Genomic DNA, 288,358 nt, shown 5'->3' with positions numbered 1-288,358 from the left:
TGGTAGATGGCAAGGTTTTCTTCTTTTAAAGAGTAAAACAGGGGCGCCTGGGTGGCTCAGCCAGTTGAGTGTCCAACCCTTGATTTCAGTTCAGGTCATGATCCCGGGATCGTGGGATCCAGCTCCAAAGGGCACCTACTTAGGATTCTCTCTCCCTCTGCCCATCTCCCTGCTCATGCACTTTCTCTCTAAAATAAAAATAAATAAATAAAGAGCAAAACAAAACCCCCAAAATAACCTTTTACGGTCATTCCTTTTATTCGTTAATTTTTTTATACTTAAAAAATTTTGTTTCAGTTTGTTTTTTGAGACAGAGAGAGAGCAAGCAGGGGAGGGGCAGAGAGAGGACAGAGACAGAGAATCCCAAGCAGGCTCCATGCTGTCAGCACAGAACCCTACTCGGGACTTGATCTCACAAACCATGAGATCATGACCTGAGCCAAAACTCAAGAGTCAGACGCTTAACCGATTGAGCCGCCCAGGCGCCCCACCAATTGTTAATTTAATTGGTGGCCTATGAAATTCAAACTAAGAATATTGTGGCATCCTTTGGGGAATCTTCACTTTGCAGACACATCAGCTCTCTGTCATTGCCCTGTTTTCTAGAACCACAAGAACTGAACCTTAACTTGGCTAAAATGCATGCTCATAATTTGATGTGAGCAAAACAGAAGAAAAAAGATATTTTTAAAGCAATTAGGGAAGTGAATTATGGACTGACTCAGATGACACCAAGGAATTATCGTTCCTTTATGAGGTATTGTAACAGCACTGTCATTTTTCTTTACTCCGTATTTTTTTAAAGACAGACACGCAGGGATAAAACGACACATCTGGGGGTAGCTTCAAAATACTTCAGCAAATTGAGGAAGTAAAAGAAAAAAGGAAAAGATGAAGCAAATGTGTCAGTCTTGATCATTTTTTAATCTGGGTGATGATGAGATCGGTACTGCCTTGTAATTATTTGAAAATTTTCACCAAATAAATTATTTAAACATTTTACAATAAAAAAATGTTTACAATAAACATATATGTAATATTCACATCCTGTCATCAAGTGCTAATGATTTTTTTCCCATTATTAACTCTGTAGACTTGGGCAGTTTCCTCTTCTATAAAAATGAGGTGAGAATACCTAATTTGCCGGTGGGTTAGGGGAATAAATGAGATGCCTGGCCCCAAAGGGATGTTCAAATAATGTTGGTGCTTTTCCCTCCAATTATTGCCCCCCGCCTCCTCACTATGTACAAATTCAGAATCCTAAAATAATATCTAGATACTAGCCATTCACATTTTACCAAATGAGATGCTATCGGGCCTTAAAAACAACACACTTCGGGGCCCCTGGCTGGCTCAGTCAGAAGAGCATGTGACTCTTGATCTTGGAGTCACGAGTTGGAGCCCCACTTTGGGTGTAGACAGTACTTAATAATAAAAAATAAATAAATAAACCTTAAAAATAAATAAATACCAGGGCACCTGGGTGGCTCGGTCGGTTGAGCGTCCGACTTCGGCTCAGGTCATGATCTCATGGTTCCTGAGCTCGAGCCCCGCGTCAGGCTCTGTGCTGACAACTCAGAGCCTGGAGCCTGTTTCACATTCTGTGTCTCCCTCTCTCGTTGCCCCCACCCCATTCATTCTCTTTCTCTCTCTCTCTCTCTCTCTCTCTCAAAAATAAATAAACATTAAAAAAAAATTAGAAACTAACAGTTTCTTGAAAAGCAATAATTAAATAAATAAATAAATAAATAGGGGGGCCTGGGTGGCTCAGTTCGTTAGGCGTCTGACTTTGGCTTTGTGGGTTCAAGGCCCAAGTCAGGCTTTGTGCTGACAGCTCGGAGCCTGGAGCCTGCTTCCAATTCTGTATCTCCCCCTTTCTCTGTCCCTCCCCTGCTCACGCTCTGTCTGTCTGTCTCTCTCTCTCTCTCTCTCTCGAAAATAAATAAACATTAAAAAAAATAAATTTAAAATAAATAAATAATAGGGGCTCCTGGGTGGCTCAGTCGATTAAGTGTCCAACTCTTGATCTCGGCTCAGGGCATGATCTCACAGTGGTGGGATCGAGCCCTGCATTGGGCTCTCTGCTGACAGTGCAGTCTGCTTAGGATTCTCTCTCTCCTTCTCTCTCTCTCTCTGCTCCTCCCCCACTCACTCGTGCGCTCTCTCAAAATAAATAAACTTAAGAATAAACAAATAGGGGCTCCTGGGTGGCTCAGTCGGTTAAGCGTCCGACTTCGGCTCAGGTCATGATCTCACGGTCCGTGAGTTCGAGCCCCGCCTTGGGCTCTGTGCCGACAGCTCAGAGCCTGGAGCCTGCTTCAGATTCTGTTTCTCCCTCTCTCTGACCCTCCCCCGTTCATGCTCTGTCTCTCTCTGTCTCAAAAATAATAAATGTTAAAAAAAAAAAAAAGAAAAAAAAAGAATAAACAAATAAATAAACAAATAGATAAAAACACATGTCTCTAGAGCATCTGTATGATTCAATTTACAATAATAAAATTATGTTTTCAAAAACATCATTTGTGTGAAGTAAGATATAGTTGAAACAGGAAATCATGGTCATTTGACGTAAGGATTACACAAATGTTGCTCAGAAATGAATTTTTTTCAGAAATTCAGAATGCTTTCAAAGTTCTGTTTTATTAAATTTTATAAGAAGAGTATTGCGTTATTCAATGTTTATGTAACTGAACTACAGCTTATTATGTCACACTGGCAAAATCCCTCAGCCTGTATCACCATTAACTTGTTTAAATTTCTTCTTTGTTATTTATTTGTTTTTTTAACAATTTAAAAAATATTTTCAACGTTCATTCATTTTTGAGAGACAGAGTGTGAGCGGGGGAGGGACAGAGAGAGAAGGAGACGCAGAATCTGAAACAGGCTCCAGGCTCTGAGCTGTCAGCACAGAGCCCGACCTGGGGCTCGAACCCACAAACTGTGAGATCAAACTGTGAGCTGAAGTCAGACGCTTAACCGACTGAGCCACCCAGGCACCCCGAATTTCTTCTTAATTGAATACAATTTTTTTTGGAATTCTTTTGAAATTATATATGATGCTGAAAATTCAGCAACTTTTCTGTAGCAAAAAAAAAGAAAAATTAGGTCTCTATTACTGTAAGTAATTATTATTATTTTCATAGGTATGTTCACTTTTTTATTGGTCTGTTAAGGTTCGTAATGAAATAATAAAAAAAAATTTGTCTAAATTAGAGAAAAAAAATCTTTGAAGTGTTTGATGAATCAAAACTGCAGGGGACGCTTTGAGGAGAACACTGATCCCGAAGACATATTCTTCCCTGGCTTATTTCTTGAATCATCCTATTGATTATTGAGTGCAAATGTGGCCTATGGAAGGTACTCATTTTTGAAACTTTTCCCAAAGAGCAAATGTGTTTACTACGCTTTGCCGCGTGGATGTTTTTAAATTTTCAATTAAGGACTAACATTCATCATTTTCACTAGCACACCTTTTAAGGGGCATTGGAGCAATTTCATAAGTTAAACCCTGTCCAAAATAACCCATCAGGCAGATGACAAAAGGAACCCTTGCTTTGAAGCTTGGGGGGAGCGGGTGATTGGGGGAAATTGCCTTTCAGATGTGAAAAATCATCTATCTTTAGGGTTTGTTTCATGTTTCTTCAAACGTTTCATGTCAACCTTTCCCCGGAGCAAAATTTGAGATGAAGTTGTGTAATTTATTGTCATGCTTTAGCCATATTATATTTATTCTTCCCTTTGATACCTTTTTTTTCTCTGAGGTCCTTGGAGACGTTGAGATGACAATGAGTTGACTCTTCCTGCGGATATTGGGAAGGAGCAGGAGTAGCAGAAAGGGAGGAGGCGACAGGAATGCAAGGGAGGACATCAGAAATGGAGAGAGGACGGAAAAGTGTTCCTAGTTTGACAGCTGTAGTCTAAAGAATTTGCCTCTGGCCTGAAAACAGAAGGTCCACCCACAGGTAAATATCAGCAGGGGTAAGGTCCTTGCATGTAGCGTAACTTCACAAAATCACAGCACGTCCAACAGTCTGGTTCGTGCCAGAGAAGGAAGAAAACATGTTTATTCAGTGTCTCTTAGGCGTCATGAACTACGGTGGGTAGGTTCTTTACAGGTGTGTGCTATGCCATACTCATGACAACCCCGTGAAATAGATACTTTTCCCCCAATATACAGGTCAGAGACAGAGACTCAAAGAAACTATAAAATCGATCTTGAGTGACCTTTGTGGCACAGCTGAACTCCAGTCTGCTAATCCTAAAGCTCGTGATTCTCCCATGACAGAAATCATCTTGCTATTACATCAAAGTCCTGTTCTATGGCTTACCTTTCACTCAAATCAAGTCAATCAACAGCACATAAAGGAAACTGATGTAAGAAAAATCCTATGACTTGGGGCGCCAGGATGGCTCAGTCAGTTGAGTGTCCAACTTTGGCTCAGGTCATGATCTCTTAGTCTGTGAGTTTGAGCCCGACTTCGGGCTCTGGGGGTGTCAGGGCAGAGCCTGGAGCCTGCTTCGGATTCTGTGTCTCCCTCTCGCTCTGTCCCTCTCCCACTCGCACTCTATCTCTCTCTCTCTCAAAAATAAACATTAAGAAAATCCGGTGACTTGAAGCCTTTTAAGCCACAAATGAAAGAAAGTCAATGAAGAAATGCATCCAAATGGGAGAGACAAAAATCAGTAACATTGGTGAGATGATTTAAATGACCCATTTATCATCTGAATTCATGGTTCTTTAACTTTGTATTCTGGGACCCTTTGAGATTCTGATAATAGCTATGAAACTGTGTATGCACACAACCTTTCGGAGGGCTTGAATTTATTTGGCTTAATAAACCCTACTCTGTATTTTGCAGAGCGTAAAATGTATTTAAAGGGCCGCCTGGCTGGCTCAGTCAGTTGGGCGTCCGACTTCAGCTCAGGTCATGATCTCACAGCTTGTGAGTTCGAGCCCCGCAGGGGGCTCTGGGCTGACATCCCAGAGCCTGGAGCCTGCTTCAGATTCTGTGTCTCCCTCTCTCCCTCTGCCCTTCTCCTGTTCACTGTTTCTCTTTCTCTCACAAATAAATAAAAACATTAAAAACTTTTTTTGATGTATTTAAATATGAAAATGTTTATGTATACAAACGGAAGACTTTTCACATGCCTTTATATACCCTGCAACATCAACTGCCTGAAGCTTGACCTTTGTTGATTGTATAACTTTTGACCCATCAGTGTCAAGGGCTACTTGGGGTCTCGGACCATACATCCATCCATTTGAAGAAAACCACATTAGAAGAAGGGGCCATAGAAGAAGACGGCGGCTGGTGGGTATAAACGGTAACAGTGTCACACGCCTCAAAGTTCTGGGGGAATCACCGCCTAGAGCGAATGCAAATGCAGTTGTTAATTTCATTTCCCCCTGTTAGATGAAATGACTCCCTGATCAGTTCGTGTAAATTGGTGCGTGACAGGGCAGGCCTGGCCCAGGGGTCCAGAGCATTGAATGCACTAGTTGGTCTCCCTCTAAAGGAGGAGGAAATTGTAAGGACAACAGGAGCTTCACCGCCCACAACCACCTGGCTTCCCTGAAAAGTAAGAAGTAGGAAAAGAACCACGGGAGAAAAGTGGGGCAGCAGACTGAGGCAGTGAGACAGCCCCCACAAGAGTTAAGAAAAAGGGGGGGGGGCGGTGAATAAGGCGGGACCCCTCAACCAGCTCAATAGGCGGCCGCATACACATTTTTCAGTTAGCAAAACGTTGCACCGTTGGTTCAAAAACACAGCGCTTCCGGAGTGTGAAACTGACGAGTCGCATTAGTTTACTTTCGCCCGTTGTTGTTACTTAGCTTTCCGTATTTTTATACGAGACCTTTGCTATTTAACATTACCACCAGCGAGGTGGTTTCTACTCCCTGCTCTGCCACCGATTTGCTCTGACAAACTCAAGCCCTTCTCTCTGGGACACGGCTTCACAAAAAGGGACCGAACAGGGCTCTCCCAGTCTTTCTAAGAGTCTGTAATGCACTGCAGATACATACGGCAAATTTTCCAGTGGTACAACAAAAACAGGAAATAGGAAACTTCTGCACCAATTAAGACGGGGATTATTCTCCGCCCCTCCCTGCCTGAAGTCGGGTGGGGGGGGGGTGGTAACTAAAGGTTTGTCTGCTGAGGGGAGAAGGACTGGATGCTTGAATGTTTGAATGGATAAGGTTTTCCCTTCGACACTAAAAATGAAAGCCTTGACTCATGGCCAGATATAGACAAATTCTGAAAAGAGGCAGTTTATTCCTGGCACCGGTCCCTCTTTCCGCCTTTCTGTCCTAACTTCGGAGTGTCGCAGCTGCACCCCTTTTCCAATCCTCCCCACCTCCCACGAAAGCTTAAGGATGACTGCAGGTTCGGTGTCTGCATCCTCTGAGTTTTGCCAGAAGCCCGGCAAACTTGGCATCCCTTATTTCTTTTAGGGGATTTAAAAAAAGCAACCTTTTTGAGCCAATTTACACTAAGGTACGAATGACTAAGATGCCTTTGACATCCCAGATGCGTTGCATTTTTTAACAACATCCTGCAGGAAGAGAGGGAGGGGGGGAGCGAGGTTTTTAACTGGTAGGATGTTGGAGAAAGTCAAATGAGATTTAAAACAGAAAAAACAACAACAACAAAAGGCTTTAGTGTGAGAGGGAGAACCCAGGGACATACCAGGTCTGCTGAAGTCTGATTCCCATACCTGGTTTCAGTATGGGTGTTTTTTTTTGGCATCTGAAGTTCTCACTGTTCTGTCTTGACCCCTCACTGCCAGCGTGACAGTTTTTATGAGACTAGTTTGAGGCTCCAACAGTGTGGAGATAAGGGATAAACATTTGTAACTGTCTGTTATTTATAAGCCAGGAAATGTTTATATTTGTACGAGTTCTAAAATTCCACTTCTAAAATTGTGACTACTCACTCCTTTCTCAAATATCAACTTAAAGCTTTAAAAGCAAATCAAGAAATGAAAAGCATCCCTCTTGGAACTAGTTTGCTTTTCCACTGTCTCTGCTCTTCTGAAAAAGCCAAAAGTGGATGGGAAGGAAACACAAAACTTTAAAGCCGTTCCTAACACCTGATTCGTTAAGAATTGGCAAGCACATGTTTTGGCAAATCACCTTTGCTTCGATGTTTCTATGTCCCTTTGTGCTTTTTATTTTTATTTTTTTCAAGATTTCGTTTTTAAGCCATCGCCACACCCAACGCGGGGATCGAACTCACAACCCCGAGATCAAGAGGAGCGTGCTCCACCAACTGAGCCAACCGGGCGCCCCCAGAATACTAGTTTTTATACCACCGGTCACAGGAGATCAAAAACAGCGAAATTGTTAACAGTACTGAAACGGAAAGGTACAGCTATCCTCCACAACTCTTTGACCCCAAAACTTTTGAACCACTGTGCAAATAACTGTCAACAGAAACAACACAGGCAATTGCTGCTTCTTGTGACCAGGTCTGAGATCTGATTGAAATCCGTGGTCGAACAAAGGTTTATTTGTATTATAGGCCATAGGAGCAATGACCGGAATGCCAAACACATATATCGTGTGTCCAGATATTGGGAGTGGTCCTAATCTGAACTAGTAAAGGGTTCTCTACCGGATCAGCAAAGGTCAAGTTGTTAGACAGGAAACTGTTTAGGTGGCAGACCTCACCAAAAACTTGAGGGAGAAAAAAAAAAACACAAAAAAAACTTGAGAGAAGACGATATAGCTTTTTCCTGATTGTCTTTTTTTTTTTTTTTTTTTTTCTGGAGGGACCTCTACCTTAGTGATGGATGCTACATTAAGGAGATTTAGGAAATTATTAATAGTAAGGCAAACGTGTACAAAAGGGGCGAGGAAAATAAGAAAGGTCTCCCCTTGGTCTATGAAACGCGGGTTTTCTCCAGTGCTGTAACCTTCCTCTTGGCATTGGGTTGCATCACCATTTAGTGAATATAACGGTTTTCTGCCCGAAAGAACCACATAATCTGAAACGCACACTGTCAGTACCAGGGAGACACATATTTTCTCTGCACGATCCAAACACAGATTGAGTCAAGGAAGGCAGAGTGGGGTTGCAGAAAGAGTCTGGAGTCGGATATAGTTGCACTCCAATCCCGCCTGCGCCATTCATTAGTTACGCGACCAAAGGCACTTTTCGGAGCCTCGATTTGCTCATGTGTAGAACGAGGATAATAGAGGCTGCCTCATAGGTTGTTGGTGTTGTGTGGCGTTTATGTGATGCACCTGGCATACACAGCAATAATGGGCTGTGGGTCTTCTAAAAATGGCCATGATAGGATGACACAAGAGCCCTAATCTACCCTAGTCTCGTCTTTTTTTTTTTTTTTAATACATTTTATTGTCAACTGGGCTTCCATACAATACCCAGTGCTCATGCCAACAGGTGCCCTCCTCAGTCCCCGTCACCCGCTTTCCCCTCTCCCCCACCCCCCGTCCACCCTCAGTTTGTTCTCTGTATTTAAGAGTCTCTTATGGTTTGCCTCCCTCCCTCTCTGTAGTCCTCGTAATCTGTGGGGATTTCATGGCTTTTGTGCATAGGACCGTTCTGGGTGAAGTGTCATAGGATAGAGTAACCGAGGCTCCCTTTAGAGGCTTTTCAGACAACTAGCGTTCTACATAGGAATGGGACAATGTCATATTAGATTTAAACTTTTACCTAGTAAGGTAACACGTTTAAATCTTAGGAAAACGGTGTGAGGAAAAGAGGGTGGAATATGTTCCCTCTTGAGTGTCCCTCCTCACAAGACCTGGGTTTGAGTCCAGTTCCGCCAGCTATGTGTTGGGTGACCCTGAACTAGTTCCTTTACACTGGGAAATTTCCATTGGCTCATATGTAAAAACATGTCGCTCATATTTCAGGGCTGTTATGAGCATCCAAGAAAGGTAGTGTATATGAAAGAGCTGGGAGGGGCGCCTGGGTGGCTCAGTCGGTTAAGGGTCCAGCTCTTGATTTTGGCTCAGGTCATGGTCTCCCAGTTTGTGAGATCGAGCCCCGGATCGGGCTCGAGACTCTCTCTTTCTTTCCCTCTCCCCTTCTCCCACTCACGGTCCCTCTCTCTCCCTCTCTCAAAATAAATAAATAAGCTTCAGAAAAAAGAAAGAAAGAACTGTAAACTGTACAGCTCTAAATAAGATGAATCGTGTTTGTTTCAAAAATTAGTCATTCAGCAATGATATTCAAACCTTGCTATAAAACTACTACCTAATCACGGAATTTAACATAAGCCAGAACTTCCTCAGAGCTCATCAAAGATAATTTATGTAAAAAAAACTCACTGACCTCATTTTGAGACGATGCGGAATATGGATGAGGACTATCGTAGAGGAAGGCTCCCCGCTTTTGTACCTACCGTGCCGTGTAACAGAGGTCTTTTTTAGGTTGTACTTTAAAAATGATTAATACAAACCAAATAATAAATTCACTGGATCTGACTACTAAGATGATTGCTTTTTGAAAACACTTTTTTCCTAATTCACTGAACGTGTTTGTATGCATGAATATACACATACATATGAATATTTAGCAGCATATATGTGTGTGTGTATACATGTTTATGGGAGAAACTTCAGCAAATACAAATATGTATATAATGTATGTAATGTGTATAAATGTATGTAATCTATATAATGTATATATAATGCATGTAATGTAGATAAACATATACGAGTAAAGATAAAAATGCTGTGTTGATATCAGATATAGAGAGAAATATGGATACATATATATATATACACACATATATACACATACGTATTATATGTGTGTGTATATATACATATATTGAAGAAACTTTAGAAAATATAAATAAGCAAAATTGAAATAAAAATCACCTGTAATCTCACTACTCAGAGGTCACTATTATTATTTAAGACACCATTTCCACAGCTTTTTAATATACTGTATATAAATATACAGAGAAAAGGGTAGAAATACAGATATCAGCTATAGAGTCTATATAAAAATGTTATCTCAACCATGATTCATAATATGACTTTTTTGTTCAATAATACATCTCAAATGTTTTCATGCCCTTGCAGTAACACGTAAATGGTTTTGTAATATTCCTTTGAGGACACTTCCCACATTTTCAACTAGCCTTTACTGTGCGATATTTCTTTGGTCTCCTTTTTTGTTTTGAACAGCAATGTCATGAACTTTCTTGCAGCTACATTTTCTTTATAGATTCCCAACTGTTTCTTTAGAATAAATTGCGAGAAGGGCGCCTGAGTGGCTCAGTCAGCCGAGCGGCCAACTTCAGCTCAGGTTGTGATCTGGCGGTTCGTGAGTTCAAACCCCATGTCAGGCTCTGTGCTGACAGCTCAGAGCCTGGAGCCTACTTTGGATTCTGTGTCTCCCTCTCTCTTTGCCCCTCCCCTGCTCGTGCTCTGTCTCTGTCTCTCTCAAAAATAAAAAATAAGCATTAAAAAAATTTTTTTTAAAGAATAAATTGCTAGGAAGAAAATTATTTATTCAAAGGGTATATGGGAGCCTGTAGGTGGCTCGGTCAGTTAAGCCTCTGACTCTTGATTTTGCCTCAGGCCATGTTCTCATGGTCCTGAGTTTAAGCCCCACGTAGGGCTCCATGCCATTAGGGCTCGGAGCCTGCTTGGGATTCTCTCACTCCTCTCTCTTTATCCCTCCCCTGCTCACTTGCTCTCTCTAAAAATAAATAAACATTAAAAAAAAGGGGGGGATATGAAGTAATATCGTTTCTGATAAGTATTGCTATGTCCTCCTTCACAAGTGATATGCCAGGCTGATGCTTACATTAGTATTTTTAGTGTTTTATGAGACTGTCTAGCTCCTCTTATTATCCTTTTTCTTAAAAAGTGAGCTCTGTGCCCAACATGGGGCTTGAACTCACAACCCCAAGATCAAGAGTCACATGCCCTACTGACTGAGCCAGCCAAGCGCCCTTCCTATTATCCTTTTATTTTACTATTATCATTTTTTTCTTATATTCATTGACAAGTGTTTAGAAAATGTAAGCAAACAGAAAAGAATTAAAATTCCCATAATCTCATTATATGATTAACCATTATCAATACTTCCTTTCAGTCTTTATAAATATTTAGATTTACATCTATATTTAATATATATAGTATGCTCTTTGGTGTATTTTTTTTGGTATATTTATTTTCTTGTTAATTTCTAAGAGCCCTTTTAAGAAATACGCATTGCAAAGTGTTTCCTATTGTTTGTATCCTTTAAAGTTTGTTCGTGGTGTATTTTGATGCACATTAAATTTTCATGTTCATTCCTTATTTATCCTTTTACACTTTCACCTTTTGTGTCATGCGTGAAAAGTTCTTCCACATATAAAATTTTCTTTTTGCTATTTTCTTTTTATAGTTAGTTCTTTAATCCACCTGGAATCAATTAGGAATCCAGTGTCAGGCTAAGAATCCTTTTTTTTCTCGGAGGGGAGGGAAGATGGCGGCGTAGGAGGACGCTGGGCTCACCGCGCGTCCTGCGGGTCACTTAGATTCCACCTACACCTGCCTAAAGAACCCAGAAAACCGCCAGAGGATTAGCAGAACGGAGTCTCCGGAGCCAAGCGCAGACGAGAGGCCCACGGAAGAGGGGAGGAAGGGCGGCGAGGCGGTGCGCGCTCCACGGACTGGCGGGAGGGAGCCCGGGCGGAGGGGCGGCTCGCCGGCCAAGCAGAGCCCCCGAGTCTGGCTGGCAAAAGCGGAGGGGCCGGACAGACTGTGTTCCCACAGCAAGCGCGACTTAGCATCTGGGAGGTCATAAGTGAACAGCTCTGCTTGGAAAGCGGGAAGGCTGGAGGACAAAGGGAGGGAGAGTTGCTGAGCCCCCAGACGGCAGAGCTCAGCTTGGCGGGGAACAAAGGCTCTCGCCAGCGCCATTTCCCCGCCCATCCCCCCCGCCCATCCCCCAGCCAAAATCCCAAAGGGAACCAGTTCCTGCCAGGGAACTTGCTGGCTCCGGCGCAAACACCCAACGCTGTGCTTCTGCAGATCCCTCCCTCCGGCGGGTCTGACTCCCACCCGGTGCCGCAGGGCCCCTCCCGAAGCGGATCACCGAAGGAGAAGCGAGCTGAGCCTGCCCCTCCCGCCCCTGTGCACCCTGCCGATCCACCCCAGCTAATATGCCAGATCCCCAGCACCACAAGTCTGGCAGTGTGCAAGTAGCCCAGACCGGCCACGCCACCCCACAGTGAATCCTGCCCCTAGGAGAGGGGAAGAGAAGGCACACACCAGTCTGACTGTGGCCCCAGCGGTGGGCTGGGGACAGACATCGGGTCGGACTGTGGCCCCGCCCACCAACTCCAGTTATACACCACAGCACAGGGGAAGTGCCCTGCAGGTCCTCACCACTCCAGGGACTATCCAAAATGACCAAACGGAAGAATTCCCCTCAGAAGAATCTCCAGGAAATAACAACAGCTAATGAACTGACCACAAAGGATTTAAATAATATAACAGGAAGTGAATTTAGAATAATAGTCATAAAATTAATCGCTGGGCTTGAAAACAGTAGAGAGGACAGCAGAGAATCTCTTGCTACAGAGATCAAGGGACTAAGGAAGAGTCAGGAGGAGCTGAAAAACGCTTTAAATGAAATGCAAAATAAAATGGAAACGACGACGGCTCGGATTGAAGAGGCAGAGGAGAGAATAGGTGAACTAGAAGATAAAGTTATGGAAAAAGAGGAAGCTGAGAGAAAGAGAGTTAAAAAAAATCCAGGAGTATGAGGGGAAAATTAGAGAACTAAGTGATACACTAAAAAGAAATAATATACGCATAATTGGTATCCCAGAGGAGGAAGAGAGAGAGAAAGGTGCTGAAGGTGTACTTGAAGAAATAATAGCTGAGAACTTCCCTAAACTGGGGAAGGAAAAAGGCATTGAAATCCAAGAGGCACAGAGAACTCCCTTCAGACGTAACTTGAATCGATCTTCTGCACGACATATCATAGTGAAACTGGCAAAATACAAGGATAAAGAGAAAATTCTGAAAGCAGCAAGGGATAAACGTGCCCTCACATATAAAGGGAGACCTATAAGACTCGTGACTGATCTCTCCTTTGAAACTTGGCAGGCCAGAAAGGATTGGCACGATATCTACAGTGTGCTAAACAGAAAAAATATGCAGCCGAGAATCCTTTATCCAGCAAGTCTGTCATTTAGAAGAGAAGGAGAGATAAAGGTCTTCCCAAACAAACAAAAACTGAACGAATTTGTCACCACTAAACCAGCCCTACAAGAGATCCTAAGGGGGATCCTGTGAGACAAAGTACCAGAGACATCGCTACAAGCATAAAACATACAGACATCACAATGACTCTAAACCCGTATCTTTCTATAATAACACTGAATGTAAATGGATTAAATGCGCCAACCAAAAGACATAGGGTATCAGAATAGATAAAAAAACAAGACCCATCTATTTGCTGTCTACAAGAGACTCATTTTAGATCTGAGGACACCTTTAGATTGAGAGTGAGGGGATGGAGAACTATTTATCATGCTACTGGAAGCCAAAAGAAAGCTGGAGTAGCCATACTTATATCAGACAAACTAGACTTTAAATTAAAGCCTGTAACAAGAGATGAACAAGGGCATTATATAATAATTACAGGGTCTATCCATCAGGAAGAGCTAACAATTATAAATGTCTATGCGCCGAATACCGGCGCCCCCAAATATATAAAACAATTACTCATAAGTAACCTTATTGATAAGAATGTGGTAATTGCAGGGGACTTTAACACTCCACTTACAGAAATGGATAGATCATCTAGACACATGGTCAATAAAGAAACAAGGGCCCTGAATGATACATTGGATCAGATGGACTTGACAGATATATTTAGAACTCTACATCCCAAAGCAACAGAATATACTTTCTTCTCGAGTGCACATGGAACATTCTCCAAGATAGATCATATACTGGGTCACAAAACAGCCCTTCATAAGTATACAAGAATTGAAATTATACCATGCATACTTTCAGACCACAATGCTATGAAGCTTGAAATCAACCACAGGAAAAAGTCTGGAAAACCTCCAAAAGCATGGAGGTTAAAGAACACCCTACTAAAGAATGAGTGGGTCAACCAGGCAATTAGAGAAGAAATTAAAAAATATATGGAAACAAACGAAAATGAAAATACAACAATCCAAACGCTTTGGGACGCAGCAAAGGCAGTCCTGAGAGGAAAATACATTGCAATCCAGGCCTATCTCAAGAAACAAGAAAAATCCCAAATACAAAATCTAACAGCACACCTAAAGGAAATAGAAGCAGAACAGCAAAGGCAGCCTAAACCCAGCAGAAGAAGAGAAATAATAAAGATCAGAGCAGAAATAAACAATATAGAATCTAAAAAAACTATAGAGCAGATCAACGAAACCAAGAGTTGGTTTTTTGAAAAAATAAACAAAATTGACAAACCTCTAGCCAGGCTTCTCAAAAAGAAAAGGGAGATGACCCAAATAGATAAAATCATGAATGAAAATGGAATTATTACAACCAATCCCTCAGAGATACAAACAATTATCAGGGAATACTATGAAAAATTATTTGCCAACAAACTGGACAACTTGGAAGAAATGGACAAATTCCTAAACACCCACATGCTTCCAAAACTCAATCAGGAGGAAATAGAAAGCTTGAACAGACCCATAACCAGCGAAGAAATTGAATCGGTTATCAAAAATCTCCCAAGAAATAAGAGTCCAGGACCAGATGGCTTCCCAGGGGAGTTCTACCAGACGTTTAAAGCAGAGATAATACCTATGCTTCTCAAGCTATTCCAAGAAATAGAAAGGGAAGGAAAACTCCCAGACTCATTCTATGAAGCCAGTATTACTTTGATTCCTAAACCAGACAGAGACCAAGTGAAAAAAGAGAACTCCAGGCCAATATCCCTGATGAATATGGATGCAAAAATTCTCAATAAGATACTAGCAAATCGAATTCAACAGCATATAAAAAGAATTATTCACCATGATCAAGTGGGATTCATTCCTGGGATGCAGGGCTGGTTCAACATTCACAAATCAATCAATGTGATGCATCACATTAATAAAAGAAAAGATAAGAACCATATGATCCTGTCAGTCGATGCAGAAAAGACCCTTGACAAAATCCAGCACCCTTTCTTAATAAAAACCCTTGAGAAAGTCGGGATAGAAGGAACATACTTAAACATCATAAAAGCCATTTATGAAAAGCCCACAGCTAACATCATCCTCAATGGGGAAAAACTGAGAGCTTTTTCCCTGAGATCAGGAACACGACAGGGATGCCCACTCTCACCGCTGTTGTTTAACATAGTGCTGGAAGTTCTAGCATCAGCAATCAGACAACAAAAGGAAATCAAAGGCACCAAAATTGGCAAAGATGAAGTCAAGCTTTCGCTTTTTGCAGATGACATGATACTATACATGAAAAATCCGATAGACTCCACCAAAAGTCTGCTAGAACTGATACATGAATTCAGCAAAGTTGCAGGATACAAAATCAATGTACAGAAATCAGTTGCATTCTTATACACTAACAATGAAGCAACAGAAAGACAAATAAAGAAACTGATCCCATTCACAATTGCACCAAGAAGCATAAAATACCTAGGAATAAATCTAACCAAAGATGTAAAAGATCTGTATGCTGAAAACTATAGAAAGCTTATGAAGGTAATTGAAGAAGATATAAAGAAATGGAAAGACATTCCGTGCTCATGGATTGGAAGAATAAATACTGTCAAAATGTCAATACTACCCAAAGCTATCTACACATTCAATGCAATCCCAATCAAAATTTCACCAGCATTCTTCTTGAAACTAGAACAAGCAATTCTAAAATTCATATGGAACCGAAAAAGGCCCTGAATAGCCAACGTAATTTTGAAGAAGAACACCAAAGCAGGAGGCATCACAATCCCAGACTTTAGCCTCTACTACAAAGCTGTAATCATCAAGACAGCATGGTATTGGCACAAAAACAGACACATAGACCAATGGAATAGAATAGAAACCCCAGAACTAGACCCACAAACGTATGGCCAACTAATCTTTGACAAAGCAGGAAAGAACATCCAATGGAAAAAAGACAGTCTCTTTAACAAATGGTGCTGGGAGAACTGGACAGCAACATGCAAAAAGCTTCTGCACAGCAAAGGAAACAACCAACAAAACTAAAAGGCAACCAACGGAATGGGAAAAGATATTTGCAAATGACATATCAGACAAAGGGCTAGTATCCAAAATCTATAAAGAGCTCACCAAACTCCACACCCGAAAAACAAATAACCCAGTGAAGAAATGGGCAGAAAACATGAATAGACACTTCTCTAAAGAAGACATCCGGATGGCCAACAGGCACATGAAAAGATGCTCAGTGTCGCTCCTCATCAGGGAAATACAAATCAAAACCACACTCAGATATCACCTCACGCCAGAGTGGCCAAAATGAAGAAATCAGGAGACTACAGATGCTGGAGAGGATGTGGAGAAACGGGAACCCTCTTGCACTGTTGGTAGGAATGCAAATTGGTGCAGCCACTCTGCAAAACAGTGTGGAGGTTCCTCAGAAAATTAAAAATAGACCTACCCTATGACCCAGCAATAGCACTGCTAGGAATTTACCCAAGGAATACAGGAGTACTGATGTGTAGGGGCACTTGTACCCCAATGTTTATAGCAGCACTCTCAACAATAGCCAGATTGTGGAAAGAGCCTAAATGTCCATCAACTGATGAATGGATAAAGAAATTGTGGTTTATATACACAATGGAGTACTACATGGCAATGAGAAAGAACGAAATAGGGCCCTTTGTAGCAACGTGGATGGAACTGGAGAGTGTGATGCTAAGTGAAATAAGCCATAGAGAGAAAGACAGATACCATATGTTTTCACTCTTATGTGGATCCTGAGAAACTTAACAGGAACCCATGGGGGAGGGGAAGGAAAAAAAAAAAAAGAGGTTAGAGTGGGAGAGAGCCAAAGCATAAGAGACTCTTAAAAACTGAGAACAAACTGAGGGTTGATGGGGGGTGGGAGGGAGGGGAGGGTGGGTGATGGGTATTGAGGAGGGCATCTTTTGGGATGAGCACTGGGTGTTGTATGGAAACCAATTTGACAATAAATTTCATATATTGAAAAAAAATTAAAAAAAAATCCTTTTTTCTCAAATAGCTAGCCAATTGTGGGGCACCTGGATGGCTCAGTTGGTTAAGTGTCCAACTTCAACTCAGGCCATGATCTCATGGTTCTTGAGCTCAAACCCCACATCAGTCTCTGTGCTGACAGCTCAGAGCCTGGAGCCTGCTTTGGATTCTGTGTCTCCTTCTCTCTCTGCCCCTCTCCTACTTAGTCTCTCTCTCTCTCTCAAAAATAAACAAACATTTAAAAAATAGCTAGCCAACTGCTATAACCCATTGATTTTGTTTTTTAGGTTGTTGTTTTTTTTTTTTTTTAAAGATTTTAAGTAATCTCTACATCCAACATGAGGCTCGAACTCACAACCTTGAGATCAAGAGTTGCATGCTCTACTGATTGAGTCAACCAGGTGCCCCTAACCCGTAAATGTTAAAAAAAATTATTCTTTCATGATCAGTGGGGAGGTATTCATTTTCCTTGGACTTTTATGTAACCTTATTCTGTTTAATTTAGCTTTCTGGCTAATATTGTACCAGTACCACACCAGCTAAATTATTTTAGCTTCATCATAAAATTGCATATAGGAACACAGCAAATGTTGCCTTTTTATTCCTCCTTGGGAATTTGTCTTGGCTTTGCTAGAATGCTTATATTACCAAAATAATGGTTGCCTTTAAAAATATTTTGACAGCATATGTAGATCCTTATTATGTCACGCTGAAAGAGAAGATCTTTCTTCTAATTAGAAATAGGTATTGTTTAAAAAAAAAAAAGGCCCAAAATGGCGTCACTTAGGTTAAGGCCTCAAGTCAATAAACCAAGACTTAATAACTAAGCTAACTGCTGTTTCAACCCCCCAGGAATGTATTCCTAACCAGTCTAGTCAGGAATATTCTGGTCATCACCAATAAGGTAATCTGTCACAGGGGCCCTTTCCATCTCCCAAAGGAAGATGAGGTAATCCACCTACTAAGGCCTTTTTGTCCCCACATGAAGGTGACCTCACCTGAAATAATCCTGTTTTCTGTTTATGACTTCCTGGTCCAGCCTTTAAAACCTTTTCCCTTTCTGTAGTCCTTTGGAGCTTTTCTCTACTTGCTAAATGGGATGCTGCCTGGTTCATGGATCGATTAATAAAGCCAATTAGATCTTTAACATTTACTCGGTTGAATCTCTGCTATTTAACGGTATGCAATTACTGTCTCCTCTGTCCTCTCACTGTATGCTGGTCACCAAGGTCTTTGTTTCACAGCAATATTTTGATGCCCATGTCTCTACGAGTATTATCCTCTTGGGGGAAGAGATTTTGTTTTCTTTCTTCTCATGATTTCCCCACCATCTGGCATGTTTCCCATAGTAGGCAATCAAAACATTGTTTAAAGTTTATTGAATAAATTAATACCGAATTATGATACATCACTTTAAATATTCAATTACTCTCGAACACTTTGGGGGGAACTCTGCTTCTATTTCCTTCCTTTCAAAGGACAGATGTAAACACACACACAAACACGCAGGCTCTGCGGGATTACACGCAAATGGAACTGTGGCTTCAGTGAGTGGAGCATGAGTCACTCCAACTTCCCAAATGGAAAAAGAAAGTGGCAGACAGAAACAGAAAAAGGGAGGACTTTCAAAAGTGTATGGAAAGTCAGTTATTCATGAAAAACAAGGCAAGCGTGTATACTTTCTGTGATAATTTACATCTCTCATTTTCGTCACGGTAGAACACAAAGCAAGGAAAAACCCCGATCCCTTTGGGGGAGCTCAACTGCTGATGACATTTCCATTGCACGGGCTCTGTCTTGCCCAACAGGTGTTCTTTGAACCCAGAGACACTTGATTCCTGTGGGCACATGCCGAGCTGGCACTAACACACTCACACATTTCTTACTCTTCTTCTGTTGTGCTTATGGTTTCTCTATTGGTAACTCTGATTTTTAAATCATTTAAATGACTTTAAATTTTTTTTAAGTGTATTTATTTCTGAAAGAGATTTCGATCTCGTGACTCACGAATTCATGCCCCGCGGCAGGCTTTGTGCTGACAGCTCCGGAGCCCGGACCCTGCTTCCTATTCTGGGTCTCCCTCTCTCTGCCCCTCCCCTGCTCATGCTCTGTCTCCTGTCTCTCAAAACTAAATACACTTAAAAAGAATTTTTTGTAAAACAAAGCATTCTACCCACTTTCCACAAAAAGATTCTAAACATGCTTTCTCTAACCCACCCCACTGTCCATCAAGTGGAATTCCAAATGGTAGTAGTATAGAATAATCTAGCAGTTCATTTTCTTCAGTAACTAATCATCATATATCTACTATCAATACCTATGAGAGAGGGAACCCGGCTGGCTCAATCGGTAGAGCATGTGACTCTTGACCTCAAGGTTGTAAGTTCTAGCCCCACACTGGGGATAGAGCTTACTTAAAAAAAAAAAAAAAAAAAAAAAAAAAAAAAAAAAAAAAAAGTTTTCAAAAGCTAGATCTAGACTTTTATGTTTGAAATACAACACTATAAATAAAACCAGCTATATATAGTATTGTCCAAGTGCCAGGAACTGTTCTAAGTGCTTTTCTGATTTTATCCTCAAGATGAATGCTAAGAATGAATCCTAACATGCGTGTATGATTATTATCTCCCGCTGACAGTTGAGGAAAATGAGGCACAGAGAGGTTAAATGACCCGCCCAATGGCAGACAGCCATTGAGCATAAAGCTAGGTTCCAATCTGGGCAGCCTGAGTAGAGCATCCATGCACTTAACCGTTACACTTTTTACCAATTCTGGCTTTAAAACACAGAAATATTCAGACCATGACAGTAGTGAATTTCACTTGAAATTACTGTAATGCTGGCCTCAAGATGATGATGAAACATGCCTGACAAATTTAGAAAGCAGAGTACCTGAAACTCAGAGCTGAAATTTCATATATATATTTATATATAAGTATATATATGCATATATACTTATTGCTTTGATTTGGCTGATCACTAAAGCAAGTAGTGATCGTTTACATCAGTACTTGTTTTTGTTTTCTTCCGAAAAACCTACGTACATATACAGTAAAGCCTTGGTTTGCGAGCATAATTTGTTCCAGAAACATGCTTATAATCCAAGGCACTTGTCTATCAAAGCAAATCTCAAGAACCGTTGGCTCAGTTGTGATCATGTGATGTTTGGCATCATGCACTACTCGCATTGCAAGACATTGTTCATTTATCAAGTTAAGATTTATTAGAAATGTTTGTTCATCTTGCAGAACACTCGCAGAACAAGTTACTTGCAAAATATATATATATATATATATATATATATATATATATATATATATATATAATTTATTTATTTTAAGTAATCTCTATGCCCAATGTGGGGCTGGAACTCACAACCCCAAGATCAAGAGTCATAAGCTACACCAACTGAGCCAACTAGGAGCCCTGAAATTTTTTATATTTTAAAACAGTGCTGGGGCACCTGGGTGGCTCCGTCAGTTAAGCAACTAACTCGATTTCAGCACAGGTCATGACCCCAGGGTTATGGGATCAAGCCCCACATCAGGCTCTGCACTGAGCATGGAGCTTGCTTGGGATTGTCTCTCTCCCACTCTCCCTCCTCTGCTTGCACATGTACACACTCTCTCTCTCTCTCTCTCTCAAATAAATAAATAAATAAATAAACATTTCTAAAAAATAAAAGTGTTTTACTGTGAATAAAAATACTAGATTATAGGGGCACCTGGGTGGCTCAGTGGGTTAAGCGTCCAACTTCGGCTCAGGTCATGATCTCGAGGTCCGTGAGTTCGAGCCCCGCGTCGGGCTCTGTGCTGACAGGTCGGAGCCTGGAACCTGCTTCGGATTCTGTGTCTCCCTCTCTCTCTGACCCTCCCCCATTCATGCTCTCTCTCTGTTTCAAAAATAAATAAACGTTAAAAAAAATTTAAAAAAAATACTAGATTATAGATTTGAAAATAAACAAGAAAGTTAAATATGTGTATAAATACATACGTAGAGAGAAATGAAATGAAATATTTGGAATGACAAAGACAGAAATGTTCAGGGCATTGTCAATGCACTCGATGTTCTTGAGCTTAGTCAAAGAAATGTGATGCGACAACGCGTGGCAGAATGTTAGAGCAGCTGCCCGTGTGTGCAATACACACACAGGAAATGGCCCGGGCCACACTCAGTAAAGCCCAGCCCTCCCAGGTGTATCACAATATGGCTGCCTTACAGGGCTCTAACTCATCTAGGGCAAACCAGACCTGACGTGAATTATAGCAGATGGCCCGCCTAATGAAGGCAATGCCAACAGGAAGGAACATTTTAAGAATTAAGTGTAAGGCAGAAGAGCCAAGAATTTTGAACGAACATTGTCAAGCACATACTTGGGATCCAATGGTGACAAGGATCAGGGAGACTATTTTAAAACTTAAAATACTTTCAATATTACTAATTCTATTTGCAACCCTATTCGTCCATCTGCAAAGACGTTGTCAAGTTTTTAAGATAATTACATGAGAAATATGGATAGAAAATACCATATACTTTAGTAAAAACAGATTGGACACCACACCATTATGTTTTATTGGCTGTGATCGAGAAGTTTCTGGAGATTACTAAAGCAGAGGGAATTGTGTCATACGGTTCTTCACACAGGTGTGCAGTGAATCCAGTGATTTGCTGAAAATTGCTTTCCAGATTTGGATTTATCCTTTGTTCCCAAATTTTTATTATGTGCTAACATTACAGAAATTCTTTCTGAAGAACGTTCAAATGAAACCAAAGACGTTTTTCTTTCTCTTCTAAACCCTGAGCGGTATTTCATTGTTTACCATCTGGGAGAAATGATGAATATTTTTAAACCATTTGGAATGGAAGAGATGAATAATGCCAGAATACTCTCGAAAAGTTGCAAAGTAAAAAAAAAAAAAAAAAAAAAATCCTTCCTTTCAAAGGAAAAGAAAAAGTCCAAGAAAAATAGATAAGGTCTATCTGTATAAAATATTTTCTCTACTTCATGAGAAGGAAGGAATAAAATTAATAGTCATAACTAAGAAGTGAGTACTATAGTATGGAATTTAAATACTTTGAGATGGCAATTGTAACCACGTGAAATAAATTCTAGGTTCATTATTTAAAAGGAATGAACCATCAAATACAGCAATAACCAAATATGTACAACGATTTTATAAGTATGAGGCAAATGTGATCCTAGAACCTCAACTTGAACACAGCCCGCAAAAGCTCAATTTGGGCTACCATTATATCAACCTAAGTGACCTATTTATTTAATATGACCTTTCTAATAGTGCTTTTCTCCTGCTTAGAACTATCACTTATTGCCTTGATTTGGCTGATCACTAAAGCAAGTACTGATTGCTTACATGCTTTTCTTCCTAAAAATCCATTTTATTTTATTTTTATTTTATTTTATTTTATTTTATTTTATTTTATTTTATTTTATTTTAAAGTTTACTTATTTATTTTTGAGAGAGAGAGCACAAGCAGGGAAGGAATAGAGAGAAGGAGAGAGAGAGAGAATCCCAAGCAGGCTCCACACTGTTAGCACAGAGTCCTACACGGGGCTCGAAATCACGAACCGCAAGATCACGACCTGGGCAGAAATCAGGAGTTGGACACTTAACTGACTGAGCCACCTATGTGTCCCCTAAAAACCTATTTTAAAGCATCCCAGTACAGTCAGTGAAAGGAAAGCAGTTCTACACGGCTCAAAGTAGATTGGGCAAGGAGGTCGGTAGCGAGACAGAAGGTTGGAAAAGTACGGTGGGTGTCGTAGGCCAGAAAGTTCTCGAAAGCTGTCCCCAGGAGTTTGCTCCATTCCTGAGAGTGCTTTAGGATAGTTATATAGTCGGGTTGGCATTTTAGAAAAAGCACTCTGATAGCTGTATGGGGGGAAACAAAACGTACTGGGGGAAAATTAGAGGCAAAGAGGCAAATGAGGACACAAGAAATAGACCAACAAGCATATGATGAGGGAACAAGATCTATTCAAGAGACGTGCAATTGTTAGAGTCTGTTATGCACTGCATTGGAGATATAAGCCGAAGAAGAAATAATCTTGAGTTTGTAAAGGGGGGAGAAAGCACAAAAGCGATAGTTTTGGTGAACCTCAGACTTCCATTTAGACAAATGGCATTCAGTCCAGTGGTTTCAAAACACAGCACCTGGGCACCTGGGTAGTTCAGTCGGTTGAGTGTCTGACTCTTGATTTTGGCTCAAGTTCTGATCCCCGGCTTGTGGGACTGAGCCCTTCATCAGGCTCTGCGCTGCGTGTGGAGACTGCTTACGATTCTCCCCACCCCACCCCCCGCCTCTCTCTCCCTCTCCCCTGCTCTCGTGCATTCGCGCTCTCTCTCAAAATTAAAAAAGAAAAGAAAGAAAGTTGTTTAAAAAAAACAAAACCCATTTTAATTGTTTCTTTGGGATTAAATAATATGTAAAGGAGAATAGTAACCCCATTGGTCAGAAAGAAGAGATGATGCATGAGCATCACATTCGGAAATAATTTCTGGAAACTGAAGTCCCAAGATCTCAGGGACCATTTCTGAAAGCATTAGGAATTTTGAACAAGTAACCTAAAACCTGGTGAGATCATCTCTTGAAGATATGTCTTTCCAGCCTCTGGATACCATATACACAAATGACTCAAAAATATGTTTCCAAACTGACCTTTTACTTGAGCTCCAGCCCCATGTACCCATCTGCCTACTTGGATGTCTTCTCAGGAATGTCACAGGCATTTCAAGTCAACATGTCTAAATCCAAACTGATGACCATTCTCTCCAAATGTGATCTCCTTTCATTGTTCTCTAGCTCAATGATTGGTATCACCCACCAAGAAAAGAACCTAGCAGTCACCCTTGATATGGCCCTAGAAACTTCCGTTTGCTATAGCCTATCAACCACTGACACCTGTCGTCTTCCAAACTCTCTTGAGTCCATCCAATGATCTCCACTCCCATGTTTCAAGGGATGCGCTGCCCAAATCCAGGGATAAATCATTCTTGTATACCACAGAGTAAACAGAGGAGCCTCCCGGAGCCGGGCAAGGTGGTGGCCCTGTCACCGTCACCACTCTACTGTGCACTGTTGTAGTCTCTTATGTGACTACTGCAACGCTCTCCTGTTTCTACTCTGGCCCCCCTGAAACCGTTCTTCAAACTTCAGACAGATTTCAAAACCCAACTCTGGTTGCGCATCCTTCCTGCTTAAAACCTCTGTGTGGAATGCCGTTGCTCTTAGAATCAAGACTCAACTCTTTACCATGGTCGACCAGACTCTACAGAGCCTTGCCGCTCCTCATGCAGACCCAGTTCACATCGTGCCCCCCACACTCATTGGGATCCATCCACATGGGTCTTCCTGCGGTCTTGGGAAGCTGCCATGCTCCTTCCTCACACAGGGTTTGTACATGCTGTGTCCTCTATAAAGTCCTTTGCCTAGTTAATCCCTGCTCGTCTGTATCAGTCAGCTGCGGCAGCTAATAAATATGTCAAAATCCCGTCTCTTAAAACAACAAACACCGATTATCGCTCGGAGATCTGAGTCAGCTGGACAGTTCAGCTGCTCTGGGCCAGGCTTGGCTGATCTCAGCTGGCTTGTTCATGGCTCTGTGCTTGCTTAACAGGTCAGCTGGGGCCTGGCTGGTCTTGGATGGCCTCACTCACATGTCTGGCAGTTAGCTGGTTGGTGGTTACGGGGTCAGGGGCGACTGGGCCCCACGTGTCTCTCATCATCCAACAGTTTAGCCCAGCTTATTCATACAGCCCTGTCAGGGTCCTCAGAAGGTGAACGGTCATGCACGACACCTCTTCAGGCCTAAGTTCAGAACTGGCCCCACATTATTTCTTCCACATTCTATTGGCTAAGGTAAATCACAAAGTCGGCCCCGATGAAAAGAGTCATGAACAGATCCTCCTGAGGGGAGGAGTTGCAAAGTCAAATTAAAGGCATAGAAATAATGAGGACAATTTTACAGTCTACCCCATTATCTTTTAGATATTGGCTCCAGATAAGTTTCCTCGGGGGGGGGGGGGGCTGGGGGCGGAGCCTATCACAGGCCCATCTGCCTAGATTAAATCACACTATTATCAACTTGCTTTAGGAACCACTTTTTCACTGTACTTGTCACAGTTGGAATTTCACATGTATTTGCATGATTGTTTGCTTATGCTCTACCCTAACTCCCCCCCCAAACACACCCTTATTCCCAGGCTTAGAGGTCAATATAAAGCCAACGTCCATCTGTGCACACCATGGTATTCCCAGCACCTGGCACAGAGTAGGTCCTCACTAAGTATTTGTTTAATGAATTGTTTTACTTCCCACTGTGTTATTTTTAGAATATTCTCCGTCTCCTAACAAAATGCTTTTTTAAAAAAAATATATTTATTTATTTAACTGAGCACTACACCCAATGCAGGGCTTGAACTCACGAGCCCGAGATCAAGAGTCACACGCTCTTCCAAATGAGCCAGCCAAGCCCACCCCTAAAATGCTTTTAACAAGTGACCTTTTGCTTCTTTGGGGGAGGCAGCCAGACGATGTTGAGTCCTGTCCACCTCACAACACCCAAGTGATAAAAGTATTATCACGTGGGACAAAGAAAGAAAGAACTGCAGAGGGAGCCCCTGGGGGCCGGAAAGTAGCTTTACACTTGACATATAAAGACTCACAATGGGGGCTGTCTGGCTGGTTCAGGCAGCAGAGCACCCGACTCTTAATCTCAGGGCCATGAGTTTAAGCCCTACGTTGGGTATAGAGATTACTAAAAAAATTAAAAATAAACTTAAAAAAAAAGAGACTCCTACGGGGTCTTCTCGTTCACTGAGCAACACACACACACACACACACACACACACACACGAAAAACAGAAGGTTATTGGGAAAAAGTAATGGGTTCTATGGTAGACTTGTTGAGTTGAAGGCCCAAAGAACTCTCTGGGACAGAGCTGAAGATTGGAGAAGGAAATTTGGGAGCTAACCATGGAAGCATGGTAGTAACTTCCGCCATAGAAGTTACTGAGAGTGGGCCAGGAAGGGAGAGAAGGCTGGTGCTGAGCGGTACTCAGAAAAATGAAAGCAGAAGGAAGAAACAGCCGGTCTCTGAAGTTAAAGGGGGAAAGAGCTTTAAGAAGGAAGATGTGGCCAAATGAATGACACCAAACCCAGCCAAGAGGTCGAGAAGTTAAGGCACAAGAGAAACTCATCTCAAAATGACATATGCAGTTAATGTCACAAATTCTTTTTCCTCAAAAGATTATTTCCACCAATGTATATATTCTAGAAGTCTTAAATTTATATTTGTATCACTTGCAAGTTGCTTGTAACTTACAAGCACTTCAATCCACATATTGTCCGTTCTGTGAAGGAAGTTCTCCTTTGAACGATTAGATAAACCCTGGTCAAATTCCTGTCCCCTTCCCCTGTGCTATTTGGCCTGTCACTAATATGCATGTGTGAAGTTAGTTATTTTGATCATTTTCATTGCCACTCATATCAGTAAAAAATAAGTTTAGCTTAAGTATAATAAATATTATACAATTGTACAATAGTACAATTGTACAATACTTATTGTACAATAAGTATTATACAATTATATAAGTATAATAAGTTATAGCTTAAGTATAATTTATTCCCATATTCCACTTAACTTCAATGAAATATCATTGGGTCTAAATACCTGTAAGAAGATTTTTTTTTTTAATTAAAAAAAGCAAGACTATCTAATAAAAGCAAATAGGGCACATTAGATCTCTATCTCCAAGTGAAAAGACTCCGTCCAAACCTGGTACAGATCCATTCAGTTGTTAAATAAACGTTGACTACTGGGCTATCCACCGAAAATTGCATAGAATTTTCTCTGGGTTCTGTCTTTTCAGAGAATTATAGTACAAGCACATTCTAAAAACAATGAAAGCAGAGGAAATACTAAACAAGAAATATTAAATGAACGAGGTGTTACTGATGCTCACGTCTCCCTCCAGAGTTTTCCAATGTTGAGCTAATCATAAGGGTAATTACTCAGCAATTTTTAAAGGCTTTCTAAAACTTGTTTTATTAAAAGGCTTTTGGGCTCATTATTTCTTGTTGTTTTTTTTTTTTTTAAGTTTCCTTATTTATTTTGAGAAAGAGAGAGTGTATGAGCAGAGGAGGGGCAGAGAGAGAGGGAGAGAGAGAGAATCCCAAGCAGGGGCCATGATGTCAGCACAGAGCCGGATGTGGGGCTTGATCCCATGAACCTTGAGATCACAACCTGAGTCGAAGCCAAGCGTCGGGTGCTTAACTGACTGAGCCACCCAGGCTCATTTCATTTTTTCATTTTCCTATGTTTTTAATATAGAATCGAAACATAACACTATAGGATATGGGGTATCCTATGGATGGGGGCCTGACTCCCACCTATAACCAGACAACTACATAGGTAATTTTTTCAAAAAGTTCCAATGATTGAGACTCTAGCTTAAGACTGATATTTCTATTCTTGTGTATACTTGGGTTTGGTTTTTGGCTTTGCCATAGATGTGTTCCTCAAGAGAAAATCCATAATTTTACTGCTGAAATGAAGCAGAGATTTTGTTCTCCAGGCCACCTATTACGTAAACGAAGAAAGTGAGTCTTCAAGAGATTAAGTGATTTGCCTAAAATTGCGAGGGATTAGAGGCAAAATTGAGACGAGACACCAAGTCTTCTACCTCCTGCTTTTCCCATCACACCACAAAAATATTTACAGTAATATACAAATCAATTAATAAACTGAATGTTGTTTTAACCTAATAGGATAATACTATCTAAGAAGAATAAATTTTTTTTTTTAAGCTTAGGCATTTATTTCGAGAGAGAGAGAGGGAGTGGGGGAGGGTCAGAGAGAGAGGGAGAGAGAGAATCCCAAGCAGGCTCAGCACTCAGTGCAGAGCCTGAGGTGGGGCTCCGACCCGCAAATTGAACTGTGAGTTCACGACCTGAGCTGAAATCAAGAGTCTGATGCTTAATCAACTGAGCCATCCAGGCGCCCCAAGAATAACTTTTTAAATAAAGAAACCTTTTTAAATGTTGCTGTTTGCATGCCATTTTGAGGTTGTATTGTTTAGTTGTTTTAACGAGGCACATCAGTAAAAGATGATGTTGTATTTCAAAGGAGTTCATCAGAAAACATTTCAATATATACACTCAACCAGAGAGTCTGGTAACATAATTTAATTTAACAGTGAAAATGTTAATGAGAACTTGGTGTTACCTTATGGCGAACAAGCACTCCATGTCAATGCCATGTTAGTCTGTTAGGAAATGGATAGATTGTGAAAATAGCCACAAATTCTTTCCCTCCCTGCATCCACATTCTTGTGAAGTGTCTTCGCAGTTTCTCTCATCGGGAGACTTGAGTCTGGGCTCGTCCACGTGACTTGTTTTGGACAATGTAACGTTAGCAAAGCTGACAGAAGGAGACACTTGAAAAACACTTGTACAGGGGCGCCTAGGTGGCTCAGTCAGTGAAATGTCCGACTTTGGCTCAGGTCATGATCTCACGGTTCGTGAGTTCCACCCCCATGTTGGGCCCTGTGCTGACGCTCAGAGCCTGGAGCCTGCTTCAGATTCCGTGTCTCCCTCTCTCTCTGCCCCTCCCCCATTCACACTCCCCTCTCTCTCTGTCTCCCAAAAAACAAACATTAAAAAACATAATAAAAGAAAAGCACTTTTTACTTTAGGACCTGCTCTCTCGCAGCTCCTGAGGACTCTTCTACCAGCATGTGGAAAGGCCTGGGATATTCTACCAGATAATACAAGACCAAGTTATGTGGTCTCAGCTAGGCCATGAGCCATCGAGGCTGAGCCTCCAAGAATGATTAGCTCCCAGTGCTACCTAGAAGCTGATCCGTGAATGAGCCCAGTCAAGACCAGCAAAACTGCCTGAGCCGAGCTCAATCCGAATCGCTTATCCATAGACTTCTGAGCTAAAGAAATTTTTGCTTTTTTGAAGCCACTATGTTGTGGGGTGGTTTGTTACACAGCAAAGGGTAACTGATACAAGGAGAGAGAACAAAAAAATCAGATATATTAACGGTTGCTAAACAAGACTAAATGAAAAAGAAAAGAATGTTATTTTTCTTATCTGAGATAAGAAACTGAAGCACAACGAAGTCTCACAATTTTCTCAAAGGTCACATTTTTAATATAAATAAAGATTTTGAACAACGAAAAAAATCTAGATAGCTTACGTACCAACCGTGTTCTAATTACTACTCCAGACCTGTTCCAGATCACCCAGAATACTATAGTTCTATCATATTACTAAAAGTTGATTTGGATTTTGGTATGCTAATTGCTATCATAACTAAAAATTCTAGATCATTTAGGCTATAACCAGTTGGGCTGTGAATTAGTTGAAGGGGAGGTTTCCTTAGGTGTGGGAGGATATGTTACTACATGGGATGTAACTAAACTTTACTTTTCATTGTTTTAAAATTGTGATGGGAACATGGAGTTTTTCCTTACTGTTGGGTTTTCTAAACTCTATATATTTTCCATTTATCTTTTTATGGGACTTTGTTCAGGCAAAACCCAGTCTTCCTCCTGTGGTTCTTCACTCTCACATATTCCTATTGGGAATTTTTCCTACCTCAAGCAATTCTATGACACCACCTGGTTGTCCTACAATTTAACTCAATTCTGACACTATCTACATGGAGATGACATCAAATCCCACAGATTTAGGGCTCAGTCCCATGAGACTGGCTCCATTTTATTTGCCATTCACAAGTGGTAGGTCTCCAGGTTATCGACAACTCCTGTCCAATTTGACTACAGATTGGAGGCTCCCATGGCCTTCTCCCCATTGGATTTGATTATTTGCTATAACAGCTCACAGAACTCAAGGAAATGCCCTCCAACATTTGCCAGTTTAGTGAAGGATATGATAAAGGATACAGATGAACGGCCAGATAAAGAGCAAGTCTGGGAGGGTCCCGAGCATAAGAGCGTCTGTCCCCATGGAGTTGGGGTGCATCACCCTCCTGGCACGGGGATGTGTTCACCAACCTGGATGCTCTCTGAGGCCCCTACTATTGGAGTTTATAGAAGGCTTCATCATGTAGATATGATCAATTATTAACTCCATTTCCAGCCCTTCTTCCCTCTCTAGAGAATGGGGGGGGTGGGGATGGGGCTGAAAATTCTAAGCTTGTGACCATGATTTGGTCTTTCTGGTGACCAGACCCCATCCAGGAGCCTCATTAGAGTCTCATAAAGACTCATAAAGAGTCACCTCATTAGAACAAAAGATATTGCTGTCACCCGGGAAATTCCAAGGGATTTGGGAATGCTGTGTCAGGAACCAGGGTCAAAGACCAAATATTAGAACAAAAGGTATTCCTAGCACTCTTAACACTTAGGAAATTACAAGAATTTTAGGTCCTCTGTGCCAGGAACTGGGGTCAAAGACTGAGTATTGAAACAAAAGATTCTCCTAACACTGCTTTTATCAGGGTCTCAGGAGGCCCATGTTAGTAACTGAGGGCAGAGACATATATATATGTGTGTGTGTGTGTGTGTGTGTGTGTATACATTTCTTATTATTTCACAGGCTTACTTTTGAGGAAACCATGAAAATCTTAACATCCCTGATTTTCAGTTCTTTTATTAAACAGAACAAACAATATCGAGATAATGAAAAACACGAATTAGCCAGAATTTAATTATAAGATATCTATCTGTACCAATCACACCTTCTCTTTGGAATGATTTTGCCTATTGAACTCTCCTCCTGTATTTTCCACTGTGGACCCTACCTCTATTAAGTCACAAAAGCAACAATGCAAATTCCTGGCTATCTGTGCAATTTAGTTGAACAATTGTCTAATTATTTTTTTAAGTTTATTTTATTTTTTTTAGTAATCTCTACACCAAACATGGGGCTAGAACTCACACCCTCGAGATCAAGAGTCCCATGCTCCACCAACTTAGCCAGCCAGGTGCCCTAGCAATTGTCTAACTCTTATTCAGAAACATCATTCAACTGGACAAGCAGTTTTTCATGGTATTGCATCCTCTGCGTTAAGAAAAATAGCCACATTTGTGGTAAAATGCTTAAGGTGTGGTGCTCTTGTAGTTTCCTAAAATAGTCAATATAGCAGCAAAATTTATGGAGACAGACAAACAGCACTGGGTAAATCTAAACTTTGAGACTGGATTAATTTTTTTTTTTCAAAGTATCCTAAATGGAGAAGCAACATGTACCGTAGTGATCCCTGGATGAGAAGGCAGACCTTTCAAGGTTAGAAGGCGTGATGTCATGCATGGGAGTGTTCCAGTGAGGCATCAAGTTCAGAGACAATGAACACAAAGACCGAATGGATGGTGTCCTAAGTTGACCGTGAGGGTGATCAATTCAGGAATGGCATTAGGAACGGTCCTTACCCCTTGTCCTTCTCTTGTTTTGCTTAGTGATGGGCGACATTGCCTTAAACTCAGATTAGAGTGGAGACTGTGGGTGGTGGACCTGAGAGAAAAGTAGCACCCCAAGATAAATGGTAACACAAGCAACGGGGAAACCCCAACACCTACACGGCAAGCTGCTGGTGCACTTCACACAGCAGCATGTTGTCTCTTCCCACAATCGCCAGAGATAAGCTCCCACAAGCAGAGCGAATGATCACTTACAAAGGGAGGGAGCTGGAGAACCAATACTCCATCCTTGCTGTCTTCCTTTCCTCTGATCCTCCCCACTGGCCAAACTTGATCGTAAGTCAGAGGGCAAGGAAGCCCACTCACGAGGTCCATACCGATCAGCCTCACAGGGAAGAGCACAATGGACAAGGACAAGAGAGGACGTAGACAAGGGCACTTGATTGGCTCAGTTGGTAGAGCATGTGACTCTTGATCTTGGGTTTGTGAGTTCAAGCCCCATGTTGGATGTAAAGCTTACTTTAAAAAAAAAAGCAAATAAATTTTAAATTTTTAGATAGAATAAGTGGATCAAACGTCTAGGTTACAATTTTGGTTTTTATTTGTTTATTTTTAGAACTTTTTTTAAATGTTTATTCATTGTTGAGAGACCGCACGAGCGGGGAGGGGTGGAGAGAGAGGGAGACACAGAATCAGAAGCAAGCTCCAGGCTCCGAGCTGTCAGCACAGAGCCTGATGTGTGGCTCGAACCCACGGACCAAGAGATCGTGACCTGAGCCAGAGTCGGACGTGTAACCAACTGAGCCACCCAGGTGCCCCTAGGTTACAATTTTAATTACAACATTTCAAGAGTACAAATACTTCCCAAACCACTAGAACCCAAAAGTAAAACAAAGCACATACTTGATCCATCCCACCTTACGGTAGATTGCCGGCAGCGAGGCGGAAATAGTCCCTCACACTCTGTACACCCGACCGGTTACAATGATACTTTGCCATTACCCCAACTGATGGAGTTTCCTTCTCTACCCTCCAAATCCAGGCTGACCTTGTGACTTGCTTTGACCAGCACAAGTGATATTATAGGTCTTCCGAGCCCAGGACTCATGATGCTTTGCAGCTTCCGCTATCACCCTCTTGGAAAAGAGCCGTAGCTGAAGAGACCCCTTCTTGGGGATGGGAGACCACGTGCAGGGAGAGGTCTCGCTGAGAGTCGGCACCGACCGCCAGACGTGTGGCTGAGGTCTTGGTTGAGCCACGAAATAATTGCACTTGCATGAGGGGTCCCAGGCAGGGCCAGCAGAAGAAGAGAAGAACCCTCCAGCTGACCCAGCCCGAAGGACCGACCCACTGAAACATAAAACAAATAACCAGGTAGTTGTTTTGAGTTTGAGAATGGTTCCTTATGCAGCAGTATCTAACTAACAAATAAAATGAAAGGGCATTTGAATGGCAAGCAGAGAACAAATCGAGCACTGCTGTTTGCGAGAGTTACAACACCCAAAATCCCAAAATAAAGGGATATTGACTTGATTCAAAAAAATAGAAAAGACAAGAAAGGAAACCAAAAGCCAGTGTGCTAAGCCAAAAGTAATTAAAATCAGAAAAAAAATTAAAAAGGAGAAATCACTTAGAAAATAAAGGATATTTCGTACTGATAAATGTCATTTTACCAGAAAGATGCAAAAGTCATGAACTTTTATACATCGATGTTGTAGCTTCAAAACGTGTAAGAACAGCTTTAATATAAAAGAAAATTTGACACAACGCAAATAGATTAAAAATAAAGACGTGGAAGATTAAACTTACATAATCAATAAACTTAATTGAAGAGACGCATTTTAAGAAAATCTGTACCGGGGCAACCGGCTGGCTCAGCTGGTGGAGCACACAACTCTTTCAGGTTGTGAGTTCAAGCCCCACACTGGGTGTGGAGATTACTAAAAAAATACAAATAAGGAAAAAAAGGAAGAAAGAAAAAGAAAATCTGTACCAAACATGGAAAAATGCATTAAGTAGTCTTATTGGTCCCCATGTGTATGTATTATTCCCAACAGAAAAAATACAGATCAACAGCATGTACCTACCAATGAGATTATTTAAAGGCTAATTGTTTTCATGTTTATTTAGAGCTTTTCATTTTTGACAAATAAAATACTACAGGTACAGCAATCCCTTCTTATCCCCCTTGCCTCTGTCCCTCCCTGAAGGTAACAACTATCCTTACTAAAAGGGTGAATTTCTCACTGCTTTTATGATTTTTTTACAGATATATGTCTCCAGAAATAACATATGGGGTTGTTTTATGTATTTTTAATATATACCTTGTAAAGGACAAAAAAGCTTTTCCTTTCTCCCCCTAGCTTCTCTGTCTGGGGCCCTGAACATTAAACTAACAACAGACAGATTAACAAGAGTTTATTCATGCGCCTGGTAGAAACTCAAGGATGTGTAATTCAAATTGGGTTAGAACTTGTAGCTTATACAGCATCTTAACAAAGAACAAAACATTTGTAGAGACGTGATGAGACCAAGGAATAGGGATTTGGGCTCTTAGGGGTGGCAGACCCTGGGAAGGTAAATATACGTGAAAAGGACTGGAACGTAAAGGCGGTTGAGTGAGATTGTTCATGCAGAATCCTCTCTCGGCAACTATGTGACGTGTTAATTAATTAAATAGCGTGGTAATCATTTGCTATCTATCCATCTATCTATCTCAAATCATTACGTTGAACACCTTAAATTAACACAATGTTATATGTCAATTATATCCAAATAAAACTGAAAAAAAAATTTTAATTAAGTAAACCACCACCACCAGCAACAATAGCAAGTTTCTTTTTCTGATACTGGAGAGAGAGGCACCTTTACAAATGGAAACGTTTGTCATGATTTTAGCCAGATTGGGGCAGAGAGCTTTTTCTGTGTCTGCTGTTCTGAATTTACATAAATGTGTATCTTCCTGTGATACTTTATTTAAACGCTTATTCATTTATTTATTTATTTATTTTGAGAGAGAGTACATGGGTGTGCCCACGTGTGCGCACATGGGGGAGGGACAGAACGAGGGCGAGGGAGAATCCCAAGCAGGCTCCACACTCAGGGCAGAGCCTGATGTGGGGCTCGATCCCACGGCCTTGAGATCATGACCTGAGCTGAAATCAAGAGTCAGCCGCTAAACTGACTGAGCCACCCAGGCGCCCCTTACTGTGATATTTTTTTAATTCGAAATAAAGTAGCCAAGCCATATCCCTTTATTTTTTCCAGCTTTACTGAGATCTATTCGACATATAATGTATCCATTTAAATACATAACGCCAGGTTGATTCATTTTAGCTGCTATGAAGTCTTCAATTCAGTTACCCATTCTCCTACTGATGAATATTCAGGTTGCTTCTAATTTTTGGGCCCATTGCAATCATTCCATGGTGTGCACCTTTGTACACGCTTTTGTAGATATATGTAGAAGCATTTCCCGGAGAAGTAGGGTTGCTGAGTCATAGAGAATATCCATTTTCAGGTTCGTTAGTTATTGCCAAATTGTGCCAAGTTGCACCAATCTACCTGCCACCAGCAGTGGCTGAGGTTTGATGCCCTTACATCTCAACCAAAACTTTGTATACTTAGGTTTTTAAAAATCTGTGTCAATCTGATGGAAGAGGTGTGGTATAGTTTAGTTGAGCATGGAGTCCTAGATTGACAGTTACTTTCCCTCCATAATCCATTGTCATTCGGTACCTACTGTTGCAAATGAGAGACATGGTATCAGTTTAACTGTCATTCTTTTTTATTTATTTATTTTTTTAAATTTTAGACAGAGAGAGCGAGCAGGCACGAGCAGAAGGAAAGAGAGAGAGAACCTCAAGCACGTTCAATGCTCAGCACAGAGCCCAATATGGAGCTCAGCCCCACGACCCTGAAATCATGACCTGAGCCAAAATCCAGAGTTGGATGCTCAACCGACTAAGCCACCCAGGTGCCCTTACCTGTCGTTCTTTTTGGTGACTTATTTATCTATCTTTAATATTTTTCCTTGTCTTTGACATTATACAGTTTACAAGAACATGATTAGCTGTTGATATTTTAATTAATTCTGCTCCAGACCCGGTATCCTCTTAGAGTCTTCATAAGCTTCTGAAAAATTCTCAATTATTGTCCTTTAAACCATTGTCTCCTGACTTCTGTTTCCAACCGTTTGGCAAACTGGTACAGAATCATTTTTAAATGAGAGGTAAAAGTAGGAAAAAATATATTTCAAAAGGACATTTCTCTGTTGTCGAGAAAGTAAGGAAAAACAATGAGAGTCCACAAAATGCTAGAGAGCACGATTTCACACTCAAACCAGCATTGAACCCGAGAGTATCTGCAGATCCCAAATGGCCCAGGATCTGAAGGGCACACAGAATAAAGGGTCAAACTAGGGGATGCCCACAAAAGCCAGGACCTTTCCCTAAAGAAGACATCATAAGTGGGGGAATTAGAAAAGATATACTTGTGTGTTTAGGCTTTGGCTCTGGGTAGAGTAACAGGAGATCAGCGTGTTGTACACCTGAAACTAAGGTAGTATTGTGTGCCAATGGTAGTTCAATAAAATCAAATGAATAGATAGATATTTTTTAAATGTTTTTATTGGGGCACCCGGGTTAAGCGTCCGACTTCAGCCTAGGTCACGATCTCGCCGTTCCCAAGTTTGAGCCCCGCGTTGGGCTCTCTGCTGACAGCTCAGCCTGGAGCCTGTTTCAGATTCTGTGTCTCCCTGTCTCTCTAAATAATGTTTATTTATTTTTGAGAGAGAGAGAAAGAGAGAGAGAGAGAACATGAGCAGGGAGGGACGGGGGGGGGCGGGAACAGAGTATCTAAAACGGGCTCTGTGTGGACAGCAGGGAGCCCGATGTGGGACTCAACCCCACGAACCGTGAGATCATGACCTGAGCCAAAGTCAGACTGTTAACCGACTGAGCTATCCAGGCACCCCTAAATAAATATTTTTAAAAGGGGGTGGAAAAGTCTCCTGAGCATTTGGAGCCATAGTGTGCACTCACCCAACGCGGGGAGCCAGATTCAAACTATTTCTATAGCAAAAAAGGCCAAGCTGGAACCCTCTCTAGAAGAACACCTTATAAGCACAGGCCTCATAGAATGTCAAAATGCAAAGTTCCAATCCCACAACTGTGTTAACACCTTGAGTTTAGCCCGGTGAAATCCATTCCAGACTTTTGACCTCCAGAACTGTAAGATCATAAATTCCGTTGTTTTAAGCCAGTAATTTGTTGCACTCCCCACATTCCCGTGCCGGGTTCTCTTGGAGGGACCTCTCACGTGATCCAACATGAGAGAGAATCAGGCCCTTGGTATGCCACAGCATTCTGTCAAGTTTACTGTAGTTTGTTACAGCACGATAGGAAACCGAGTCTGGCAAAAATGCTTACATTTTCCCATGGACTTGGCCGATTCGCAGGAAGTAGACCGCCCCATCCCTTACCTACATGAATGGCAAGCTTTTTATGTTTATTTCTTTATTTTGAGGGGGGATGGGCAGAGAGAGTTGAGGGAGAGAATCCCAAGCAGGCTCTGCTCTGTCAGCACATTGCCCAATTCCAGGCTTGATCCCAAGAACCGTGAGATCACGACCTGAGCCAAAATCAAGAGTCAGATGCTTAACCAACCGAGTCACCCAGGGGCCCCTCTTTCTCTTATCGTTTTCATGGGCGGGGCAGACTTTTGAGGTCAAGCTTTACCCACATAGCTCCGTTCCAGCTCTCAAACCAAGGTCATGATGCCTAGGCTTTAAAGACCTTAGCAGACTGCCTCTCGGGCCTTTTTCCCATCAGCTGTGGGAAACATGGCAAACGTAACCTCATTCTCACTTAAATCATTTCATTCTTTATTTCTGGCCTCTGGAGAGTTCTTTTTCATTTCAGCTGAGCTATTTACTAAAAATATTTTTTGTTATATTTCATCCTTCATTTCCAAGTAACTGCTAGGTTCAAAATGGACATTCAAAATAAAATGACAAACTACTTAGAAAAGAGCAAACATGAGAAAACGTTAAAACTATGAGATACCGGCAGACTGATAACCGGAGAAAAATGTATACACTTAGCAAAAGGCACATATCAGAAAAAAAGTAAGGTTAAAAAGATAGAAAACATCTACCCATTCAATGCAAGAATGCAGGAAAAAAATAAAATAGTCCACAGAAAGGAATTAAGAAATTTAAAGGCTAGAATTGTACCAACAACAAATGAAACAGAGGAAGTCGTATAATCAATAAAACCGGTAAAACTTTTTTGAAAGGAAGAATAAAAAGCTAGAATTTTGTCAGATGGAATCAAGAAAAAAAACAAAACAAAACAAAGAAAATACATCTTGAAATTGCCTGTAACTACAGGCATAAAAGTTATTAATGTCAACAGAACACTAGGTAGAAACCTATACTAATAAACTATGAAACCTAGGTGGTTACTTTTCTAAAGATATGAATTAATTTTCCAAAGATATGCATATTATCAGAATCTAGTCAGGAAGATAGAAAACTGAACAGATAAATGACTACCCCCCATAATACCCTGAAATAGGTGCCAGAAGAGTTTTATGACTGGTTTCTGTTATACCTTTAACAAACAAGTGAATCGCATGTAAACTTAAGGAAAAAAAAAGAAAAAAATCCCGATGTAACTGTTATCAAAACCATGTAACATTTATTAATAAGAATTGTCATCTTAGGGGCACCTGGCTGGTTCAGTCTGTACAGGGTGCAACTCTGGATCTCTGGATGGTGGGTCCGAGCCCCACGTGGGATTCAGAGATTGCTAAAATAAAGAAAACTTAAATAGAAAGAATTGCTATTGTAGACTAAGTACAGTGAGCACTGCTGCTTTTAAATTTAAAGTTTACTTATTTATTTTGAGGGAGAGGGCGAGCACAAGCTGGGGACGGGGAGGGGCGGAGAGAGAGAATCCCAAGCAGGTTCCACACTATCAGCCCAGAGCCCCGCGTGCAGGGCTTGATGCGGGGCTTGATGCGGGGCTCGATCTCATGAACCAAGAGATCAGGACCTGAGCTGAGATCAAGATGGTTCCAATATCAGAAGCCCCTACAGCCACTTAAATGACGAGTAGATGGGCTAAAGTCTGTCTGAGACCTCTTTGCTTCTAGTTCAACTTTACCTCTGGGTAGAGTCATCTCGTGTGCCTAGTAGAAGATAAGAGGATCTACCAGGGTGACTATTGTTGTGAGCCTGATACTCTAAACTGTGGCCTCTCACCATGAAAGGATGAAAAGAATGCCTCCATCTTTCAGTCACCTGCTTGGGAATTTGCAAGAGCCCCGAGGAGAAAAGCTCCCCATTTCCATGCATTTCCGTCTTGTCCTCGATCTTAAAGTAGAATTCTTTCATAACTTTGAGCTCTCTGATGCCCTCAGACAAATGCTTGTTCTAGAACTCCTACCACCCCCACCACTCTTCCTGGTTCTAGTTTCCTCCACAAGAAGGAAACTAGACAGATGCACCTAATACGTCACTTTGAGAAGGGGAAGTCTTCTCACGGGGCATTTTAAGGACATATATTTTTGTAGTTCAAAGCAGCAGAAAACGCAACTAAGCGTAATCAAGGGTTTATAAACAACACACAGTACACAAGAATTGGACTAACGGAATATAAAAAGCAAACATGTTGCCCCAAAAAACACTAATTTTTTTTTAAGGTGACTTGGCAGGCTTCCAGGGACTTATGATTTGCACCTAGTCTGTGAGGAACGAACATAAACACCATTTCTTCCTGCCAGAGTCATATGCTCTGGTCAGAAATGCAAACACCTTACTTACACCGTGAAGCTCCCAAGAGACCCACACAATTTTCATCCATTGATCCATTCATTCGTTGCTCTTAAATATGACTTGCTCCCTGAGCTCATGAACAACACAAGGTCGACTTTCACAGAAAAGTGGAATCTGGTTGATGACAGTTGCTTATGGTTGTGGATAAATACCGCTTTTAAGAACACAAACGTTATTGCCTTTGATTAAACCAGATGGTCCTTTGATCCTTTGATTAAACCAGATGCGAAAAGAATTATCATCATAAGCCAATCTCGCTTACGAACATAAATACAATAAAATGGTAGTAACCCAACAAGCAGATTGTTACATGTGTAATATCATTGGAAGAAAATAAATTCCACTGACAAAAGGGAGGAAAAAAAATATTTAGAAGTAAACCTAACTGGGGCACCTGGGTGACTGAGTTGCTTAAGTGTCCACCTCTTGATTTAGGCTCAGGTCATGATCTCGTGGTTCGTGGGTTCGAGCCCCACGTCGGGCTCTGTGCTGACAGCTTGGAGCCTGGAGCCTGCTTCGGATTCTGTGTCTCCCTCTCTCTTTGCTCCTCCCCTGCCCGCACTGTCTCTTTCTCTCTCTCAAAATAAATAAGTAAACATAAAAAATATTAAAAAGAAAGAAAGAAAGAAAAGAAGTAAACCTAACAAGAAATGTACAAGGCCTATGTGAAGGAAATTATACATCTTTACAAAGGCAATAAAAGAAAACTTAGATAGATATATATGTTCTTAGATATATATGTTCTTAGATATACAGACATATATGTTCTTAGATGAGAAGTTGCTATGTTGTAAAGTTGTAACATTTCAACTTAGTCTGTAGATTTAGTGCAATCAATAAGACAAGTTCATAAGAAAGAGAAAATGTTTGGGGCACCCGGTTGGCTCAGTCCATAGAGCGTGCAACTCTTGATCTCAGGGTTGTGAGTTTAAGCCTCACATCGGGCGTGGAGTCTACTTTAAAAAAATGCTTAGGTATGGCACAAAAGTTTTGAAAAAAATCCATCTTATTGGAAGACTTGACCAACCACCTACCGAAATACAAAAATACAGTGATTTAAACATAAAATATCAAGAGAAAAATAGATCACAGACGACTGGAATTGCTGAGTCAAGGCATATTCCCATCTGAGTGCAAATTTAAATTCTAGCGTGTATGTCCTTTGGTTACGTAAACTGGTCTCTGTCACCCGGCAGAAGAACCAAGCTGCACTCAGAGATCTTGGAAGGAAGGAGGTTTATTTTACACCAGTGGGCCCAGAGATCATTCTCCAGAGATCTGAGCCCAGAGCATCAACAGAGGGGACAATTTATAGCCCGTTACTTCCGCATTCCCCTTTAGTAGTAATTTGGCGCCTGAGACAAGCAGGGTGCGAACCAGAACCCGGAAGGGACGTCTTCCTCTTCCGGCAGGGACTGAAATTCCCTTATCAGTCCTGTTGGCCCTCATGTAACAGATTTTTCCCTAACACTTTTACATCAGTTGGTAGAGAATAGTCTGTTAAATACATAGTGCTGGGACATTACCTCTTACCATTGACCAAAAAATAAACTTCGGAGGAATTAAGGAGCTATAGACATTTTTTAAAAAGCATAGATGTATTCTCAATATATATAAAATCGTTTTATAATGTTGGAGAAGGGAAGTGGACAAATTTGAGTATTAAACAATGAAAAAGATCATTAAAATAAATGACCCTTTAACCACTGAGATATTTGCAACATGTATAATATATGAAGGATTAAGACCCAGAATAAAGCACTGCTACGGATCAGTAAAGAAACAGGAAGAGTATGAACAGGCGATGCACAAATTAATAAGTGTATTTAACGTAATGCATATTGCTCTGTGCTCCAGTCCTGAAGGATTTATTCCCCCAGCTGCTGAGGGGAATGGGGGGTGGGATTGCTGGCTGACTGCCCTCAGCTGTCTGCCCTCTCTGGAAAAATGCTTCTTGGTGGAAAAGAGCCGCCTCACCTAAGGGTTTTGTACCTTCCCAGGACAGCCTTCATCGAACGACTGGGGGAGCAGGGATTATCAGGTCTTGGGCACCATGCTGTAACTCAGAACAACTCCCAAGGGCCATCATAGCTTCAGAGATCACCAAGACGTCAGCTCAGGCCTGAGCTGAACAGCCCAACTTTCCCTCTGCCTAATCCTGCTTCCTCCCCTCCCCCCATGGGTGTTAGTCAAAACAGCACTCCCTAATAAATGCAGGCGCCCACATCTCTATCTCAGCATCTGCTTCCCAGGACTTGACCTACAGCAGTCCGTAAACATGAAAAGATGACTTGGCCCAATTCTAATTAGGAAATGCAACTTAAAAAAAAAAAAAAAAATCAAAGGTCCTATTTCGCTTACTAGATCGGCAACATTTTCAAGGACAAATAGCATCCAGGGCTGGGGATGGTGTGGGGAAAAGAGCATTTCATAAACTGTCAGGGGGGCACCTGGGTGGTCCAGTCGTTTGAGCCTCCAACTTCAGCTCAGGTCATGATCTCACAGTTCCTGAGTTCAGCCCCATGTCGGGCTCTGGGCTGACAGCTCAGAGCCTGGAGCCTGCTTCAGATTCCGTGTCTCCCTCTCTCTCTGCCCCTCCCCTGCTCGTGCTCTGTCTCTCTCTGCCTCTCAAAAATAAATAAAACTAATAAAAAAATTATAAACTGTCAGGAGGTGAACTGGTATATCATCTTGGCAAAGCAATTTGCCATAATCTGTCAATTCCACCTCTAAGTACCTATCTTAGAGAAATGCTAGTACATAGGTACAAATGGGCATATAAAAGCACTTCACTGAAACATTTTTCATAGCGAAAAACTGCAAACAGCAATATACGTGCTGTTCTGTAATCTGCTCAGCAATCCTTCCTTTGGGAAACCACCTCTTTGCATCTACTTAGTACAGGGGGTACTGTTAACCACAAGAGCTCTGTGATGGTTAATTTTATGTGTAAACTGGCCTGGGTTAAGGGATGCCCGGATAGATGGTAAAACATTTCTGAGTGACTATGAGGGTGTTTCTGGAAGAGATTAGCATTTGAATCAGTAGACTGAGTAGAGAACCCCCTCCCCCAAAGCTGCTGGGTATCATCCAATCCTTTGAGGTCCTCAATCGAACAAAAAGGCAGAGGAAGAGTGAATTTGCTCTCTGCTTGAGCTGGGACAATCCTCTTCTCCTGCCCTTGGATGGCAGTGTTCCTGGTTCTCAAGTCTTTGGACTCGTACTGGGACTTAACACCATTGGCTCCCTGGTTCTCAAACCTTCGGCTTTAGACTAGAACACCACCACCAGCTTTCCTCATGATGATGGAGCATAAGACAAGCCGACTACCCCCCAAACCCCTTCTTCCACCAAAGTGGGATATTTGTAACATTCCTACAAATGTTGGCACCCCTGGCTGCCCAAGAACAAACGAAAGGGAAAAAGAGATGGTTAACTAATAGAGATCACAGTCATGTAGGACGTGAGTCTCTATCAGTTTTTTGTTTTTTTTTTTTAATTTTTTTTTTAACGTTTATTTATTTTTTGAGACAGAGAGAGACAGAGCATGAACGGGGGAGGGTCAGAGAGAGGGAGACACAGAATCCGAAACAGGCTCCAGGCTCTGAGCTGTCAGCACAGAGCCCGACGCGGGGCTTGAACTCACGGACCGTGAGATCATGACCTGAACCGAAGTCGGCCGCTTAACCGAATGAGCCACCCAGGCGCCCCTCTATCAGTTTTTAATGTCTTAGTAAATTACAAGAAAAAGGCAATCTTATCAATAGCCTAATCCCCAGAAACTTACAGATTCAGTTTCCGGGAGCCCCAACGTCACTCTCCCCTCCAGAGTGATGTGGGGAACAAAGACAAGGAGGAAATGGGAGGTAAAATTAAATTTCCTTATAACCTATACAGCCCAGGTCCTTGAGACAGGCAGAGTGACATTCTAGGAGCTCAGCCGCCTTGAAGATAACACTTTGGACAAAGGACAAAAGGCAACCTTAGCTTAACATTTTCCCAACCTCCAGGATCCTGTAAGCCTATTTTAACATATAAAAATTCCTTTGGAAACTTCCTTTATCTCTACCTCCCCAGATATACGATGGCAATCATCCTCCAAGCATACGGCCCACTGATAGACATCTGAAGGGTCTCATGACTGAGGTTTTACTAGACAGGAATAAATGACTTTTTCCTAACACTAGCTAGCCCCCTCAAGGTCGTAGAAACCTGGCTTCCAAAATTCCTTAGAAACTTAGGCTATCCCCAACTCCCTCCTAACCTAAAGGCACGTAATCAGTCGCTCATCGCAACCCCAGTGCAGCATTTTCTGCCCACAGGTCCTGTCCTTTAATAAAATCATCTTTTTGCACCAAAGACATCTCAAGAATTCTTTCTTGGCTGTCAGCTCCAGACCCTCACCACCACTCTGGAACCACATCAACGAGGCTCCCCAGCCTCCATAATCTTGTGAGCCAGTCCTTCATAATCAGCTTCTTTCTCTGTATTTTGTCTATATCTATATATCTATCTCCTCTGGGTTCTGTTTCTTTGGAGAACGCAATTCCTACAAACCTCTTCCTCTAGTGGGGCACAACGGTCCTGAATTGATCTCAGGGTCCTGAATTCAAGCCTCATGTTTGGTATAGAGCTTAATTAAAGAAAACACAGGGACGCGTGGGTGGCTCAGTTGGTTAAGCGTCCGACTTCGGTTCAGGTCATGATCTCACGGTTTGTGAGTTCCAGCCCCGCGTCGGGCTCTGTGCTGCCAGCTCGGAGCCTGAAGCCTGCTTCAGAGTCTGTGTCTCCCTCTCTCTCTCTGACCCTCCCCTGCTTGCACTCTGTCTCTCCCCCTCTCTCTCAAATAAATAAATAAACATTAAAAAAAGCGTCAAAATAAATAGTTCATTAAAACCCACAGTGAAGGTAATAGGGTCGAAAGCCAAGGCATTTGCCTGCGAGAGCTAAACTTTTCAAAATAAAAAAAAAAATATGTAAGAAGGTTTTTGTGCAGCTCAAAGCCAAGTGTCCCAAGGATTTGAGTATAAAGTTTATCCTTAAATAACAGTTTGGGGTGAACACATACCTTTTAGAAGGAGATAGGAAAAAAATACTCTTAGTGGGGCTGGGAGATTTTCTCAGAGTAAGAGAGCAGCAGAACGGGCCTCCAGTGTGGGTCGGGAGGCGTGCTGGATCAGAAAGACCGAGGCCTGGACTGTCCAGTGTGTCCCACGAGGCTGAAAGCTGCCTCTGGAAGAACAGGGCAGGACCGGGACACCAAGTAGTGTGGATGGACTCAGGTTCCAGGCGGAAGGGTCAGGGCAGTCCAAAGCCCGGGGGATCCTCGTGGGAGGTGGAGGTGATGGATGGGGAAGGGCAGACCAGAAAGGAACTGGAATCTGGCTGAGAAGTTTCCAGAGCACGAGGCCTGAGTACAAGAGACTGCGGGTCCATGGAGGTCTCCTGGGCCGTCATCCCAGGAGTTGAGGATGCCTGCGATCTTCAAGGGTCTCCGCCCCCAAGCGGTAACATAGAAGCCACCAGCCCTCTCCTAGGGAGAGGGAGGTGGACCTTCACTGAGTATTTACCTAATAGAGGAACTGAGCTAAGAGCTAAATGAAGTGCAGGCCGGAATAAGAAAAGGACAGCTTTTTTTTATGCATGAGATTTGTGATAATGAGACCAGTCCTTGTTGCTACAGTATGGAAAGATCTCTAGGGCACAGCGTTAAGTGGAAAGGAAGCAAGTCGCAAAGCAACATGTAAAAGCACATTCCCATTTATGCAAATGGCAGTAGAGAGGAAGTAGAAGGGGGAACTTTCCCTTTTTAGTCCCTGCCTTTCTCAAGGTTTGAGCTTTTTGTATGTAGCTACTTGTACAGACACAACAATGAAATTTAAAAATGCTGTGATTATGCTGCATAAACACTTTTTGGTTTTGTTTTTGTTTTTTTAACTCAAGCACCACCGTTTCTGGACTGCCTTTGGTTCTTCCCTTCCTCCCCCCACTGAGTCTGACGGAGTGGTTTTCCAGGCACACCTACAGCCTTGCCGTAGCACGCAGGCCATACGGTATTGAAAATTATTGGCTCATGGGTTTCTCTTCGCCACCAAACTCTGAGCTCCTCAAGGGCAAGGCATGTGTCTTATTCATCTTTGTGCCCAGAATCTTTTTTTTTTTTTAATGTTTATTTATTTCTGAAGGAGAAAGAGACAGAGCGTGCGTGGGGGAGGGGCAGAAAAAGAGAGGGAGCCACAGAATCCAAAGCGGGCTCCAGGCTCTGAGCCGTCAGCACGGCCCCGACGCGGAGCTCGAACTCGCGGACTGTGAGATCATGACCTGAGCCGGACACTTAAACGACTGAGCCACCCAGGCGCCTCTGTGGCCAGAATCTTATAGGACTTCGCCATAGACGTGATGAATGAATGAAGAAAAAAGGATAACAAACCTATTTCTGACTTCAGATTAGTCCTTGAGTCCTATTTTATCAAGTATTAAAATATCACTTTTATGACCTACATAAAATTTCAGTATGGAAGCTGAAACAGAAAAAGCCCAAATTAATAAAAGAAAAGCAGAGTTCCTTATTGAAATTTAGTTTTCCGACAACTCTCTAAAGAACCGTGTCGTATTTAAGAAGAAAGCACAAAGGGCATGAGTATTATGAATGATCAACAGTCTCCTATCTTTCAAATTCAGGCCTAGAATTTTATGTAACCATGCTTTCATCTATAGCTTCCTTTTAGCGTAACATTTGGATGTTAGCAGGCACTAAAAATACCTAAGGGAATTCAAAGGAGCTCTTCTGAGTCTAAGCAACCGATGAAGCCCAACTCTCCTCCTTTCAAGACTTTAAGAGACTGGGAGGCCTGGGTGGCTCAGTCGGTTGGGCGTCCGACTTCGGCTCAGGTCATGATCTCACGATCTGTGGGTTCGAGCCCCGCGTCGGGCTCTGTGCTGACCGCTGGGAGCCTGGAGCCTGCTTCAGATTCTGTGTCTCCCTCTCTCTCTGCCCCTCCCCCGCTCAAGCTCTGTCTGTCTCTCTCAAAAATAAATAAACATTAAAGAAAAAAAAAAAAAAGACTTTAAGAGACTTGGGAAAGTGACTGAGACAGGTCTAGATGAGGTGACAAATAGCAAATTGTTATGCCTGAAAGCAACCAGAACTTTGGCAACCAAATTCAAAATTGAAAACACTCAGGCGTGGAATTCTGAGGTCTTTGCACAGGTAACCGAGAAAACGCGCTGGATTGGCACACTTCTGGACAACCCTCTAGGGTAAAACTGGGGTGTTAAAACGGGGCTCCCCAGGCTCGGGAGAAGGGGTGTGAGGAACACAGATCTGTCTGAGAGGTGCCGTTGCAGGGCTCCTCCTGGCCCATTGCTCCTGGGCTGCTTCCGCTTGGGGGGGTGGGGAGGCCAAAACAGCTAATTTTAGGAACCGAGAGCGTGGAGGCGGAAGTAGAAACAGCCTGGGCAGGAATGGGAATCTCACCGGCACCCCTTGTTCTGCTTTCCCACTTCAGTTCTTCCCCCTGGGTTGATGGACTGGCCCTGCACGGCGTTGACCAACTCAGACAAGAGGTACTACAGCAGAGGGGGGCGGTTGTTTTCTATCTTCCATTTGGTTTTCAAGGGCAGCAAAGACCATGGGAAGCATCCCCTCTCTGACTATTGGAAGCAGCAGTGGGGAGAGCGCCCTGGTCTTTAGGCTGAGCTCAGGCTCTATTCGTTGGATGCATGTCAAATATACACATCAATTAGTTCTCTGGGTTTTCCTTGGTGTGGCATCAATATAGAACACACTGTATTTTAGAATTAAAAATACCACCATTAAAGCAGACGTTGGGTGGGATTTCTCTTTAAGTGCCTTCTCGTTAAGAGCAACAGGCAGTTAAGCCACAGCGCCCCTTGACTGCGGGCACGTTAAAAGCACCAAAGCAGGAGCAGCTGAGATCTCCTGTTAGGCATTCCTTTTCAAAGTGAGGCCAAGTTTGCGCTCTCTCCACTCCCATCCACCGTGAGATGCTACGGGCCCTTAGAGATGAATTTGTCCCCTTAAAAAAAAAAATCTTTATTGTTAAGGCTTTAGTCCAAGCTGTTAGAAATAAGCCCATCGGTCCAGTCAAAGGAGGGATGCAGAGTCTCACAGCCCAGTGAAGCAAGGCTTTAATCATCAACGTTCTTGCAAGAGCAGGTGTCTGGGGGACAGGCACACTGGGGGCAGTTACAGCAGACGATTTATCCCCTAGCGTGCAAGTCCCTCCCCTGGTTCCTCATTGGCTGAGCACTACAGAGGTTACAGGCTTATCCAGACGCTCCTAGGCCCATGTAAGGCGAAAGGTAGTCTGACTGGGGGGCGCCTGGGTGGCTCAGTCGGTTAAGCGTCCGACTTTGGCTCAGGTCATGATCTCACGGTCTGGCTCCGTGCTGACAGCTCAGAGCCTGGAGCCTGCTTCAGATTCCATGTCTCCCTCTCTCTCTCTCTGACCCTCCCCCACTCGCACTCTCTCTCTCTCAAAAATAATAAACATTAAAAAAAAGTAAATTTAGGGCCACCTGGGTGGCTCAGTCGGTTGGGCGTCCGACTTTGGCTCAGGTCGTGATCTCTGGGTGCTTGAGTTTGAACCCTGCATCAGGCTCTCTGCTGACAGCTGGGAGCCTGGAGCCTGCTTCTGATTCTGTGTCTTCCCCTCTCTCTGCCCCTCCCCCACTCCCACTCCGTCTCTGAAAAATGAATAAACCTCAAAAAAATTTTTTAAAAGAGAAATTTTTAATCAGTACTGTGATTGGAATAAATGTACCTTCCTTGAGCTGCCGCAGAAACTCTCCGTCCCTCCTTTGTTCCTTGGCGCATGCTCATGGCAAAGCCTGAGAAAATAAGCCTGAGAAGCGGAGAGGGGAAGAAGAACCAGGAAGTGAAGTATCTAAGGGTTTGGGACTCCATTATGAGGGAGGGGGGCCCGTCCTTTTTTCCAGGGGTTGTAAACCTGTTAACTGGGCATCACAGCTTTTATTTGGTGTTTCTGAAAGTGAATCATCTCTTGTACTTTTCACACAAGCCACAGTCACTTGGTGTGATGGTTTCCTTATGTGTCTCCCTCATTTGTCTCCTGTGTGGTTTCCTTACTTGTCTCCCTACTTTGATATTCATGTTCCCTCAGTTTCTTCTAGGAGCCACTGAGGTCTTTCTATAAATAATTAGCTCCTGTTGCTCTTAAAATTCAAATTCTTGCCAGGGTCTCAGTGACCTGACCCCTGCCTTCCTTGCCGGCGCAGGCTTCTTCTGGGTTCTAGAACAAAAGTCGTCACACAGCAGGGCCCCTCTGTCCACGCCACTTTTCACCTCATTCTTCAGACGGCTGACTGTTTCTCATATTTCAGGCTTACATATCTTTTTCTCAGACAGGCTTTCTCTGACATTCTGCCTGTTTTCTACTCCTGCATCAGGTTTATTGCCTTCAAAACCTTCATCACAATCTGCAGTTATAGGATTATCCGTTTACTTGCTTCTGCTCTGTATCCTCTCAGACGGTAAACTCTATGAGGGAAGAAATTACGTGCAGCACCCAGCATGTTATCTAGCACTCAAGAGGCACCATCAATAAATATTAGCTGCAAAAATGCGTTTTTCTGAAGTGTTAATGGGAAAATAAGTAACTGAGGAAAATCCCAGCCACCTTCACGCGAGTCAACTTAACTCATGCCACAGCCATATGGGGACGGGGGCAAATTCACAGACACCTTGCAGGACTTTCTCTCCCCCCATTATAGGGTCCTTTCCCCCCCCATTATAGGGTCCACACAGCTGGGGTCACCTAGCTTCCTACTTCTGAACATTGTGGACTTTCTTCTTAACCAGGAAAAAAGGCGCAGGCTAAAATCTGATACCTTCAATCTTTTCAGTTAGCCTTGGCTTCCGAAGGTCACATAGATTTGTATGGACATCGTTGACCAAAAAGAATAGACCCTCCCTCTTCCTAGAGTATTTGAAAGGCTCCCTTAAATGCTGGGCATTCTTATTTTTAGAAGCTTCACCCTTCATTGTATCAAACATATTAAAAGGAATTCATAACCCACAGTTAATACAATACTCTGGCTGTAAAATATTTGGGGCGAGATTTTTATAATTTTTCTCTTGGAATTTTCGGCTATGACTACCTTTTAATTGGTGGCTATTATCTTTTTTAATCAATCATTATATATACTTACAAAATAAATGCTAAGTGACAAATTGCTTGTAAATGCAGTGACATTTTTTACTAAATTGAATAAAATTGACTGTACTGTGTAATGTTTTGTCGACAGTTAACAAAATGCTTACTATTAATGTTGATTTTACAGTTTTCTTTTGAACTCAGTTTTTTTTTTAAGATTTTATTTTTAAGTAATTCTGCACCCAATATGGGGTTCGAACTCACAACCCCAAGATCAAGTGTTGCATATTCTACCAACTGAGCCAGCCGGGTGCCCCTGGATTCATTTTTTTTTTTTTTTTTTAATCTGAACTCAAACTTTTTCTAAAAAAAGAAAAAAAAGAAAGAAAGAAAAAGTCATAGGCCCTAGGCATTGGGGATATGATGTCTAATTGGTAAGATAATCCTACCTCTGTTTTCCTCATATTTGTAGCCTTTCTTTTTCTTAGGGACTCAGTGAACTTCCCCTCCTCCTACATATTGGAAAACAGACTGTTCCAGTACAGATTTAGTTCAACATTCCCAAAATTATACTATCACTATAATAAATAGCAAGGAATAACTTAAAAGGCTGTTCTCTTATAGGAATGAGCTAGCATGTTAAATGCTATTGCTGTGTTATTTATTTAACCAGGAAGGCGGTTGCATTAAAAAACACATTATAAACATAACACAAACGAGTTTTAGAATGTTTAGAAAATCCAGAAATATATTTTTTAACATCATCCATCATCCAAACTGCACTCCTGATATATCACCCTTCACAGTATTGATGTATTTTCTTGTGGTCTTTTCCATGTATACGCACACATAGACACATTTTATAATATTAAAACCATACTTACATACAATTGTGTATCCCATTTTTTTGCACTTAATTTAACCTCTGATTATTTTATGTCATTACATTCTCTGAAAGTACTACTTTTATTGGTCGCATTAGAGCCTGCTATTTAGATCTTTGTAATTCAATTAATTGCTCTCCCAATGGAGGAAATTTCTGTTTCTATTCTAAAGGTTTGCATAACAAAGATATGCCATCAGAGGTTGCCTCCTGTCCTCCACAGAGTTTCCAAGGGGGGGGGGGGGCGGCTGAAGTTCTCACCCTCTGGCTGGGGGACTGGAAGAGAAAGTGAAGCAGGCTGGGACACGTTACCCTCTATGCTGGCTCCTTTATACCCAGTCTTCTCCCAATCCAATCTCCCTAGGTCAGGCCAACAGAAAATCTGCCAACTTAGTGGTGGATTCCTGGAATTACTGCCACTGTCCTGGAAGTCCCAGCCAGCTGCAGAAGCCAGAAAAATCACTATCAATATTTCGCTTGGGTGGACAACCCTACCAGCTGGTGCCGAACCACAGCCAGCCCAGGAGGGGTTTGGACAACCCAGCTAGACCCTCAGAACTCCCAGACGGCAAGCTGGGCTGCCTCATGTCAACCCCGCCACCCCCCCAACACCAAAGGAAGAGTAGTAATTCATACGTCACAATTGAATTCTTGGATCCCATTCATTATGTTTTGTTTGCGTTCAACTGTATGCATTTTAATAATGGTCTTCCAAAGTAATACCATTTTGAATGGCAAGGCTCTGGATGACACTACGTTAGACAGAATGGAATTGTCCCACATCTTGCTCTAATTTCCTTCTAGAGCAATGAAAGGCATAAAAGTTTCCAAACAGCATTACAGAATTCCTCTTCTCAATGAAAAATTCTAATTGGAACTATTCAATTGAGGAAGTATTTTTTTAATTCTTTTATGGAAGGGGGCAATAAAATATAAAAGCATGCACTTATTTCCACCTTCATTTTTGGTGTTGTATACCTTAGTCAACATTACCCTTTCCCCATGCTTTTCTAGCATAGTAAATAGAATTGGTTATGGTAAGAAGACTTGGTTACGGTAAAAGAAAGTAACAGAAATGCCACAGCAACAGGAAGCAGAAACGAGTATCTGCCTTTCAGTCTTCCCGATATTTCCTTCCTTCTTCGTAATGAACTTGGCTGCTGGAGCATTTCTTGCAGCTGTGATGGCCTTGGCATCTGGATGAACAGCCCAAGAGGCCAAATGCAAACCAAGGGGAGAGGCAATCCCCTTTGACCAACATAACCACATGTGTCCTCAGATTGAATTTCCTTGCTCTTCTTTTTCTGGCCATGGCTCTGGTCAAGACCATTGCTAAATGCAAGTGGTTTGGGTGCTTCAACTCTGCCTGACCAGACATAAGCTGCCTGAATTAGGTGCTGAACCAAAGTCATGTGCGTTGATTCCTTATTGCACAAACTCCAAGGAAAATAGTGATCAAATTGCTAAGTTGCTAAATCCACATAGCATCTAACCCTCAGTTTTAAATATTACGCCTAACCTAACCTAATCTCCCAATAAAGTGTTCTAAAGGAACCTGGCACAAACATTTCCTGGGTGTGGAATCTTTATGTGTAAGTTTGTTGTGAGAGACAATTCACTTTTCATTTATCCACCAAAACTTTGCTGTAGGTGTTACCAGAAAGGGAGTCGGTTAGGTTCAAGAATAACAGAATGAGTACCACATGGGTCCTGCCTTCAAGATTGTTTATTGTTTGCCCACAAATCAGGAAATCTCTTAAATCTAGATCTCAGTTGACTGATGTGTATAATTTGAGAACCGGATTCGGTGTTTTCTGTAGTCATTTCTGTGACTCCAGAATTCCCACATCACACACACCCTCTGCAGAATACAAAGTTCATGCAAAAGGGCATTGGCAAACTCATTTAATGACCTATTCGTGAATGGCATTATATTCAATGCCACTCAAAGCAAGTTAAATCACCCAAAATCTTATCCCTTAACAATACTGTATCAGATATTTGAAAGTTACCGAGAGGGTAGATCTGAAATGCTCTCATCACACAGGTGAGCACACACACACACACACACAGCAATTATGTGTGATGGAGATGTTAACTACCCTTATTGTAGTAATCATTGCACCGTATATACACATCAAATCATCAGCTTGTACACCTTAAACTTACCCAATATTCTGTGTCAATTATGACTTAATAAAGCTGGGAAAAAAATTCTTTTAAGGGACACCACCCTCCTCGTTACTATCTAAAAACACACGGATTTTCATCTCTATGCCTATGCTCCCGTCTGCCCCCAACAGGGATGACACCTTGTGCGTGCATCCATAGCTTGCTGCCCTCCCACATGAAACCTCAGATCTGACAGCGCCCTCAGGTAAGGCACTGTCTCACCTTCCTGTCGATTCATTCAAAACTTAGTCATCACTCAAGTCAGTTTTTAGCATTCACAGCCAGCTCATTGGTCTTGCATTAATATACAATTAAGTAGTTGAAATCGCTAGGGAACAGTTTAGGAAGTGCTAAGGTGAACAGATTGATTTCAACCAGGAGGACCATGAAAGAACCGGAAAAGAGATAATATTAGAGCACAAGTGTTTTCAAGGCCAGGACCTGGTAAAGGGGTTTATGTGGACTAATGATGAGAGGCAGTAATCGATGATGATTCTAAGCTTCCAAGCCTGGGTCAATGAACATTTGTTAAACAAATGAACTTCTAGCTGGAGTAACTGATACGCACACCATTTCCAACAGAATAGAAAAATGAAACAACACGTGGGTTGGGGGAAGATGTTGAACTTGGTTTTAGGTACTTCTTTCTTAAAGACGCATTTAAGCTGTAGACTCTTATTTTATTTTATTTTTTTAAGTTTACTTATATATTTTGAGAGGGAGAGAGCAGGAACACACACGGGGGGGAAGGGCAGAGAGAGAGGGGGAGAGAGGATCCCGAGCAGGTTCCGCAGTCAGCACAGAGCCCAGTGCAGGGTTTGAACTCACTAACCAGGAGATGGTGACCTGAGCCGAAATCAAGAGTCGGAGGCTTCACCAACTGAGCCACCCAGGCTCACCTTTTTAAAGGTGCCTGTGGATAACTGATATAGAGATATTCACCCAGGCATTTACTTTTTTGAGGTCAGTGGAGAATATATGGATTACCTACAAGTACTCTACGTTTTATCTAGTATGTATATACATAATGCTGAATAGTTTACAAAGGGCTTTTCACAGCCATTGCCTACTGTTGATTTTGATTCCGATAAACATCCTTTAAAGTACGTAGGGCAGGGGCGCCTGGGTGGCGCAGTCGGTTAAGCGTCCGACTTCAGCCAGGTCACGATCTCGCGGTCTGTGAGTTCGAGCCCCGCTTCAGGCTCTGGGCTGATGGCTCGGAGCCTGGAGCCTGTTTCCGATTCTGTGTCTCCCTCTCTCTCTGCCCCTCCCCCGTTCATGCTCTGTCTCTGTCTCTCTCTCCCAAAAATAAATTAAAAACGTTGAAAAAAAATTAAAAAAAAAAAATAAAGTACATAGGGCAGAACCATAATTACCAGGCCCAGAGTAGTCTCTAAAGTGACATTTGTGTCTGATTATCCCTTTTGTGAACACAAAGAACCTGAAGCTCAGGGAGGTTAACGGATTTGCTCAAACAAGTGGAGGAAATGTGCAACCCTATGTTTCTCACTACACATTTGGGTTGTTTCTTTTAACCACTAAGGGCGATGACAGTTGACGTTGGGAGAGCCGACACCATTTTGGACAAGGGTACGACACAAGAGGGAAAGAACAAAAGGACTCGGGGTAACCTCTATGTTTAAAGGGCAGAGGAAACAAAGAGGAGCAAATGAACGGTGACCCACATAACCTGTCACATGACACGTACTTAAGCTCTTTATAAGGCATAAGGGGCTATCATCCCCGTCTCCTTGACGGAGCGGAACAGATCACCAAGCCCACAGTGGGTAGTCACTGTGGAGTGGAGGAAAAATGACAATCGATAACGGGCTTGCCCAGTGGGCTGAGTCAGGTAAGGATCCACAGAAGAGGAGGATTCGTGGGGAAGGTACGGGGACAGCACTGTTTTTAGCCACACTCGTAATGGCAGCTTTTCCCGAGGTGAGTCAGTCATTCCCAGCGTTCAGGTGTACATGGATAGAGACAACGAACAGGTCTCCGGGAAAGGTGAGTGTCACGGATAAAAGGAAGAATTGTAAAGAACGTCGCGGAGGATTTGAATTGGAAGAAGGTGCAGTTTGGGGCACGATTCTCCAGGCGAAACCAAGTGCTGAGCATGAGGAATCCAGGGCCCTGCCCTGTGTTGGGGGCAGTGGCGGCAGGAAAGGCAGCCAGGGAGGTAGGTGGGGGTCTCCCTCCTGCATGACTCAGAGAGTGTAGCGAGACTCAGGATCGGGGTTCGAAAGGCCTGAGGGTTAACAACTTCATTTCGGTGCCACCCTGGGAGGTGGCCAAGACGTACCCCGGTCCTTTCCCTTGGTGCTAGGGAAGCCCTGGTCTCCATGCAGCATGTCAGGTCTCGCCAGCTCTCCGGACTCCCGGGACCGGTAAGTGGTGGTTCCCCGAGCCTCATCCCTTCGCCTGACTACCGCCTCTGGGGGCTCCTCTCCTCCGACATCCCCACTCCTCTGTCCTCCCCGCCCCCCTTCTCCCTGGGGAGCAGAAAGGGTTGCCCTGCGGGATTCCTCGCGGGGCCAGCGCCGCACGCCCACCCCGCGGGGTCCTCAGCCGGTCGGGGGCGCCCAGCGCGAGTTCGCCTGCACCCCGGGGGCCCGCGGGACCACTGCGGAGCCGGAACGGGAGCGGGAGCCGGAGCTCGAGCGCCAGGCTGTAGCTTAACGGTCCCGCGGCCGCGCCCCGCCTGGCGGCGCCGCAACAGCTGCCCGCCCGCCCCCTGCGTCATGACGCCGACGCCCAACGCGGAAGCCGCTCGCGGCGCGCCTGGTCCAGCCGCGGGCTGAGCGCGGAGCCGCGGCGGGCGCGGGATCCGGGCCGGGGCGCGAGCCGAGCGCAGCCTCCGTCTTCTGCCGGGCCAAGCGCGCAAAGCGGGAGGAAGCGGGCACGGCGCGCCGGGGCCGCCGCCGGGGGGATGCGGCTGCCTCCCCCGGCCGGCGTGTAGAGAGGGCGGGTCCCCGGCCTCGGGAGCGCGGCGGTGGAGGGGACAGAGGCGGCGGCCATGGCGACCCCCGGCAACCTGGGGTCCTCCGTCTTGGCGAGCAAGACCAAGACCAAGAAGAAGCACTTCGTAGCGCAGAAAGTGAAGCTCTTTCGGGCCAGCGATCCGCTGCTCAGCGTCCTGATGTGGGGGGTAAACCACTCGGTAAGGGCTTGGGCTGCGGCGCGCAGTCCCTTTCCTCCTCCTCTTCCTCCTCGCTCCCCTCCTCCTTCTGCTGCAGCTGCTGCGGGGCGGGGAGCCCGAGCGGGGACCCGGCCCTCCGGCTGCTCGCTCTCCAGGGCTGTCCGCCCGCCGCGGCGCCTCGGTGCCCCCATCCCCGCGCCGCGCGCCCGCCTCTCTGGGTTCCCCGGGCGCCACTTGGACCCCCTTTGGACCCAGAGCCGGTTGCGGGACGTAGGGTCCCATCTGCAGTTGAGCCCTGCGGCGGGTACCAGTGTCGTCCCCCGTGCTCCCGTTCGTGCGTCGGCCGGCTGGTCCCCGCAGCCGGGCAACTGGGAAGTTTGTGCAGGGCACGGGTCCTCCTGGGCTGTCAGCCCGGGCGGGGGCTGCTGGGGTCTGAGCCTCGGTGATCGCTCCTTGATGTCGGGGGGCGGCCGGGGCGGTCGGGTCTTCCGCTGGCTTCAGGTGTACCTGTGCGAGGTCAGGAGCGTCCGGAGCCTCCCCGCGGGGGAAGAGGGGTGAGAATACCGGAGATCGGGAGATGTGGGCAGCGGCTTTAGTGCTTAGGTCCTTTTTTTCCTTTAAAGGCGATATTATCGGACGCAGGGAATCTTTTTGGCAAAGAAAAAGCTCGTGTAAATATGGCACTGGGGTTTAGTATCTTCCTCTGCTCCTCTCCCGCATCGCCCTGCCGCTGTGCGGGCTGGAGAGCTGCTTGGCGGGGAGTCTTCCTCTCCACACCTCCTCCCCCACCTCCGGGAGCCAGGCCGAAGTCACCGACTGCGGAAGGGTGGCCTGGGGATGACAGTAGTGGGGGGGGGGGGTGGATCTTGGCTGGGCGGAGGGAAAGCCGTCTCGAGTTGGCCGCACCGGTTTTGGGGGTTTGCTTAAAAAGGCTGGAGGGACAATGCTCCGAAAGGTTAGCTTAACACACAGCCAGAGGCGGTGGAAGATGAGCCGCTGCGGGCTATGCGGACTGCGGTTTGAGGGTCTGAAATAGCCTCCTGCTGATCTTACTGCGAGAAACTCCTGCAGTTTTAATCTCCTTAGGATCAGGAAACATGATCGGAGCTGTTGGCCGAGCCATGAAAGTTTAAGTGAGCTTGTGAATTCTGACCATGACCTTACCCACTGCAGTCAGTTAGCATGTGAGCAAAAGTGTAAGCTTGCTCTCCGTACTTTTGATTTCTGTGGATGTCTGTGTGCCCTTTTGAGCGTAATAGAAATGGCAGAAAACCATGCTGTTTTGTTTTGTTTTGTTTTGTTTTTAAGAGCACTCTCAATTTAATGAAGTTGTTTAAAACGGCTTAGAAGCATGCATTCTATTTATAGTTTTCTTGCCGAGGGCAAGCTGGGGAAAACGTGGAACAGTATCAGGATATATTGTGTTTGCATGAAGTGATTGTGCCTAAGAAAGTTGAGAAATGAGTGTCTGATCCACTGAAGTTCATCTTCACTTCCTGATAACTTCTTTAGCGATTGGGAACGTGAGCTTTTCCAACCGCAAATGTGAATGCACCAAGAACTCTCCTCTTAAGGTTTATCGTAGTAAATAAAATGGAATTTTTCCTGTATGATGCATCTACAATTTAGAGTTATGCCTAATTCTATTAAGCTTTTTAAATTATTTTTTGTTAGTTGCTTTTTTTAAAAAAAAAAATTGCTATTCTGTATTTATTGGTGCTTGTATCTCCTTTGGAGTTCTGGTGTTTGGGTCAGAGAGTGTTTGTGTCTGAGGGTTTAAATGTAGTAAAGGACTGCCAACAATATGCCGCCGAAAAAAGAGTGTGCTTTCTGGGATTTAGTCCGAATTCCATCTTGCTTCACAAAATCTTGCAGTTGTGCATATTTTATTGTAACCACTTATGTTGCTACCTTATATTTATGAATTGCTACATTGGGTTTAGAGTTTCTTGCTAATGGGAAATTTGTAAGCTATCTAAGGCTTACAAAAATGACATATGATTTGTGGATGGTACACTTCGTGTTATTTTCTTTTGCTTTCAGGAAAAGGTAGCAACTCTTAGTCGTCCAGAGGAGTCAAGTTTTATAGTATGTAACGTAACCATGTTATTTCATTCAGCAACTTTGTAGTAGGCACACAGTACCAGACGTTGCGCAAAAGACGGCTAAGAATGCCACTCAGTATTTTTGTCCAAATATCTTTATTTTGAGGGCGTAATCGGCATAAGAATGGTCTGTTTCACAGCCTTCTTTTTCAAAATGTCTATTTTCTTTATTATCTCTGAAAAAAAAAGTGAAGTGTATGTAACTATGAAATCCAAGTACCAAGATGTCATGTATTTCTGGTTGATTTCATTTTAGGTGGCAAAGTCTAATACTAGATAAACGTTTTTATATGAACTTGACCAAATATGACCAAAGTGTACAGTATAAAATGAGAATAAACTTCGTCAGCGTTATTAAGAAGGAGCAAGCATAGTGCTGTATATGAATAGAGACATTTGAGAAAGCAGAGCAGGAAAGGAGTGGATAATTCACATCACAGTCTCTCTCCTACATCTCTTTTTTAATTTATTTTTATTTTTTTGAGATGTTATGTTTAAGTAGTCTCTACACCCAACATGGGGCTCGAACTCACAACCCCAAGATCAAGAGTCACGTACTCTACCAGCCAGGCACCTCTAACATTATTCTCCTACATTTATAACGTGGCCAGATGGGGCACCTGGGTGGCTCAGTCGGTTAAGCGTCCGACTTCAGCTCAGGTCACGATCTCGCGGTCCGTGAGTTCGTGCCCCGCATCGGGCTCTGGGCTGATGGCTCAGAGCCTGGAGCCTGCTTCCGATTCTGTGTCTCCCTCTCTCTCTGCCCCTCCCCCGTTCATGCTCTGTCTCTCTCTGTCTCAAAAATAAATAAAAAATGTTAAAAAAAAAAAAAAAAAAAAATATATATATATATATATATATATATATATATATATATATATATATAAAACGTGGCCAGAATTAATGGGAAAAGATTTGTCATGAATCGAGCAATTTCATGCTTTTATACTTCATCTGAATTTTTCTTAAGGATGTTTAGAAATAACTAACATTTGCAGTACTAAAAAGAAAAATCATGTTTATTTTTATCATGTAGGCATCTTATAAGAGGTTTGGGAACCTTGTACATACTATGGTAAAATGCTCATTGTACAGGTGTTCTAATTCCTTCTCTAATTTTGCTGACTTTGGGCATATAACTAACTAGTTTTGCATCAATGTTTGCATCTGTGAAGTAAGGTGATTGGACTGGATGATTTCTAAGTATTTTTCTAACTTCAAGATTCAAATGTTTTTACAATCTACTTGGTTCAGAGCATTATATCAGGATCCATAGACTAGCAATAGTAACAGTACAGAACTAAAGTTGCGTTACCGTTGTAACCTTGAACATGCAGCTGCATTCAGGGAATTTTCAAGGCCGTGACCAGAGGGAAGGATATCTGGGGTGAGTGGAAGAGAGGTGTGAACTGAGAGTTTGTTGGATTGATTGGAGTTGGACTGCACTGCGGTCTGTTAAGTCAAAGTCTATTTGATTGAAATGTAAAAACTTGAAATTAAGGTGGAAATTTCCAAGTCAATTGTGGTGGTAATTCTCAATGACAAGAGTAAGCCTGACTTTGTGTGGTGAATTTGATACGTTACCGCTTTCTAACTTAAAATACCCAGCAGTGAAGGGATCAGTGCCAATTTTTATTTTAAGTATTTTAAGCAGGGAATATAATTGAATACATAAAGGAAAAGACCACTTCAGAAGGCAGTTTTGTCTTGTTACATTTGGAATTAAACTAAAAATGATCAGGCAGTTAGCTTCTTAAAATTATATTTTAATAGTGCGTGGAACATGTAGAATGATATGAGCCAAGACTTGTTTTAAAGAGAGATACTCTAAAACATTTTTACGAAGAGTGCAATGCGAGCCTTTTGGAAATGAGAATTTAAAAACCTAATTAAGTATCGAAAGGAATTCATCTGTATAGAAGAAACGTAAAGGACATAAACCTTATTTAAAACAAATACAGTATTTAGAAGGAGTCCGTATTAACGCTAAAGTCTTTTTGTTGCAAGCTATAGAAATGTGAATGAGCTTAGCCAGAAACTTTAAAAATTAGGAGGGTTTTGGAGGTCTGTCACAGTGCAAGAAGGGATTGGCCACCAAACCAGGAGAACAGGAATAGGACTGAGTTCAGCCATAACTGGAAGCAGGTGCTTGGGTACTGTTGGGACTTTTCTGTCTGTTTTGGCTTTATTCTTGCTCATAGCTGACTGGTTCCCTCCACAGCACTGGGAACTGATGGTTCCTGAATTTAGCATTTTGTAATTCCCGCCCCCCCCAAAAGGGACTTTCTGTTTCCGATTCAGTTCTAAAAATCCCATGGAGGGATTCTGACCCGTTTGGCGTCCCCCTGGGCTAAACAGTTAGGAAAAGATGGAAGTTCTTGCCTATTGGGACAGTTCCCATAAGAATGGAGAGGGCCTGGGGGCGCCTGGGTGGCTCAGTCGGTTGAGCGTCCGCCTTCGGCTCTGGTGATGATCTCACTGTCTGTGAGTTCGAGTCCCGCGTCCGGTTCCGTGCTGACAGCTCAGAGCCTGGAGCCTGCTTCGGATTCAGATTCTGTGTCTCCCCCTCTCGCTGCCCCTCCCCCGCTCATGCTCTGTCTTTCTCTGTGTCAAAAATAAATTTAAAAAAAAAAGAAGAAGAAGAAGAATGGAGAGGGCCTGGACAGGCAGGATCGGGCAGGGATCTGTCCTAGTGGTAGTTTGGGCCAGTATGTAGTTTTCGGGGTTCAGCATCCATAGCTTCTGTTATATTGTCAGCAAGGTCTGGGACTTGAAATAAGTAAATAGTATATTAGAGAAATAGTGGTGTCTTTGGGGTTCGTGGGTTTATATTTGGGCACGGAAAAAAAAAATGAAAGAAGGAAACCAGGTTTCAAAATGAAACGAGTGACTATGAAATATTGACTGAATAGGATATAATGAGGCGGTTAAATTAAAATAGTGATTAGCTAGACGTTAGCTGAAATGTAGTGAATGGAACCCAAATAACCCTTCATTCAAGAACTAGTCCCACACTGTTTTTATTTCTTCCCTTCATCAGTACAGTTTTTAAGGTATCTATTTATTTATTTTGAGAGAGAGAGTGAGCCGGGGAGGGGCAGAGAGAGAGCAAGAGAGAGAATCCCAAGCAGGCTCCGCACTGTCAGCACATTGCCCGTTGCCGGGTTTCACATCTCACCAACCGAGAACTGACGCTCCGAGAGATGGTGACCCGAGCCGAAATCAAGAGTCAGGTGCTTAACCGACGGAGTCACCCAGGTGCCCCATCTTCTCTTTCCCTTAGAGGAAAGAAGAATGCCAAGCAGACACAACGTTTGTTATTAGGGAAATCGTTTTAAGCCCCCGAAAATTTGGGATTATATCCTGAGAAGAGAATACATTTTCTTCTCCCTTTACCAAATAACTTTTACTGAATTTGAGTGTTCAGAATGATGCCCGTCACAAGACAATGATTTCTCTTTCTCAGCCAGGATCGTCTGCGCTGCCTTTTGAAAGATTTTCAGCAGGAATTGTAATAAAATCCGCCAGAAGTTGACCAGCAAATACAGTCAAACAGAGCAATTAATTCGGCCAACATACCCTTTGAAATGCAAATTTTGGAATTTAAGGGAATTGGTGCAATTGGGCAAAATGGTTTGTGGTCAGACAGATAAGGTTCACATCCTGCCTCCATCAGTTGTGGACTCATTGAACAGATGATTTATCCACTTGGGCCTCGATTTACTCATTCTTAAAATAGAGATGATGCTGATTCTCTCACAGGGTTATTCTGAGGGTTAAGTGAGATAATGTATTGAAAGTCTAGAACTGTAATTAACCCATAATAGGGAGTTATAATTGATACCAAAAAAAAAAAAAAAAAAAAAAGATCAAATTCAGATGCAGTTAGGCTGGTAGCATATTCATAAGCACCAGAGAAGTGATTCTCAAAATTTACCGTGTGTATGAATCACTTGGGAACGCTTTAAACACGCAGATTTCAACTCAGCGGGTCTGGAGTAAGTCCCAAGACTCTGTTTACCGTGCTCTTAGATGATGATGACGCTGCTGGTCCTTGGGCGACACGTTGAACAGCAAGACCGGCGGAAGGAATAGTGCTAAAAATAAAGAGAAATAGTCAGGATTTGACCCCATGGTAGACTTAGAAAAGTTAGGAGAAGGAATTATGTACTAAAAAAGGGTAAAACATTTTCCGGCTGGCTCAGTTGGTAGCTGGAGTGTGTGACTCTTAATCTCAGGGTCGTGAGGTCAAGCCCCATTGGGCATGGAGCCTACTTTTGGCTTGGGCATGGAGCCTACTTTTAAAAAATACACGGGACGCCTGGGTGGCTCAGTCGGTTGAGCGGCCGACTTCGGCTCAGGTCACGATCTCGCGGTCTGTGAGTTCGAGCCCCGCGTCGGGCTCCGGGCTGACAGCTCGGAGCCTGGAGCCTGTTTCCGATTCTGTGTCTCCCTCTCTCTCTGCGCCTCCCCCGTTCATGCTCTGTCTCTCTCTGTCTCAAAAATGAATAAACGTTAAAAAAAAATAAAAAAAATAAAAAATATATTAAAAGGAAGTGTCGAACTGCAGGTGACAGTGAATGGGCATTGTAGTGACAGTGTCCACCGGTGGGGTGTTGGAAGGTGGGATCATGGCTCAGGAGCAAGGTGAGGGCTGGGATGGAGAATGGAGAATTGTCCGTGCCGAGTTGGTGGTGGAAGCCAGGGGGGTAACGTAGGTCTCCGAGGGGAACACATGGCTTTGAGGGAAGGATGGAGGAAGAAACAGGAAGCAAGACATAACCCAGCGGGAAGGCCCGCGTATTAACACTTCAGACATCACGGTGTTCAGGGACGTGCTTTCTGGGACGGTGGCTGATTGGTATGCACACATACGCGCATCTATTTGTGTGGAAGCTGAAAGATTTAAGGAACGAATACACGGAAGGAGAGGCAGCCCGTCTTTGGGGAAGGTTAGAAGTAGAAGGAAGGTGGGAGATACCATTTTATTTAGGGATGCCCAGGTATTTTCCTCAACTCCGTCACTTTCCATTCTCACCTCTGCCGGCCTACCCAGATTTTTACCTTGACTGAAACGTTAAAAATACCTCCTAGCTCATTTTCCCTGTATCTGCTTGTATCCACATTTCCCTTTTTGTGCCACACAGCCCTGTGGCAGTCCGGTGAAGGCTACGTACGGACCCCTTCTTACAGTAATGCTTTTGGGTGAATAAATGAAAATACGGAGGGTACATCCTACCAAGTTCAGGGATCCCCTGAATTCTGTCCGTGGACCACCTGGGAGTTGTGGAGCCCGACTGAGGACTGTTGAAAGAATCAGGTGGGAATGGTGTGGGGTGGGAGATGGGGAGGAGCACGCAGCAGCCAGGAAGAATAACCCATAGTAGGAATGTGCAGAGATGAAATTAATCGCGGCTGGGCACACAGGGCTAGTAGGTGCCGTGATTCAAACCTGTACCCTCAGCAGTGCCTGGGGAGCTCAGCCGGTTGAGTGTCAGACTCTTGATTTTGGCTCAGATCATGGTCTCACAGCCCTGTGTTGGGCTGTGTGCTTGCAGCCCAGAGCCCACTTGGGATTCTCTCTCTCCTCTCGTTCTGCCCCTCCCCCCAAATAAATAAACATTAAAAACAACAACAACAACAAAACACCTGTCCCCTCAGCCATTGACCTCTGCTTGCCTGGGCTACCCTGGGAATTACTCACTTATGTCCTTAGTCTTGTCTTTCCTTTCCTTTCCTTTCCTTTGCTTTGCTTTGCTTTGCTTTGCTTTGCTTTGCTTTGCTTTGCTTTGCTTTCCTTTGCTTTCCTTTGCTTTCCTTTGCTTTCCTTTGCTTTCCTTTGCTTTCCTTTGCTTTCCTTTCCTTTCCTTTCCTTTCCTTTCCTTTCCTTTCCTTAGTCTTAAAAGCTATACTTTGACAGAGATTAGCTGTTGATACGGAGGAAAAGTGTTCAAAGCAGTTTTTTCCTTTGTATATGTATGAATGATTATACATTCATGATATGAATGATATGATATGATATGAATGTATATATTCAAAACACTTAGGAAGAGGGTATATATATATATACATAATATATATACACATATATATACATACATATATATATATATATATATATATATATATATATATATATAATTTATTAATGAGTAATGTTGTAAGGAGTTTGAAAACAGTAACCTACCTAAAAGAGAAGCCTTTACATTCCAAGTAAGTCTTCATGGTTTTTCACCTGTCTGCTGTGGTTAAGAACTCAGGCTCCCGCGCCCCCTGGTTGGCTATGTGACTTTGACAGAGTATTTGAGCTCTCTCTCAGTTCCTTCCTTAGAAAAAGAGGTAGACCTAGTACCTACCACAGAGGTGTGTTGTATGGATCAAATGAGTTGGTGCTTGTAAGATGGCTAGAGAGTTGCTGGTACGTGATAGGCTCCTAATAGATGTTACGAGTCATTAGTATGTCTTAAAAAATATTTTAAGTGGTAGAACATGAGCAGTTTTTAGAGTGCACGTTCAGTTCATTTTTACCCTAACCTCACTCGTAGATAAAAAGTCCTTGTGCATCTCTGAGTTGTAAATTAACCCTTTTAGAATTCTCTTTGTGCCCTTTAATTTCTGTCTCTTTTTTGTTATAATGTTCTTTCTTGTATCTTTAATGCTGCCACCACCCACCAGGTTGTTTGAGGTGTGACAGTTTTCATTCAGATCCATTAGTTGTACATTATGGTCCGCTATTGGTTTGATTTCTTTCTTTCTTTCTTTCTTTCTTTCTTTCTTTCTTTCTTTCTTTCTTTCTTTCTTTCTTTCTTTCTTTCTATGGTCCGCTATTGGTTTGATCTTTCTTTCTTTCTTTCTTTCTTTCTTTCTTTCTTTCTTTCTTTCTTTCTTTCTTTCTTTCCTAATGTAAGAGACACTATGCAAGACTCTTCGGATGCAGAAGGAATGTATTGTGGACCCTGCCTTTGAATTGCTCACAGCTTCAGGGGAAACAGACATATACATAGACGTATGTATAAATAATAGAGTATCAACAATGCTGGGGTGGAGGGAATTACATGGGTGGTCAGAATATAAACCTCATGAAGGAGACATTTGAGTGAAGGGATGAAGGAGGTGAAGGGGTTGGATATGAGGATATCTGGGGGAAGGGCATTTTAGGTAGCAGGAACAGCTTGTGCAAAGGCCCTGAGGCTGGTGCTGGCGGGGCATGTTTAGGAAACCGCAGGGAAGCCTGTGTGGCTGGAGCAGTGTGAGAAAGAGGGAAAGTGATAGGAGATGGGGGCAGGGACTGGAGTATGATTACTTCTGCCCAAGGCTCTTGGACAAGAGTTCAGGAGGCGCAGACATGGGCAGGGCTTTGAAGATGGGGTAGAATGTTCCTGCTGGAGAAGACAGGGAAAGGTGTATGTGGCCAAGGGAACAAACTGGTAAAAGTAAGCAGACTGTGTGGAGAACGGAGTGGTCTGGTATGACTGTGGCCCCGGGCCTTGCCACTCACGGAAGTGTGACATACAGAATGGCGGCATCAGCCATCACCCAGGAGCCTGTTAGAAACGCAGAGTTGTGGGTTTCTTTGCAGACCTTCTGGGGCGGGATGTGCGTTGCAACAAGACAGGTGGTTTGTGAGCGCATGACAGTTTGAGAAGCTCTGGCTAGGGTAAGTCTTTGGTTTCAAACCCTGGGGTTCCTTACAGGTGCCTCCAGCGCTAGTGGGAGGGGCCGAGCTGGTGGGGGGGATTTAGCCGCTACGGCAGCTTCCTCCAGAACAGCTTGTTTTTGTCATCATCGTCTTTTATGTGATTTTTTTTTAATAGTCTCCACGCCCAGCATGGGGCTTGAACTCACAGCCCTGAGATTAAGAGTTGCGTGCTTTACCGACTGAGCCATCCATTGCCCCCTCATCATCATCTTTTTTGTTTTAAGTTTATTTATTTTGAGAGAGAGAAGGACAGAGAGAATCCCAAGCACACCCTGTGTTGTCAGCGCAGAGCCCGACGCGGGGCTCGATCCCACGAACTGTGAGCTCATGAGCTGAGCCGAAATCAAAAGCTGGACTCTCAACTGACTGAGCCACCCAGGCGCCCCTCATCATCACCTTTCAAAACATTTTTGATTGGAGGCACCGAATACGTACTGTGTATGTGCAAGGGCAGATAACGTACAGGGGGAAACGATTCTACGACCAAGAAGCTTGAAAACCACACAGGTAAATGATAGGGAATGTTTAGCAAATGGTAGAAAAGGTGGTTGCAGGTCAGATTTTAAAGGGCTCAGTAGCTGATGTTTGCCACTGAAAAACTCGACAACAGTGCTGATGAGGGCCACTGTAAAATGTACTGTAAAGCGTACTGTATGCTCTTTGAAACTGTTTCTTACCTTTTCTCTCTCCCTAACTTTCCCTCTAGCGTCTTCTCCCTTTACCCTCTTCCAGCTGGTAACCTTTAATGCTTTGGAAGACATTGGCCCAGGGGCGCCTGGGTAGCTCAGTCAGTTAAGCGTCCGACTTTGGCTCAGGTCCTGATCTCTCGGTTTGTGGGTTCCAGCCCCATGTCCGGCCCTGTGCCGACAGCTCAGAGCCTGGAGCCTGCCTCGGATCCTGTGTACTCTCTCTCTCTGCCCTTCCTCCGCTCATTCTCTGTCTCTCAAAAATGAATAAAAATGTAAAAAAAAAAAAAAAAAATTTTTTTTTTTTGTTTTAAAGAAGACATTGGCCCCATAGAAGCCCACTGACTTCCATTCTTCCCACCATGCAGTCTGCTAACTTTTGGACAGCTGAATGCCATTAGGCCAGAGACATGCTGGAGGGCCGCACCGTCCAGGTTGGAAGCCACTAGTCACACATGACTAATTCAATTGCATTGAATTAAAATAAAATCTGGAACGTTCAGTTTCTCTTACCGAGTGCCCCACAGCCACACGTGGGCAGTAGCTCCTGAGCGGGACGTCACATCCTCACGTTGGTGTCCACTCTGTTTCTCTGTTCCTTTTTCTAGCAGTTGCGCGGCCTTGTCTCCTGCTCCTGCCTCCTGTAATCTGTCTGTCGCTGCTGCCTCCCTCCCCTGCCATTCTCTCTCGAACCTGCTGTAGCCTCGGTTTCATTTCATCTTCCCCGCTGCAAGGAACCAGCACCAGCGATGCTCCTGGTTTCAGATCCCCAGGACCCCTTCTCGTGTCTTTTCCTGCTTTCCTTCGGCCTCACCCGCTACCCTCCTTAGGTACCTGACCAGCTTCCTCCTCCTTTACCCAACCTCTGAAAGCTGGAAGGTCCCAGGACTCTTTCCAGGGTCTTCTCTAACTAGGCACATTTTATCTACACGATCTTATTTAGTCTTGTGGCATTTCATGCTGATGACTAAGAAGTTTTTATCTTCAGCTCTGAGTCCCCTGCTGGGCTCCATATTCAGTTTCCTACCAGATACCTTCCCTCGAATGCCAAGCAGGCATCTCAGAAGTGACCCACACAGGGCTCTTCTCCTCCTCCCCTGCTGCTGCCTGCCCCAGGCCACTTTCTCCCCCCATCCGTGAACGGACCACCATCTCCCCGGCTGTTCAAGCCAAAAAAAACCTTGGTGCCGACCTTGATTCTTCTCGTGTTCTCACCACTACCATTTCCAAGTCCTGCGTATTTCTCTCTTTGCATATAAATTCCCTCTCTGCCGAAACACTGCAGGCCCGCCTGATTTCACCCTTGCCCTGTTTCACTTCAAATCCTCTATACTGGTAGCAGAGCGATCTCTCTGAAACGTAAATGATATCCTGTCACTCCACTTCTTCAGTGAGAACCTTCCAGAAGCTTCGTGTTGCATCGTGAGTAAACCCCAGACTCTCCTCTGTGGTTTGCAAGGTCTTCCTGGCCCGGCCCCTGCTTCTTTCTTTGTCTCACCCCTTCCTGCTGTCTCCACGACCTGCTTGTTCCGGCCACGCTGGGCTTTTTCTGTTCCTTAAACAAGCCAAACTCGGGGCAGCCGCAGACCTTCCGCATTTACTTTCCTCTTTGGAATGTTCTTCCTTCAAGTCTTTGAATGGCTGTCATTTTAGTCTCCCAGCTAAAGGGCTGTCTTCTTGGATGGCCCCTCCAACTTCCTCCACTCATGTTACTCTTGTTTTCTCTGAGACACCTCACACCATCGGAAACTGAGTTGTTTACGTGTTGATTACTTATTTCCCCCCAACTAAGATGTTCAATTCCACGGCAGACGAGGCTGCCTAATTTACTCGATCCCCGGACCTAGAACAGCGCCCGTTTGCAGTGGGCGCCCAGTAAATACCTACTGAAATGACTGGATGGAGCTGGATTCTGTAAACTGTAGGCCAGGAGTGCTCCGCTGGTATTCTGTGAGCCTCTCCACGTTCAGCTTTCATCCACACGTAAAACTCATGTTTGCTATGATCGAGCACGGTATTTACAGCATTTTGCTGAGCGGGTTGGAAAGTGAGAGCGGGGGAACTTGGTGCAAGTCGGCGATAAGAGGTGTGGGGTGAGCCCAAGCCGAGGCCAGAGAACGAGCTTTGTTTACAGCGGCGTGCAAGAGCTTTGCCTTGAGCACAGAGCAGAGACGGTGCAGCCAGTAAAGCACTTCTTTCGTAGAATGTCACGGTGTTGAAGGGCCACCAAGAGAATTGTGTGAAGACCGAATGCGTTCCCGAACAATCTGAGGTGCTATCGTAGAGAAGAGTGCACCGCAGTGTTCTTTCCGGTTTATTCCCTGTAGTTTGGGTCTTTTAATGACTTCAGGTATGCCTCTAAGAATTCTAGTATTCAGAAGCGTGCCATAAATTAAATGTGAGATTCTTTAACTGATGGAAAAATAGTGCTAATCCCAATATCCCGAATCTTTGTGGGTATTATTCCATTGTGTTGTATTTCTGCTGGTTCTTATTCATGGTGGGTCCTTCCCATATTTGCTTGGTTATTTTTGGCTATGAGCTGCTCATTTTCCTCGGACAATTACTTGGGGGGGGAATTCTTTGAGTCTCAGGGTGAAAGTGTGTCCCTTTAGAGAGGATTGCTTGTCTTTGCCACGTGGCAAAAGGGGTGGCCAGGGGTGCTATAAATCAAGGCCATTTTGAACTAACACAGCTTGGAATTTTCTGAATGTCACGGTGATACAAATTTGGGCTGCATTCCCCTGGGGGGAGTGAAATGGGTTTGTTTTTGATGTGTACTTACCCTGAGGGTGCAACCCTTTTGGATTCTAGCCTCAAGCAGAAAGGGTTTAGATCCCCACGCCCACCCCTCCTTGGATGGGCTCTAGGCTCTGACTTCGGTTTATCTCAACCCTGGAGACCATCAGAGCCCTGAGGGCCAAAATGGCTTCTGGGACTAAGCTGACTGCTCTTCCTTAGACTTTGGCAAGCTAACTCTTGCCTCCTCGGTGCTTTGGTGTCTTTAAGATCATGTTTAAAACACACTGTCTTCCTGGATGTTTAGTCGTTGCCAGCAGCAGTGTTGATCTCCAAAACCCCGTTCTACTCCACTAGCGGAAATAGAGATCAAGCAGCAGAGTTTCTCGATTGAGGGGAATGGCAGGCATTAAGGGACAGGTCAGAGCCTGCCATGGTCCTGGGGCAGGATCCTTCAGTCAGAGACTCCATGCCACGGGAGGAGAGACTCCCAGGGGGACACTGCGGTCCTGTGGGAGTGGCAGTAAAGACAAAGGGTGTGCCTGAGGGATGTTTTGGAAGTAAAATCAACTGGATTGGGTAGGAGGGAGTAGAGGACGGCTCTGGGGTTTCTGGCTTGGTTGCCTAAATAGTTTTCTTACCATTCTTGGTCTATTATTGTTACCTTTTGGGCGATTAGCCAACAAGAGTCTGTATTAACAGTGCTTATGTAACTAATATGTAGAAATGATTATATTTCTAATTTTGAACTTTTCACAGATGTTTCAATTTATAGATCAATCCAGCATTTGATGGATAACTCAGCATTTGATGTCCCCAATCTGAACAGAATCCTGAATTGTGGGGTTTTTAAAAATTTTTTTTTTATGTTTATTTATTTTTGAGAGAGACAGAGAGAGAGAAAATGAGAATGAGTGGGGGTGGGGCAGAGAGAGGGAGACACAGAATCTGAAGCAGGCTCCAGGCTCTGAGCCGTCAGCACATAGCCTGATGGGGGGCTTGAACCCACAAACCGTGAGATCATGGCGTGAGCTGAAGTTGGATGCTCAACTGACTGAGCCACCCAGACGCCCCTAGAGAGTTTACACTCCTACAGGGAAGATGTAAACAAGGTGGTAAAATGGTATATTAACAGAAGGTTCATTTGGTTGTAAATGACAGTCAAGAAAGTCTGATGAGCTGAAGGAAAAATGGGGTTACTGGGTCACTCGTGGAGCAGAAGGGCAGGACCCTTAACTGAGCCTCACATAGGCTAAGACCCAAAGTGGCTCCTTTCCCACTGTCTGTCTGATCTTGGCGTCACTTTCTGCGAACCTTTTCTCTGAGGATGTTGTCGTTTCTCGGCTGCTTTATGGAAGTCGGCCCCACACAGCTTCTAAACTTATTTGTCCCCAGATCCAGGTCCTTTAAGATGGCAATTAGCCACTCTGCATCCTAATTTCGGATTTCTCAAGAGTGATAGAAAGGAGGAGGGGCAGAAAGGGAGTCGGTGGCCATCAGGTCCAGCCAGCTGTCACCACGGGGAGCCGGGCTGCCCATGGCGCTTGAATGGAGCGGCCGGAGACAGTCCTCAAGCCTCGGAATCCTCCTGGGTAGCCCCCCTCCCCCCAGGTTGTGTGCACAGACAACAAAGGATTGATAAACCGCCCCGGGGGACAGGTAGTCCTATTTGAGTTGGATCTCGAAGAGTGAATTGTCATTAGCCTGGTGTAGAGACCAGCAAAAACAGGTTGTTGGCAGAGTGAAAGGTATGTACAAAAGGCCTGCGTCATTTTCAGGGAACTGCTGAGCCTTTTGGGGGGGGGGTTCTATTATTCTTCCCATCTTCTATTTTTATGGTCTTATTCACGTTGCATTCTTCGGTACGTATTTCTAGCGGCATTACTTCTGTTTGCATTAATTTCTTTAGGCTTGATTATCTGGGATTAGAATCGTAGGTGCTAGACAGCCTAGCATTTCAGAGCGTAGCATTATCTGGAGTTGCAATAAGCATGCTTCGTTTGTGTTTCCTCAGCCGGCACTTTGAGGAAGGTGTTCTGGACGACAGCCCCCCGGACGGCCTCTGTGGCATGGCACGTGACCATGCCCACACAGCCTGCCCGAGGGGGCCCGGGTGCCAGGGGCAGGTGTGGGCTGGAACCAGTACCGCCACCTGGGCACCCCAGCCAGGGGCTGCCTTGGCCAGAAACAGGCACCCTCTCCGTAACTTGCCTGCACAGAGGAAGCTCCTTTTTTGATGTGCACAGAGGTGCCCTGGGTGCCAGCGGCTGCCCTGCTTTGCCCCGCTTTTCTCCGCTCACGCGTCCGAAATTCCTCACGTCCGGTTCGTTGAGTGTTGGTGGCCTCGAGGAAGCTTTCTTTCAGGTGCTGCTCAGGCTGGACAGAAGAAAAGGGGATTTATGAAGTTCCCCTACCGATTCGAACCTGCTCTAGGAAATGGGTCGTTATGCCGTCTTTTCTGCTGCGCGCGTGTTTCTATAGTGCAAATTAGTTGACCCACGATTGGTAAACAGGGAGTGATGGCACACGCCGTGGACATTGGTGCATACGCAGCTTTCCGTGAGCGTGTCCCCGCTGAGGGCAGCGGATGGAACGGACACTAACAAACAGCCAGGGGCCGCAGTCCCGGTAGGACAGCAGGACTGCGCCCCTTACTCATCCCCGCTTCTTCCTCTGGACTCAGCAGGTGCTCAGTCTTAGAAGTAGTAATTTTGTGGTTCTCCCCAACCTTTCTGCGTTTTGTCCTAATCTTTGTACCTTGCGAGCCCAGTCGGTTCTCACATTCTTTCCACGGGGTGATCTTCACAATTGTATTTTTATTATGTAGTCATTCATTTATCCACGTTTATTTATTTTTGAGAGAGAGGGAGGGAGAGCATGGGGGAGGGGCAGAGAGAGGGGGGGACAGGGGATCCGAAGCAGGAGGCACATTGACAGCAGCGAGCCCGACGCGGGGCTCGAACCCACAAACCGTGAGACCATGACCTGAGCCGACGTGGGACGCTTAACCGACCGAGCCACCCAGGCACCCCCACAGTCGTATGTCTTTAAAAGATAAAGTCCATTCTGTATACAATTGGAATCAAACAGTTTTGGAGACCCAAGTGTGTATTTTTAGCATTTTATTTGTTAAGTGTTCTGGTGATAGAATTCCATAGGTTTTCAGTGGTTTTCTTTGTGTACACAGAACTTAGTTTTTCAGAATACCGATCACACTATGACAGAAACGTGTGTGTTTACAATTTTTGTCCCATAGCTGTATACCCAGGCTGGAATCCCCCTTTGCCCACACAACACGCGGTCCTTGTTATTGTTTTCTTCGCTGCCAGGGATAACCAGCTACAACGGCGATGGTTGTAGCGTTACCGATGGTCAAGCGTTACCGACTGAGTCATCCGTAGTCTTAAAAGTTTGGAGACCCATCTAAGCTACCGGAAACTTAATTTCTTTCTTTCTTTCTTTTTTTTTTTAAGTTTATTTATTAATTTTGAGAGAGATGTGGGAGGGGCAGAGAGCGAGGGAGAGAGAACCCCAAGCAGGCTCCGTGCTGCCACCGCAGAGCCTGATGCAGGGCCTCGATCTCCCGAACCGAGAGATCATGACCTGAGCCTAAACCAGCAAGAGTCGGACGCTGAGCCACCCAGGTGCCCCTAAACTTAATTTCTTTGTGGTCCTCTTGAATTTCCTTAGTAATCCCCTTCCCGCCTGCCCACGCTGCTGTCCCACTGTCCTCTGCTCAGGTGCCTCTTGTGTTCACGTATCTTTCGCCAGGTCTGCCCTGACTCCTCAAGTTTCCATGGTCCCAGATTACCCGTCTCAATGTGCTACTGACCAACTTTACGTTCTGGAAAATTTGCTGCAGCTGTCTTCTGGGCCCACAATCCCGAGAGGAAACTTTCTTTTCAACTGACCCCTCCCTCACAGAACCAGGCTTTTACGATAACATTAGGACTTGGAACATGTTTCCTCATAGAAACAAATAGCCAACTGAAAAATGAATGTCTGGAACGCAACCCATTCACAAATTGGATTCTGTCTGCACACAGATGAAAAGTTCAAATGCTTTGGCATAGAAAGAACTGTTCAGAAACAATTACAATAAACCCATAAGGCACTTACTTTTTTTTTTTTTTTTTTTGGCACGTTGAGCCAGAGTAGGAGGACAGGGACAGGTTTAAGTTTAAAAGAAAAAAATAGGTTAGGGGCGCCTGGGTGGCCCAGACGGTTCAGCGTCCGCCTTCGGCTCAGGTCATGATCTCGCCGTCCGTGGGTTCGAGGCCCGCGTCAGGCTCGGTGCTGACAGCTCAGAGCTGGAGACCGCTTTGCATCCTGTGTCTCCCTCTCTCTCTGACGCTCCCCCGCTTGCACTGTCTCTCTCAAAAAATAAACAAACATTAAAGAATGTCCAGAGGCAATCCGTGTCAATGTTTCCATGTGTAGTTTTCCATCCTTTTTTATTGTTTATTTATTTATTTGTTTTAATTACTTTTTTAAAAAGTATTTATTTTTGAGACAGAGAGAGACAGAGCATGAATGGGGGAGGGTTAGAGACAGAGGGAGACACAGAATCTGAAACAGGCTCCAGGCTCTGAGCTGTCAGCTGACGCGGGGCTCGAATTCACAGACCGGGAGATCGTGGCCTGAGCCGAAGTCGGACGCTTAACCGACTGAGCCACCCAGGCGGCCCTTCAATCCTTTTTTAAAATCTCATTGAGATTATACTGTCCATCTACTTCGTCATATCGTTATGTATTCCTCGCAATGGTAATTTTTAATGACTGCCTAATAGTCTAATGAAGTTTTAATAGTCTATACATTCGTTCCATTTTTTTTTGGCTTCCATAAATAATGCTGCAGTCAACATCTCCCCATATAAACCTTTTTCCTTTTTTGGATAGCTTCCTTAGAACAGACTTGCCTTTTGAGGAATTATTTGGTCAGAGGATATGAGTATGTCAAGGCTCCCCTCCTGGTACATGTTGCCAAATTGCTCTCACAGAGGGCTGTTTATATAAATACATATTTTTAAAGGATGCTTTTAACCCGCTTACAGCCTCGTTTAGAGGCATATTAGGTAGTTCAGCATACGTGCAGCGTGGGGTTGGAAGACCAGCCGCCATGCTGTCCGTCTGTCTGTCCTCCAAGGAGAGCTGTGGTCAGTGACCCACCGATCACAATTTCGTTCTTCATTCAAGTTTAGAATCCTCAGGGTCTCCGAAACAGAAGGCTTTGTAATTTCCCTTTTTTTTTTTAATGTTTATTTACATTGAGAGAGAGCAAGTGCATGCTTGCATGTATGCACCTGCGTTGGGGAGGGGCAGAGAGAGAGAGAGAGAGAGGCAGGGAGAGCATCCCAAGCAGGCTCCGTGCAGAGCCGGATGCAGGGCCCGAACTCATAAACCATGAGATTGTGACCTGAACCGAAATCAAGAGTAGGACGCTCAACCGACTGAGCCACCCAGGCGACCCCATCGTTTCCTTTTTTTCTTTTTAAAAAAAAAAAAAAAAAAAAAACAAACACCACAAGACCAACTATATGCTTTCCTACAAGTCTGGGGTCTGGAAGTTGGGGTGGAGATAAGAGTAGGACAAGTCGTGGTCAGTTGGAAGCTGGTAACTTTTCAGGCAGAGTAGTTGGATCCCAGAAGCGGGCCAGTGTCCTCTGTTTATGTTTGACTCAACTTCAACTGGCCGTACTCTACGTAGCTTTTACCATACCCAACCCTCTAGCATTTCCTGGCGGCTAACACGCCTAAAATAGAACACCAGGAATTCGTAGTTGGTTTCCCAGTCTTAGCACTTCACATGAGACCTGACCAGTGGATGATTCAGAAGGACCGCTACACTTCCTTCCGCTGCAGTCCGTAATTAGAATATATGCGTTTGCTCCTTAAAGGTTGAGTGCTCTCAGCCCTTGGTAGTCCTGTCCTTGGCTTGGAGCTCCGCTCTGTGTGCTGTCCCCTCTGCTCAGCATTATCTGATGTAAATACGTCAGTCACCTGTGCTGACTTCACAAACACCCTGCAGCCTGGCAAGGCCAGGCAGGGGAGGCGGAAGGTTCGGCCAGGTGGCTGTGAGCGCCCGGCTCCTTCCTTAGTTAACTCGTATTCCGAAGGGAGAAAGCCATGTAAGTTTTCCTTTGGACAGAAGTGAAGGAGTATATTGTGTAGTTTAATAAACAGTAAAAGAGTAAAATAAAAGAGTTTTAATAGATAATGAAAGAGTAAAATTCCCGGGGCACCTGGCTGGCTCAGTCAGAAGCACGTGTGACTCTTGATCTTGGGGTCGTGAGTTTGAGCCCCACTTGGGGGGGGGGGGCGGTAAAGATTACGTAAATAAATAAATATTTTAAAAAATACCAAAATTCCCTGTTTTAATATTTAACTCTTTTACGTAATATGGGAAGTAACATTTCTCTTTGGCTGAAGAGGAAGAGTGCTTGAGAACACTGAAGAAGATTGAAGGGACAAATGCGAAAGGAAAGGAAAGGTCATGCTTATAAACCACAGTCATCCAGATAAACGGTTATTCCCACTCTGTGTGGATGTGTTTTATTGTGACAGCGGTTAACTACGGTTGCCAGTTTTCAGAAGGCCTAAATTATGGACTATTTCAGATGGATGCGGGCTTTAAAATTAGTCCCTGGATAATGCGTTTCTTTTAAAATTGAACCTTAATTGATTTTTATTTTTTAAAGCTTGAATTAAGTAGAAAATTAAGGGCCTTTTATCAAAAGATGGTAATGTATATTTAACTCAGATGATTACTTAATAGAGAATTATTCCTATCCTATTATTATTTTTAAATATTAACTGACGCAAAAAGCCATAAATATTACATTTTGTTAAAAAAGTCTCTTTAATTTATGTTTTAAGAGTCACAGACCATTTTTTTTAAATTTATTTATTTTGAGGGGGGAGGGGCAGAGAAGAGAGAGAATCCCATGCAGATTCCAAGCTGTCAGCACAGAGCCCATTGTGGGACTTGAACCCACAAACCTTGAGATCATGACCTGAGCTGAAACCGAGAGTCGGATGCCTAACTGGCTGAGCCCCCCCAGGAGCCCCTAAAAGTCCCGACCATTCTGAATGGTCTTGGAAAGTGTGTTGAGTGAGAACATAGCCAGGATGACTTTTCGATATTGATAAATTAACTGCAATTTTTCACTGATTTCAAAATAAGAGCTTTTTAGAATTACGAATATAAATCTTTCATGTTCTGTTTTTAAGAAAGTACTTGTTTCCTTATGTGAGAGATTTCTGCAAGAGTTCAAGAAAGCTTCCGTACAGATTGTTTTCCACTTAACCAGAGTGGCCAAATACTGTTTCAGAACAAATTTATTCCCATCTCTGAACCTCCAGAACAAGAGACCATTTAAGAATTCATTTCTACTTGGTTATTTACCGGAAGAAAAGGCTGTTCTGATGGCGTGTGGAGTAGTCCAAAATAAGAGTTGTGCCAGAAACGTTTACTTACAACCATTGGGTATACCAGCTGAGGAGAGACCCTTTTATCCTGTTTCCTTACAAACCAAAACCAAAACACAGGTCTTTTCTTATCATAAACAAATTGGAAAGAATATAGATATCCATTAGTGTGATATGTTTGGGGTTAAATGAAATGATGCATCCGTGTACTGAAATACATTGTAACTCTTACACATGCTTATGGACTTCAGTGTCACCGCTGTGTAGGACTGTGATAGGTTGAGTGAGGACACAGCCTGCGTTTTAAAACATTACAGGTCTCTCTGAGGAGGGGAGGGAATCATAGGTGATTTTTTTTTTTTTTTTTTTTTTTTACTTTCTACTTACATCTTTCTATAGTTTGACGTTTTTTAAATGTTGAACATGTGGTATTTACAATTAGGAAAACAAGATGTGCTCTTAGGTATGGTGGATGGGAAGAAATCTTTTACAGATTGAATTTGGATAGGCAGAAATAATTGCATATTTCTGTTTGTGAAATAGATATATTTACTTGATATAAAGGATTTATTTTTTGGTGTGTGTGGGGGGGTAGCCATCCCAGGAAGTCCCTGGATTATAAGCATTATTGATTGTTTTGGGAGAAACTGTGAAGTGACAAATGATTCTGAAAGTTGTTACTTTTGGTGAGCATGGGAGAAACAGAGATAAACTCGAGTGATTATCACTAATTTTCTTATAGGTATCCAAGTGTTTTTTTTGAACTTTTCAAAAGTTTATTTTATTTCTTATATTTTTTATATTTTATATAAAGTATATATTTATTTTGAAAGAGAGAGGGAGACAGATCTCCAGCAGTGGAGAGGCAGAGAGAGAGGGAGAGAGAAAAAATTCCAAGCACTGTCAGTGCTGAGCCTGATGTGGGGCTCGAACTCATGAACCACGAGATCATGACCTGAGCTGAAGTTGGGGTGCTTAACCAAGCCACCCAGGTGCCCCTAGAACACAACGAATTTTTTTTAAGTTTATTTCCTTATTTTTGAGAGAGACAGAGACTGTATGAGTGGGGGAGGGGCAGAGAGAGAGAGGGAGAGAGAGAGAATCCCAAGCAGGCTCTGCACTGTCAGCGCAGAGCCCTATGTGGAGCTCAAATCCATGAACCGTGAGATCGTGACCTGAGCGGAAACCAAGAGTCAGATGCTTAACCAACTGAGCCACCCAAGTAGCCCGAACACAAAGAAGTTTTAAAGATGCATTAAAGATAAAATAAGTATTAACAGCCAAAATCTTGCTCTTGTTAAGAACGTTATTGTTATGTGTTTTAATTTTTTTTTTAATTTTAATTATTTTTTGAAATGTTTACTTATTTCTCTTGAGAGAGAGTGTGAGCAGGGGAGGGGCAGAAAGAGGAGGAGAGAGAGAATCCCAAGCAGGTTCTGTGCTGTTAGTGCTGGGGGGTGGGGAGGGCTCGATCCCATGAACAGTCAGACCATGACCTGAGCCCAGATCAACATTTGGGCACTTAACTCACCGAGCCATCCAGTTGCCCCAATTTTTATTATTTTTTTAAAGTTTATTAAATAATCTCTACACCCAACATGGGGCTTTAATGACCCTGAGATCAAGAGTTATGCGCTCTCCCAGCTGAGCCAGCCAGGCCCCCCATGTATTTTTAAATGAAAGTATACGGATGAATTTCTGTCTTTGTTTCTTTCTTGTTAGTTGCGAGAGTGGAGGAGGGAGAGGGAGACAGAGAATCCCTATCAGGCTCCCTGCTGTCCACGTAGAGCCCACTCGGGCTTCAGTCTCTCCAACCGTGAGATCTTGACATGAGTTGAAACCATGAGTCCAAGCGCTTAGCCGACTGAGCCATCCAGGCGTCCTGTGTCATTGTTTTTAAAAATCTTTGTGACCAGTCTGCGATTTGACAAGTGTGGTTCTACATTCAACTTATTTTGTTATTTGGCTTGAAAACTCATAAGAGCTAAAAAAAAAAAAAAAAAGTTATCTCACCGAGATACGTTGATCCAAATAAATAGTTGAAGTTCATTAACGACTATATTTATTAACCAGCAAATTTCATTTTCAAACCATCTACCAGTTATGCAGAACATTTGGTTACAATTTGGTGAATTTCCTTTTTTCCCTGATCTCATTAAATTCCCGAAAAATGTATTTCAGTTTATATTAATAATGATGGTGGAGGGTTGAAATACACTTTTTACATTCACTGACATTTTTAAAATGGATTAGAAAACTGTTTCTAAGTTCTCTGTAAATACAAAAGCACCCCTTTTCAAATTGCCGTCTCCGTAATACGAGTTTCTTTCCAAAAAGCAGTTATTTTCTTGAACTTTTTAGAACCTCATCTTTACCTTGAAGGGACTAAGTAAAAGCTCATTTAAAAATATCCTCCAAGGGGCGCCTGGGTGGCTCAGTCGGTTAAGCGTCTGACTTCGGCTCAGGTCATGATCTCACGGTCTGTGAGTTCGAGCCCCGCGTCGGGCTCTGTGCTGACAGCTCAGAGCCTGGAGTCCATTTCAGATTCTGTGTCTCCCTCTCTCTCTGCCCCTCCCCTGTTCATGCTCTGTCTCTCTCTCTGTCTCAAAAATAAATAAACATTAAAAAAAATTAAAAAATAAAAATAAAAAAAATAAAAATATCCTCCAGGTAGCATATTAGTGACGGCTACTTGTGATCATGGAGTAGGTCAGTAAAATTAGAACAGGTTGTATTTACATAAAAGAAGAATATGTTAATCATCCTTAAGACAATTCTTAAATTTTTTTTTTTTTTAACGTTTATTTATTTTTGAGACAGAGAGAGACAGAGCATGAACAGGGGAGGGTCACAGAGAGAAGGAGACACAGAATCTGAAACGGGCTCCAGGCTCTGAGCTGTCAGCACAGAGCCCAACGCAGGGCTCGAACCCACGGACCGTGAGATCATGACCTGAGCCGAAGTCGGCCGCTTAACCGACTGAGCCACCCAGGCGCCCCAAGACAATTCTTTTATGTATTTTGCCATGAGAAAACTAGAACAGCTCTGGATGGTATAAAATATTTTTGTGGTCACTCCCACCTCATTACTTAAAGTTTGCGTGTGTGTGTTTTTTAAGTTTTATTTATTTATTTCGAGAGAGAGCACGAGCAGGGGAGGGGCAGAGAGAGAGGGAGAAAGAGAGAATCCCAAGCAGGCTCTGCACTGTCAGCATGGAGTCCGGTGCGGGGCTCAAACTCACAAACCGTGAGATCATGTTGGATGCTTGCCGGACTGAGCCACCCAGGCACCCCAGTTGTGTTTTTTCTACCACATAGATGACATCCTACCATAAATAAACTGCGCAGATGATGGGGACCATCTTGCATGTGAATCCAAACGAGGGCGCCGGTGTTGATGTAAGAGGCATTTCTTTTCCATCAGAGATAAAAAATAGAGGCACCTGGGTTACCCAGTTGGTTAAGCACCTGACTTCGGCTCAGTTTATGACCTCGAGGTCCGTGAGTCCGAGCCCCATGTCGGGCTCCGTGCTGACAGCTCAGAGCCTGCAACCTGCTTCAGATTCTGTGTCTCCCTCTCTCTCTATCCCTCCCCCGCTCGCACTCTGTCTCTCTCAACAATAAACATTAAAAAAAAAATGTTTTTAAAAGAAGATGAAAAAATGACCATAAATGGACATTCTGAGAGTTTCTCCCCAAACCCAGCAGATCGTCTTGCTTACTCCTCCCACCCTCCCCCCCGCGTACACATCCCTTAGGAAATTCTCCACGCAGTATGTATGTGATGGAGTGACTCCGGATTTGCACCTTTTCATCAGGTTCTCTTCATTTCTTAGATTCTGTTTCCAAAAAAATCATAAAATCTGCTTAGAACCAGATGCTACTTGTGATCCCCACCCCCCACCCCCCCTCTTCCTTCATCTTATTCATGAGAAAACAGGCATCGAGAAAGAGATCGTCTTCAGATGGGACTAGAATCACGTCTGCCTGGCCAGCACTGGGCTGCCCTGTGTCAGTTCGTCTCCGGGTCGTGTATACATGACCCACCGCTACCCAGACGAGCTAGCGGAAACCTGTTGATACCTGACTTCCTAAAGACTAATTTCCTTCTCAAATCTCTCTGCTCTGTTCTTTTGCTTCCCAAGCATATGGCCTTGAAATCCTCTTTCTTTTTCTTTTTCCGTCCTTTTCATCACAGACACATGCTTCGTCTAGATATTACTGAAATGTGAAGAATACTCCGAAGCAGAGTCTCATTTCCTGAGAAGTAGCCTTCTAAGTGAATCAAGATGCAATACAGAATCACTCTTTTTAGTGATGAAGGTGAAATCTTTATAACCTGTCTACCCTCCAGAAGTCCTCGAGACTTAACAAGGAAGGCGTAGATAAAATAAAACAAGCACCGAACAAGGTAAAAAAAAAAATATCAAATTGTAACGAAGGAGAGGGAAACATATACTTACCATAACATTGTGCACAGTCCTGGTTAAGGACCTTGACATTTGAACTTGACTTCTTTAGGAGCCACGACAAAGCTGTGACAGAACCATCCTTGTCTCCTACCAGGACGAACACTGGTTTCACTTTCACCGCCCGGTTCTGAGGGAAGTTTGCTGTTAGAGGGCATTAGACAAGAAAATGAATTTTTGTGGAATTCGGTGAAGGCCATGGGCGAAACTGTGACCCGGGGCTGGGGACTCAGGATGACTTAGCCCAGGTGTATGGCCTTTTCCTAATCTGGCTTTATACCAAGACAAGGCTTGAATAAATAATGCAAGAGTCACTTTTTCCCGTCTGGCTCGGTGATGAATTGAGGTCATTACTGAGCGCCTAACGGATGCGTTTTCTGCATCGTCGACTGAAAGAGGACTCACATGCTGCAGAATTAGTACCTCGGAATGGAGTTCGCGAAGGCCGTGTTGTATTGGGTAAAAGGAGAATCTGCCTTCATAATCAAGGGCCCCCTCTGTCTAGGGGAGGGTCACAGGCAGGACCTGGGTGTTTCTCAGAAGCATTCCTCAGTAGTACTCAGAGCCCCCAGACCCTGAGCTGTAGAGCAGGGACGACAGTGTTTAGGATAAGAGATAATAAAGAGCTACCCTTAGGATAGAAGACTCTAAAGACAGCTTCCATGATGTGTTTCTTTAGAAGCATTCTTCCACCCCATGCTTTTCCTCAGACCCTCTGGTATAGATTTGGGACTCTTTTCTGTTGGCTGGGACACTGACAGTGCGGTGCCACATGGTCCAGACCCCCATGACAGGAAACGCAGGTTCCTTGACTCTAGTCCTAAGCTGCTCTCGCAACTCTTCCCGCTCACTAGTCATTGGAAACGTTACGAAGGAAGGTTTCTGAGAAGTTGTGCCGCCCTGAAGTGTGTTCTTGAGAGTCAGGGGCTGAAGCCCTGTCCGTCAGATATCTGCTGAGCGCCGGCTCCCCCTCTGGCAGGAGCTTCCACCTGGAACCATTGGAAACGACACCCAAATGTGTCAGGAACGGGTGAGCCGCGTCATCGTTTGTGGACGCAGGGAGGGCATACATAAACAATGACCAGTTTTAAGTGTCACGGTCTCTCTGCTTTACACAAATGACATTTAAGGGCATAGGTTTTATGATGAGAAGTAGGGAGTCGAAGTTTAAAAACTCACTGACAAGTTTTATGAAACCTGGGGGGAACCTCCCACTCGTCTCGTACGACGATCCTATCTATATGTAAAGAAAGACACAATACCACAACGGAAATCAATAATCCTGAGAGGAGGAGAAGGAACAAGAGAATACAAATAAATCTGGGGCGGGGGCGCCTGGGTGGCTCCGTCGGCTAAGCGTCCGACTTCGTCTCAGGTCACGATCTCGCGGTCCGTGAGTTCGAGCCCCGCGTCGGGCTCCGTGCTGACAGCTCAGAGCCTGGAGCCTGCTTCCGATGCGTCTCCCTGTCTCTCTGTCCCTCACCTACTTGCACTCTGTCTCTCTCTGTCTCCCAAAAATAAATGAATGCTAAAAAAAAATTAAAAAGAAAAAGAATAACTCTGGGGTTTTTCGTATCTAGAAGTGAAGAAAAAAGTTTGGTATCTGGAAAGGCACTCAAGGTTTATTACCTATAAGGCCCTGGGAGACGGTGCAGGTTTTCAGGAGGTCAGATGACAAGGACAAGGGAAGGCACGAGTCCGATGGAGCCGGGCTGCAGGAGAGGTGGCTGGGGAGGAGCTCTGAGCTCAGCTGGTCACAGCCGCCATCCTGAGGCGACCAGAGTAAAATAGAGCGTCACGGCCTGGGCTCCGTTGCTGCCATTCGGCACAGACACATAGCACTGTTGTTTGAGTCCCAGCATCTCTGCAGGCTTTCCCCAAACCATTCCATTTTCTTGTGTGTGTGTGTGTGTGTTTAAGGTTTTATTTTTAAGTAATCTCTGCTCCCAACGTGGGGCTCGAACCCCCACCCCCCACCCAGATCAGGAGTCACAGGCTCCACCGACTGAACCAGCCAGGTGCCCCTCATTTTCTTGTTTGCAAAATGGGGATCCCACCTCTTCAGCCTCCCTCAGGGCGTTCTGTGGGGACCGCATGAGTGACATTTGCTTGAGGATGAGGACGTTTTCATCCTTCAGTGTGGACCAAGTGCCAGGACAAGGGGGCTGGTAGAAATGTTTGCTCCTGTGCCCCACGGCCAGTTTATGCCCCACTGCTCTCTTCTTTGCATTGGACACCTGGGTCACATTTTTTGGTTGGCATTGGACCGGAGCTGTTTCAGATTCGAACGCTTCATTTGTCTTGGACAAGTTATTTATCCTTTCAAGCTCAGTCTTGTCATCTGTAAAATGGGTTTGGTATTTCTTGCCATGTTGTTACGAGGACAAAAGGAGATAAGGAATATGAAAGCATCTGGGGGCGCCTGAGTGGCTCAGTCGGTTGAGTGTCTGACTTCGGCTCAGGTCATGATCTCGCAGTTCGTGGGTTCGAGCCCCACGTCGGGCTCTGTGCTGACAGCTCGGAGCCTGGAACCTGCTTCGGATTCTGTGTCTCCCTCTCTCTCTGCCCCTCCCCTTTTCTCTCTCTCTCTCTCTCTCAAAAATAAACAAACATTAAAAATAAACTTAAAAAAATAACAACAAAAAATAAAATAAAAGCATCTGGCAGAATTAGTAGTCATGGCACATTCAGTAAATGTTAGGTTTTCTCCCCTTTTTCTGTAGTTGTGCCCTTGGAAGAAAAATTCCCTTGAAAGAGAAGTGACTTCAGTTTTGTGTCAGTGTCTTCCATAAAGGGAGAAACAAAAATCTTTCAAAATTTTATTTAAAATATTCAACTGATGGAAAACACATGACGATAGTAAATAATCTTGGGGCTCCTGGCTGGCGCAGTCAGAAGAGCATGCAACTCTTGATCTCAGGGTCGTGTGAGCCCCATGTTGGGTGTAGAAATTACTTAAATAAATAAAACTTAAAAAAAAAAAAGAGAGAGAGTAAGTAATGTTAAAGATTTCCGGTTTGGGGAGCCCTAGCGATTTAAACGTGACCTGATGCTTTCTTGCAGACTTGGTCCGGGTGGTCCGGCTTAGTGCCTGAGCTCTGACTTAGGAGCGAGACTGACGGGGTCCCACCAGTTGCCAGCTCTATGACCTTGGACAAGTTCACCTGTCTGTGCCTCAGTTTCCTCTTTTGTACGAGGTGGGTAGGACCAGTACCCACCTCACAGGGTTGTCCCTCTATTCCAGGAAGGTAGTTTTGAGGATTAAATGAGTTAATCTACATAAAAACCCCCAAGAACAGTGCCTGTCGCTGTTACTTCTGTTTATTATTACCGGCATAATTCTGTTGCTGTTGTCGATCTAATGCTAATAAGGTCAAGACCGGTGCAAGTTTCAAGAGATACTTAATTGAATAAAATATTTTCTTGGGATAAGCAATTATGGCCTTTTTTTTCTTCCTTCCTTCCTTCCTTCCTTCCTTCCTTCCTTCCTTCCTTCCTTTCCTTCCTTCCTTCCTTCTTCCTTCCTTCCTTCTTCCTTCCTTCCTTCCTTCCTTCCTTCCTTCCTTCCTTCCCTTCCTTCCCTTCCTTCCTTTCCTTCCTTCCTTCCTTCCTTCCTTCCTTCCTTCCTTCCTTCCTTTCCTTCCTTCCTTTCCTTCCTTTCCTTCCTTCCTTCCTTCCTTCCTTCCTTCCTTCCTTCCTTCCTTCCTTCCTTCTCCAGGGCTCAAGTATTTGAATGAGTGGTGAGCCAGTCCTGGCCTTACTCACTGATGCCCGAAGAGTGATCTGTCTCCTCTGACGTGAGCGTGTAGCTCAAGAAAGGCTCGAGGCAGCCAGTGAAGACGCCGCAGGGTGTCCGTGGCCACACAGTCCGTTTTCAAGGGGTTGTGCTCGTTCGGGTGGCTCTCGTGTTCCGAGGTGGCACTTCGATGCGCTGTTTCCATTTCCAATCGGAAGCCCTGTCTTCCTTCTTTGTTGTTTGCAGAGAAACGCGCGCCTCTGTCTCATCTGGGTCGGCTTGTATTCGAGGAGCTTCGTGGGGATAGGAGAGCTTCGCCTTTGGTGAGGGAAGCACTTCGTGCTTTTGGTGACCTGCAGGTCCCCCACCGGGTGCTGTCACTACTACTGAAGACATTCGTCATCGTGACAGGTGGTTCTCCGCTCTGTGCCTGGTGCCCGAGACCCTGTGCAGGCCGCTTAGAGGGGATCCTTCGTTTTAAGTCTCTACAGAGTGCCGTTCTCTACGGATACTGTATTTCAACTCTTTTGTGTCCACGGTTTCAAAATTTTCCACTCACACTGCTCTTTTGACGCATTCAGGAAACGGTCGTCTTTTCGGCGCTTCTAATTCTTTCCATTTTCGTGGACCCCTCGTTCATCTCTAATAAAATGTGAGCTGTATTTATCTGAAAATTTAAAATCGAGATGTTACTAAGCTACTTGTGACCGCACTCTCTTTTGTTCGTAGATTAAAACAGAAAGAAGAGGGGCGTCTTGGTGGCCCAGTCGGTTAAGCGTCTGATTTTTCATTTTGGCTCAGGTCGTGATCTCACGGTCCTGAGATGGAGATTGTCTCTTTCCCGGAGCGCCTGGGTGGCTCAGTCGGTTGAGCGTTCGACTCAGATCACGATCTCGTGGTTAGTGAGTTCGAGCCCCACATCGGGCTCGCTGCTGTCGGGGCAGAGCCCACTTCGGATCCTCTGTCCTCTTCTCTCTGCCCCTCCCCTGCTCATATGCACTTCTTTCTCTCTCTCTCAAAAATAAATGAACATAAAAAAAAAAGATTCTCTCTCTCTCTCTCCCTTTCTCTCTCTGCCGCTGCTCCCTCTCTCTCAAGGAAAAAAATAAATAAAACAGAAAGAAGTGCTTCCTTTCTTCAATTATTGATTAACTCCTTAATATAGAAGGGACATAATGTAAATAAATACAATATAAATAAATGTAGAAGGGACTCCTGAATATAAAAGGACTGACAGGGAGAAACTTGTCTCTTTGACCCCTGCTGATATCCCTTTTCAGATCTCTGAAAGAAACCCAGAGGTTGGGAGTCCTCTCCCCCCAATTCATTTGTGAGATTCAAGTCAGATGTAGGATGTGTAAGCATTCGGGAGATTAGATTTCCTTCAGTAGATAAGAACCACTCTCTAGAAGTTCCAGTTGTTTAAGGATGCAGTCAGCTGCCTTTGGGAATAATGAGTTTCCTGTTCCTGAAATTATCCGAGTATGTGCTGGGTCAGCACGTTTCAAAGTCTCTTTTCCACAGTGGTAGACAAGATGGATAAACATTCACAATCAGAGCACACTCCCATGGGCAGAGTCGGGTTTGGGCAGCATTCCTGACACGCCAGCTATAAGTCCACCCCCTCCCCCTCACTCAAGAACGAAAGGGATGCCGCACCCGTGAATCTATTTACGCTCATATATAAAAAGTAAGTATCGTTACTTACTCTCTTGGTATTGAAGGACCAAGAACACGGTTGATAACGAAGTATGGCTCGGCTACCAACGTGTGTGACTGGAGTTGACAAGGACTGGCCCCAAGTCCTGCTGTTGTCTGGAGGCACCAGTCCCCAGGTGGGTGATAGGATTAGGCAGCGTGTAGCTTTTTAAATCCTGAGACTTTGATTCTGTGTCGTGACCAAAATTGCTCAAGAATTTTCTTTCTTTTTTTTTTTTAAATTTTTTTTAATGTTATATATTTTTAAGAGAGAGAGAGACACACAGAGAGCTTGAGCAGAGGAAGGCAGAGAGAGAGAGAGGGAGACACAGAATCTGAAGCAGGCTTCAGGCTCTGAGCTGTCAGCACAGAGCCTGACGCGGGGCTCGAACTCACGAACGGTGAAGTCGTGACCTGAGCTGAAGTCGGATGCTTAAGCGACTGAGCCACCCAGGCACGCCAAGGAGATTTTCTTCTTAATGACTCACTTTTGGTCTGAAATTTATTACAGTTGGTAAGTAGGGTTCAGAGACATAAAGACTTCAATTCTTAGGTCCTATCCCACTCTGCCTATTTAGCAGTAAGTACTAGACCTTATATAGTAAATACCAAAAACATTGGGTTAAAAGAAAAAACCAAAATCAGTTGAAGAGTATGCACGCGTACTTTGTTAATAAACTCCTCTTAAAAATTATATGCGTAGGAGCTCTCATGCTATATAATTATACATTATAATTTCATTCCATAATTTTAAGCACTCAAAGCAGAACCGTTGTTTTAAAGGTTTCTTTTTTTTAAAGTTTATTATTTATTTTGAGAGAGAGTGAGAGAGAACGTGCGCATGCGTGAGGAAGGGGCAGAGGGAAAGGGAGAGAGAGAATCTCAAGCAGGCCCCACACTTTCATCATGGAGCCCAATGCAAAATTCGAACCCGCGAACTGTGAGGTCATGACCCGAGTGGACACCAAGAGTTGGGTGCTCCACTGACTGAGCCACCCACACGCCCCAAAGCAGAACCATTCTGAGAATCAAAATCCTTTGGCAAATGTAAACCTTAGAATTCTTACAAATAGATACATGGCCTCTTTGCCGTAGTTGACCTTGAATGACAAGATTGTCACCAGGAATGAGGTTTCTCTCTTTGCGTCTGTCCCGCAAGCATGAAAATAATCCTCACTGACCCGCTGTTTTGCGAGGCTGGACACTTGCCGAGAATAGCTGACGACGCAAGAAGAGAAGCAGCTGTGCACGGGGAGTCGAAGCGGGGCGGCCGTGAGCAGGATGGGCGTTAAGGAATGCTGGGAAGACACACCCGCGTACAACTCGAAATGGTTTGGCAGGGCAGCAAAATGCTAGGGAGCAGCAGTAACGGACTGGGCGTTTTCCCAGAAGTCTTCAGAGAACCCAGTGGCACTTCACAAATGGTCACCCTGCCATATGCGTGGGGCATCATGACGGTTTCTAGCAGGTGGCTCTGCTTGCACGGGTGACGCATCAGGAGACTGTGGTGCCCTGTAGACCAAGGATCTTTTTCATACCAGGGCGCTTGAGCTGATGCTGTATATTGGGAGGGAGCTTCAGGTTTTCTGATAAACATAAATTATGTTTCGTTAAGACGGGGTTTTGTTTTGAGGTGGAAAATACCTGTAAGAGGACAAGGAGAGCCGGTGGGTATAATTTTTTATTGTGAATATGAGATGTACGTAAAAGAGTGCAATGACACACACAAGTACAGTTCCAGGAATACTGGTGAAACACATTGCATGTAAGCTTTTTTGGGAGGGCACAGAGAGAGATGCTTTAAAAGGTTTTTTGACAGTTTCCTTTGGACTGGCTAGGAGAAAAATCGAAGAATGGGGCAAAGGATATTTGTTGCCGATGGGCTGTTGATACCATAGATTTTGATGCTGGTTTTTCATTTAAAAAGCCCCAATTAGTAGTATCTTTGAGATTGGCTAAGTTTACTTTTTTTTTTTGAGAGAGAGTATGTGTGAGCAGGGGAGAGGGGCGTGTGGGGGGGGTGGGAGACAATCTTTTTTTTTTTTTTTTTTTAATGTTTATGTATTTATTTTGAGAGAGTGGGCATGTTAGTGGGGGAGGGGCAGAGACAGAGAATCAATCCCAAGCAGGCTCCACGCTATCAGCGAGGAGCCCGACGCAGGGCTCGATCCCACAAATCGTGAGACCGTGACCCGAGCCAGAATCGAATCAGATGCTTAACCGCTTGAGCCACCCAGGCACCGTGAGAGAGAGTGAATCTTCAGGCTCCACACTCTGCAAGGAACGTGATGTGTGGGGCTGGATCCCACGACCCTGGCGGGGATCATGACCTGAAATCAACAGTTGGACGTTCAACCTACTGAACCACCCAGGTGCCCCTAAATGTACATTTTTATCGTAAGCATTCATGGATAGTAAAACAGCAAACCAGTGGAGAAAATAAACTGAAAGATGGTTGGCTGCGCATCCGAAACCACAGGAGTCGGGAGTTGGCATAGTCCTAAAACTCCCATAGTAGGGGAGTTACATTGGAAAATGTAAGGGAATGCATCTAGAACAAAAAGAGTCCGTGTTAAACGTAAAAGATACTGGGCTCCAAACTTCTTGTTGGTATTTTAGGATAGGATGATTCAGACTATTTCTAGTGGGGTCGGTCTGGGGCTGATGTGCTGCTACCTTTTGTAGCCAATGACAGCGAGGAAGTGCTGGGCAGTTCCAGCACAGGGATAAAGAAAACATTTCAAGATCGTACACTTTAAGAAAAACAAAGTTTAACTTTCAATTGAAGTATATACATGACATCCAATGTCATGTTAGTTTCAGGTGCATACCATAGTGATTTGACAGTTCTAGACGTTACACCGTGGTCACCACAGTGAGTGTACTTACCATCTGTCACCATACAGTGTTATCACAATATTATTGACTAGGTCCTCTGTGCTGTACTTTTCACCCTCATGACTTATTTATCTTATAACTAGGGGAGTGTACCTCTTCATCCCCTTTTCCTGTTTGCCCATCCCCATCCCCTCCTTCTCTCTGGTCGCGATCAGATTGTTCTCTGGATTTGCGTCTGTTTCTGGTTTTGTTTGTTTGTTCACGTGCTTTGTTTTTTAGATCCCACATATAAGTGAAATCACACAGTATTTGCCTGTCTCCGTCTGACTTATTTCACTCCGTGTAATGCCATCAAGGTCCATCCATGTTGTCACAAAATTTCATTCTGTCACAAAAGATTTCACTCTTTGTTTATGGCTGGCTTATATACCACTGGATATATATACACCACATCTCCTTTATCAGTTTATCTGTCTATGGACACTTAGATTGCTTCCATTTCTTGGCTATTGTAAATAATGCTGTAATAAACGTAAAGGCGAATATGTCTTTTCTTTTTTATAAATTTTTTTAACGTTTATTCATTTTTGAGAGACACAGAGAGACAGAGCGTGAATGGGGGAAGGGCAGAGAGAGAGGGAGACACAGAATCCGAAGCAGGATCCAGGCTCCGAGCTGTCAGCCCAGAGCCCGACGTGGGGCTCGAACTCACGAACCATGAGATCGTGGCCTCAGCCGAAGTCGGACGCTTAACCAACTGGGCCACCCAGGAGCCCCTGAATATATCTTTTTGAATTTGTGTTTTCATTTTCTTTGCGTAAATACCCAGAGTGAAATTACGAGATCGTATAGTAATTCTATTTTTAATTTTTGAGGAATGCCCATACTGTTTTCCACAGAGGCTGCACCAAATTACTTTTCCACCAGCAGTTGCTCAGGGGTTCCCTTCTCTCTGCATCCATGCCGGCATTTCTTGTTTATTGCATTTTTGATGATGGCCATTCTGACTGGTATGAGATGATATCTCATTGTGGTTTTGATTTGCATCTCCCTGATGATTAGTGATGTTGAGCATCTTTTCATGTGTCTGTCTGTTGGCCATCTGTATGTCTTCTTTGGAAAAAGTGTATTCAGGTCCTCTGCCCATTTTTTAATCAGATTTTTTTGGGGGGGGGTGTTGAGTTGTAGGAGTTATTTATGTATTTTGGATATTAACACTTTATTGGATATATTATTTACAAGCGTATTCTCCCATTCCATATGTTGCCTTTTTGTTTCCTTGATTGTGCAAAAGCCTTTTATGTTGATGTAGTCCCAATATATTATTTTTGCTTTTTGTTGACCTTATTCGAGGAGATAGATCCAAAAAAATATCGTTAAGACCAATGGGCAAGAGAAAAAAAAAAAAAGACTAATGTGCAAGAGATTACTGCCTGTGTTTTCTTCTAGGAGCTTTATGGTTTCAGGTCTGACGTTTAGGTCTTCAATTCATTTTGAGTTTATTTTTATGTATGGTATCAGATAGTTCTCCAATCCCATTCTATTGTGTGTGGCTCTCCAGTTTTCCCATAAAAGAGAGCGTTTTTCTCAATCTATATTCTTCCCTCCTTTGTTGTAGATTAATTAACCATACAAGCATGGGTTCATTTCTGGGCTCTCCGTCCTTTTCTATTGATTTATGTATTTATTTTTGTGCCAGTACCATACTGTTTTGACCACTGTAGCTTACGATAGTATAGTTTGAAATGTGGGGCTGTGACACCTTCAGTTTTGTTCTTGTTTCTCAAGATTGCTTGGCTATATGGGGTCTTTTGTGGTTTGATACAAATTGTAGGGTTGTTTGTCCCAATTCTGTGAAAAATGCTTTCGGTATTTTGATAGGGGTTGCAGTCTATAGACTGCTTTGGGTAATATGGACATTTAAAAAATACTGATTCTTCCCATTTATGAGCATTGTATATCTTTCCATTTATTTGTGGCATCGTCAGTTTCTTTCACCAATGTCTTCTAGTTTTCAGGGTACAGGTCTTTCACTCCCTTGGTTAAATCTGTTTCTGGGTATTTTATTCTTTTAGATAAAACTGCTAGTGGGATTGTTTTCTTGATTTCTCTTTCTGCTAGTTCATTATTAGTGTCTAGGAATGCAACAGATCTCTATATATTAATTTTGTATTTTGCAACTTACTGAATTTATTTATTATTTCTAGTAGTTTTTTGGTGGAATTTTTAGGTTTTCTATATGGTACTATTGCATCTACAAATAACAAGTGTTTTACTTCTTTCTTACCATTTTGGATGTTTTTTTAATTTCTTTTTCTTGTCTTGATTGCCATGGCAAGGACTTCTAGTATTGTGTTGAATAAAGTGGCAAGAGTGGACATTACATCCTTGTGTTGTTCTTGATCTTAGAGGAAAAGCTTTCAGCTTTTTACCACTGAGTATAACGTTAGCTCTGGGTTTGTCATATATGGCCTTTATTGTATCAAGATATGATTCCTCTATCCTCTGTACCCACTTTATTGGGAGTTTTTATCATGAGTGATTGTTGAATTTCGTCAAATGTTTTTTCTGCATCTATTGAGATGATCATGTGATTTTTATCATTCCTTTTGTTAATGTGGTGTATCACAGTGATTTATGAATATTGAACTATCCTTGCATACCTGGAATAAATTTTACTTGATCATGGTGAGTGATCTTTTTAATGTATTGTTGAATTCGGTTTGCTAATATTTCGTTAAGGATTTTTGCATCTATGTTCATTAAGGATATTGACCTGTAATTTTCCTATTTTGTAGTGTCTTGGTTGGTTTTGGTATCAGGATAATGCTGGCCTCATAGAATGAATTTGGAAACATTGTTTTCTCTTTATTTTTGGGGAATAGGTTGAGAAGGATAGGTAACTCTTAAAAAAAAAAATTTTTTTAATGTTTATTTTTGAGAGAGAGAGAGACAGAGCACGTGCGGGGGAGGAGCAGAGAGAGAGGTTGACACAGAATCCGAAACAGGCTCCAGGCTCTGAGCTGTCAGCACAGAGCCCGACCCGGGGCCTGAACTCACAAACCATAAGATCATGACCTGAGCTGAAGCCAGACACTCAACTGACTGAGCCACCCAGGTGCCCCGGGATAGGTAACTATTTAAATGTTTGGTAGAATTCACCAGTGAAGGCATCTGGTCTTGGAGTTTTATTTGTTGGGAGTTTTTTGATTGCTTATTCAATTTTATACTAGTAACTGATTGGGGCGCCTGGGTGTCTCAGTCGGTTAAGCAGCCGACTTCGGCTCAGGTCATGATCTTGCAGTTAGTGAGTTTGAGCCCTGTGTTGGGCTCTGTGCTGACAGCTCAGAGCCTGGAGCCTCCTTCAGATTCTGTCTCCCGCCTCTTTCTACCCCTCCCCTGCTCACGCTCTGTGTCTCTCTGTCTTTTAATAATAAATAAACATTAAAAAAAATTTATACTAGTAATTGATCTGTTCAGATTTTCTATTTTTTTCCTGGTTTAGTCTTGGAAGATTGTATGTTTCTAGGAATTTATCCATTTCTTCTAGATTGTCCAGTTGGGTGTATAATTTTTTGCAGTAGTCTCCTAATCCTTTGTATATCTGTGGTCTCAGTTGTAACTTCTCTTTCATTTCTGATTTTAAGTGAGTTCTCCCATTTTCTTGATGAATCTGGCTAAAGGTTTGTCAGTTTTGTTTATCTTTTCAAAGAACCAGCTCTTAATCTCATTGATCTCTTCTATTAGTTTTTTGTTGTTGTTTTTAGTTTCTACTTCGTTTCTTTCTTCTCTAATCTTTATTATTTCCTTCTTTATACTAATTTTGGGCTTTGTTCTTCTTTTTCTAGTTCGTTTAGGTATAAAGTTAGATTGTTTATTTGAGATTAGTCTTGTTTCTTGAGGTAGACCTGTATTGTTACAAACCTTCCTCTTAGAATTGCTTTTGCTGCAATCCCAAAGATGTTGAAATATTGTGTTTCCATTTCCATTTTTCTCCAGGTATTTTTTTATTTTGTCATGGATTTTTTGGTTGACTCATTAGTTGTTTAGTGGCATTATTTTTTCTAGGTTTTTTTCTACTATTGTTTTTTCGAGTTTTTTTCCTGTAACTAATTTCTAGTTTCATATTGTTGTTGTCAGAAAAGAGATACTAAACCATGAGGAGAAATTAAAATGAAGTAAGACTCTTCAGTCTTGAAAGATGAAGCCGTGATTAAAAATAAAACAGGGGCGCCTGGGTGGCTCAGTCCGTTGAGCGTCCGACTTCGGCTCAGGTCATGATCTCACAGCTCGTGAGTTTAAGCCCCGCGTCGGACTCTGTGCTGACGGCTCGGAGCCTGGAGCCCGTTTCGGATTCTGTGCCTCCCCCTCTCTCTGCCCCAACCCACTCGCATTCTGTCTCTGTCTCTCTCAAAAATAAATAAACATTAAAAAATATTTTAAAAAATCAAAATAAATAAAACAAAACATAGGCTAAATGTTTAGATTTCTTTTTTGTTTTTTAATGTTTGTTTATTCTGAGAGAGAGAGAGAGTGAGGGAGCAGGGGAGGGGCAGAGAGTGAGAGGGAGGAAGAGAGAGAATCCCAAGCAGGCTCCGTACTATTAGGATAGAGCCCTGCACAGGGTTTAATCCCAAGAACTGTGAGATTATGATCTGAGCCAGAATCAAGAGTTGGACACTTAACTGACCAAGCCACCCAGGTGTCCCTAGACTACTTCTTCTTCTTCTTTGTCTTGTCTTTTCTTTTTTCTTTTCGTTTCTCTCCTCTTCTCTTCCTTTCTTTGCTTTGCTTTTTTCTAATCTTATTTTATTTATTTTTCAGTAAGCCCTATACCTAACATGGGGCCTGATTGAACTCACGACCCCAAGATCAAGTATCACATGCTTCTATGGAAGGAGCCCGTCAAGGTGCCCATATTTAGACTTCTTTATCAGACCCTGAAGAACTGAGCAAAAGATAGCTGTTAATGCTTGAGGGGAAAGTGTCTGATAAAAGAAAGTAACTTCAGTTTAATGTTTACAAAGCAGTTGTGCCGTTGTCATTCACTTGACCTTTCCACAACACTCGAGAGGAGAGGGGGCATGTGTTATTATTCACATTTGACAGACGAGAAAACAGCTCTGAGTGAGAAAGTGACTTGGCCAGGAGCACCTGGGTGGCTCAGTCAGTTAAGCTTCCGACTTCGGCTCAGGTCATGATCTCATGGTCCGTGAGTTCGAGCCCCACGTTGGGCTCTGTGCTGACAGCTCAGAGCCTGGAGCCTGCTTCACATTCTGTCTCCCTGTCTCTCTGACCCTCCCCCATTCATGCTCTGTCTCTCTCTGTCTCAAAAATAAATAAACATTAAAAAAAATTAAAAAAAAAAAAAACCTTAAAAAAAAAAAAAGAAAGTGACTTGGCTAAGCTGATACTCTAAAGGGTCAGGAGCAAATCCACCTCCAACTCAGGTCCTGGGTTCTTGTCCCTGCTTGGTGTTTAGAAAACTCAGAAGGATCAGTAGGTTCTGTGGACCGAGTCTCTCTGGTGACGTAAAGTGTGATGGCAAAGTGTAGGTACTGAAGGAGACCTGTAAAATGTGAATCCTATTAAGATGTTAAAGGGCAGGCCTGAAGCTGCGGTAGTAAGCATAACTTTGAAGAGTTGAGATCATAAGGAGCAATGTGTCATCTCATGGTTCCCCTTGTTAGTGGCTGAGGGTTTATTGACTTGATCGGACATAAAGTTTCCTCATTGTCATTTGTACTGTGCTGTAACGTAAAATTAGCTTTTGCCTTTGTGTGTGTGTGTATGTGTGTGTGTGTGTGTGTGTGTGTGTGATGTGTGTGTGTGCGCACGTGCATCAGAGAGAGATGGCCTCTCGTAGGGCAAAACGCAGAAGGGTCCAGAAGATCAGTCTTGTGTGAAAACAGGCCTGCAGGTAACATGGTGGGTGATTGCACATTGTCCATGCCCTGGGTTAATGCCAGAATTTTCAGACGCATATGATGCATATTTAAAGATTATGGGACCATCTGTGTCTCTTCAGACGCCTGGTGAGAATCCCAGGCGTTCCAAACAAGGGTCAGCACGGTAGGTGAACCCCAGCTAACGTCAGCTTGTAGTCACCTGTCCCTGAATAGAGACTCTAGGAGCCGTATCCGAGTCCGGAGGAATTCACAAATTAGGCAGGTTTAATGTGAGAACAGATCCTCCTAGTATTTTAGAGGCCCTGTAGTAACATCTGTGTTTATTTTTTTTAATATTCTATTTATATTTAAGAGACAGAGAGACAGAGACAGAGCGTGAGCGGGGAAGGGGCAGAGAGATAGGGAGACGCAGAATCAGAAGCAGGCCCCAGGCTCCGAGCCGTCAGCACAGAGCCCGACGGGTGGCTCGAACCCGCAAACTGAGAGATCATGACCTGAACGGAAGTCGGACACTCAACCGACTGAACCACCCAGGCGCCCCACCAAGGTTGACTATTTTATACAGGAAATATATGTGGATGTTTGTATAAGGTGCTCAGTGGAGTATTTCACCTTTTGGCATTTGTATGGTATCTTTTGAATTAACTCTAGCACAGGGATTAGCTGACTATGGCCTATGGGCCCAGTCTGGCCCACAGCCTGTTTTTACATGGCCCTTGAGCTAAGACTGGGTTTTGTATACATGCAAAAGAGTGGTTAAAAATTTTTTTAAAGAAAAATATATCATTACTTGTGAAAATTATATAAAATTCAGATTTCAGTGTCCATAAACGTTTTATTGGATCACAGCCATATTCATTTGTTTGCGTATTGCCTATAGCTCCTTCTGTGCTAGTCAAACAGAATTGACTCGCTGTGACAGAGACCATATGGCCTGCAAAGCCTAGACTTTTTACTGGATATCCCTGCTATTGCAAAATAATATTAATTTCTGAAATTAAGGTTCTCCCTTTTTTTGCTGTGACTTTTAAAAAACAGTAATGTTTTGGAACACAGAATCATTTGATTTTTATTAAATGAAAGGGCCAACATTTTTTTCAGGCAAGTGAATCTCTTACTTTATAAGACAGTGGAAAATAGAGCCCACAGAGCCACAACCTTTTACCAAACACAAAGTGTTTCTATTAAGTATCTATCTCGGCGCCTGGGTGGCTCAGTCGGTCAAGTGTCTGACTTCAGCCCAGGTCACGATCTCATGACATTTGTGAGTTCGAGCCCCGCATCGGGCTCTGTGCTGACAGCTCGGAACCTGGAGCCTGCTTCAGATTCTGTGTCTCCCTCTCTCTCTGCCTCTCCCAACTCACACTCTGTCTGTCTCTCAAAAATAAATGAATATTTAAAAAAAAAAAAAAAAAGTATCTATCTCAATAGCCAAGGGCTCATTCTTTTGGATATTGTTTTCCTCTGGGCCTGCCCGCACCTTGTCTGCAGATGGGTTCACCAACTGTTCCTCTGATTCCTTTATGCTCAAGAGATTTTTCTCCTCCCCTGGAATCTGGGCTGGCCCTCACTTTGACCAACAGAATGTGATGAACGCGGTGCCTTGTGACTTCAAGACACAGGCCTTTAGAAGCCTCGCAGCTTCTGTTTGGCCCTCCTAACAACCTGCCACCAAGTCAAAGAGGCTTGAGCTGGACTAGGAGAAGGGACCTGGTGGAAAAGAAAAGACCCAGTCCAGCTGACAGATACCCCGGGGACTCAGAGGTAAGAGCGGGTCACCTTGGAAAGCTCAGACTGTATGGAAACACTTCATGCCTGAGCCCCTACTCAGATTCTGGACCCTTGTAAAATTGTGAACCAAATAAGATGGGGGTTGTTTGAAGCCGCTGAGTTTTGGAGTATCCTGTTACGCAGTATTATCTAGGTGAAACAGTTTGAGATGTACGGGACTTTTTACCAGGAAAAACAAAAAGAGATATCCGTTAATATAGGGCATCAATAAACTGTAGTTACATACGTTGCAGTGGTGTGCTTGACTTCCTCGTGCATGTGGTTCATCTGAAAAATCAAGTCGTTATTTTTATGATTAAAGAAGTGTGCGCATGCTCGGGGCTCCTGGCCGGCTCACTCTGTAGACCATGCAACTCTTGGTCTCCGGGTTTTGAGTCCAAGGCCAATGTTGAGCATGGAGCCTGCTGAAAGGAAAGAAAGGAAGGAAGGAAGGAAGGAAGGAAGGAAGGAAGGAAGGAAAGAAGGGAAAATAATACATGCTTATTAGAGAAAACTTAGAAAAAGGAAATTCTATGGTTTTTTTTTTTTTTGCATTTATTTATTTTGAGAGAGACGGAGAGACAGCGTGAGTGGGGGAGGGGCAGAGAGAGAGGGAGACCGAGAACCCCAAGCAGGCTCCATGCTGTCAGCGCAGAGCCCGACACAGGGCTCCATCCCAGGAAGCTGCGATGTCATGTCCTGAGCCAAAACCAAGAGTCGGACCCCTAACCCAACTGAGCCCCATCCAGGTTTCCTAGATAAAGAAAATTCTAAAGCCCAGTGTTTAAATTGCTCACAATTCCACCATCTAGGCTAGAGGATCATTGTTAGTTCCAGCCTTTTCTTTATAAAGTCTTATTTTTTTAAGTTATAAATATATATCGTTTTGTACTCTGCTTTAGTTTTGTAATACTATACCATCATGAAATATATTTCACAAGCATGATTTTGAATGACCACAGTGGCTTATTTAAGTGGACGGTAAAAAATTCACATAATTAAAATCCAAGTACCTGGTCCTCATTTTCCATTTTTAGGTTTGCTAGTTAGAGAATTTTTTCAAAAGCGAACCTTTTTTAAATTTTTTATTTAATTTTTATTTTAGAGAGAGGGAGAGAGCACAAACTGGGGGGAGGAGGGGGGAGAGGGAGAGAGCACAAACTGGGGAGAGGAGCAGAGGGAGAGAGAGAGAGAGAGAGAGAGGGAGAGAGAGAGAGAATGAAAGAATCTTAAGCAGGCTGTACACTCAGCATGGAGCCCCACGTGGGGCTCGATCCCACAACTCTGGGATCATGACTTGAGCTGAAATCAAGAGTCGGACGCCCAACTGACTGAGCCACCCAGGCACTTCTGAAAAGCAACCCATTTTTTAAAAACTGCTTTGTTGAGCTGTAATTCACATGTAATACAAATGTACAATGTAAAATCCATTTGAAGTGTACAATTCAGTGTTTCTTAGTAGTCTTACAGGCTTCTGTAACCATTGTCACAATCTGATTTTAGAACATTTTCATCCCCTCTAAAAGAAACCAAACCTCCCGTCCCTTCCAGCCCCTACCCCCAGCGCTAGGCAACCACAAATCTACTTCCTGCCTCTGTCGATTTCTGTGTGGTCGCTTGTGACTGGCTTCTTTCACTTAGCATAATGTTTTCAAGGTTCATCTATGTTGCAGCATGTGGCATCGCTTCCTTCCTGTTGATTGTTGAGTAATATTCTGTTGTATGGACGGACCATGGTGTCTTTGTGCATTCATCAATTGATGTCTATTTGGGTTGTGTAGACTTTTTGGGTTATTATGAATAATGCTGTGTGGACATATGTTTTCATTTCTCTTGGGTGTATCCGAGGAGCGAAATCTTTGGGTCCTACGGTAACTCTCTGTCTAACACGCCAAGGGGTTGCCAGACATTTTTCCAAAGCAGTTGTATCCCTTTGCTTATCAGCACGGATGTATCAGGTCTCTGGTTTCACTACGTCCTTGCTCATGCTTCCTAACGTCTTAGGGATTTACAGCTGTCCTAGTGGAGGGCAGTGGTATTTCACTGTGGTTTTCATTCTCATTTCCCTCATGGCTAATGATGTTGAGCCTCTTTTCATGTGCTTATTGGCCACATTCATCTCTCTCTCTCTCTCTCTCTCTTTTTTTTTACAGAATTACTCATTTTTGAGAGAGAGAAAGAAAACACAAGTGGAGGGGGGCAGAGAGAGAAAGGTAGAGAAACAATCCCAAGCAGGCTCTACACTGTCAGCCCAGAGCCCGATGCGTGGCTTGAACTCAGGAACCGTGAGATCATGACCTGAGCCGAAGTCAGACACTTAACCAACTGAGCCACCCGGGTGCCCCTGCATCTTTTTTTGAAGAAGTGTGTCTTTTTTTGGAGCAATATATTTTGTCCATTTTTAAATTGGGTTATTTGTCTTTAGTATTGAGTTGTAAAAATTCTTCCAGATAGAAGACCGTTATGAGAGATGTAATTTGCAAATCTCATCTCCCTGTGGTGGGTTTCTCTCCCTTTCTTGATAGCATTGTTTGCAGCATTAACATTTTCAGTTTTGACCTAGTCTGCCAGTTTATCTTTTTTTTTTTTTTTTGTGGTTGTTGCTTCTGTCTTTGATGTCATATAATTACCTAAACCAAGATCACAAAGCTTTTAGAGAATTTGTAAAGACGTTATTTTACTCCACAGCTAGTACTGCTAGGTTTTTTATTTGTTCATTTTAAATTGTAAACCCTTCTGGGACAGTACATATAGTGCACATTCATTTTAATAGCTGCATAATATTCCGTGCTATAAATATGCCTTAACGTATTCAACCATTATCTATTGATGGGCAAAAAGTCTTATTTCCAGTTTTTTGGGTTTGCCCCAAACAAGACTGCAAAAGTCCTTGTACATTTATTATTTTGTTTCTGGCGCCTTTGTTCCTGCAGAATACATTGCCTAGGATGGAATGGGCAGCTTTCTTCAAAATCTAAGTAGCTGAGATTTGTTCTGTATTGGAACGTGGATACTTTCGGCAGCCGATTAGGAAAAAAGATTATGAATCTACTGTAAGCGAACTTTTCATCACGGTAAATTCATTTCAGAGAGCAGGGTTGCCCTCATGATTCTTTGCTTTTTCAAAAGCTTGTTTTCTTTAGGGTGGGAGAAGACTGCTTCCCATACAGCAACAGAGTAACAGAAATACAGAAAGGTTTGGAAATAGCCACCAAGAAAAGTATGCCAGTGAGCCCTGCCTTCCATTTGGATTTATTGTTTGTGGGGTTTTTTGGCCATGTGTTGCTGAAACAGAATTTAGGGACCTCATAAAGATACACACACACCCAGGGTATGTCGGGTGTAAACTTATGGGATCCCTCTGGGGAGCCTGTGCTGGCTCTTTGCTGAGGTCTGGTTAACGCATATTTAATTTCTTGTGTATTACTGAAAAGGGGATTGGCAGGGCTAAAAGTCATGCACCTGATATTTTTAGGCCATTGTGACAGAATAGGGACATGTAAAAAATAAAAGTCAAACAATTAAAAGTGAATGTAATTTTTGTTATGTTTTATTCATACTGGTTTAAAAGGAGCGAGAAAGGGAAACTTCTTGGGGCTTTAACTGATGTGCTGGCTCCTAACATAATTAAATGGTCGGCTTTTCATTTAGAAGAACCAGAGTGGCAGGGAATGTTCTAGTATTTTTAGATTCTTTTTCTCTAGAGCCCTAATGGCCTATCATGTTGACTCTTCATTGGAACACACTTGCCTCTTTGTAATAAACCTTCAGATTGTTGCTGTTATTTAGACTTTGGTAGGGGGCTACTTTAGTGTCTTGGTGGCTGATTAAGATGCTAAGTTATATCTTAGGGTTTTGGGTTTTTTTAATGTTTATTTATTTATTTTGAAAGAGAGAGCGAGCGTGCATGCATGCACACCACACTAGCAGGGTAAGGGCAGAGAGTGGGGCCGGTGGGATGGGGGGGGGGGGCGGTGTTGGAGGAGAGAGAATCCCAAGCAGGCTCCACACTGTCAGCACAGAGCCTGACATGGGGCTGGATCTCCCGGATCAAGAGATCATGACCTGAGCTGAAATCGAGAGTCAGACAGTCAACCGACTGAGCCACCTAGGTGCCCCCATCTTAGTGTTATTTTAAAAATGTATCTGATGGTTTTAGGCTCTGTTACTGATTGGTTTGAGTTTAACCAAGCAAATGGCCAAGTAGGAAACTGTCAACCAGGGGTGCTTTTGAAGGCTTTTGTTTTTCTTTTACTATTAATGGAAACTTTAAAATATTTCAAGAGCAGAGAGAATAGTGTGCTGAACCCCCATGAACCTCTGACTCATCTTCAACGTTTTATCATCTCGGAGCCGATTCTGTCTCATTGTTCTGCTCAGCCCAAATGGCAGCCACCAGTCACCTGCGGCTGCTCCCAGTTGAGGTGTGAACCACATCCTCCCCGACGGTTTGCAAGTTCTCTCCCTCCCGGGAGCTCTTAATTCTTCCCCGACCCTCCCGGGTAAGCACAAAACTTCCCCCTTCCCCACCCCTCATCCTCCTCTCCATAAGCTTGTGTGTTTCCTTTGTAACACTTGCACGACTTGTAGTTATTTAATTATTTGACTTGCCTGGTAAGTTTCAGTCTGACTCCCTACGGTAACAGAACCTCCAGGAGGACCCTGGGGGGGGGGGGGACGGGAATCGGTGACTCCCCCGTAGTGATTCTGAGGTGATTCCCTTGTGAGCACACACACCGTGGCAGGAATGCTCAACCCAGGTGGACCTAACCCCTCTCTCACAAAGCATGTATGTTGTAATCACCTTTACTATCTTGATGTGAAACTCAGAGATTATAGAAATTATCTATACACATAATTTTAAGAAATGAATGGAATGGCCTAACTATAACAGCAAAGAAAGTATAAGGAATTTGTAATAAAATAACGTGTTTTTTGCCCCCCCCCCCCCCCCCCCGCCTGTTTCTAGTATTGGCAGTGTGGTTTGTATTAAACTAACCCTTTCTGCTAGATAGTCTTAAACTCTGGTTTATGTCTTTTTAACACATACGAACAGTAGTAACAGTCCTGAACTGCTTGGTCCCTCGGTCACTTTCAGGTCTCTGCTAAGAATTACCAGAGTCTGGCTCGAGTCCCTTACACAACAGCAGCACCCCCCCCCCCCCCCCCCCAACCAGCACTTACCATCCCTCTTAACTCAGCCTTTCCCCACGCATAGCACTGGGTACCACCTGACATTCTCTGTATTTTTTTTCATTGCCTATTTCCTCCCACTAAGACGCTCCACGAAGGCAAGGGAATTTTCTCTTGAAAACCCTCAGCACCTACCACAATGTGCGGAATGCAGCAGGCGTTCGGGAGAGGTTCTGAAGCAAATGAATCCTTCGTGCTCTCTCTTGTGCTATGATCCTTCAGCAAGAAGGGCTTATGAGGAGCTGGATTTTGAGCTACTCTCCAAAACGGCTCCCTCATCGGCACATCCTTGAGACAAGGCATTCCCTCTATTTAGTCTTTTACCCTTGTTCTGCCATATTGGACAGTTGCTTGTAGAGGGAGGTGGTGTACCAGATGAAGAGAGTCATCACCTGCAACGTACTTGCTCGTGTCACATTCAGCTTTTTAGGGTGCCCCTCTCGATCCGAGATGGCGAGCTGAGAGGTGATCAGGTTGTCAGGTTGATTCTGACTCAGGATGGACAAGGACTTGACGTCTTGGGGGGTCACATTGCTGGTTGGCATCAAGACATCAGTAATGGAAAGTTCTGTCGGTCCCAGTTCCTAAAATAAGGGATGCAGTCTTTATTTGCCATTTAGGGGAACTTGGTAGACTTTTATGAAGTAGAAGAAACTTTGCGAAATGAAAGCACATGTTATCTGGGAATAATATTATGGGATAATAACTTTTGAAAAATCCTGTACATTGAACGCTAAGAGGAGACCTAAAGAGGAGAGGCATGAGGAGGAGGAGACGAATTGCCAGCTGCCATTCTAGAACATGGAGATGGCATTGGGGGACGGGGGTGGTGGCTGTGAGATGGCAATAGTTTGTTCATTTGCCTGTGAATGGTACCTGGGAGATACTGACCAGCATCCCAAAGAATTTAAGTAATAGATCATGTACAGTGGGTTCTGTTACTTCACCAAAGTGTAAACCCGTTTCCTTTTTTCCAAGTCAGGAAATACAAAAGAAATAGCGTGAGAGGATGGTGACCGAGGTTTAATGAGGCTTGAACGTTTCCTGGCCTTGTTTCCCTCCTCCGAACACTCTGTGGAGTGGACATGACAGCCAGCTTGGGGACTGGTAGTTCCTGTGTCATAAGAAATGTGTCACACTGATCATTTAAGGAAACCATCTTGCTTGTTAAGGAGATTCTTTTCCTTACTTACAATGCCTTGTGTACTGGCCCTTCTTATTTGCTGTTTTTTCTCAACAGTGCTGTAAGAGTTAAAGCAAAGGTAATAATACTACCTCGTAATGGTGGCTATAATAGAATAATCCCATTTGCTTGCTACTTTTCTCCACTGTTGTGTTAATACAAACGTTGTTTTCCCATACTCAATCAATATGCCAATCAATACTGTATGAACAATAAGCAATGTAAATGGTAAGAACGAAGGACCAGAAAGATGTCACATAACCAATGATGACCGCCCTGAGCTCTGTTCTCTGAAGGCAATTAATTAAGTTCTCTTTGATTAATGGTTACCTTAGCTACCTTCTACCTGCCTATGAAAAGTATAATTGGTAACTTCTTAATAAAACGACACTGGTTGGGAATGCAAGCTGGTGCAGCCACTCTGGAAAACAGTATGGAGGTTCCTCAAAAAACTAAAAATAGAACTACCCTATGACCCAGCAATTGCACTACTAGACATTTATCCACGGGATACAGGTGCGCTGTTTCGAAGGGACACATGCACCCCCATGTTTATAGCAGCACTATGAACAATAGCCAAAGTATGGAAAGAATGGTTGGATGGATGGATGGATGGATGGATGGATAAAGAAGATGTGGTATATATGTACAATGGAGTATTACTCGGCAATCAAAAAGATTGCTGCCATTTACAGCTACGTGGATGGACCTGGAGGGTATTATGCTAAGTGCAATTAGTCAGTCAGAGAAAGACAAAAATCATATGACTTCAGTCATATGAGGACTTTAAGAGACAAAACAGATGAACATAAGGGAAGGGAAGCAAAAATAATATAAAAACAGGGAGGGGGCCAAAACAGAAGAAACTCATAAATATGGAGAACAAACTGAAGGTTAAGGGAGGGGTTGTGGGAGGGGGGATGGGCTAAATGGGTCAGGGGCACTAAGGAGTCTACTCCTGAAATCATTGTTGCACTCTATGCTAATTTGGATGCAAATTTTAAAAAATTAAAAAAAAAAAAAGACACTGGTTAGTAGCCCAGTAGCCCAAATAAATGTTTTTAATGTTCTAAGGAATGTACACTTATAAAATTACATTTTCAGAAGATCTTTTCATGGGTCATCAGCTGAGACCAAGAGTAAAGAGCTGCACCTCGCTTAGAAACTACTGGAGTAAAGTGCGTACGCAATAAATACTTACTGCATGCATACCTGGGTGGTGGAAGGAACGAACTTTGGTCGGTGAAAACCAATGATCTCCCCTTTTTTTGTTCCCACGTGTCTTCCTCTCTCCCTCTCCGAGTACTGTAGCATGATTCTTAGGAGTAGAGGTGTCTGATAAGCATGGAAATAGTGCTTTTGAAGGCAGGGTTCACCAAAAGAAAGTGACCGAAGACGAAAGGGATTGTTCGCAAGTAGCATCTGTATCAACAGATGGGAAGACTAGTCAGTGGGTCGTCAATACCTACCACGTGCAAGTCCGCACCCAGGGACTACCAGTTGCTCTAAGTCTAAGAAATTAAGGAAAGTGGAGGTCTGTGTCCCTGTGGTTAAATATTTCGTGGCCAGCATCACGGGCTAGGTGTGACACCATAATTAGGTGGCAGATGAAAAGCAAAGGTTCCATGTATGGCCAAGAGGGTGGGGTAAAGAGGCCGTGCTTGCACAGCACATTCCTGCAGAAAATAAGTTGGTCTTTCAGTTGGTGGAACGACTCTTCATTTGGCTGTAATATTCCTCCGGGAGGGCTTCGTGAATTCAATAAAACAAAGCTCCAGAAAAACCTATTCTGTTTGAGGGAATATATAATTAACCCATAGAAATTAGTGCCATCCAGTATATTACTGAGGAAAAAAAAAAAAAAGGATTAAATACCGGTATGAATAAAAATAGTGTCTGTTATTGTTCTCTCTGGGATAAAATTATCAGGACTGCCAATCGTGCTGCTTGAGGGTCTGGTTTGTTATTGGCTGGGTTGGGAACAGCGCTTTCTGTCTCCCTGTTACATAATGATCCGTAGTCAGGTGAATAGCGGGATTCCTCCCTCCCCACCCCCCCAATTTTTGCCAGATGGGCCGGCTGTGAGCCGCTACAGTTACAGAAAAGGCAGTTATGGTTGTGTTGGAGTTACGTCTGGTGTATGTTAAAATGCTGTTAGAATAATTTTTGTACCTTTCAAAATTCCTTTCTGCACGTTGCACACTGTCCCGTCTGGAAGCTAGACCTGCGGAGCTGAGCCCAGGACACGTGGTTCTAGTCCGAGGTCTACCTTTGACTGCGGTGGTTAATTAATAAACGTCGATCGCATTTTCCTGCATTAAGTTCCGAACAGACAAAAAAGCGTAACACCCAGTTCCTGCCTGTAAGGAATCGGTTCAGTGGGAGGGTCACCCACGCAAACACAATGGTCACGTGTGACGGACGGTTTTGCAGCATCAGGGAAAGAACCCACACCACCCCTGGTGGGGCGCAGCGGGGCGTGGCCTCCCTGGGGCTCAGGGGACTCTCGGGGCTTTCAGGCCAGAGGCATAAGTCCTAATCGCATAAGTCCTAGTACCCAGGTGTGTTCACAGGAGTCAGGGCTCCTCCACAGGCGGCCCTGCACGGGGAAGCAGGGGCGAGGCTGCAGGAATGAGATCTCTGGATCTCGGTTTCTGCCCCTGAAGATGGGGCTGTGCCGACACCACAAGACTGCTAAGGAACTCGCTCGCTCGTTGTCTTGAGGACTTGCACAAGGCCGCTGCCGGGAAGAAAAACGGAACTTTCATTTGCCTTCACCCATCTAGGGTTCGTTGGCCAAGGCCCTATAAATTAGACTGACAAAAGACAGATTAACAGGAAAAAAACAAACACAAGCTTATTAACATGCAGTTACAGTTAACAGTCACAGCCACAGTTATAAGCACCCAGTGATAAGTAGCAAAGGAATGGTTAGAATTTGGGTCCACACACCTAGTTTAGGGGAGAAAGGGAGGGAGAGAGGGGACTTTTGGAAAGGCACATGGCATTTTGGAAAGATCAGCGGGCCCTTGGGAGAATCAATGGGAGACGAGATAGTTTGTGACAAAGCCTGGGTGTGGTGCTGAGTTCTCTCTGAGAAGAGAAGGTCTGAGTTGCTCTGGGGGAGCAGAATTGAGTTCTGCTTTGGGGCAGGTACGGGATTTCCAGAACTCAGATGCCTTCAGTTCAGAAGAATTTGTATGCGTCACTGGTATATTTTGGGGTGGGACATGCTAATCCTTTTTTGCTGCTCCTTGATCAATAACCTATTAACCTGCCAGCCCCCCCTTTGGGGGGGACATTCTAATTCAAGGTTGGCATGACTCATGATTGAGTTATCAGACTCTTCTGTTTCTCTTTGTGTAGTGTCAGTTGGTCTTTATCTCTGTCTTGTGCAGGCTGCCGTCTTGCTTTCTGCCCGTTCTTAATCTGTCCTTCTGGAATTTATCTCTGCCGCCATCTCCTCTGGACAAGTGTTCATTTCTGTTTCCCCTGGCCCTTCCCCAGTTCCCACACGCTTGGCTGGATTTGTCCCTGAAACGTCTCAGGTGCACCTTTGACGGACGTGCCTGGTATCTTCAAGCATTTGTATTAGTGTGAAACGTGCATGAGTAAGAAACTGATGCAAACATGTACTTAAGGCTAAACCACCGTGGATAAGGAATCTCTTCATCCATTTTTCTAATTCCCTGGAAGCAGTGCAGAGGTGTAAACCGGTTTCCTGTTCAGATAGATTCCCTACGTTGGAGTCTGTGCTTTCAGCCCCATCCCTCCCTGAGAGGCTCTTTGGGACAGCCAGCAGGGGCTTGGTGCTCCCAGTGCTCCTGCTGATGTATTATTCATGGTGTAATGAGATTCAAGGTGTTAGATGGCTAGGTTCCTTGGTCTTTATCCTTAAGAGAAAAAGAATGACAAGGAGTCTTTTTGGAGGAAGAACCTTTGCTTTTCGTTGGTTTTTGTTGTTAGAGAATGTATGCAAAACATAGCTGTATATTTTTATAATAATTTTGATTCCACTGAAACCTTGGGTGCCAAAAGAGATTATTTCCTATTAACATGTTATTAGTTATTTTGATAATTTATTCTTCCTAGTGGGTACTTGTCCAAACATTTTTTTGTTTAATGGTAACAGGCCTGCCTACTTCCTGAAAGAACAACAGCTTCTTTACATTCAGCTAGAAAAATATTCTTGGAGGAAAGTCCTAGACTGTCTATTTGTGTGTGTGTGTGTGTGTGTGTGTGTGTGTGTGTGTGTGTGTGGACATGTAGATTCTAACTAAGTCTGGACATTAAGGCAATTCAAAGTGAGAACTGTCTCTTCTCAGTAACCCTTTTCCAAGCCTCAACTTCAGTGACATTTCCTCAAAAAGGCCCGCCGCACTGGCCCCTCAGCTCTGACTGTACCCTGTGTAACTGCTCACATCCGCTGTAACTATTCACACAGCCTTCAAGCTTCGAGGGGCCTGGGCGATCTCATTTCCTGCCGTGCCTCCCACTGTGCCCACACTCTGGCTGCCACCTTCCAGCCAGACGCCCTGATCCCTGAGCATGTGGTGGTGAAAATTAAAGGAGATGGTTGAGGTGAAAGCCTTAGAACAGTGGCTGACCATAGTAAGTCATCAACATCCATCATCAATGTGCTGTCTCCATCCAGAGGAGACCAGTAGTTAAGGTTCATCAGATCTTTCCTCCCTTCTTTCTTTGCATTTTAATTCAAATTTCTTTCTGTGAATTGTTTATTGCCAAGGACGTTAAGTAAATAGTTTCGAATTCACCAGTTTGACGGTATTTCAGATAAATATATATCTTTTTAAAGGCTTTTTCTATTTTAAGTAATCTCTACACCCAACATGGGGCTCGAACTCACAACCCCAAGGTCAAGAGTCAACATGCTGTACCGACTGAGCCAGCCAGGCACCCCTAGACGAATATATTTTTATTTTGTGTGTGTGTATAAATACCTATATGTATTCTGTATACGCATACCTATGTATATATAAAATGTTTTCCCCAGCTCTTCTCTAAGAAATTTCCGGAAACACTGGTATTCACCACCGCGTCTGGTTGGGTCCCGGAACAGTCATTGCTGCTGGATGCCCGGAGTGGTCGCGCTGGTCCGACGCTTCCTTCTCTGGTTTCTCTCCCCGCCCCCCACCAAGTCTGTTCATTTCAGGAGCTTTGTGCTCACTGCATCTATGACAATATTTGCCATCAGTTTCCAGTGTCACACTTACATTAGAAGCCAATCAACTGGTTTCCCTTGTTCTTCCTTCCCTCCTTCCTTCCTTCCTTCCTTCCTTCCTTCCTTCCTTCCTTTTTCTTTCTTTCTTTCTTTCTTTCTTTCTTTCTTTCTTTCTTTCTTTCTTTCTTTCTTTCTTTCTTCCAGTTAGAGGTTGGAACTATGCTACCATCCCTGGCAAGACTTTTTGGTCTCTTTTCCACCAGAAGCCAGCCCTGCTCTGAACTCAGGTGGAGACACATCTGTAACCAGACCCGTCCTTCCTCCTGCCCCTTTTCCTAGCTCAGTTTCCATTCAGACAGGTGGGGGTTTTTCAGTTATGCATATGACTCTCTCCTTCCCTCGTTTTTGATCTCCAACCTCTCCTGTTTTCCATTTTATGCCTTCTCTTTGTATACCAAAAAATCTCCCCTGGTTATAGTTGAAAAACATGTAGTTAGCACCTGTGACACTTAACCATCAAAGAGTTTTGGAACCATATGTTTTGAAGTAAAATGAGGCTTTCATAGAGTGTCCTTAGTCTCCAGAGCTCTTGAAAGCTCCATGGAGGGGCGCCTGGGTGGCTTGGTCGGTTAAGCGTCCGACTTCGGCTCAGGTCATGATCTCGCGGCCCGTGAGTTCAAGCCCCGCGTCGGGCTCTGTGCTGACCGCTCAGAGCCTGGAGCCTGTTTCAGATTCTGTGTCTCCCTCTCTCTCTGCCCCTCCCCTGTTCATGCTCTGTCTCTGTCTCAAAAATAAATAAACGTTAAAAAAAATTATTAAAAAAAAAAAAAAAAAAAAAAAAAGAAAGCTCCATGGAGATGTTAAATGGTCTTTCTCTTTAGTTACACGTACTTTCCCTAAACCAAATGTACACTGATAATTTTCTATATGATAACAGTGTATTATCACCTAGCAGCAAAAGAATGGCTATTGAAACCAGGAGTGTTTTACTGAGAAAAAAACATATTAAGTAGATAATAGAATTTACAGAAGCCAGACAGGAAGATATATTCCCAAAGTTTGCTATTAGGTTATTTCATTTGCTTGTTTTAACAAAAACAGCCCCAACTATGTTTTGCCTCAAGCACTAGGCTTCCAGAGAAGTAAATACGTCATATAATTTCCATTACTGTTTTCTTTAGCAGAATCTTTTGACTTTTATTTTGTTATTATTATTTTAGCTTATTATTTATTTTCAGAGAGAGAGTGGGAGGGGCAGAGGGGAAAGAGAGAGAGAGAGAGAGAGAGAGAGAGAGAGAGAGAGAGGAAGAGAATCCCAAGCAGGCTCCACACTGTCCGTGCAGAGCGCGATGCGGGGCTGGGACCCACGGACTGTGAGATAACGACCTGAGCCCAAATCAAGAGTCGGGCGCTCAACCAGCTGAGCCACCCAGGCGCCCTAGTTTTTGCTTAATGTCTTGTATTGATGACAGAATGGGTATTGCAAAGGAGAGTATTCTCTGCATTGAAACACATGTAACAGTATTTCATTTACATACGGGTCATATAGAATTTTGTGGACTAGCTTAGAAAACCAACTTCTGTTTAGAACATTGAATTTTAGAGAAAACGTATTCTGAGTTGGAAGCTGCCATATTTGTCAGCCAACAAAGGACTTTCACTTTGAACCTTATTAAAATGTGATCTGGAAGCTTCTAGTTCAACCAACATAGTGAAAGAAGAAAACCATTTTGCTAATTAGCCAGCAAAGGCCCTGGTTTTGCTTTGAAATCAACCTGTTGTCTTTTAGTTAGCGATAGTTGGTGATGAAAACACCTACTGAGAAACTTTTGGAGAATCTTTAAAAATTTTAATGAGTATAAATTTCAATACCCCAAATTAATCTTTAATTTTAAAGACCAATTAAAAAATATTACATATAAGTCCACCGAAAACTTTAGGATTTTTCATGGCTAAGACTCATATCAGTCATGAAACCGTGACCTACTTGTAAATAATTTTGAAGGGGTTTAAATACTGGTATTCAGAGTTGTTTTTTTTTCCAAATGATCTTTTTACAGGTATTAGTCTGGGGGGAAAGTGGTCTGAAAAAACACATTTCCTAGTTAAGAAATACAAGTCAAGGATTCACTTTCCAAGAGAATTTCAATTTTATAACCTCCCACATTAATGTTCTGGTGTGTGAAAACATGTGTCCATGGAATATTAACAGGAAAGATTTCATTTGTTAGGTGTTAATTGTTTTTATGACCATTCGTTTTATAAACGATCCTTTGTTGAAGAATGATTAAAGCCACATAGATGTGACTTTCTCACTGTAAACTTTTGGGTGAAAGCCAGCACAGAAGCCAAGGAGTTCATAGTGGCATCTTAAGGTATTTGCTACCATAATTGTAATTTGGTATTCCATGAAATAATCATGCAGTACTTGAGGAGTAGTATGCTGTATTCGAGTACATATATCAAAATTTGCTGGTTACTTTTTTTCCTGTATGAGAAATTAAATTAGGACTATTTAATGGAACGTAATTGAACCCTGGTTATTTTAATTTCCTTGCTACTTGATCAAAATCTTGCTCTCTTTTTTTTTTTAACGTTTATTTATTTTTGAGACAGAGAGAGAGAGAGACAGAGCATGAACGGGGGAGGGGCAGAGAGAGAGGGAGACACAGCATCCAAAGGAGGCTCCAGGCTATGAGCCATCAGCCCAGAGCCCGACGCGGGGCTCGAACTCACGGACCGCGAGATCATGACCTGAGCTGAAGTCGGATGCTTAACCGACTGAGCCACCCAGGCGCCCCAAAATCTTGCTCTCTTAAGCGTCGTGTGAAACCATTAGTATCCAGTCTTACATGGTAAAATAAGGTGTTTTTATGAAAGGTATCTGTGCCAGTCAATATATTATAATTTTTACAAATAAAAGCCTATGGGTTAGAAACATGAGGGGTTTTTTTTTCATTGTATTTGGTATAATTATTAATATGGTCAATGAATTTTGCTTAAAAGTACGTTTTACTACTGAAGTAGTGAGTGGATTCACCTGCCCTTTTTATTCATGGCCCACAGAATGGCTTCAGCTAATGACTTTTTTTTTTTAATTTTTTTAATGTTTATTTATTTTTGAGAGAGACAGAGCATGAGCATGAGCAGGGGAGGGGCAGAGAGAGAGGGAGACACAGAATCCGAAGCAGGCTCCAGGTTCTGAGCCATCAGCACAGATCCCGATGCGGGGCTTGAACCCACGAGCTGTGAGATCATGACCTGATATGAAGTCGGACGTCCAACTGACCGAGCCACCCAGGCGCCTCACTAATGACTTAACTTTCTTGCAGAGGTGTGAACATTGGTTGTTCTGATGCTATGCTGGCTCATTAGTCTTAATTAGCACAGGACTATTAAAACTTTTTACAAATGTAATGCAAAAATGTCTATTTGAGAAGCAGAGGGGTAGGGTTTATCAAATGCAGGCAACTGCTTGAAAAGCTGGGTTTCAGATAAGGCCTGCAGAGAAGGAGGTGCCCAAAAACAGTATGGGGAGTACTTAGGTACATAGGAAGAACCACAGGCGGGGTCTGTGTGGGCCGAAGCAAGCGTTTGACGATAAGCCAGTTGTAAGATGTTGACAGAATGGCTGTGCTCGCCTTTGGGTTTGGAGCTACCTTCTGAGTAGAATTTTAGAGTTGCTCGATGGTTTTCCCTAAGTATTAGATTGTATCTTTTTGGACTGATCCCTTTTCAAAACAGATTTCCTAATTTCATTCCTTCCTGCTGCTTTTCTTTGGCAAATTGGGAAAAGACCTTGAAAGGTCATGGCTTTTTCTTGTGACTTATGTGTACATGTCGTTTCCTCCCCCCAGCCCCTCCCCTTTAGTTTAAACGGCCAACATAAAAACTATGGTAGGTAATTAGGAAGGAATGCAATATATTTTAAAGTCATAGTCTGAACATTTTTCAAATGTTTATTTTGAATTCATGGTGGAAGAATTGTATAATCTGTTTTTCTGTGTTTTTTCTTGTAGTATTAATAGATAAAAGCATTATAGGGAAGCAAAGAGAGTAATAAAAGCACAAATCATTATCACTGGAATTTTAGGAGAATAATTAAAATGTGTTCAGTGGGTATTTAATTTTCTCCTGAAGTCGTAGGTGATAAGTCAACCTTTACTTGGCCAAGTCTATTACAAACCTATCTCAAACATCGTAGAGAGTCTTAATATGTAATATGTTTATAGTCTTTCTGGAGAGCCATCTGGAAATATCTATCAAAGTTAAAAATATATACAGCCTTTGATCCCACAGTCCCACTCCTGATCATCTATCTCCTAGAAAGCACTGGTTAGGAAGGTTATATACATACAAGCACACTTCTTGCATCATATTGTATAGCATCAAAACATGGGAAACAAAATAGAATGGCCAAATAAATTGTAGCACATTCATACTCTGTAATGTTAAGTAGCTGTTAAAAGTAATTTAGATCAATTGAGTAAACTCTAAGATGTAGTTCAGGGAAAGGAAGGTTCAGATAAGCATATGCAATATGATTCCATATTTTAAAAGCACAAAGCATTTTCTCTGTGTTGCATTTATCTTCACACATACCCGCCCCCCTCCCCAGCTGTCAACATTGGCTGAGAGGTTTTGGAGTGGCAGGAAGTTTGAGGGGAAAAAAGTGAAGTGGTAAGACAGACACAGAGCCAGTTGTTAATGTAAAAGTATATACATGTATATACGTATGTGTATGTATATGTGGATACATTGAAATTACACATAAAATGTGTATATAAAAATGTTTATTCGCGGTGGTTATCTTAGTTATTGGTATTATAGTAAGGATTTTATATCTTTTCCTAATTTTTCTCTTTGAGGTTTTTTTTTTAATGTTTATTTATTTTTGAGACAGAGAGAGACAGAGCATGAACGGGGGAGGGGCAGAGAGAGAGGGAGACACAGAATCGGAAGCAGGCTCCAGGCTCTGAGCCGTCAGCACAGAGCCCGACGCGGGGCTCGAACTCACGAACTGCGAGATCATGACCTGAGCTGAAGTCGGCCGCTTAACCGACTGAGCCACTCAGGCGCCCCTAAGGATTTATTATTTTTTTGATTATTAGTATTATTTATTTTAGAGAGACAGAGACCACTAGCTGGGGAGAAGTGCAGAGGGAGAGAGAAAGAGAATCCTACGAAGACTCCATGCTCAGTGTGGAGCCCGATGTGCAGCTCAATCCCACGACCCTGGGATCATGACATGGGCCAAAATCAAGAGTTGGACACTCACCCGACTGAGCCGCCCAGATGCCTCACGATTTTTTCCTTTTAGGTAATCTCTATACCCAACATGGGGCTCGAACTCACAGCCCCGAGATGAAGAGTCCTATGTTCTACTGACTGAGCCAGCCGGGCACTTGGAAGCCCCAAACCTTTCATGAAATATGAACATCTAAATACATTCTTAGTTTACAAATGAAAATACTGTGGCTCTGGGATAGTAATTTGTATTAATATCATAAAGGTGTTTCTTTTGTGTTACCTCTTTAAAACATTAGTATTAAACAGTAAAAAGTAAAACATTTCAGAATTACAGCATTTTTGTCTAGAAGCATGTGAATTGCAAACTGAAAATAAAGGGAAAGGCTGATACATGTAACCACATGAAAATGGAAACTTCTTATCATCAATGCTTACCATAACCAAAAGCAAAAGAAAGCATGGCGGAAAATTGGCAACCACAAAGGCATACTAATTTGTATGGTATGATCAAGAGGAAAAACTTGAGTAGGAGATGGGTAAAACAACATGAACAGGAAAAACCACAGATAACAAGATGTAAATAGCCACGAATATGAAAACGTTCAACCGCAGTAGTAATTAGTGTAAGTTAAAACCGTACTTACACATTGCCGATAAGAATATAATAAAGTCTCTGTGGACGATAGATATGCGCACCTCTGACCCAGTAATTTCCACTTCTAGGAATTTCTCATGCCGTAGCTAGTTAGAAACATCTTTTTAAAAATGTGTGCACAGCGATGTTGATCATGCAGCTTTGTTTATAATGGCCAGAAATAAGGGAAAAATCAGAAGTGCATGGCAGTAAGAGGATAGTTAAATTTTGGTATGGCTATACAAACGTACCTACTACGTTTGCCATTTTTGTAGAAAAAATGTATTTCTAGAGCATTGCGTGGAAAAAATGTCTGGAGGAATATATGTCAAAACATCGTAATATCCCTGGATGATGGAGTGAGTGATTTTTATTTTCTTGACTCTTTGCATTTTTTTTTTTTTTTTTAGCATTCTGATATAAATCTCAAACCGTTAATGAAGTGTGGTGTCGACATCCCAGTACGTTTCAAAATTGGCGAATCTAACATGCAATATGTTCACCTTCAACGATGGACCTGTATTATTTTACAATTAGAAAAAGAGTGACTTTGTTCATTTGATACATTTTATAAAGGCCAAACAGGAAACCACATGGAGAATACACTTCAAAGTTAGAGGGGAGGAGGAGGTTCAAAGTCACGAACGCTTACTAAGCAGCAACTGTGTGCTAGCTTATGTTTCAATTAAGTATTCCTTTATTTGCTAATTTAGCAAATCTCTACTAATCGCCTGCTGTTGTGTTACAGCAGTCAAAAGAAACAGAGACCTTTTTTGTTGTTGTTGTTGCTGTTTTGTTTTGAAAAGGACATACACAGCCTCAGAAATACGTCCTTTGAGATTCCACAGCTAGTTCCTTGGAAAGCCAAGGATTTCAATCCAGCCAGAATGGCCAGGATCGTCTCAACGTACCACTGACGTGAAGCGCAAAGACTTGATCTACCGTTGGTCAGCACATTGTTGGTAGGATTAGGAGAATATACATCCTAATTCCAGGCTGATCCCAGAAGTTTGGGGCTTACCACCTGCCTCCCCTTTCTCCTTATTCTGGGCCAGCACATCCTGGACGTTTTAGACCTGCATGTGGGCTGCATTGCACACGTCTAAGTGGGTCTGGGACAGGCAACGCCCAGGCTCACAGATTCCTGTTTTGGTCGGGTGGTCAGATTTTATGGGGACCATTTGTATTGAGCTGTTCCCATCATTGCCTTTTTTGCCCTTTCCCTACCTCCCTGTGTCCACACACTCTCTGTTAGTGTAGTCTCTCCATTTCCTGGCCAGGGCCCGTGCCTGCCTAAGCCACTTGTGGTCATCAGGCTAAAGGTTCCTTTTTCCTTTAAATGACCTCACGTCTTGTCAAATGAGCTTTTTGGATTTTTTATATATTTTTAAAATATTTTATTTTTTGAGAGAGAGACAGAGACAGAGCGCCAACAGGGGAGGGACAGAGAGAGAGAGAGGGAGACACAGAATCCGAAGCAGGCGCCAGGCTTTGAGCTGTAGCACACAGCCTGACATGGGGCTCGAACTCACAAACCGCAGGATCATGACCTGAGCCGAAGTCGGCGCTCAACCGACTGAGCCACCCAGGAGCCCCTCGAGTGAGCTTTTAATCTAACTTAGGAGTGTACTTCCACAGATGAACAGTGACATGTCCTTGCCCCTGAAAGGACAGAGCTGAACACCAGACACAAGAATCCTTAATTATGTGCGAAATGTTTTCAATCACATCTACTGTCAGGCTCACAAATACCGAATCGAGGTTGCCTTTTGGAAACCTCACCGCAGAGCATTTCAGAAATCCACTCAGCATTCGGCAGAATCTCACAGAAATGTTGGACCAGAACCAGAGGAAAAAACCCTTTTGATCTTCCAAAAGGCACTTGGTTCTTTGAATTATACTTAGGGAAGGGGAGAGGGAAAGGATTTTAGTGTGGGAAGGTAGGAGAGAGAACTGATGGAAGAATGCAGGCTGCTAGGAAAATGCCGATGCCTGGACTAAATGATTTTAATCTGTTTTTAAAAATGAAATTGTAGCGGGATAGCAAAGCGCAGAGTGTAGTAAAGAGGGAGTGTGCGAAACTGTGCATTGAAAGTGGAGACCAGGCAGAGTCTTTTCCTTTCTGCTCCCTGCAGTAAGTGGTGCAGTGATTTGAGTTGTCCTGTAATTGAGTTGTCCCTGCTCCCAGCTTTCCAGAGTTGGAATCATCGTAAACTGTCAAAGCTGCCCATTCTGCTGTGTTAAGTTTTTATTCTCACAAATTAAGAGGTTCATTTCGGCCTCTGAATTTCCTAGGGTTCTTTCCACATCCCATTCTCTTATCCGAATTTCCTCTAAGTGGTTGCCTAGGTTTTTCCTCCTATGAGTGGTTTTCTCATTTCCAGGAGCCTCTTCTCTCCTGTCCTCTGCCCCTAGAATCTGTGTGCAGTGTCTGTAACTCCGTGCTCTGAAACACTGCAAATAATAGGCTCGTTGATTGAGTCATTCAAACAGCATTGGTTGGGTACCTACTACCCTTACCAGTTATCAGGGCAAGAACATCAGCAAAAAACAAGGTTCTTGCCTTTGAAGAGCTTATGGTTTAACTTAAAGGCACACACGCACGTAAACCACACAGTTGGAATAGCGTTGTGAACATCTGCAGAACCGGGGGCAGCGAGCTGGCCTCTAGCAAGCCCGAAGGGGGCGGCTGGGAGGGGGAAGGACAGAGGGGCTTGAGGGCTTTCCGTGAGCCTACAGCTTCTGTCCGACGGTGAACTCATCACCCTGAAGGTAGGATTTCCGGTGTCTGGCAGGGAATCCCTTTGCTGCCCTCTGCTTCCTCCTCTGTGTTATCAGCCTTGCTTGCCCTTGCATTCTTAGGAAACATTGCCCCCATAGTCTGCTCCCTCCTTCCTTTGGAACTCAGTTAAAAAAAAAATTTTTTTTAATGTTTATTTTTGAGAGACAGAGTGTGAGCCGGGGAGGGGCAGAGAGAGAGAGAGAGAGAGAGAGAGAGAGAGAAAGACAGACATAGAATCTGAAGAGGCTCCAGGCTCTGAGCCGTCAGCATAGAGCCCGACGCGGGGCTCGAACTCACAAGCTGTGAGATCATGACCTGGGCCAAGGTTGGACGCTCCACTGACTGAGCCACCCAGGCGCCCCTGGAACTCAGTTTAAAATGGCCCCCCTCCTTGAAACCTCCTTGACTGGCCCCACCTCGGGGATGGGCATTGTGGCCTGATTTCAGGACATGTGGTGCTTCCTGTCTTTGTTCTCACATATTAAAAGAATTCGTACGGATCAGTATAGCCTAATCTACTCGAGTCTGAATTACAAATAAGATGAGGGGCACCTGGCTGGCTCAGACGGTAGAGCAGGTGACTCTTGATCTCGGGGTCAGGGGATCCAGCCCCACGTCGGGCGTGGAGCCTACTTTAAACAAGACAAAACCAAGATGAAGTTGGAGGAGAACTGCCGCAGGAAAACTCCATCTGATTAATTTCAGTTGCCTGCAGATAAATGATTTTGTCATGTTGTGGCTTGTAACTGTAAGGACTGAAAAAAAAACTGATCGAAGTTAAAACAACACTCAAGTCTCTAGCAATGTAGATGAACTGAGGTGGCAGATGAACTGAGGTGGTGTTCAGGTTCCATGACACATTTTTTTTTTTACTTTAAAAACATCCTGAAGGGTTTCCTGGGTGGCTCAGTCAGTTAAGCGTCTGACTTCCGCCCAGGTCATGATGTCACAGTTTGTGGGTTTGAGCCCTGCGTCCGGCTCCGCACTGTCAGTGCAGAGCCTGCTTGGGATTCTCTCTCGCTCCCTCTCTCCCTCCCTCTCCGTCTCTCTCCCTCCCTCTCCGTCTCTCTCCCTCCCTCTCCCTGCCCTTCCCTCACTTGTACTTTCTCTCTCTCTCTCTTTCAAAATAAATAAACTTTAAAAAAATGTGAAGAATTGCCTCATTTGAGATTAAGATTCTTGGAAATTATTAGCAAGATGAGTCCATTTCGAATTCTCCTTATCTTTCACGAGCACATCCTTTATGCAAAATGAGACAGGCATGTACTTGGTATGTGTTTAGTGGGATCTTATGAGTCATAAAATACACAGATCACCTAGATTCTTTTCTTGTCTGCCTTCTTACCTGCCTTTTGGAAGACAATTCAGTATTTCAATAAACACGTGTTGAACACTGATCGTGCACCCAACCTCGTAGTAAGTGCTGGGGATACAGGGGTGAGTTCAGGTGGTTTCATGTCTCAGGGAACACACGTCCAGCAAGGCAGAAAATCATGGAAACAGTCATCAAAGCTTGTCTGGTGCGTGAAGGACGCAGTGTTTGTCCTCTGTAGCTGGGAAGGTCAGAGTTCTGCTGTGGGTGGGGGTGTGTGGGCCGTTAGGGAAAGCGTCACAAGAGTTGTGACATTTAAGCCACACTAAAGATAACCAAGCTCTATCTACCGCAGCCTTATCACCCTGACAACAGCCCCTAAAAGGGATCCCTAATAGAATTTGTTCGTGATGGCTGGTAAAGAAATGAAGGCTTCTCGTCTGGTTTGTCCTCATAGTAATTGAATGGTTTTGTAATATGTGTTGTGAGTATATCGGGCAGTATATGCTTAGGAATAGAAAACGACCATCCCTGAAACCTGGTGAAAGCTATTATTTTTCAAATCAAATTCAACGGTTAGAACCAGAAGGAGCCAGGACCCACCCAGTCCAACCTCCTCACAGGTTGAGACCACAGGGGCAGTCGTTTGTCCGGTTTGTCCAGCCAGCAGGGCGGCGACAGCAGATCTCTTATACTCTGGTTAGGACACAGTCCACCGGGCTGAGCTGCCCCCAGCAGTTTGTAGGGGCCTGGAAATCTGCTTAAGGGCATTGTAGAGCTCCCGGGGGGGGGGGGGGGGGGGGGGGAGGCAGAGATCAACTGCTGAATTCAGTTTTCTCTTCTTTAAAATGGATGTAGACATTCATATCTAATGGACTTGTTCTGCAGAGTTTATGAGATTATATATGTAAAACGCCTGGGATATTACAGGGTTTAGGATAGCGGCTTAGTGTTAATTAAAAAGGAGAACTGCCCTCATTGTCATTCCTATGGGATCTTTTGCTGTGTACCAACTATATAATCCCAATGTGTTGATAAGATAGAGGAGATTTGGTAAAAATCAAAGAAGCTTCTCGTTTAAGGTTTCTTTAAAACAGGTATGGAATTTGTTCTAGGTGTGGTTTTTGAATTTGAATTCTTTTCCACTGTTTCACTTTATCTTGACCTTTTGGTAGTTTAAATCCATTCTCCGTCCTGCTTTTCTTTTTATTGTATTTGTGTCCGTTTAACATGTATTTTATACAAGTCCTCGGATTCCTGTATGTAAATAAAACCTTAATGTACCGTGGTCCATTTCTCCACTCGGGCATGTTCAGGTGTTAAAGATGGCCTTAGGTTGCAAAGGGTTAGAATTCTTTCCAGGGATAAATCTCCTCTATTGCCACTTGTGTCACATTCAACATTTTGAATTGTTTTTTGTTTTTTGGTTTTTTTTAATAACTGTTACATTTTCTAATTAGCAGCGTTTTTCTAAAATGATTTCTATTGGGGCATGACATTTTTGCTACCACAGAAAATACAGCAAACTCTTGAAAGTCTAATTTTGAAAAGATCAACGAAAGAAGTTTATGGCAAACTGTTTCCCTCTGTGGTGAGTAAAGCATTTTTGCATTTTATTCATAGCCGATTCCGTAGAAAAAAGGATACTTTCCTTTTCGTGTCTGTACTTCTGACACCACGTATTTCTGTAGTGGTGACCTCAGTAGGGTTGTAGCCCCCCCAAAAAAATAGGTAGGTCCCATTTGTAAATCCATACTGGATCTGAAATTAACATGATTGCACCCGTTTTAACAGTTAGAGTATTACTTGGGGTGCCTGGGTGGTTCGGTCGGTTAAGCGTCCGACTTTGGCTCAGGTCATGATGTCGCGGTTTGTGAGTTCGAGCCCTGCGTCAGGCTCTGTGCTGACAGCCCAGAGTTCAGAGCCTGCTTCGGATTCTGTGTCTCCCTCTCTCTCTGCCCCTCCCCTGCTCACGCTCTGTCTCTCTCCGTCTCAAAAATAAATAAAACATTAAAAAAAAAAAGGAGTTAGAGTATTACTAACAGTATTTCCATATTTATTCTTTCTTGTCCCGTGCCTGGACTTTAAGCTTTCCAGATGGACAGGCCAGCTACACTACCTGCCTTCAAAGAGTTATATGTGGTAGAGAATCCATTCCCCAAATTCAGGCTGTCATCAGGTGTTTGTTTTCTTTGTTGGGCACATTCTTTTAGAAGACACTTTTATATTAAAAAGAGCAAGGGTTATTAAATTCTAGAGACTCACTATGCAACATTGTGCCTGTATCTTACTGTTTTGTTTGTTTGTTTTTTTTAACATTTATTTATTTTTGAGAGAGAGAGAGACACAAAATCTGAAGCAGGCCCCAGGCTCCGAGCTGTCCGCACAGAGCCCGACGCGGGGCTTGAACCCACGAACCATGAGATCACGACCTGAGCCGAAGTTGGGCCCTTAACCGACTGAGCCACCCAGGCGCTCCAATGTTGTCCCCATATTGACCATACCATATTGTACATTTAAAAATGTGTTGAAGGCAGATCTCATGTTAAGTGTCTGTGTCACAACTTAAAAAAGATAGTGAAGACCCTGAACATGTACCATGTGGAATCTAAATTCATTTTACGTTTGTGTTTTGGAGTTTATTTTTGTTTTTTATTTTTGGTCAGAATAGTCTGTCTGTCTGTCTTTCTTTCTCTTTTTCTTTCTTTCTTTGTTTCTTTCTTTTTTAATGTTTGCTTATTTATTTTGAGAGAGACAGAGATAGAGCTCAGTTGAGGGAGGGGCAGAGAGAGAGGGAGAGAGAATCCCAAGCAGGCTCCGAGCGGTCAACTCAGAGACCGACGCGGGGCTCAAACTCATGATGAACTGTGAGATCACGACCTGAGCCGAGGTGAAGAGTCATACGCTTAACCGACTAAGCCACCCAGGCACCAGAATGGCCTTTCTTTCAAGGACAGGAGTCTTCTCCTTTGTTCTGGAGTGTGGCGAAAAGGGCATCCCTTTTGGCGATCCTTCAGATGACGAGAAAAATCTGAAATTGCTCTTGGAGGAGTTGTTACAGACCCACAAAAGTGAAAAATAAAATCAAATGGAACAAGTTCCTTGAAAAGGCAGATACTACGTCTCTCGAAATTTGGAAGTATTGACAGACGACGTGGTGCTTTGTTCCTAAAAATCACTCATTTCGCCGAGTGATGTGGGATGAATTCCAGCTCTTCCACCTGGCCGTTGGAGGGATATGCAGAGGGCAGGAGGCACTGTTTTGCCAGCAGCCTCGTCTCTGCCAACAGGCTGTGACGGGCTGATGCTAAAGACAGTGTCTTACTCCGCTTGAGGACCGGACTCCAAGCAGCAAACAGGTGTTGGAGGTGTTCGTGGTCACGGTCTTAGGTGCTGGGACGGCCACAGAGCAAAGTGACCCATGGCCCTGGACCCAAGGGGGCACGCTACTCATTGAACACTGTTCTTGGTGCGGATGGGAATCAAGCTCAGGGAGTCTAAAATCTAATCGACAGATCGTTCGGGGCCTTACTGTTTTAAATCGATTTTCCAAGTGACAGAAAGTAACTGAGGCCGGCTTAATCAAGAAGGGAACTTGCTGCCACTTGTTTACAAAAATTCAGATGTAATTCGGGCTAGCGACTCACAGAGAAGTTTACTGCGACTTAGTTCTTTCTGGTTATCTCAGCTCCGCTTTGTGTTTGCCCTGTCTTCCTTCTGTGGAAGCAGGATGGCCCCAGCACCCCAGCTCTACATTTTTCATCATTGGGTCCAGCAGGAAAATGTCTCTTCCCCTAACGGTTTGAATGAAAGTCTTGGGCCTGACTTTCACCGGTCCATATTGGGTCATGTGTTTGTTCCTAAAGCAAAGGAGAGTGCTTATCTCTTAAGAAAGGCACAAATCAGCACGTTCCGTGTTGGGAGCTGGGTTCGGAATCAGAGCGGGGCTGGTGCCCCAGGTTAAGAACATAGGACGCTGTCACCAGAAGGATCTGAATAGGTGCTAGGCAGCAAGAGCAAAAGGTATCCACCAACCCAAGAGGAAAAAAAAAATGTTTTTTGACATCAAACAATTGGCGATTGTATAATTACTTCCTTGAGATGAGCTATTGGAGTTGAGAAGACGTAAGTGAGGGCTGGAGTGGTTGTGGCATTAAAGCTTCACAGAGCAGATGGTTGTGAACTTGGCCTTGAAGGATGGGTACGATTCTTGGTTCGATTCTCCCAAGATGCTAATGAGGCTGATGGCAGAGAGCGAATGTTGTCAGAATTGATGTTGTCCATTCTTTGTTAGCCTCCAGTGGAAGGATCCAACACTACATAAGAGATGTAGCCCTTAGCCAGATACAGGAACCACAAAAACGAACCTTTGTTCCTCAACAAACGATGGATGTAAATGAAATACCCGGGACTGGTTCAGCAACATTTAAAAAAAAAAAAAAAGAAAAGGATGAATTATGGTACAGACATGTTAGAATATTTTCTAGCCACGTACTCATGTTTGAGAGAATTATTTTGGAGAATTAATTATTTCGGAGAATTTTTAAGTGCGAAAAACTAGACTCTCGAATGGTTTACGTCATGAGCTCAGCCATCTGCAAACTACTTGGAACCCAAAAGTCTAGAAGGAAATACATCAAAATGATATGCGGTTGCCTCTGTTCTCTAGACTTAGCTGTATTTTCAAAACAAATAAAAAAGACCACACAGCTGTGAACTGGCTAAGTCAAGAGACAGCGTCGGAAGCCTGGGGCATCGGGCTTCTGCAGAGGCAGGGCGTGAGTTAACCACAGTTCTGAGAGTCACAGATCAGATGGTCGTGTCGCCCCTGCAAGGGGCTTCAGCCCAAAAGGCACCGCTGGTGTCCGCAGACACAGGAACGGTGATAGCAGACCTCTGCGCGGTGCTTGTGCACTTGTGTATTTATTTTTAAGTCCCGTGTAATTAACAGACAATGTTGTATTTGTTTCAGGTGTACAATATAGTGATTCAGCACGTCCATACCTTACTCTGCGCCAAGAGAAGTGTGCTTTTAATTGCCTTCCCCCAACCCTCCCACCCACCTCCCCTCCGGTAACTATCTGTTTGTTCTCTGTGGTTAAGGGTCTGTTTTTTAGTTTGTGTCTCCCCCCCCCCCCCCGCCCTCCTTTGCTCATTTGTTTTATTTCTTAAATTCCACATATGAGTGAAATCATATGGTATTTATCTTTCTCTGACTTATTTCACTTAGATTTATACTCTCTAGCCCCATCCATGTTGTTGCAGATGGCAGGATTTCATTCTTTTTTTTTTTTTTATGGCTGAATAATATTCCGTAGGGTATGTATACCACATCTTCTTTATCCACTCATCTATGGATGCACATTGGGGTTGCTTCCATAATTTGGCTCTTGTAGATAATGCTGCAATAAACATAGGAAGGTGTATATCCCTTTGATTGAGTTTTTCTGCTCTTTGGGTAAATACTCAGGAGTGTTGCACATCTTTGTAAAAGCTCATCCGTCCTGGGGCGCCTGGGTGGCTCAGCCAGTTAAGCGTCTGACTTCGGCTCAGGTCACGATCTCATGGTTCGACCTCGCATCAGGCTCTCTGCCCCTCCCCGACTCTCTCTGAAAAAGACAAAAACAAAAAAACCGTCATCCTTCCTTAAATATCTGTGGAAACCTGTCGGCTTGGTGTTGGGCCAGATTGTTATTTTTCCATCTGGTGGTACCCCAGGACCAACAACAGCTTATCCTGGGTGCGCCCCAACCTCCCTCCCCCCATCTCCTGTGAGGTACCATTTCATCGGTCCATACATTTCTTTCCCATGCCCAGGCACGCTCTTGCCAGAGCCTTCCTCTTTGTCTTTAATTTGAATTTCACAGGCCAACCTTTCATGGTTTCCAAAGCACTCTACACAGCCCATTGGATACCCCGTGATATAGCTGGATGGTATCATAATCCCTGTCTCAAAGTGGGATGAGTGGCCCAGAGGTTTAACTCGCTCAGAATTGTATAGCCAGGTCTCATGGCTCCAGAGCAGCTCCCTCCCTCTGGTGCCATGTGGTTGCAGACTTTCACAGACCACCGTCCTTGCGTCTCTTGAAAACTTAACCTTTCTTTGAAGACTTTGCTTCTTAAGAGACAACGAAACAAGTATGGTTCAGCCTAGTTAACCACCCACCCTCCCACCACCTTCTTTAAATTCTGAAGTCTTAGCCCATGTCCAAAACGTCTTTCACAGGTAAAGTTGGTAATAGGATCCTCGAATTTGTAATTTTTCATCCTTTGTGATTTGAATCATTTGTCCGCCATTAAGTATCTCGGTTCCTCCCTTTTCCCCCCCCATACACTGTAAATTCTTGGAAAGTGAGAACTTTGTTTCCATTTTCTTAATAGTTGATTTTTCTCTTAGGGGGAAAGTTCAGCAAGTGCTGAGTGACCGACCGCCCGACCTTGAGGAAGTTAAATAATTCATCCTTCAGGAACGTTTTCAGAGCATTTCTGGAAATAATTATAAGATTAAATTTTCCTGAAAAATTGACCGAAACATCTGTTTTCCAAAATTAAATTGGAAATACGGATGGCCTTGGGCGTCTGCACCCAGGGGAAAGTCATTTACCATCCCGCAGCCCCTCGACGGGGTTTCCTTTCTTCCGCGTTATTAAACCCTTGCCCTGTAGCAAGCAGAGACAGTACCCCCCCCCCCCCGCCCCCCACAACCCACCGTTTACAAAGTCCGCGGTCACTGCGGAGGGGACGGCTGGCCTTGGCATCAGAACTGACCCGCCGATCGTCGCTCAGATTGCAGACCTTCTCCAGCGTCTCCTCTACCTTCCGGGGTGTCGGACCGATGGAGCCGGTGCGAGGGTCTCGGCACGATTCTTCAAGCCCACCGAGGGCGTGTCCCCGCTGCTCTGTGCACTGCTCTGGCTTTGCCCCCCAGCAGCTCTTGAACCACCAAGTTCCCAGCAGCAGCGAGGGGGCCGGAACGGCCTTCCTCTTAGCTGTTGGTCGCACGGCCAGCGCGCACGGTGCGTGTCTGCTGAATTGGGTCGGTAAGAGGCACACGAAGACAGGTGGATGGAACGTGCTAGCCTGCCCGTGCCACGAGTTCACCTCCCCAGGGAAACTGGCCTGTGCACAGAAGACAAAGGGGGTTAGGAAGTTTGAGAGTGGATTTTTTTGTACCCGCATGGCTCAGGGCCTCAGGGGATCCCTCAACGTGGGCAGGGTGGGGAGAACAGGGTAGGAAGCCCACCTTCATTTCCTTTTTCCCACATCCCCGCCCCTTTCCATACATTCTCCCTTTAACAATTCTTTACAATTGTATTTCCTTTCTCAGAGATGGGACCTGAGCTTAACTTACTGTATGGTTCCTACCCTCAGGGATGGCCTTTTCTCATAAACATGTCAAAGCAGTATCGATGCACAAGGAGGAGCCCGCATTTTCAACTGAGAAAGATTTGTGTGTCGTTTATTGAAAACCTATCACGTTGCGCTCCCGGCGATGCGCTAGGAGACTGAGTTTTTCACACTGCGGAAGACTTCTGCAGTTTTTAGTTTTAGGACATACTCGGCTTATGTCTCACTTATGTCTCGACAGCACATGGACCCTTCAACTCGTAAAATACTATGCTCGATGACTTTTATCATCGATATTTAAGCTGATTTTAATTATTTCCTGCATGAAATATGACCAGCGTTGGTCACTCTGAAGACATTTGCTTTGCAAAAAGAGTCACCCCACAAAATCACCCAATTCAGTGGTCTAAGACAGTTGCTGAAGTGGATCGTTAAAAAGTGTCATGTGTGCAGGTTATAAACTTGTTTATGTGGTTTTTTTGTTGTTTTTTTGAGAGAGAGTGTGCAAGCAGGGGAGAGGGGCAGAAGGAGGAAGGGAGACCGACCGACAGACAGAGAGAAACTCTCTAGCAGACTCCGCACTTAACGCAGAGTTCCGGGGCTGGCTTCCCTGACTTACCGATCGTGACCCGAGCCGAAATGCCTGACGAACTGAGCCACCCAGGTGCCCCTTGTTTATGAATATTGAATGGTCTTTCAACCCATATCGAGCACCTGTATGAGTCAGGTTTCAATGACAGAAAACAGAAGCTGCTGAAGCTGATCTAGATAATAAGGAATTGAATGTGTTAGTGGCTCAGAGAATCTTCGGGAATGCTGAAGAGGCGGTCTTAGGTTGAGCTGGAGGGCGGGATTGTGATTTTACCTCTGAATGGCTACTGGCCGGGAAGTTTGGTGCTTTTTGGCCTCCAGCCACAGCCGGGCAGGATTCCCACCGGAAGGAGGCGCACTTGGGGACTGCGTGCTCGCTTGTGGCTCCTGGGGTAACTGCACAGAGCTCTCTGGTCTGCTCTGATGGCCTGTGAGGGGAGTGACACTAAACACATGCCACAGACTACTGACAGTCGTGATGAAACTGGAAAGGCCAGGTACGTGATGCTTAGAAGTAAATAATAAGGGGACTTCACCTAAACTGGAGGTGGGGTGAGTGCCAGAGAGGCCTCTCGAAAAAGCATTTAAGCCAAGGCTTGAAGGTGGAGGTGAATTTGCTAGGTGAAGCAGGAAGTGGGGTGGGAAAGAGAACCCCAGGCCGAGGATGCCGGAGCGAGGCCTGAGGCTCGCTGGAACCAGGAGAGAAGGCTGGCGTGAGGGGGTGAGAGCCGACAGGGCCGCCGAGTTGGGTGGTAGGGTGAGGTCAGGAAGGGCTTTGAGGTCACAAGAAGGGTGTTTCCTAAAAGCAATCGAAGTCATCCTTTGAGCATGAAGGTGGTTAGCGGATGAGTGTTTTTACACGCTCCCAGCAGCCGCAGTTGGGAGAGCAGCTTGGAGGAGGGTGTGGGGAGTGAGCGAAAGAAAAAAAAATCCCAGGTTCCAGGCATAACTCACTGGGCAGTGAGTGCTTCTGAGCCATCTACGAGGAGATGTCAAGAGAGCCACTGGGAACAGGTTTGGAGCTCAGTGGGAGGGGGTAAGCCGGGCTTACAGATCCGGGAGTCGTCTGTCTAGATGGGACGTGGGGCCACGTGATGGGAGAGGACGTGGGGTGAGGGGGCCCCGAGCCCTACACCACAGACAGGCGGATGTCTGCTGAAGCGAGAATCGCCAGGGAAAGGTAGAAAAGCCAGTTCGAGGAAAATCGGTGCATTTTTCCAAAGAGGAAACTCTCCATCAAGTTTAGCGGGGAATATTTTTATTTTCGCAAACAGACCGCCTCGAAACACTGCGGAGATTGCTTCACGCATCCAGTTATGCTGGCAGCTAGACCAGACCTAGGAAAGGTCGCGTAAAACAACAAATCTATTACTGCTGTATCAACTGACCTACCATGATATACCATGAGCGATACCTAAAGGAGAGACTGTGCTTTTGAGACCAGAAATCTAGATGATTAACAAAATCTAGCTAAAGTAAGAGGTCACATTGATACAGCCATGGGCAGTCCACCCCAAAATATGCCACTTTTGCGTCTGATTTTGAGTCAGAATTACTTCGGAGAGAGGCTCTGCGAGGACTTTCTGCCCTTCTGGAAGCGGAAAATGAATTCCCTGTGGGAAAGGTATCCTTCCCGCACCTGCAGGGTAAGAGGAGAGGCGCCCTTATGGCCAAAGATGGGGAGTTCAGGGCCGAGAAGGCTGTATAAGCAAACCCTATTACTTTTCCACTAATCTGTTACCGCCAGCCCAAGACCCTTTGTCAGCTCTTCACAAATCATTGTTTCTTTCTTTAAAAGGTGTAAAAGCTGCCTGCTTGGGGCCGTTCTTTGTGTCTATTTCTGTGAGCTCCCATATGTATGACGTTGAATTTGTTTTTCTCCTGCTAATCTGTCTCATGTCAACTTATTAGGCCAAACAACCTAGAGGGGCATGTTTTCCTCCCCTTCTGCGGCGCACCCCGATAATTTCACAGTGAGGGATGTGGGGCACACGTTCCAGCTTCCATTTTATCGTTGGGAAAACTGAGGCTAGAACAGAGTGCGTGTGGCCTGGCAGCAGAGAAACAGTTGTACCCACTGAAACATCGCGTGGATGGATCGTCAGATCATCTGTCACCCGAGAAGTCCCCCCGAGGGAGTGGGGCACAGGGCGGGCCACTTTGAATGGGGGAAGGGCTTGGGGCACAGTTTGGTAGCATGTTAGTTGACGAATGTTGATTGAGCCAAATCCCACCGATGGGCTCTGGGGTGAAAATGAGCCTCTGTCCCCATGTAGTTTATAGACTAACGAGGGTGGGGGGGTTGGTGAACAGGAACACCTAACAAATGAATAGGTGCTCCTTCTGGTCTCTTGCGGCAGACTCGGGTGGGAGAGGAAGGTGTTGCGAATGGCTGGTGATAATGTGCGGGAGAATCAGCCTCCTTACGCGTTTTGTTTGGGGCCAGTCTTCTTCACGCGCTGTGTAAGTCACCGGCGGGCCTGCTTTTGTTCCTCCTACCGAGTTCATTTGTTCTGTTATGTAGCCATGGGCCCTGTTCCTGGTGTTACACTCATGTGCAGGTCAGGGTATTCAGGTTAAGCGTTAACCCCTGTGTACATTCTTTTTTTTTTTTAATATTTTATTTATTTTTGAGAGACAGAGTGCAAGCAGGGGAGGGGCAGAGAGAGAGAGAGAGGGAGACACAGAATCCGAGGCAGGCTCCAGGCTCCAGGCTCCGAGCTGTCAGCACAGAGCCCTACGTGGGGCTCGAACTCATGCACTGTGAGATCGTGACCTGAGCCGAAGTCGGACACTTAACCGACTGAGCCACCCAGGCCCCCCACCGACATTCTTTATGTTCCATTCCCATGCTTTCAGACTTCTTGCTTCCTCGTGTTTGCAGCGTCACTTTCCAGCCACGTTATCAACTCCTGGAGGACAAGGAACATGTTTCCTTAGAACACTGTGGCCAGACATGTTGCCCCGCACGAGATGCACAGGCACTTGCATAGAAGAGAAATGTCAGCTGGGTGTGTATTTTGGCTGAGGGTTCTCTCACACAGTCAACAGGGACTCCCGTCACTCTGCCCCTTTTGTGTGCAAAATGATTCATTTGATAGCCAATTAAGAATTTTAAAATGCAAACTTAATAAAGAAACCTCTCTCTCTCTCTCTCTTTTTTTTTTTTTTTAAACAAAACAATTATAGTCCAAGGAGAAAGAAACTTAGAGCCTTTATAGACTCATCTGATAGCGGAATACGGGAAGATATTAAATGATTCATCAGTTGCTTGGTGACTGGTGAATAAATGCATGATGGAACGTTTAAAATTTGGCATCGCCTTCCAGAGACTTCATTAAACGAATGCGTGCCCGATAGTACATCCGCAAGAATTTCTGGAGAAATTCTTACTCTGAAAAATTGAATGACCTATAGCTAAACTCCAATCAGAACTATGAATGAAAATACATTCCAGGGACCAGAACAGTGACTTCTTTTTATAGGGGCCCCCCCGATTTGTAACAATGAGGTTTTTGAGGGAAGTTAGGTGACTAATTCTTCGCAGCCAGATAGGAGTTTCAAGAAGGTGCTTACTGCTCCCTAGCAAATGTCTTTGCTCCTTCAATGTCTTCAGTGTCTCCTGATCACAGACATCTCTGTGCTTTTTTATTTCAGGAGGGTGCGTAGTCTCCAGCCTTTTATTGGCCAGATTGATTTCTCAAAGACATTGTGGCCTGGCACAGGCCTAACTGCTTGTTAGGCCTGGGGTATGTTTTAAATAGTTACATTCAATTATATTTGTTGCCTTGAAGCATGAGAGGAAAACGTGCTTGTTTAAGACCACAAGAGCAAGGGGATTTTTTTTTTTTTTTAAGTTCAATTGTGGTTAATCAGTTTTCTGTTCTTCCTGGAGATAAACTACATTAAAAAAAAAAAAAAACGGCAAGTGTTTCAGGGTTCTCTCCTATAAAAGTCGGAGAGGTTAGAAAAGACAGGAGAGAGTCCAATATTAATGATGTTTTTCGGTCTGAGGGAAAATACTTAGAAGAGGCAGAAAGCTCATTGTCTGGAAAAAGTGGTTAAAGACTTTCAAAGACATTCATAAAAATTTGAATAAGTGGAATAATGAAAAGAAGGTGTTCCATGGAAGAAATTTCCTTGACATTACTTTTCATCTGCTTTGATACAGTAATAACCTGAAGGCCAGGGAATGTTAGCTAACCGGGGTATTAACAGAATGTGTTACGCAGATTTATCCCTCATTTTAAGTGAGTGTTGTTTTGTTTTTTTTTTTTTTTTTGTCTGAATATTTTCTCTATATATGAACTCATTATTTAGTACCCTTTTTTTTTTTAAACTTAGCATATTTAAAGATACAGCTTTGCAGAAAAAGAGAGAAAACTATACATATAAACACACTGAATTATCTGTTAATGTCCTCCAGAGGCCCAGAGTCTGGGAGAAAGATCAGTCAGGGCTGGAATAACCCAGGAGAGCTCCCAGGAGGGAAGAGATCCAATCTGAACATCTTTGCAGGGTTGGTAAACCTCCGAAAGGACCCAGGAGGGATTTTAGATAAGGGTGGCTCACGGTGAGTAAAGATAAGGCTAAGGCGGAGATGTTCTCCTCGATATTTTATTTTTATCTCCTAAATGCTTTTTCTTGGAACCTAATTCGTACTTCTTTCCGCACGATGTTTTTGTCTTGCTGTTCTCAGCCCTCTGTTTCCAGCGGCTCGCTGGAGATTCCACTGCAGAACATCCCAAAAGGTCACTTTGCACATACGTGTCAGTAGCGTATTTTCATTGGGGTCACTTACTCTGGCCTAATCTGCCAGCTGCCTCCGTGGACCCGGCGTGAACAAAGTCTCCACAGTCCTGTCTTCTGCGACCTCCCGGGGGCAGTTCCCCTGTTACTAGGGGCAAAGACGAGACGGGCAGCTGTGGGAGGAAGTGCCCCACATCCTACCAGCCACTTGTTTGCTCCCACGTGGTTGAAGGTACCTTGGAACGGTTGTCGCTTTTTGGCGTGTTGTTTGCTCCCACGTACCTTGGAACGGTTGTCGCTTTTTGGCGCGTTATCTTTCCCGTTGTACGGACAAGTTGGGTCTTGGGTGGGGTTTGAGATGGGGGTGCTGCCACCCCCAAATCCCAGGAGTGCGTGTTCACTTCGAACGCCTGCTCATATTTTCTTATCGGTGTCCCTGTTTCTCCCTCCATGCCAGCACCCCTTCACAAAACAATGACGCATCTCCTTTAAGTGAAGCAGGAACGCGCGCGCGCGCACACACACACACACACGGTATTTAGATCCCGCATTATCTGGAAGGACTTAGAATGTGATTTTTCTTCCCTGTGGCATGCTACCGAGTGGCACGAGGCACACGCGCACACACACGCGCGCGTGTGCACACACACGGTATTTAGATCCCGAATTATCTGGAAGGACTTAGAATGTGGCATGCTACCGAGTGGCACGGGGCCAACACACACCCTCTTAACAGGCCTCTCAGAGCTGGGGAAACAGAAGAGTAATGATAATAGGAGTTACCGAGGTCTCATTTTTCCTGTTGGGCTTTGGCCGGAGAGCTTGTGAAAGCGTCTTCCAGAAAGCGGGTCTCAGCCCGTGTTTGAAAAAACTTTGTAGCGTAAGTAAACAGTGTTGTGTATTTTGAGGAGAGAAAACATCTGTGGGTCAGCCGAATCGATAGCCTGGTCAGCTTTCTTCCTGTTTGCTTGCTTGCTTTTTTTTCCTGCTGATCCTTTTGTGTGAGGAGGGTGGGAGCTCTTCTCCGCGTGGATGCGTAGAAGAAGGCACGTGATTAAAGAGAACATACCAGCCAACTTACCCCGAGAATGATCTAACTAGGTAACCTCCGACTTTCCTTACTAAGTCTTGTAGACATTTGAAATCAGTCCTAACTCACGTCTGCAGGTGGGGGTAAGGAGAGCGTGCTCCTCCCGGGAGATTCTGGGAGGCCCATCTTGGCTCCCGACCCCTGTGTGGGTTCAAAAAGAGAAGAAAAAGTGTCCCTCGTAAGTTAGAAACTCAGTGCATAGAGTTTTCCCCTCTGATAACCAGATGGCGTTCCAGAGAACCGTGCTCAGCAGAAGTAAGGGTGGTCTTTGCTGTTTTGCCCTCCAAACAGATCTGCTTCCTGTCTCTCGGCGCTCAAGGCTGTTGGTGAGAAAAACACGCGTACTCACACCTACCACTTATTAGATGAGTACGAGATACCTGGGAGCAAAATGCGAGTTGTTAGCACTGCTTTGAGCTCTTTTGGGTGAGATGGAAGAATAAAAATTCACTGCCAAGCGGTCCGAACTATTTTTTTAAAAGTAAGAATATCGTCAAAAGTCCGAGGAAATGTTATCCTCCCCTCGCCTCTTGGCTCTTCCTCCAGCTACGTTTGGGGACAAGCACTCTCCTCACGGAGAGGCACATCACATCCCCAGGGTTGAGTCCTTCTTGACCAAAGAGCCAGTCTGCAGAAAACAGAGAACTTGTTTCTTTCTTGCACCTACCAGAAAATTGGCCAGCAGATGTAGTTCTGTGTGTTGATCTGTTGTGCATTGCCGGCGTTATTGGTTTTCCCAGGACAGCTGATCATGGAATGAAAGTATTTTACTTGGGTTAATGATGTGACTAAAATATCCTACCCGGTTCCAGGTGAGCAAAAAGAGGTTCTTTGTCTTGAGGATGCCAGGGGGCATTCTGGGGGCCAAAGCCCGCAGCGTGGCGGGAACCAGGGCCCCCTGCCGGATGCTGCCAGGATCTCTCTGTGTCTCATCTCTGCTTCTGTCAGCACCTCCGCCGCCTCCCGGCCAAATTGAGAGGATCTGACTGCCTCCATTCTTGTACCTCACCATGCAGCCATGTGGAGAGGCCAGCATCCAACTCTGGCAAGAAGGCTCTGCCCGTGCTTGGGGCCGCGGCCAGCCCTGCATGGGGCAGTCGTGGTGGGGAGTAGGGAACTCTGATGGCCAGGAACAGGGTCACAGTATATAGAATCCTAATGCTCTGGTAACCAGGTATGTGTGGGGGGGAAGGAGGTGGGTGGTGAGCTGGGCATTCAAAAGAGAGGATTGAGTATGTATTAAAGGAGTAAAGGGAAGGTCTCTTGAGAACAAAAATTCACTTCTTATGTCAAAGCCAGCACCCGTTGTGATCTACTGAGGATCCCTGTTTTGAGACAAACTGCATTTGTAGTGACAGAGAGTGGGCTTGGTAAGCTCAGGATCATCTCATGTGGATTGTGGGTAAAAGAGACCTCTGGCTGGGCAGTCAGGAGCCTGGAGGTTTCGCCCAGCTTTTCCTCGAATGCCCTTGCGCCTCCGTTTATTATCTTGATAAAATGAGGAAGTTAGATTCGGTGGTCTGCAGAGTTCCCTCCAAGGCTGAAACTATGGGGCGCCTGGGTGGCTCAGTCGGTTGAGCGTCCGACTTCAGCTCAGGTCATGATCTCACAGTTCGTGGGTTCAAACCCCGCGTTGGGGCTCACAGCCTGGAGCCTGCTTCAGATTCTGTGTCTCCGTCTCTCTCTGCCCTTCCCCTGCTCGTGCTCTGTTTCTCTCTCTCTCTCTCTCTCAAAAATAAATATTAAAGGGGCGCCTGGGTGGCGCAGTCGGTTAAGCGTCCGACTTCAGCCAGGTCACGATCTCGCGGTCCGTGAGTTCGAGCCCCGCGTCAGGAGCCTGTTTCCGATTCTGTGTCTCCCTCTCTCTCTGCCCCTCCCCCGTTCATGCTCTGTCTCTCTCTGTCCCCCCAAAAAAAAAAATAAAATAAAAAATAAAAAGTTGAAAAAAAAAATAAATATTAAAAAAATTTTTTAAACTGCTGTCTGTAGCATCAGAGGATATAATAAATTCACAGGAATGTTAATGGTGGCAAATTTTAAAAAGACTGTTCTTATCACATACTGCATTTCTTTATTTGGTAAGACTTGATTATATAAGATGGTCATTAGAATAATTTTTCAAAGCACAATATGAATAAAATGAAATATTTTTTCCCCAGTCTTTTTCCTGGTTCTTAGAACTGTGTATTGCTTTTTTGCTTGATAATTTCCCCTTAGATCTCAATAGGCTCCACATCCTTGCTATATGTTTATATAGAACATTAAATATTGTTCCCTTTCATCTGACTCCAACTGCTTCTCTATTTCAGCTGCACTTTATTTCCATTTTGCATTAGGGCGTAACAAAACGGAGCCATGTTTTAAGCAACTTAATGTCAATCACTGGCGTCTAGATTCCATTTTCCCACAGGATGAGAAGGAGGTAAATAAATTGGATCCACCAAGAAGCCTGATTGTCAGGACGTGCCCATAATTGTCTTTTTCAGCAGAACCCCATGAAGAGGACAGGCAGATCCCCGAGGTGTGGTGCCCAGGTCGCTGGGAGCACTGCCTTATTACATACATATTATGCGTCAGCATAATCCGCTCCCTGCCCTTTGCGGGGCACAGTGCCCTTTCCTGCCACAGCTGCTGACCTTCCAGCAGATTCTGCTGCTCCTTAAACACTGTCCTGTCGTTCCCATGAAAAAGACTTCCTGTTGGTCAACAAGCTGACGCTTCTACAAGGTGGGTCTCATTTCTCACTTCGCCTTGCCCCACCCCATCACCGGGAGTGCTCCGGAAGATGTAGAAGGAGCACTTGATTGTTGCCAAGGTTTCTCTGGGTTCTAAAATACCTAGTGCCACCAGGGGAGACACTGAGGCGTGAATTTCCCCCACTGCAATACTGTCCCCATCATTCTGTGATGAGTCCCTGTTGTGTTAAGCCAAGCAAACATTTTCTTTCAATATTCTAGAACTAATAAAAAAAAAAAAAAATCCAGTGGGCTCCATGTAAAGGATTGTGTTTTAATAAAAGTGGTAATTCAAAACAGCTGTTTAACTCATGGCTTTCAATTCTAATCAAAGCTCTGTTAATCCTTTGCTTGGGACATACCGATTTTTCTTTTGCTTTTTCTTTAAAAAAAAAAAAAAAAAAAAAAGAAGACAACACACCCATCTGATTGAAATTTGAATCTTCTTAGTGAAACTGCCAGTTTTAATTAAGTTCGAAAATGGAAATACAGCTGGAAATTGGATGAAATTCAGCGTAGTAATTTCCTTCACGTGGTCTGCATGTTCTGAAGAAGGGACTGTGAATTTGTGCAGATGAAGACATTACATGACTAATCGTTTCTGCTTCCATGAATTAAATACAACTTTTTAGTTTTACGGGTGTTCATAAAAATCCTTTTATGCTTATTAAAGGAAAGAGATCGCTGAAAAGATGTTCAATTTTAAGCTATGGCTACTTCTTAGCTATAGCAAAGAGCCTGTCCAAGGGCTTTAATTAGGAAAATTGGTGTTGTGAAAAATTATACTCTAATTGTAAAGACGTTTTAAAGGTATTCTTCTCTGATGGCCACCCACTCTGTTTTGGCCCATTTGTGTTCTTGGGTGTATTATCTACTTTTTTTCTGCTGCTTATTTCCAAGTCAGTTTGACCTGAGAAAAGTTGGGGATATACATTTTTTTTTTTTTAAAGCTTTTAATTCTGACCCTTGGATGGAGACGATGAGAGCAATACATTTATTTTGTGTGTCTCAATTAACTAAAATGTTAATTCCTTTTAAACTCCCTTTGATTTTTTTCCCTAAGTATAAAGTAAACCGGAACCTAGGAGGGTGTTTTTGGCAAGCAGAGCTGTGATTTCTCTGAGCACTTTTGGGTTTGCTTGCTTTTTAAACGTCGACAATTACTTAAATGTGCTTCAAATATTTTCTCTTGGCCCCGGTGGATTATCTTTTATCAACTAATATACATGCTTTACATTTTTTCTCTGATGCCTTTGATTTGGCGAGTGCCTTATATTGAGTATTCCACCCCTCTCCTGACTACAGGTTTGACCGTGTGTAATTGTTTTTCCTATCAGCATAATCAAATCAATTTGGTTTTGCTGCCATCGGTGGAAGCTAGTGGTGCTGGCTTTGACCCTGAGAACATACCTTCCAGGTTAACTACCAGCTTTTATTTATTTTTAAACAAGTGCTGGACATCTGTGAAGGTGAACTTGGAACAATTGTAGAAAAATAGTTTCTCCTTTAACAATGGATCCCTGTTCACTGGGGGAATTAGTGGTAGACCCTTTCCACTTGTTTGGGAAAGTGTTTAGATGGGATTAAGAGAAGGCAGAAAAAAAGAAAAGGGAAGGAGGAACAGGAGCAGCTCTGTTGGACGTTACCCCCACCCCTTCCTTCTGGTCTTCTCCTTAACTGTGAAATACTCCAGGGGTGCCCGGCTGGCTCAGTCAGCAGAGCGCCCAACTCCTGATCTCGGGGTTGTGAGTTCGAGGCCCGTGTTGCGTGTAGAGATTACTTAAAAATAAAATCTTAAACATGTGGAATACTTTTAAGACCTACTTGAAGGAAAATTGAACAGAGGACATCAGAAAACCATTTTCCGAGGTGAGGGGTTTTTGAGAGGGCCTGTAAGTTTAGGTCAAATTAGCCAAAGAATGTGGTTCTGTGTACGTAGAAACTTAAGAAGATAAGAGATTATTCACAGAAAAGGAACAGCATGGTAGAGACTAATGGATTTCATTTCATAGGATGTGCTTTTGAAGTCCCTACCCTAGTTTTGTATCAGATGGGGGTGTTTAAAATTAAAACCTAATGCTTTTTATTTTATTTTCAGTGTTTGAGCGAGAGAGTGAGTGCACGCGCGCTGAAGTTGTTTAATTATGTTAATTCTTAGCAAGTAGAGTCAACCAGGAAGATGAAACTTGCCTCAAAATGCAGATTAGTATCCCCAGTGGACCCCCTGGAGCCCCACTAGGGATCATTAGTGCAATTTCCTCTGTAGGCCTTGGTCAAAGGGACTGTTCAGGAAGAGGTCCTGAGAGAGGAAGCCAGCCAAGTTGCAGAGCAGGCGATCTCCAAATGCCACATTTTCCAGAGATGCTGTTCATTTATAGGCCCATTACAGAAACGTCCTGACACCTATGTTCAAATTACCCATTCGCATCCCTCTGCCGGTCCAAAATGTTAGTGTGGAAGTCTGTCTGCGAGACCGTTTTGGTAAGCTAGCGCTGCACATCCTGAGACCTGATGTACATTGAGGCTAAATGTTGAGTAAACGTGATTTGTGGAGTTCTGTGGCGACACGCCCTTGGTTTCCTGGGGTTGCTTTGGTGGTGATGGCCCGAGTCCTGGTCTTGTCTCCGCGGCAGAGCTGTCGTGAGCTTTTGGCCAAGTGCACTTGAGCCTCCTTGCGTGCGGCTTCCATGTTGTTTCTTTGAGCGCCCCCTGGATGATTGCATCCAGCCACTGAGCCTGACTGCACGAGGAAGAAAAGACGCCGTGCCCCACGTGTACCAGGGCATGAGAAAGACTGGCTTTCTTGAGTCCATAAAGGCTCGGTCGTGCAGAGTGTGTGGTCAGGATGGGGGCAGGCGGGTATAGCCCAGAGCACATCGGGCCGAGTGGTCGCAGCTCACGATTCTCGTTTCGACACTAAAAACTGTGGTGCTTTAGGAATGAGTCACCTATTTAGTTTTAGTTTCCTCATCTGTTGGTCATCTTTCGGTCCTTTCCGCTCTTCAGTTCTGAAATCTGTATTTGTAGATTATCGTGGGTGAAATCGACAAGTGAGAATATACGTTTAGAAAGAAGCATCTGGAAAAGGGGCTTTGTGCCAGAGAGACCAACCCAGGTTTCAGATCATGGAGCCATTTTCAATCTTCTGTGGGTAGATGGGTGGATGGATGGATGGATGGATGGATATCCTTCATTCTGAAACCTAAAACTTCTTCCACATTTGCTCTTCCTTGTCTCCCCACATGAATGTGGTTTCCCCCCAAATTTAAAGTGTCTTGGGGCGCCTGAGTGGCTCAGTCGGTTAGGCGTCCGACTTCGGCTCAGGTCATGATCTCGCCGTTTGTGAGTTCGAGCCCCGCATTGGGCTCTGTGCTGACAGCTCAGAGCCTGGAGCCTGCTTCCGATTCTGTGTCTTCCTCTCTCTCTGCCCCTCCCCTGCTCATGCTCTGTCTCTCCATAATAAATAAACATTAAAAAACTAAAAAAAAATAAAGTGTCTTGAAGCAGTTACGCATTGCTATATAAATAAAATACTCCAAAGCTTCGTGGCTTAAAAACAGTAACTACTTGCCCATGATTCTGCAGTTTGAGCTAGGTTCTGCTGGGCAGCTCCGGTCTCATTCGTGTGGCGGCTGTCACCTGGGGAATCCACTGGGGCTGAATGGCCCATGTGGCGGTCAGCTGAGGCCGCAGCAGCAGCATTTTAGAAGGACAAGCCCAGGGCACAGGCCCTTCTCAGGCTTGTGGCGCAAACCAGCCTCATGGCCGAGACCAGAGTCTGTGTGGGAGGGGGCTTCGTAAGGGTGTGATAAAGGGAGGTGTGATTCATCCAGGACCAATAATATGCAGTCTCCCATATATTTATACCCAGAACCGGTGTTGTGGAAGTCTGCATTTCAAATGTGCAGTACGTATACGTATCTGTATTCCCCGTCCTAGGTTGTAAGTTAACAGGTGTAGTTTGGGCCTTAACAGCTCCTATGCCCTGCAGCGAAAGTGCCAGAGGACATAATGATTATTTGTGATGATAGAGGTAGGTGTCTGTACTTCCCTGAGTGTCCAGGAGGGCACATTGCCTATTCCCTTCTGGTTCTCCCATCTCTAAATATTCCCATTCATGGGGTGCCTGGCTGGCTTAGCCGGTGGAGCATGAGACTCTTGGTCTCGAGATGGTGGGTTCCTGCTCCACATTGGACGTCAAGATCACTTAAAAATAACATCATTAAGGGGCACGTGGGTGGCTCAGTCGGTTAAGCGTCCGATTTCGGCCCAGGTCACGATCTCGCGGTCCGTGAGTTCGAGCCCCGCGTCGGGCTCTGTGCTGACAGCTCAGAGCCTGGAGCCTGCTTCGGATTCTGTGTCTCCCTCTCTCTCTCTCTGCTCCTCCCCCGTTCATGTTCTGTCTCTCTGTCTCAAAAATAAATAAACATTTTAAAAAAATAATAAAATCATTAAAAAAAACACGAATAAACAAAAATAAATATTCCTATTCAGATTCCTTTACCGAGTCCTCCTTCTAAGACGCGGTCCATTTGGTTTTTTCACTCTGAACAGCTCTCTTTGCAACATTATCAATTCCTGTAGCCGCAGCTTTTCCTAAAGCTTTCGTCAGTATCTCTTTCCCGATTACTTGTAAACATCTCTGGCCTCAGAACCACATCTGTAAGCGCGTGTTAGACGTCGCCACATGAATAACGTGCACCCCCAAAATAATTCATCCTCTGCCTACCCTAAGTTTACTGCTCCTTCTGTATTTCCTATTTCTGGTAATGGCTTCACCGTTCTCGTCTCAAAGCTGCAAAACCTCTTAAACATCTCATCCCCCCCGTTCCTTTCCTGCATCCCATCCACCACATCCTGCACCCCAGCTCCGCCCTCAGCCCTGTGCCGTGATGCCTGGCCTCTGGGCTTCATCCTGGCTCCAAATTCCATTCCCCAAAGCAGGGGCTAATTCCTTACTCGCTCCTCGTCTTACAGCCGTCCGGCTCAAAACCTCCCATGCCTCCTTCCCTGTCCGTTTGATCCCCTGAAGTCCTTCGCCGCCTTTTCCTGCGTTGGTGACACGTTCTCTGACGCAGAACGCGCCTCCTTGCCCCCCTCTGAGATGTGGCTCCAGTGTCCCCTCAAACTCAGCGCATTGCAGTGTCTCCCCTCCCGGTGCTGTCACCACATTTCATGCTACTCCTGCTTTGCTTTTTTTAATTAGTAGATTTTATATTTCAGAGGAGTTTTAGGTTCCGAACAAAATTGAGGGGGAAGTACGGCGAGTTCCCGCAGCCCTCCTTCCCAGCCTCCCCCCGCCATCAACGTCCTGTACAGGGCGGTACGTTTGTCACAATGGGTGAGCCAACACGGACACCTCGTTACCAAAGCCTGTCGTTTACATCAGGGTTCAGTCTGCGTTGTACTTTTTTTGGGCTTTGACAAATGCAAATGGCCTGTATCCACCATTATAGTATCAGAGGGAGTATGCTCGCTGCCCTGAAAATCCACTGTGCTCCTCTCATTCACCCTTCCCTCCCCCCCAGACCGCTAGGACTTTGCACTTACTTATATCTATTTCTGTCACTTGGGTTTTTTGGGGGTTTTTTTTAATTATTTTGAGAGAGAGAGCATGCCTGTGCATGCACTTGAGCAGGGGAGGGGCAGAGAAAGGGAGAGATAGAAGGAATCCCAAGCAGGCTCTGCACTGTCAGCGTAGAGCCCGGTGCAAGGCTGGAATCCATGAACCATGGGCTCATGGTCTGAGCCGAAACCAAGAGTCCGACTCTTAACTGACTGAGCCCCCCGGGCACCCCTCTGTCACTTGGTTTTGAACCCACCTTGTCTTGGTCTCCCGTCACCACGTAGGTCTCTAAAAAATATGGATACATAGACCACGTCTTTAAAATCTCAATTGAAGAGTCATTATCTCCTTATGGAAGGCCTGACGTTTACACAAAGTGGACATGGGGGGTCAGGGAGTCGCATGCCGCCAAGGTCAGTGGGTGCTTTTGGGAGAGAAAAAAGGAACTTAGTAGTTAAGGGAGATACTCTGCAGCTTAGTAGAGGCTGATAAGCATTGAGGAACTTTAGAGATGATTCTTGCTTTCTGTAATAGTTGTGTGTGCTCATAACTGGTTTTTCCGTAGATTAAAAAATGCTGAAACTTTGCACTCCGCTAAATTGAGAGACAGGGACGGAATTGGGCCTTGGAAAAGACTACTTCAGTGAGTCCTGCTTTAAGCAATCTCATTTTATAATGTGAATAACCACCTCTTAATTTATCTTCTAAACTTGGACTTTTTAAAAAAATGTTTATTTTTGAGAGAGAGCGTGCGTGCAGGGGGGGAGCAGAGAGAGGGAGACAGAATCTGAAGCAGGCTCTGGGCTCTGAACTGTCAGCACAGAGCCCAATGTGGGGCTTGAACCCACGGACCGCGAGATCATGACCTGAGCCGAAGTCAGATTCTTAACTGACTGAACCACCCAGGCGCCCCTCTAAACTTGGACTTTTAAAAGATGCTGTCTAAGGGGTGCTTGGCTGACTGCTTCTCAGTCAGAAGAGTGTGCAACTCTTGATCTTGGGGTCGTAAGTTCCAGCCCTATGATGGGTGTAGAGATGACTAGAAAAAAGTAAATACACTTGAAAAAAAAATAATAAAAGATGCTATTTAGGTATAATAAGCAAGTAAACACCAAACGGGTTATCGGTATTGTATGCAGAATATGATACTGCTTCAAAGAGCTAAACAAAAAGGTATGGAGTTCTGACAGCATTAAACGCTTTGCCAGCAAGTGTCAAACGTTCCCCTGATCTGCAACCACTCAGGAAACGAATGCGAACGGTCAATAAGGACTAAGGGAAAGGAAGGAAGGTGATCCACCAGAGAGAGACGTTACAGTTTCTTCTAGCAAGAGGGGTGATACGGAGTTGTCTTAGATTTGCTAACGGCAACAGAGGGAAACAGGTAGCGCAGCTTCAAGAAGAAAATCGCGTTTTGGTCGAGCCTGCTTTCCCCCCACCCTCTCTGGCTGTGTTCTTTGGTCTGAGCTTTCATTTGTGAACAGGTGCTCGGGGCACCCTTGCGTTGCAGTGCGTCTTCTCCGTGGAATTTCTGCTGCAGTTTCTTGCCATAGTCGCGGGCTGGTGTTTTGTTTCAACCACATTTTGTTTTATTTTTATTTTGTTTCATTCTTTTAAAGTTTTATGTGAGAGAGAGAGCGTCTGTGTGCACGGGCCGGGGAGGGGCGGAGAGAAGGAGAGGCAGAATCCCAAGCAGGCTCTGCACTGTCAGCGTGGAGCCCAATCTGGGGCTGTCGAACCCGCGAACTGAACCGTGAGATCAGGACCAAGACCAAGGGTCAGACGCTTAACCCACTGAGCCACCCAGCCGCCCCAACCACCTGTTGTTTTAAACGAAAGTCAGCGAAGGTTAGTAAGGTTCTGCTCTGACGCCGCACTCTGGGGGCTGTTGACAATGACAACAGTGAAGCTAAGGTGTGCTCACCGGGTGCCAGGTGCTGCTCACAGCGACCCCGGGCACGTGGGCTCGAAATCTGTGCGCCTAAAACTACCCCTGAGATACCTTGGCCAGCCTTAAAGAGCCTCTGCCTACGTGTAGACTCATTTCCTTTACCCCATGGCCCCATAGGGGGGCACGCGTGTAAGGAAACAAAACTACACTCCCGTGTTCGGTATTTGTTGCCTTGTTTCTTTGGTTACTAGTTCTATAAAGTGCTTTTAGAGCATAAAATTATGAAAAGCTTTTGGGTGTGGCATCCAGGAGTGACAGCCTCCTCGAGGAGTCCTTACCCACGGTGTCTCTGACGCCTTCCCTCTTTGGGTTCTCAGCCCCTGTTTCCGTCGCCCTCCTCCCTCCCTCTCCTCCCCCCCCCCCCCCCCCCCCCCCCCCGCCCCCAGCACCTTCTCCCAGCACCCTTTGCATCAGGCTCAGAGGAGCACCAGAAGCCCCAGCCCGCGCTGAATGTGAGGAGAACATTAGTGTTTTCTTCTATTTACCGGCAGATGAGGCAAAGCTGGGATTTTTTTTTTTCATGAGGCACTTTTACTGTGGGTGATTGGGTAAAATAAAAAGGGCAGAAAGTTGCATACATTAAAGAAAGTGGATAAGGTATTTTACATGGAGGATTTGTGTTTTTCCTGTCTAGCTGCTGTCTGCCCCTTAAGCATTTTTCCTTGAACAGGTGTTTGTTTTTTTTTTTTTTTTAATCCCTTAAAGTTTACATCCTTCTTATTTATTTATGTGTATAGAAGACAAGAGGCAGTTCTGAGTGCCATGGCCGGGAGCCCGGGTTCCGCAGTGGTACCGACCAGGTGAACAGAATCAGACTGCACTGCGCAGAGGTCTTTATGACCTTGAGCTGGCCACTGAGCCATTTTTAGCTTGTTTGCTTCTCTGTAAAGGGGAGGGGAGTCCTGTCCATTTCATGGGGTTGTTAAGATGATTACTTAAGAAATACTGTAAACCAATGATCAGATACCTTACACGTAGTAAGCCCTAAATAAATGTTAGCGTCGAGGATGTGTTGTTGTTGTTAATTTTTAGAAGTATTGAGTGTTGGGGATGTACAGGTGTTGTACAAACAGAAAACCAAAGAATACACAGCAAAGAATAAAATTCAACTACTTTCTAGAAGTAAGGCTTATTTTTTTTTTCCCCCTCTTCACTGGAAATTATTCATCCCATTTGATAATGTAACAGAGTCAACACCATTTCATGTCCTACTCCCCTCGCCTTTCTTCCCCTAATTTCCATTTTAAAGTGAAATTGAGGGATTCATTCATTCATTCAGCACTGAGCCAGGCACTGAGCTAGGTGCTATTGATGTAAGTGCATGTGTCTTGCCCTTGAGGTACATGCTTCTTGTTCATGGACTAGGACAGTTGTAAGGTGATACTGTTTATTTCAATGGGACATGAGAGAAATATTCCAGTTAATACATGGAAGATATATATGTGGTTTAAGACCTGCAAATTGGGGGCACCTGCGTGGCTCAGTTGAGCATCCGACTCTTGATTTTGGCTCGGGTCATGATCCTGAGGTTCCTGGGTTCAAAGCCCTGTATCGGGCTCCGTGCTGATAGTGTGGAGCCTCCTTGAGATTCTCTGTCTTCCTCTCTCTGCCCCGGCCCTGCTCGTGCTCTCTCTCTCTCTCCAGCTCTCTCTCAAAATAAAGAAATACACTTAGAAAAAGACAACTGCACGTTGAAGTAAAACCAGGTTAACTTTAGTAAGCAGGGCACAGATTATTAGGGAGAGATTTGCAGTACTAAAAACACAATTTCAACCTTTTTTCACTTTTTATTTTGAAATAACTTCACACATGCAACAATGTTGTTAAAAACAGTGCAAAGAATTCTCATACGCCCTGCATCCAGATGTTAACATCCTATATAACCAACAGTACAGTTAGCAAGTTCAGAAAATTAGCACTGATACAATATTACTATGTAATCTGTAGATCTCATTCACATCTCCCTAGTGGTCCCAGTTTTGTTTCCTTTCTGGTCCGGATCACGTGTGTTTGGTTTTCATATCTCCTTAGTCTCTTTTAACCTGGACCAGTTTCTCCGTCTTTATATGTTTCTCTGGATATTCACACTTTCGATGAAGAGTACCGTCTCGTTATTTTGTAGACTAGCTCTCCATTAGGGTTTGTTTCCTAGTGATCAGATGCCAATTATTGACGGTGTGTCCATGTGGGTGCATTATATCAGAAGACAAATGATGTCGATTTATCCCATTACTGACGGTGGTAACTTTGATCTCTTGGTTATAGAGGGATCAGCTTTCTCTCCTGTAAAGCTACTATTTTTCCTTTTGTCCTGATCCATGAGAAGCTGTCACCTTAGTTCTTGCCTTATATCCCTCACCTGTTACCATCGTACTGTCCCTATCCATATTTACCCGTGTAGAAAAAAAATAATAAGAGCATTGGTGAGTCAAACTCTACCTGGGTCTGCTGGCCGAAGCCGGACGAACAACACGGGAAGGTGCCCGAGGACATTGCCGGAGCTAAAGGTGGTGACACAGACCTTCCATTTACACATTCTGTCTGAGCTTCAGGTGGTGTTGGGGTTCCTAAAACCAAGACTTGAAGAACAGGAGTTCTTTGTTTTCCTCTCTGGCTCCTTCTTATGCTTTGCTGATCAGCATCTAAACATGAGAAATGTCTGAAAACAGTACTAAGATCATTGCTGGAAAGGGAACAAATGTGGCCGTTTTAGCAGCTCTTGACTTGGTGGGCTCACGTGTGCGGGGTGGGGGGGGGGGGGGCGGGGGGAAGGCGCTTTCCCTGCCACATCTCCTTTTCGTGTGTTACAAAGATCTTTTTTACCCGCTTACATTTTAATAGTCATTTAGTAATTCTGTATCGTAATATCTAAGTAGTTACATGTGACAGATTCTGAATATCTACAAAGTAGCTTTGATTTGAAACAATGCTTTTAACATCACCATGTATAATAAACAGGGGCAGGACTCTCAGTCTTAGCGTTCTGTATCAGAGGGTTAGAGAAAAGAGTATAAATCACATAAGTAAACCGTTCTCGTGATAATCGGGGGCAGCGTAACTCATCATTAAAATTAGAAATTGGGTACAGGAAATGGCACGATATCATTAACAGCTTTTTGTCAAACAAGAAGGCTGTCTGTCCTGTATACTCTGTTCTTGCTGTGGTCTGTGGTTGGAAACCTGCCCTACTGGGCAAGCTTTTTTAGTCAGGCGGAACCTGCTTACCAAGTACAGAGCATCGTGCGTAGACAGGATCCAGTCAACTGAAGAGTCAGACTTTTGGGGGAGAACATCTCTCTTAGGCCGTGCAGGCTGCTGTGTCAAAATACCACTGACTGAGGAGCTTATGAACAACTGAGAGAAATTTCTGTCTCACGATTCTAGGAGCTGGCAAGTTCACGGTCAAGACACCACCATGGTCACATTTTGGTGAGGGACCTCTTCCTGGTTCATAGCCGGCATCTTCTTTTGTGTGTCCTCACTTGGGCGTAGGGATCTCTACAGGTCTCTTATAAAGCAGGCACCCCTGTGCTGCCCTTTAAAAAAAAATTCTACATTGGGGCGCCTGGGTGGCTCAGTCGGTTAAGCATCCAACTTTGGCTCAGGTCACGATCTCAGGGTTCTCGAGTTCAAGCCCCACGTCGGGCTCTGTGCCGACAGCTCCGAGCCTGGAGCCTGCTTCGGATTCTGTGTCTCCCTCTGTCTCTGCCCCTCCCCTCCTTTCTCTCTCTCTCACTCTCTCTGTCTCTCAAAAATAAACATTAAAAAAAAAAATTTTTTTTTAAGGACAGCCTGTTGTATAGTTAACTCAGTAGATTGCTGTCCTTGAAGTAAAAAATTGTCATCTCCCTCTCGCTGACTGTGCCAGTTGAGATATTACTGCCCTTGTGTTAAAGTAGCCATGGGTCTAAGGAGCTCTTATGCATCCACATTTTTCAGGAATGCAAGGAGAGGAACACGTAACCACATGGAAGTCAGGTCTTAAGCATGCTTGTAGTAGCTGATTTCTTTTTTCTTTCATTTTCCAGGCTTTCCATAGTGTGCATTTAGAGGTGGTGAATTTAAAGATGCTTGTGTATTAAAACTGAATACATCCTCCAGCATTGTTGACCTGAGCTCCGATAAATTTTCTCTTCTGTTCTCCTGCCACCAAGTTGAATGCGAGTGAAAGTTGTTTATTGTGTTGGGTTGGGTTTTTTTGTTTGTTTGGTTTTTTGTTGTTTGCTTTTTATTTTTTTTTTGTTTTATTTTTTTGTTTGTTTTTTTGAGTGTGAAGAATTGCTGTTTCCTTAGTAGATCGTAGGTGATCCTTGAAAGCACTTTGGGTACCGTTTTTCTGTGATTTCTGGGCCGTTGGATAATGACAGAGGTTCATATACTGTAAAGATGGTTTAAATAATAGCATTTTTGTGAGTGTAAGATGCCAGGTAAATGTATACAGACCAATATTATCTTCCTCAAGAGTTGCTCGGCAGGTAGAATTAGTGTTTGGAGATGATTTGATTTCATTTATTTTATGCCAGTAAAACAGTCTTTAAGTCACGTTGCATATTATCAGTCCAAACCTCGGCAACTTAGTAAATAGGAGTTTGATCATTGGTCTTTTGAGAGATCGATACGAATATCGGGATTTGTCTTTGCTAAAGAGAGTAGTAAAGTCACGTTTGAAGGAAATGAAGGAAGGATTTAGTTTAAAGGTGGTTCAACAACTGTTTCTTGTAGTTGTTCCCTGGGATGGACGGGAATGTAGCAACGATGAATAAAATCATTAAAGTTCTTATAATCTAGTAGGGAAAAAGATGACCATAGGCCAACTTTCCTCTTAATTTAAGAAATTTTGTTTTACCTGCTGGTACAGCAAATGTTTTCATTCTCCTTCTCCTTAGATTGTCTTTATTTATTTACTTTTAATTTATTATTTTTGAGAGAGAGAGAGAAAGCACGTGAGTGGGAAAGGGGCAGAGACAGAGAGACAGAGAGACAGAGGACCCAAAGCGGGCTCTGTGCTGACAGCAAAGAGCTGGATGTGGGGCTCAAACTCAAGAGCCATGAGATCATGACCTGGTCCAAAGCCAGATGCTTAGCCAACTGAGCCACCCAAGCGCCCCTAGATTGTCTTTAGATAAGGAATCAGTAAGGTCCTCAAATAATTGCTATCCCTGAATATCATGTGGGGATTCTTAAGTTCAACAATAAAACGCTTCGCACATGGGCAAAGCTCTTGTAACAGTAGATGACATCTACCAAAAGCATAATTTGTCATGTATCATAGCAAGATCTTTAGTGACTTTCCTTATTTTTCTTTTTTTTTTTTTTTTTTTAAGTGTATTTATTTTTAGGGAGGGGAAAGAGACGGGGGGGGGGGGGGGGGATGGCGGGGAGAGAGAATGAGCAGGGGAGGGGCAGAGAGAGGGAGGGAGAGAGAGAATCCTAAGCAGGCTTCACCCTGGCAGTGAAGAGCCCTCCATGGGGCTTGAACTCATGAACCAGGAGATGATGCCCTGAGCCGAAGTCAAGAGTCGGACGCTTAACCGACTGAGCCAGGCGCCCCTCTGGTTTTTGTTAACATTAGATTTTGGCTTAACAAATGCAGGCTTATGTCACCTACTTAAACGTCACACCCTTAATGAGCAGAAGCAAGCAGTGTGGGAGGTGTTTTGGGTGCCTTCCTGTTTATGCTGTGCCCGCACAAAGTTGTGTTTGTGTTCGTGAGCATCCGGAAAGCTCTCGTTCCTCACTTTCAAACATCTAAGTGCTTCTCGCGCGACATCCCTGCACATTTCTATTAGGCAGTGAAGCCGTGAGCAGGGACACGGGCAAATTCAAGTCCTTTGGCCTTTGCTGAGTTACATGGGGTAGCATGTGACAGGAGGGGGAAAATACCAGGAGGAAAAAAAAAAAACCTAATTGACAAACAAATTTTGAGTTTCCTCTGCGAAGATTGAAAAAAATTATTCCCATGGAACTTCAGACAGCATTCCCTGGATTTTTTTTTTTTTTTTTACCTTGAATATTCAGGTTGAGAGGAAGAAAAATGACCAGGAATTAACCTAACTCAGAGTTGACAAAACATGAATTTGAGGTCATCTCAATCACAGTTCTCTTTCTTGAGTATGCCTTCTAACTGCAAATGAATCAACTTTAAATTGTGTTCAAATCGGGTATTCAAAAGGCAAGCAGAGGACAATACATCTGAATGCAAAAGTTGACTCTTAGAGTTAATGTAAAAAAGACATTCACGGGGCGCCTGGGTGGCTCAGTCAGTTGAGCGGCCGATTTCGGCTCAGGTCATGATCTTGCCGTCCGTGAGTTCGAGCCCCGCGTCGGGCTCTGTGCTGACAGCTCAGAGCCTGGACCTGTTTCGGATTCTGTGTCTCCCTCTCTCTGACCCTCCACCATTCATGCTCTGTCTCTCTCTGTCTCAAAAATAAATAAACATTATAAAAAAAAAATTAAAAAAAAAAAAAAAGACATTCATGAGAAAATACTTGGGAAGTGAATGCACTGTTTAAGATCTCCATCATTTATCTACCTCATACTACGATCTGCATTCTAATTCCTTTCCCTTACCTTGGAGAGACCACTTAAGGCAGTGCTGTGTTGTTCCCAGGAATTATTTGTCATGTTGGGCAGTTCATAGCTTCAGTGCCCACGTGGGTTCTTTGTTGATGAAAACCATTAGCCTCCAATGATTCAGAAAAAAGATTATTGGAATATAATGGCGAAAGAAAAAAAAAAAAAGAGTCTTTTGTAACAGCTAAGGGTCCCGTCAGTCCCCTGTCCAACCTTTTAGAAGTTTCCAGGTTTAAAATCCAGTAAGAACCTCCTGGATTCAATCTGGTGTGTTGCATCCTTAATTCATGTTCATGGCATATGGAGAATGAGAAATTAATGCCAGTTGATCTAATTAGGAATTAAGATGCTCTGTCATCTAATTCTCTGGGGTCTTTTTTGCTTATCTATTTTTATAGTCGGTAGAATACATAAAGCGTAGTGGGAGGAGGTCGGGAAGAGGAGAATGGAATTATTTCTGCAAAACCCATGTGATGGCAAGTGCTCTTTTTTCCTAAAATAATGAAAACAAACAGCAGCTTTTTTGTTCTTCTGACAGTTTGTGAATTAGGAGTACTTGTGGATAGGAGATACACATTAATTGGTATGACATGTTTTGGAAAATTAATGCGTTATGAAATGGTGACAGTTTTTTTTTTTTTTAAACCAGGTTAAAAGGACTTGTTATTTTTATATTTGTAAAAAAAAAAAAGTTCAGTGCATGTATTTGTGAATGTATAGGAATCGAAGTAGAGGGTTAAAAATGCTCTGTTTTCAGCCGCGAGAAAGAAATTAGCTGAGCTAATGATTATTTTTTAAACCACACACAGCCCTCTGCTTTACATCAGAATATAAAGTAAACTTGTATCTCTGTTGGAAAGCAGTGGCTCTCTGCAGTTCAGCCTAGTAGAAGCAAAGATACGCTACAAACCCTCCACTGAAACTTAGGCGAGCGTGTCCTCCATCTTCAGAAACATTTGCGGTGACAAAAGAAAATTATGTAAGAAATGCGGTCTGGTATGTCTTCGAAAAAATATCCTCTTGTTCCGAATAAAATAGCTTTAGACTATTGTGTGCTAAACAATTAATGCTTTTTTAGACAAAACTTGCGTTGCTTGTTGGCTTTCATTTTTTAGAAAAACGCATTTGCACATGCTTGAAATAGCCTTTTAGGCTAAAGAATGTAACTCACCAGGAAAACATGACTAATTCAGCACATCGGATGCAAAAGCTCTGAGCTTAGAAGCAAGCTCTTCTCAAGGTTTGGAACGGAATGTATTTTCGAAATGGTGGGGAGGAGACATGAACCGAGAAGATTGAGATTTAGATACCAAATGTGGTTAATTTCATACAATCATTTGATACAAATCTATATCCCAAACTTACCAAGTTTCACAAACTTCTCACATTGCTAACTCCTCCCCGCGATTCCTGGAAGCATCCTCTCACAAGCCCCAGGAAGGGGATTCAGCTGGACTCCTGTTTTCTCATAAAATCCTGGGCCACATCTCTGCCATATCTTCCCATGGGGCACCCCGTTCAGGACTCCGGGGTGCAGGGTCCAGTGCGTGTGAGGTCAGCACAGGCGTCGGGGCTTAGCAGAAAGGAGTCTAACTTTTTTTGAATTTACCCTCCTTGCTGAGGCCTTAAACTTTATTTCTCATTTGTGCAGCGAGAATAATCCTGCCTCATTGTTATGATGGAAAGATCGGGTAAATGTGAAAGTGTTTTTTTGACAGTTTTCAGAATGTGATGTTGCTGTGGTTAAGTGTGAATGCTATGTAGTGTGCCTGCCTCCAGCCAGGATCACGTTTCTTAGTAGTGCTCTGAGCGTGCTGGGGGGGCCTCGGGGCCTGCAAAGGAGGAGAGGGTCGTGTCTAAAATACCTGGCAACTTTTTACTCTCCTAAACACGCAGCCAAACAACCACCGGGCTTTAAGAGGGGTAAAGGTGCGTGTATTGAAAAATCTCCCATAGAACAATAAATTCCAGACATTTTTGATCACACATCATATGTGTCAGATGTAAGCATGCTACCCTGTGGATTTATTTACGCATCAGTTTCCTACATGAATATTAACAAGCCCATGTACAGATTTTACAGCATATCTCAAAGCCAAAAAAAAGTAAGATTAAATATTTAGAAACCTTTTTAACACCATAAAAAAATCTTTTGCCCTCATTAAGAATGATTACTTTTTGAGTGAGCAGGGTAATTCATTTGCGTATTTTGAACATTTTGTTTTAACGCGGATCTCCCTCAAGCCTACCTCTAAGGTTCTTGCTGTATATTTTGATTCTTGGTCTTAACGGCTTTCATGGCTGAAAACTTGTGCCCACAAAGACGTCTAAACTCCAGTAGAAGGTGCATATCACTGGCCATTTGGACTAAACCCCCACATCCCTTGTCTCCACGCGGCCTACCAGCTTTAGTCGACCTGACACAGGTTTTCGTTGACTTCGGGATGTTAAATTTCCTTCTCCCTGAAATCTCCCAAAGTTATCGAGAGGTACGCTGTTTTTGAAGTTTGGACAAAGCAACGCGAAACTCCCTGGCGAGATTTCTGATAGGCTAGAATAGCCAACTTCCAAGTTTCTAAGCGTGCTAATGCAAGAGTTTTCATAGGTGACACAGTCACATTGTTTTTGGCACCAAGGTCACAAAACAGTGGACACGTTTCCAAAAGTCCGTGTTTAGAATCTTCTCTTTCCAGAGCATGCGTGTCTCTTGAAAAGCAGTTATTTTCTCAACGCTGAGCCTCACCTTTACTTTGAAAGGATGCTTAAAGTGTGCTTCTTTCTTTCTTTCTTTTTTTTTTTTTTTTTAAATTTAATTTTGAGACAGAGAGCACGAACGGGGGAGGGGCAGAGAGAGAGGGAGACACAGAATCGGAAGCAGGCTCCAGGCTCTGAGCCATCAGCCCAGAGCCCGACGCGGGGCTCGAACCCACAGACCATGAGATCGTGACCTGAGCTGAAGTCGGCCGCTCAACCGACTGAGCCACCCAGGCGCCCCTAAAGTGTGCTTATTTCTGAGCTGACAGGTTGCACACCAGCCACAGGCCCCTCTGATACCTGCAGAGGTCCACACATTCAGAAGGGTTGGCTTTTTGTAAAGGAAAAGCATGTGACTCATATCCCTTCTTAAAGTACTTGGGCTCTGCTTCCTTCTCAACCACCGTTACACAGTAGTTCTGGGAGTATATGGAGTGATGTAGCAAATTCCAGAAGCAGACACGTGTTAGAACCATCTTCACTTTGATGCAACTGTGAAGCGAAGTTTCCAGGCTGTGGAGTTTGTCTTCACATATTGCCCAGTATCTTCTATGTCTGTGCTTAACAGCGTTTGCTGACAAAGGAATGAATGCATTTGAATGTGGTGCCATATTGGATTTCAAGCACGGTTGGCCATTTTTACCTTGGGAGGAACAAAAAGCCATACGTAGCGCCTATTCTGCTAGTCAGGGGACCTAGACAGGAGCTTCTTGGGGGGTCCTGGGCGGCCCAGTCGGTTGAGCATCCTACTTCGGCTCAGGTCATGATCTTGCAGTTCGTGGGTTCGAGCCCCGCGTCAGGCTCTGTGCTGACAGCTCAGGGCCTGGAGCCTGCTTCAGATTCTGGGTCTCCCTCTCTCCCTCTCCTCCCCCACTCGTGCTTGCTCTCTCTCTCTCTCTCTCTCAAAAATAAATAAATATTAATAATAAAAAAATTAAAAAACATCCTGGGGTGCCTGGGTGGCTCAGTCAGTTGAGCATCTGACTTCGGTTCAGGTCATGATCTTGCAGTTGGTGAGTTCAAACCCCATTTCGGTCTCTATGCGGACAGCTCAGAGCCTGGAGCCTGCTCTGGCTTCTGTGTCTTCTCTCTGCCCGCCCGCCCCACTTGCGTGCACGCGCGCTCTCTCTCAAAAAATAAACATTAAAAAAAAAAAATCTTAAAGAAGTGAGTTTCTGGACACTAATCGTTAAATTAGTAAAATATCGAAGAGTGCTAAATTTGGTAGTTTAGTATTACATGATGTGAAACGTTAAAATAACTACAGATGTCTGTGTTCAGTTTGAGTGCTTAGTTTTTAAATGACTTACGAATTTCAGTTGCATGATGCTATCACCAGCTAATATCTCAAGATATCTTAGGGGAAGGGCATTTATATCAGTTAACCAGAAAGCAAGGGAGCCCACATTTTAAGTAGTGTTCTCAATAATTTCAGTTGTTTTTGAACCATTCTTGTCATATCCATTTAAATCATCAACGCTTGACCTCATAATTTGGCCAACAGAGAAAATTCCCCCGGGAGCTCCGTTTTCTGCTAGCCCTGCCATATTCTTGTTAACAGGTGCTTGTGTTTTTAGTATTAGCTTCGGTCGCTTCTTTTCAGGCGTCTTTTTCAGCACGTGTCAGCTTTGTGAGGGTTAATTTAGCTTAGTTAAAACCAGACGGTATATTCTGTGAGTGCACTCAGCCGGGCACGTGTAAACTACAATCCGTTGTAATACACGAGACATGGACGAAGTTGTGATCTACCCACTGCCGGCCCCTCCAAGTAGGGGTTCTTACTGTTTTTCTTCAAGTTGTCTCCCTTACAGCATATATGGAGTGATGTAGCAAATTCCAGAAGCTACATGTGACAGACATGTGGACTGAGGAGGTAAAATACACTTACAAAAGTTAGTTTTCGTTGACAAAAAAAATAAATAGAAATTCTCCCTTATCTTTGCTAGGAGCGTGCACTCTTTGTTGGGGAACATTGCCTTGTAGTTCTATGATATGCCCCTGGGTTAGAAGCCACAGGAGTGCTTTGGTTTTCCCTCCGTCATTGTTATGAAAATAACACGTGAGAAACTTCACCCCCACCCCGTATCTCTAAACCCGCTTCCTGTAGCTTGTATGTTCCTCCTGTACGTTTCATATAAAATACACGAATGTAAAACCTTTCTCAAAAGCCTGCATAGGAGCGGGGCGCCTGGGTGGCTCAGTCGGTTGAGTGCCCAACGTCATGATCTCCCAGTTGGTGGATTCGAGCCCCGAGTCGGGGCTCTGTGCCGACAGCTCAGAGCCTGGAGCCTGCTTCGGATTCTCTCTCTCTCTCTCTCTCTCTCTCTCTCTCTCTCTCTCTCTCTCTCTCTCTCTGCCCACCCCCTCCCCCGCCACTTGTGTGTGTGCCTGCGAATGCACGCAGTCTCTCTCAAAAATAAACATGAAAAAAAAACCTGCATGGGAGCATAGTAAACACATCTTGCTTTTTTTGCACTAACAACTATTTCTTAAAGAACTTCCCATGTTAGCACACAGGTATACCTAATGATAATTAACCCTGGTATTTACTTCTATATTTCTAGGTAATATGCTTATCCTCTGTCTATGAATCTGTCAATTGTAGAATTTTCTGTTGACTTTCTGCCATGATAGATGAGGCTGTACCTCTCCTACGCCTTTTCTTTTTCCCCCTCTCACCCCTCTTTTTGGTTAACATAATAACACAGCTTTTGGTTAAAGTGATAGTGTTTACCCTTCTGTGTCTCATTTGAGTATTTAGTAGAATGCTGAATTTGATAACTTAGTATTACGTGGTGTTAAATATCGCTGAAAAAGAGGTTTCTTTCAGTCCCTCTTTCGTGTTAGAGACCTTCCTCACGTGTCTGGTGGTTCACTGCTATCCATTCAAATTTAGGAATGAGACTAGGAAACAGATGGCCAGTTCTGGGTATGTGGGGTGGCGACGCTTGTTGGCCGGGGGGCTCTCAGGTGAACACGCTTAGGGCGTGTCTAGCCTTCCTCTCTTTGCCCGCTGGTGGAGTTTTCTCTGGGGGCTTTCTCCAGAGAGAGAGCCTCCAGTGTCCCCGCAGGGAGTGGCCAAGCATGATCACAGCAGAGCAGAGGGTGGGGGCTGGGGTCCCGATGGTGAGAATGGAGATTTCCATTCGTCCTGGGCCCCAGCTCACCCTGCTCTGTGCCCGGCGTTCCCAACTCTGAAGCCTCTTGGGTACAGGTCTCTAAAGACGCAATCCCCTGTCTCCCCCAGGGTGCAACAGTGGCTGGCAACAGACAACACGCTTTCTGCTTCCTGAACTCCAGGCGTCAGACCCTCTGCATCCACGCGAGCTGAGCGGCCGGTGGCAGCTTTCTCTCCTCTCACATCAGTGAACAGTGCTCTATTTTCTGTCTTTTAAAACTTAGCTGAAATGTTCTCCTCGAGTGTTGTCTGCGGTCCAGTTTTCTTTTGTCATGGTTGTTTTTTCCATCTCTGACTTCCTTTATTATCATTTTAGCAGGGTTTCTGGAAGGGAAGGGGATAAAAATGCATGGTCAGTTCGTCACTTAAAACAGGGATCCAGGAAAGCTATAAAAACTTCATGATGGTAACCTTCCTCATATTGTTCTTGTCGTGGCAATAAAACAAGCTGATCCTCTGTTCTATTCACGGAAAGAAAAACAAAAGTCCATTCCTGACAGAGTCAGGAATTCAGTGCTTCCCTCCTGGAATCTTAATATAGGTCCCCAACTAGGAAGTTTCCTGAAGAAATCCTTAAAAAAAAAAAAAAAAAAAAACAAAAAAAAAACTGAACTGGGGCGCCTGGGTGGCTCAGTCGGTTAAGCGTCCGACTTCGGCTCAGGTCAGGATCTCACGGTTCGCGAGTTCGAGCCCCACATCGGGCTCTGTGCTGACAGCTTGGAGCCCAGAGGCAGCTTCAGATTCTGTGTCTCCTTCCCTCTCTGCCCCTCCTCCTGCTCACACTCTGTCTCTCTCTCTCAAAAACAAATAAACATTAAAAAAAAAAAAAAAGAACCACTGGGTCCAGGAATTCAAATGATGTCATCTCCACATGGCTCTTGTCTCTGATCCCACCTTTCCTGGCTGTCAACCATGCGACCTTCTGGACACGGGATGAAGACATGGTCACTGGCAACTGCAGGTGTACAAGTTCAGTTTAGCATCCCTTCCATGTCTTTGTGCCCATTTCAGTGAAGGACCAAGATCATACAGTGTCATTGATTATTCCTATCAGAGCTGTGGGCTTCTCTTCCTACCTTTGTCCCTGTCTGCCTGCACCCGTATAAGTAAAACACTCCATGAGGTCATCCGTTTCCTCTAGGAATTAAGAAACCCCCTCTGGAAAGCTGGCTTGCAATTCACTTTTATTTGTGGGACTGCCTCCCATGCAGACATCAGAGCCCAGCGGTGGCTGAAACCCTAGAATGAGTGAGGTCATCTAGTGATGTCTATAGGGTGCGGTGGGACCTGTGCCCTGCCAGCGGGTGCGTCCCCGCTGGTCCTCACGCCAGATGATGCCAGGCAAGATGCCAGACCTTGCTGTTTTTTCCAAAGACGCCAGAAATCCAAATCGGTACGTAAAATTTTCGCAAGCCTGAAAGAACAAATTGGTAATTAATTCAAGCATTTTCTAAATCCCTCTCTGGGCCAAACAGCACATCGTTTGCAATCCCTTGCCTCCTCGAACTCATGTTTTAAAGCATCAAACGGGATCGAGAGCAGGAGCAATGGGCTCAAGGTTAGGTGGCGAGGGAGTGGCATCACAGACCTCCTGACTCCAAGCCCGGGTCCTTTTGAACAGACCACGTTCCCACTGCAGGGTCTCGTTTTCATTGGCAACATTTTTCTTGCAGGTCTTAAAGCCAGTGCCCCTTCTGCAAAAAGCCTGTAAAATGTTGGCCTTCATTCAATAGTTTCATGTCGGATTCAGTGGTTCGCGAGAGGTAAAATTTTAGCATGACTTCATTCTTTTGGATGAGGCTGGCGTCGGGCCAGCCGGCAAGGAACACCCGTCAGAAGTCTGAGCTCGCAGATACCGAGTTGACAGACGGTAGATGGTTGTGCCTGTGTTATAAATTAAGACTCTAACCGAGAGTTTAAATATTTCTGATGACATTTTCATTTTAGTCAAGTAGCCGTTTATCAAAAGATTGACTTAACGATCCTCGTGCGACAGGAAAAAAATGCCCGTAAGTGTATTACTTTGGGCTTTGGAGTTTATAGCTGTTGGGATGTGACAGACCTTTGTGCTTTGATTTGTCTCTACTCAGCTTTGCTATCGGAGCGGTTTTATCGGGCTCATCCACATAAAGCATTTATTTGTCTAGACGTTTGAAGATAGCTCCCATTTCAAAAGCAGGCTTTAATTAAAATACGCTTGCATTTTTTATTTTATCCTCTCTGCAAATACAAAGATATTAACTTTTAAAAAATAGTTTCTAATGAATAGTGACGGAGCAGCTGTGGAAAATTGACCTCTTGCCTCAAGACAAATAAAAATACACTTCGCAAACATTTGCAGCTGCCTGTTTTTTTCCTATGTCTGTAATTGACTCTAATTTGCTCTGCCTGCCCCTCTGAGCCCTCTGGACTTTTCAATTCCTGTTCCGTTTGCAGTCTGAGTTATAATGAGAGCCACACCATTCCCAGCAAGGGCTACATCCCTGAGTCATATTGAGACAGTTTTTAACATTCTTAATTATTTCAAGCTATATTTGTTACAAGATTTATATAAAATTATTTCCAACTGAGAGCTGGTGCTCAAGTAAATGGGTATTTTTTTTTTTTTTTAAGATTTTATTTCTAAGGGATCTCTACACCCCCAAGCAGGGCTCAAACTCATAACCCCGAGACCAAGAGTTGCACGCTCTACTGACTGAGCCAGCCAGGTGCCCCGTGACTGGATATTTTTCTAATGGGAAATAAGACATTACAAATTAGTAAAAATCAGATTAAAAAAAATCTTAGGCAATCTCCCCTCCATCCCCGTCTCCCAAATTTACTAAGAAAATCGGTAAAAGAAAGGGAAAATGGTGCCTTTATGATATTTTTTTATTCTAAGGACATTCTGATTGCTATCTCAGTCATAAAATATGTATTTGGTATATATATTGGATATATTTGATATATATTTGGTATGTATATTTGGTATATAAACTGCTGGTGAGATCCCCATTTTACAAACTAATAAATGTAACAAGTTTTTAGAAGCCAACTCCCAGGCATTTGGAAGGGGCCCAACATAGGTATTAACACCTAATTGGGGCAATTGTATGTCAACCAGACAGCCTGTCTAATCTGCTAAAGTTTATTGTTACAACTCTCAAAGCTGGGTCCCTCTTCCCTGCTCCTTGTCAAGATCCCCACCCTCCCCAGAAGCGGAGAGCGCCGACTGCCCTGGGGAAGAGCTTGGGGAGGGAAGTACAGTCTCGATGACCTTTCACACTGCAGAAAATGTTTTCTTAGAAGCTCGCCTGAGGTCATTTTGTATACCTTGGGGGGGGGGGAAACCGGTGAAGGCTCTGATTCACGTTTAAATGGCCCTGCTGTTTGTGGAACCAAGAGAGACGGAAGGCATCAGAAGTTCCAGCTGTGATTTGTTCCAGTATCTCTGCGAACACCTTCAACTGTTACCTCCTGGAAGTAGGAATTTTAGTTTTCTACTCCTTCACTTCCAAAAGCCAATGAACCCTAGGGCGGAAATGTTGAAAGTGAATTATTTGGTGGGAAGGATCTTTCTATGCTTATTAACCAGAGAGTCACAAAGGAATTGTGTGTGTGTGTGTGATGAGTCCACTAAGTGGATAGTGTGTGTGTGTGTGTGTGTGTGTGTGTGTGTGTGTGTGTGTGTGTGTGTGTGTGTGTGATGAGTCCACTAAGTGGATAGTATCTATTTTGAGATACTGTCGTGAAGGGATATATGGAGGGGAAGAGGACATTTTTGACATTAATGGCGAACTTGGACCGCTTTTGTAATTGTGAAGTCAGAATCCTTTTGTAGACCAGAAGCGATTGAGAAATTTGTAAAGTCTAGGGAATCTGATTTGACATATTTATTAATCGATTTCCCTAAGAAATTAATTAAAGTTAAAATAGTATCCCAAACAACAGTCATGTCAAGCTCTGCATCAGGTTCTTTTTCCCATTGGGTCCTTACTGATCTTGAGTCTTACTCAGGTTTATCACCCTGCAGCTTACTTTATTTTTATTACCAAATTGTATTTTTAAATGTGTACTCATATTTAGGTGGTCGGAAGGTTGTGTGAGAGGTTAAGAAAGCCCACTTCAATACGTATCTTGAGATTTAAAAAAAAAATTTTTTTTTAAATATTTATTTATTTTTGAGAGAGATCGAGCAAGAGAGGGGAAGGGGCAGAGACAGAGGAAGACACAGAATCTGAAGGAGGCTCCAGGCTCTGAGCTGTCAGCACAGAGCCCGACGCGGGGCTCGAACCCACAAACCGTGAGATCATGACCTGAGCTGAAGTCGGATGCTTACCCAACTGAGCCCCCCAGGTGTCCCTGGAGATTTTTTGAAAAGGGATATATGAAATGGCCTTTTAAGGTAATTCTCACTTGTGGGGTGCCTGGGTGGCTCAGTCTGTCAAGCGTCCGACTCTTGATTTCAGCTCAAGTCATGATCTCACGGTTTCGTGAGTGCGAGCCCCACGTCTGTGCTGACAGTGCAGAGCCTGCTTGGGATTTTCTCTCTCCCTCTCTGTCTACCCCTCCCCTACTCGCTCTGTCTCTCTCAAAACAAATAAATAGACTTTAAAAAAAAGAGAGAATTCTCACTCTTGGCATCCCATCTGGCCCCAATCCTAGATGGGTGCACTGCTCTGAAAACAGCTCCCACCCACCACCTATGCCTGTAGATTCGGCTACCCCCTATTCCATCTCAATATGGCATAATTTTTAATGACTGTCTATCCTAATCAGATTAAATATCTCTGTATCTCCACGTGAGAGGTGTTCTTTGGCGGGGGTGTCTTTCTGTGTGTGTATTCTTGACTGAGTGAAAACCGATTATTAAACAAATGTGCTTGAGTAAGTAATTGCTTTGGAAATCAACTGTGTGTCCTTCCGTTTATAATTTGTTGTGAATTGGGGAGGTTAGAGGAATTTTTTTACTTTCCCTTTTTTGAAGTGACAAGTATTGTCAGATAGCTTTTCAGCGATACAGGTCTTTCCAAATTTAGGGTGCACATACTGAAACTGTAGCTGATATAATTGTAGCAGACCGTGGGGCATATTCAATTAAATATACGTTTAATAATTCATTCTCAATATGCATGTAGTTATTCCCCTTTTTAAAAAAATAGGGAATCTTTTAGAAATTTTGGACACAGTGGAAGACTTAAATTTCAGGTGAACCGTTTTTCTTAAGTAAGCCCTACACCCAGTGGACATCTTAGGAAGTTGCTGTGGGTCTGACCTCATAGGCAGTCAGGTGCTCCAAAGGATCTTAGGGTCAGCCCGTTCCCACTGTCTGAATTTTATATTTGAGGTAACTCAAGTGAGTTGCCTGAGCAGGCTGGGTTAGTTTACCTCGTCTCACTAACCCTCAGTTTCTTTATCTGGAAAGTGGGGATAACGATAGTATCTACTTCACTCTGTTGCATTGATCAGATAAGATACTGTACCTGAAGTGCTTAATGTGATGCTTTGTGGGTTTCCCCTAAGTATTAGCAAGGTTAATACCAGGTATTAAAGCGAGGGAGGCAAAGGTGAGCCTCGACCTCGAAGCTCTCCCCATCCTCTTCCTTCACCACTCCCCTCTACACATGTTCTCTCTGCTCTCCCCCACCCTTGACTTATATGTGGACACTTTGTCCTAAACCTTGGTACTAACCCTCTCTGCATCCCTTTGCCCTGGTTTCTATGGTTTTTGTTGAAGCTGACAACAAAACTTCTTTATTTGTTGTCCTTTTTTAAAGTTTGTTGATTTATTTTGAGAGAGAGCATGCATGAGCAGGGGAGGGGCAGGGGGAGAGAGAGAGGGAAAGAGAGAGAGAGAATCCAAAGCAGGCTCTGTGCTGTCAGCACGTAGCCCGATGCAGGGCTCAATCTCACGAATTGTGAGATCTTGACCTGAGCCGAAATCAGGAGTCAGATGCTGAACCGACTGAGACACCCAGGCACCCCTATTTGATGTCTTATGTCAGACCCCCGCATTGTCCATATTGACGCCCAATGGCCAAGTGGAAAAGCAGAGCTTGTCCACACCTGTCTGTTTTGGGGGTGACTGTGTGGCATAAATGGAAATGAGGCCCTTCCCAGGGCCCTGGGGGACGCATCCTATAGCTTGGCCGCATGGGGGCATTTATAATACTTTTATGCCATTGAGCTTTATAGGACCATGAATATGACTGTCAGTACACATAGAAAATGAAAAAATATTTGCCGAAGTGGTTGGACAACTATGAAGTACAAATAAAACCTTTGCAAGCATAATTTGTTCTGGAAACATGTTTATAATCCAAAGCACCTGTATATCAAAGCAAATTTCCCCATAGGAAATAATGGAAACTCGGATGATTCGTTCCACAACCCAAAAATATTCACATAAAAATGGTTACAATACTGTAATATAATACGAGATAATAAAATACAAAATATAAAGAAAAACAAACAAATTGACCCACACTTCCCTTTGAAAATCGTTGTGGCTGGTGTGGGAGAGACAAGAGAGAGTTATTGTGTAGGACGACTTTCACTGTTGCTTACGGAATCACCACCATCTATTGGCTCAATAGAATCTTCTTCTGCATGGGGGCCATTGTATATGCTCACACAGATGTTGACTACAGTACTAATAAACTTGCAATATACCGTATTTAATGTAACTGGCAATAAGGTGGCAGAGGAAAGGGTCTATATCCGCAGGCAGCCTGACCTACAATGAAGCCAAGCATTCCTAAGTTTCCTCTTGTATGAAAAGCGAAGGACTGTCCATAGGTGCTTTGAAGTGACAAAAAAAAACACACAAGTGCCATTTGTGGGCGCCTTCTGACGTCCTGAAAAATCACTGATTTCTGCCAAACACCACGGCCTGAGACTGAGCATCGGAGCATAGGAGATGATCACCCACAATCCCGCAGTGTGAGAGATAGAGAAAGAAGAGCCATTGGCTCAGTTGTGATCACGTGGCATTCGGTGTCATGTCACAAACTACTCCTCTTGCAAGACATCGTTCACTTATCCAGTTAAAATTGATTAGAAATGGTTGCTCGTCTTGCGGAACACTCGCAGAACGCGTGACTCGCCACCCAGGGTTTTACTGCACTTCACAAGTATAACGTATGAGCGCATTTCTGTTGTGAGAGTTTATTGAGTATTTGCAATCCGAGGAACTTTAAATGTGGCCTTAATAAGATAGCTAGTGCTTTCAATGTACTGTTTAGTTAACCCAATAAAATTTTCATCAGCTCCAAAACCACTGTTATCTCCATAAAGTTAAAAGTATTTGGATTTCATAATGTATGCTTAATTTTATGCGGGGGGGCGGGGGGGTGGTGTCATTCCTTCCTTCAACGTAGTTAACACAATTGTTTTATTTCCTTTCATGGATATTACATAGCGTATGTCAATTATAGCTATGTATCTGTGTCCCCTAGGTAAGTGTCTAGAAAAGAGAAAAATGTGCAAATGCTTTGTTAACTACGAATAATAGCAGACGTAAACTAGTGGTGATGATAATCATTGCTACCTTCGTTACCAGTTTCGCGATGGGCCACGTGGAATGGTTGGGGCAGATAGAATGCCAAACTGGTAAAGTTTTCTCCCACGGAAGGCTTTGAAACCCAAGAATTTTGTCCTGAAATCTGAGCATTAGCAACCCAAAGCTCTGTGTGGAACATAGAAATTAACAAACAGGATTAACTTAACCTTATTCAAGATAACAGCTCATTGTCATTACCTCCATGAGCTCAAGAATGTGAACTAGAAACAAGGATATATTTTGATTTGTGTGATGTCAGACTAAAGGAGAAATTATCCAGGAAGTTAAATAGCCTTTCAGTTACTGGGCAGCCCTATAATTAAATACATGTTGATGAAAACGATGAATTTTGTGTATGGGTGAGCCCATGTGGCAACAAAATGTGCTTATAGAAGAAGATAATATAGGGGCTCATGGGCACACTATTGAAAAAACATTGTTTACTAATTAAAAGCTTTTAAATGGTAGGTCCTCGGGTTTGTGAAGCGTTTGTTCACAGGTCATGAAATCTAGCTACTCATAACCTGACCGAGTGGTTCGTGGGGAGAGAACTTCTGGGGAAAAGAGAAACCCAAAGGAAACATGAAGCTATTGTGAATGAAAGATAAAATGCTCGTAGAGTAGCCGTCTGATATAACCCAGAATCGGGCTGCTACGCGATTATAAAGGGATAGATATACCAGGATACGTTGTAATCTGCAAAACAAGAGACTTGCTAGGATCTCTAAGATTCTCTTTTAATTTCCTCATCTTTTGGGTATATGTAAACCAAGGAGTGAGCGTAATCACGTTTCATTTCTTACCTCTTTTCTGCTCTAATAATGAAGGTGCAACATTCCCCACATCCTGGCGTGCTCTGATCTGTGAAGCTGGGATTTGTAGCAAGAAGTAAAAGTATGCATTTTCCAGACATTTAAATGAAACACTAGTCACATCTCCTTGTCCGGCTAGGGCCACATCGAGCTTCCCTCCCTCCCAGGAGCTGTCAGCACCTGCTCTCAGTGCCTGTGGCACTTACTTTCTAGACCCCAATATTTCTTCTCTGCTGCTTTGTATTTCACTGTGTGTGCGTGCTGCCCGTGACCCGCGTCAACCGTCGTGGAAAACTCTGGTCAGAGAGCATTTTGTACCGACTTCCCACGTCCAAATGATTATCCTGGAACTCCATTGCTCTTTATGTCACACTCGACTAACCAAAACCTTGAACCTGAAGGACCCCAGCCGTCCTCCGCCTCTGCACCCGCACCCTGAGGCCGAGCTCTGCCCGGGATGTCACCCCACGAGTTCGTTTGGTTCCCTGTAACTTAACCATCACAGACCACAGATGGACTCCCAGCTCTGCCCGGAAGCCCAGCCCCATTTCCCTCGTCAGACTCCTTCTCCCGCGTTCTGTGGCCCGTCTTTCAAGTTCTCGGTGTTCTCTCCAGGCCTCTGAATCCACCTCCCACGCCCCCCGCCCCGGCCTGCCTCTCGCACAGTCGATGGCCACGGCTCCTCCTTCCCGCGGAGGTTTGCCAGTGGACGGGAACTGCTGTCTTCCCTCAGACTCGGCCAGTTCCACACGACCCCCTCCTTTTCCCCCTCCTGGTAGAGGAGCCACCTCCCCACCTCCCTTTCCTTCATGCCCGCCCTGGATCCCCCCAGCCCAACTCCCACCGCGAGGTGACAGCGCGCTTCCCTTTCTCCTTTGCAGGCTCATCCACCTGTCCATGCTGTTAACCATTGATGACTGCATTCAAGGCTGCTTTTAGGCCCTCCTGCCCTCGCTCGCTGCTCTCCAGCTTCCTTCCTTTACTCCCGAGGAAGAACCCCTGTCTCATATACAGATGATGCGTATTTTTATCTCCCGCCCCTGCCTCCCCTGGGAACTTCAGGGCCGCGTGGCCACCTGCCCACCTTGACGTCAACATTTAAGACATCTGAAGAGCACATCAGATTTAACAAGTCCCAGACTGAACTCTCCTCCTAAAATGCTCTCGGTAAATGGAATCGCGCTCTTTCCACTCACTCAAGTCCATGTCTTTACCATTTCAGTGTCAGCGGAATCTACTTCCTTTGTGTCTGCTGCCTTCCCGCTTCGCCCGGCTTCTAGCCTCTCCTCGAGTTCCACAGTAGCCTCTTACAGCCCTTGTCTGCGTGCGGTTCAGCCCCATCCTGTCATGTGCCCTCTTGATTTCTGCCTTCCTCACACGTTAACCTTTTATTTCTCTAGTTAACTGTGCCCTCCTCCCGCCACAGGGCCTTTGCACCTGTGACCCTACTTTCTGGAACCCTCCCACCTGCCTTCTGCTCAAGTCTAGCTCCTTCCATCATTCCTGCCCCCGTCTATGCTTTGTCATGCTTGCTCCCAGCCTGATGTCCTTCCCTCTCCCGACACTTGTCACTGTTTGAATTTTACACGTGTGCACTTTTTCTGTCGATGCGCGTGCCCCTCTGGACTGTAGGCACCGCGAGGGTGAACGCGATGTTTGTGCAGCGCTCAGCCCAGAGCAGACACTCACGGCTGGCACTTCTTGCTTTCTTTCTAAAGCAGATACTGTTGCCAGTTCTGATCCCAACAGCCTGAGGCGTCCGAATGCAGGGATTTGGTTGTTCCTGCTTCCAAATCCGGTTTCTCTTTTTCAGTAACCACGCAGAACCTAGCTTGTGATAGGAATCTTATTATCATGTTCCCTCCAGCTTTTTTCTGTGTAACTTGGGGAACGCGATGTGAAGTGATTGCTTCTCACCTTGCCCTTTGCCACCCTGTAAACGCCCTGTTTTTACGGACACTCTTTGGTTTGCACAAGATACTGAAAAACCGATTTATCATCCAGCTTTGTTCTAATTGTGCTCCTCACCAGACTTGGTTTTCGGTTCTGATTCTCTTGTTTCCAAACTTTGGTATTCCAGTGCTGATATAAAGATACACGTTTTTAAATTTTTCACAGATATACTGAGAATTGTTTTCTATTTAAGAGACTTGAGTGACATGAGTAGGAAAGAATGCATGATTTAAAATTAGTCTAGTGTTTTTGTTAAGTGGCAGTTTCGTACATGGACCGTGACATGAGATTCTAGTAATATAGTATACAGTAGGCTAAAAGTGATTTCCGATTAAGTTACTGAAATACTTTGGAAGGAACAGAATGGTAATTTGGCCTTGCACAATGCGTTTGATACAGAGTTCTATCAAGAAAACTATCTGGATAGAACATCCATGTATGCAGGTTAAAGATTAACGGGTGGTTGTAATGAAGCTTGTTTGGGATGAATATAAAGTGCTTGTAAATTATAATCCACTACAATGAATCTTAAGGGATTATTCTGATGATTTCATTCTAGAATTAGATTATATCATTTGCCGTTTTAAACATCTGCTGCCGTATTTTATATCTGTACTTCCCAAACTCTGCCAAGGTGCCCTGGGGCACTGCAGCAAATTTCCCAGGAGTGCCAGGGATATTTGAGAATTTCCAGAGGAATGTGGTAGATACTCAGCATCTGTGAGATACCATGCAAACGACTAGCTCGAGGGAGTCCACGATTTCAGCTCAGATTATGCTACATTCCTTTCAAGGACATGGTATCTTTGGGAAGCTGGCTGCCCAGCAATTGTGTTTAAAAAAAAAAAAAAAAAAAAAGGGCAGTGGATCAGGAAATGCGGGTGGGGGTTTCTAATCTGATCATAATAAGGTTTGAGAATCCGCAGTGCATAACATTTTATATATGTACATTGTAAGTAGCCTGATAGTTTGCGTGTATGTTTTCCATTTTGTCGTTATTAAAAAATTGTTAAAGCACGCAGTTTTTACAGCAGGCATTTCTTTAACATGATTCAAAAAGCAAAAAGCATGAGAAGGAACGCAGAATTCTCCCCCCACCTTGGATGATGGCACATCTGTCCCCTTAATTGCTCAGGCCAAAGCCTCGGCCTCAGTCTTGGCTTCTTTCTTACCCCCCACATTCAGAACTTCAGGAAATGACGTTGGCTCCACTTTCGAAAAATATCCCCTTTCCTACCTACACTGCTGTCACTGGTCTCCCTGACGCATACTTGTGCCCACCCTCACCCCTCCAGTAATCTTTTTAAACCCCAAGTTAAGTAATGTGGACACTCTACCACTCAGAACCCTGCAACAGCTCCCATATCATTGGCAGTGAAAGCCAGTCTTTCCAGTGATCTCAGCCCTTCCTGTTTCTCTTCTCAAGTAATCTCCAGCCACAGGGGTCTCCATGTCCCAAGCATATCAGGCATGCCCTGCCCCAGGGCCTTTGCACTGGAATGTTAAACTTTTCTCTCCAAACCTTGGTCTACTCCAACCCTCCCTATTTAAAATACTTCGGGGACCCCCACTCATGCACTGATGGGCGTTCCCTAGCCCTTTCTTCCCGCTCTTTTTCTTTTTTTTTCCATAGTCCTCTAACATAGTAGATAATTTATGTTACTAAGTTTATGTTTTATTTACCGACTCTTCCCACTCAGATGTAAGCTTCAGGAGGGCAGGCATCTTAATCTGTTTTCAATAACATATCCCAAGCACCTGGAAGAGCATATATTGAATGATTGTTGTTTAATATGTTGCTTAAAAAAATCTCGGGGCGCCTGGGTGGCGCCGTCGGTTAAGCGTCCGACTTCAGCCAGGTCACGATCTCGCGCTCCGTGAGTTCGAGCCCCGTGTCGGGCTCTGGGCTGATGGCTCGGAGCCTGGAGCCTGCTTCTGGTTCTGTGTCTCCCTCTCTCTCTGCCCCTCCCCCGTTCATGCTCTGTCTCTCTCTGTCCCAAAAATAAATAAAAAAAAAGTTGAAAAAAAAAATTAAAAAAAAAAAATCTCTATCTTTCTTAGTTCTTTTGGCTTTTTGAACTATCAGTAAAGCATGTTCAAATCTTTCTCGATAATAAGGGGTTGCCCATTTTCCCTGAGGTCCTAACAATTTTTGCTGCATAATTCCAGACTAATGAGGTACTTACAATATGAATCCTAGCCTCCTGGCTAATTGAGCCTTTTATCGTTATGTACAGGCCTTCTTTACCCTTAATAATGCTTTTGTCTTAAAGTTATTAGTTTACCCCATGTTAGTAAAGGTAAGCTAGCTTTTCAGTAATTTTCGGTACTATTTAATATGGTTTTTCTGTTCCTTTCAACCTTTTTGAGTTATGCTTTAGGTGTTTCTCTTGCATATAGCCTGTAGTTCTTAATTCATTTTGACAGTCTTTATTTTTAATTGTTTGTCCACTTATGCTTATTGGGATTATGTGTCTATCCAGCCTTGTTCATCACTTACTTTCTATTTGTCCCATTTTTGCAGTGCTTACTTTTTCCTCTTCTTTTAAAAAAGAAAAAAAAATTTTGTTAACGTTTATTCATTTTTTGAGAGACAGAGTGCGACCGGGGGAGGGGCAGAGAGAGAGACAGAGAGGACACACTGAAGCAGGCTCCAGGTTCTGAACCGACAGCACAGAGCCCGACATGGGGCTCGAACTCACGAACCGCGAGATCATGACCTGAGCTTAAGTCGGACGCTTAACTGACTGAGCCCAGGCACCAGTATTTTTTCCTCTTTTTAAAAATAATGAGTTTTATTTCTTTTCGCATTGTGTCCACCCCCCTCCCCCCCCCCTACTAGTTTGGAAGCTATATACTCTGTTTCTCTACTTTAAATGTTACAATACTTAAAGTTGCCTCACTCTCCTGAACAATACAACAGGCCCCCGTCACTTTGCTTCCCAACTTACCTGCTGTTGTTACTAAGTGTTTATTTTGATCCCGAGAACTAAGCAGTTATTACTTTATATAGGTGATACTTACTTGTATTTGTCTTCATATTTACAAATTTATTTGCTTACTAATTCTTTTTGTATCTCATACCTTCCGCACACAACATTTACTTCCTTTCTGAATTATATCCTTAGAGGCTAAATAATATGCTTCTAAGACTTACAAGTTCCCTTAGTGAGGTCCTTTGTCGGTAAGTTCTCGGGTGTTGTTTCTATGAAAAAGCCTTTATTTTGCTCTTTTTTTCTTTTTGGAAGACAGTTTTAGTGGATATCCCACATACGTTTTTTCAATACTACAGGGCAGTGAATTCTGACACTGCCTCTCTGGGGACAGCATCAGACCCCGCGGGTTAAGGGCTCAGTCCCACAGACTGCCCTTGCTTCAGATGCCCTTGCTTCAGATGTTCCAGGCTGTCACCTGTGCTTCTCACCTACTGGCTGTAAATCGGACGTCCCCTGACCCCCTCCTCGGGTTTGATTAATTTGCTAGAGCGGCTCATGTAAAAAACACGTATGCACATTTACCAGGTTACTATGAAGGATGTGATAAAAGATCCAGATAAACAGCCAGGCAAACAGGTACATAGGCGGAGGCCCAGAAGGTTCCCGAGCGCCGGGGCTTCTGTCCCCACGGACCTGGGGTGTGCTGCCACATCCAGGCACGTGGATGTGTTCACTGCCTCCACAAGCCCAGCACTTCTTGTTCAAGAGTTTTAATGGAACTTAATCTCTAGCAACAACCTTCCCCTTCTCAGAGGTCAGTGAGCGGGGCTGAAAGTTCCAAAGTTGTTCTTACTTGGCCCTTCTGGTGACCGGCCCCATCCTCTCTGGCTCTCTAGGGGCCTCACCCAGAGTCACCTCGTTAGCATGAATTCAGGCGTGCTCAAACAGGGTGCCTGATGAGTGGCAAAAGGTAATCCTATCACTCTGGAAATTCCAGGGGTTTTAGATTTGTGCCAGGAACCCCGATAATAGCCCAAATATATATTATACCGCAGCATACAGTTTTATGTACACAGTATTTTTCACTTTGAAGGTAGACCACCGTCTTCGGGGCTTTCCAGCTTTGCTGTTGAGAAGTCAGCCGTCAGTCTGGTTGTCATGCCTTCATTGTGTTCTGTCCTTTCCCTCTGGCCAATTTTCTTCTCTCTGCTCTTGGTATCTTCAGCTTAACTACACTGTGTCTAAGAGCGGACTTCTTCTTAGACTATTTTGTGTACACGGGGTATTATGTATCCATAGTTGCATAACTTCCATCAGGTGTGAAAACATTTTCAACTTTATTATTTCAAACACTGTCTCTTCCCCCATACTCTCTGTTCCTTTCCTCTAAGATTTCACTTACTCTCCCTTCAAACCCCCTGCCGTAAGCGTTTTTTCTTCCTTAACCCATTCCTTTATATATTGCATTTTCATTCTTTGTGGTGTTCTGGGGAACTCCCTCAGACCTACCCTCCAGTCCACCAGTTACCCAGTGTGCTTCCAGGGCCCTGGGTTCGGGGCCTTCTGTTCTGATTCCAGTTCATCAGTTATAATTTTTTTTTTTTTTTCCTAACTGACATCGAAGTTAGTTAGTATATAGTGCAACAGTGATTTCAGGAGTAGAGTCCTTCATGCCCCTATAATTTTCATTTTGTAAAAGTTTTATTGGATCCCTTCTCAACCTGATTGGTCATTTTGAAAGTCCCATAGTTTACTCATTTTTGCCAGCCTGTCTTTTTCTTCTTCATACATTTCACACATGGCTTTCGTTTCCTTTTCTGTATCTGGTCATTCTAACAGCTGAAGTCTTGAGAATAATTTTGGTTTCTGCAGAATCCCACTCTGCTTCTGTCTGTGAGCTCATGGTCCGCGGGGCTCCTGGAGGCCTGTGGCGGGGATGCTGTCCCCCAAACGCCATTTGCAAGTATTTCCCTCAGGTGATGAGGCTACTTCTGCTTCCTTCAAAGGTGCTTGTTTAATGTCGAAGTGTGTGGTTGAGCTCCCCAGCTTTCCTTTGGCCCAACTAAGTGTCGAAAATGATACCTGTCTTCAGGGAAACCCATCCGTTCATGCTTGCTTGGTAGTCCTCTCATTCCCAATGGATTAAACTCCTGTTAGGAGAAGGAAGGCATCTTGGAGATGTTTCTCTCCATTCTATGATCCCAGTCATGTGTTAACCACTCTGCTTTATCAAAGAGCTCAGTTTTCCCCCTTTGTTCTGTTTTGTTTTTGTAACTGAGAACCCTTCTGAGGCTCTTCCACTTACTGGAGGTGTAAATCTTCTGAGGGGTTTTCATCAGTAGCAACAAGGGACGTATAGCTCGGGAACCAAGATAGAAAAATAATTTACCAAGAGAAAGTCCAGCCTTTCCCAAGTTATGTGTCAGAGCTGCCCCTGCCATTCACTGGAACTTAGAACTTGATCCAACCCTTTGTCGTCTGCAACCGCGTCTTTATTTTTATTCTTGACGCCTTTGAAACCCATTAGCCCTGGGGCCCTATGTCTCTTTCCCTTCTTTCACGAAGGTTCTTCTTTTGGTACATTGATGCCCTGCCCCAATACTTAGTTCCTGTAAGAAAGGTAAAGATCACACGGATGACAGTGTTGGTTTTTTGGGTACCCAAATGTGTAAAGAAATAGTCCTGTTCATTAATTCAACAGAGATTTATGTCAGAAATTAAAAAGCCCTCTTTGTCAGATAGCATTCTCTTTGCGGGGAGAAGTTGGCTTAGACATGCAATCCGAGAAGCTCTGGGCTGAGGCTCTGGAGAGGAGGTGGGGAGATACATGGGAGAAGCAGGGCCAGGGGGCCACGAGGGCTCACCTTCCAGAATTCCTCCCTCGTCGCTGTCACCCGGGGGGCCACACCCAGCAGCAGAAGGGGAGACGAGCAGTCGGAGCCGGATGTGAGGTGGGGGCGGTAGTGAAGCCTGCAGAGGGAGTGAGGAGGGCAGCAAGAGAGATGATCTGGGATAGGAGGAGGAGGAGGAGGGTGGGGGGTGGGAGGTGCTCGTGTCCACTGGGTTTTTTTCCCCAAGATGTGTGTTCAAGTCCAGCACTTCCCGCAGAGAGATTTCTAACCTGTGTCATTTTGCTCTGTGTCTTTCTAGATCAATGAACTGAGCCATGTTCAAATCCCTGTTATGCTGATGCCAGATGACTTCAAAGCCTATTCAAAGATAAAGGTGGACAATCACCTTTTTAACAAGTAAGTACAAGTACGGCCGTTTATAAGACTGACACGGCTGCCAGGAGTATGAGTTTTGTGAATTTCTGTAATTGCATTAGTTTTTAATGGGTGGGAGTAAAGTTTTGCTGATGAAGTTAATCCTGTGATAAACATAACCATCTGTCATTTTCAGAAAAGCAACGGCAGGCCCTCTTGGGTAATATCCTTTTGCCATATGGCATATTGTTCTCTATGAATATCTTCCACGTTAAAAGTGATATTCTCATTACAATTGAAATGTTTGAAGCTGTAAATTGCTTGGGATTTTTAGCAGCTGTGGACCTGAGCGGTCTTGGGACAAAACTCTAATAATGCTGACCTTATGAGCAGAAATAACTACTTCACAGAACAATAAAGAATTAAGGGACATTTCTCTAAAACATGATTGGATGCCATGTTGGGCAGTGAGAGTATTTCTCCTTCATTTGGCTGTCATTTTGGATGTCATTATGGAGCACCTCTTATGTATTAGCTGTCCACTGAGAGGAGGGACGAGGAAGTGGAAGACATGGCCCTGCCCTCAGGGGGCTGTCAGGCAGGTGCTTGAAATCTGACACATACGCAAATTACCGCATAATTCAGTGTGCAAAGTACGACTAGAGAGGTGTGTATGTATCTACGGGTGCACAGAGGAGGAAGCAATTCGAGTGGGTGGGAGGAGCCTTACAGAAATCTCTCCCGCGTGGGGATCAGTTATGAAATTTCTTCATGTGGCCATTGTTCTGATGTGAAGCTGATGTGTTAATTCTTCAAACTGTTTAGAAGTTGACCTTTTGAAGGGATTTTCTTCTATGTGAATTTATTTATTTATCTATCTATCTATCTATCTATCTATCTATTTATTTATTTAAAGTTTATTGATTGGGGGGGGAGGGGCGGAGAGAGACAATCCCAAGCAGGCTCCGCGCCGATAGCGTGGAGCCCGACACGGGACTCAAACTCACAAGCCGTGAGATCACGGCCTGAGCTGAAATCAAGAGTCGGACGCGACCCAGGGTGCCCCTTTTCTGTGTGCATTTGGAATGTGGTTATTTGTGGATAGCACCAGCTGGGTCGTTGGAGGAGTGAGAGCTGGTGTTGTTTTGCGAACTCGAATCAGCAGGTACCTGAGGACGAATGTGGGGAGCGCGTCTGTGGCTCGCTCCGCTGCCCACCCCGGGCTCCCCAAGTTCTTTGCTTTTCCTTCACCGTTTCCGTCTGTGTGGCCCCTTCTCTTTCCACCTCTTCTTTGGGAAGGTGGCCGCGAGGAGTGGCTGGGATTAGAAAGGTCGTCTAGTCTCAGTGCCCCTATAGGTGGTGAGAGGAGGCGAAGGCCACCAGTCTGTCCCTGTGTCCCCCCCGGGTTTACTGTGGGTTGTGGTTGGTTCTGGGCCGTACCAGCCTTGTGCAGGTGGGGAACCCCGGGCACTTGGGCTGCACGTGGAACTAGATGGTGGCAAAGTCAAGTCTACATCTAAACGTTATTCCACACTATGACCGTTTCAGAGAAAACATGCCGAGCCACTTCAAGTTTAAGGAATACTGCCCGATGGTTTTCCGGAACCTGCGGGAGAGGTTTGGCATCGACGATCAGGATTTCCAGGTGAGTCGCTTCTTTGCAACCTTTGCTTCCAGTAGGGTTTGCTCTGTAAACTAGGACTGACCTTTTTTTCGTCACGAGTAATTACGTAATGGCAATTTTCATTTCACGTAGGAATGTTTCAGTGTCCTTTCTGAAATAAAGGCAGGGTTCCGTCAGTTAGGGGCCTCTGGGCAAAATGATGTTAGCGGTCGGCAGGAAAAGACCATTCTTCGGGAAGCAAACACGCACGTGAGCGTTGCAGACGATACTCTCACTTCCTGGAGGAAGTGGCCCGTCAGCACAGCCTTCTTTTGATTTCTGCCATCAGGCGTGTCGACGGTCAGTGCCAGTGTGCACGTTGGGTCTTGAATTTGCGTTTCCTGTAGTTACAGGGTCCCCTTAGCAATCACCAAAGTTGTATTGTCGTGCTGATTTGCTGCTTTTCCAATCGTCTGAACCCGACTCTCCTGCTCACAGCATTTTGTCGGAGGCCACGCGGAGGCCACGCCTTGTGCACCATGACCTGGAGTGGCTGGTGTGGTCTAGTGACCGTAGGGCTGTTGCACCAGCAGGAGCCTGCCGCTCCTGGGAACATCGTCTGTTCTTGGTGCCCACCACATAAAAATGTCCACTGTTGCTCCCCGTCCCCCCCCCCCCCCACCCCCGTATTTGCCTGGTTTTCTCAAATTTGACTTTTACAATCAAGATCATGGGGGTGTCTGGGTGGCTCAGTCAGTTAAGCACCCAACTTCGGCTCAGGTCGTGATCCCGCGCTTCGTGGGTTCGAGCCCCGCGTCGGGCTCTGTGCTGACAGCTCGGAGCCTGGAGCCTGCTTCGGATTCTGTGTCTCCCCCTCTCTCTGCCCCTCCCCCGCTCACGCTCTGTCTCCCTTTCTCTCAAAAATAAATAAACATTAAAAAAATTTTTTTAAAGAAAATACAATCGAGATCATGGTGCTGTCCTAAGTGCCGATCCGTGGTCATTTCTCCTAAGAAAGGACCTGACATCAGTTACTTGATCTTAATATAATCAGTCAGATACGTCAAAGCCAAGGATTTTTTTTAAGAGCAGAAAATCTGAGTTAAGAGAGGCAAGGGCTAGTTTCTGGTCTTTTAGGACAGTCTGTTCATTTTGCTGTGTGAGCACTGACTTATTTTAAATCCCTCCAAATCCAGTAAACATTTCTTTCATTCGCTCCAAATCAGAATCCTAATGTATCCTACATTAAGTGCCATATTGCCCCCCGAGTGACCTTACAGTTTGAACACTGACACGGCTTTACCCTGTGTTTTCCTTAAAAAATAGGGTGTCGAAGGCAAATTGAGCTTAGTTAGTACATTTTCTTAAAGATGTGTGGGCCTCCCCGCCCTGCCCTGCCCTGCCCCATTATTGAAAGTTTCCCAGAATTTCTCACATGCTCACTCAGGCATAAGAAGCCTCCAAGCTCCCACGTTTTGAATAAGCAATGCTGGCCAGGTTGCCAGTGATATTCCCTCCTCTGTGGGCCAGGGCTGGGATTTCCACAGAGGTGAGTTCTGAGCAGAGGCTTGGGTGTGCCCGAGAAAGTGGAGGGGGTGGGGGGAAGGGTGGGGTGCACGCTCAGCTTTGGGCCTCATGCATAAGAGAAAGAACTTCAGTCAAACCTGGACCGGGGATGTACTGCTGAAAAAAATAAGTCACTTGTAAAGAATAAACCTTGGAACGGTAAAAAAGGTTTGTATAAAATGAAAAGGAATGATTCTACATTATTTAAGGACTGCTAATACATTTGAAAAGGCCATATGGAAATAAACTGAATGGTTTAAAGGAATGAGTAGCTGACAACTGATGTCCTAAGAAACTCTCCTCTACCCGAGTCTCATGTCTCCTTTTTTGTTTTTTCTAATGTTTATTTTTGAGAGAGAAAGAGACAGAGTATGAGAGAGGGAGGGGCAGAGAGAGAGAGAGAGAGAGGAGGACACAGAATCCGAAGCAGGCTCCAGGCTCTGAGCTGTGAGCACAGAGCCCGACGTGGGGCTCGAACTCAAGAACTGTGAGATTGTGACCTGAGCCGAAGTCAGACACTCTGACTGAGCCACCCAGGCGCCGCCCCCCCTCCCCTTTTTTTTAAAATAAAACAACTACACTGGCATTTCACAGAAACCGGCTTTTGAGGGCCTCTGCTCCAGGATCTTGTTAGGCCCCTCCATTTGTTACCAAAATGAAGTCCTTATGTTTCTTCCCATAATCAGCGCTGCTCAGTGAGATCAAAAACGGAGCCTTTACAGCCTGAAATCTTAACTGTAGATGAAAGTCGTTTTTAAAATGTCCTAAAATGACTAGTTTTGTTGCAAAAATACCAAGACATGAGCCAGTTTTCCTTCCCCTTCCCCTCCGCCCCCCAAAACAAAACCATGTAAACTTGATGTTTAAGAAAGTGCAAATTGCTGAGGACAAACTTTAAAGGCAAATTAGGCAAGTGGAGGAGGATTCGTGGAACTAACTGGCAAATCTCTAAAGCTCTTAGCAGGAGAAATCAGTACAGAGGAGAGCCAGTGTGAGTATAATTAATCATTTGAACACCACTCCCTTCCTCAGCTACGCCCGGTACTTTTGGCATTTAAATTGCTGCTTTCTCTTTGGCAACTGTATTTCTATTAAAAAGAGAAAAAAAGGTGGGTGTTCAAAGGAACTTAAGCGAACCAGAGCTACGTCCTGGTTTTCCCCTCCAGTCCCACGTCGCTTTCCCAAAGTCTCTACCGCTTAAAAAAAGTTTCGGGAGGGGCAGGCCCTGCAGTTTAACCTGAAGATGAGATTGTGGATGTGGGGCCCCACCCGCTCTGTTGGCTACTCGGTTTGGAAAAAAGGAGGAAGTTGTGCCAGCTCTGGCTCTGAGTTCATACCTTGAGGGCCTCCGGGCATTGCCGGGGTGAAGGAGGAGGTGCCACGGACCGGGGCAGGGCCCGGAATGCCCAGCGGTGGGAACAGGCCAGGACTAGCCGGGCCATTGTCCCAGCTGCCCGACACATCAACGCACCACCGCCCAGACATTGCGTCTCTCGTGGACAGAACAAGGAACGCGTATCAGTTGACACCCGCAGTACCAAGTTAAATACTCTCTCTCGGTCTGATTTGAAAAGTGAGATCAGTGACCTGGGGTCTGATCATCTTTTGACGGCACTGGATGGCTAGAGGGGACCAGGCCCCACACTGCTTTGCTTTTCCTCGATGTGTTTGTTTTTCTGAAGTGTTTGCCTGTTGGACAAGCGGCTTTGCATCCGCGTAGTGATCAGGAGCCCCCTGCCTGGTTCATTTAGTATTTGGACCTTCGCGTTAAGTCAGATGGGTGAATGGCGTCCACCTGCCTTGTGTGTGTGAATGCCTTTTTGCTGCACCTGTAAAAAGTCAGTATTGCTGAATTTCATCACATTAGAACGTAGTAATTAGGCTACCTAATTGACCTCTAGCAGCAAATTTAAACTTCTTGAGAAGAATTGAAAAGCAATCCTGCTATCAACAATTGTATCTTTCCCCTGGTTTTGGTTTCTTGAATGTCTTTTAAGAATGAAACTTTTTTTTTCTCATAAGCAATAGTTCTAGAATATTCTTCATTAACAACAGTATCACTTAACACACACGTGTATGTAGAAACCTCTGTGTAGGTGTGTATGTGTGTGTCCAGGTTCAGAACTTTCTCCAGTTTATACGTGTGTTTTCAAATTACTTCGTTGGTTTGTAAAGCGCTCAGTGTTGGATTATATTCTTCCGATCATTCATTGTTGGGCCAAAGTGAGTCCCCATTACCATGCTTTTAAGGTATAAGGCATCTTTGAAGACGGATGCCCCCATGGAGGCTTCCACTGTCACTGGCCCTGAGGTTCCAGGCCACCTGAGGCTCTGCTCCCCTTTAGGTGGATGATTTCACACATATTTACCACTCAGTGTGTGTTTATTTGTATCTATTGCCTGTCAGGCTCTGTGCAAGACATTATAGGCGATGCAGAAGGGAAGACAGAGCAAGGGGATTCCTTTTTGTTTGTTTTTTAAAACTAGAGACTGCTGTTCTTTTTTTTTTTTTAACTTTATTTATTTTTGAGATAGAGAGAAAACAAACACAAGCAGAGGGGCAGAGAGAGAGGGAGACACAGAATCCGAAGCAGGCTCCAGGCTCTGAGCTGTCCGCACAGAGCCCGACACGGGGCTCGAACCCATGGACTGCGAGATCATGACCCGAGCCGAAGTGGGATGCTTAACCCGCTGAGTCACCCAGGCGCCCCATTGTTTGTGTCTGTTGTTCGCTTGCTTTTAAACTGTTCCACGTCAGATTCTGTATTTGACGCTAATGAGATTTACAGAAACCCAGACATCTTTTTTACTATTCTCCAAGAAAAGCTGCGTCCCTCTTTCCAGCCTCTCCGAGGACCAGAATGTTTCACAACAGGCCTGGGAAGTGAAAGGGAGGCTTCGCTTAAAGTTTCTGAGCTGCGGGAGAGGACTGCCCGCCAGAGACCAAAACGTTCCCCAGGACGGGGATGAGGCAGTTAAGCCCCGACACAGCACGTAATTGAAACTGAGGCCCTCTTGTTCTTTGTGGAGGATAATCACCGGGCTTTCTCTTCCCCTGCCGCGTCTCCTGAATTAGAATCCCTCATTATTTGCATCTGATGCACCTTCTCCTTTGTATTTGTAACAGAGAATTCTAATTTTAAAACAACTGATTCTAAAAGCTCACGTCTGAAACTTTTGATGTTGCCCTTTCGGGTTTCAAAATAACGTTTTTACGGTGTGAAGAAGGACCTTCAGGGTGTGCGGAGCTGTGGAAAACAAAATATCTGCAGAAGACAGCGCCTGTCATCACGTAGATTTCCCAAGTGTCACTTAGACTGAGGGCAGGGACTGAGTCCAACGTGCCCACCAGGGTGCAGGCCCAGAACGTAGCAGCGGCCAGGCCTTGGGCAGGCCCGTAGGAAATATGTGAGGCAGAAAGGGAGGGAGGGCTGGGGTGGGGGGGGGGGGGAGACCAAGGTAAGCGAGCCTTCTGGGCCAGAGCATGGCGGCCGAGAGCCCAGGAAATGCTCGGCCCCTGGGTGGTGGCGGGACTGCGGAGATAAGGACGGGAAGCCGGACCGCAGGCTTCAGCCAGATTCGTCAGCCCCGGAGCAGCCGTGTGGATTTTGCACAGGGGAGTGATGTGAGGACGTGTGGATTGTCTAAAGATGACTGAGTGAGGGTGGTCACGCGCAGAATGCAGAAAGAGGAGGTAACAAAACCCGGAGCCTGTGCAATGTCCGAGCAAAGTGAAGAGGCATAAACCAGGGCACTTGGGAGTGACAGGGTGAGGCAGAGAGCAGTTTTGAGACACACGTGACAGGAGTTGGGGGTGGCGGAGCCTGAGGGGCTGGGAGAGCAGGGGTGCGAGTCACGGGGGAGGGGCAGGTCGTCATGCAGTGGGGCAGCCTGGGGGGTGCTCGGGGTCAGGGTCAGGAGCTGAGGCCCGGGCCTGGGAGGGATTGGCATGTGGGTGCTTGTCTCTCGACAAACCTACCTACCCTGTCACCACCTGGAACTTGCTCCTTGAACCCTATCAGCTCTTCCTTTTCCCATTGAGACTGTTGTCTCTTGGGCCAGCTTGTTCACAGCTTCTCACACCCGCGGGCCTCGCGGCTGAGCCTCCGTGGGCCCCACAGTGCGTATGGGACAGAAGCTCCTCCCGGGGCTGAAAACCGAAGGATCGGACAATCTCCTGACAGACTTTTGGGAAAACTCCCTCACAACCCACCAACATCATCAGATTTTTTTTTTTTCTCGTGCTTTCTCTGCTCTTTCTTATGAATTGAACCAGTTACTATCCCCACCTGAGAACTCAGGCTTCCTGTTTGCCTGTGTTCCTCACCCTGAACCCACTTTGGGTGATGACCCGTGATTTCCAACCAGGAGCGGACAGTCATCTTGTCAGGGAGCTCCTGTCCGGGTTAGATGTTGTGTCTGCTTATTACAATCCTTAGACACAGGTCTGGGGTATTTTGATCTCGGTCAGTTACCAACCCGAGGGTTTTGTTTTGTTTTTTTAACAGAGAGAGAGAGAGAAAGAGAGTATGCAAGTAGGGGAGAGGGGCAGAGAGAGAGGTGGGGAGAGAGAATCCGGGCAGGTTCCACACTGTCAGCGCAGAGCCCGATGTGGGGCTCGAACTCACGATCCACGCGTGAGCTCATGACCTGAGCCAAAGTCAGATGCTTAACCGACTGGGATTTTTGAAGGAGGTCTCATGGCGCTCTGTGGAGTTCCCACATCTCTGCTTCTTTCTCTGCTGGCCATCGCCATTCATTTTTGTGTTCTTTTCTCCGCCGTTTCATTATCGATAAGTGTTAAATTGCAATGTGTCTTGCTCCCCTTTTTAATGAAAGCCCCTCTGCGCCTGGGATCACAGCTCAGACTTTCTTTGAAACTCCCAAAGAGCTTAACACACGACTTCGAACACAGTGGGCATTTAATAAATCCTTGATGATGATGTTCAAGTTAGCGTGTTGGTCTTTCCCCCTCTGACGAGGTCAGAGGACCATCTGTGCTTTCTCAGATCTGTCAAATGCAAACCCAGAAAGCAGCCTCATTGGGTGGTTGCTCCTGGCTCCCCGCCTTGAGATTCGAGGCATGTAATCATAATCCTGAGTTGTCCGCAGGGAGCGATCGGCTTCCAGGTTTCAAGTCCACGAAACGGGTAGCGTGGGTTAGGAAAAAAGAGCGTTTCCTGGGAGCAAGGGGGCTGGTTTGAGTTTTGGATCTTCAGTGACTGTTGGCTGTGGCTACGTCCAGTCACTTACTCCCGGTGAGTCTCAGTTTTCTCATCTGTGAAATGAGGGAGAAGGATGCGATGTTTGCTGAGGCCCTGCCAGCTGTCAACTCTCTGAATGTGTTATTAAGTCATCTCGAGTAGACGACAGTCGCCGAGGCTCTTATATACAATATTGACGTGTTCTCTTTGTGAGATGGTGGCCTGTATACATTGGAGCATGACAGGCTTGATTTTAAGCGGCCTCTCTGTTGATTAAAAAAAAGAAGAAGAAGAAGAAAACAACTCTCCGTCCATGAGTTTTAACAGAAATGCAAACCATATCAAAATGGGGAGTGGGGGGGGAGGGGGAAGAAACCAAAAATGCCTAAGACGAGGAGAATTAAGTGTTCAAAATGCTTGGGTATTAAAAAAAAAAAAAAATGCACAGGGGACTGTAACGGTTGCTAAATCATGACATTTTCATGAGAGACATTAGAAGATGGCCGCTAAGAATGAGCTAATCAAATTGACCTTTACATTTCCTCCACTTTTCTGGGCACCCCCCGCCCCCAACCCCGGACCTCCCACTGAGGAAACAAACCTCTTCAGTGTAGACTGTAGAGGAGTGGGGAGGAAGGATGACACCATTAATCCCTTTCTGAAGGGAAATGACGACAAATTTCCATTTAGAAGCGCACGAAGGCCGCTGAAGAGGGAGCCGTATCTCTCATGATCTTCCTTTATTCCCTGCCGAGGGCTGACATGGTATATTGGAGCTTCAAACACAGCTCTCGAGGTTTGGGGACAGGGTGTTGTACGATCCGTAATATATGTGGCTGTGGAAAATGGAGGTGCTGAAGAAAAGTTCACTTACCAACTGGCAAGATAGGCAAGCAAAACTGGACTCAATTGTCAGATTGCTACCCGCCCTACCTCCAATAGCTTTGCCCCAGAATTTCAGTTTTTGTCAGAGTCCATTTTCTCCCCCGACTCCCCAGCAAGCCCAGAAGCACCCCACGACGCAACATCTGCTGGCTGTCATGTATCCCCTGCACTGGACCGAGGACAGGGTGCCCGTAATGTCCCTTCACTCGCCCAGAGACGGCCCAGGGGCTACAGCCAGCACCGTCGGTCACGTCAGGGACTTGCAAGAAGAAAGTTCGGTTCTGTCACACATGCCTCTGTCCCGTAGGAGCGTTTCTATGAAATGTCCGGAACAGGCAAATCTAGAAGACAGTGGATTGGTGGTTTCCTAGAGCGGGTCAGAATGGGAGTGACTGCTAACGGGCCCAGGTTTCTTTTTGAGGTGATGAAAATGTTCCAGAATTCATTGCAGGGATGGTTAACTCTGTAAATATACTAAAAAAAAAAAAACCATTGAACTTGCAGTAGGTGAATTGTGTGGTATGTGAGTTACAGCTCAGTAATGCCATGAAGACAGAAGAATGTTCGCGGTTTAAGATTCGTTTATATTCAGTATATGATTTTGTTTTTTCCTTCCACCACTGATTTTAGTTGCCTTTTTCTTGAGGGCCGGGCGTTGCGATAACGGTATTTCCATTTAGAACGAGTGAATTTAAAACGTTACATCGTTTATAATATGAAGCTAACCCATGTATAGAAGAAAGGGGTAGCCAATGAACACAGCAGTTAGTTTTACATTTATGATTAGATTTCACCCTAAACTGATAGCAAAGCATTATCCATTCCTACGTCTCTACAAGCTAGCAGCAGTAACTATTAGTGAATAGCCATTAGGAGAGCGAGAAGGAAACCTAGAGACGTGAAGTCCAACTTGCTTTGCAGATAATCGGGTAACGGAGTGAGGGGCGGGGGAGGGGAGTTGGGCGGGCTCGTTGCCCTTAACTTCTGACTTGCTCTATTTCTGTCCTACATGCTGAGTCCTTATGGGCAGTGACGCTGTATCAAGGTCTGTTCATTCATATTTTGAATATTAACGTGAGTCTTTTAAGGCCCCGCATTGAATGGGATTGTGGTTTCATGGGAAGCCAACCAATTACACAGGTGACTTCCCGGACGATCAGTTCCAAGGTTACTTTTCCAAACCTCCATTCCTCTCCTCAAGCCCTCGTCTTCAGCCGGCACCTGCTCACCCTTCATTATTCTTGTTTCTCCCTCGAGGTAACAGAGGCAACGGAGGCCTACAGATTGAGCTACCCTGAGTCCATCCCCTCCCCCCCCCACCCCTGCTATTCCTGCAGATTTATGGGCATCTTCAGCCAGCCTACTTTCCTCCCTTCCTCCTCCTCAAGAAGGAGGCACCCACTGCCCCCAGCTGCCTCCCCCCCACCTTTCTATTTCTTTAGAGACTTGTCCCGCCCCTTTTCCCTTTGGTGGAGGTAAGCGGGGGCCAAGGACAGGAGAAAGGCCTTGCGGGTTGGGAATTTTCAACTTGAAAGTTCTTTATAAAAATGTTTTAAGTTCTTTTATAAAAATATAAGTGGTTGTTATGGAGGGCTGTAGGAAATAACCTGCAAAGGTGAATGGAGAGCGTGTGGCTCTCAATTTTCACTGCGTACAAACTAGAGGCTTGGCCAGGGTGGGGACAGGAGGAATCAAGAGCAAATTAGAAGAACTTATTATGAGTCCTTCATTTTTTTTTATTTTAACGTTTATTTATTTTTGAGAGAGAGAGAGTGTGAGTGGGCAAGGGGGAGAGAGAGGGAGGCACAGAATCCTAAGCAGGCTCCAGGCTCCCGAGCTGTCAGCACAGAGTCCGACGCGGGGCTCAAACTCATGAACCGTGAGATCTTGACCTGGGCTGAAGTCAGACGCCTAACCGACTGAGCCACCCAGGCACCTCTATAAATCCTTCATTCTTAACTTCCTAACCTGCAGAATCATCTGTCAATATCAGTCTGCACCTCTAAGTAGCTTCCAAGGTGAAATTTACTATTTATAATAATAGCTACTGTTTACCGAGTACTACTGTATTCCAGGCACTATTATAAAAAGTCTACATTATCTAATTTAACCCCCAGGCAAACTTTTGACTGGTATTATCATTATCCTCATCATTATTACCTTTCTACAGATGTGGACACTGAGGCACAAAGAGCTTAAATAACTTGTCCAAATTCGTAGTCTTGATTTCTAAAGTTCCCGTGTCCAATTGCATGTTATACCGTCTCCTAGTTTCCTCATCAGCACTGTTTGGAACTTGACACATCAGGCCTCTGCTTATGTTAATGTGAACCTGAGGAAATATGAAGGAACTAGATAGACGTATGAATAAAGTAAACACAGAGAGATGGTCTCGACGTTCAGAATCTTCTGATGAGTGTGTACTTAGTAGGTTGGTGATAATGCGTTCTCTTCCGATGGCTTCTAGACTTGGGAATATGTAATGGGATGGACATTTCACACACTCAGTGCCCTGGATTGCCTTCATATTGTGACCGCGTTGTGACTTTGACCCCAGATGTCCCCAGGTCACTTTGTTTTGCGTGTTCACACTTTTGAACTGAGAGGTTCAGAATCCCAGATTTTGAATTTTTTAAGCACACCTTATTTCAGAATATATAACTCTCTACGCTTTGTCCTTGACAGGGAATCTGTTCTCTGATGAGAGTAGAGCTCCACACTCTAGGCAGCTTTCTCATACACATGGACCGGTAGGTCAGGGTGAACATTCCTGACAGTAAATTTTTTATTTTGGAAATAGGAATTACCTTGAAGGTCTCTGAACCAGCCCTATAAATGGTGCTTTGTAGGCCTTTGGTTAGATCAGACTTTCATCTCAGACTTGGTCTTTAAATCAGGTGGTCCAGATGAGAAAGAATTTTTTTTTTTTTTAGTTTATGTACTTATTTTGAGAGAGAGAGAGAGACGGCATGAGTGAGGAAGGGGCAGAGAGAGAGAATCCCAAGCAGGCTCTGCGCTGTCGGCACAGAGCCCGAAATCGTCAGATCATGACGTGAGCTGAAACCAAGAGTCGGACGCTTAACCGACTGAGCCACTCAGGTGCCCTTAGAAAGATTTTTTTTTTTTAAATGGTGCCATCAGCTAGACCTTCTTTCTTCCGTGCAGATCTTGTCCTAGCTTGCAGATTTTGCCTTAACTTCTTTTTCTGTTTCTTTCTTTCCTCACCAGTTGAGCATTGTAGAGAATGAGCCAGAGTTTAGCACTCCCGGAGGAAAGGATTACTTCTTTCAGCCTTGGCATTCTTTGCCAAGAAAACCCTTATTGCTTTAAGCAGGGAAAGACAGAGGATGGGGCAGTCTGTAAAGATAGGAGCCAGTCCCCAAAAGAGAATGAGAACCCCCAGCAATTCCCAGAACGTGTGGACTAATTAAAACAGGCACAATGAACTACGCCACCTGGTCAGAAATGTGAAGAAATCTCAGGATTGGTGCTGTCACCCCAGTGCACGGACGGGACCGGCAGAAATACTGAGTGCTTAGGCATCTCCCAGCGCCCTCTGTGCCATCGGATTGTCTGACTCCAAGCCCGGGACTCAGCCACACATGCTTTCCCCGTCCCGAAACCTGTTCCACAAACATCCATCACTTTCCCCTCTTGCCTGGAGAGAAGACGGCTCCTACTCCTCCCCCTCCTCCCCCAAGTCGAGGAACGAACAGCCCTAGGATGAGTCAGGATACATAAATACACATGTCAATAAAAGTGCGAAGTGAGGACTCCGGGCTGCATTCGCGTCGAAGCTGTTACCGAGAGGATTTACCTTTACTTGGCGAAACTGCAAACCTGAAGACACTTTTGGTTTTGGGCCAGTTCGCCCATGCTCTTAAGTTGTGATTAGAAGGCATTTGTCACCACGGCAGAATCTGTGTCAACAGTCGCATTGTTGATGAGCCCCAGACTCTCCAGCCCGGGAGGGATGGTGGCCGACTGCCCCTGCAGGGTCCCCCCCACGTACCTCATCCCACCGAGGTGTTAACGCACTGAGGCAGGCAAGTCATTTCCACTCTGGGCTTCTGTTTTCTTGCCTGTAATGGGATGGTTTGGAATAATCTCCAAGGTTGTTTCCAGCTGTCGTGCCTCTGGGTTAAGAGAGTTACTTACACACAGAGGGCCCCTCTGGGGGCTCCTGAAGGCCATCCCAAGCTCTGCTTCTCTCGGGCCTTCCTCCTCTTGACCTCGCAAACTCACCAAGCGTCCTGTGTGATGCTACAGTCCGTTTTTCCTTTGGGACAGAGCAGAGCGCACCGAAGAATTTCAATATTCGGCTTCGCTAGGTAGCAGACTGTACTGAGGCCGCTCAGCGAGTCCTGTCCGCCCGCAGCCCTGACCTCCCCTCAGCCCCTTTTCTCGGCCTTGCTGAAATTGTCCTGAGCCCATCTGCAATCAGCGAAGCGTTAGTTTCATGCTCCCCTGAGAACGATTGCCACCCCCTGTCGAATCATGGCCCAGATGTCCTAAACCATCATCATGCCCCTGCTGAGTGGGCGTACTTTTCTGACTGGACTTCTGTTGGGAAACATACGGACTCACCCTCCGAGGTGAATCTCCGGTTCCTGGAGCGGCACGTCGTGCCTTCGAGTAAAGACGTTCTTAGAGTTATGAAAGGTCTGAGGTAGACATCTCATTCAGCTCCCCCTCTCCCCTGCTTTATTCTCCATGATTTCACAAACACAGAAACTGAGGCTCAGAGAGGCTAAATGACATCCAAGGGTTGAGGAGTGACAGAACGTGTACTGGGTTCCCTACCATTACACAGTACTGCCTTTACACACACACACACACACACACACACACACACACTCTCTCTCTCTCTCTCTCTCTCTCTCTCTCTCTCCTACCTTGTTTCAAAGACCACAGAAAGTCGATGATGATGATGTTAAGTAATGTCAAAAGTCTTTTCAAAAATTGCCCTTTCTGGCTTCCTCAGAGGAAGCTTCCGGCAGGAGGCTTAGGCATTATTACTTGACTCCGTTGTACTCCACAGTTTGGTTATCTTCAAGTGGGAAAATGCACCTGACCTTTCCTATCTCAGAGGAATGTTGTGAAAATAAAATACGAACTAATGAGTTGGATTTTCCCAAGTGCTTGAGTCATTCCAAGGATCGTGCATTTTGTATGAATTGTGTTTTCTCTTCTGATTTTCTGCTTGTCTAGGTCTTTCGGTGAACTTGATTCCCTGTCTTTTTACATTCATAGTGATTATAAAAGGTACATTCTTAACTGTGACAAGTATCTGTTCCTAACTTCACTGATTATTTGAAACTGAAGAGCCTTAAAAAAAAAATCCTTACACATAGTGGAAGTAGGCCCTGTAGGTTGGGACCACTCACGTGATTATTGAAAAACTGAGTTGAGGCAGAATTGAATTAAGATTAGAATTTGTAAAGTGTTATGACCAGGATTAGGACGTGGGCAGTATGCTCATACAGAGTCTATAATAAATGCTTGTCAATATATTTGAAACTGACGGGGAAGACAAAGAATTTGCAAGGAGGTAGCATCTGAGCTAAGGAGTTACTGCTCATTGGATGAATCATTTCCAGCCCTTGGGAGATTCAGACGCTGCCTTGTACATATCATAATGAAACATTCCTTTAATGAATGAATACAGTGGATGCAATCAATTCTTCATCCTCACCGTAAAGCCTCCCATTTTAATCAAAGCAGAGTTGCACAGAATATAACGGGAAAGGTGTTCATGCAGGTAAGTGTGTAATGACTTTATGCACTAAGAACACACAAAACACGTCATAGCCACCGTTCGGTGGACCCTTGATTGTCCCACGGGCGACAGACCTGCTGTGAGCAGCCCCATCTGCTTCAGATGCCCCACCCCACACCTGCTGGGTCAGAACCTGCATTTTAACAGGATCCCAGGTGATTTGGTTGCTCCTTAAAGTTTGAGAAGCACTTAGTGTGCAGCTTTCAATTGTATTGTCTTCCCAGTGGTCTCTGTAACACCTAGGAAAGCGATCTGTAAGTATGCTGCCTTAATTCTGTCCTTTGCAGAACACAGGTGCCCTTTACTATATACCCCACCCCCTTCCTGAAAGGAGTTATTTGGAATAATTTTCTGCAGGTTAACGTGTGGGAGGAAAATGTGAGACCATTAGCCAGTAGCAATGACTGCTTTTTTTTTTTTTTTTTGCTAGCATTTAAAACCCCTAAAGGGGGAATTCACTCTGATTTTCTTCCTTTTTATTCTACTAAGGAGAATTTTTTTTTTTTTTGAGGGGAGAAAGAAAAACGTGATTGAGAATTAAACTCTTTATCAATATGGCCATTTTCATCCTGAAAATTATTTCCATCCTTCTCGGTCTAATGAATTTCAGTGGTCTTAAGGATGACCTAACACTGCCAAATCCTGCTATGTAAAGTCATTGCAAGTTGCATCGATTTCCCCCCACCCTGCCTCCAGTTTCTAATAGGCTGAGGAAAGCAAATTCAGTTAATCGGCAGCATTGGCTTTGCACTTGACAGGTGTGGCCGCCACATCGCAAGCGAGACGCACAGGACAGCACGGTGCGCTGCCGTGGCATCAGCGCCCAGCCTGGGAGACCCTCCCTCGGCCCGAGGCGGACCTTCAGGAGGTCTTACTCTGCCCCCGCAATTTAGTTCTGCTTCATATGGCCAAACCTTGCTGGATTTCATCTAGAAAGGAAGGAAAGGATAAGGAGACTTGAATATACCAGACACAGAGGAACTCTCCCCTTGAAAATCCATGATGCAGTGATATCCCCTGCCTCTCTAAAGACGTCTGTCCCTTAACGAGACATTCACTGGGGCTTTGGAGTGCCCACTGGTAGAGAGGAAGTTGGAGGGGGAAAGGGTCTTTGCCTTTGAATCCCTCAGACGCAGCCGAGTGGAGCCAGGGAGGGCAGGAAGGGCAACACTGAGGAGCACAGGTAGCAGGGGTGGGGACCAGACTTCTCAGATGCTACAGGTTATCCTAGCCGGCTGAGTGAGCAGCGTGAGAAGGTGGGGAGGTCAAGAAAACAGGAGATTGGGGTGCCTGGGTGGCTCAGTCAGATCTTTTTGTCTCCTTCTCTCTTTGCCCCTCCCTTGTTGTTGTGCTCACACACACTTTCTCTGTCTCTCTCAAATATAAATTAACATCGGGGCCTGGGTGGCTCAGTCGGTTAAGCGTCTGACTTCAGCTCAGGTCATGATCTCACGGTTTGTGGGTTCGAGCCCCACATCGGACTCTGTGCTGACAGCTCAGAGCCTGGAGCCTGCTTCGGATTCTGTGTCGCCCTCTTTCTCTGCCCCTCCCCTGCTTACACTCTGTCTCTCACACAAATAAATAAAAACATTGAAAAAAATTTTTTTAATAATAAAAAAATATTTAAAAAAATATTTTTTTTAGTGTTTTGTTTATTTTTGAGAGAGAGCGCAAGCAAGAGAGAGAGAGGGAGACACAGAATCCGAAACAGACCCCAGGCTCTGAGCTGTCAGCACAGAGCCCGACGCGGGGCTCGAACCCACGGACCACGAGACCATGACCTGAGCCGAAGTCAGACGCTTAACTGACTGAGCCTACCCAGGTGCCCGTAAACGTTTTTTTTTTAATCTTAAAAATAAAAAAAAAGAAAACAGGAGATTCAAACAGGAGAGTCACAAATGAGAAGAGGGGAGACATTAGGGTGGGCTTATGTAGCTAGAGTGCCATTAGTGTGACCCAGATACTGGAATGAACTGGTGCTCCAAGAGCCCCTCCTCATCCACTCTCCAGGAGCTAAGTTGTTCTCAAAAATGGCTGAAGGCGGGGGTGGAGGGTAGACCAAGTCAGAATCTTAGGAGGAGCTAGTTTAGAATACACCTGCCCCAGCTCCTCCCCAGGCGTGCCGCAGACAACACAGTTTTGAGTAGTTTTCCTAGTTGAGAACCTGGGTTCTGAGCCAGCAGCCCTGGAGATGGGATCCTAGCCCTTCCCTTTACTAGCCATGTGACGTTTGCCCAATGATCACCCCATCTCTTCTCCCGTCTCATCTGTAAACCTGTGATAATATTAATAGTAACCATTTCACGGAGATGTTACCAGAATTAGGAGAAAGAAATGCTTTGCACCTGCTGTTTAGGAGAATACCTGTCCTATAAGGAAACCACCACTCAGGGAATATAAAAAAAAAAAAAAAAAAAAAAAAAAAAAGGTTTTCACGACTGGAACCTAATTTTATTCAGAAGAAAATCCAAGCCCTGTCTCACTCAGAAAAGAACAAGGTGAGGGGCGCCTGGGTGGCTCAGTCGGTTGAGCGTCCGACTTCGGCTCAGGTCACGATCTCGCGGTTCGTGGGTTCGAGCTCCGTGCCGGCCTCTGTGCTTGGATCCTGCTTCGGATTCTGTGTCTCCCTCTCTCTCTGCCCCTCCCCCGCTCACACTCTCTCCGTCTCTTTCTCAAACATAAATAAACATTTTAAAAAGTTTTTTTTAAAAAAAGAAAAGAACAAGGTGAACACAATAACTTTGATTGTAATTCTAGGATTCGCCTACTTTAAGGACATTAGAAGCACAGTACGGATCCAAGCTGTCTGCGTTACATTTGAAAGACTGCCAGCTTGAGTTACTATGAATATATAATGTCACCCTACTTACACCGATTTCTTCCAAACGTAACCGTGTTTGAAGACTTGTGATGACAACACGTGATCTGCCAATGAGAAAGCCATGCCTCTAACCAGTCTCTTTCCTCTTCCCTCCAACCTTATCCCAACGGGAAGAATTCCTTGACGAGGAGCGCACCCCTTCCCAACGACTCCCAGGCACGCAGCGGGGCTCGATTCCACACTTCCTATGACAAGAGATACATCATCAAGACCATCACAAGTGAAGATGTGGCCGAAATGCACAACATCCTGAAGAAATACCACCAGGTAATTTTTCTTTATCTGAAACTCTTGAGAAAGTGAACTGAAAGTCGCGATGAATTGGGACCAAGACCAAAGATCTAGATAGGAAATGAGGAGAACACATTTGGCATAAAAGTCTCCTCTAGCTGGGTTTCTTAACATTACTGTGGCCAGATGACTGATAACATTTAGGAATTCTTATACTAGGAAGATCATTAGTTATGTATAAAACATTCTTCATGTGAAACTCTTCTCCATAATAGTTTTGATGATGACCGTTCTGATTTTAAAATCACTCGGTTTAAGATTTGGCAACATTTCAGAAGTGTTTCACCCAGGCCGGAAGTTAGGTGTTGACCTCTCGGGGACTTATTCACTTACATGTCCAAATCCTGTCCTGTTTTCTCTGTCTCTTCCTGTCCTGGTCCCAGAAAGGTCCACCCCACCCTGAGAAAATTGTTTGGTTTGAGAAAGTGGGTGTTTGTGTTTCCTGCCTCTTTTTCACCCCTCATGTTATCCCTTTATAATCCCCTGGGGATAAAATGAAGGTACCCTTGGGAGCAGCAGTCTGTCCTTCTGTCTCCCTCCCTCCCTCCCTCTCTCAATCTCAATAAATTCCAATGTAAGTCTGCCTGGTAGAACAACTATTCTCAGGGTCCAGCCAGAGATACAAAGGGCTTTTCCACTTACTGTGGAATAAGAGCATGCAGTCCAGTATCAGACAATCCTGGGTTCAAATCCCAGCCCTGTCGCCTACTAACCACATGACTTCTGGACTTCAGAGCCTCATTTTCTTCCTTTATTTATACAGTGGAGATAATAACGGCCCCTAACTCTGGAGTCCTGAGGGTTGAACGGGAGAATGTACATCAGGTACTTTTAGCACCCCGTCTGCCGTACCTTAGGAGCTCAATATATGGTGGTGGGAACCACTCTCATGAAGTCACACAACAGTGGCGTGAATGTAACCATTGCTTACAACATCATAGCGGTCCTCCTCAGAACTCGTGTTTGAACCACACGCTAAAACACGTACATGCGCGCACGCACACACACACACACACACACACACACACACACACACACACGCTTTTAGAGTCCCGCTTTGTTTTTTTTACCTGAATACCTCCAGGTAACGATTGGCTGCACAGAAGATAGTCAGACAAAGTGCTGAGGGCCCTGCCTGTGCTAACCAAAGGATTCTGAACCATTATTATGTACCCGCCGCCTCTTAAGGTGACTGTGTTGATGGCAGTGCTCCTTTGGACTTGTGAGCTCCCGAGAGGTCTGTTTAAAAGTCATTTTCCGGGACGCCTGGGTGGCTCAGTCGCTGAAGCGTCCGACTTCAGCTCAGGTCATGATCTCGTCGTTCGTGAGTTCGAGCCCCGCGTCGGGTCCTGTGCTGACAGCTCAGAGCCTGGAGCCTGCTTCAGGTTCTTTGTCTCCATCTCACTCTGCCCCTCCCCCGCTCATGCTTGCTCGCTCGCTCTCTCTCTCAAAAATAAACATTAAAAAAATTTTTTAAATACATAAATAAATAAAAAATAAAAGTCAGCTTCCTTACTTTATGGTCACGCACGATGTTCTGACCATCGTGGATCATTTCTTCGCAGTTGCCGTTTCCTCCCATCTTTGCAAATGTGATCGACTGCATTCTGCTCGCAGTGAAATCTGTCAACATCTTTGAGCTATATTCTGTTTCAGGAAACGGGGGACTGCGCCTGATTTGTTTTCTAAAAACATTAGTCAGCCTGTAAATTCATTTCCTATCTACAAAATCTTTTATAACATCTGTTCCTTTTGAAACTTGTTCTAGAGCATTTATGCTATTGCCTAATATGAAGGACGCTTTAAAATGCCGGCATAGTACAGGCGAGGGGGGGAAACACTAAGGCACTGGCTTCTGAATGGACTGGATTGTAAGATGCAGCTTTTTACCTGTTCACCTTTTAAGCCGTCTACTATTTCGTGTTCCCCCTCTGGAACTTAATGTCATACTTAGACATTCTTTTTATTCTTTCTCTAAATTGCCTCAGAACATTCAAAGCAAAGTGATACCTCAGGTGACTGATGAAAACATACTCTTCTGATACGTGACTCTGATACTGTTCTAGTAAAAGGTGACACACAATTCAGGCATCAACTTCTTGATGACAACGTTGAGTTGAGAATTTTTTTGACTTTACAGAAATCACTGTTTGAAACGTTTTCTCCCGGGTAGTCCCTGTACCCTAACATGCAGATCTGACATAGTGTTAGTGTTACATAAAATACATCAGGGATCAAAACAAATCGATTGACGTGCTCCCAGGGCTTTCAGAGCGCTCAAGATTTCCTTCCGTTCCGCTGCTAGAAAATTGTTATTTTCTCGGTATGTTCTTCATCCAGAAAAGTCTCAATTAGCCAACATCTGGATTTTTCTTTCCTCTTAGAAATAGTATTTTTAAATATAAAGCATCTTGATCATTGAGAATCACCATTGTTAATACAATTAATGTAAAGGACGTGACGTTGAAAGGCAGGAGACATAGATCCTAGCTTGTTATGAAATGGCTACTTAGGCGATCTCTGAACCTCAGTGTCCCCACCTGAGTTCCATTCATTCATTCATTCATTCATTTGTTCACGGTCTTACTCTTGACCTAATTCCAGAAAGGATATAAGGTGGCCTTCAAGGAAGTTTGAAATACAAGATAGAATCAGTGGGAAGAAAGGGAACGTAGAAGAGGGAAGGAGGGCGAAGGCACAAAACGGAGCATGGGATGAGCCGAAAGTGTCATGCCATGGTGACCAGGGTGCTTGGTAGCACGAGGTCCGGTAGACCGCAGTTTCTTAGCATCCAAAGCGGAAAGAGAAACCTGAGTGAGTCAGTTACACGGCTGCTGTGCCTGAAGGTACAGATGAATCGGTTGTTCAGGAGGAACACAACTGTTCTTGGTATTAAGATCAGACAGCGCTGTCGTGAGGAGCACCCCACAGAGGGGGCATGTGGCACAATAAACGTCATCCTTGCAAACAGCCGTGCAGCACAGAATTTCCTAGGACTTTAAAAGAAAATCATCATCGTAGGCTGCTGAAACCAGACGATAATTACACTCGATCGACACGATCGTGCCAGGGAGGGGGCAGTTTGCACGGGTTCCCCGGCCCTCTGCCGGCCTGGCTTCCTCCAGACCGAACTTGAACCTTCTTCGCCCTGCTCCTCCCACAGGCCACCTTCCAATGAGCTGTGGGTAACTTTCCATGGTGCTGAGCTCAGCCCTGCTCGTGCCCCTGGGTAGCTGTTCCGGGCGATCAGACACAGGCCGCGTCATCTGCAATCCAGGAGTTGTGGTTCTCTGCTCTGTTCGGTGACGCTCAGAGGCGTTTGAGATGCACGTCGGGCCTTTCCTCCCGCTTTGAGTAGGCCTACACTAACTCTGGGATTTATGTGGAGTCATAAATTTCTGTCTCTTGCTTGAGCGGCAACTGTCAATTCTTCCATTTCGTGTTGCTTTTCGCCGCTTTTACCTTCTAATGTGCTGTGCTTCTGAACCACCTGGGCTAGTAGACAAGCAATGAGACTCGTTCACATTACCTGTCGACGGACGGGACCGGCCATCCGAGAGGGTGTCTCCTGTGGAATAAACGGATGGATTTGCCGATAGCTGTGGTCATGGCGTGGCCCTTTGACTTCTCTTTTCCCTTCTCTTTTCCTTCGTTGTTTTCTGTTTTGATGAAATCTCCCCAGAGCTGCAGCTATGGTCCGGAAGGCCAGAGACCAGGCCAGTGTCTGGAGAAGTGGAACATCACTAGATGTTTAAATAAATTTTTCCTGGGATTAAGCTTCTGACGAGCCTACCTCCCCGGCCATGCGGTGTGGGAGAGGGTTCGAGCCTCGGACCGCGGAGCTGTGTGCTCACTTTTGCCTGTGACCAGCGCCGCGACCTGGGGCAAGTTACCTAAGCTCTCCATGCCGCTTCTCTGCCTATAAAATTTGGATCACAGAACCTCCTTCATCAAGCACCAACCTCCTTAGGTTTTGTGCTAATTAGGCGAATTGATTTTTACAACCTGCTCAGGTTGGTGTATGGTCCGTGCTAAACAAATGACTAAGATAAATACTGTTCTACTCCCTCCCGGTGTTGAAACCCGTGAACTCTTTCGATCCACTGGGGGGCCTGGTTTCTGATACCGTGTGGTCCCGTTGCAGAATTAGGAGGATTCAAACCACAAGGAGTTCCGAATTTTTCCCAAGTCCTGGCATCTTGCTTTTAGTCTTGACATGCGGCCGAAATCCTACCCTAATTTCTACTCAGCGTCGTCTCTCAGACCAGTGGGAAATTTCTATTTAGCAAAGGAAACACTTACAAGTCTCTTTTACTTTATTTGGTTTTGTCTTTGTTTTATTTGGGAAAATAACCTAATGTTTTGGTGTCAACGCCATCTTCAGATTTTGTCAGGCTAGAGTAAACTTGGGTCTTGTAAGTGACGATTATCAGCTGACTGTCCCGACCGTGTCAGAGAGCATTCCAAAAGGGGAAAAAAAAATGGTCAAGAGCCTACTTGAATGTCTTACTTCCTCTTTAAGTGAGTGATTCTTTTTTTTCCCACCGGCTTGAATTCACTGGGAGTTTTGGTCTTCTGTCCTTCAGCGTTAACTGAAATTCAGAGTCAGTGTCAGTAAAATTTTAGAAGTTTCAGGAGAGGAAACAAGTTAGTATAAATGATCCAGAAATGCCTAAGAATATCTTCTAAGTTTTTGCAATTCAGCGTTTAAAAGCGCTTCTTTTTTTATTTCAAATGACTGAAATGATCAACTGAAAGAATTGGTAAAGTAACCCCCCCAAATCCCTTTTTATCCTTGTCACTTGGGAAACAGTCAGTAACTTGAGCTGAATCTGGATGTTATGCGAGTACTTGACATCTCAGCGGAGGATTTAGACTGAATGACTTTTTTTGGACCCTCTCTGAAGCATATCTTCTTACCTTCCCACGAAGGACAGTGGTGTCGGCGTTATCATTCGAAGAGTGAGCCACGGGTAGAGGAAAACCCAGAAAACAGGCACCATAAAAGCCAGCCGTTAAAACAACCAGTGTTGGCACAGGAGAAACAGTTACAGACCACATCATTGCTTCTCAGACTTTGATTCTAGACGCAGCACTCGAGCCTCCCACACAAACGCAGATTCTGACCCCGTGGGTCTGGGGTGGCCTGAGATGCTGCGTCTCTAACGCGCTCCCAGGTGATGCTGACGAAGCTTCTTAGGCGGCAGGGCAGTATCTCCTTTCTAGAACTGGGGAAACACTCCCGAGTCTGCCCTTGGGTTTTTGGTTCCCTGTCTGGAGAAGAGGTCTGTTAAAACTTGAAAAGGACACTTAAAGCTTTAAGTCCAGGAGGTACCGGGGAGCTCTGAGCTCCCAGCAGGGCCTCTGCCCTCAGAAGCGGCAGACGCATTTCTTGGTCTTAGAAACAGCCAGAAACATCAGGAAAGGCCTTTGCCATCTCTGGGGTCCCGAGGGAGTCCCCCCACCCCAGCTCCACTTTGCAGGTGGGGAGTTGCTGCTTGCTAATGAGTGGGGTGCTCAGAGCCCTTGCCTCCCGGCTCCCGGCTCCCAGCTCCTGGCATCCTACACATTGGGCCTCGGGTTTCCAGGGAGTTGCCCAACCCACTCACGGCACCTGCCTCCTGCAGCAGATCTTCTCCAGTTTCTGGAAATTCTGCCGACCTTTTCTCTTTATACATCGTCTTTTCTCCTCTTGCCTCTCTAACAGCTAGAATGTTCTCATTCTGGTCTCCACGGCTCATCACTTCTCTTTGCCATTTTCCACCTGCAAACATCTCTGCTCGTGAGATTCCGGGGAAATTCCTCAGCTGTACCCGTTCCAGCTATACTGTCCTGTTCCCCCGTCTCACCTATCCAATGCTTTTTGTTTCTATAATTCTGTTTTCCTTCCAGAAGTTCCATTTTTAAATATCTGCCAGTTCATTCCTGATAGTTGCTTGTAATATGCCCATGTCTGAAATGGCATTCTTTATTTTTAGTTTTTTTAGCTTTTAAAAAATTTATTTCTTTTTTAAGTAGCCTTCACACCCAGCATGAAGCCCAGTGCGGGTCTTGAGCTCACGACCCTGAGATCAAGACCTGAGCTGAGATCAAGAGTCAGACGTGTAACCAACCGAGCCGCCCAAGCGGCCCCATCTTCTGTCTTTTAAATGTTTTCTGCAGAGCTGTTCGAATTCTGTTTCTGATAGTCCCAACCTTTGTAATTTCTGGGAACCTGAATTCGTTGTTTCTCTCTGCCCCTCCCCCGCTCGTGCTCGCTCGCGCTCTCTCTCTCTCAAAAATAAATAAACATTAAAAATTTTTAAAAATAAATAAGCCAAGATAAAAGCCTCAGAGCAACCTTCCCAAGCAGAAGCCCACACAGTCTGGGGTCAAGATGTAGACTAGGGGTCATACCTAGGTAAGGTAGGGGAGGGGGGAGGGGCAGGATTGGGCAGACGGGGAGTCAGACCGCCATGCAGGCCGGTGAAGCTGTGGCCGACTGGTGCGGTGCTCTTGAGCCCTCCCCCCGAGAGGCTCCTGCGTCGGGCCAGAGTGACAGGGAGGCAGGCGCAGAAGGAGCCTGCCGACAAGGCCGCGGACTGCGCTCCACAGCTGGGTGGGAAGGCCTTCCCCAGGGCGGCCACACTTGCCTTCTCGTCTGTGGTGGTCCTGGTGAGCTCCTTGCTTAGTCTCCAGAGGGTCCCCGAGCTTTACTTTAGGCAAGGTGCTGTCCAGAGAGCTTTCTCTGTGCCGAAGAAGGTGAACGGGGAGCACAGCATGTTTCTGTCAGGATCTACACCTCGTAGCGCCCTGCCTTTCCTGCTACACAACTTCTCTGGCCCCAGTTCCTCCTCCTGGCCTGGCTCCCAGGTACCCCTGCTGAAACATTTGACCTCCCAGTCCTAGGCACGGGCCTCTGGGGGCCCAGCTCCTGGCTGTTTGGAGGGCAGGAGGATGGTTCTGGAACCTGCCTTCTTTGACCAGCTCAGCCTTCCGTCGGGTGTGGTTCTGGAGGGGCCTTAAGGTCTCAGATCTCCTTAGGATGAGGCTGGAATGGCCATTCTGCATTTTCATTGTAGCCAGGAAAAAATGCCCTAAGCACTTATTTGAGTTTATTTAGAGAGAGACAGACATAGCATGAATGGCAGGGGGTGGGGGAGGGAGAGAGAGGACCCTGAGCAGGCTCCACGCTGCCAGCGCGGAGCCCGACGTGGAGCTCAGACTCACAAACGGTGAGATCATGACCTGAGCCGAAGTCAGACCCTCGACCGACTGAGCCCCCGAGGCGCCCCTCTTTCTTTCTTTTCTTTCTTTCTTGTTGGCGCAGCGATCTATAAACATAGCCAGAGGCACAATAAGGATTACAGGTAATTTACCCTTTCAGAAACATTAAATGAAACGAGACTTTACGTTGAAGTATTAATTTGATGCTATATTAAATTGTCACTCCAAGCCCCTAGAACAGTGAGTGAAACATGATAATAACAGCAATTTCCAAAGCCAAGAGCCCAGGTTCGCACTTGCATGCAGAGCTATAAATATCGATCTGTCGCGGGACATCACTTAGAACCTTCTCGGCTGAAACCTTCAGTCGGCTGTGGGTCTTTTCATGGCGTTTCATTTTGCACAAGAGGAACAACAAATTGGGGATTCCTAACACTTGCTATTCTTGTTGAGTGCCTAAGAGCAAAGGAGACGGAGACCTTGTGGTTGTTTGGCTTTATAGGATTTAAGATTTCTGATTTCACCGTGTTAATTTATCATTGTGTTACAGTTCTAGCAAACCCGTAGCTATAGAGGAAAAAGTTCTAAGGAAGAATGATGAAGAGATAAAATTTAGTTTTACTGGTTACCCCATGGAATCCTTTATGAATTTTTGTTAATGTTTGTTTAGTTTTGAGAGAGAGAGACACAACACACACAGTGCGAGTTGGGGAGGGGCAGAGAGAGAGGGAGACAGAATCCGAACCAGGCTCCAGGCTCTGAGCTGTCAGCACAGAGCCCGACACAGGGCTCAGACCCACAAACTGGGAGATCACCACCTGAGCCGAAGTTGGACACTTTGCCGACTGAGCTACCCAGGCGCCCCTCCAACAAGTACATTTTTTTTTTTTTAAATGTTTATTTATTTTGAGGGAGAGAAAGTGCAGGTTGGGGAGGGGCAGAGAGAGAGGGAGAGAGGGAACCCAAGCAGGCTCCCGACTGTCAGTGTGGAGCCCGATGCGGGGCTGGAACTCATGAACTACGGGATCAGGACCTGAGCCGAAGTCAAGAGTCTGACGCTTAACCAACTGAGACACTCAGATGCTCCCCAACAAGCACGTTTTTTGCAAAGAAGACATAAAAAAGTAAAAACTGGTAGTGTTGAAAACACAGTTGCAGACAAAAACATTGCCAGCAAATGTAAGTTTCTGAGAGTCCTCTTGAAAAAAAACGGAAGCCACTCTGATAAATAACAGGTAACAGGAGGTATCCAGCCATGAAAATACAAGCGTGAAAAATACTTAATAAAAACAACATTTTAAAATGCAAACGTAGGTAATGCAGGAAGTGTAACACTGAGAATATAGACGCTGAGCCCAAGAATAACTGTCATTGTCTTAGCTCCATATAGAAAGCATAGTAAGAATTGATGGCAATCGAGTTCACTTGTTTAAACTTGGAGAGGATGTGTTCAGTGCCTATTCAGATGAAAACTCAGGGTCACTGCGGGGTTGCACGCATTTGAAAGCCACCAGTGCGGGCGCCAGAGCGAGCTTCTCCGACGCGAGAGAAGAGCTAGGCTGCAGGTGACCCAGAGCAGCCGCCGTCATGCCCCAGATAGGAATGTCTCCGAAAAATGCCATATTTGAGAGACCCTGGAGGGATGGTGTACGTTCGGCCCTCGCTCTCGGGGAAGAATCCCCTCTGCCGGCTGATGCGCGCTCCTGCTTTCTGAGCCACACGTGGATGATTAGCATGGCCGGAAGTTTGGTTCGTTGGTGGCCCCATCTCCCTCGGGACCTTGAGTAGCAGAGGACACAGGTTGCAGACCCTTCCGACTTCTAGAAAGGAGTCCACCTGGCTACGGCAGGTACCGCAGTTTCTGAGTCTGTAGATCGAGGTTGCAACAGAGCAGGTAGGGAACACCCGTGTGCCCGGGGACGGCCCCCCTTGTAGTCACAAGCCAGACGGTGGCTGAACGTGAAAGAAATACTTATATTTTTCTTAAGGAGTCATCCTCAGAATTAAGTTGTTATTTCTCCATTCTTGTCATCTGGAAATTAAGCCTGTGGGAGGGAGGGAGTAAAGGTTTCCTTAGATTATCTTGTGATTGAGTCAACAGTGTTAAAAAGAAATTAATACCTAGCAGATGCCGGGGGTGTTTTTAACTATTTAAAAAAAAGAGAATTGCTTATTAAAGAAACGCACAATACTATAGTGCCCCCAGTGCACGCCTTTCTTATCATTTTTGAAGCATTTTTGTCCACGTTGTGGTGTAAATTCGTCAATGGTGTTTAAGTTCTTGAAGGGAAAGGGCTCAGGCGTCTGATCCTAAAAGCAACATGAGAGAGAAATACAATTTGTTAGTGTTGATTTTTATATTTACAAAAATACCGCCTAACTTTATAAACAAATACATACACACATACATATGCAAAACTATTCATTTTTAGAAAGCCTTTGTTCTGTGAAGATTCATTGAAATTGGGAGTCCCCGTCACGTATTTAAAATAAAATCCAGAGGCGCCTGGGTGGCTCAGTCAGGTAAGCTTCTGACTTCAGCTCAGAATATGATCATGCAGTTCGAGAGTTCAAGCCCCCATCAGGTTCCCATCAGGTTCCCTGCGGTCAGCACAGAGCCCGCTATGGATCCTCTGTCCCCCGCCCCCCTCTCTGCCCCTCCCCCATTTGTTCTCCCTCCCTATCCCTCTCCCCCTCTCTCTCTCTCTCTCTCTTTCTCAAAAATATAATAAACATTTAAAATTTTTAAATAAATAAAATCCATTTCTCAGCCCTTCACATTCTTCACAAAGACCCTGTGCCCTCAGTACTGTTGTCACCCCTCTTCTCTAAATGCAGAGGCACAGAGAGGTTGAGTGATTCCCCGGAGGGTATACAGCTAGTGAATGTGGAACCGGACGGGACGCGCGGAGTCGTGCAAAGGGCCCAGCTACAGCTCCGGCCGAGAATTGACAGTCTCCCGGATGTGGGATTACCCCGGTAGTTCGTGTGCGTGGTTTGCACACGCGACCACTGGTGTTGCCCTTGGTGTGCAGCATTTCCTGGGTCAGCTGGTGAAAACCCGAGCGGATGAACGTTCAGGCCCCTTCGTGCTGGCTCCCGCGCGCAGCGACCCGCCTGCCAGAGCGGCGGTCCCCCGGCCCCCGCGTTCACGGAGCCGGCCGGACGTCCCTCTCCCGTAAGGAAACCGTGTAATCTCTCCCCAGAAATGCAGCTAGTGGGTAGAGTTTCTCTTCTGCCAAGTTTTGACCCATAAGTGCTTCCTAAACCTTTGTCACCGACTGTTGCCCTGTCGATCCTGGAACCTAATACGAGAGGCTTGAATGTGGGATGCGGTTCTGTGTCTATTCCAGGTGTGTGTCAGAGAGCCTCAGATGAACGTGCCTTTGAGCGCAAGTGCGTGTAGAAGCTGGGAGATGCAGATCAAACTGATCTGATTTTTGTATGCAGTAATTTATGTAATCGTAAAGGTGGAGGAGTTGTAGGATGTCATCTGCATGGGGGGGGGGGGGGACCTTGATGATTTCCTGTACAGTATTCAGAGTTTCTTTATCATGTTCATAACCTGAATAATAGTATCCACTCTGTTCCATGGTGCTCTGTGGGTTTACACGGATTTTTTTTTAATATTTAAAAAAAATTTTTTTAATGTTTATTTGTTTTTAAGAGAGAGAGACAGTGTGAGCAGGAAAGGGGCAGAGAGAGAGGGAGACACAGAATCCGAAGCAGGCTCCAGGCTGTCAGCACAGAGCCCGATGCGGGGCTCGAACTCACGAGCTGTGAGATCATGACCCAAACCGAAGTTGGACGCTTAACCAACTAAGCCACCCAGGCGCCCCCCAAAGATATTTTTTTAATGTTTATTTATTTCTGAGAGTGACAGAGTATGAACAGGGGAAGGGCAAGAGAGAGGGAGACACAGAATCCAAAGCAGCCTCCAGGCTCTGAGCTGACAGCACAGAGCCCCCCACGCGGGGCTCGAACTCACGAACCGCGAGACCATGACCTGAGCCGAAGTCGGACGCTTAACCGACTGAGCCACCCAGGTGCCCCGTTACACAGAGATTTTGATTAAAAAGACTTCATTTACTGGCAAGACTTGTAAAAGATGGGCCAGGACGAGAATAAGCCGAGCACAAAGAGGGGTTGAGCAGCCAGACTGAAACTGGTGTGCACCCCCCACCCCCAGGGCTGGGGACATGCCCCCCGGGGCCTCCAAAAGAGCGACGCAGAGCCTGCCTCAGAGTAGACGCCAGTCCAATGCCTGCCAGTGAGTTTGGCGGACAAAGCCGACAGGTGCAACGGTGACATCTCTTATGAGAGTTTTAAATGAGAAGAATTGTTACTATTACCACTGTCGCCTGCAGGAGGGGGAAGAATGTAGGGCAGCACAAGGCATCGTGTGACGTGTGTCGAAATACTTTCATCTCTAATCTTGACAGTGACCCTCCTTCATGGTAGGAATTACGGTGCTCGTTTCCCAGAAAGTGAAACTAAAATGAAAAGTGATTTAACAGCTTGCCCAAGATCCCACAGCTGCTAAACAGAGACACCAGGAGGCACGTACATTCTTTCCAGCTCCCTCACCCATGGTCTTTCTACCACGTTCACACAAGGTAGACTCCCGTAGTGTCCAGGTTTTTAAGGCTCCACCCAAGGTCTTTCTTCAGAGGGGGGGACAGCAGCCCTTTTTATTTCTTTCAATCAGAGGTAAGAGGTTTTGTTTTCAACCAATGGCTCTTTACCCCCTGTTTTGTATCCGCAAAACTCAAGTTAATTTGCTGGGGTTTTTTAAATGTTTATTTTTGAGAGAGAGAGAGAGAGGCAGAGAGACAGAGTGCAAGCGGGGGGAGGGGCAGAGAGAGAGGGCGACACAGCATCCGAAGGAGGCTCCAGGCTCTGAGCTGTCAGCACAGAGCCCGACGTGGGGCTCGAACTCATGAACTGTGAGATCACGACTTGAGCCGAAGTCAGACGCTTAACCGACTGAGCCACCCGGGCGCCCCAGTTTACTATTTTTTGAAAGGAGACAAATAGAAAAAGTTCCACTGATCTGACTTCAAATTAGGAACAAATTGAAGTGACATTCTACTCAGAAAAATGTATCAAATTAAAATGTGTGGCTCGGTTAGGGTCAGTATGATAAAAAAACAAACAAACAAAGGCAAGAGCATCTTTAAAACCTGCCACAACTCTGGGTGGCACAAGTCAAACTCATTTTCTGATGCTGTCCATCTTTAATGATAAAAATAAAGGTCTTTTTTTTTTTTTTTCTTAAGATGGTTAAATATTATCGGAGTTGATTATTGACAGTGCTTACCACTAAAATGTTTGAAAGGGCATTTTGTTGTTATACAGTGCCCATTGTAAAATGAAAAAATTCAAACGATATAATTTTTTTTTTTTTTAAAAAAGGGAAGAAAGCAAAATTACCCAAAATTCCACCATTAATACGTGGTGACCATTCTTCCAGGCTCCTCCCTGTAAATACGCACAACGTGCGTGATCTTAACAATTTTTACAATTTTGGAATCTTACTATTCGTGCTGTTCACGTCCTAGAGATTTCACATACATGTCAAGGACCTAAAAGAGCTTTTTTTGCAATATTCTTTCTCCCTTCATTTTAAAGGGAGGAAAAACCTAACTTTCCTTTGAAAAGTGCAGTGGGGGACGCCTGGGTGGCTCAGTCGGTTGGGCGGCCGACTTCGGCTCAGATCATGATCTCGTGGTCCGTGGGTTCGAGCCCCGCATCAGGCTCTGTGCTGGCAGCTCAGAGCCTGGAGCCTGTTTCAGATTCTGTGTCTCCCTCTCTCTGACCCTCCCCCGTTCATGCTCTGTCTCTCTCTGTCTCAAAAATAAATTAAAAAAAAAAAAAAAAAAAGTGCAGTGGGACCCATTTTATAAAGATCTGCTTTCAAGGAGAAGTGTCTCCATCTTGTGGCCCTTTAGAGGACAGTCACCAATACTTCTCGACTCCTGTTGTGTTTTTGCAACTTTAATCAGAAATGGCGTCAAAGCTGGCACTTGGCCAGTGGCCTTGATGAACTCCCAACAACAGGCCAGAGAATCTCCATCTGACCTGGCTATAGAGCAGGATCAAGCTCTCTGGCGTGGCACCTTCCCTTCATGCACTGCTCTGGCGGGCCGCCTAGCCCGAGACATCAGAGTGGTGGGTAAGAAACAAAAACTAAGACTAGAGCCAGCTGTCCCAGCTTCCCACACTGAGCTCTCTCCACAGCTTCCTCTTTAATCACAGCTTCAACGCTGTACTTTAATAACACCGTTAAAAGAGCTGATCTTGGTGGCCAAGTGACTCTCCCTCAACCTCATGAAATCATCACCTGGGCTTCTGGGGAGGAAGGCAGAGGCCTTAGGGAGGGTGTGATTTCTCTCTAGAGGCATTAGCAAATAGGCCAGTCACTTGCCCTCTGGTCTAACACTGTTATGTCCAAGATTTGACTGTACAAATTGGTTTGGAATGTTAGGAAAAAATACCTCTTTGGAGATAAAAGTTGAATTCTCTTATCTGTGTAAATGTGGTGAACACGGATCCTGTGTCAGGCGGTATAAACGTGGTCATTTTCTGTAACTAGGACCTTAACGGTTGGAGGGTTTCACTTTGTCCGCCCACCGTAGGCTGAAGAGTTACGGTTCACATCTGAATGAGCACCTTTTGAGCGCATACTTTGTTTCTGTCTCTCTCTCTCTCCTATGCAGTATATAGTAGAATGTCATGGGATCACCCTTCTTCCTCAGTTCTTGGGCATGTACCGGCTTAATGTGGATGGAGTGGAAATATACGTGATTGTTACAAGAAATGTGTTCAGCCACCGTTTATCTGTATATAGGAAATACGACTTAAAGGTAAGACTGTGAATTTTTATTAAGTAATTGACCAAATGTTGTAATTGATCCCGCCACATGCTTATTTGCTGCTCGGAGCTTAACGCCACCAGGCAGTTAGCCTAACAGTGCTGTCCTTCGAGTTAAACAAGAATCACTTGTGGGCTTTCCCAGGAGACCGTTGCACGTTGGGAAGTAGCACATCTGATTTTTTTCAACAACTTATTTGTTGGACACCAGCGAGGTGCCAGGCACGGCTTTGGCGCTGGGAACGGTGTGATGGACAGAACAGACCAATGCTGTCCGTACTCAAAGGAGCTGATATCGTGGTGGGTAAAGATGGACAGAAAGTAAAAGCAGTGAGTAAATCCCACAGCATGTTAAGAAGGGCTAAGTGCGATGGACAGAGGTAAAGAAGGGGAAGAATGGGGAAGGGATACAGCTTACACAGGGTGTCGGGGAAGGTTTCACTGAGACGACACGGAAGCCGACCCGGGGGAGGAGGGCATGAGCTGAGAGAACGGCATTCCCAGCAGAGGGCGCAGGGCCTGAGGCCGGCTGTTTCAGAGACCTTGAGGGACAGGCACACCACTGGAATTCTGAGTGGAGTGGGGTGAACCGATTCTTGGATCGCTGACCTAGGGGGAGAACGTCCAGGTTAGGAGCTGGCAAGCTGCGACCTGCCTGCGTGGCAAATCTGACTTGGCCACTTTTGTAAATAAAGTTTTGTTGGAACGCTGCCACGGCCAGTGTTTCTGTACCACGGGTGGTTGTTTTTGTATTACAGCAACAGAATTACCTTGTACCACAGCAACTGTTTTGGACCCCAAAACCTAAAACAGTTGCCAGCTGACCCTTTTTAGAAAAAGCTTGCCACCCTTTGGCCTTTACCAGGAGGTCGCGAATTTTTTTTTTTTTTTTTAATCTCAGACTCCTTCGTTCTTAAAAGAGGACCCCTAATACAGCCCCTATGGAACTTCCTCAAAAAATTAAAATAGAATTGCCACATGATCCAGTAATTGCACTGGGTATTTACCCAAAGGATACAAAACACTAATTAGAAAAGATACGTGCACCCTGTGTTTCTTGTAGCGTTATTTACCATAGACAAGATATGGAGGTGAATGGATAAAGATGTGGGGTATACACACACACACACACACACACACACACACACACTGGAATATTACTCAGCCATAAAAAAAAGAATGAAATCTTGCCATTTACGACAGCATGGATGGATTTAGAAGGTATAATGGGAAGCGAAAGAAGTCAGAGAAAGACAAATACCATACGATTTCGCTCATGGAATTTAAGAAACAAACAAAGAGGGACCAAAAAAAAAAAAAAAAAAAAAAGTCTTAACCAAAAAGGGCAAACTAATGGTTACCAGAGGGGAGGTGGGTGAGGGATGGGTGAAAGAGGTAAAAGGGATTAAAAGTACAGTTACCACGATGAGCACTGAGTAATGTATATAGAAGTGTTAGGTCACTGTGTTGTACATCTGAAACTAATATAACATTGTATGCTGGTTATATTGAAATTACAATTTGTAAAAAAGAGGACCCCAAAAAGCTTTTGCTTGTATAGGTTATATCTACTGCTATTTAATGTTAGAAATTAAAATAAAATTTTTCTTTAGGTTTATTTATTTTGAGAGACAGAGAGAGAATCCCGAGCCAGCTCCATACCATCAGCATAAAGCCCAATGCCAGACCCAGACCAGAAATCATGAGATCATGACCTGAGCTGAAATCGAGAGTCTGATGCTTAACAAACTGAGCTCCCCAGGCACCCCTGAAATAAGAGATTTTTAAATGCTTGCTTCATTTAAAATAAAAGACTATTATTACATGTTAGCATGTTTTTATGAAAAATAGCTGGATCTTACAAATCAAAAAATTTAGTGAGACAGATGGCCTTTTTTTTTTTTTTTAACATTTTTTGCAAATCTCCTCAATATCTGACTTAATCTGAGACAATTGGAATGTCATAGCAGGTTGTGCTGTCAGCCTGCTAACGATGTTACTTGATTGAAGTGTATGAAGAACGTCCGACCTTACAAAGATACGTGGTTGGAAAGCGGGAGGGTGGGTGTTTTAAGAACCTTCTCAGAAATTTGCAGAGACTCTTCTTTGATATTACACCAAAACTCAACAAGTAGTAATTTCTTAAAGCTTAGTTACAATGTGGAATCTGAAATCACATCAGTGAGCTTTCTGTACTTATTTCTGCATAATCTACAGGTGCATTTACACATAGCGGTCCGAAGACATCATGCTTTGGTCATTTGGAACAGATGGGTCACTGAGTTTCGTGCTCTTCCAAATATTGACACATTTCATTATACAGAGTCAGGGAGTCATGGGGCACCTGGCTGGCTCAGTTGGTTAAGCTCTGACTCTTGATTTTGGCTCAGGTCATGATCTCACAGTTCTTGGGATCCTGCCCCCCCATTAGGCTCCGAGATGACAGCACAGCTTAAGGTTCTCTCCCTCCCTCCCTCCCTCTCTCTCTCTCTATCTCTCTCTCACTCACTCTCACTCTCACTCTCACTCTCACTGTCCCTTCCCTGCTCATGTGCCACACATGCTCTCACGCTCACTCTCTCTCTTTCCCAAAATAAATAAATAAACTTAAAAGTCACATTAATATCACCACAAGTCTCATCAGTATGGAGAAGCTGTCATACTCACAGTGATGGATAAAAGTTTCTTCAAACTCTTCTTTCCACTCAAAAGCTCAAATTTTACCGTTGGCAGCAAGCCCTGGGAACTGTTTTCTGTGATGTGCCAGCACGCAGCACCCCCCCCCCCCCCCCCCCCCCCCCCCCCGCACATAGCGGAGCCCTGCAGCTTTGTTCTTCTTTGAGCAAATACCTACCAAATGCCCAGATCGGAGTAAAGACATTGCCACTTGATCTTCCAAGCAAAAATGTTGTTGTGATGGAAAAAAGTGGCTAGTTGAGCTCATAACTCAAACCACCACAAAAATGTTCTTTTTTTAACGTTTCTTTATTTTGAGAGAGAGCGCACGTGCACGCGTGAGCAGCAGCGGAAGAACCGAGAGAGGGGAAGAGATAGAATCCCAAGCGGGCTCCGTGTTGTCAGCGCAGAGCCTGACGCGGGGCTCCGTCCCACGACAGTGGGATTGTGACCCGAGCCGAAGTCAAGAGTCAGACGCTTAACCCACTGAGCCCCCCGGGCAGCCCCCGTCACAAAAATGTTCTTAAAACATTTCTTCTTGATAAACGGGAGTGTTTTCTATATATTCCCACAAAGAATACTGAAAAGGTATTGACTCCACGGTCAGGATTTACTAACGTCATTGCTTCAAGGACATATTTGTACATACATGTAACATGTATATTTTTGTATGTATTTTATGACAATATCGATGAGTATCACTGATGCCACTGGATTTATGCTGAGCTGCCCACAGTTTTACCCATTAATTTTTTTCAATATCCGTGCAAATATCAAGACAGTGAAAAAAGTAGAACGTGTCTCAATGTTATTATAAAGATAGTTTTGACTCTGCAGACCATGAAAGGGTCTTGGAACCCCAGGATGCTCAGCACACTTTGAGAAATGCTAGTCTAAGGGAGAGAAAGTGGTTTAGGCTGATCTCCTGCCCTCTGGAGTTCAGATAAACTGTATAAGCTTCCCAAGTACAGCCTTCCTCTGTTCTGCCTCCTAGTTGAGGCAATTTTGTTCCCTGGAATTGCCCCTGGTGGAGATCCCAGCCACCCTCCAGGGTTCCTTGTACCTCTCTCTCCGGAAGCTTTTGCAGTGCTCCTTAGAGGAAGGAGGACTCCATTCACTGGCCTGACTCCCCCCATATAATAAGCCAGAGTGACCTCTGAAGCCACATGTCCTGGTTTTATCACTTGTCAGCTGTGTGTGGGTTGCTGAACCTTTCCTGAGCCTCAGTTTCTTCATCTGTAAAACGGGGATAATTTTACCTACCTTTGCTAGGTGAGGAAAGACCCATTCATACATACATATATATATATATACATATATATATATATATGTATATACATACACACACATACATACATACATATATATATATATACACACACATACATACATATATATATATATACACACACATACATACATATATATATATATACACACACATATACATATATATATATATATACACACACATACATATATATATATATATATATATATATATATATATATATATATATATATATGTTATTATGTCCAGCATAATGTGTAGCGTATGGGAATTGGTCAGTGAATTTGGTTGTGACTTATCCATTCTACCAGTAAGTGTCTTAAAGGCAAATTTTTGGTCCTTTTTATTTTTTATGCCCCAGAAATGCCTCAGATAGTGCCTCATTCAAGCAAGCACCTAGTAAACATAGCTTGATGTAAATTATACTTATAGCCTGGATATTAGAGTTGTAATTTGACTTCATAATTTCATCTCCCTTCTTAGCTCGTAGAATAAATAAATTCTGTTCTTGCCAGGACTTTCTGTTGTGACGGAACCTGGACATCTGGCATCATCTTGTGGCTCACACTCTTGGCCATGACTTAACCTTATTTTCTATTTCCGTTTTTTTATTTTAAGTTAATTTAAATTTGGGTGAGATTCCGCACCCCCCCCCCCCCCCCCCGCCCCACTCCCGGCTAATGATCTGCATTTACATAGAGATGAAGCTTCCCTGAGACTCACAGCAGGGTAAATTCTGTTACAGGGGGAATAATACACACACAGCGACCAGAAACTTGGCTAAAGATACAAAGAGGAATAAGCGGTTTCTTCCTCTGACCAGTAAGCGTAGACAGTGCTCAAATATTGCAAATATCCCGTCTTGTTGTTGTTTTTTGAATTTGAGAACATTCTTTGTTAGAAACCAGTGTGTAAAGGAAGGTATTTGTGGTCTGTATTCAAGAATCCCTGAAGAAGGGCAAACAGGCCATTGCAAGGGGCAGCGGCTGGGTTTGTGCAGAGGAGTACGTGCTGTGGTTGTGGAAAGGGGCCCCAGGTTTTCCTTCTGAACCACTCACCTTGTCATCATTTCGTGGGTCGGCTTTGTGCTCCCCTGACGCATCCCCGAGAAACACCGAGCATTTCCCCTGGGCTGACGGCAGGATCTCACACATCCACCGGACCCGGGAATGCCAAGCACCAGGGGGGTGGAGAATTGGCCCCGGGGTGGTGGGGACTCCAGCCTGGGCCCCCGTCCCCAGTACCAGGAGACTCCTCAGTCTGAGTCTCTCATCTGTGAATTACAGGCTACTTTCTTTTTTTTTTTTAATTTTTTTTTTAATGTTTATTTATTTTTGAGAGAGAGACAGAACATGAGTGGGTTGGGGCAGAGAGAGAGGGAGACACAGAATATGAAGCAGGCTCCAGGCTCTGAGCTGTCAGCACAGAGCCCGACGCGGGGCTCGAACTCACGGACTGTGAGATCATGACCTGAGCCGAAGTCGGCCGCTCAACTGACTGAGCCACCCAGGCGCCCCCACGGGCTACTTTCTAATCAGTGCCTGAGCTGCCAGCCATCGATTCAGGGAACGCCGGGCATCGATTGCTATGTGAGATCCTGCTGTGGCCACTCAGGAACACCAAGAATGAACACTTCTTGTTGTGATGACAGAGCTCGGAGAACCAGTGCAGCCGAGCAGAATTACTGGGATCAAGAACTGTGTTTTCTTCCACTTTCTACCTCTGGGCTCGGCCGGGCGCCTGGCACAAAGTGGGGTGCGGGTAAATGTGTGGGTCTGAAGGGATTCCCAGAGTGAGGGGGCCCGGGAGGTACACACAGGTTACTCACGGTAACGAGGAAGACATTTCTCGGAAACGGACAAAGACGGGCAGAGGGCCAGGCGCACCCATAGCTGGAAGACGTAATGTGGGGAAAGAGGCATTCCGTGCCCTCGTGGCCCCCGCAGCCACTTAGTGGCCCGCTTCCCCTTTGAAGACCGTTGAGACCAACCATTTCTGGCAGTCGGGGCAAGAACCAGAGCGTGGTTTGGGTCCAACGTTGAGTGATTGATCACTCAAGTGATTGTCAGGTTTTCTGATTTCCAGTGGGCGGGGGGAGGGGGGGACGAGAACCAGGGAGAAGACAGCTCGGGTGACAAGCTAGGGAGAGGATTAGAGAGACGAGCCAACAGGAAGGTCTGCGGAGCGGGGAGCACCCACGGGGCAGGGTCGTGATCGGGGAGGGGACAGAGCCCACGCGGGCTGAGGCGCCACGGCGAACTTGGCGCTCACGTGTTCTGCGCTCTGCCCTGGCACACGCGCGTGTTTTAAACGTGCGAAGCCCGATGCCTCCCGTGTGCCTGTTTTCATGACGTGTTTGTGTTTCAGGGCTCCACGGTGGCTAGAGAAGCTAGCGACAAGGAAAAGGTGAGTACCCTGACCTACTCCCGGCGCGGTCCTGCCGGCGTGCTAGAACAGCACCCCTGTCCCCCCTCTTTCCCTCTTGCCTTCCGCCGCGACGCTCCCGGCTCCCTTCCGCCACACCGGCACCGCGTCACCCAACTGAGGGGTCTCCTGCGGCCCTCGCTTCCTCGGATGAGGTGCCCCCCTCCCTCTGTGTTGGCTCCTGGAGTAGTTCTTGGTCTTAAGGGTGGGTGAAAGAAGCGTTTCACGTGCAACCCGGTCTTGAACCCGGTCTCTCAGGATCCAGACTGGCAGGCACAGCTCAGCAGCGGGGGTCCCGGCCCCACGTTACCCCGAACCAGCGGGCGGGAGCTCGAGCGCTTTCCGCGTGCCTCCCTGAGCCCTGGCTTCGCACCTGCAAAATGAGGGTGGTAGAGCTTCAGCCTGACCTGTGAAAGGTTGGCTCGGATGAGCTTCCGACTCCCTTCCGACTCTAAGATGGGGTTGGAATATGTGTCACTTGCAGAATTGGGGATGGAGAGACTACCTCTTTTTACCTTTTCCTGAGTCACTGGACAGCAGGCAATATTGGAATCCCATGTCGTTTATCATGCAAGATGACAGATTCCACTTGAATCCGTTTGATTAAGAATGTGGGAAGTGGCTTTCTGCATGTCAATCTGAACTGACCAAAATCGACATCGGCTTATATGAAAGGGACCTCTGTACCCTCCGTTATTCCCCCTTGTCACTTTGGGAAATGCCTTTTTTTTTTTTTTTTTTTTTTTTTTTTTTTTTATTTGACCAAACCGTTTGGAAGCTGGGCTCAAGGTTTTCTGTTTTTGTTTTGTTTTTAAATTAGTATCTTAGAGTGGCGTCATTCCGTCTAGATTTGCAGTTCATATTTTGGAGATCTGCTGTATTCATTCAGAAGTGTTTGTGAATTCTTTCGTGGGTACCATCCCTACAGGCTTCAGGGACTAAAATAATGAACGACACAGACCCATCTAGCAGGCGACACAGACGTTAAATAGGAAATGACCATCTCGTGTGATAAGCGGTTTAATAGGGCACATGTGGCCCCTGACTCTGGCTTGGTGGGGTTGGGGGGGAGGGGCTTCCTGGGGGAGGTGATGTTTGCAAACCTGAGGACAAGTCAGAGTTAGCTGGAGGGAGGGGTGAGAAGGAGCATCCTGTACAGGGGTGCAGAGGGGGCGCACCGGGCGCCCTAGCTGGAGGGGGAGGTAAGCCGCACCCGTTGGAAAGGCTGTTGAAATGACCGGGACAGAATGGTGGCCGGAGCTGGGATGGCGGACAAGGATAGGTTATGGAGGTTTAGGAGGAAGCATCCACAGAGCTCAGAGATTAAATGAGCTGGTCCCCCCCTGCCAGGGGACCAGTGCCAGGGAGTGTGTGTGGAGGGGCGGGGTTCGGGATGACTCCCGGCTGTCTGGTTTGGACGGTGGGGAGGGTGTCGATTCTACCCACGAACGGGGGAGAGCAGAGTGGGAGGAGTTTGAAATGTCAGTCCCCCTCTCCCCCATGACAGAGATGCTCATTTGGCATGAGGGGCGGCAGGGAAGGTTTCAGCCGGAAGCAAAGGGGCTTGGAAACCTCCAGGAAGGATGATCAGGGAAATATAGGAGACCGCCCAGGATGAGAAGTGTGTCTGGAACCAGCCCAGAAGAGCATCGGATATAAGGAGTGGGTTAAGGACGAGAGTCCTGCAAAGGATCGGCCAAAGAGACACATTTACTGAGTGTCTTGTGAGAAATGCCCAGTGAACCTTGCCCCTGGTCTTGGGAGACGTGCACGCTGGTCGTAGCCCAGAAACCAGAGAGAGAGAACTGCCCCGGAATCAGATACTTCTGCAGGCTCAGGTAGGGTGAGGACTGAGAGTTATCCATTGGCCTATCACCAAGGAAATCTCTGGTGACCTTGCCTGTGACAGTGGGTGCCACAGAAGGCAGAGAGCAGTGGGTTAAGGAGCGGGGAAGAGAAAGGGAAATGGTGGCTCCTTCTTCGACCATTTGTATTTTCACTGTGCACTAGTGGGTGTATTTTGACATTTCTGACCTCCACCTACAGCAGCACCCTGAAGGCGCCAGCTTTGGCCAAAAGCAGCAGAAACAATGGACTGTGGACTTCCATGTTGCTATGACTAAACGGTTTTTCCAGGTGCTCAAGACTCAAGTGGGTATTTAAGTTTGAGCCCGTGAGAGACTCAGAGGTTTAGTATGGTTGGGTTTTCTCCTAGGAGAAAATAATCTGGACCATCTAGAGAGCCGCACAGACTTTGCTGCGTCGTAACAAGAAGCCAGCCCCTGAGGAGGAACTGTGGTTGGGGTGGCATCCACTTCTCCACGTCGGTGGCTCTGTTTTGCCTTTGCGCCCTAGTCCCTTGAGATCATTGCTAGCAGACCCCACCCTTCCCGCCCTCTGTTATTTTAATGTCTTCAGGTTTGCTCCCCAAGGGCGTGGTCTGCTTGGACAGTAAACAGTGCCCAGAAAGACAGTTAAGGCCATGGGGTGGTTGCTGCTGAAGCCAAAATCCGCAAATGAGGACATCTACGAAGGAAAGCCACAAATATTTGACATCCTCGAAGCTGTATTATTTCATCAGAAGCAGACCCTTCGTTCCCTATCCCTCCCTCTACTCTCTGCCTACAGGACCACGCACTGTCCAGAATGCCCAAGGCCCTCACCACACCCCCACTGCCCCCTTCACCAAAAATGCTCCGCCTTTTACTGGTCTAGGTGTCTGTGAAAAAGAGTGAAATTACAGAATTTCTAACAGAAACCCGCTTTTCTGAGGCGCCTAAAATGCTTAGAATGCTTTTCTCATATTCTGAATTGTTCCTCAAAACATCTCCCTGGGAGATGGGCTTAGAGAAGTCAGAGAGGGGAACGACCTTCCCCACCTCACATCGGGACCGATTTGAGACCCATGAACTTACGTTCCCGTGGGGCGTCACACAATCAGTGGCAGAGGTGAAACCTTCCCTTCGCCTGGGGTTTGTGTTTTTACTGTGCGTTTTGATGTCTTGGGCTTTAGAAAGGCAAATAGCGGTAACTGACATTGGTGGAGTGTAAATCTTACATGAATTCGGTCGGATCATCCTTACCACCAGGTTGGTGCTCTTACTACTTCCTTTGAGTAAATGAAGTTAGTTCGCAGACAGGTTCAGTAACTTGTCCAGAGTCCCCCAGTTATGGTGTGATACAGCCAAGGGTCTCAGCCCGGAGCTCACGCTTCTGACCACTGTGCTGTTACCCTCTGAATGTCTGGCAGCTCTCGGTCTCCTGTTTTAAAAGGACATAGCATCAAAAACTCATGTTAATCCCGTGAATCATGAAGCATTCACTGCATTGCCAGAAACAATGTTTCGGAGTTAAGTACGGTGCTAGAGCAGTTCATTCTGAGTCTTGATCTTAAAATTCTTAAAGTAGCGACATCAATGGTTCGGTTTCATACTATGTTGGCAAGTTGCCGCCGTTTTTGTTTTTGTTTTAATATATAAACACAGGCGACCTTCCTGTGTCTTACACCGTGTACACATTAACGCGGTCCACACGATTGCCCTGCGGAAGAATTCCGTGCCCTCTACTTCTGTCGGGGCGTGGGGTTTGTGACAAGTCTTCTTCCACAAAGAGTAGCTCCACGAGGCCACCCGCCTGCCCTTATAGTTTACAAGTGCTCACCGAGCAGGGGCGAGAGGAAACACCTTAAAGGTAAGGAATAGAAAAGTAATTCAAATTTGTCATTGGCGGAGGTGATGCCCCCCCCCCCACCCCTGCATTGGCAGGACGGCATCAGGGCTCTCCGATACGGCGGTTTGTTTATAATCTGGCAACAGCCGAGGGAATGGTCACTAAACTGTCCTACTAAAAAGAAATGAAATGTATTAATAGAGCGGAACTCCTAAAAACATTGGGTTTTCAAGTTCTAAAACACGTCTTTGCCCTTGTTGCCCTCTCAACTTTCAGGTTTTCTTTCCATGAGCAGTTGATATTTTTCATCTCCCAAAAAACATGCTATTCTTTGGCTTCGCAAGTAAAACCATTGATGTCATCAAAACAGCCGCCGTTAGATATATTTCTTTTCTGCATTTTAGCCTTTCACGAATGGAATCCCGTGATCTGCCAAGAGCCTTCTCACTGCTTTCACCGTGTAACTATATTCTCCAAAAAAAAAAAAAAAAAGATTGTCACGGTGCAAAGGATAATTTTCGTAAAGAATCCCCACGGCCTTGGCTTGATTAGTAACCTGGCTTGTTAGTTTTCCCTTTCATTTGAATCTCCATAACTGTCTTCATTGCCCAGACTTCCAACTTGTTGCTGACAAGTTTTGAAACCGTCATTTCAAATGTTTAGTGATCTAGGTGCAGACAAGTCCCGTCCCCTGATTTCAGCTCCCTCGTAATTAGTGTGATTTGCATTAGCATCATAATGAAGATGGCGGTGAGGGAAATAAAGAAGTTCTGTCGCAACAATAATGGAATCACTTTCATGGCAACAAGTATCGGAACACGTACGTACAGATGTCTTGAATTAAAAAAAAAAAAAAAAAAGACCAGGGCTTTTTTTTTTTTTTTTTTTTTTTTTTTTAAAGCCGTTGTCAGATTTTGACAGCTGCTATGACTTGTTTTATTCTTTAATTCTTTCCTTTTTACTGGAAGGGCATCTTCCATTCATGGCTCCGGCAGTTTACCTCCTCTAAATGAGACAGAGAAATGCGAATCTCCCTGGTGGTCGATCTTTTCACAGCTGCGCTACGATTCCAGTGTGACATCGAATTAGTAATTATAGCTGAGCGGACTGCTTTTTACAAATGACAGCCTGAGCCACGCTGCCAACAAGCAAGCCACTCAGCAGGGAATCTAGGGAAGTAAAAGAAAACGTAACTGGACTCACTTGATTTCTGGGGGATTTGACCTGACTCTTTAAAAAGCCCATGTTCTTGAGCGAGAGAGTCCTGGGGACTTACACAAATATGCATTTTGTTCATCGCTCTGCACAGTTCTTCTTCAAACTCACGTCTGATTTGCTTGGGTGAAGTAAAGCCTGTGTAATGGAGTCACTAGGTCGCAATAGGAAGACTGCTTCTAACGTAGAACCTTCTCACTGCTTCTACTGCTTCTAACGTAGAACCTTCCCCCCGGAACCCATGTGAAAGAAAACAGCTGTCCCGCAATTGACATTTGTGTAACTATATCGGCAATAATCATTGTTGACACTTTGATAATGGGCTACAGAAAGCTGCCTTGTCGATCCCTGGGCATTGTGAATTGCACTGGCAATTAAGTGAGTGTCATTGTCTCTGACACTTCACCTATTACTGACCGAGGCGTCAGGCGAATTCATCATTAATACCCTTACATCGAAAACTGCTTTCCTAAACCAGTTTCCAGCATTTCTTTTGCGATCTTTACATTGTAGCAAATTGCGATTCATTCCTCCCTCTATCTGGTTCTTTGGGATGCAGTTAAAGGCAAGGGGACAAAGACGATCGGAGCATCGAGCACAGCAGCGTGTCCTTCTGGGAATCTTTCCGCTGTAGGCTGATGATCGGTTAAAGCTAGATTATCACGGGTTCTAAGCCCTAAACTCAGCTAACGCTTTAACCTTCTTCTGTAAACTCCCTTTTCTCCCCAGATGGAAGCAAATCGGTTCCCATTGCCAGCCAGTGTTAGAAACGCCTCTTCCAGCGCCCGAAGTGCAAGGAATAGGTTCCTGCCAGGGCAGGAGCAGGGTCTGTTTCTCGGACCTCAAGTTAAAGGCAGCGGCGCTAACATCTGCCTCGTGGCCCAGAGAGGGCTTATAAAAGGGGGTTTGGGGAGGGGGGTGCAAAGAGCATTAGTGGATCTGAGTCCCAGCCCCTGCTCTGGCGTTAATGGAAGTTCGGGGTGTGGGGATCAATCATTTCACTTGGTCGTCATTCGTAAGATTAAAATATTTGATTGTATCATTGGTTCTCCTGCTTTCGTGCAAGATCTCTCGTTTCAAGTGTAGCTTTCCCCTCCTGCAGAGATGCAGGTGAGTATTAGACTTGACTTTGAGGAGTCCTGGACTTGACTGACAGTCACTAAAATCCTGTCTGTTCTAGGTATAGGTGAAGATGATTGCTGTGGTTAATGGAAAAAATGTTTGGAACTGTCCTATTGTATTAGCAGATGTAAGAAGCCTCTAATGTAAACCATGGGGGTGATTCTGGGAAGTGGAGTTTTTAAGATTCAGTTCGTTTGGAATTTGGTAAGAGTGGCAGGCGGAAAAGAGAGAAGATAGCACAGGCAGTGACTCTGGTCAGCACCTGCCAGGTGACAGCATGAAAGTCCTCAGGCAGGTCTGGCTTGCGGTCGTGTATAAACTCCTAGTTGCCTTCGATTCATTTTTATTGCTCTGGGATGAATCCAACCCAGAGTATCCCAAGCGCACGGGGAGCAGTGCTGTTAGATAGGGAATTTTTTTTTTTTTTTAAGCTGAAAACTCTTAGTTCCAGAAAGAGTCAGGGTGGAGAGAGGACTTTAAGATTTAGAATGGGACCTGAATTTAAGGCAAGCTGTTGCAGATGCATACTTACTAAAATAATAAAATTGTGATGTTCGCTACGTTAGTATTAAACCAGAAACTATATAGTACTTAGCAAGCTTCTTCAGTTTTCAGACTCTTGAGATTTCTTATGTCGTCACCGTCAACATTTGCGCGACAGAATCTTCTGGTCAGATCGCAACCACCCGTTTTGTGTGTCTGGCATGCAGGTTAACTGTCATCACGTCACAGCCTGTGGAGGAAAACCAAACTGTCACCATTGATATCGTCACTTACAGGGACAGGCCCTTACAGTTAAAGGGCCATCATGTTTTGAAAAGTATGACAATATCAGAAAAGCGGTAATTTCACATTTTAAATATTAGCTTGAAAATTTTAGGCAGGGGCACCTGGGCGGCTCCGTCGGTTAAGCATCCGACTTCAGCTCAGGTCATGATCTCACGGTTCGTGAGTTCGAGCCCCACATCGGGCTCTGCACACTAGCTGCACAGAGCCTGCTTCAGATTCTCCCTCTCTCTGCCCCTCCCCCCCATAAACAAATAAACATTAAAAAAAAAATAGGGAAGATAAATAACCAACATCTGGGCACTTGCCAGCCTTAACAGTTTTTTGTTTTTTTTTTTTTAACGTTTATTTATTTTTGAGACAGAGAGAGACAGAGCATGAATGGGGGAGGGTCAGAGAGAGGGAGACACAGAATCCAAAACAGGCTCCAGGCTCTGAGCTGTCAGCACAGAGCCCTACGCGGGGCTCGAACTCACAGATCGCAAGATCATGACCTGAGCCGAAGTCGGATGCTTAACCGACTGAGCCACCCAGGCGCCCCTAGCCTTAACAGTTCTAAGTGGCCAAATCATACTAGGGCTTAGCCGGCTGTGTGTTACCAAATTGCAGCGCTGTTTGACAAGGGTATTGAGGCATATTCTCTTTCTACATTTACACACAAACAAGTTCAAAATGAAAACCACGCACCTTTCACATCCAGCTGCTGTACATTCTCACTGTGGAAATTACAAGGTGCAGGAAGAGCCGTCGGGTCACTTCCCAAGCCACGGACGTATGTAAACATTCTGCTTATGTTGTGAAAGAAGGTCGTTACATGTGCTCTTCCTGAGAAAGCAACTGTCGTCTTTGCTACTTCTGTACGATCTTTACCCACATTCACCAATTTGCCTTTCCGTGTATCAAATTTGTGGCTTGGATGTTTTGAGAAGCAGAACTGACTTTATTGTAAATCTCTAACATCTCTGATTACCCTAAAATTGATACCATATACGTGATGTTATTCGATCAGATTCTCTTTATCCTAGCTCCAGTGTAAGGATTACCTGAAATTCCCTCCCTCACAGAAATATTTCTGGAGAATAGATTTTCAGCCTCACAGACTGATTTTTATGAAGTGTTTTGGAAAGCCTGGGGAAGGGCGTTTTATTCTTTTTTTTTTTTTTTTTTGCAAACTTTATTTTCATGTAGGTGAGCCTTGAATAACAAGTAAATCAGGAACATAAGCAACCCCGAACATGAGACAATAATTAGTACATATTTTTTTTTTTTTAATGTGTCTTTGGCTCCAAATGTGACAATACGGCCCATCAAAGGGACGCCAGGCAGCAATTTTTGACATTGGGGTTTACAATTAGACGTTTTTATTTATTTATTTATTTATTTATTTATTTATTTATTTATTTATTTAATGGTTTATTTATTTTTGAGACTGAGAGAGACAGAGCATGATTGGGGGAGGGTCAGAGAGAGGGAGACACAGAATCCGAAACAGGCTCCAGGCTCCGAGCTGTCAGCACACAGCCCGACGCGGGGCTCGAACTCACGGACCGCGAGATCATGACCTGAGCCAAAGTCGGACGCTTAACCGACGGAGCCACCCAGGCGCCCCAGATATTTGGGTGTTTTGTTTTTTTTTTTTTTTAGTGTTTTTTTGACTCCTCTGAAAGATAATTTGATTTCTTAATCTCACTGAAATAACACTTCTGTATCATTCCTGGCTTTCCTAACCCTTAAAATAACCAGGGTTACTTAACTCCATGCACGTGACAGCAACCGTGTATCAAAGCACAGAACCCAGTGAAACAGGCAACTATGTATGCAACCCAATGGGATCATCTCCATTGGAAACAAGATGTAAATCCTTTAGGTAAACATTTAGTTTGGGTTTTGTCTTCACAGAGCATTTGTAAAATTTTTAGTAATTAGGAATTTTTAAGTTTTTATTAAAAGTGCTAAAAATGTTTATATTAGAAGGGCAGTTCTAATGCCTTGGTTTTTTTGTTTTTGATCTCCTTCCCTCCATGCCTTCTACCCTTCCTCCTCTGCCCCCCCAGGGATCCGTAATTTCTCTCTGGCCACCGCCTTCGCTCCTGGGTCATTGTCTGCTGAGCTGGCGACAGAGGCTCACTCTCATTTCTAAAACTGAGAGCTCCAAATTTGGTGGTGGTTAGGTCTGCAGATTTTTCCCTTTTTTTAATCTCAAAGCCCTGACCAAATCTGTCCTTAGAGATCATTTATATCTTTTACGGAACCCTAGGGAATAATAAGTAATTCTATTTGGAAGCGTCTATACACTTAAAATATCCACGTGTTGGTGACCTTCAGGTTCTGACTACAGTCGCGTGTACGTCCTGACTCTCACGGCCATGTTCGTTTGTGTTTAGTTACACATAAACCGTTTGGGCCACGACCAACGTTGCATGTTGCTTACTGATGAGGAGTAAAGACTTGGAAAGAGACACTTTAAGCAGCTGGTTCAGAACATCAGAGCCAGTATGACAATGTTACCTACGCCAAACGTTTTGAAAACCTTGCTCCGGCCTTATCGGCAATGAGTTTGTCTCTGCCTATGCAAGCCATGCTTGAGAGCGTGCCCAGCAAAGAACGCTGATGATGTTTGTATATAACCCCCCACATGGCAAGCCCGACCCTAAGCTTTTTTTTTTTTTTTTTACGTTTATTTATTTTTGAGACGGAGAGAGACAGAGCATGAACGGGGGAGGGTCAGAGAGAGGGAGACAGAATCTGAAACAGGCTCCAGGCTCTGAGCTGTCAGCACAGAGCCCAACGCAGGGCTCGAACTCACGAACTGTGAGATCGTGACCTGAGCCGAAGTCGGATGCCCAACCGACTGAGCCACCCAGGCGTCCCGACTTTTTACGTGTCTGAACTCACAGAATGGTCACAACAGCGCCGGGGTTCTTGCCGATCCCCGTTTAGAGAGAGGAAGCCAAGTCACAGGGAGGTGAAGTAACTTGCTCAAAGTCACACAGCTGATAATTGGAGCAGATGAGATGTAACCCCCGGCAGCCGGGACCCAGTTTGTGCTCATACCCTCGCGCTTCAGTCCGGGGCCCGTGTAGAAACCCGGGCCGTGCCGGACGGGCCCGTCTGGCATGAATGGCCCGGCAAGAAAGTGTGAGGGACATTCGTTGTGCTAATTTTGTCCCAACCATGGAAGCAGGGTAGGCCGGTCGCCAAGGGGACAATGTCTCTCTGCTTACACCTTTGGCTGTCTTTGCGCGTTTCCAGGCCACATTAGTGGAGGTGAATGCTGTTTCGGGGCTAGCCCACCCCAGTAGAATCCTCTCCTGCAAAAGGGAGAGTCGCCTTGCCTCGTTAAACTGGGGCCGTGCCGGACTCTGTGCTGAGCTGGTTGGACGCGGCCTCCCTCGGCTGGCTGGGGCCTGGGAGCAGCTCCTGGCGGGAGTCCCAGCCCAGGGCCGGGCAGACCGGGGAGGGCCATGTGGTAGATCTTTCTGGGCCTCGCCTCCCGGCCAGTGTGGTACTACAGTTCCCTCGTTACACTTGGGGGCTCCCAATCTACACGGAACTGGCCAGGAGAACTTGGTTCAGAGGGAATAAATAAAGACTTAACCTAGTCCAGAAAGGTTGCTGACCGCTGGCTGGGAGCCAGCCTTGGGAGTGCAGTGAAGAAGCGATTCTGAGCTGATGGCTTTAGCTCTGGTGGTTTCCTCCGCCCTCTGGCTGGTTCTGCATTGACCTCGAAAGGGTATGAAAGACACCCGTTAAAGAACCAGGCCGGGGACTTCGAGGCTTTCAAAGGTCTCCTAAGTGCAGATAATCCGGTTGCGAAGCAAAGGGTAGCCTGCACTGCTGCCCACAGTGGCTTCTGTGCTGCTCTGCGGACCTCACCTCTGTGGGCCGTGAACACCGCGAGTTTATTAAGTTCATTACTTCATTGCGTAGTGGTTTTCTTCACTTTAAAAAAATGTGTCTTAAATATAAATGCCTCTCATTTTCAGAGGGATGTATTGAAATTGTTCTACCAGCTAAGTAATAAGAAAAAAAAAAGAAAAACCAAAAAACAAATTATTTTTAACGTTTATTTTTGAGAGAGCACGCGTGTGTGCAAGTGGGGGAGGGGCAGAGAGAGAGGGAGAACACAGACTCCCGAAGCGGGCTCCAGGTCTGAGCTGTCAGCACAGAGCCCGACGCGGGGCTCGAACCCACGAACTGTGAGATCATGACCTGAGCTGAAGTCCGACGCTTAACCGACTGAGCCACCCAGGCGCCCCACAAAAACAGATTCTTAACTATAGAGAACAAACCGATGATTGCCAGAGGGGAGGTGGGGGGTGATGGGGGTTAAGAGCACATTTACTGTGATGAGCGCTGAGTGATGGAATTGTCACATCACTATATTGTATACCTGAAACTAATATAACACTTTACTGGAATTTTTTAAAAAAATTTTTGTTTTAAAGCTGAGCAGTAAGGTTTGCTTGAGCATGAATCATTGTCAGGGGACTTTATCTTTGTCCTTTTTTTTAAATTTTTTTTAAAAGAAATTATTTTAGGGGCGCCTGGGTGGTACAGTGGGTTAAAGCATCCAACTTCAGCTCAGGTCATGATCTCACGGTTTGTGGGTTCAAGCCCCGCATCGGGCTCTGTGCTGACAGCTCGGAGCCTGGAGCCTGCTTCGGAGTCTGTGTCTCCCTCTCTCGCTGCCCCTCCCCCGCTCATGCTCTCTGAAAAATGAATAAACCTTAAAAAAAAAATTAAAATTTTTTTAAAGTTGCATAATCTCTTCTAAACTCAGTTTCCTTCTTGGTACGAATTTGAGAGAAATAGTTAAGATTGTTGTGCAGAATCAGGGAGATGATGCACTTGAATGAATTGAGGCACATGAAATGCTTATTAGCACCGTACCTATGGCTGCTGGTGCTGGTGGTGTTTCCCCCGTGCTGCCCATAAGGCAACAGCCTGGAGGGTTCCAGAAACCTGGCCTGGGCCCTGGCAAGTAAGGGGGTGGAGCCAGGATCCGGACCCTCCCCGACATCCTGGTGCTCCCACGCTCTTGCCCCATCACAGGCACTTGGGGGTGGGGTACGTGTAGACCAGTGTTGGGTTCCTCCAGCAGCTGCCCCACTAAGGATCTGCCTTTGCCTCTTGAGACTTTCGATAAGCCCTTAAGTCTTTTAACCAATCTGGTTGCCCTTTTTAAAACTTGATCCAATCTAAATACGTCCCTAGTGCCTGTGAAATTCACAAGTGAGCTTAGTAATATAGTACAGGGTGCCCGGAGTTTTACGAGGTAGGATTAAGTTTTCCCTGTCACATGAAGTAACCCTGCTGGGGTAAACCTGAAACGGCATTCATCTTCATTAATGTGCCTGGAATTATAAACACCTATCCAGCGTGTCATTTACTGCCTCGGCCGGGCTCCGACATCGCTGGCTTCAGGTTTCCCTTTTGCTCACACAGAAACAGAAATCCCTGTGCCCTTCTTCTCTTACACATACGAAGCGAGTTGAGGCAGATACCTTAATCCTTAACGCTGCTCCCCGCCCCCCCCCCCCCACACACACACAGACGCCCATGTTGTCCCCTTGGAGAGTCCCCTCCATCTCTGTTCTTGGGTGGAGACCTGGCTTCAGCCCTTTCTTCAGGGGCGCCTCCGGTTCCGGGTTTGGGGCAGTGAGAAACCCTGGGTCTGTTCAACTTCAGATCCTTGCATTTCATTCTCTGAAACTTCATTACGTTTGTGATTCCGATGGAAGAACTGAGGGCTCAGTGCGGTTGACCCCAACATTTCACGTTAATGCGCGGTCTTCACATTTAGGGTTTTTCATGTCACGTTTATGACATTATTTTCAAGTTATTAATGACAAATTTAGGGAGTTCATCTACCAGGCCCCTCCCATAGCTTTTGGGAACAGCGGCATTGTGTTATTTCCTCAAAACTCTGACTCCGCATAAAAGTATTTGAAAGATCAGTGTCCCCCAAGAATGCTGTTATTCATCTGTCCATTTTGCTTATTCATGCTGCCTTATTTAAAAAAAATTTTTTTAATGTTTATTTCTTTTTTGAGAGAGTGACAGAGCATGAGCAGGGGAGGGACAGAGAAAAACACAGAATCTGAAGCAGGCTCCAGGCTCGGAGCTGTGAGCACAGAGCCTGAAGCGGGACTTGAACCCGTGAACCGTGAGATCGTGACCTGAGCTGAAGTGGGACGCTCAACCAACTGAGCCACCAAGGTGCCCCAGGAATACGATTATTTATAGTACACATAAGGAAAAAGTGTCAAATGTTTGGATCTCTGATCTCTGCTATACCTGCATTGTAGAAATAGCTATTCTGGCAGTAGTCTTACCAAAAATTGCAAAGCTTCAAATTTTTGCAAAGTTAAAAACGAGTAGCAAAGCTACAGATTTGGAATTGTGTAATATATGTGCATATATGTATATGTACAGACAGATGTGAGCAGTTTACATAGCAGGAAAAGTGAGCAGTTTCAGGCATTTGAGAAATGGTTCTGCAGGGGTGCCTGGGTGGCCCAGTCAGTTCAATGTCTGACTTCAGCTCAGGTCACGATCTCACAGTTCGTGGGTTCGAGCCCCACGTCCGGCTGCTTCGGATCTTCTGTCCTCCTCCCTCTCTGCCCCTCCCCTGCTCGCGTGTGCTCTCTCTCAAAAGTAAACATTTTTGAAAAAGAAAAATGGTTCCACAGATCTGTGCAATGGGTTTTCTTTTATCACTCTGAATAGCGGGGTAGGGCAGTGTGGGGAACAAGAGAATACATTCTTTCCTTGGATTATTTTTTTTTTTCATTTAGCTCACACTTATGGAAAAGAGAGCCATTCAGACATTCATTAATATGGTAAGAAAGACAATATCTTATATTGGATTCCTTTCAAGTGGAAGAAATAAGCTATGAGTTGCTGACGGGAGCGGGGAGGGGTTTTGATTGCTCTTGAACTCTCCCAAAATGCAGGTTGCACGAAGTTAAATAGAATAATCCTCACGAGTTTAAAATTAAATGCCCATATTATCCTGCAGCATAAGCTAGTTTTGTTCTGCTTGTGACCCGTGTTTCGGTCGTCCCCCCCGTTACTTTGCGTTGATCGGGTCAGCGTAAGTTCCGTTTAATCGCCAGCCCACCACCCTCTTGTTTATTTGTAAAGGACAGAACTTCTCATCTTAGTATGTTTTGTATTAAAAGAAGACAGTTTTCTTCGGCATTGCCCAACTGCAAACAGAATTTTCTTGGCGGGGTGGTGACCAGGAAGGCTTAGAAGGACAGGTGGCTAACCGACCTCTGGCTGCATGATCTCCCCGACTGAGAAATTAGATATGATTCTGGATGGTGCTTTTCTGAGGCCAGATAACGTGTTATTTGTAACATGAACCCGGCAAAGCCTACCCAAAAAGTGTCGGGGGCGTGGAGTTGGGTTGTACCAGTAAGAAAATTGAAGGTTCCTGACAAAGAATTCCAAGAATACAAATTCTATACTTAGAAGACCTCTTGTAAGAAAGTGAATCCAGGAAAGCAGTCAGGTTCATGCCCACGAAAACCATGAAATCTGTTACTAAACTTCATAATATGGAGTATGTGTGACCCTCCACTCCTGGTGGGAATGCTTCCAGCGGCCGTAGCTCACTGGTGCCCCCTTGCGGTATTCAAGCCACCTCGCATGTTGTTGCCTTGGGTAAAAGACTCCCACAGTGAACGAGGGGGACTGTTGCTGGGGGTGGAAACTTATCCTCCGGGGACTGGAAGACATACGTGTTTTGTCTTTTTTAATTTTATTTTATTCAAGCTTCTTTCATTCTTTTTGTCATTTGCTTTAGGCCAAAGAGCTACCGACCTTAAAGGATAATGACTTCATTAACGAGGGCCAGAAGATTTATATTGACGACAACAACAAAAAGGCCTTCCTGGAAAAACTGAAAAAGGATGTCGAGGTAAGAAAAATCAGTATAAAGGACGGCCCCGTTGTAGAAACGTCAACCGTCTGGGTTGGCTTCTGAAGCTTCTTCAGCCGTCTGTTCAAATCTGCAACCGAGGCCAAAATGCCTGTTGTACGTGATCAAAGTCAGGTGTAAACAGGTGTATCTCACGCGTGGTCTGGTTGAGAAAAGCGCGCCGGACCACAAACCGAAGAGAGCGCCTGAAGGCCTCTGCCGGGCATCGCTCCGCTCGGGTTCCCACCTTCTAGTTGGCAGGAGGGTCTGTTCAGTGGAAGCTCGCTCGCGCCGAGTGCCCGCGGCCCCCAGAGTGAGGGTTCCGCGGAACCGTGGTGTCCCGTCACGCAGCAGAGCATTTCAAACGCAGACGTTCAGGAACCGCATCTCGGTGTCCGTGAACACATTCCCGGTCACCCGATGCTTGAACATTTCCAGCAGTCTCTGTGAAAGTAGCCCCACTGAGCCTTACACGTCGTGGGAACGGAGCAAAGGTGGCTCCTCATACCAGTGTCATGGGGGGGGGGGGGGATGGTTGTGACACATCAAATACTGTGCGAAAATGGGCTTTTCGTCCATAATGAAGTTTTCTTTCTTTCACTGTTATTCTGGTTAAGAATGAGAAATGTACTTTTCCTGCTCTCCCGTTGGACTTCCTGTTATGCATCTTTTAGAAATCAAGCCGGGAGAAGTTATTTTCTTGAAATTTGTTAGGTTTGTAAGACAGTGCAAAGAGAATTCTGATTTAGACGGTTACTGAACTAACTTTCGCTGAGCTGTTACTTTTGTTCGTACGTATGCGTGAACGTGGTACACTTTTTATTTTTTTTACTTTTATTTCTTTATTTTTTTAATACTTATTTTTGAGAGAGAGACAGAGAGAAGGAGAGAGAAGAGTGTGAACAGGGGAGGGGCAGAGAGACAGAGGGAGACACAGAATCCAAAGCAGGCTCCAGGCTCTGAGCTGTCGGCACAGAGCCCGATGTGGGGCTTGAACTCACGGACGGTGAGATCACGACTTGAGCCAAGGTAGGACACTCAACCGCCAGAGCCACCCAGGCGCCTCTATTTTTTTACTTTTAAAACCCAGTCCCCCACACAGCAATACAGCTCTACTACTTAGAGGCTTTGTGGAAAGTTCTTTTCATGTCATCAAACAAAAACAATTAAAATGGCTTGAGCCAAAGGATGAGTGTGCATTAGACTGTATCCCCCGCGAGGGCTGAATAGTTTTTACAATATTCTTTTCACTGTTGTAACATCTCTTTCATTGTAAGATACCCAGACAGACTGAAGGAGTTCATAATTATTTTCAGGTCATGAATTTATCCTCATTAAAAACATTTACTTTTTTCTTTTTTTAACCTAGCTCATGTATATACTTCAGTTAGAACCTCAATATTGTTTATTTGTGAAGGATACAACTGTCTACTGAGAAAGAGAAGTAGAGGGGATCCTGGGTGGCTCAGTCAGTTGAGCGACTTCGGCTCAGGTCATGATCTCACAGTTCGTGAGTTCGAGCCCTGCGTCAAGCTCTGTGCTGACAGCTCGGAGCCTGGAGCCTGCTTCGGATTCTGTGTCTCCTCCTCTCTCTGTGCCCCTCCCCTGCTTGCACACTGTCTCCCTCTCAAATATAAATAAACATTAAAAAAAAGAAGTAGAAAAATAGAAAATCATGTAACATTTTTCTCCAGTCTTTCATTAATAAGTTTATTTTTCCATTGTTGTCAGTGGTTATTATTATAATACATATTAAACATTAAATATTTCCCTTACTTTGGTGTCAGCCTGATCTAACTGATAACTAAGTACTCGAGGAAGACCTTCTCAGTTTCAGCTTTTTATTCATTAATCAGTGAATCTTTGATCCTGAGAATAATATGGCTTGAGCAATTATGGTAAATATGCTTTAGGGGTTGTGCACGATCTGCCAAGAAAAAATGTTTTCATCCTTTTTTCTGTTGGCTGTGTACCACTAGGATATTTAGACTCCAGAACTAACGTAACTGAAGCAGTTCAAATTTACAGTTGAATTACATAAGGATCCTCTTAGCCCTTTTGTTGTCTCTAATAATGTCGTTGATTAGAGGATTTGGAGAGTTTAATCCCATACGTGGCTCTCGCGCTTAGCTGTTCTGTTGAAATGGAAGCAGGGCATAAAGCATTCTTTCCTTAAAAAAAAATTCTCAGCGGCTGATACAAGTATCTTTAGTTTTGAAATTCATGCAGAAGCATCATTAAATTTTTAAGCGGGTAATTATGGTGAGGTAGCTTGACATCTGATCTTGGTAAATGAAACTAGAGTTTAATCTAGTTTCATTTTTGTAACACTCTGCTTTCTAAGTTAGCTGACTGGCCTGTTAGTTTTTTTGGAGGGGATGGGGGGTTGGTGGTACTTTTTGTTTTTTACTTAAGACTTAAAAGGTGAACTTATTACACCTCAGTAAGTAATCTGCTTTTTTATGTTTTTTCTTAAATGGTTATTTTTGAGAAAGAGCGCAAGCAGGGGAGGGGCAGAGAGAGAGGGAGACTGAGGGTCCCAAGTGGGCTTCTCGCCGACAGCACAGAGCGCCATGTGGGGCTCAAACTCACGAACCGTTAGATCGTGACCCGAGCCGAAGTCCGATACTTAACCAAGTGAGCCACCCAGGTGCCCCAGTAACCTGTTTTTGTAGCAGAAAGAAGAGAATGTCCTGAGAATCTAGCTGTTCTGGTTGTTTTGTTTCCCTGCACCCAAAATCCTGTTCTGTTCATATACTCTGCAAAGAAAGCTTTGCACATAACTCCATATTGGTGAGCCCTTTTCTCCAAAAGGAGGTGCTGTATGGAGAGGGGCAATCACTTTTGCCTTCTGGCCTGCGCGTGGTCGGCGCCCACCGTGACTGCAGAGAACTGACACCGGTATCTCCTCTCACTGGCTCACGCCGGGATCCCCGGGGTGTCCGGGAGCACCCCCACCATGGGGCATCTCAGCTGTGGGGTCTCTGGGCCCGCAGCCTTGGAAGTGGGTGGGAGTCGGGAGAGGCCGGCGGGGGATGGTGGGCCACCAGTGTCGACCGAGCCACGCGTAGAGCCTGACTCCTTCCCATGCAGACATCGTCTCTTTCATTCGAAACTCCTGGGGATGAGTGCTGTTGTTACCCAGTCTGTGGATGGGAAAACCGAGCCCAGAGACTAATTTGGGATTTGAGGCTGTCAGAGGCCACGCTCCTAAACTGCTCTGATACGAAACGCAAATGAGAAACGTCTGTGAGATCGCAGTTAAGATTTTGTTTCCCGATAAATGACCCAAAGGAGGATTATTACAACTTTTAACGAGTGATACAAGAGAACTGTTAAATAGTGCTGGTTGGAATTTTAATTCTGCATTGCAGATGTGTTAGGAGATGGTAATTCAGTAGAGCGAATGTGTTAATAAATAAAGTGAGTTTAAACGTTGCGAAAGAGAGCTTATTAATGGCTCCCTTACCACGTCGTTTTCTAGAAGGGTTTGTGACAGGACTCGTTAAAGATCTTGAAGAAGACACTAGCTCAGAGATTTGGCATAAAGAGGGATTAATCATGAAAGAATCAGATTAGGTGGGATCTTCAGAGGGGAAAAGAAGCCCAAAGGTCTGGCAGATAATTATTAACAAGTTGGAAAAGGAGGAAAGGCGAGGGGCCTGAAGATTATAAAGATTTAAACATCGTCATGCTTCGAAATCTTACGTACTTAAAAAAAAATCAATAAATTTGAGTCAGAAGCTTAAAGGGATGAAGAGAAACCAGAGCAGATGTGTATTAAGTTCCTTAATGTCAGCTGGAGGCAAACCCCAGCAGTGGAACCTTTAACCCCTCCCCAGCCACGTGGAATCTTCCAGGCCACGGCAGTTTTGCGACACCCGGCGGGAATTTTCTCGAGTTTATTGCCACATTCCCCTCTACTTCAGAAGAGATGGAAAATAAACTTTATGGAGACAAGAGCTAGTGGGGTTCTCCACGCTTCTCCTCTTGGCCCACCTAACCTGAACCTGTCCCCGTGTTTAAAGTGCGGACTTGTTGGAAAAAAGCCTTCTACCATAATAACAGCGACACGGGCAATCACAGTAACAGCCTCCATTGTTGCGAGCAAGGCCCGGTTTCCATCACCTGAGCTACGCATCCCCTCTCCTTCCTCTCCACACCCCTATGAGCATAGTGGGATTATCCCATTGTACAGTTAGAATAACTGAGGCTCGGGGAGGTGGATGCCTTGTCAAGTCACAGAGCTAGTGAGAGAAATAAGGTTGCATTTCCCATCGGACTCCCAGACCTATACTCTTATTATTTTTTTATTTTTTTTAATATTTATTTATTTTTGAGAGAGAGAGTGGGGGAGGAGCAGAGAGAGAGGGAGACAGAGGACCCAAAGTGGGCCCTGCATCGACAGCAGAGATCCCGATGCAGGGCTCAAACTCACAAACTCTGAGATCACAACCTGAGCCAAAGTCAGACGCTTAACTGAGCCACCCAGGAGCCCGGAGAGCAGCTTCTTACCTAGAGATGCATATTATGTTTCACTGATGGTTTCAGTTTTGTATTTTGGATACAGATGTTTCCTTACTGAAAAAGGGATCCTGGGCACTAGTCTGACTGCAGAGCTAAGGCCCAGGAAAGGGCCTGGCATCGTGAGCATCGCGGATATGGGGGGGGGAGGGACTCCACTGAGTGCAGCGGCCCAGCCCTGGTCATCCTCCCTTCCCGGATGACCTTTGCAAGTTCATTACAGGCAGCCCCTTACTTTTGTAATCAGGCACACCTGCAAGGGTGTTTGAAAACCAGCCTTCTGAAGGTCAAACTGTAGACTTACATGATAGCGAGGTTCCATTCTGGCAAAGATACGTGGTAAATGCTCTCGCTTTGCTTCCAGTAGGTGCTTCCTCTTACAGTCTCAAAGGTTTGTTGCTTTGTTCTATGTTTTTACTTGCCCTGGGTTGTTGTTTCTTTGAGAAAGGGGTTAGGGAAATTAGGGTGAGTTCAAGGGGACTGGGGAAGAGGCAGCAGACATCTCATTCACTTGTCTAGTAAATACGGACACCTTACCACTGGGAATACGGTGAGGGCAGAAACAGCCAGAGCCCCTGCCCTCACGGGGCTGCCGTGTTCAGGGAAGACAGAAGCTTCCCCAAATAATCTAACAAGGTAAATGTGCAGCCAAGCCAAGTGTCATTAGGGAAAAGTGTGCGGGTCCCTCCACGCCGTGCTTTGGGGGCGTGGCCCAGGCAAGAATCGGGAAAGGCTTCCAGAAGCAAGCTTCCCTGCAGTTGTGATCTGAAGGTCAGGTGGTGCAGGTGAGAGGGCCAGAAGGTGGGCTGGAACAGGCTTCAAGGCAGCCAAAGAGGTAATGGGGCCAACCATCCTGGTCTGCTGGGCCGTGTTCGAGTTTGCTTCTGCCCCGCGAGGAACAGGCACCCACTGCAAGGCCTAGAGCAGGGGCAGAGTTAAGATCAAACTCGCATTTTGAAAAGATCCTCCCTTCCCAGAGGGCTGGGACCCTTACCGCTTCTCAGGGACCTTCCAAGGATCCGGGAGGAGCGGGGATGGAAAGAAGGGGGCCTGTGGCCCGGCCGAGCAGCCCACTCCCCAACCCGTGCCCGCCCCCTCCCCCCCAACACGTGGGCTCTCTGGGGAGATGTTGCCAGCCGGGAACCCGGTGTCTGCCAGCGTGCAGTGTGTTCTGCAAGCACCATGCCCATCGTGGGAGGGGCCAGGAGACAGAGACGCACGGACCCTGTTGTCCAGGAGCCCAGAGGCTGAGCTCCGCCCCCGCCACAGCCTCCTGGGGCCCGTGGCCACTGGGGAGCATCCTGCCCGACACACCCGCGGCGGGATCAGAGAGCATGACTGGGTGTTTCGGCCTCCGTGTCTCCCAGACGTCTTTTGTTTCCACGGGGTGCTCCGAAGGGGGGTAAAGCGGTTCCGAGATGAAGCCGGTGTGAGGCGTGCCGCCGGCACCTACCCCTCGCGGAGACTCCCTGTGCTTGGCAACTCGGGGAGGCCCTCCTCCTCAGGAACCGTTTGATTGAACTCATTTTTTCCATACTAGTGTTGCAAAGAACACGACTTGGGAAGAGCTGCCTTACTGCAGTTTCCAGAAGCAGCGTAGCGCAGCGTAAAGAACGAGCTTTGAACGCGGGATCCTGAATTCATGACTTCTTAGCTTTGAGTCCCTGGAGGCCAGCTGTCTCTGTCCCCACAGCACCTGGTTCTCTTCCACATCCATGGAGATGCAGGTCCGTGGGGAGCAGACCAAGTAACCCAGATCTGGCTACACGGCTGGGCGGCTGGCCACGTCGGTAGGAGATTCACGGGTCTTAACGCGTTGTCATTCACTCGAGAGAGGGACGGTTGCCCACGTGAGTTCCTGGTCACCCCAAAGCCCAGCACCTGCCAGGGGCCACGGCACGATGAGCAGTCTTTGTCCACCAGACAAAGTCTAGCTGAGCGAGGTGGGCCCAGAAAGGTGGTTCTGTGATTTACTTTAAAGGGGGAGTTTAGGGAAGACCATGGGAGGAACAGGAGCTTCCTCTCTCTCTTGGGCTCAGAAAATTGATTCAAGGCATGAGAACCAGCACTGTGTTTTGTTACTGTTTTGTGGTTTTGGGGTTTTTTTGTCTTTTTTTTTTGTAACTGGAATAAGTAACGCTTACTTACAAATACTATTCTAAGATATTTAAAGTGTTTACGGTGATGATTTGCTATACGTATCCATTGTCAGAGGATTCCCCCATCAAGTTAGGAACACAACCATTACCTCAGATATTTACCTTTTTTTGTTCTCCTGGTGAGAACGTTTAAGTCCTACCCTCTTAGCGATTTTCAGTTATACGCGACACGGTGTTACCAACTACAGTCACCACGTTGTGCGTCAGATCCTCAGACCTTACACATCTGATAGCTGTAGGTTTGCACCCTTTTTCCAACTCTCCTTAGTTCTTCCACACCACCCCCCACCGGCTCCTGGCAACCACTTTTCTACTGATTCTGTGAGTTCACCCCCCCCCCCCCGCAACATACACACACACATAAGTGATACCACACGGTATTTGTCTTTCCCGTCTGGCTTATTTCGTCTAGCGTAACGCCCAGCGGGTTCACAGTGACAGAATTTTTCTTTCTTTTTTAAGATGAAACAACATTCCTCAGTGTACACATACCCCATTTTCTCGATCCAGTTATCCACTGACAGGTCATTTCCATACCTTGGCTATGATGAATAATGCTGCAGCGGACATGGGAGTACAGATATATCTTCGAGATAATGGTTTTGTTTCCTGTGGATATGCACCCGGAACTGGGATTGCTGGCTCGTAGGGTAGTTCTGTTTTTAATTCCTTGAGGAATTTTCATACCGTTTTCCATGCTGGCCGCACCGATTTACATCCCCACCGACAGTGCACAAGCTTCTCTTTTCTCCACATCCTGGCCAACACCTGTTATCTCGTCTTTCTGACACCAGCCATTCTGACAGGTGTGACCCCCTCGTTGCGGTTTTGATTTGCATTTCCCTGATGAGGACTGATGTGGAGCATCTTTTTGTGTACCTGTTGGCTGCTGAGTACTCTTTTGGCAAAGGGTTTGCACGTTATCAGTTTTTAGGTATTAGGGTTCTCCTACCTTGCTTACACGCCTAAACGAGGATTTGTGTGATTTCTTTTTTCCCCCTGAGCTTCCATGAGGAAGAGTCAGCCTGGCCCCAGGGGATTCGTGGTGGGAAGACATGGAAATGGGAGCTAAGAAAGAGGAGAGCAGGAGGAGGCCTGGGCTGGTGAGGAACGGGAAGGCCTCTGGGCACAGCTGGCGTGCGAGGTCCCCTCCTGGCTTCTCCTTCAGCTCAGACACCGAGCTGCTTCCCTACAGGCTGGGGGGCCGGGGCGGGGGGGGGGGGGGGTTCCTGCAGGTCTCCACAAATGGATTTTGTTTCACTCATTTTCGGCCAGAACTCCCAAGACCGGTCATTTCACATGCTTGCCCTTTGTGTAAGGAAGTTCATGTCCTAACTTCTGCCGGGATGGCCGGAGGCCAGCTGGCTGCTCTGCGTCACCGAACGAGGGTGGCATCAGGCCCTCCGAGAGCCGGGGCCCTGCGTCTTCTTGGGCCATGGGCACGGGGTGGGAGCAGAACCGGACCCTGTGCGGAGCCAGCTGGGTGGGGACCGGGGAGCTGTGGGGTTTTAGCCAGCAGACGGGCCGGCACGTTTTGCCCTCAGTTCTAGCCACACTTTAATGGAGCGATTAGAACACGTGTCTGGGTGCGTCTCCTAAGAAGAGAAAAGAAAAATGGCGTGAGAAGTCCAGAGAGGAGTAGGAGAGGCAGGCTGACCCTCAGAGCCAGGTCTCGGCCCACGTTCCGTTCTACCCGCGGCTGGAACGGGACGAGCGGGGACGGGGGTCCTGGACCTGTGCTGCCTCGTGCGAAGTAGACCACGCCCTCAGCTCCTCCGTCCTCCCCACTTCCAGAAGGAAACCTGAGCAGGACAGGACTGTGTTACTCACGAGCACTGACACAGGCGTTTGCTGGTCAGTTGGGACATTTGGGCTTTTACTTAGTGGGGACGGACAGCGTACTCACGTCCTCAGCCCAGTGTGCTGAATTTCCAAGTGCTTTCACAAGAGACTGCTGGAAGCCACTTGGGAGGCCCCTGGTCTTTCCCCTCGGCCAGTCTTCGTTGTTGGGAGAGCAGCTCTCTTCCCTCCTTGCCAGCCATGTGCTGTGCTCTCTGGGGGAATCCAGCCTCCCTGGGATGTGTGCCCGCCTCTCGGCATCCAGCTTGGCGTCTCAGGGAAAATACTACCAGCGCCGGGCCGGCCTGGGGTGTGGGGCTCCGTCTTCGGCCCGCGAAGCTTCCGCGGGGCTGGGAGAGCATCACAAAGGAGGCTCCCGGCTGGCCGCCTCTCGGGGAGACCCTCTTCTCGTTTCTGCCGCCCCCTGGCTCACAGCCTTCCCCCGTGTGCGTTTTCCCGAGCTTGTCTTCTCCAGATCTGGGGTTTGAAGGCCTGACTGACCCCGCTGCCTCCCACCCTCAGTTTCTCGCCCAGTTGAAGCTCATGGACTACAGCCTGCTGGTGGGAATCCATGATGTGGAGCGAGCCGAGCAGGAGGAGGTGGAGTGCGAGGAGAACGACGGGGAAGAGGAGGGGGAGAGCGACGGCACCCACCCCGTGGGAACCCCTCCGGACAGTCCTGGAAACACGCTCAACAGCTCACCGCCTTTGGCCCCGGGGGAGTTTGATCCCAACATTGACGTTTATGGGATTAAATGCCACGAAAGTAAGCTGAGCTCTTACCACCTCTTTTTATCTATGAAGTGACTTGATTTTTGCATTGTTTCCCACCAGTAATCATAATCCCGGTTAAAAGTCTGCTGCCCCCCAAGGCTTTTTCTCCAGAGCCTCAGTAGCTGACTCAGGGACACGAGCATGTTAAGGGGAGCTCATCTCTGGTTTTGAAACGGGATGTGATCGGGCCCTTGAATTTTGTGATGTTGGAATGGAGTGAAGCCACAAACTATAACACCCACGTACCCACACTTAGGTGCGGGCAGATAACATATAGAAGAAACGTTTAAAAAATTTTTTTTCTTCGCCATCTCTTACGTGGATCCAAAACGTCAGGAATCCATCCTGAGCTAGGCACACACGAGGTCCCTAGTGTGCCTCCCGGGGGAGGGAGGCTCATCGCTACCGCTACCGGCCCTTCCCCTTTCAGGAGCGCTGAAGCTGGCCCAGGGCGTGGGATGAGGGCGTCTGGTCTGCTGTTGTGTCTGTCTGTCCTCTGCCGTGCCCCCTGGCCGCCCATTAAGGGGTCTCTATGGCCCTCTTGTCTAAGTGAGCCCAATCTTAATCCTCCAAATCTGGGTGACTGGATATTTGAAGGAATATCACCTTCTACCTTAGCTACTGAGACATGAGAAAACCAAGATAATTTGGAGGTAGGATAAAAACAGGCCTCTTATTTTTTGAGTAATAAAAATTGTGGTTCATCATTAAGAAAAAAAAAAAAAAAGATGTGGCATATCAGCCAAGTGAGCTTGAGTTGTTATTTTGCTCCCCAAAATTTTCTTCAGTGCAGAAAATGAGATGTAGTCAAATGTACTTTTCTTATTGTTTATAATTAAAACAGCCTATTTGTGGAAATACGTGGAAGACGGATCTTAGAGATGATAAATGCCTTTCTGCAGTTCTGATGCTAGACTCAGAATTATGAACGGTTGTAAGGACAGGCACACCTCAAAGGTGTTGCAGGGTCAGTTCTAGACCACCACCACCACGTGAGTCAGATGAATGTTCTGGTTTCCTGGTACATATAGAAGTTATGTTTACACTGCTGTATAGTCTCTTAAGTGTGCAACAGCATTATATCTTTAATAAACAATGTACGTACCTTATTTTAAAAATACTTTATCGCTAAAATATACTAATACTAACCATCATCTGAGCTTTCAGTGAGTTGTAATCACTGATCACAGATCACCATGCAAATACAATAATGAAAAAGTTTAAACTGTTGCTAGGATTACCAGAATGTGTCGGAGTCACGAAGTGAGCAAATGCCATTGGGAAAATGGTGCCAGCAGACTTGCTTGACACAGGGTTGCCATAAACCTTCAACCTGTGGAAAACGCAGTATGTGCAAAGCGCCGTAAAGCAAGGTGCACCTGTAGTTAGCGGTAGACTAGGAGTGAGGAGCGTAATTCCATCTACCTGTTGTATGAGCATCTCTCTCTACACCAAAGCAATCCATAATCGTTAAAGAAAATGCAGATTGACAAAAATTAAAAACCACCTCCCCCTTGGACCTCTCCTGGTAACATCCTAGGGTGATACTTTTTTACTTTTTGAATTGAGAGAGAATTGGGGAAAGTTAAGCTGTTTAACAGGGATATGCAGGAGTTACGTGGATGCTTTTTCCAAATTGCTATTTTATTTATCAGTTAACTTTTTTTGTGTTTGGGGATAGCTGATACACAGTGTTAACGTTAACTTCCGGTGGACAACACAGTGATTTTCGGCGCTGCGCTGGGCTTTCTGCCGTGCCCGCACCTGCCCACCTCTCAGCCCTGGTGCCGAGTCACTGCTGTGTTCCCTACGCTGTGCCTTTCTGCTCCGTGACTTGTTCCTCCCATAACAGGAAGCCGGTCTCTCCCAGTCCCCTCACCCAGTCTGCCCATCTCTCTACTCCATAAAACATGGAGGAGGGGGTAAAAGTTTTTTTTTAGAATGTGTCTGAACTTACATGGACATGGCCTTAGTTTTCAGACTCCTCCAAACCCTGTTCTGTCCTGAGTCCCTCACCCCCAGGACGTGCCTTTCCAGGTGGCGTCATTTGTCCCACAATCACTGCTCTCTCTCATCCCTTTACAGACTCGCCCAGGAAAGAGGTGTACTTTATGGCAATTATTGACATCTTGACTCATTATGATGCAAAAAAGAAAGCTGCCCACGCTGCAAAAACTGTTAAACATGGCGTAAGTATCTCCACTTTGTTTCCTTCTCTGCTCTTGGGCCCTTGCTGCAGTCTGGAGTACAGGGACCAGCCGTGGTTGCCTCCCTCCCACTGAGCTGTCCAGAGTCCCTCAGGGGTTCTTGTTACCTTGGGGGGTTCATGTTCCGAGTGCGAGATTTGGAGCCAGCAAATGCCAACAGCTAATACCAGCTCCCACCACGACTCCCTATGCTTTGGGCAGGTCACTTCAACTCAGCGGCCAGTCGTCTTTTTCCACACTGGGGTATTAGCACACACGTGCATCTCTAGAATATTGTGCGAATTCGTTTTTGTTTGAAAAATGCTTCAAAGACAAAAGTGAAGATAACTAAGTGTTTTAACATGAATTCTCAAAACTGTAAAATGTTCAGAACTGAAGCACTCTTCTGTGCTTCAGACACTTCCCAGATATGCAGTATTATCTTTCTTTTTGCACAGCGAATTGTGTATTTTTTACTACAGAAAACTTTTGGGTGCAAGATCAAAGTTTAATAACATAAATTCCTCACCTTTATTGTTCTTGCTCTAAATTATCACTATTCTAGGCATATGTTGGCTTACTGAATCCCCATGACAAGCCTGTATCCCTGTTTATCAGCTGAAGAAACTGAGGAAGAAAGCGTAAATGGTAACTTGTCAGGGTCACGGCACTAGAAAGTGGTAGAAATGGGACTGCTCCCCAGGACCTAGCCCGGCCCCTTGCTCTGTGCTAGTCCCGGCCCCATGCCCTACCAGCAATCCCACCTGCCTGGCTGAACCTCCCAGGTGGTGAGTATCCATTATGCTTGTATCGTAGAGATTCATTTTGGCTTTCCAGGTGTTGCTAAAAAGGCTGCAGACCCCCATCCCATAGAGACAGACTTGTGTCTTGGCTTGTTCACACTGGAAGGAGCAGTAGTGTGTACAACCAGCCAGGATACACCAGAACATCAGCCTCTATTAAAGGCTCTTTTTCTGTATTTTACAATCAAACCGGCTAGGCTGCCCTCCCAGCAAGGGAACCAGCCCAAAACCATATTCTGTTTGCCAAAGAAACATTTCAGTTGCACCATCAGCCACTACTTACGGTATTCCAACCGCGTGCAAAGCATGACCAAGACCTCCCCCGGCCCAGTGAAAGTGCCGGAACTCCTGCGTCGGTGAGAGAGGAGGGCACCCGGCGGCTCTCACCTGCTGGCATCGCAGCCTCCCGCATGGCATTTGTGAAGTGTGTGCGTGCCAGGCCCACAGTCCCCTTCCCCGATTCTGAGTCCGGGCCAAGAAGCTGGGGGAGGTCCCTCAACGGCTCTGTAGTCATTCCGATGCTCACCTCTGATGGAGAACCACGGGCATACTACAGAGACAGAACTGGCTCAGAACCCCGATTTCAGCTTTCCCGGCCGTGTAACCGCGAGAGCTTCAGGTCCCCCAACTAAGAAGGGAGCCCCACTGCCTTGCTGAAGGGGTCTTGTGGAGGAGACGTGAGGCGAACAGGCCGAGCGCCGGGGAGGTGCTCCGTGTTCGTTCCCCTCCTTCCCCATTCTCACCGTAACATCACACACCACGTGAAATTGGAAATTTGCCGTGGCAAACGTGGCTCCACTCGAGTCTCCACTGGAAGGCACCAGCCCGGCTCCGTCATACACCACATGGCCTGAAACTGTGTACAGTTTGCATCTGCAGGAGCAAGACCTTACTCTTAGCAAAGGAATGCCGTGCTGAGCTGCTGGGAACTATTCTCTGCCTTCGAGGCCCGGGCTCGTCCGTGGAGATCCCGGCGGCCCAGGCCAGGCATGGAAATTACAGGTTCCCCAGTGACTATGGGTGTCTAAAAATAGCACCTGGTGACTTAGTAAAACTGGTCTTGCCCTTTGCAGCTCAGGAAACTGGCTGGTAACTCCAGACCTCGAGTCTGGTCGCCAGCATCGCCTCTGGTAATAGGAAGTCCCCCACTGAGCCTCCTCGAGGGGCCCCTGCTTCCTTGCCCTGAGCAGGTCACTGTGAAGGGGAACAATGGCACTGCTGTGCCCTGCTGGGGGAGGTGCGATCAGCAGCCTCACGTCCCACCTGGTTACGGTGCCAGCTGACACGGACCCTGCTGCTGCTGTCACCCCTCTCGTTTGAGCACTCAGCCACTTACCCGGGTCCTGGAAGAGAAACGCAATCCTAGGTCGTTGTCGTTGGAATTCCCCTTCAGCCGAATGTTGCTGTTTGTGTCATTCTCAAGGTATCTCCAATCTGTTCTCCTGAAAAACAAACATTGATTACATGGCTTCCGAATGTAGGCCACACGGAGTCCACTGTTTGAAAGGAACATCCCAGACGTGGCTAGTTCAAGGTGTTTTTTTCAGTTGCTACAGTCACAGTATGTGTGATAACAGCATCTGTGGTTCAGCCTCTCTGCCTCGTTTTCACACAGATCCTAAGAACCTGGACCATTCAGATATTCAGATGCAATATCCAAGATAGAATTCTGAGTTCTGTTTTAAGAACGGGGCACAGATTATTATTATTAGCTTTATGTTTAGCCACAATTGAAAACAATGCTCTACATACTGAGTAGTGATTATATCGATATTCCTCTCCTTTCCATCTGCCTAGGCTGGTGCAGAGATCTCGACCGTGAACCCAGAACAGTATTCAAAGCGCTTTTTGGACTTTATTGGCCACATCTTGACGTAACCTCCCACATGACCTCGGACAGACATGAGCATGGGAAGGACAGAGGTGGCTTCGGCGTAGGAAAAATGAAAACCAAACTCAGTGAAGCACACCTCCTCGTTTACATCTTCAGGCCAAGATGACTGATTTGGAGGCTACTCGCTTTAACAGCTACCTGATATTTCCCAGCATCGTTCTAGCTATTTCTGACACGTGTGTGTGTGTGCGCGCATGTGTGTGCGTGTCTTAAAAATTAATTAATTAATGAAAACTGATCAGCTTCAGTCAGGGTGTGTTTGGGCAACAACCCTCTGATTCCAGCTGCGGACGAATGAATGAATGAATGAGCACGTGCGGGGGGACGGGATGAAGGAAATGCATGTCAGACCAACCATGTTGGCATCACACGATAAACTGTGGATCAGTTTATTTTTTGGAGTTGAAAGATGTGACAGTATTCATAATAATAATGAAGATAATAATAATGATGATAATAATGATGGTGATTAAAAGAAAAAAACTTACTGCGAATGTTACATTTCTACCACGCACGCTGACGCTCCTTAACAGCTGTGCCCCGGGCCCCTGGCACCAGGCGGGGGCGTGCCCTGCTTCAGGGTTCCGCCTCCACACGGTGTCCAGGGGCGGGGGGCCCCCCGGGGTCCGGGAACAAATGCCCCTCCTCCAGCAAGAAGCTGATGCCCCTAGTGACTCTTCCCTGTACATTTTTCACCTCAGTAAGTATGTCCAGGAAAACTGCTTACTTCTCTTTTCTTGCCTGGAGCTTCTTCACTGTTACACTCTTATGTTGCAATATAGGAATTTATGCTACAAAATAAAAATAAAGCTTACCTGAAAAGTGCATAGTTTCGGGCAATGGTATCTACATCTCCTACTGTGGGAAGGTGAGCAAAGCATTAGAACTCTGAACTCTCCTGTTAACGACGGCAGATCTAAATTATAAGATGTTTATGTTTGACCATTGTTTAAACAGTGGTATTTTGTTATGAATTATCCCTTTAACTGAAACCCTCAATTTTACTGTTTACATTATTAGGAAAACAGGGATATTTTTGAATCTAAAAATTTAATGTACAGCATGTGATTTTTGAAGTTTACATGTAAAGTCATTTTACAGTGTAGGTGAAATGTTTGTCATATTTTGAAATGTACCCTGCAGTCATGTTTTTGGGTGAGTGTTTTATTCAAAGTACACGGTAGGCAGTCTTCTACAATGAAAGTAAAAGGTGGTTTTGTTTCCTCCAGATGTACATTTATCAACCCGATGATTTTTTTTTTTTTTTAATGTTTAACCCAAATCTGGTTATGTAAGTTCATTGCCCTAAACTGTGCTGATTGTGTTTTAATCAGTTTATAAATTTTCAACATCGATCATGTATTTACCAACTTTCTGGCATTTTCTGAAAGGCGTCAAGCTAAAATACTAGACTTGCTTAGAGTAGGTTATCAACTTATACACTGTGCTAAAGCTGTGCCTTTGAAATTCTTTGTGTAAAACATGAGATGATTTTTGTAGGCAGTTTCAGAAAAGAAAAAAAAAAAAAATCCACCCTCCAGTGATTACTCACAACTCACAAATACCCCCTGCCATACTGCCTCTTGCAGTGACTTTACTTCCGGGCTGATCAGGGCTGCAACTGTGCCCAGTGTGTGTGGGTTTACTTCAGAAAACACGTGCTGATGGCAAGTCAGGACCTCCGGAGGCCAGCAGCAACACCACCGGACTATTATGGACTTCCCCCGGGTTCGTCCTCCACGGTAGATGGTGTTACCACCATGACATGGTTGTCCGAATCCGTATTTTACGCATTTGAATTCATCGAGACTGGTCTGCCCCCTCCCCCTTCCCCGTTCATTCTGGAATCAAGTCAGTTCGAGTATTCTGAAGTTATACTGTGGTTTCTTTGGCCCAAGACTACAGAGGTGAGACCCTGAAGTAAAGATAAGGTACCCGTACATTATTTGAGTAACTATTTCCTTTGTGGCCAGTGTGTGTATGCTTTTAGAAGTTTACAAAATGCTTTCTTTTTGTCTGTAACAGTCTCTGTCATTCATTTCTGTCGATGAACTATTTGGACAGAGTGAGGAAGTTTGCCTTGTATCTCCTAGTGCTAACAATACACTCCAGTCATGAGCCAGGCTTTACAAAATAAAGCACTTTGATGACTCACAAAGTGGATCCCTCGTTCCTCTGTCTCCACTGGGTTTCTCTCCAATGCAAATCAATTTAAAGACTCGGTACTAAGAGTCCCTTCAGCTGCACCTTGAAGAAGTACAAGTAAAACCGAATCTCTTCACTACCTAGAGCTTTGCCTTCAACCTGTGAATTATTTTATTAGTAAACAATGGAAACTTCCACACCAAAATGGGCTTGCTGTAAGATGAACAGAGAAAAGAAATCTCTTCGGTGAATACCCTATAAATATCATTTTATTTTCCATTTTTACCAACCATAGTTCTACGTCCGCATTGTTTGAAACTCTTATTGGGCCACCGCCGACGGACGGAAGGCTCTCTTAGAGCATTCCACCGTCATCGGGGCCAGGTTAGCAAACACAGTCCGTTCGGCTACGGCACTCGTTTTGAAAATGCGTGTTTGTTCTAACGCGATTGATACGTGAGGGAAGGATCGGGCGTGATGTACTTTTCCCATTTAGTCGTGTGCACTTGAGTCCACGAGGAACACGAGGTGGACACAGAAAACCGCACCTGGCCGAACGGTGCCACACAGGAATACACAAGCCACGCACCCCTCAAACATCGCCAACTCCGTCGGTTTCTCCCCATGTGGGCGGTCACCCTGGGCTCTACCTGGGGTTACCACCTCACGTCTGCCTCCAAATCACTCCTTCCTCTACTTCACAACAGTCCCAGAGACGCAGCCCCTTCCAGTGTTTCCTACCACAGGCACCCTTCAGGTCCTCTTCACGAGAACCTGCCACATTTATTGTGGTATTTGTCCATTTCCTGGCCATGTAGCAACACTTAAAACTACTGCTATTTTTATTAGGGTCCTCTTTTTTTTTTTTTTTAGACCGTATCGGTGATGAAGTTTTGGGGTGCTGTGCCCCTTAGTCCCAGTATTCCCATAAGCTCTGTGGGTTTTCTTGTGCAAAGAGCAATGGTTTAATGTTCTGGATTCGATTCACACTGGTCCTAGAAAACTGGTTACTGCAGATTCACAGAAGGGCAAAAGTTGGTATGAAGCATTAATCCTTAACACAACACTTTTGGAAATAAATGATTAAGGGTTAAGTGCAAGAGACCAGGGGTTGTGGATGCTGAGCTGGTAACGTATACAATGTATAAATGTATATAATGAAGTGATATAGTGAAGAGGAAGCAAGGCCAAGAGGCTGAAACATGGAGTTACACCCGGGAGTTCTCAACATCGGTGCTCCGAAAGCCCCCAGCCATCACTGTACACGGAATGTTTAACTGGCACAAAATCAGGGGTCACGGTATATACTGCACATAAAAAGCCTTCTTCCAGGTCTCAAAATACCACTTTCCATCTCTTCCTCCCTCCCCATCTTCTTAAACAGCATTTTATTCAGCTCCAGCCACATTATCTGGAGACCGCTATGTTAAAAATATGAAAGTCGCTCTCCCTAAAGGGCGGAGACTTGCTGTGCCCTTTGAATTCCCAGGCACAGGAGTTACATGCACAGCAGCCTTCACTCAGTTCCCTTCTCCCTGACTAACTGAACTGCCGCCTTTAAAACGGCTGGCATATCAAAGAGGCACTGGTGGCAAAGTGGCCCCGAAGACCAGGAAAGTGTCTCTGGAAAAGGAGAGTTGATAAGTTACCAAGAACCATTACTGAAAGTTCCTTCCTTCTGAAGGGGTAGCTTTTCATCTAAACCGAATGCCCTCCAGAAGCTTGTCTTAGTCCTGTTTGTGATGCTGTGAAAATCCTGCCAAAGGGCGCTTACATGCCATAGTCTGGAATTTTCTCTCACTCTTAAACGCTTGTGTTTGACTTTTTAAGAGAAGGGACAAGAGATCAGGGTTTCTCGGAATCCAGTGTGATGCATCCGTGTTCCACAACCCCACACTTACTGCTGGAGGAGGCGTCACAGATGAGGAACCTTTGGCCCACACAAGCTAGGTGACTGGCCCGAGGGCACATGATCGTTGCCAGCAAGGCCAGGGCTGGAACTCCGGCAGCTCAAGATTGGAAGTTGAAGGCTTGACTGATGGACGCAGCACCCTCTCCAGACTCCAAGACCTCACCACCACCCTTCCTTCGGCAGGGCCCCTCTTTCCCAAGCCCCTCAGCTGTGTCTGGAGAGCCCCCGCCGGCACGCAGCCTCCCGGGTTTTGTACCAACCCTCCCACGGTTCATGTTACGAGGGTCAATCTGTATTATTCCCTTTCCTATCTTTTTCTCAGTCCAACAGCATTTTCTTTACTGTTGCCTGACTTTTTAAATCGAGAGGTCTCACTTCCGACGGCCAGTTTGGAAAACGGTCTTAAGCGATTAATCCCTCCCACCAAATGAATCACTCATTTTAAATACTTTTTGTAATATGCTTCTTTCTGTCTCTCCCTTTCTCTCTTCCCGCCTCCCTTGTCTATACTTAACACATATGCACGAGGCAGCTTCTTACTGATTAGAGCAGGAGTCAGCAAGCCACAGTCGGAGGGCCAATCCAGCCCAACACATGATTTTTGTAGTTTTACGGAAACACCTACGCCCGTTCACATATTTTCTATCGCTGCTTTCAAGCCACAGTGGCAGACTCAGTAGCTGTGACTGAGACCCGACGCCCACAAAGCCTAAAACACTTACGAGAGCCCTTTACAGAGCAAGTGTGCCAGCCCCTGAAACAGCCTCATTTTAGTACCACAAAGTAGTCTCCGCAAAACCGTGGACTTCAGCTACGATTGCCATATGATCCACAGAGACCTTCTCCCCCCGATCTGGAGTTGAGATTTCTTTCATTCTTTTACTACAGGTGTGGCAACGTCATGATCGCCCTCGGTTTTTACTGAAGTTACACTCCCTTGTGAATTTGTTTTTGAGTAAATTGCTGTGGTCATCTTCAATTACCATCGCAGTTACCAGTGGAGTTGACTGAGAAATCCATTTATAGAAGTCATTCAGTCAATCGCTTTGTTAAAGTCCTATACAAACAGATGATTGCTTCAACATATGTGACATTTTCTACACAACTTTAGTATACTCATATACACTTAAAAAAATTTGGTGGGGGGGGCCTCAGATTGTATTAGTTAAGGATCCTGTGGCAACTAATGTGCTACTTTTACTTAGTTTTACCAAAGATGACAGTACTAAAATATAAGGATTTCTATTTTCCCGGTGTTTACCTACCATTTTCCCCCCTCAAGCTTCCTCGTGGTGTGGGGATGAATAGTTTATTAGCCTGGGGATTCGGTGCCTTAGATGGCCTCAGATATTTTTCCCCAAAAGTCCAGAAGGGAGCTTCTTCCTGCTTTGGTTGTACTTACACATCTCCAAACCAGGGTTTGACCAGGCAAAAGGAGGGAGTTTTCCATTTAAATTCTGAGAATAGAACCCATCCTCCCACCCCACCCCACTCCCACATTTTGTCCAGACGGTAAAGTTGATTTACTATAAATTAGCAAGTCTTTCTAAAAATAAGGAACTGATCACAGAACAAACAGAACACGTTACTGTGGTGGGTGACACTCTACAGGGCACACAAAGTGGAATATCTTCACATTGTCACATAAGACTCCCCGAATCGAACACTGAATGTTTAACTATGAAGCCATGTGGTTTTTTCTTTTAATATTTTCCTACATGGACTTAGGAATTTAGCTTTTAATCAAATAAAATGCCACAAAGAGAGGGGCGCCTGGGTGTCTCAGTCAGTTAAGCGGCCGACTTCGGCTCAGGTCGTGATCTCACGGTCCGTGAGTTCGAGCCCCACATCAGGCTCTGTGCTGACAGCTCAGAGCCTGGAGCCTGTTTCAGATTCTGTGTCTCCCTCTCTGTGACCCTCCCCCGTTCATGCTCTGTCTCTCTCTGTCTTAAAAATAAATAAACGTTAAAAAAAATTTTTTAAATGCCTCTTTTTACCAAAAACAAGCAGCAGCAAAAATGCTAAAATATACAAATGAACTGTATGTATTGATCACCGCACTAGTGAACCAGATAGACTAAGGGACATCTGGGATTTGCTGACCAGACGGACACACCCCCACTGTTCCCATGTGGGGGTGGGATACGTAGGCCAGGGATGTACAGATGCTCTTGGCTTTTGGTCCTCTAAATGATGTTATGTAAAAGGGTTTTTAAGTCATCAGTGTGATGAAATTCAATTTTCACCAAGTCTTTACATTAACTCAGGGGTCCCTCACATTCTCTCACTTAAATCTCATACCGTGGTTTTATCTTTATTCTCTTTTCACAACTGAGAAGACTGATGCTCCGACAGACTGGTAATCTCTCTGAGGTAGTCAATCACAGGGCCAGGCTTCAGCCAGGTCATCTCAGTGTTCTCTGTACGACATTACGTGTTCTTTGCACTACATCACGTCACTAAGTTTCCCAAAATATTAGACGTCCTCAATTTCCTTCCATTTAATCCATGTGAAGTCAAACTGTTCCTGTAGCTTTGTACTTCATCTGATTTGCACAGTCATAGTTGGCTTGGTTTCCCCAGAGACCTCATGAAAATGATCAAATGCTAATCTAGGTGTTGCCGTGAAGGCATCTTGTAGACGCGATTCGAGTCTATAATCAATTGACGTTAACTAAGAAAGACTACAGCAGACGATGCGGGTGGGCCTGATTCCATAAGGCCTTTCGAGCAGAAATGAGGTTTTCCAGAAGGAGACATTCTACCTGTGGACAGCAGCTTCAGCTCATGCCTGAGTGCTCCAGCCGACCCTTCCTGACAGCCTCGCCTATGTTTTTTCGACTTAACCTAATAAGCCCTCGCAATCACATAAACCAATGCCTTTAAATAAATCACTTTAATATATAGCTTTTACTGGCTGTGGTTTTCTGGAAGACCTCTGACACCAATCTTCCAGAGCTTCTTCAATAACAAGGGGGAAAGCAATGATGGAATAAAACCCTCTGAAAATCCACTTCTCCATGAAAGTAATCAGAATAGTAGCAAAACTGTCATCATCTACTTTTTTAGAACTCTGGACATGAGCCAAAAACTTGCAGCAATTTGAGGCGCCTTCATTCAAGAAAACAACCGGATCTCGGGAAGAAGGGAGCTTTTTTGTGTTTTACCTTACTCTCAGATAGACAAAAACAGAGAAGATCTGTCACTAGCAGATCCTCCCAATCAAAATAAACACTCAGCAAAGTCCTTCAAGCTGAAATCAGGGTGATGTCAGCAAGATGGTGAAGGAGGAAGCCCCGGACGCTCCTTCCCCCAACAAACACCCCAATTGAGCACCAATTCACAGACAGTCTCTTTATGAGAAATCCGGAAACAAACTGAAAGGCTCCTGCATCCGACAGAACACAAAACTAGACTCTCCGAAGTCAGTAGGGAGATTCAGGACACCGTCTCACGGGAGTCCCTGCGCCCGGCAAAGCACCGCGCGACCAGGAAGAGCGCCCCCACCCCAGCCCCCCACTTAACCTAGGGGAAGGAAGAGACTGGTCTGTACATCCATCACCCCAACTTTTCCAAGAGGTCTCCCCAGAAGACTAGCCCTTGTCTTGCCAGTCTTGAAGCTCTGTCAGGTCTGGCACAGTTAGCTGCCTGGGGAAGAATGGACACAGTAGCTTGGGCTGGCAGATGCCACGGACCTTCCCCCCGCCTGGCAGAGCGAGTGGATGAAAACTCCCTGCCCGCTGTTAGCTACCCCCAGGGAGGAAAGGAGTTTATCTTTACATCCACCTCCCCGACTTTTCCAGAGCTGCTGTCTAACCACTTTTGAATCTCTGGACTGGTCAGCACAGTCTAGTTGTCTAGGGGAGAAGAGAGACAGTGCTTTGGGCTGATGCCATAGCCTCCCACACCCCTGCTCAGCACAGAGCAGGAGACAAAAATGACAGCCACGTGCTTCTCCCTGAGGAGGGAAAGAGTTGGTAGAGGTCCCCAGAATCTCTCAGTGGGTCCTCTGTACAAAGCCGGTCCACGAAGCAGGAGAGGGGCCTGCTTGGTCGAAGGCAGCGAGCGATACCAACAGAGCCCGGAAAATGAACAATCAGGCAAAGATGTTTCACACAAAGCAACACGACTTATACCCAGAATTTGTAAAGAACTCTTACAACTCGACAACGAAAGGGACAAGTTTTAGAACGAGGAAAGAATTTGAATACATGTGTCTCCAAAGAAGATATACAAATGGCTCAGAAGCACATGGAAAGACGCTCAACATCATTATTAGGAAAATGCAAATCAAAGCCACAAATCATTTCACACCCACTAGGACGGATATAACCAAAAATGGTGAGACCGCTTTGGAAAGCAGTCTGGCAGTACCTCAAGCGGTTAAACACGGGTTACCTAGGTTTATACCAGGAGAAGGGCTGCATTCTTTCTCGAAGCCCTAGGGTAGAATCCATTCTCTTGCCTTTTCTAGCACCTACAGTCCGCCTATACTGTGGGCTTCTGGCCCCTTCTTTCACCTTCAAGGCCAGCAATATAGCATCTTCAAATTTCTGACCCTGCTTCCATCATCACATCTCCTTTTGATTAAATTAGCTAGTGGTCTATCTTGTGCATCTTTTCCAAAGAATTTTTTTTTTTTTAATGCAGCCCTTTTTTTTTTTTTTTTTTTTTTTTTAATGCTTATTTATTTGTGAAAGAGAGTGTGCAAGCAAGGGAGGGGCAGAAAGAGAGGGAGACAGAGAATCCCAAGCAGGCTCCTTGGTGACAGCAGAGAGTCCCGTGCAGGGCTCGAACTCATGAACAGAGAGATCATGACCTGGGCCCAAGTCCAATGCTTAACCAACTGAGCCACCCAGGTGCCCCTAGAATTTTGATTAGTGGATTTCATCCACTATTTTTCTGTTTTAAATCTCATCAATTTCTGCATTTGCCTTTATTATCTTTGTGTGCTTTTGGTTTTATTCTTTTTTCTAGATTTTTGAATTGGGGATCTAATGCCTTTATTTTCCATTTTTAATTTTAACTGATAGAGGTGTTTAGGGCTTTGAATTGTTAACAATCACTGCTTCTTATATAGAGATGCTTTAAATATATAACTATATAAAGGTTTTACGTATATATTCTTGATTCATAGCCTTTTCATTATCATTTTTCAGAAATTCTGTAACTTCTGTGTATATTTCCCTTGTAACCCAAGAGTTGTTTAATAGAATTTTTAAAAAATTTCCAGGTGGAAGCGCTTTCTTGTTTTTAGTTTTCATTTCTAACTTTATTGTACTGTGTTCAGGAAATATTAATAATGTTTCACTTTGATGAAACCTATCAATGATTTCTTTGTGCCCTAATATACGATCCCTTTTCAGGAATGTTCACATGGTGTTTAAAAGAAGATACATTCTGGGGGCACCTGGGTGGCTCATTCGGTTGAGCGTCCCACTTTGGCTCAGGTCATGATCTCACGCTGGTGGGTTCGAGCCCCACCCCTGACTCTGCGCTGACAGCTGGGAGCCTGGAGCCTGCTTCAGATTCTGTGTCTGCCTCTCTCTCTGCCCCTCCACCGCTCACGCTCTGTCTCTCGAAAACAAACATTAAAAAAAAAAATTTTTTTTAAGAGGGTATATTCTTTATTATCACGGGGCAGTTGCACGCTGTGACCCGACTCTGCCCATCAATATCAAAGCTTCCACTCACCTCTCTCCGATGCCCTACAAATAGAATTTTCGCGTAGTCTTTGACATCACTCCCCCAGCCAGTGCGCGTGCTCTTCCCCACGGCTGACGAATTCCACACCCTGAAATACCCGGCACCCCGAGACACTCAGCGCCTCGACGCCGCTCGAGCCCAACGGCCGCGGCTCGTCCTCGCCGCCATCTTGCGCGGCTGACCCTTGACCCGGCGTACTGAAGCGCTGAGTGGCCACGACGCAGGCGCACTCTTCCTCTCTGAGTAGGCACGCTTTGACTCCCGCTTGAGTGCTACAGCGTGCAGCCTTCTTCTAATTTCCCTTGTCTCTCTTTCTTCTCCTCTCGTTTTGAGTTACATTTTTCTTACTTTTTCAGCACATATAATGTTTATATGTTATACTTTTACCCGCAGTCCCACTCTTCTGTTGGCCTTGGCGCTATAATTAAATACAGGAAATGGTCACCGTCCGTCCTTGCGCCAGTTTCCCCAGTCATCGCTTACTGGATAAAGGTCATCCTGCAGTCCAAGAGTTGGGAGGCTTTCTCGTTAAGGAACCTGATAGTAAATATTTTAGGACTGGTGGGAAGCTGTCAAAAATTACTCAGTCTGCTGTTTTAGTGCAAAAGCAGCCGCAGACATATACATAAATGGATGGATGCGGCTATGTTCCAATAAAATTTTATTTACAAAAATGGATAGCCAGTTTGTGGAGCCCTGCTGTGATAGTTAATGTTATGTGTCAACTTGACTGAATCACAGGATGCCCAGATATTTGGCCAAGCATTATTTCTAGGTGTGTCTGTATGAAATTACCCCTTGAATCAATGGATTCAGTAGTTTGTCTCCTCCTCCTACCCACCTCCCACCCCCCCCCCACCCCCATCCCAGTGTAGGGGAGCATCATCCAATATGTTGAGAGCCTGATTAGAAGAAAACAGGAGAGGAAGAATTCAGCCCTTCCTGCCTGATTGAATTGGAATATTGATCACCTACCCAAGGCACTCTTGGTTCTCAGGCCTTTAGACTCAGACTGAATTATACCACTGGCTTTCCTGGGTCTCCAGCTTGCAAATGGAAGATCATGGAACTTCTCCATCTCCATAATTGTGTGAGCCAATTCCTTACACAAATCTCTTCCCATACATCCATCCTATGGGTTTTGCTTCTCTGGCGAACCCTATTATGTCTGCTCAAATAGGTTGCTTAGGAAAAGCACCTGAATATGGTAGTCCCTGAGTTCTTGCATGTTCAGGACTGGTTTTCAATAGCCTTGGTATTTGAAGGGTATCTCAGCTGAATAACTTTCTTCTTTATCTTTAAAGTCTAATCATTCTACTGGGCCTAGGAGGCAGCTTCCGGTGATCCTCTCCTCCTGGTATGGGTGCCTTTGTTTAGTCCTGCCCCCTCAAGTGTAGGCTGGCATAGTGCCTCACTTGTAACAAATAGAGTATGGCAAAAATGATGAGATGTCACTTCCAAGATTAGGCTATGGACAGACTCTGGCTTCCATTTTCCTCACCCTCTCTTGCTTGCACCCTCTGACGGAATCCAGCTGTTATGTCGTGAGCAGAGGCCCACTTGGCAAGGAACTGATCTCGCTTACCAGCAGCCAATGAAGACCTTCCACATGCCAGAAACCATGTGAGGTCCTCCATCCCCCACATCCAGAATTACCACATCCTCCTAATTCTCCCTCCCAACTATCCCTCAAATTCATCTCCTTTCCTCCATGTCTACCACCTTGGTTAATCTTTTGGAGTCCATTCAGTTACTCAAGCCAAAAACACGGGAACTTCATTACTCATTTCTTTCCCTCCCGACCACAGTCAATCAGCAAATCCTGCTGACTCTTCTTTCAAAATATCCCATTCCATCAACTTCCCTTTATTTCCACTGCTATCATTCTGGTCCAGACCCACCATCATCTCTCACTGGGTGCCCTCTTGCTACGAGGTATATTCTCCTCTTCCTGAAAGGTAAATCAAAACATTGCACCCACATATATGAAACCCTTCAATGGCTTCTCGTCGTACCTAGAATATTCACACCCCTCACATGGCCTGCCAGCCTTTAGATCACCTTGCCCCTGCCCTTTTCTTTTCTTTTTGTTTCTTTTAATGTTTATTTATTTTTGACAGAGAGAGAGAGACAGAGCATGAGCGGGCGAGGGACAGAGACAGAGGGAGACACAGAATCCAAAGCATGATCCAGACTCTGAGCTGTCAGCACAGAGCCTGACACGGGGCTCGAACTCACAGACCGCGAGATCGTGACCTGAACCGAAGTCAGATGCTCAACCGACTGAGCCACCCAGGCGCCCCTGCCCCTCCTCTCCCCTTTTCTTAGATCTTATCTAGTCCTGTCTCAGCAGCTCCCTGTGCTCCAGCAAAACCTGATTTGTTTCTGTTTCTCAAACAAGCCAAGTTCTTCTCAACTTAAAGCCTTTGTCCTTTCTTTTCCCATATCCTGGAAGGCCCTCCTTCCGACTCGTTCCTTCTCCCACTGAAGATCATATGAAGTGGAGTTCTTCCATAATTCTCTCAGCATCATACTCCGTTCATTACCATCATAATCCATCTCATAGTCTATAATTTTTTCATGTGCATGGACTTTGCTGTATGTTCTCTGCAATAAGGCAGGGTCACGGTTGCTATGGGTGCACACAGGAAGGCACTGAGGCCATCTCTTGAGGAGACACAAAGCTGCCAGGAGTAAGAGGGGCCATCTAGTTTGAGATCCAAAGGATCGTGTGACAAAAGAGGAGGTGGGACGGGTAAGAGGGGACTGTTTTGGCTGAGTGAACAGTGGATAGAGAGGATGGGGACGATATGGCACTTTCAGATGGTTTCCTGTGGCTAGGGTCACAGTTAGAGGCCAAGAGCAGACAGGAGGCTGGACACAACGGGCGGCACGTACAGGACACCTATACGTGAGAACGGTGGTATTTAGAACTTACTCCTTTGACACACCAGTCCCTCTGATAGGGGATTTATGCTACATAAACACTCAAGCATCTATGCAATAATGTCTGCACGTTCATTGAAGCCCTGTTTCCGTGGGCAAAAATGGAAAACAATTTAAATAGCCGGTAGAAGTTTATCCAAAAAAGAGAATACCGCACAGCCCTTCAGAAGAATGTGGATGCTCTAAATGTGCTGATTCTGGGCTTATCTGTCCAAGATAAACTGACGATTGAGAAAACAAAACCAGGGGCACCTGGGTGGCTCAGTCGGTTCAGTGTCTCTTGATTTCAGCTCAGGTCATGATCCCAGGGTTGTGGGAATGACCCCGGTGTCAGGCTCTGTGCTGAGTGTGGAGCCTACTTGGGATTCTCTCTACCCACCCCCCCCACCGCCTTCTCCCTCTGCCCCTCTCCCTTGCTCTCTAAAATTTAAATACATATATTTAAATAAAGATAAATAAATATATATTTAATAAATATATTTACTTAAATATATATTTAAATATATATTTAAATAAATATATTTATTTACTTAAATATACATTTAAATATATATTTAAATAAATATATTTATTTACTTAAATATATATTTAAATATACATTTAAATATTTAAATAAATTTAAATAAATATACAAATAAATTCTATTTAAATAAATATTTTAATAAATATATATTTATATAAATAAATATATTTAATATTTAAATAAATAAATGTATTTATTTATATATATTTATAAATATATATTTATATTTAAATATATATAAATTTAAATAAATATATAAATATATTTAAACAAATATATATTTAAATAAGTATATATAAATGTATTTAAATAAATATACATAAATATATTTTTAAAAAGGAAAAAAAAAAAAAACATGGCACCCAACAGCGTATAGAGAACAATTTCATTTTAAATAAATATATATGCTTGTAGATACACAGAGTATCTCTGGGAGAAAACAAAACAAAACAAAAAAACAGTTTCAGTGGTTGTCCCTGGAATTAAGGGGAAGTATATGACTTGGAGACACATGGGAGAGACACTTGGTCTACATTATACACCCTTTTGTACCTTTTGCAAATACAAAATACAAATTAAATCATAACTCTTTAAAAGAGCATCGGTACTAAAAAGTGAGGAAAAGGCTTTGACCTTCAGAATTTTCTTGATCATCAGTTGGCACACTCACTACCTCTCTCTTGTTTTCTCTTGTTATTTTATTCTAAAAAAAAGAAGCAGAGTGAGGCTCCAAGGCAGGGGAGCTGGGAAGTTACTTGGATTGGTCACTTCTTTTTTATTATTTTTTTAATGTTTATTTTTGAGGGAGAGACAGAGTGTAAGTAGGCCAGGGGCAGAGATTGAGAAACACAGAATCCGAAGCAGGCTCCAGGCTCCGAGCTGTCAGCACAGAGCCCAACACAAGGCTCGAACTCAAGAACATTGAGATCATGACCTCGTGAAGGCTGAACCGACTGAGCCACCCAGGGGCCCTTGGATTGGCCACTTCTACCTGCATTCACTATTGTCTCCTCCAAGTGTGGCATAGACAACTTGTTCTTAAACCCGTTAAAGATTTGGCTTCTCTGAGACTCCTCTGGAGCTGGGGAAGTGGTCAGGTGTCTCTGCTCCAAACGGCACTCACAGAAGACAGTAGGAATGGAAATGTCCCCACGGCCATCCAATCACATGGGTCTTTCTCATTTCTTATGGTGTCTGTGCCCCTAGATCTTGCTGCCAGAGTATTCAGCAGTAGGGTAATATGCATGACAGCTTTTAAAGCCTTTGTGTTTACAGAAAAAGTTGTAGGTTCATCTTGAGCTAAATTCTCACCTCCGCATTCTCAGCTCGCTTGTGCAGATGGCATTTCAGGGACAGCTATTTCGGTGACAGCTATGCGCTGACTGGCTGGGCCTTCTCATGGCTGAGCCGAATCACAAGGGTCAGTGATGGTACCAGATGGACCTTCACCTTCTCGTGTTGATTCAGCATTTATAACTTGTTAAAAAAAAAAATAGGATGTGGAACTCCCTCCCCCACCCCTTCTTTCTCATTTTTATTTCCTCACCCATTTTATTACTCCCCAACCAGAATTCTCACAAGGGCAAAAACAATTGAAACGTGTGAATCACATGTCAACAGCAGCCCTGATGTTTGTGCAGGAAGCAGCCACAACAATGAGCAAAGGAAGGGAGAGGGCTGTGGGGGCAGGCGGTGCCAGGCGTTAAAGTGGGCGTCCCAGACGCCTGTGAAACCAGCCCTGAGACAGAGAAAATGCTGCCAAGAAACAAGATCCCTAGGTGAATGGAAAAGGCAGACCTCTAGGATTTGATGGTACAGAATGTATCATAATCGCTCAGGTAACAAATTGTATGTGTTAAGCTTTGTGTGAGCCACTGATGATATATACAAGTAAATTAACTAAAGGAGCTTACGGCTCAGCACGGAAGATAACATTTTGCCCGCGATGAGGACTGGGGGTACCGAGGAGGTAGGCTCATCCCCTGGGGACCATCGCACTAAGGTCCTGGCCCCCGTTCTCTGCTTTCCTGCTGCCTGTGAGTAACGCGCTCCGCACTAACATGTGGAAAGCCTCAAGGTTCTTCTTCCATGTGCCATCATGAGAAGCCCCCAGGCTCTAAAAATCATGGAGATCTGAGGCGGAATCCCAGCCCTGCCGCGTCACCCTGGGCAGGCTTCTGAGTTTGTTTCCACATTTCTAGAAAGGGGCTATTATGCAGCTCACATGGTTGCTTTAGTGACTAAAATAACATGTTGTTTTGCACTAGTTTTCAGACTTAGCACGAAATAGGTGCTTCAGTCCCCCAGATCACTCAGGACTATGCATATTCATCAGATATTTGTAATTTGCTAATTAGAAGGAATAATTGAATCTATTTCCGTACACTCATCTAAATGACAGATGAGTACAATATCACAGATGCTTTGTAGCTGCAAGAGATATGTCAGTGTTCTGGCTTCAACCATAGTTTCCATTCTTCCCTAATGGTTTCCATTAATGAACCAAATTATCAGAAAATTGCCCTTCCCTCTCATTCCTTCATATGTCTCAGAGCAAGGTCAGCAACTCTGCTTTAATATGTCAGCACAGTATCAACGCTTGAAGGTTCTGATTGGTTTGTAGGTACAATAAAGTACGTTACAAGGTAGTAGGAACAAACGCGTCACCACAAGGGATCAGGCTGTACCCTAGATGAAGCGGTGTTCTTTTCAGACAGTTCTAGAATGAAACACAGTGAGGAGAACAAGGTCATGATTTCACCGAACTGGGGGGCCTGCCTCAGAGCCCAGGCTCTGCAGGAAAGGGGGAGAAAACATGCGTGGGTAAGGAATTCTAGCCCATTGTGCACCCCCCACACCAACCTTCTAATGACAGTTTTCTCCCAGACAGATGAGGTAACAGACTGTCACCTCTGCTAACAGAAAATGGCTTTGCAGTAAGCGGTATACACGTAGCTCTGATAGGTTTTCTATCGGGACCAGAATGTTTTCTGAAGCTGTCTTAACAACACAGTAGATATATATGACTTCTCCTTCACCCGGCCTCATTACCATCTAGCTCCTTGCTCAAACATCCTCCTGAAACCTTCCTCTGGCTGGTGGTTTCCATCCTGATTTTTCTCAACAGGTAAAATGTTGTGCAGGCCCTCTTTTAAAGTATTCTTTAGCTGATCTGTGATGCAACCCAGAAAAAAAAAAAAAAAGTTTTATTGGAGAAGAAAGTCAGGGAAAACATATTGAGAAGGGTACTCTCTTTCTTGGGCAGGAAGAGGGCTAGAGGTTCCCAGTTTCTCGGATATTGGGAATTCCCAGTTTCTTGGAAGAGTAATTCCCAGTTTCTTGGATATTGGGAATAAGTGATCTTTAGCTATACTAAATTAAAAAAAAAAAAACACAATGAAAACTTTCTAAAAATATTTTGGAAGAGCAAAGAAAAAGTTTAAAAAGCATAAGAAAAAATAATACATTAATCCCACTAAATCGTAAACATAGTCAAGGTCACAAAGAGAAACCAAGACCCAAATTCCCAAAACCTCAGGGTTTTGGTTTTTGTTTTTTGGTTTTGCTTGTGGTTTAAATCAGCCGACTCTTCTCCCTTCCAGAGGGTCCCTTTCTCAGAGGCCCCAGCAGCCCACTTAGCAGAGGTCAAACCCATCAACAAAGGTCAAGGCTGGTGGCCCCCCCTGCCACAAAATTCCAAAACTCGCTTGTCAAAAATCTCCAGCGCAGATTAGATAATAGCGTGTTTCATAATTAAAAAAAAAAAAAAAAGGCAAGACTAACCATGTAGGTAAGTAAGATCCATTCCTATTTCTCAAGAATCGAAGTTATCTGAAAATGAGAGCTCACAGAACGCTTTTGCTGAACTGCACGGTGATAAATGATGTCCAGGCTCAGCGCTATTCTACAGGGCTTTATGACTCCCCCAAGAATCACATGGTTGGGTTGGTCTGTGTGGTGTGGATGTTAGCAAGGCCTTTGAAACTTTTTTGAAATTAAGTGGTTCATTTAGGCCATATTAATCAACTTAATTAGGAGTTCCCATTTCCCAATCATTGCGGGGGGGGTGGGGTTGGTGAGTGGGTTCTACAAGAAAAAGCGTCGACTGACCTTCTTTTGTGATCACAAAACCTTTCACTGGGTCCGTCCAGCCAGCATCCACACAACAGATCTTTATTGACGCCTGTGTTTCGTGCTGGGAGCTTCTGCGGTTCTTGCGATTCTTCCATTCACCCCACGCCTCCCCTGACCCCTCGGTTTCTAATCACTTTCCTGTCTAGTCATTTGTGACAGAAATCGTGAAATAAAGGCTTGCCCTGCTCCCCCCGCCCCCCGAACTTCTCAGAGGTTCGCGAAGCTACCCAGAGCCGCTTAGGGCTGAGATGTTTCCACAAACGCGCCCCTTCTGAGAAGAAATATTAGGGGCTTTAAGTGAAACAAAGTATTCATTTATGCCCTGTTTCTGAAAAGTCTTGTGTTTTACGGGGAGTTCATGCTGGGAACCAGAGGCAGACATCACCTCATTTGATTGTCACGTGAGTTTCGCACACTCAGCCTCCAGTACCTGCTCCCCGACCTGCTGCTGAGAGCCTCTCCCAGACTTGAGACTGATGTTCCAACATCTGTCAAGTGCTTTTTCAAAAATAAACTTACCAGAGAATCTCACTTTCCCCTTCATCGTTCCTCAAACTAGGAAAAAGAATTCATTACGCATGAAATCTGAAATAATAGGATTACTTTCTAAGCAATTAAATACTTAGCCATTTTAACCCTCCAGATGGGAAACACAGCCAAACGCCTCTTTCACATAGAACAATAGTTTAACAAGGCGATGTCAACGTCTTTTGACGAAAACCCCTTAACAGAGTTTTTAAAGGGCTCTTTATTTGCAAACACTAAGGGTCACCTGTATAAATGGTCACAGAACTGCAAACTTTGTCTCAACTTCTTTTTTTTTTTTTTAACCCACTAAAAGTGTCTAGAGTCTAACAGCAGGAAGTGTTTTCTTCCCTTCAGTGATATCACTGTTTTTCTTTTTTGTTGTTGTTCCTTTGAAATCCTGGCCTCCCTAAAAATAATAATAATAATAAAAATGTATCTCCGTTTATCTCCACTGGGCCTGCCAGTGAACGCACGGCACTTGTCAGCACATGCGGGCTGCACTCTGCGTCTCTGGGCCCTCATACTTGTTGACCTTGAGAAACTGGTCAAGGCATTTTAAGGCATTTGAAAAACGTAAAGTCTCAGGGCACCTGGGTGGCTAAGTGGGTTAAGCGTCCGACTCTTGATTTCAGCTTAGGTCATGATCTCAGCGTTCATGGGATCGAGCCCCGCAGCGGGCTCTGTGCTGATAGCACTGCTTGGGATTCTGTCTCTCCCCCTCTCTCTCTGCCCCCTTCTCTCTCTCTCTTTCTCTCTCTCTCTCTCCAGGGAAAATCACTAACAATGATGAGTATGGAAAGAGCAATCGCTCTTACATTACAGCCAAACTCCTGGTCCCTGAGGCCGGAAGAAGAACTGGGGTGGGGGCAGCCAGAGGGAGCAGTTTGCTTGGCGAGGCTGGACCCCTCCTCCAGGAAAATCGCCTTCTGCACGTTATCTATATTTAGCGGCTACCAGACTATTTCGCCAATAAACAGTAACTCTTAACCCCATTTGATAATGATTTTTATTGACAGGCACGTCTCTGAATCTGGCCTGAATCCGCCCCTGGCACCGGGGCTTAGAACAATCTGGAAAGGTCCTGTTCGGGGACCTCAGAGGGCCTGATATTATTTAAGCCATCTCTCCTGACTTTTGTGTGAACTCTTCATAAAGGCTCATAACACTCCTGCAAAGGTGGTTTCCTCTGATTTCCAAAGACAGCAAAAGTTTCTCTAGCATCGCACAAGGAAGGCCCCTGGGGCTCTGCGGAAGGTTCGAATTGGACAAGGCTAATTCCTAGTTTTTAAATCCTGCTAGCAGACCTCCCTCCCTCCCTTTAGGCCAATAAGTCATATTAACCCAGGGATTGATGTTGCTGTTCCCATCTCATCATAAAGGTCACTTTCAGGAATGGGAAAAGGACACATTTGCATATATTGCTAGAAGTCCATTGTCCTGCGAACACTGCCTCCAGCCACACAAAGGCTTCCCCACCCAGCCGAGTCACAGGGGACTTCAGAATTCTTATCTGTCTCAATGGTCCTGAATATATGGCCCATGTCACCGCATAAAAATATGACTGTCAGCTCAGGACAGGTTTGGTTACTATAAATGCCACAGGAAGGGTGTGTGTGTGTGTGTGTGTGTGCGTGTGTGTGTGTGTGTGCGTGTCTGTGTGTGTGTGTGTGTGTGTTTCATCAGAGCTATTAGTCACCACACACGATCAGTTTTTTTGTCCTACGACTCTCTCTCTAACTCCTAATTTTAGAGACAGGAGGACTTGGGCGGGCGTAAATGTGTGTAAACAGCGCAAACGTGGGTACTGATTGCTGTGAACCGCAGGGTTCGGTTGGTCTGGTGTTTTAGCAGCTTATCCTTCTTGACAGAAAACAACCGACAGACGAGAAGATAAACGTCACTGGAAAACGCCACCGACTTGGGTCTCTTTTCAGCTTTAGCCGTGATGAATCGAAGCGTCTCGGTCCTTCCCCCCCGAAGGCCGGCCGGCTGGACACTGAGTGTATTCATCTTGCCTTCAAGCGTGTCTCCCTCAGCGTCTTTTCTAACATCTACTTCCTACCAGTCTCCAGGCCCTGCTTTATAACCTTCGGATTTGGGAAAGAACTGGGTTGGCTGCTTGATTGGAAACTTTTCTCCATGAATGCTTTTTATATGGTTTTGGCAGGCACATAGAATACCAGCAGAGAGAGAAATCCCGCTTGGCAAGAGAAAATAAAACCGTAACAGAACTGTAATGGCCCTGAGTGGTGTTTTACATGTTATGCTTGCTCGAGATTTATGTTAAAATCAACCTTGCAAAGAGGTTTTTAAAAAGTCTATCCGGCGGCCAAAGTTTAAACAGCTCTCTCTCTACTATCCGGGGACGGACGGTCCGTGTCGCAAGCTAAGCGACTGGTGCAAACTGGCATTTCCCCGCCGTCTGAGCCCTTACGAGCCCCATCTATGTCACCAAGCAAGGTTTCACTTACCTCGCGAATGGCTGACCCCTCCCTCTTACCTCTCTCTCCTTCCTTCTCCTTTCCCTCTTATTCTCCGTTCTTTCTGTCCAAACTTAGGAGGGACCCGAGGGAAAGGACACGAATTAATCCAAGGTCACTGCAAGTCACGTTTTCACGGAAAGAGCGCGTCTGGAAATGCTCTTGCTTCGCCGCCAAGCCCTCCCCCTGAAACATCTCTGCCAGGCCCAAGGTTGTGGTCGGTGTTCACACCGACACCACTAACCGCTCTGGTTCCTTCCTGAGTTGGCTAGTTGTCACTACTCCGCACACACGGCCTCCCCAGAGGGGCACGCCACTGCCAGGCCAGTCCTGACCCAGGGCAGGGGGTGGGGGGGGAGGGCCAGGGCCTCGCCAGCTCCTCGCACCCCTACCTCCACCATCCGGGACCTCTTCCACTCCGGGAAGAGGGAACACCTCTGTGTAGGTGACCCTAAGCAGTATTTATATCTCCCTTCGCGGGCTAATGAATTTATCCGGCAACTTCGACTCTGTCGGTCGCTGCCTCTGACAAACGTTGAAGAAAAATCACTCTCCACACGCGAAGCTCCTTCCTGTGGCTTAGAGTATACTGAGAACGAGGCCTGTGTCTCTCACAAGAGGCTGGCCTAACAACAAGCCAGGAGTGTTTTCTTCCTTTCTTTCTTTTCTCTTTTTAATGTATTCATAATGGAGAGAGGCCACCTGCTTCCAAGAAGGAGCTGAGGCAGTGGAACAAGGCAGGCAAATGATGAGTTCTCGTGCTGACGCGGGATCTCAGATGCCCACTAGTGACAAAGGGCTACCGGCCACCCAGGGAAAACGCAAAAGGGCGGGCCTCAATAACCACCTTCAAGGAGGAGGGAGGTTGCCCCACTGTTTTCCCTTCTGAGTGAGGACAGAAGAGAAAGGAAGAAACCGAGGGAGTAACGTTAAGAGAGAAGACAGACTTGCCAGGAACGCGGGGCCAGGTCTGAGGCTGCATCACCTCCCTCGGGAGCCTCGCCAGGGGACTTACCCGTCCCCATCAGAAGGGCCAGATGAGCACCCCGCCCCCCAGGCAGGCTTCTGTCCGGGAGCTCCGAATCCCTGCATGGGCTAGGCATTCTTGCGCGTTTGTTTGACTTTACAGCAGTTTGTATTTGCGCTAACAGTTTATATACAAAAAGCGATGGCCACCCCTGCCCTCGCTCACGCCAGCTGCGTGCTCTTTCCAGCTCTCTGAACAAGGAATAAAGCCCACAGGGCCTTCTGGGGCGGGTGGGGGGGAGGGGAGGCAGGGTCTTCACACAATATGCTGCACATGAGACCCTCGAGTGGGGATTTCCTAGAGAAATCCTGAGAATGTGGCAGGTTTGCAGAGGAAGCCTGTGCCCTTTGAGGACAGATTAAAAATGCAGTGGGGCCGAGGGCAGCGTTTGTCCTCTTGGTTGGAATGACCCCCGTCCCAGGCCAGGAACCCAGCCCCAGGGGCTCCCACCATGCCAAGGTGTCCGCGGGCCCCTGAGCCGAACTCCACACAGGACCTCCCCGCCAGGGCCCCGGGAGGAGTCTTGGGTGGCCATACTCCTACTTTTACAAGATGCCCGCTGACAGCCACATTTCCAGGTGTTCAGTAAACTCCAAATCACTGTGCCAATGTTAATTTGTCTTCCGATGGGATGACTAGTATGACCGAATAGAACTAGCCTTGTCACACAACAGCGGGGATCCCCTGGGGATGGGGCCAGGACAGAAAGAAAGGCATCCAATCTGGAAGGCTACGTAGCCTCAGAAATAGACTTAGGGTATCAGGAACATCCCGAGGAAACAGACTTGAAGGGTGAACACCAGGCTAGCTGCCAAAGGGATCAAAGATTTCTGGGAGATCTAGGAGCCCAGAAAATGAGCGCTGGTTGGTACACATGTCGAAGGTGGCTCAGGGTCCCTGCCTTTTCCCTCACATACTTATCAGAGTCTTTTTCTAAAACACTGATCTCATCCCTTTACTACCCTGTTACAAACAAAGTCTTTCCCACCTCCCTTCAGCCCCTTGCCTGTGAGATAAAATTCAATCCCCTTCACCATGCATTCTAGAACCTTCCCCAGTTGTTCATGGACCCCTCTGATTACATGTGCTGCAGTTCTCAAAAGGGACCCTATGTTCTAGCCATGCTCTACCCAGGGCCTAACTACCCGAACAGGCGTGGCTTAGGTCCACTTTTTAGCTTTGTGAGCAGGAACTCTGTAACCAGAAAGGTCTTTCTTTCCCTTGTCTCTCCATCTGTCCAGTTCTACCCATTCTTCTCAGCTTTGCCCGACTGTTCCACACGTTTCCCCCTTCCCTGCCATGGTACCCTCAGAACCTAACCAAAGTACCTGCACATGGCTAGTACTTGATAAGTACTTCTGAATAAGCGAAGGGCTCTGATGGGCACCGAGTGGGCAAAGTCAGAGCCCCAGTCCTGCTGAGACGCACTCGGCCTCACATCTCATAGTCTGGGGCTGGATGCGTCACTAGCTTTCTTGGAAATTTCTTTCTTCCTAGGCGCCCCTGGAGAGAAGATGTGCAGCAATGCATTCTTTGAAGAATGGCTGGGGGCATGTTTGGATGGGGGAGTAAGTCCCGTCAATTAGAAAATGTATTAAAAATCTCAAGATCCATTTGTTCATTCTTTCACTCAACACATAATTCTTGACCTTGTGGTAGACCCTGGGCTGCAAAGATGTGGAAACTTCTTCCCACTCTTCATTCCTGCCACTGAAGCTTGGGTTAAGAGGAGAAGGCAGCCGGGCTCCACACTGACAGTACAGAGCCTGCTCGGGATTCTCTCTCTCTCTCCCTCACTCTCTGCCCCTTCAGCACTTTCTCTTTCCTTCTCTCTCTCTCTCTCTCTCTCTCTCAAAATAAATAAACTTCAAAATTTGTATTTAAAAATAAATACAATAAATTGTTATTTTATTATTTAAATAAATTATTATTTTAAATAAATTGTTTAAAAAAAAATGGGGCACCCGGGTGGCCCAGTCGGTTAAGCAGTCAACTCTTGATTTCAGCTCATGATCTCACAGTTTGTGAGTTTGAGCCCCGTGCTGGACTCTGCACGGAGGGCTCTCCTCTCTCTCTCTCTCTCTCTCTCTCTCTCTCTCTCAAAATAAATAAATAAATAAACTTTAAAAAAAATTATAAAAGAGGAGAAGGCAGGAAAAACCCAACAAGCACAGTAAGGACGGATGTGCACCAGATACCGCGGGTGCCAGAGCAAGGACCCCCGTTCAGCCTTGAGAAGGGCAGGGGCTCCCGTACGAAGCTGGTCACTTGAGGAAGCAGCATGGCAGAGCAGTGGCTCTCACACAACTCACACAACTCACATGACTGAGTGTGAATCTATGTGACCAGAGCAGGAGGGGGGCCCCCTGGAGGCCTGGAGGCCTGGAGGGTGGGCTAAAAAAGCCTCGCATAACCCACCACGAGAACCAACACTAAAAAGATGGGCAGTCCCATGGTCCGGGTGTGGGTGAGGATATGGAGGCCTCTGACCTAGCAGAGGTCATGGCAGATGGGCCAGCCGCTGTGGGAAACGGTTTGCAATATTCTTGTAAAGTCACACACACAGTGCAACAGTTCCACTCCTGGGGATTTACCTGTGAGAAACGAGAGACACGGGCTCACACAAAGAATGTTCCTAACAGGTTTATTCAGAAGAGTGAAAAACTGGAAATAACCCAGTCGTCCATCAACCGTAAATAAATACCCTAATCGAAGTATGCCCACACAAGGCGATACGAGCCGACCTTTAAGCAGAGCACACATCTGATACACACAACATCAAGGACGAATATAAAAAGCATTACAAGTGAAAAGAAGCCGGGTTCAAAAGACTACATTCTCTACGATTTCTTTTATATGAAATTCTTTTTAAAAGGCAAAACTACAATGACACGAAACAGATCAATAGTTTCCAGGGACTGGAGACAAGGGAAGGGCGTTCTAGCCAAGGGACGTGAGCAAATCATTCTATGTTCTAATTGTGGTGATGGTGGTTCCCCAGGTAACACGTTTTGTCAAAAGCCGCTGAACTATACACATAACATCAGTGAGTTTTATTGTATGTAAATTACACTCCAATAAAGCTGATTGCAAAAAAAAGAAAAGAAAAAGACAAAAGAAAGGAAAGGAAAGGAAAGGAAAGGAAGGGAAGGGAAGGGAAGGGAAGGGAAGGGAAGGGAAGGGAAGGGAAGGGAAGGGAAGGGAAGAAAAGGAAGAAAAGGAAGGAAAGGAAAGGAAAGGAAAGGAAAGGAAAGGAAAGGAAAGGAAAGGAAGGAGAGGAGAGGAGAGGAGAGGAGAGGAGAGGAGAGGAGAGGAGAGGAGAGAAGAGAGGAGAGGAGAGGAAGGAAAGGAAAGGAAAAGAAAGGAAGGAAAGAAAGGAAAAGAAAGGAAGGAAAGGAAAGGAAAGAGAAAAGAAAAGAAAAAGAAGAGAAAAAAGAAAGAAAAGGAAAAGAAAAGAAAAAAGAAAGAAAAGGAAAAGAAAAAAGAAAAGAAAAGAAAGACGAGCTTGTGTGTTACACAAAGGGGATAGACTATCTGGAAAGCACAGGGAAGGAGTCCATGGAAAATGGCCTAAGCAGGGCAGGTGACAAGACAAGATTTGTGCTCTAGGAAGACGGTCTGTCAGCAGCGGGGCCGCTGGGCTCATGCCCAGCTCTGGGGCTGTCTGAAGGAGACACAGTAGGCAGTCCTCTTGATTAGGAAGAAAGTACGCCCTGTGGCTCATATGACACGCAGACCTTAAGTCACCTCCCATCTTGTGCCATCTAAACAACTATCTCATGGATACTGTGCCTTCTTTGGTACATCTTACATTTTCCAAATTATTTATGGTAATTTTGATTATTTTTCATAAACAAAAAAGTTCTTTTCTTTTACAACAAAAGTATTACTAAAAAGGAAGGTAGCATCTAATTTCAAAAGAATTTTAAGAAACAGGACTAGGTCCTTCACTCTGCATCTGGTCAATGTAGCTCCAGAAAATCACTCCCGGGACGTCTATGATGGCACAATTCAGCAGCACCCACGGCGCTGGTAGGTGACTTGCGGTCGTCATGTAACTTGCCCATATGAACTTGTCTTCTGGCCCTCCGCTGGCACACGGGCCCTCAGGTGCTGAAGGCTGAACAACTGTAGTCATGTGGGGAGTGGGGAGGGGGAGTAAGATCGGAGAAAGAACGAAAACCCAAGAAACAGAAGATGGGGTCTCTGGAAAATAACCGTCAAGGCAAACCAAAGAGACACATTGGGTTGGAGGCATACAAGTCAGAGGTGGTGACCGAGAGGTGAGTCAACACTGGACAACTTCCCCCACCCAAGTCTGGAGAACCCAAAGGTCCCTACAGACCTGAGGGTCAAAGGCAGGTTCGCAGTCAGGGCCACGGTAGATCCCGCTGGAGGACCCGGGTTTGGGCAAACCCCCAACTCAAGGGTGAAACCTTTTATACACTTCCTGCTGGTGGAAGAAGATGGCACATTTGCTACGGGATAGCAACCTACCATAGGAGGCAGATCCTGACATCCAACCTGTTATTTAGATTCATTCATCCCGCTGATGCTTGCTGCTGTAGCCTGAGTGTTTGTGTTCCCCCAAAATCCGTATGATGGAATCTAAACCCCAATGTGATGGTATTAGGAGGTGGGGCCCTTGCATGGTGATTAGGTCCTAAGGGTAGAGGCCTTGTGAATGGGATTAGTGCCCTTACAAAAGAGACCCCCAAGGGATTCTTCATCCCTTCTGCCATGTGAGGACCCAGCGAGAGGGCAGCCGTCTAAGAACCAGGAAGCATCTATGTTCTCACCAGACACTTGATCTGCCAACGCCTTGATCTTGGACGTGCCAGCCTCCAGAACTGTGAGAAATTTCTGTCCTTGACAAGCCACCCAGTCTACGGCATTATGTCACAGCAGCCCAAACTGACCAGGACACTTGCGGAACACCTACCCCACTCAGGGTCTATGCCAGGTGCCGCAGAGAAGGAACCAGAAAAATAAGTTCTTGTCTTCAGGTAGCAGCTTTATAGCGTGACTTGAATGCTGCCTTGGAAAAAGTAGTTCATCGTTTACAAAACATTGGAGCGTACTTGAATGGTCCAGTTAGCAGCTGAGGTGACACATTTATACAGAAGCCTGGATCGTACCAGGTCTTGGAGTTGAGAAATGATTCGATTAATGGGATGTCCGACGTAGGACTGGGTAAGCGGTGTGAGTGTTGCTGCTGGAGCTTTCTATTCCCTTCCCCCTTGCCTGTAACTCAGCATTTCTCTCAGTACATGACAGGGTTCCCTGCAAAGGTAACCTGTCAGTTAATAAGACAGCGATAAAAAAATCTTCCCAGACCATGGGGAGCCTGTCTGGCTCAGGCCATGATCTCACGGTTTGTATGTTCGAGCCCCACATGGGGTTCTGAACGGACAGCGTGGAGCCCGCTTGGGATTCTCTCTCTCCTCCTCTCTCTGCTCCTCCCCCGCTCTCTTTCTCGCGCACGCACGCGCTCTCTCAAAAAAAAAAAAAATCTCTCCAGATTTCGATTTAATCTTCAGCTCTTCTCGCTCTGGCCCACTCTGATGGTCATGTATCAGTGATGCTAGTGGTCTCAGCCTTGACCTTAAGAATCAGTGCGAATCAACAGTGTCACCGGTGCCTCCAGAGAAATCTGGAGGTTTTTAGAGAAGTGGTATTTAATCGGGTTTCAGGTGTTTTTATTAGATCAGGTGAAATCCTCTTTTCGTGCACGCTCAAGGGGACCACGTACCCTCTCCGTCATGGCTCTAACCGTAGCTGAAATTCTACATCTCTGTGTGTGGGTATTTAATGTCTCACACCCAACAGACTGTAAGAGTCACGAGGGTGGGCACCACGTCTCGGAATTTTTTTCCCCCGGGACCTAAGATAGCACCTGGAACATAGTAAGGGCTCTACAGAGAGGTGACACGGTGTGAAGGGGCGGGGGAGGGGGAGGTGTGGAGGGAGGCGGGACAGGAAACCAGGCACACGTGGACGAGCCTGTTCTGTGGCAGTGGCGGTCTCCTCTGTGCTAGTTTGTTCTGTGTCAACGGAGCGAAGCTGAAACTGTTCCCCCCAGTTCCCTTCCCAGCATGGTTCCAAGCGAGATCTGGCCGGGAGGAACCCCCGCTGGGTCCGGAAGGCAGAGGCCGAGTGGCACTCACACCCCCCTGAAGGTCAGAGTGGGACACCAGGAGGCACCGCAGCCCCTGCCTCGTCCGAGGGGGGCAGCACCTGGCCCACAGCCCCGGCAGCTCCCGCGGGGTCTCCTGCTTCAGCTTCTCTGGGGCTGGGACTAAGGTGGGCACACAGCCCCCAGGCGAAGGTCGGCCGCGACTCGAGGTTGGGGTTCACGAGAGGAAACGCAGGTTCCAGTTTGTCCCGTGGGTTCCAGTTTGTTCTCACTCTCTCCCATGGGCATCCAGGTTTTCTTCCCAGATGCCAGCCCTGCTGACCTTCAGGATGGCCCCAGGCTCAGAGGCAGCAGTAGCAGGCGATCCTGTAATCCCTTCGCTAAATCCTTCCCTGCAAATCACTCTAGTGTTGCCTCGTGTCTGAGAGCTCACGGGTACACCGATCGGAGCGGCTCGAGTCTCTTCCTGTCAGGGGCGGTTTCTCTTAGGAGTTAAGGGCTTCCATTACCGAGACCACAATCGTTGACAACGTCAGTACCAATGACTGTGTGCCAAGCTGATGATTACGTACATCACACAGCTGAGGCAAGGACTGGGGCCGAGATCTGCCTGCCTCGAATACCCATGTTCCTTTTAGATGCCACGCTTTCTTTTGTATTAGTAAGATTTCAGGGTTTTTTTGTTTTTGGTTTTATTTATTTTTGAGAGAGAGAGAGTGGGGGAGGAGCGGGGCGGGGGGAGGCGGGGGGAGGACAGAGGATCCCAAGCAGGCTCCGAGCTGTCAGCACAGAGCCCGATGCGGGGCTCAAACCCACAAACCGTGAGATCATGACCTGAGCTGAAGTCGGATGTTCAACCGACTGAGCCACCCGGGCGCCCCCTTTAGGTTTCTTTCTTTTTTTTTTTTAATTATTTTTTTAATGTTTATTTATTTTGGAGAGACACACACACAGAGTGTGAGTGGGGGAGGGGCAGAGAGAGAGGGAGACACAGAATCCGAAGCAGGCTCCGGGCTCCGAGCTGTCAGCCCAGAGCCCGATGCAGGGGCTCGAACTCACATGAGATCTGACCTGAGCCGAAGTCAGACGCTTAAGGCGCCCCATAGGTTTCATTTTTAAGTTAGAGTTTTGTCTCGCTAAGTTTCCCCCAAGTGCTGTGGTAGCCTGGTGTTTCATGTGAGCAGAAAAAACAAAATGGAGGGCTATATTTAAGTAAATAGAGCTGCTCAGGGACACCAGCAGCTGCTTCTTCAGGAATAAAAGGATCGATATTCTGTGTGCATGTGATTCTTAAAGTGTGAGATGTCATGAAGATGTCATGAATTGAGGAACCCGTCAAGTTGATTTTCCAGAAGTGAATTCACAGAAGTCTTCAAGGACTGGGGACACCTGAGTCCATCATGGCTCCTCACTAGACAGCTCGTGACCTCCCCCACCACAGTCTCCTTGGGAACAGCAGCCATGTCAACTTTATATTGCTTCTCCAACATCCAACACGGCACCTGGCAAACAGTGGGTGCCCAATAAATGCTTGCTCTTGAGCAGATGGGTTGTGAGCGAGCGCCTTTATCCCGCTCCGCATTTCGTTCCACAAGCATACTATTTCCTCAGCTCTTCATTGTTCTGTCGGCCTCTGGGAATATTTTGGCCTATTTTTAGTGTGGCAAGTCTTACTTCCCCATTAACTGATCAAATGGTGATACACCGAGCAGCCAAGGCCACATTTGGGAAGTCTTTATGACAAAGAAATGAGTTGGGTCTGCCTTATCTGACTCATAACGTGTTCACCATGAGCAAAACCCCAAATTTCATGAAATGATGTAATCAAAGCAGATTTTCAAATAGATTTTACTTCCCATAAAAGACTCCTGTGACAAGCACTCCTTTTCGTACATGGGAATCTACATGGCTTCAAAATACCCTCAACTTTGAAGGGAAACTTTTGTACAGTCAAATGACAAATGCTTTTTTTTTGCGAGATGTCACTATTATTCCAGTCTTAGGGGGTAGGCCCGGGAATGAACGCTGTTTGTCAGAGAGCAATCTGTCTCCCAAGTGACACATGGTTTCTTTGACAGACTCTGTCATCTGGCTGCCAGTGACAGGTTTGTTAAGGAAGTTAAACTGTGACTTTCCATGCTTCCTTGCCATTAGGAATCTGACAGTGAATTTGCTAATTTATTTTCCATATAAAACATTTATCTGCTCTTTACGAACCGCGGACTTCATTTCTTTCAGGCTGGCCTCTTTGGGGGATTAACAAACTGACAGTGATTTTCGGTACAGTGTTTCCACCTGCCAAGGTCTTGTTATGCTCAGAGAACTTAACACATCATGAAACTACCCGGCTCTTTTCACCTCTGTGATTGCTCAAAAGCAGTAAGTGGTGTTCCTACATTTAGCAAATATTTATTAGGAACATTTATTAGCAAGGCACCAGAGAGGACTCAAGAGAAGCGTATGAGTCTCTGCCCTGCTCATGAAGAGGAACGTAGTTCCGGAGCAGCGTGCAGTGAAACGTGTAGGTAGTGCTTGGAAATCCCAAGACCGGAAAGAGCAGGTGCGGCCTGAGTGACTGGGGAAGGCACCTTGGAAGGGGTGTATCAGATTTTCCTAAGTCCTGGGGAGCTGCAAGGTATCAGAGACCAGTAGGGACCCATGAGGAGGAGGAGGAGCCACCCAAAACAGTGCATTTCATACAATTTTAAATTCAGGAGTGATGGCCTTGGGAATAAACCCGGCAACTAACAGGGTGCAACGTGATCTAAAAATAAATTAGCGGCCGCGATCCAACTGACGGTAAAGGTCATAAAGTGACTTCAGTTCACACTTCTCTGAATTCCTCGGTTTCAGCCCTCTTATCTTTACTCCATTCTTAATATTCTTTGGAAGGAGAACTTGTCAGGGGCCTGAAGTGATTCTAGGCCCAAACTTGGAGTTAGGCCAAATGGGGCCAACCCCGGTCCCACGGTTAGCAGCTTGAGAGTGATAAGCTGTGTAAGGCTCAGCTTCCTGATACTTAAAATGTGGGTAATGAGGGGGCGCCTGGGTGGCTCAGTTGGTTAAGTGCCCAACTCTTGATTTTGGCATCAGGTCATGATCTCCCGGTTGCGGGATCGGGCCCCGTGTCTCTCCCTCTCTCTGCCCCTCCCCAGCTTGCTCATGCTCTGGCTCTCTCAGAATAAATAAACTTTAAAAACTGTGGGCAACGGGGCCCCTGGGTGGCTCAGTCGGTTGAGCGTCCGACTTCGGCTCAGGTCGTGATCTCACGGCACGTGTGTTCGAGCCCCGCGTCGGGCTCTGGGCTGACAGCTCGGAGCCTGGAGCCTGCTTCCGATTCTGTGTCTCCCTCTCTCTCGGTGATGCACCTGCTCCCCTGCTTGCAGCCTGTCTTTCTCTCTCCCTCAAAAATAAATAAAGATTAAAAAAAATTTTTTTTAACGCGGGTAATGATAGCATAACTAGCCAGAGTGCTCGGAAGATTAAATAAAATCACGTTATGTAGAATCCTTAGCACAGAGCTCTACATAGGCTGAAAACATGGCAGCCGTGATGACACGGTTTGAGTCCTCTGGTTTAGCAGTAGTGTTCGTGACAGGAAGATGTTTCTTCCAGTGCGGGCATGCGACAGGCATGCAAGACATGTTTGCTGAATGACTGACTGAATTAATTAAACAAGGGTCCCGCCACATCATTTAAAAGCTGCTACTAGGGGCGCCTGGGTGGCTCAGTCGGTTGAGCGCCGACTTCGGCTCAGGTCACGATCTTGCGGTCCATGAGTTCGAGCCCCGCGTCGGGCCCCTGTGCTGACAGCTCAGAGCCCGGAGCCTGTTTCAGATTCTGTGTCTCCCTCTCTCTCTGACCCTCCCCCATTCATGCTCTGTCTCTCTCTGTCTCAAAAATAAATAAAAACGTTAAAAGCTGCTACTAAATCAATACGGCATTCATTTTCTCTTCCAGTGATTCTCGAGCTTTATCGTTCTGAAGAAAACCTGTGACAGAAACTGCTCTTCTCTACTTGACCTCAGAGAAGATGAGCGAGTAGCTCTGGTTCCGGTCTTCCTCGAACGCTGCCAAGAACTGCCGGTGAGGCCTTCCGTAAACGCGCAAAGCTAAAAATGTGCTCAGGAAAGCACAACGGCTATTTTGCCAGAACAAACAGTGGCTGCGGAATTCAAACACGAAGAATTAGGAGCTGTCGCCCTTTTTCCTCCGGCAGGATCTGTCTGGGGCTTTCCAAGAAGGGGAGTCTCTCTCCCTCCGAGTAGGAGCAACAGCAGGTAAATTTTTAAAAATGCAAACCATAAACGTGTTTAAGACAAATTTGCTTTCTTGCAAAGGATGATGCATCACCCAGCAGAGGGTACAGTTTCTGACTCTCCTTCTGAAAAAAAAGAGCTTTGTAAGTTGCTTTTTATACGTGAATGTTGAGAGTTTCAAAGAGGCATTTCAAGCCCTGGGCATGCTGTCACCTCATTGGCGCAGTTTGGGAAGAAAAGTATCCGTAAAGATGTCAAAAGAAGGGAGATGGTGGGGTGCCTGGGTGGCTCAGTCAGTTGAGCGTCTGTCTTCGGCTCGGGTCTGATCTCGTCGTTCGTGAGTTCGAGCCCCGCGTCAGGCTCCGTGCTGACAGCTCAGAGCCTGGAGCCTGCTTCGGATTCTGTGTCTCCTTCTCTCTCTGATCCTCCCCCACTCATACTCTGTATCTCTCTCTCAAATAAAACATTAAAAAAAAAAAAAAAGAAGGAAGATGGAAGGCCAAGGGATAAATAGATTATATAGCACAGAGTATCAGAGTATGAGGGAGACAGAGACAGAGAGAAAGAGAACACGAACATTGGCAGTAAACCTATCCCAGGACTGATTCCTTGGCATTCTGGATACCACGTGGGTCAAACAAACTTCCCGGTTTAAGGGATAGCCTGTTTTCTGAGTCTATTGTGCTGTGGCCAATTTTGGAGCGTCCATTGGAAGTAAAATATACCTTGTTCCAGCTCACTTGTATTTTTTGAACTTTGCCTCAGCAAGCAAAGTTCAACCCTTTAGATGGGTTCTACATAACCCATTGGCAGTGGTAGAGATTTGATAAAAGTTGATAGTCTCCAAGAGAAACAAGAGGCTTCTACTTCCAGCCACTTTTCTGGAAAGGAAGAGTAGTTGGGCAAACATTAACGGCAACCATCAGGTCCACAGGGCCATGACTGCCCCGCACCTCCCAGGAGCAGGCCCTACTCTGGAAATGTTCTATTTTCCTGACTTCTTTTCCTACTTAGATTTGTTCTCTGCACATTTGCAGCAAAGAAACTTTCAAGATGGCCAAAGACACATATTCTCCGACATGCAAGAGGAAGGAGTGAGGGACTGACTACCTTCTAATCAGGCCGCTTCTCTCTACCTAATGCGTGTGTTACCTCCATGAATGAGTTTTAAAGGATTCAGTGTGTGTGTGTGTGTGTGTGTGTGTGTGTGCGCTAAAATGCCTGACTTTAAGGTATACAATCAGAGATTACACCTGAGATTAGGGAAAAACAACTCGAATGTACATGGTATTTCCACCTCAGAAAACCTTTATAATTAGGGGACAACAGTCATGTGCAGTCCCCAGAGGCTGTCTGGCAGACTACCTAGTAAGATTACAAAAAATTTTTCTTTTCCCTTTTGGGAAAGTACAGGAAGAGAAAAGTAAAGACTAAGTCTGAGTTAACAACATAATTTACCTTTTAGGGTTATTCATGTTGGCCTGGATGAAATATCACTTCTATTCTTTGCTTTAAAATGTTATTACAGCTAAAAACATTAAAAAAAAAAATAGAGATGCCTATGCCGGTTTCTGTTAAAATATGTGTAAGTTACTATTTTTCAAGAAAAACATAAAGCCTACATAAGCTGACTTTAGTTACATGATTCTATTTGCAGCTCTGAATTCCACGATAGAAGATGGCAGAAATGTATTCCCTATTCTACCCAAGCTTGAGCTTGACTTGTTAGAGGTGAGGAAATTCACCCCTAATTAATGTCAAATGATCAGCTTCAATTAGTTTTGATAAATAATACTGTATAATTAAATTACCACCAAGTCATCTGGCAGTCCTGCAAAATCATCTACAATGTGAAACTATTTTTTTAAATGTAGCCCGCAAAACATTTCAAGGTCAACCACAGACTTAGGAGAATATTTGAGTCAGCCATGAAAAACGAGGGTCTTCGTGTATAACATACAGAGAGCATTCAAATTCATAAAAGAAACCTTGATGCTGATAGATAAATGGGCAGAGAATATTAACCACAATTCACATATAAGAGGAGAGATGAATTCCCAAACATACAAAAAAAATATGTCCTCACTTACAATCAAAGAAATACACATTAGAGCACCTCCTCGCCTGCCATGATTTTTATACCTACCTGCCCAAGTAACATCTCTTGAAAGTAACAACATCCACTGCTAACTAAGGTGAAAGAGACTGGTTCTCTTCCTCATTGCTACAAAGATTATCCACCATTGCAACTCCCTCAGAAAGCAAAATGGCTGGGTATAGAAAGAATCATAAAGACTTTTTTCTTCTCTAGAAATTGAATAATAAAGGAGTAAAGGTAGGGGCGTGGTAGCCTTCATCGTTATGTTACAGCAACTGAGAACACTTGGGGGCAGGACCACCTCCCTGTGTCTGCCCCCCCCCCCCATCAGACTCATACCTCAGTTTTCAGTCCGTAAAATGACATTATGAAAAATCCACCTTCTAGGGCTTCTGGATAAGCCTTAAGTGAAATCCTACATACTTAAAGTGCCTAGCGTAGTTCCTGGCACAGAGTAAGTGCTTAATAAGTGGCAGACTGCATTATCATTACCAATTAAAGAGCAAAAAATAACATGGAAACAACTTAATTTTTCATTTGCAGATGCATGGCTTAATACATGGCGGTAAATCAGTAAAACGATTTGCACAACCATTTTCTTAGGATGAAGTCTACTGGAATCATGAGGTGTGTATACAATAACATATTGAGTAAAGTATAACATAACATGCGTACTCTTACTGAAACTATTCATGTGACTGCATTATTCGAAAACCAAAAAACAGTTGTATGAGGGTTGGGAGATTGTGGTCCATTAAACATTATTTTAATGTTGTTATACTTCTAGTGATAAAATTAAATAATGTACTAAAATTAGGCCACATGAGAACGATTCCACACTTTAACATGTGGTCAGTGTATTTAATAAACCAAATAAATGCACTGTGTAGTAAAGAAAAAAGACTAAGTCACTTTCCTCATCAATCATTCACAGCTACTTAATTCAAAATATTTTTACATTAAGAGGCACTCCATTTCTATCAAACGAGTTCTTTCAAAGTTGACTCATTCTGGCATAGATACATATGGACTATTCAGAAAAGGCAAAAAGAAAATCTTGGAGTTGCTTTGACCAGACATGGGGGCATAAAACTTTTTTTGGAGCTAGAATATAACTTTTCAGTCTAATCGGCCTTTTGCTTGTTAGTTCTAGTAAAAAGCACAAGAACAATGACACATTTTTTTCAGGAAATAAATATTTAGAATGTTACTAGCTAATTGACCGATCCTCCTGGATTTCAGCTTCTTGATCTGCAAAAAGGAGCTGATCATATCCATAACTCAGAATTATTCGGGAAATAAATAAAACACGTAAAGCACTTAGTTCAGCTCCTGGCACTCAGAATAACTTTTCCTTTTCTTCCGCAATCCCACCAATTCCCTTTCTGAGAAAGGATAACATACCTCTAACTCTTTCGATGTGAGAAGAATAAAAGAAAGAAGTATGCAAAACCCAAACGCTTTGAAAAATAAAGAAGCACTCTCCAAACACAGGGTATTGTTACAAAAGCAAAAACAAAAGTAGAGTGCTAAGGGAAACAAACACGCGTCTAAAAACACTTTGAACTCTAGCAAAGCTTTTAATAATCACTGAAAATAAGTAAGGACATCAGAGTCAAAGAGCTCTCCATGAAAAGCTTTCATTGCCACTGATGAAAAGCTATTTATATATTAATTTCCCCGTTCCCCTCTCATTCTCTCTTTCATATTTTGAACACATTATTTTCCTTTTGGTTTCACTTTGTTCGCATCTACTTTCTCTGGTTTATGACCTGGATTTCAGTTAGCTTTATTTCTTCCGCCGCTCTCATTTCCTCCGGTTGAACAGAAAGATAAATAAGAAAGTAGTGCCGTGACAAAAGCCATGCTGAAGCTTGAGGCGAAAGGAAATGTCAGTGATACCGTCTCTTATTTAAATTGTGGATTACAGGGGCGCCTGGGTGCCTTGGTCGGTTGGGCGTCCGACTTCGGCTCAGGTCGTGATCTCACGGTCCGTGGGTTCGAGCCCCGCGTCGGGCTCTGTGCTGACAGCTCGGAGCCTGGAGCCTGTTTCGGATTCTGTGTCTCCCTCTCTCTCTGCCCCTCCCCTGTTCATGCTCTCTCTCTGTCTCAAAAATAAATAAACGTTTAAAAAAAAATAAAATAAATTGTGGATTATTTATTCGCCATTAGTTTTCTGGTGTTAATTTTGATTTTTAAAAATATGACATCAAAGTGCGTCCCTTGATGACGGAGATTTTTGGCACCTGCCCCCGAAATTTTATGCACGAGGCAGACACCTCACTGACCTCACCCTAGTCCCAGCCCTGTAAAAAAGAGGAGCTCAGAAAGCTAGAAGAATTCGTAACAGAGGTGATGAAGGAGACGCGTTCACAAAGGGTGTGATGCACACGTGAACCTAACGTGATTCTCCCCCTTACATGAGGAAGCCTGTGTGTGACAGTCCCACTTTCTAGCTTGCCAAAGAGGAAAAAAGGAGGAAAGAGAGACAAAGATGGGCGAAATTCCTTTCCACGTCCTTTGCACATGCCTTTCTGGAGAAATTACTCGCACATCCTGCATTTGGTCTCAGGTCGGAGTGTCACCCAAGAGCAAAACGAGTGGTTCGGGGCACAAGAGGCAGAAAACCTCTGTGCTGCACGGTGTAGATCGGCCGCAGAGATTCGTCCCCCAACTCTGATTTGGGGGACAGGCTGGAGACAAGGCAGGCAGAACAAGACGGAATCTGAGCAAACAGCACAGGCTGAAATGAAGGGAAACGTTGTAGCACAATGTCTGGGTCAAACGGCCTCCTTTTGATCCTAAGGGAGGAGCGTTTACACTTGGCTCCTTCATTTTTTTTTTTTTTTAATTTTTTTTTTTAACATTTATTTATTTTTGAGACAGAGAGAGACAGAGCATGAATGGGGGAGGGTCAGAGAGAGAGGGAGACACAGAATCTGAAACAGGCTCCAGGCTCTGAGCAGTCAGCACAGAGCCCAACGCGGGGCTCGAACTCACGGACCCCGAGATCGTGACCTGAGCCGAAGTCGGACGCTTAACCGACTGAGCCACCCAGGCGCCCCTACACTTTGCTCCTTCAGAAGGCACATTGAGTCACTCGGTTCTACTAAGTGGGGCAGGCTGGCCTAGCCTGGAATCTTTTTGAACCAGGAACACAGCCTTTCATTCCACAATTAGAGATAGGGCCCCAAGTACCAGGAGGAAATGTCGAAAATGAGAGGCCATGAGTGAATATGCTTCGTAGACTGTAAATAAATGCAACCCATGTAAAAAGCACCACTGTCATTGACCGAAGACACCTCAAATGTCCAGTGCTAATTCCAGGTATTTTCTTTGCACGCTTCAGCCCAGCTGGATTCGGAGCTGTGTGCGACATACCTTCCAAGGAGAACTTACGGCAACAGATCTTTCCATTTTTTTTTTTAATTTTTTTTAATGTTTATTTATTTTTGAGACAGAGACAGACAGAGCATGAACAGGGGAGGGGCAGAGAGAGAGGGAGACACAGAATCTGAAACAGGCTCCAGGCTCTGCGCGGTCAGCACAGAGCCCGACGCGGGGCTCGAACTCACGGACCGCGAGATCATGGCCTGAGCCGAAGTCGGACGCTTAACCAACCAAGCCACCCAGGCGCCCCCAGATCTTTCCATTTTTAACCACGGTGCCACCTTCCTCTAGGCTCAACCACCGGAATCTCAGCTCAGGGGTGGGGGTGGGGGGCGCTAGACGCAGAAGGAAAGCGGAGGGGAGAAAAAAAACATTGGAAATGCGTTCTCACTAAGACAGCGAAGGCTTACGTTCCAGAAGAAGCTGCTTGACATGAGTGACCACAACTTTGATGAAACCAGCCCCACCTGTTTGATGGACGGCTTGTGCTCATTCACAGGTGAACAAAAGTTAGTGAAATCCTGACTCCGCTCCTTACCAGCACTGTTACGGAGCCCCTCTCTCTGTTTCCTCGCCTGTAAAATGGGTATAGTCATAACGCCTGCCCCACAGTGTTGCCTCGAAGATGAATCAGCATGTATCAAGCGCTTAGCACAGTGCCAGGTACATAGTAAGCACTCAGAAATGTCAGCTATCGTTACCAAGTAGACTCACCGCTTTGGTGAAGGGCAACTGAGCACTAATTCTCATAAGACGTTTACAAAAGTCTTTAAAACCTCAAATGCGTATTAGCCCCAGCCCTACCCATCAAAGATACCATTTTCTCTCCTCTGATACACCTTCCTCCCTCACAGCCAGTATTTTCCAGGCTGGGGACATGAGCAACGCAAAGTGGCCAATAGAAAAATCTTAGCAAAAAAAAAAAAAGAGAAGACTACATTCAATTCGCGCTCATTTTCTCAAGACCTAACCAAGTGAGAGGCGATAGCTTAGATAGGTCTTCACGACCATGAGTGACGGAAGCGTCCGAGTGTCTGTGCCACATAAAACCCAGGAGGCATTACAGGTCTGAGGCTGTTGAGTGTCTCGTGCTGACGAATGTCTCACACCCTGCAGCTTCTGAGGAGGACAAAACCTGTCCCAGACCATGGCTTGCACTGCTAATCAAGGCTGGCTGCCTGGGCCCGTGTCCAGGGGGTCAAACAAGGGTGGTAGGGAAGGAAGAGGAGAAACACGGGGACCCATTGCCTGGAGGGGGAAATCCCTGGTCCTGACTCCATCTTTGCAAAGAGGGGTTTCCACTTACTTGCATAACATCCCCAGCGGGAAGGCTTTGTCCTGCGGAAGGGCCTGGTTCCCACCTGTGTCTTGGGCTCTGTTGTCCGAACTGCACCCAACTTCTCGTCAGGCCCCCACTGGCCTCTCTGCCTCCGAGAAACACGTTGCATCCACTTCCTGCCCCAGGAGGAGTAAAATACCAATCAGAGCTCAAAGTGCCTACCGCTGACCTTAAAGTGACAGGTGTGTAAGCAAGAAAGAGCCGCAGGACAAGGCTCACCAGACCCCCCCATTCTCTCCCTGTGGCCTTCACTTAACCTCTCCAGGCTTCAGTTTCTTCATCTATCGGATGCAGATAACAAGTTGCTGGAAGAAACCAGCAATAATTTTGTCAGCTCTAAAGTCTTACAAAAACGGAAGGTGTTGTGTTGTGATTCCTGTCACAGCTGCAGGGGTTGAGGGAAGATCACTCAACAAAGCTCTTGTCTGGTCCAGTCTGGCACCTCGAGGCCAGACTCAGCCGGCTGGTGACAGACCCAGCAGCTTTCTGGGTCCTGTTCTAGTATTGCATCATCTGGGGAGGAGCGAGGCTGAGCTAGCAGAATCCAAAAACAGCTTCCAGACTTTTACTGCCAGGAGGACTTACAGCAGTGTGTGGGGTTTCGGAGAGACAAGTTGGTACGTGGCTTTGATCTTTATCAGGCGAGAGAGTTTCACACAAAATACAAAAAGGGCAGATTTGCCAGTGTGTGTGTGTGTGTGTGTGTAAAAGGGCTGGGTGTAAGAGAGAGAGAGAGGGAGAGATCCCAACAGTGTCAACTAGCAAAGAACGAATTTCTAAACGCCTGCCCCAGCCTTGTGAAACCCTTCTTCGTAGAGATGAGTTTCCAAGACAATCAGAGAAATCCTCCCACTGAGAGATTTCCAGATGCCTTCTTTGCTCTAAGGGGACAGGAGGCCTTTGTATTTGCCCACATCCCACCACTGCCTGCCTCCAGCCGCCGCAGCGGAAAGGACACTGGAACAGGACACATATTACCCCATGTAGGCTCTAGGCCTGATTGGAAACCAGGCAGCTCAGGCTGAACTCCCCTTTAGAGAAGGCCAACCCCACACTGTCTTCGTGCAGTTCTGGGTCTTTTAACATTCGCTCGACACCTGCTGGTGCAGGAATAACAACAAATAAAAGCCATTCCTGTCCGAATGCTGCCCACTTCTCCCACCTCCGTTTGTCTGGCTGCTCCTGGCCTCATCATCGCCTCCTCCTGGGCCACTGACCATAGCTTGCTTTCCCCCACTGCTGACCTGGGTGCTGTGGGAGCACTGACCTCCTGCCATGAACACCTGAAATGGGTGCCTCCCCCCCCCAAACCCCCCCCCCGCCCCCCCGGGCCCCAGTTACCCATTTGCTGCCAGAATGTGGAGCCTATGCTAATTTTACAGGAAACTTCCATTTGGTGAGCAAAAGAGCTGGTCCTGCCTCTGCACTGGCTTGCAGAAGCTGCCTGCAATTCTCACAGCTACTTTCCAAGTATCTGACTCCGTGGTGGATTGCTTTTTGTCATTTCAATGGACAGTTAACCTTCGTGACACTCAGTGACCACGACCGTCCAAGAGCTGACACTGGGGCCTCCAGAGCACATAGTTTCTTTTCATTGGGCCTTCCCGATGGATCTTGGGCTTCTAACGGAAATATAATGGGTGCTAATTTAACGGCTGTGGGTGTACTACCCAAATCCTTATTTTGCATTGTGGACTTTCCTCCTGATGAACTTTAAATGGAAATGTATCGAGTAAAGGGACATTAATGTTTTTAAATGATCACCACAATCCCTAGAGAGTGGACAGCCAGCAGCACCTGTCTGCGTGGGGCAGCTGTTTTCCTTGGCACAATACTTCAACAGCAGTAAGTGGGCAAGAAATAATTGGGCAGCTCCTCTTGGCCTACGATGTGAGCGACCAGATTGGCGCGCAGAAAGCAGGGCCTTCCCAAGGAGCCCACCCGCGGCGTGTCCTCCCTAAAGGGCTCTCGGCCTCCGCAGCTGGGCCTCCTCCCGTGTCGCCGGTGCCACGGCTCCGCAAAGCCTCCTGCAGGAAGCGAGGGGGGACCTCCTCTCGGCTCCCTAAGCCTGGGGGACACTCAGGGGAGGCGCGGGCGGGAGTGTGGGCCGGTGCCACTGAAGCCTGCGGGGCGGGAGGCGGGAGCCCGCACCCCGGCCCCTTCCAAGTGACCCCCGGCGTCTGCCCGCCTACGAGGCCGCCGGCGAAGAAGGCCTCGGGCAATGGGCGAGGGCAGCGCGGGCCTGGGCGCCCAGGCGTCCCTCGACCCCCCGCTCTCGGCTTTTGGGGCGCGGGGCAAGAAAGCGCAGAGAATTGCAGCAGCCCACGACCCCCACCTCAGCCTCCAACCCCCGGAAAGGGCCCTGAGGCCCAGAGCAGCTGCCCTCCCCTCCCTCGGAACCCGAGTCCTTGTCTACTGCGGGGGTGGGGAGCTCAGGGGCACAGGGAGGGAGCCCTCGGGGCAGGAGCGGGTTGGCGGGGCGGTGGGGCAGAGGGCCCCCGACATGGAGGGGCACCGGCTAGGCCGGGCCGCAGCGCCCTTCTGGGACCCTTCTGCCACCCGCAGGCCTCGCCCCGAGCCGCCACAGGTGCCTTCGGGTCAAAGTCAGGGCGAATCCCACCCCTTCCAGGGGCCACTCCTTTGTGCCGAGCTCCTCAGGCGATTGCTTTAGTAACAGGAGGTCTGGAAGGAAGAGAGGCGGGTCCCCTCGTGGCAAGGAGAGACGCAGGAGCCCCGAGGCGGCCCGGGATGCAGGCAACCGATGAAAAAGCCAAAGGGCGTCAGCTCGAATCTCTCAGAGGGCGATTTTAACTCGCAGAGAGGCTCAGCATATGGTTTCCATGTTGGGCGGCGGATACAAAGAACCACTGGGAGCCAAGGGAATCTCCTGACATCGCAGGCCCAGCCATCCCGATCTATGGGGCCTGAGTGGCAGCGGGCTGGATGTTTGGTTGAGTTGCATTAAAACGAGATCATTACGCCGAGCCTCTCAGCTTGTTAATATGTATCGCTGGGAGCGACAGGACTCCGCTCCCTCGAGGCGGACTTTTCAGGCCCGGGAGGAGCGGAGCCCGGTGTCTCTGGGCCTGGAGCTTCACCGGTGACCCGGGAGAAGAAAGTTTGGTGGGTAAAATGGGAGTCGCTCGCCTTCTGCGTTTCTGCTAATAACGTGAGCGGGGAAAAGTCTGGCGGGGATGCAGCCGCGTCCTGCGGGAACCTCTCTGTCCGTGCGTCCTGAGGGCGGCCGAGCGGCGCCCAGCACCTCGCAGGGCCGCCCGCCGGGTCCAGGGCGGCGAGCGTTTCGGAAGCCCCGTTATTTGCTCTTTATTAATTACCCAAACATTGCCTTCCTGCAATATGTTTCCAGTTCCTGGGACAGACGGCGTGTTAGGAAGTGTTCCAATAATTAGGACTCGGGCAGGATTTCTTTTATGCTGCCTCCCTCGTCTTTGAGAGCCTGTAGGGCAGGGGCGAGGGATTAAATGTGGCCTTCGCTCCGGGGAGGTTCCGCAAAAACGCGCACGTCGGGCCTCTAACTTTCTCCGTCCGAGGGTCCCTGCAGGGTGCGGGGGCGTCGGCGAAATCCTGGACCCGCGGAAGGAGCGCTCAGCGCCCGGGATCGCGCCCCCGGCCCGGAGCGGCGGGGAAGGGGGGCTGCGCGGGCCGGCGCAGCGGCCTCCACCCGTGGCTGCGCGCCCGACCTCGGGGCTCGTGGGCTCGGAGCGGTCGGCTCCCGGCCGGCGGCCGCGCTCCCAGACACGCGGCAACGCTTTAGCAAGGGTCTGCAGGGCGCAGAAGCCGCTGCTTTCTGCTTTCCCGCAGGGGTGCTGGGGCCGGGGGCGGGGGCGGGGGCGGGGGGAGGGGGGAGGGAAGGCGCGTCCCTCGGCCCCGAGGGCGGGGGCAGCGGCGGAGCCGGGGGATTCTCCGGTCACAAACGGGCGGTTCCGCGGGCGCGCAGCTGCGGTTCCCATGGCAACGCGGCGCCGCGAGGCAGCCGGCGAGTCCCCGCGGCCCGAGGCTGCGCTGCGAATGGAGCTCTTCGCTGTGGCCGCCGCGGCCGCCAGCCTCTTCCTGCTCCTGGTCTTCCTCATCTTCCTCTCGGTCTACGTGGGCTCGGGGCCTCTCCACCAGCCTCTGGCCCAGAACTGTTAGCCGAAGAAAGAGGAATTTGTAGTCGCAAGGCGTGTTCCGGATGGAGCTGCGCGCCTCCAAGGAAGGCTCCTGCTCGGTCCTGTGGGTACCCTGTCCCTGGCACCCGGGTCCAGATGTGGCGCCACCAGACAGCGCTTCGCGGATGTGCTCGGCCCGTCCGAGCCGCTCCGAGGGCGGGTTAGCACTGACCCCAATAAATGACGAGGGAGACTCCCTGTTTGTTAAAAGGTGGCCCGACGGGATTTGATTATGATGGTTTGGGGTTACAGCATAAAGGCGAATTTTAACCAAGAGACGTAGCTGGCAGTGGAAGCGAGTTTTCTTCACACATCTCTCTCCATACACACACGCACGCCTGGCAGGCACGAAATGATTCTGTTTATCCACGTAAAGAAAGTGTGTTCACCCACGGATGGTGGCGTTTAGCAGCGCGGAACCGTGGCCCTAGATCATTTACAATGAGGAAGAGGCGACCTCAGAACTAAAAGCAATCCTGTTTATCCAGTCCATTGCCATTGCTCTGTGTACAGCTCTTTTTGACGTTAGCCCAGTTTGAAAAAACAGTGTGGTCATGATGACAATCTTCAGTTTTATCACGGGAAAGTCAATCTGATAGAAGGGTAATCTATTAGATGCTGATTTCCGGTAGACAAAAACGCTTGCTGTTTGGGGCATATTTACACTGGCTGCTTCAAATCGATACTGTATACCGATATTTTCTTTTTCACTTTCTTGACCTTCCAGTAGTGTCTTGGGTAACTGCCATATTATCCATTCCCCAACCCCCTTATCCTGCTTGTTGCTATTTTTTAAAATAAGCTTTTTCAATTTCAGAATGGGTGTAGGCTTGCCGAAAAGTGGCAGAGTTTTCCCACACTCAGCCCCCAGTTTCTCCTATTAACATCTCACATCAGTGTGGGACATTTGTCACAACTAATGAACCAATACTGATATCTATTATTAACTAAACGCCATACTTCATTCATTTGGAGTTTCTTCATTTTAACAATTTTCCTCTTTCTGTTCTTAGATCCCATCCAAGATACCACATTACATTTAGTTCTCATGTCTCCTTAGGCAGTGACAGTTTCTCAGACTCGTTTTTGATGACCTTGAAAGTTTGAAGATCTGTTTAAATTGGGAGATAACTTACCTGTAGTGAAAGCAGAGACCTCACATAGTTTTATGAGTTTCAACAACTGTATACACCTGACACAACCCACCTTTGCATAAAGAACAAATCTTATATTGGAAATCTTGTCACACAAATATTGCAAATGTATCTGTATAGATACACAATTTGCTAAAAAATTTTCCCACAGCCTTTCAACTCTACCTTAATATTTTAAAATTTGCAGTTCCAAAGGATGTTAAAGAGGTATCAGCCTAGTGTTATTTTTAATGGTTTGTTGCTCATTTAGTTCAATAGTCTTTTGGACACAACTTAAGCTACTAATTGTTCTCTGTTCTAGAACATTTTCTTCTCTATGGAGAGTACGATGCAGGCATGCTCCTTAAGAAATCAGACAAATTGGGGGATGAGTCAGTCTGGGAAGCTTACTGGGGGTGGCTTAGCAATTTTAAAAACACTTTGTTTTTAAGTTCTTAATATCGAAGCAATAATTAATGCACTCATTCATGCCTAGCTCTTGGGGGAATTGTTTCTCAGCAATTTTGTCATAGATCACTGATTCTCCTAATTGTAAAAAAAAATTGTTCCACACTTGAGAATTTGACACATGATGTAACCCCCAAACGTATCTTTTTAAATGATGTTAGCAAACAGGAAAAAGGAAACAAAGGTCTTACACCATTGTGAACGTGGATTCTATAACCGAGAACTTGGTGCACACATATATATTTTAAATCAGTGAGTAAAGCATTCAATTAATAGACTCTAATTTCCTCTTGCTTCTGTGGTGTTTTATCTGGCAGGCTCAGTGGATCACGTATTTATGGCTGGTAATACAGAGGTGTGGATAGGAGAGAGAAAATGTAAAATTTAAAGTCACAGTTCTCCTCTTTGCCATTCACCATTCATGCACAACTATTTTTGAGAAACCCACACACTTGTCCAGTGGGGTAAAGACCTTCGGACCACATTTAGTTGATGCTGATCACATCCAAGGACACTTCTGTCCATAATTCCAGGACCGGCCTCTCAGAAGCAGTTTTTGGCTAACACAGCTTTTCAGGTCAGACTGTTTTGTGCCAACACAATTCGTGTTATCTTCCCTAGTCTACAAGTAAAACCCAAGTCAGTGAGGGTAGAACACCGTTCAAAAAGTGTGGGTGACAACAAGCAGATGATTATCGCTCTTCTATCACAACAAAAGAAGATTTAAAAAGTCTGTGTCATCAAATATATTTTCTGCCCATTGTAAAAAAAAAATCTCAATCCCTACTCAAACCACATAATATGAACAAATATCAATCTAGAAAGATAACTCTGATAAGCATATTAATTTTTGAGGGGTAGTGCCTTTCTAATGAAGTCCACCTTTAATTACAGCTGAGAAAAGACAAAATGGTTAAAGAACTTAGCATGTGTGCTATTTGAAATTATTTGCCTGAGTTTAGGTGAGCTGTGACCATTGGCAAGGATGTCAGAAACAAAGATCTGTGTTTTGCTACGTGCGTATGAATCGCATGTCAGCAGCTGTCACTCATTGGCTGAGGGCTCAGCCTGACTGAGTCACATCTGCAGTGTTCCAGGCAGTGGAGACGAACGAATGTGATCTCTGAAATTAGACAGCCAGGTCCATACCTGGTGCCATCACAGGCTCGCAGGTAACCTTAGGCAGGTCACTTAACTCTGTGCCCTCAACTGTAAAATGAGGATAATGCCAACTTTGTAAAATTGTTGGGAAGATTAAGTGAGATATATGGGGGTGCCTGAGTGGCTCAGCTGGTTAAGCATCTGACTCGATTTCGGTTCGGGTCATGATCTCACACTTCGTGAGATCGAGCCCCGAGGTGGGCTCTATGCTGACATCACAGAGCCTGCTTGGGATTCTCTCTCCCCCCCTCTTTCTGCCCCTCTCTCTTTCTCAAAATAAATAAACATTAAAAACATAAATGAGATATACATACCAGTCAGAATGGGAAGCGCATAAGGAACATTCAGCAAATGATAAATATCACTGTTTTTGTTGTTGCTAAGTTTTGACCAGCTACTGAAGTCTATTATATGCTGTATGTATATGTAGCATATTATCTGCTGGGTTTTCAGGAATGTGGAAAACAGAGGTGTTACTTCGGGGAACCTAAAAATGGAATCCCTAAATTTGTGCCCCGTTCGTCCTGTTTTAAGAAGCACTTATTTCTGACCTAGGATCTAACATTCTGCTAAATGGTTCACGTTGCCGTGTTCTTGTTCATTATCACAAAAGAGTTACAAACGAAAAGGAAATGCAACCCTTGGCCAGCCTATCCAAGCCCCTATGTAATCACACACAGATCCTGACCAGATTCCCCCAGCAACACCAAAGACTGGATCGACTGTAATGTCTCCATTTACTCAACAGACATTAGCGAGCAGTAAGCAAGTGCCAGCCGCTGTTGGGCACTGGCTATTATTCATAAATAAGATCCAGTCCCCACCCTCCAGATGCTTAGGGTGCAGTGGGCAAGATACAAAATTGAACATACAGTTAGGGTTCCCAGATTAAGTGTCGCGACAGACGTGCAGGAGATGTTGTGGGAACACCTGGGGACACCTAGCCCTGACCGAGGGGTGCGGATAGGCAAGAGGAATCTCCCAGAGAAGATGCCTGATGTGAGCGTTGAGGAAAAACCGGGGCCCTGATCCAGCTGAGGAATGAGGAGAGCTGAGCTGAGAATGGACTGCGGATGGAGAGAAGGGATCTGGTTCTATAAGGAGAAGAGGCAAAGCCTGGTTACCAGCTGGATGTGAAGAACAAGGGAGAGAAGACAGTGAAGGAAGATCCCAGGTTTCTGTTCAGGGGACTGGATGGATGGTGGAGCCATTGACCAAGAGGGAATTCTGGAGAAAGAGCGGGTTTGGGGAGGCAGATCTCTTATTTGATTTCAGATACAAGGGTTTGAGGTGTTCAGGGCACACGGCAATAGAGATGCCCAGTCTACAGACCGTTACAAGGTTCTGCAGGTGTGAGGGTCGATGGGAGGGCCGGTCAGAGTCCATCCCTGTGTCCATACGAATGAGGGGCCATCTACCCAAAGTGGTGAAGCAGAAGACATGCTAACGGGTGCCACCGTCATATGCAATTCCCAGTTCTAGAAGGTACAATAAATGTTCACTCCAAAAATAAAACCAGACTTTGAGAAGCCAACCAATCTTCTGGGGTGAAATCCCTGCGGCCTAAGAAGAGGGAAGATACAACAGTAGGAAAATGGGATGGAGAGGTGATACCTGACTTGGGAACATGAAAGACTGCTACCAGATATTCTAGGGTGTCCTGTATGATCATTCCTATAATCTCAATCCTTTTAGGCCCGGATAATTTCCGGTGAAAAACAGACTTACAGTTTTCCATGGGAAATTAGCACTCACTCTGGAGAAAGTCACTTTACAACCAAATTGAACACATATTCCGTTCCTAAATAAAGGATGTACAGAACTATAGGTAGTTCTCTTATTTAGCTTAAACTGTTTATTACAGGGTGTCTGTGTGGCTCAGTCAGTTAAGCGTCCAGCTTTAGCTCAGGTCATGATTTCACGGTTCATGAGTTTGAGCCCCACATCAGGCTCTGTGCTGACAGCTCGGAGCCTGGAGCCTGCTTCGGCTTCTGTGTCTCCCTCTCTCTGCCCCTCCCCAGCTCATGCTCTGTCTCTCTCCGTCTCTCAAAGTTAATAAACATTAAAAAAAAAATTTAATGTTTAACTATTATAAAATTTCTCAAGGAGTTTTAAGAATTGTGAAAATGGATTATAAAAAATACATATCTCCCCTGCCAATTCCTTTGTTTATCCTTCCTGGTGCACTGCTAACCAAAATACGAAGTTCTAATACCTATGAACAAAGAAGTCATTCTCACTGACTCAGACGGCCTGACTGGGGTGGGTGTTGAGGGAGAGAATAATTGGTAACTTCGAAGAGATAATGTGGCATGGCAGATGAGAGCCTGGCCATTGGGGTGATGGGAAATTTGCATCCTGCCAGGCTTTCCCTCTTGGTAGCTGCCGGGCCTCGGGCCGGGTCATAACCTCTAAATTGGATACCACACCACACTTTTCATACTTGTTATGAAGATTCAATCAGGTAAGCCATGTAATGTCCTTAGCACAGTACCTGCGACATAATAGTCTCAATACCTTTAGCTCTTAGTGATAACTCACTTAACCACTTTGGAGCCAACTGTTGTTAGCCTAAGTTGTTAGCTCTTGGGTTGCTTTACTTCTCAAAGTCAGGTTCTTCCAACAAGCCACCCCAGGATTCGCTATTGTCCATAGACTCATGGCTGCACTTACGATAAATGATACCACAAGGAATGGTCCTTACCTATTCCGGGACCTGTAAGTTTTCGTCGGTAAAAAACAAACACAAAGTTTTAGGTGTCGCTTCTTAGGTAAAACTTTAGGTAAAACTGAAACCTGCCTCTACGCTTCTCCCGAAAACTGTAACGGCTGCGGCAACATAAGCCTTTTTCCCTCTCTGATGAAGGCAGCGCTTTCTGGCTTGTGGTTCAGTTGACTTTTCCAACCGTCCTCCAAATGTTTCTCAAAGAGACCTGAAGGGTGAACACTGCAGACTGGAAAACTAGACTGGCCCTGTGTCAATGACTTGCTCTAGCATCACAGGTTTATTAGTGAAACGCATGTGTAAACGCTGCCTCTCTGAGGGCTCCGGAACTAGCACACTAAAACTCCACTGCAGGACGGAGCACAATTGTCGATGTTTCTGACAGGGGTTGCATTTAATCTAGCAGAAAGTTACCTTTGGCCAACATCCCGCCCTGCTCCTCGTCCAGCCGACAGGGGGTCTAGGGCCAAAGGCCAGTGGGAGGTTGTGCCTTGTAGGAAAGCTGTTAGAGCCTTTCCAGCGTGGGGCGAGCTCAGGAGAGCACCTTGGGGATGCAGGAGATCCGGGGAGGGTGTTGCATTTTGTTCTCAAGGCTTTTGGCATCAACACAGCCTACAGGCCTGTGAGCGGGCAGCAGACAAGCTTCCCCTCCGCGCTCAGGAGGCCGTCACTGTGACTTCTGCAGTTCCAAAGCTTTTTAAAAATATTTTTTAAATGTTTCTTTATTTTTGAGAGAGATACAGAGACACAGTGCAAGCAGGAAAGGTGCAGAAAGAGAGGGAGACACAGAATCCGAAGCAGGCTCCAGGCTCCGAGCTGTCGGCACAGAGCCCGATGTGGGGCTCGAACTCACAAGCCGTGATGAGCTCATGAGCTGAGCTGAAGTGGGACGCTTCACCAACTGGGCCACCCAGGCGCTCCAGCCAAAAATTTTTTGTACACTCAGTATATGTATTTTTCAATTGCCTGGTTTTTTTTTTGTTGTTGTTTGTTTTTTTCCCTTGAGTAAGGAAAGAACTCCACGGACGCCTGGGTGGCTCAGTTGGCTAAGCCCCAGACTTCTGATTTCGGCTCAGGTCATGTTCTCACACTTCGTGAGATCAGACCCCGCGTCAGGCTCTGCATTGACAGCACGGAGTCTTCTTGGGACTCTCTCTCTCT

At 45.3% G+C, this 288,358-nt stretch overlaps 1 protein-coding gene and 2 long non-coding RNA genes across 7 annotated transcripts; 2 read left to right on the top strand and 1 right to left on the bottom strand.

Moving 5' to 3' along the window:
* Positions 1 to 55,389: 55,389 nt before the first annotated feature.
* On the top strand, positions 55,390 to 241,076 carry PIP4K2A (phosphatidylinositol-5-phosphate 4-kinase type 2 alpha). 5 transcript variants are annotated; one of them, XM_042945089.1, is made up of 10 exons: positions 55,390 to 55,766; positions 171,282 to 171,379; positions 172,886 to 172,982; positions 189,370 to 189,522; positions 203,472 to 203,618; positions 209,961 to 209,999; positions 224,626 to 224,739; positions 233,784 to 234,027; positions 236,121 to 236,224; positions 236,787 to 236,869. In XM_042945089.1, exons 1-10 carry the CDS (start codon positions 55,623 to 55,625, stop codon positions 236,841 to 236,843), a joined length of 1,197 nt encoding a protein of 398 aa, XP_042801023.1. In that variant the 5' UTR covers positions 55,390 to 55,622; the 3' UTR covers positions 236,844 to 236,869. The 5 variants fall into 5 exon arrangements, with proteins under 5 accessions (XP_042801023.1, XP_042801026.1, XP_042801022.1 ...); XM_042945088.1 differs by lacking the exon at positions 236,787 to 236,869 and adding an exon at positions 238,822 to 241,076 and having other exon boundaries at positions 55,392 to 55,766; XM_042945091.1 differs by lacking the exons at positions 55,390 to 55,766; positions 236,787 to 236,869 and adding exons at positions 143,132 to 143,185; positions 238,822 to 241,076.
* Positions 235,683 to 248,855, bottom strand: LOC122223963. Its single transcript, XR_006204588.1, has 2 exons — positions 248,670 to 248,855; positions 235,683 to 238,466 (listed from the first exon to the last, which is right to left on the bottom strand). It is a non-coding gene; the product is annotated as an uncharacterized LOC122223963 (long non-coding RNA).
* Positions 248,856 to 264,369: 15,514 nt separating this feature from the next.
* On the top strand, positions 264,370 to 273,468 carry LOC122225508. The gene is made up of 3 exons (XR_006205216.1): positions 264,370 to 264,602; positions 270,416 to 270,735; positions 273,356 to 273,468. It is a non-coding gene; the product is annotated as an uncharacterized LOC122225508 (long non-coding RNA).
* Positions 273,469 to 288,358: the final 14,890 nt, after the last annotated feature.

The sequence above is a fragment of the Panthera leo genome, chromosome B4 (assembly GCF_018350215.1).
Source record: "Panthera leo isolate Ple1 chromosome B4, P.leo_Ple1_pat1.1, whole genome shotgun sequence".
Taxonomy (NCBI): domain Eukaryota; kingdom Metazoa; phylum Chordata; class Mammalia; order Carnivora; family Felidae; genus Panthera; species Panthera leo.
Note: the sequence above shows the minus strand (reverse complement) of the source record. Positions and strands in the feature narration are given on the sequence as shown.

Bases quoted from the DNA above. Each gene is read 5' to 3' on its own strand.
- PIP4K2A (XM_042945088.1), top strand. From the start codon at position 55,623: ATGGCGACCCCCGGCAACCTGGGGTCCTCCGTCTTGGCGAGCAAGACC. The intron at 172,983-189,369 runs GTGAGTCGCTTC...CCCAACGGGAAG, and splicing joins TCGACGATCAGGATTTCCAG to AATTCCTTGACGAGGAGCGC. The intron at 203,619-209,960 runs GTAAGACTGTGA...TTTGTGTTTCAG, and splicing joins ATAGGAAATACGACTTAAAG to GGCTCCACGGTGGCTAGAGA.